The following is a 256,291-nucleotide window of genomic DNA, read 5'->3' as shown; positions in this document are numbered from 1 at the left end:
TTAGTATGACAGACCCTGTTTTGTATTTCATTTAGGAATGTTCGCAATCTGCCTCTGGAGGAAAGTGTGTTATCAAGCCAGCATTAGCATGGGAAAGCTGCATCAATTTTTTTTTTTTTTTTTTTTTTTTGATGGTATAAGATGACATAGATTTCCTCACATTATGAGGTTTTGGCTGTAGATGGTCTTCAGATTTAGTTTTAATATCTTTGTTTTTATATTGTATCATGGTGTATTTAAATATACTTTCACAAGTATGAGAAAGGCCTTTTGGTAAAGACATGCGAATACTTGTTCATCAAAAATCAAAGCCATGTTGATGTCAAAACGAGTGTGTTTTTAAAGATTGAGTGGAACAGATGTAGAATCCCTCTAGCCACCAACTTACAAACTTAAAAAAACTTAGGTTAACTGCTGTAAAGAAAAACAACTCAGAACATTAAAAATGTAAAGTCATTCCCACAAAATACATTTATTTTTCATGTTGTGTCCTGAAAAGAGTAAAACACAGATTGAGGAGTTATTAGGAGAGCTTTAAGTTTTTTTCCATAAACCTGATGGATTGCAGTGTGTTGCTTTATTTATCCATCTATGCATTTGTATGAGTGGATGAGAGACCAGAATAGATGCAGACAGGCCTGAGACCGCTTTGAGTAGCAATCACCTCTGTGCCTTGTCACTTTAAAACCTGTCAATATTTCATCCATAGTAAAACTAGGGACTGGAAGAGCTTGTCACTTGTGACTTCAGGGCTTTGTACTAAGTTTGATGCATTATTGATTGATTGCTGCGTGAGTGCTCCACCCTTCAGCTCAAATGCTTTCTTCTTGCTTTTTTGTTCGCATGTTATTAAAAAATGAGGCTAGGGTCCTAATTAAGAGTCTTTCTTTGTTTTTGAGTTGGAGTTTGTGACACGCATCATTAGAAAGAAAGCAATGAAAAAAAAAGTTTTCAGAAAAATGACAAGTTGATCTTTTCTTTATTCATTCCTTGTGTTGTTGTTTTCCTCGGTGTGTCCTAATTATATTTTTACTTGACGAATTTAACAACCTGGCTGAATTCAAATGTAGTGCTGGTGGTCAAATGAGATTAACGTTGCTATCAAGGTTGCAGTGGTCTAAATTAATATTTGGAGAGCATGTAAAAACTACAGTTTTATAGTTTTAAATCATTCCAAATAATTATTAGAATAAAAATATAAATAGCAATAAATGCTTTTTTTCTGAATTTTATTAAGTTAAGTTTACCGGCTGCACATTCATGATGCGAATCTCCCATTCCACCACATCCCAAAGGTGCTCTATTAGAGTGAGATCTGGTGATTGTGGAGACCATTTGAGTAAAGTGAACTCATTGTAATGTTCAAGAAACCAGTCTGAGATGATTTTAACTTTGTGACATGGTGCATTATGCACCCGAGGTGGTCTTCTGCTGCTGTAGCCCATCTGCTTCAGGGTTTGATGTGTTGTGCGTTCAGAGATGGTATTCTGCATTCCTTGGTTGTAATGAGTTTATTTGAGTTATGTTACCTTTCTATCATCTCTAACCAGTCTGCCCATTCTTCTCGGACATCAACAAGGCATTTTCGTCCACACAACTGCCACTCACTGGATATTTTCTCTTTTTCTGCCCATTCTGTGTAAACCCTAGAGATGGTTGTGTGTGAAAATCCCAGTAGATCAGCTGTTTTTGAAAAACTCATACCAGCCTGTCTGGCACCAACAACCAACAATCATTCAAGTCACTTGAATCTACTTTCTTCCCCATTCTGATGCTCAGTTTGAACTTCAGCAAGTCATCTTCACCACATCTGTATCCCTAAATGCATTGAGTTGCTGCCATGTGATAGGTTGATTTAGCAATTTGTGTTACCACGCAATTGAACAGGTACTGTATAAATTGGCCGGTGAGTGTAATACCAGTATCAAGATATTATATACACAAAAAATATTTTTTAGAAATCAGCAATAAGTTTTCAAATGCAATGAGCATTGCCTAGTATTGCTGTTCTGCAAAATTTAATTTTTTCTTATAGGTCTTGTTTTTTTTTTGTTTTTTTGTCTTGCAAACAGCCACTTTGCAAAACGTTCAGGAAAATCATCTTTAACGGTCATGATATTCCAAAGAGAAAGGAAGCTCCAGAGAGAATGGGAGGAAACTCAACCATGCAAACCTGTTTCCTCTGACCTTTAATAGACAGCACATGTCTGGCCTACATCGGTGTGAGATTTCTCTGCTAGATAGACTAGATTAGCATACTACTCCTCACACATGTGTTCCATTGAACGCTGGATGTTTAAATTCCTAATTTTCTTATCAGACAATATTTGTATGGAAAATATTAGTTCCAGCAGTACTTTAAATCCAACCCACTTGGCCAGATTCATTAAACACCATAGGAAGGAAGTAAAGAAAAAGCATGCATGAAAGTGAAGCTCACAGCAAAAAAGATTTCCTCCTCTTGCAAGCAGCAGAATACTACAAACAAAAATAACCTCCAGGGTGACTGTTTTTGTCAGAGCTTTAAAATATTGATGTGCCATTGTTTCCGGTGAAACAGCCTCACTGGAGACCAGTGAGTATTAGAGAAGTGAGGTGGAAGACAGTGACAGTAGCCTGCACTCTAACCTGCTCCATATGCGTCTCTAGGGACGGCACAGATCACAAACCCCATCTCACAGTGAATAGCAGCCCTACTCTAACCCACGACCAGAGGGACTAAAAGCAGCACCGAAAATTACAGACAACTCATCAACTACGCCTGTGTCTGAAAGCAAATTGCTTTATCCAGCGTTAGAGTAAAAGCTCCATGTACAGAAAAGGTTGATGGCACTTTACCTGATCTTGAGCTGACGCTAGGATAAAAATAACTATGACAACAGCTGTCTGAATGGCTTATGTCAGGATTTTACAACATGAATCTAACCATGAAACAGTACAGCAGAGATTTATACTACAGTTTAGCTGTTAAATATATATCGAAGAGGAGTGCCTAAAACCTCCTTAGCTGTGATAAATTCACTGTAAACCACGGCTCCACGTGGCTTATTGCTTTTATAAAATGGTTATTCCATATACGCATTAAGGTTTCACAGAATAAGACAAATCTAATAAAGTGTAAGGCTGTGTCTACACCGGATGTGAGAGTTGGCACACCGCGCTAAACAGCTAAAGTCTGTCTACACTGGACACGACAAAGCGACTGTTAAAAATCATTTGAACTTTGTGTGAGTAAGTCATAAATACAACGCAGTTCCACAATTAATTAATAGTTTCTCAGAAACAGCTGTGGTTCCAAGTAAACAAAGATGTTTAGACAAATGTTTGTAGTGTATTATAAATCGGATTCAGTTCCGGTCCTTGATTCTGATTGGTAGAGCCCATAGACTGTATAAAAACCATAGTGTCTGTAACGTCACCCGTAATTTTCTGAAGAGCGTTTTGAAGCTCAAAGTGGGTGGAGCGGGCCATCGCCATCTTGGCAGCGCGTCACCGCTCATCACTCCCGGATCATCGAAAATGGGCCAAAAGGCGGGAGCTGGCTGCTGAAGCCATGTCCATCTAGCTCGACGGCAGTGTCAGCAGTGGCAATCCATCTGTCACTCAAGTGGCCACGCCCTTAATTATGGAGAACTTTAGTCACTTCCGTGCTGGCTTCATTTAGAGAGCGGGAGGTTGCAGACTGGTTGAGCCGTGTTCAAAGCTGTTGTAAATTACGCTACAAACATCCATCTTTGTTTAATTCTGCGTGTTGTTCGGCAACCACTTTGCGGAAACAGCTGTTTCTGAGGAGCTAAATTTTTTTGGTGGAAGAATACTGTTTTCATTTATATTATTACACTTTAATTGCTCAGGCTTCCCCCCCCCCTAACAATAACAGTATTACTTTATATCATAATATATGCCACAATATGGCTGTAAATCTAATCTAATATTCATAACTGAGATTTAATACCTGATATTGTGAATTTATATCTCTCAATTATGATTTTACCTTAAATCTTGCAGTTGCAATGTTTTTTCCTCATAATTGCAAAACTCACATAGTGACAATCTAATGCAGTATGACTTTATATAACCACAGTGTGAACTGACATCTCACAGCTGCGACAGTTTCTCATAACCGCGATTTTAGAACTCACAATGTAATTTTATATCTCTCAATTGTGATTTGATCTCAAAGTTTCTTTCTCATAATTGAGTTTTTATAACTCATAATGTGACTTTAAATGTCACAATATGATTTTGTATCTCCAGAATGTAACTTAAAATCTTGCAATTGTGACATTGTTTCTTATAACTGAGTTTTTATAACTCATAATGTGACTTTACATGTTGCAATATGACTTAATATCTCCCAGTTGTGACATTAACTTCACAATGTCTTTTAAAATTTCAGAAATGCGACATTATGACTCACAATGTAACTTTATAACTTTCCATTTGCTCGCAATGCCATTAGACCTAAATATTGTGACTTTAAATTTCACAACTGTGACGGTTTCTCAAAATTGTGATTTTATAACTAATTTATCTTATTTTACACTTTACCTTAAAAAACCTTTGTTTTTCTCCGACACACAAACAGGCTTTCATAGAAAACCCCACAACACACACTGTTTCACATTAACAGAGAGAGTATGTAAAGTGGGAAGTTTACTAAGTACTGTACAGAGTGACTGGAGAATAGCGCTCCCGTTTCCTCTCACCCTGCATGACACGTTAATCACAAATGATGAGACCAGGTCGAAAGCAATTACATGTTAGAAAGCGGTGTCATGGCACATAATTTCACTTTATTACCTGACATGAAGGAGACCTTGAGGTGTGAGTCTCGGTTCGATCTCCTCCCAGTCTTAGGGCTGCGGTGGGGCAGTTTAATAAGAGCTACTATAGATGTCCTTGTAAATGATCAGTGTCAACCGAGTGCACTTTATGGAGTTTGTAGTGTGCTCCTGAGCAGATTATCCAGTGATGAGAGGTGAATAGGGTCTTTACGTTCTTCAGACGCAAGCTAAAACTCACAGAATGTAATTTCCAACTTTATAAAATTGATTTGAGAGTGCAAAGCTCTGACAGTGACACTCTTACCACACAAGAGATTCTGTGGATATTATCACTGTAATTTGGTATTTTAAGTCATGCATGGACAGACGTTCTCTGGTCTCAAGGATAGTATTTTGTCCTTCAGTGACAGTTATCTCACAAGAGAAAATCTTTAAAGGCCCCCTAGGTTAGATTACGGAATGCCAGATCAATTTTTCCCCTCAGATCCTTTAATCCAGTTTACTGGAGGTCCAGTAACACCCAGCACAATAATGTGATATTAAAGAGTATTGGTCCCAGTTTGCTATTGTGGTTGCTGGTCCGTAATCTTCCTGTGAAGGTATCTCACAGGAGCAGGATCCATAGCTCACAATAAATGGTGCAGAACAATTTGGACCGCTCAAAAGTGGAGTGTTTGATGTACTGGAACAGTAATAGGCCTAAAGCAGTTTTGTTGTCCCTCAGGCGTCTCTTCAACATTAGGATCTCCTTGGTGTTTGTTTTTGATTCACTCGTAATTCACAGTGAAGCTCTCTGACATTTGAAAGCTTAGAAGCTTATGCCCGTAGAGGAACATGGTAGCACTTTTCTACTTGAGATGGCATTTGTATGCGATTATGGATGAAAAAAAAACTTTGTAAAGCCCGTAGGTGATGCCGTTTTTTTTTTTTTGTCATACTACACACATCCATACAGAACATACATACAGTGAGTGAGTCATTGAGTCATTAACTGAACTTGTTTGTCTAAAAACACCACTATTTTGTATTGCTCAAAGATATGCTTATCAGCAGCACAAAAATCACAGTCAATCAGTATTGTGTCTAAAATGTACATTTCTCAGCAATAACTTCTTGTTTGTTGAACTGTGTGAAAGCAAACATCACTCTTGAATTTGCAAACTCCTCCTAACTTGATTTAGATCCAGCATACGTAAGGCTTTGAGAGCTCACAATCTCTATAAATCAATAAGATTAAGTTGGGAGAATGGAGGAGCTTTGTTTCAACGGAAGCTTAAATCGAAGTGCTTTTTTATTTTAATATTGGACAAAGACAAGCAGATCTGACCTCCGCAGTGACCGAAGACAGTTTTTGTCCTAAAGCGTATGCTCCACAGGCCACTTCATATTTCATTTTACAGTGGTACAAAACCCTGCTTTTTTCTCAGTGGGTGGTAGAGTATTTGTAAGGGCTTTGGAAGCCTTCTCACTGGGGGAATCCTGGTCGTGTGGAAACAGCAGAGATTTTGAAGATAAGTCTTGTCTAAATGGAAGATCTGCAGAAGGAACTTTCATAGACAACTGCGGTTTTTGTTCCAAGATCTCTATCTAGGAATATGCTGTGCTTTCACCTACCACTGCAACGTGAGCAGTTACTTTGTTTCACATTTATTGACAGTGGGGAAGTCGTGGCCTAACGGTTAGAGTGTTGGTCTTGGAATCTAAGGGTTGTGAGTTTGAGTCTCGTGCTGGCAGGAATTGTAGGTGGGGGTGAATGTACAGTGCTCTCTCCACCTTCAATACCACAAGTGAGGTGCCCTTGAGCAAGGCACCCAACCCCCAACTGATCCCCGGGTGCCACAGCATAAATGGCTGCCCAGTGCCCACTGCTCTGGGTGTGTGTTCACAGTCTGTGTGTGTTCACTGCTGTGTGTGTGCATTTTGGATGGGTTAAAGGCAGAGCAAGGTTTCCGAGTATTGGTCACCATACTTGTTTGTAAGTCACTTTACTTTCACTTTTTCACTTTGACTGTGCGCTCTCTTGCCCCTTTGTTGAGAGAAATGTAAAGTGCAAAGGCATTTTGTGCATGGTGTGAATATGACACTTACTGTAGTTCTATACTAAATGTGAACATGCATTTATTTACTCATCTCATTTGCAAAAAAATTATCCCATAAAAACATTACACAAAATTAAAAACAGTGAAATGCTAATTCCTAATATAACTCAAACCTGCAATAATTATGTTATCAAAAAATTCACTAGTGACTTTATGTTATTGAGAAGAAAGCGCTGTAAATACTGTTATTGTCTCTGTTTAAACTATGAAAATGCAGACTTGTGGAAACAGTGATGTTTTGCGCAGATGTAGTATATTAGTACAGGCATATAAGTGCCAGCATGTAGTGTTTCTTTACAAAGTGACATCGCCAACTACTGGCCTGGCATGCATAATACAGCATATTTAGTCATTTTTAGTACGTTTTCGGGGATTGTTCTGATAATGTTGTCAACTGTACACAAAATAATTCAAAAACTCGAAGGAAAAAAACTGTTCTGTTTTTAGTACGTTGCTGTCATGTAAATGTTTCAGAAAAATTGGGCCAAGATTAGATAACCGTTCTTTGAATTTTGACTGTTAGTTGTGGTTTATAAGCGATAATAACATTCCAGTGTAGTAAAAATCAAAATAAATGCCTAAAAGGCAAACAAAGTTCATTACTTCAACTTTAATTTGTCAATATCGAAAATAAGAGAGTGATGATGGCAGACATCTTCAATGTGCCAGAGAGCGAATGCTCATAACCTTTTCAGCCCTCTCTTGCATAATTATGCCCGAGGGGAAAGCTTACACTTTTAACAAATAACCTGTCACCCATGCAAGCATCTTTATACTTTTTCATCTCAACATCCTTAATCCAAACTCCTTTAAAAGTCATTTCAGCTGAAGCAAAAGATGCTTCAGATGTTCTCTCAGTATGACTGTCTGTGATTTACCCAGCCTGCAATAGTGTGATGCGATCTGTGGTGCAAATGATCTAATTAGTCAAATATCTTGACTACTCAGAACCGATAAGTCTGCATGTCTTGCTCCTTATGGTGGAAGCTTGTCAATTAGAAAGTTGTTTGCTTCAGCTAATTGTGAATGCGTGAAGGGTTCTTGTCCTTTTCGGGAGAGCAGAGGCCAACAGCAGGAGGCTGGGAAATAAGCTGCCCTCTTTTGGTAGAAAGAACAACTCACCTCCAGGGCTTGAGGTCAGGTCAACCTCTTTTTCACCACTCTTTCTCCTTCAAACGCTCTTTTATTTTTTCATTGCTAGAGGAAGGAGATGAATCACAATGGGTGAGGATTTTTCAGATGGGGTTAAGGAAGGATGATGGCTTGGTATAATCACATGCTACTAAAGGAGGCACAATATTGAGAGGAAATATATAGTATGTACATCATGGAATTAATTGATATGAAATCGATTAAACTGATACAAACAAGTTGCAATGAATCAGAGATTAGAGCCGATTTAAGATCTATGTACAGATGAATTCAAGAAGATAATCCAGATTGAGAAGCAAGAGACTAGAAACAAACAGCAGGTGTGGAGTAGTTTTTGAAGAAACACACGTACGTATCATTTTTAATTTATGCATTTTATTCATTCATGTTAATAACAAATAACAATCGTATAATGTATTTTATAAGTCCTATGGTGCAAAGCTGAATTTTCAGCAGTCATTACTTGATTCTTCAGTGTCACATGATTCTTTAGAAAATTATTCTAAGATACTGTTTTGGTGCTCAAGACACATTTCTTATTATCAATGTTAAAAAAAAGGTTGTGCTGGATAATAGTTTTGTGGAAACTGTGATATTTTATTAAGGATTCTTCAAAATGATTTGATATTTTTAGTACATTCTTCCAAAAAAAAAAAAAAAAAAAATCTTACTGACCAAACATTAGAGTAATGCATGTTAAAAACAATAAATTAAAATAATAAAAGCATGAATGATCTACATAACCATCTATGGGTTTGAAACATGATGTCCATACTACACATGAACCTAAGGTGCACTGAGAAGAATAAAATGAGTTTAGACAGGTTACAGTCAATGTATCATATGTGGATTATTCCCAGGTCACTAGGCATTTCTAGTCCCAGCTCGATTTATTTATATTTCATATGTATACACACAAATAACGGCACATTCAACATGACATATTTCTTCAGGAATACTTGAAAAGGAGCCAAAGGAAAACTTCATGAGCTATTTGCCTCAAGAAAAAAAAAAAGATCTTGCATCTATGAAAACTAAAATAAATGCATTTATCACAGGATAAATCAGAAAAATTGTTTCAAGAGTTGCTCGAAATTGGTATCGTTCTCTCAAAGCATCAGAGTCGTAATCTCCTTTATGAGTAGTGGTGTATCTACACAAATCTGATACATTTCAGACCAAAGTATATGAAAGCTCAGCTTGAGTCAGACTCATGGTACATCAGAGAGTTCTGAACCACGCAAACGCCTGAGCCAATTTAGATCTTTGTTTCTGAACTATTCTCTTTGTCTGCGGTCGCCTACATTGTTTTCAATATTTTTCTGAAATGCAACTGAAAATGTAACAATACAGCAGGGGTCTTCAACGGGGGTCCACAGCAGTACTGCAGGGGGCCTAGTAAATATAGTTTGAGCTCAATTTTTTTTTAATCGGTTTTAACCAAAAATACAATATTAAGTAAACTTTAAATCTCAGATAAGATGATCCCAATTAATTTAAATTACACAAGAATAAGGTTCTGCATCAATAATGATTATTTGAATGGATATTCAATGCGAGTATATAACACAATACACATGACTATATAGAGAGCAAAAACCTTACACACAAAAAAGATAATCGTCAATACCTTTTTGTGTTTCATCTGGCTCAGGAAAAATGGCCCATCACTCAGTGTAACGTGCCATTCTTAGAGCTGTCAGTCATAAAAACTGCAGAAATAAATGCAATGTAATACTGATCCACAGGACAAGTGTGCGTTATGAAGGGCTGTTAGGTGCAAACTGTTGAGGCATGTACATGACTACATTTATAATGCTAACTGTGTCTGAGGATAGTGTGATGCTGTTTGACTCATGCAACAAATGAGCATGAGGCCTAGTAAGACAGTAAAATATACATGGAGACAAAGAAGTTTAAGCCTTTAACCAATGACTTCAAAGTAGTGCAACATTGTGAAGCAGACTTGACACCCATAAAAAAATAAAAATAAAAAAATAAAATAAAATAAGGAATGCCCCCGAGGAGCTTGCCTTTTCTATTAAAAGCAGAATATGTAAATTGATGCATGTATTAAAAGTAATGGCTCACCCAAAATAAAAATTAGCTGAAATGTACTCACCCTTAGGCCATCCAAGTTAGTTACTTCAATGGAACCGATTTTGAGAACTTGCATCACTTGCTCATCAGTGGATCCTCTGCAGCGAATGGGTGCCGTCAGTCCAAACAGTTGCTAAAAACAATAATCAACAAATAATCCACACCACTCCAGTCCATCAATTAATGTCTTGTGGGGTGAAAAACTGAATGTTTTTAAGCAACAATTCCAACAATAAGATGCTTTAACTTTAAACCATTGCTTCTGACCACAAACAGTAGCCTAGAAGCCATAATAATGCTTCCTCCAGTGGAAAAGTCCACCCCTTGTTGCCCCATCAAAATCCACCATCATATTAGTTTAGAACGGTTTTTGCTTGTAAACGGAGCTTGATCTTTGTGTATTTCTCTCCTGATTCAGATAAGATTACTTTTTACTGGAGAATGCAGTATTATGGATAGAAGGCTTTAGATGAAGCAATAAATGGAAAATTAAAATATTTGAATTATGGATTTGTTTCTTACAAACACACAGCTTTTCACTTCACAAAATCTTAACTGATGTATTGGACTCTCATTCGGACGGCACCCATTCACTGCAGAGGATCTATTGGTGAGCAACTGATGTAATGCTACATTTCTCCAAATCTGTTCTGATGAACAAACAAACTCAACTATATTGCAAAACAGCAGATTTTGAACCATGCGTTCAACAAAAAAGACTTCAAGTGTAAGATATATATGCATTTAAAAGCCACGGTTTCGAATGCTTAATGATTACACCTCAGTATTTGGGTGAATGCATTTATACAGCTATATAAACTACTTGTTTTGGTCAAAATTTTACATGATCTTCTCATGAAAGGGTTAAGTTTCTAGATGAATCCCACTGAGGTGTGGCATGTCATGTGCAGTATTTGAGAAGAAATTGCAAGCTCACTGCAGGGCATCAAAATACCACATAAGTTCCCCCTCTTGAGTCTTTTGTAAACTCTTACCCAGAACGATGTAAAGCTCCTCTGAGACAATGGTCACGGTTGACTCCAGAGAGAGCGATGGCGCAGCACATCGACACAACAGACTGGTGCAGAGCCACTGAAGCCTGAGGAAGACAACAACATCCTGCTCATCTGTGTCCTTTGAGGAGAGGACACGTGCACTGGAGTCTCACAGGAGGGACAACAGCAGCCTCCAGCTGCATGCAGGCATTAGCACACTCACATGTACCTAGGCTTGATCAATGACTCAATGTTACACAACTCTTCTATAGTACTCAGGGATAATGTGGCTAGACAAGCACAAGGGGTTGACACAGAGGACAAACACACCTGCCAGAATTCAAAGCTGATTGCTGCCGTAGTAAATTGTGTTTACAGAGCACTCAACAGGAACGCATTTACACATTTAGAAGAAGGCTGTTTACTTTTGGAGCACACAATCAATATTTTGTGCTCTTAATTAGCAAGCACTGCTAATTGCCTTGGGAATAGATTGAATTAGAAGATGTGGGCGTTACATGTGAGAATGGTGCCAGGTGGATGGAGGAAGCTTTATGATATCAGCTGAAAAGAAAGTTGTTTCAGAATTTTTAAATTTTATGTAGGGACAAGAACTGTCAACATTTGAAGTGGATCAAAACCTTTCATCAAAGTTGTCCTAAAACCTAAAACAAAATGTGTTTTCATTGGTTAACTTTTTTGATCCACTTCAAATGTTGACTACTTGACTACAAAGTTAATCTCAGGGAAAAAACAAGTTTGAGGTTGATAACTTAAAAATTAGCTTTTTAGTAAGATTTAGTTTGGGCACAGTTCCGAACATTTCCCATTAGATTAAATTTTTGAATTTACATATCATGTGTTCCTAGGGAATTGAACCCCCAACCTTGCACTTCATAGTGCAGTGCTCTCCCAATTGAGCTACAGGAACATATACATTGCTGGTATATATATTGCTGGTCTCTCTCAAACATTACAGGTGAATGGAACAAATGGTGAATGTGATTTCCCCAAGTAGCCTACATGTTCCTGGATCAACATCCCAATCATCCAATGAGGACTGAGGGATACATTTACAGGAAATGTTGGTTTTAGGCTTACAACAAAGTGTTGATATTCAATTCCATCTGATTTTTTAAATAAAATATGGGTAGGGTCAGTTTAGGGGTAAGGTTAGGTCTATGTTTTTAGACAGTATTGCTGTTCCAGTATCAGCAAAACATGTTAACACGTGTGATTTGGTAAAATCACAGCGACCGTAAAAAAATTTTTGGATCCTGAGGTTCTGAGTGTAATTATTTTGTGTACTTAGTGTAAAATAGATTTATTAAAGGAAATGAGAGAGAAATATTAAAATTCGGATAAAAATTCACACTCGTGACAAAGATTATGCTGTTGGAATTAACACAGGCAAAAGTATAAAAAAACTAAACTGAAAAATCTTCAAATATGCAGTTTTCAAGCAATGCTGCAATTTTTTTTTATTAAAACAATGTTCAGAACACCTTTGCAACTGCATAGCAAAGACACCTGCATGGCCAACAACACACACACACACACACACACACACTAAACTAGTTTAATGCAAATTTAATTAGATTTTTTTTTCTGTCAGAAGCTTGGGCACATTCAGGATGGTCTTACTCAACCAAAGCTCTTACTCAAATGAAACAGGCACTAATCATCAGAGAACAACTGTAAACACTCATGTCTAAATGGCCTGGAAAATGGGGCATAGTAATAAGCTTCAAGCCTTTCAAGCTGCTTTCTCCAGAAACCTGTGACAGCTTTCAAAGCGGAAGTCTAGAAGCATACGAGTCAAGGTTGTTCATCACGTTTATTATGAGCGCCTGAACTAATTAGGTAAACACGGTGCCCTGAATAAATCTGTAGTTAATCTTTCTTTATCCACATGAAAGACTGATTCGATTAAATATCAAAGGGTTAGACAAAACTAGAGAGGACACAGGAAAATCATTCCCAGATGGACGAAGAGGTATTTTTGGAGAGGTGTTTACGCAGAACATGTGCTATGAGATCAAAGAGCTCAGGTGCTCGATTTCATTCATTAATCGACTGACATTCAAATTACCATCGCTCTTTCCCAAGAGATCTCGTCTCAAAGGCTAATGCTATCTGCATGTACTTCCACCCGCTGCTTTCAAGAATAGTTTTTTGGATAATTCAGTTAAATAGTGATGTCTGCATTAACATTATAATCACGATAACTGATATTATCACAGAAGGATATAGCAGTCTGCTTTCGGCTTTCTTTCATTTACAATTATTGTTATGTCTGGTTCTGGTATAACTAGATAGCTAGATAGAAAAAAAAAGAAATACAGTTTGAAACTTAAGACTTGCACTATTTTCCAGTCTAAAAAAGTCGAATACTGTAACTTACTTCTGCCATACTGCTTTCCCCCAAGGGTGATTTTATTTATGCACCGCTGTGCAACAAATCTTGATTGTCAGTAATTCTGTTTTAAAATCTGGTGCCTATACAGTCTCATCATTTTAATGTCTAAGCTGAAGAACTGTGAAACAGCCAAATCAACTGACAATACCTTTTTAACAACGATATCCAGGGAATCAAGAGGAAACAGGATCTAAATGCAGCAGTTTAATCAACAAAAACAAGGATTACACACTGGCACAGGAAACAGTAAAATCAAAGACAAGAATTACAACATAAAAGTCCAAGACACAAGACAAAACTGGAAACATCACAATCGATATATGTGAAATTTTACTGCATGCCTTAATATACTTTTCTTTTTTTCTTTTTTCCTTAATCCTCAAGTTTTGTTCAGTGTCTAAGAATCCTCAAGCCCATTTCCATAACAAAAAAATAAAAATAAAAACTACATAACGTTGAAAAATCCAGTTAATACTCAAAGACTTTTCTTTGTCTTATGAGAAATTAATCTATAAATTTTAACTTAATATCATGTTTCAAATGTTCTCAGTGCAAAATGTTACATTATGTTACAAACATATTTGTATTATTTATATATATATATATATATATATATATATATATATATATATATATATATATATATATATATATATATATATATATATATATATATATATATATATATATATATTGTTTTGCGTTTTTTTTTTTACTACAATATGTTTTAGCTGGGGTCAAAAAATATACTCCAAGCAATACTGTATTAATAACATTTCCAAAAAGTGAATACTTAGTTTATGATATGACAGATGGTTAAAGCTACAGTAATATCTTACCTGGTTTTGGTTAGGTTAGAGAAATATTGTTTAAAGAAATTACAGAAATTGTAATATAATTTATTCAATCACATTTTTAAATCTACTCATTTCAACCTATTTTTTAATATACTATTATATTATTTATTACTATTTTAAATTAGTTTAAATATTTTATATTACCGTTTTGTTAATTTTTCTAGTGTTTTAAAAATATTTCCATTTAGCTTTAATTTTTATTTTAAGTAATTTTAGTTCTTCGCTTTAACTTATTTTCAGATAGTTGTTTTAGTATTTTTAGTTAGTATTTCTTTTAATGGTATTACTTTTTTAAGTTTATATGTTTTATTTTACTTTTATTTAATGGACTGAAAATGTTTTAGTTAGCAATAACACTGAATATATGAGCAATTTGAAAACTGGCTCAAGATTGACTCACCCTCATGCAGGGGCGGACCAGGGTGGCATAGGATGGCAAATGCCACCCTAAAAGAAAGCCTTGCAATCACTGCTGCCAACTGGCCAACGAATTAAAGGTTATGGCCAATTTGAAAATTTACGAGCGCGATCATGATTCGTGATCCCGCTCCGAACTACCGAACTGATTCAAATGATTTGCATCCCCAAACTGACTCAAATGATTCGTGAACCCGCTTTGAACTCCCGAACTGACTCAAATGATTCGCGAACCCGCTACGAACTCCCAAACTGATTCAAATGATTCGCGATCCCGCTCCAAACTCCCGAAATGACTCAAATGATTCGCGATCCCCATAACTGACTCAAATGATTCGCGATCCCGCTACGAACTCCCGAACTGATTCAAATGATTCGCGATCCCCAAACTGACTCAAATGATTCGCGAATCCGCTCGGAACTCCCGAACTGATTCAAATGGTTTGCGATCCCCAAACTGGCTCAAATGATTCGCGAACCCGCTTTGAACTCCCGAACTGACTCAAATGATTCGCGATCCCGCTCCGAACTCCCAAACTGACTCAAATGATTCGCGATCCCCATAACTGACTCAAATGATTCGCGATCCCGCTACGAACTCCCGAACTGATTCAAATGATTCGCAATCCCCAAACTGACTCAAATGATTCGCGAATCCGCTTTGAACTGCCGAACTGTTGTTGGTGTTGTTGTTGCTATAAAAACAGACCTAAGCCATCAATAGCCTTTAAAATGGCTTAAAATGCATTGTATAAAAAAATAGTGAGGCAATAATGATTGGTTAATAATATCACTGTTAAAATACATAATGTAGGCAAATACAAAATAAACTATTTATGTACATGTTTTTACAAATGCCATGTGATTGCTGCTGTTACACTTACAGGACAATCAAATCCTTGTTTAGGCTACTAACCAAAAACTTAATTCAAATATTCACTAAATCTTACACCTTTGTGCTATAGAGGACACAGGCTTTATAATTTCTTCAACAAAAAACGTGCATATCACAACCCTTACAAAAATAAACCATGGTTTTATCATAGTAAAACTGCTTAGTTTCATTTTGCATGATTTCTGAATGCTTGAGACTATAAAATAAATTAGAGTCATAATAAAGTTATAGCCACGGGTAAATGTCGAGAGCTACAATTGTGATTTGTAAATAATACAATTTATTCATTTAGTTTTTTTTTTTTATTAAAGTAATTTTTTCACCCCTATAGTAGGTGTTTTTTTCATCATCATATTTGAGGAAGGGGGGCACAACAATAAATCCTGCTTATGGGAACCCTTAAGGTGTTGGAATGTGTGCTCTACTACACACACACACACACACACACACACTCACACACACACACTGAAGCACGCGTGGTGTTTTCAGCTCTTTACTATATTGATGCATGATGTATGCTACACATGTGCACGTCAGCACGCTATGAGAGGATTTCACCATTTCATTTGATAAAACTATCGTCATTCATTCGTATCGTATACACAGACTGACAGAAACAGCAATGTCTTTACGACAACCTGTCAAAATTAAATTTTGGTATAACTTGAAGAAATTCAAACTGAAATATAGTACTATTGCACAGTAGAGTATGCTATACTTCAAGTATTAGCATACTTGATATGCTATACTTCCTATTAGCTAATAATAATAGTTGATTAAAAAACACAGAAACTCTGGTTACAACCCACCAAAATAAAAGTTTGGTCTAACTCAAAGAAATTATGTAAGAAATTGCTTATTAAAATATAATTAAAAAAGATATACTACAACATTATTTTAAAGGAATATCACACAAGGTTTCATAGAAGTTTTAATTTAAACTTGCCAAAACAATAACACCATATTTTTCAGAAACAATTTCTAAAAGTACATTTGTATTTGTGCCTATAATGTTTATTTATTTATTATTATTGTCAGCTAATAAAACATATGCTTCAGAGACCACATTCATAAAACATCTAAGGCTAAATGTAACTCTTAACTGGTTGAGTTAGATGGTGATAAACACTAAACAGTAAAAAATCAGTTGAGTCTCCCCAGCTGGAAATGTCATTGGCTGTTAAAATCTTGTGTTTCTTATAATAAATTGACATATTGATAACACTAAACCTTTTATAATGCTCTTAATTACATGTTGTTGATGCATATTGTATGCATTAGTGAGTGTGGTGGTGCTTATGGGGTATGGTCACTTATTCCTTATATGTTAATGTTTGTTATAACTGTTTCAAATGCAAGACATTGATTGCATGAGATTTGTAAATGATAGCCTGTGTCCTTTTGTAGTGTGTACATATATTTATCATCAATCAATCTGTGATAACTGTGACTAAATTCAATACATATACTTCTGCCATATGTTGCCACCCCTCAAAAATTCCTGCCCCCTACTCGCCACCCCATCAATATTTTTCTAGATCCGCCCCTGCCCTCATGTCATTTCAAATTTGTATGACCTGCTTTCTTCTTAAATGGAGGTATTTTTGAGGTATGTTGCAATAAAACTGTTTTGTTTCCCCTGACTTCCAATGTATTTTTGTCTAAACAACAAATTATATTCCATTATATTATATTCCAGAAGAAAAAAGAATGTCATGTAAATTTGATGTCATTATTTCGATTTTTGGGTGGACTATACTATAGGCTCTGTCGCTACACCTTCTTGTGATGGACATCCTGCAGTTAGAAGACAAGACCTCAGAATTACTTCACACAGATCACAAAATAACAGAATGCACAGAATCCCCACAGGAATAGAATTTAGAACACGACTGTAACAATCAGTTTTTTGTTTTGAGTGAAAGTCGATGTCTTGGGTCTGAATAACAACACAGGAAGCAACGTTTCTTCTTAGCTGGATCTAACTGATCGATATAAACAGAACATTTCGCAGAGGAAAAAGTCACATACTAGTACAGTGGAGGATGCCTAAACCGAATGGTCACCTAGGGTCTCACACAGAGAGAGGACCAGAGAAAGCAATCACTCACCCTTAGCTGATATCAACAGTAATCCAATTCCAGCATCAATCAGCTGGAGATCTATGACCACACACTTGAGCCGGTGACCAGTCCCTTGTGCCTGTCAGAGTTACTGTACCTCCAGAGGTGTGCTGAGATCTTGCAGAAACGCTGGGCCATCACTCTCTTTCAGATGCTACCATAAAGCCCAGAGGCTCGGGGATACATGGACGGCAGTGTGATTGATGGCTCCTTGTGAGATTAATCTCGATTGAGGCCAGGAAAGTAATGATCTACTGCCTGTTAGATCCTCATTGGGCAGGACTTAGAGCGCTGCTTCATCAGTCAGTTGGCTGGATGCCGTGCCTCTGGCCCAGTGTGCTATTTCTAAAAGACAGGTGGTACTCCTCCGCTGCTCCTCCTCACCTCCAAGTATGATGCATTTGCTTGTGCAGGCCGATTGAAAAATATAGCATTAATATATGGTGAAGAAGTGTGATCAATAATGTATGAATTGAAAAAATAGGCCATCCGGCACCTGTATTAAATAAGGGAGTCCAATTTTTACATTCACTGCGGTGAAGCTGGAATGTGCAAGCAAGAAATGGCGTTGTCTTGATTTAATGTGAACGGTGAGCCATGCTAATGCTAATGACTATTTAATAGGGTGAGCAGTTGTTCCTGTTTTCCAGAGATGGTCTGTTCCTGGCTGGAGCTGTTCATGGAAATGCCCCTTATGGAATTGTCCCTTTTTTAATTTTTTTTTTTTTTTTTACTGTGTATTCAAAATATCTTGCCGTATACTATTGATAAAAAGAACATTATATCATTGCATAAAGTGTGTAATTATGATCTCATCTTTAATCACATAAACAATCAACTTTACCACCATGCATACAATGATATTATAAAGTATATACTCAGCAACAGATCATGGATGGATAGAAGCTTCAAGTATACTCAGTGTTTGATAGATGGGTGAACAGATGGATGGATGGATAAATGCCTTTATTCAAGTCTATACTCAACAATAGATGATGGATGGATAGACAGATAGATAGATAGATAGATAGATAGATAGATAGATAGATAGATAGATCAGTTCTACTTTATTGCAGTAGATCCATGCAATAGTGTTTAATTACATCCATTATAAAAAAATATTAATGCCAGATCATAATGCAAAACCAGTTTAACCATTTCAAACTAGAATTACATTATTTTCTAGATTTTTACTTTGTCTATTAATGATGCCATGAGGGATAATAATGGTGTTGCTGTATGATTCTGCTGTTTTATCTTTCATCATACTGAAATTAATAAACGATGACAGACGTTTCATTCTTAGGTGAATTTGTTTCTTTTAAGCCCATTTTTTGCACATCTACAGTATTTGAATTCTTTCCATAAATTTCTCTCATATTGAGTAGCATCTGGTAATATGGAGGGTGGGGGAGCGGTTATCAGTGGAGCAGATGGGACTAAAGTGGGCTGTTTTGGGGATGTTATGAAGGTGTCAGAGTGTCACCAGGTAGATGCAGCTGCCGCAGGTGCTCAGGAGACATCAGCCAGAGCCTGATGGGTTTTTACTGCTCATTACATTCAGTCTGTAAAGTCCACTACACCTCCGAATAATGCTACCAGCATAACACCTTTATGTAATGAATAATGCTCCTGGATTTCAATAGGACTTAGTGAATTACGAGATTTTAGAGATTGTGGAACATGCTATCGCGAGTGCTTTTCTTTATCTGCACCATTTAAATGTCATTTCAGGGTCACTGAGAGACCTTTCAACCCTGTTTGCGTAATTAGAATGCTTCAGTCTGATATTCATTTATCCTGACAAAGTGCCACTGTGACATATATAAGAGCGATGCTAAAACACACTTTCAGGCAGATCTAATTAATTTGTTGTTCTACATCACATTAAGAGACAAGGTGACAAATGATATAACAAGTTGTTCTGGATCCTCTAATTACTTGTGTAATTAAGATGGTAATTAGACGGTGTTTAACTGCAGACTAGGTGATGAAGCTGAGAGGGAATTAATGTTATATTTAGCTATTGGGCAATCTGGTACATATAGTGTGGAGCTTGATTGACAAGACTTGCTGAGACATTGATGTAGGAGCAACCTCAGAGTTACAAGGCTCATGAAGTTCTTCGAAGTGCTCACTGCAGTTTCCATCAGTTAATGTCTGCGTCTACATGTCGATAAACAGAGTCTAAGTAACAGAACATGAGCTTAGGGGTGTGAAGCAGCATTTTCAAACTTTTTGATTCAAAAGATACTCAGATATGATCTCTTTACAAGGGATACTGTAACATATAGGAATATTTCTATTTTCATGGATTAAAGGTCAATTTGTACTGTGTGATAGACATTTACTTTTAGATTTGTTCATACTTTACTAAAGCCAACCCATTATTTAAATATTCAATTATTATAATATTTGGAAAATTATTAAAATATCTAAAAGTTATCAACAATTTTACTAAAATGATGTGTTTGGATAAATGTAAAATAAACACTGCAATATTACAAAACAAAAACAAGAATTTTTAAATAAATTTGATTAATTTAAGATTTTTTTTAAAAATACATTTTATCACTCATTTTAAAATTTTCTTAAAAGCTAAATGAAATCATAATCTGTACATGTGTTAAATATTTACAATTATGTTTAATTTATTTTGTAAGCTAATGTCAAGTTACCTGTAACATGAGTAAAAATAATTTCCAGTGTTTTAATATTAGCATCTATTCTTACAGCAGTTTAAAAATACTTTCAAATTGGTAATTTTAAATTAATGATATTCAGCAGAAATGAATAGTACTTTTACTCAATTACTTTTCCAAGGCAGAAGTTTCTTTTAATTTCATGTACAAAGCATTTTCGCAAATCATCATGACAAATCTCTCTTTATTGTACTAATCAATCAAAATAGCCTCCAAGCTGGACTTTTATAATCAATAGCATCTACTTCCAGAGTAAACTGCATTTGGACACAATGGTCATTTGTTCTTTTGAAGAGACGTCTCATCAGTCAACACAAAAAAGCAATGCGTTTTATTTATAGCCATTCTTAAAGATCATTTCTCAGCCATTTCACCACCTCTGCATACTGTATGCTGCAAGGGTTTGCATTTCTCAGAAAATATAATTTTACTTGCAGACGTAACAGGACATCTCTCAGTGTTCAAGGAAAAAGAATAAAGCCTTCACAAAAAATAATGCCTCACTGAACACAGTGCAAGATTAACCTGAGATCCATTCCTCGATCAATGTGAAGCTAAGCCTGCGCTGCTTACAGCCAGCTTAACAAATCACACGTTCAACACAACAGTCTGCCACATGCCACGAGCTTTCATTCCCACATTTGAATCTTTTCTGCTGACACACTGACGCACTCACTGTCACTGATACTGAATATTTCAATCTGGAGAGTCTTTGCAGCCGTATATAGTGGCAAAGCAATTTAAGGTCTTGTTTTGTGGTGAAGAGCAGGAAGTGGGGTGAGCTCTTCAAGTTGGGCCTGATTTCCATGCTCACACATGGAGTCTGTGATAAGAGTCATTACCGCAGAGAGCCATAATCACTGCCTCCGCTGTGCAGGTCTGAACCGAGAGCAGCGATGAGATACTGAGGCACTGTCACATGAACTCTGTGTTCACTTACAGACAGAAGCAGCAGCTTTAGTTAAAAGGTACATTTTACTAGAACAAGCCAACGTACTCTGTTCTTATTATAAAATCATTCATATAAACATACTGCCTGATGTTGTTCTGTAATGGCCACATCCTATGACCTTATAGTAGCTCCAAAAAGTTTTTGTGAATACTGAAGTCACACTTACTGCATGGATTACATTGGATTAGATTACAATGTATTAAAAAGCACAAACAAATGATGCTAGAACGCCTAACTTCAAAATAGTTTAACATTTTTAGCCTGGTATCTAGCATTGTTTTAAGAGATACCCTCCCGGAACGAAGTTGCCCAGAATGTATTTCCTGTGTTTCAGCGGTTTTAAATACATCTGCACAAGCAGTTGCTTATGGAACACATGACTTTCTTAACATGGTTAATGATGGGGTAAATACTGCTCATAAGCAGTAGAGATAGTAGCCTATACACTCTTACACTGTAGAAGTCTTACAGTATTTCCTGCTGCACGCACGCACTCTTCAGTCTACAAGACTGAAAACATGTGGGTTTTGGGACAGATCCTCATCCTCGGTCTTGAAAGTGCACTAAGGATATGTAGTCTCACTCTTGCATTCTGTGGTTAAAACATAAGACTGCAATGCATAGATAAATCTGATGTTTTGAGGAATTTCCATGGTTACTAGTCACCACCACATCAAAGCGGGTCTGACGGTAGAACCAAAGTCTGGAAGTCAGTAAAAAGTATATATATTCGAAAATATATTTTCTGAGCAAGTAGCCAGAACCTTTCCACTCTTTACAGATAAGAATTAAACATGCAATGATGAATGGCAGAAATCTGCAAATTCCTGCCATATCTGTTCTGTATCTGTCTCTCTCAAATTAAAAATAAATATTGCAGGCTTATTTTCATCCAGAGTAAGGCAAGAACAGTTTATATTATATATATACACAATTTAGAAACTTGAAATATGGAATAACTATGAAATACCTATTGCAATGGTATTTAAACAACCTTTCAATTTGACTGCATATGATTAAGGCTTATAACTGTAAAAGCTTGTTACGGTGACCTTTGTGTCAGGCATTGTGAGTGTGCAACCCTCCCTTGTGCCAGATATAGCAGCTGAGCAACATAAGCAATGGCCTATTACATGACTGTGGGCACTGAGTGCCCTGCCAGTGCAGCAGGGCTCCTCCTATCCCACTTTTGCTCATAACCTTATGGGCATATTCATTTGGCACTACTAACCTCCTCCTACAAAACAATGTTCTGGAAAACAGAACAATGATGGAAAAAAAAAACACACATTTGGGATCAGACTTTTATTTGGACTCACATAAATAACAATAGTTCATATATATATATACTTTTTTGTATATTATACAATTTTTATATAATATATATTTCCTCCTATGATTTACATTCTTTTTTTTGCTAAGTTATATCTATTGAAACAGGAGCATTATGTTGATGAACACACAGCTGCTTGAGCACATAATAAAGACGGTAATATCAAAGAAGAGGAATTGGTTCTTTCATTTTTTTTTTTGTTCAGAAAAGTAAAAACAATCGCTTGAAAACAGAAATGAATGTAATTAGTTCATCAGTCTTAAATGCAAAGAAAAGCACGGCTAACTGGAAAACCTGATATGCCATAACAATATCTCTCCTGGACATTTCTCATAAAAAAAGGTTATATAAAACAGCAGAGAATCTCACAGGAAATGCTTCGAGTCGGGCCAGATCGTCATGCAGTGACCGAATGAATCGCACTTGAACAAACAGATCAAACTAGATCAGAGATTGACTCGTGAGCTCCTCAACGTTTACCTTTCAGCTTCAGAAAAACCGGCAAATGAGTTTTCACATGAAAAGCGACCTGAAATAAACAATTCCTCAAGACTCGCCTATGGATCTCACTAATGATCAATGGAAATGTTGAAGACTTTCTGCAGTACATGTCATCTTGCTCTTTTTAGCATGCAGGGTTGCACTCAAGACTGTCAGAATGTGAGACCAAGACACATGACAGCGGCTGCTGCATTGACAGCAAGAACAGAACTGAATGAACTGAGACTGAGGGACAGCGCAGTAGTGGACATCTCAAGAGTTACGTTCATACAGCAAACACACTGACGATGATTTGACGTTGCTGTGTCACCCATACTTGAACTTTCAGCAGTGTAGAACTCACTAAACAAGGTCCATCAATCTGAAAAATGTCTCATTATGGCATTCAGATATACATTTACTGCCTGAGACCAGGACAAATTGGACCAATGCTGAAGTGGAAATAGTTTTGAGACTCAAGAACTTCATGAAGTTCGTCAGAAGTCATTATATATGCTCACAAATTAAGTTCATTATTGCTCTACTACACCATTAATGTATCATTCAGTCACAGATTCAACTTTAAAACAACTCATGAGTTCACGTTCATGGAGAAAAAGAAATTTAGGGGCTCTTCCATGTGACTTGACACTTGTTTCAAGTATATAGACCGATGCTGAGATGAAGGATGCTGGGAAAACTGTATGAAGTGAGGTAAACGCAACCTGATCTCATGAAAAACTAATTTAGGAAGTGGTAAGTCTGTAAGAGTAAAGGTCCTTATGTACCCACCAACGGGGAATAAGCAGATTGCATGAAAACAGACACAAGCGATAGTACAAATTCATATGAATTAGCCACCAATTCGCCAAAATGTAAAATAGCTACGAATTGCGACAGGAGTGCGTTGGATAAATGTAATTTCACGTCCTTATCCAATGCAAATAACAATGCTATCAGTGCATCCTTTTTCTATATTTATAAGGATGTTTAGCTCTCAAGATGTAACAGGAGGATTCACATACTTGCTGTGCTTGCAAAGAAGATGTAATGGTAAAATGCTCTGTGCTTTCATTCAGGAAGATATAAAAAGAACCAAAGCAATCACGTACATTCAGCAGAGCAAAGAGAGAACCCCACCGACACAAAGCAAAACCTGCAGCAGGACAGCGGCGTCAGTAGTACGAATACTTCCCAATCTGGATATTTACACTGAACTGTTTGGATACAAACCACTTCTTTGGGGAAGTACAGTATCTCAAGCTATTGCAAAGATTAATTGCTACACACTTGATTTTTTTGCCTGCATTAGCACAAGTGATTGTCTTTATCCCAAGACTGGGAATCCGTATTACAGCCCTGAACGTCACACTGCGGAAGATCATGTAATATTCATAACAGCCATTAAGAAAATAAATCTACACACATTTGAATGTTAAACTAAATATTTGCTTCCAATCTTTCAAATATTTCCGAATAGATGGATCTGATAAATATGAACTATAGTCTTGAAATTCAGTTCTTGACGGCGTTTGAATGCGACAATGTCAATGGACAAACACCTCCACAGATGGGATTTTGCGACACACCGTATATCAATTATTAAAGATACATGTTAAAAACACCTGGAGAACTTGTGCCTCATGCTGTTCACAAAAACAAAACCAGAAACTGAGATAGTGAGAACAAATCACAGAGGAAATACATATCATGCCATCATCTTCAGACACATTTTAAACCAAAGCATCATCTTTTCTCCCTGAATATGAAAAGTGTGTTATAGACCCATCAGATTATAAATGTAACCCTTATTAGGAACACCAAATTGTCATCCTAACATAATCCACTATATTCGGTCCAAAAGGAAGTCCAACCCTGTCTCAAGTTAGCAAGACTTTTTTTACACGCAGGGGCGACAAATTCAACTCTAAAAAGTGCTTTTAGGAATACATTAAAACTGACAAAAAAAGCAAACCGATTTTTAGTTATAAATAATTTACAATTTCCCCCAGCTGTTTAAATCTGAGAGCTCATAACCCACTTGCTTAACGCTCATTAATGTGACCAGAACAATCAGGAACAACTAAAGATCCAACTTCAACCTAGTTATGAAAACCAGGAAAAGAAGAAGGATGAGGGAACCTTCTGGAGTAACTCCTATGATGCCTCAGTGGCAGCTCTTCACTCCGGACACATAGGGGGAATCCTGTTGACGGCAGATGCCTTCTTGCTGCTCACTGCAGTCCACAAAGTCAGGCACGGGCAGCCCTGACATGATCATCAATGACTTGTTCCAGATCATGAAGGTGGGAGCCACTGGAAGCAGGAAGGAAACGTCAAAAGTGTATATGTGCTGCGAGTTCATGGCGTCGTAGAAGGACAGGGCGTTGTTGTCGTAGTCCAGCAGCACCCCGACCCTGCGCAGCTGTAGCGACGCCTCCACGATCGACTCCTTGTTGTTGTGCCGCACCAGGAAGTTGTTGTTGCAGCGTGTGAAAACCCAAGACGATGAATTTTTGCCGCTCCATTCGTTTTTGGGTGCTGACTTGTAAGCCACTCCAAGAGCATACCTGAAAGGGACACCGATTTGAAATTTGGCCATTGGAAAGCAGGATTTTAAAAGCTGGTTAGTTCATTATAGAAGACATTTTAGTTGAGTAATATCATTTATATTTAGCATCTAGAACCTGGGTTCCCAAATCTTGATCTTTACTAAAAAACTGTATGCACCATGTGAAAATTTAGCCTTAACTGCAATGTCCTAGAGCCTAATACCAGAATTTATTCAGAAAGTCATTATTACAAAATAACAGAAAAAACTGTTAGATTTATAATAAAATAATAATAATATTATAAAAACATAAGGAAAAGTAACAACATTTTGTAAATATGATCTATGGATGTTATTAATATGCTATTATAACTTTGTTATATAGTTCTAATAGCATAATAAAAAAAAATTACCAATAATGTTAATTCAGTACAGTAAATAATGTTTTACGTACTATATATATAGAAGGGAATCTATATGTCATATATATATAATATAATATTAGAAAACTATAATATAATATTAGAAATAATACTACAACTAATATATAAACACACAATAATATATATATATGGAACTCTAATGGAATAGAGTTAATGTACATGCATGCCAAGATGATAACTAAAATATTTCATTTCAATTTTACAGGAACAAATTTCAAGCAACATGAGGTATCAGGTAAAGACATAATGTTATGTTTTAAGCAAATTATCCATGGTGAGTGTGACTCAATTGCCTATTACACTTATGACAACTTCCTATTAACAAGCCTGGATATCTGAAATCACTTACCATGTGGAGGCGCCCAGTAAAACCTCCCAATAATGGCAGCCACTGTCGATGAAGACGTTGCCAGCGGCACCGTAGGACCCGGTTCCACTAAAGCGCTCCGGAGTGTGACTCTTCTTCAGGGAGCTTTCATCCTTCTCCATGGTCAGACAGTCATTGGAGAGGCGCAGCTTCTTATGGGCCGTTTTGGGGTCCAGTTTGAAAGGCTGACCTGAGGAGCGGAGGACGGAGACGGGTGAGATACATCAGGGACATGTAATGAGATGAGTTTGGTGACCTGAGAAGAAACTCTCACTGGTCTGCTGGAAAACCGTGCAATTTGTTAAATGTCAGATTGAGCTCTTCTGTTTAATTAGGAGATGAGCGGCTGTGATAAAAGGCACAGTGTGTGTCTGAGAGTTAAAGACAGAGAGAACCAAATGCTAAATGAAGTCTGCTACGTATATGATTTGAGCTTTATATTTCTTGAAAAGCAGAGGTGACCCCACAGACCCAACATTTAACTGTGGCATGTCTAAATCTTCCCATCCCTGGCGTAATGACTGACAATGCAGGAAAACAATCAGCTGCGCTCCATCCCTGCCCACAAACCAATCATCTCAACCCAGAGTGAGATTTACTGCACCCAGAATTGAAAGGTTCTGGCAATGTGCTGCTGAAAGCCAATTACATTAACACGCTCTTGTCTTTGAACTGCTTATCGCTGCGAGCGCAGCCATTCCAGTCAAGCCATTTTACAGCAGGGGTGTTTGAGGGCACTGGGAAAAGCGATACAGATGTATACACACACACAAGGCTACAATCAAGAATCCCATGAAATGCTTATTGCCCCCTACTATAAAACTGATGAACCGTTCAAGACAAAAAGGTGTAAAATGGCATAATTGTGCCATGCAGGTGTCAGAATAAAGGGCTTTATAGTAAATATAATAATGTTGAATATTATGATTGTTTTCTGCAGAATATTTCTGTCAATGAAAGCATCTAGTATGTACAGTATATATAGATCTTTTGTTTAGAAATATATACTTTACATATTCGAGCTGAACGAGCAAAAATGAGCAGTGTTGAGTGCGAGAACTTTATTACAGCTGCTGTAGACCTGTCACATATATTCAAAGGTTTATTTGTAAAGCACTCAAATGTGCATTTCACAGTGACAAGAACATAATGTGCAGTGCCAGCTGTGACCATGACATCACTACAGTGTCTTTCAGCAAATAAGATGATTTTCAGTTCAGAAGGGAATATAGTGAAATATAAAATATTATGCAACTTATATGAGAAACTTTTAATTGTTGGTGATTTTAACATTCACGTATGCTGTGGATAATCAGCACTAGCCAAAATCTTTGTGAATCTTATGGAAGCATGTAACTTTGTTCAATGGGTAAAGGAGCCAACTCCTGTACACGGCCATATAGTTGATCTGGTTTTATCTCATGGCTTCCATATCTCAGATGTTCAAATTGGTTATCCAAGTTTCTCAGACCACAGACTTGTTGTTTTTAGTTTTGATCTGTTATCTCATATCACTGCACCTGTTAGACCTGTAAAATAGGTTTATCCCGTCCGGCCTGTGCTGAAGCTTGTTCTGCTGCATTTATTGAAGCTTGTAAGATTTTTCCCATTTAACATCTAGCAAATACAGTAGACACTGATAAACTACTAAATGTATTTAATTCTCTGTGTACCAATGTGCTTGATACTGTTGCCCCCCATCTGAGACTTACAACATCAGAAAAATAAATTTGAGTCATGGCTGATCAATAACACTCGCCATCTTGCAGAAGAGCAGCTTGCAGAAGAGCAGATGGAAGAAGTATACCTAGTACAGGTGTCTTATGAAATACTACGGGAGTCTTTTATATCATACCATAAAGCTGTTAAGTTTTGCTATTTCTTTTTTTAGCTATATAATTGCTAAAAATTCAAATAATCCTAGGACCTTGTTTAATATTTTAAATTCTTTTTAACCCCATAGGAAACAATTATCTGAGTTTTTTTGTTGTTGTTGTTGACAAAATAGTAGTGATTAGAAGGTCTATATTACCCTCATCTGTTGATTCATCAAGTCCTGTTATAGCCACTAGATTTTTAAACCCTTTTGAACCAATTACCATTTCTTGTCTAACAGATATAGTCACCAATTTAAAGCCTACTATCTCTTCCCATGACATTGTTCCTACTCATTTTTTTAACAGATATTCGACAGTGTTGGGGAATGGATCCTGTCAATTATCAACAAAAGCCTTCTCTCAGGCTCAGTTCCTTGCTATCTGTAAACATGCCATGGTGAGACCAATATTCAAAAGACCTAATTTGGACACTGATTTAATTCAAAAGACCTAATTTGGACACTGATTTATCAAATTTTAGACTGATTTCTAAATGAACTTTTACAGCTAAGATTCAAAAGAAAACAGTGCTACTGCAGTTACAGAGCTTCCTTGATGCAAATATTTCCCTTGATATATTTCAGTCCAGTTTTAGGATGAGTACTGAAACTGCACTATTAAGAGTTTTGAACGACATTCTTCTACCTGTTGACTCCGAGACTCAGTCATTTTAATGCTCTTAGACTTGAGTGCAGCATTTGATACTGTTGATCATGCTATTCTATTGTCACGTCTTGAACATTATGTGGGCATCTGTGGAAATGCTCTCAGTTGGTTTAAATCTTTTCTTACTGACAGGAACTTTTCAGCTGGCATTGGAGGCTCTGTCTCATCCATAGCTCATCTTACCTGTGGTGTTCCTCAAGGATCCATTCTGTCCCCAATTCTGTTTTCATTACATATGCTACATCTAGGTTCAATTCTTAGAAGGAATGGAGTTTCTTTTCACTTTTATGTAGATGACACTTAAAATGTATCTGCCTTTTAAGCACACTGACAAAAAGGCCTAGAAATCTTGCTAGCTTGTCTAAATGACATAAGATCCCGGATGTCCTCAGATTTTCTACACCTTAATGCAAGTAAAACTGAAGCAATTGTGTTTGGGAAAGAAAAAAAATATTGTTAATGTTGGAAATCTCCACTCTTATATCAAACCAACTGTGAAAAGTCTGGGAATTACTCTGGACTCGTCCTTCAAGTTTGATCAACACAAAAACACAGAAGTTAATTCAAGCTTTTTTCATCTGAAACTTCTGTCTAGAGTAAAGCCTTTTCTGTCCCCCAAAGATCTTGAAAGAGTCAAACTTGCTTTTGTTTTATCTCGAGATATGGGCTATTGTAATTCTTTATATGCTAGAATCTTCCAGTCCTCTATTACACGGCTCCAAATGGTTAAAATAAAAAAAAATGTTAAAGAAAAGTTAAAGTCTTATCTTCTGGCCCGAGCATTTAGCAACTCTTAATTGTGTTTTATTTTTATTACGTCTTATTGCTTTCATCCTTATTTATCTTGTATCTTAGTTTTATACTCTGTAAAGCACAATGCTCAACACCTGTAGTGATTATTTGCGCTACATAAATGCAATGAAAATGAATTAATTAAATTATGATACAACTAGAAGAGCATACTACTTCAGTAGCATAAACAAGTACACACAGAGATCTAGTCTATGTTTTTCTTTAAGATGATAGTGAGGTGAGGTCACATGGTTGGTTTGGCTCCTGTTCTTGTGTTTTTTGCAGGGGAGGGCCGACCGCTGACAGCTTGAGCGATGTCTTCGCTGTTCAGGATGAGTAAATATTATTTTGAGATCTTTTAACAACAAGTAAACATGGCTGCCCTTGGGGCTGCTTGTCATGTGATATTTCTCATATTGGCTTTATGTACGGTCACCAGCCATGGCAGTGCTGATTAAACAGGAGAGACCTCCTATAGTAACACACTGTGACTCTACACACACACACACACACACACACACACACACACACACACACATACTCTCACACAAACAGACAGACAGGCTTATTTAGTGCTGCTGTCATACAAAATTCTACCTTCACAGGGCAGAGTAAATATGACATTAAGGCTAGTCTCCCAGAAAAAGAAAACGAGCTGTCACTTGATATTTCTCATAATGAAGAAAGTAATTATCAAAATGTTATATTTTGCTTAAAATATCCTGCATTTCTCAAAGGTCATTTGAAAATGTTTTACTGGCTGTGAGTCTTTACTGGATAATACAGAAGACAAGTTAAGTTTATAAGACATCTTGGATCTCTAGAGTGAGCTGAGGTCAGATTTGCAAAATTTTGGTAAAATTTACAGGCAAAAAAGTATTATATTGTCAGTAGCATTGCGATGTATGAAGCACAGATCATAAAGTAGGCTAATCATTTTTCAAACCAAGCAGCTTTCTGTTGGTTACAACTTAAACCATTGCGAAATCTGTTTGGGGAAATATTTTGCCCTCACACAAAATTCCCATTTACATGGATTCCTACCGAAAAGACCAGATTTTTCCCAAATAAATTGCCAAAAAATGGTTACACCTTAACTTTTTGTAAGGTTTATCTGGACTTTTGGTTATCTGGTTGTTAAATCCGAGTAACCAGGTGCAGTTCATCACATTAACTCTGAACATGTTGCACTAAGGTTTGACAAACCAAACCGGTAAGTCTTCAATTTGAAAACTGCATACATTTATGTTGCAAAATCTAACAAAATGTGCTTTGCTGTTCATCTTATTTAAAATAAATTATGAAACTGTATCTGAAGTGTCCAAATATTTTTTTGGCTCACTTTATAATCAATAAACATTTATTGTGCTACAGCTGGATGATAACATATAAAAAGACAAACACCATTAAAAATCTTCAAAATGCATTGAAACCAAAGAAGGGACTAACTCAAATAAAGAACAATCAGTCTGGATTAATGATATATACTATGATTAACAATGCAACCAAAGCAGAAGAGAGAAAACAAGAAAGTGGATCCATTTGAGGAATAAAAGATAGATCAGTGGGAATGATTTGGCAGTGATTTGGTATGTGTATACGGCTGAGTGTCTAGACTTGAGTTGGTGCTCAGAGTCCTGCTACTGCCTCTATTATGGATCTCAGCAATGCCTTTTGAACATATTTTCTCATCCAAAATTTCAGCTGGAGAAACCAAACTTTGATTTCAGCACAACCTGCAAAGAGCCATTTGATGTCTTCCCGTTCTTGCTCTGTAAGCCTGGCTGCGCTTCAGGCACACAGTCACGTAAAGCCTGACGATGGACTGGGGGATGGAGAAGCAGGAGCAGGGATGGAAAATAAAGAGGAAGGGTGGCCACGGTGGACAGACTGAACACTCACACAGACACACATTGTTTGGTTTTCTTTTTGTTAACATCAATACATTTACAATATATTTATGGGAATAAAATTATATTTCTAAAAAACTAAAAAGAATTGGTAATACTTTATTTTAAGGATTCCTTGTTGCACACGTTAAATGTACTTACTGTTATAATAACAAAAAATTATGAATAATTACATCCAAGTAACCCTAAGCCAAACCATAACCATATAGTAAGACATGTAGTTAATTAATATAACTCAGTACTTAAATGTATAAATACACTGTAACAAGGACACCTTAAAATAGTGTAACCAAAAAAAATGTATATACTGTGTAGTCCATGATATGTACTGTTACTGTGATATATATACTATATAGTAAATCTCAACTGCATAATTTTTATTTTTATCACAAAAAGTAAGTAAATGTGACCCTGGAGCACAAAACTAGTCATAAGTAGCACGGGTATATTTGTAGCAATTGTAAAGAATACATTGTATGGGTCAAAAATAATAGATGTTTCCTTTTTTCCAAAAATCATTATGATGTTCAATAAAGATCATGCTCCTTGAAAATATTTAGTAAAATTCCTACTATAAATATATAAAAACTAAATTTTTGATTAGTAATGTGCATTTCTAGGAACTTCATTTGGACTACTTTAAATGCAATTTTCTCATTATTTAGATTTATTTTGTATGAAGGTATGAAGATATTATAAACATTAACATCATGGTTTTCTGTAAAGGTGCCAAGAAGCAATGTGTATTGTCATATAAATTTAATTTGACATTAATATAAAATTAACTTGACTTGATATACATTTTTTAATATATATTTTATATACCACATAGCTCATTTGCTTAATATAAAATTAATGAAATAAAACATTACACATGTGGCAGTTGAGGCTAAAGGAATCCTGCTTTTTTGTCCCCTGTACATTTCACTATTGAGTGGCCCTGTGATACGATCACTTCTTCATCTTCTCTGCCTTTGCAAGTTACAGTCAGCAATCAAATGCTGCTGAGAAATTAACTGCAGATGATAAAGCGTGAGCTCTAGGATTCGACTGGGGGTTGAACACGCTCACTCTGGATTCCTGAATCAAAAAGGAACTGATTATATAAATGTCTTTAAATAGCATTTCTCTTGAGATGGGGGAAGTGTCTGGACTTTCACGGTTGAGTAGGCACGGTGAGTATGTGTGTGCTGGAGAAAACATAAATCAGAGAATTGGCCCAAAATCAGTTTCTGTTTTATATGGTCACATGGGCACAAGCCACAGCTGTGGCAAATGACAGTGGATTCTTGGACTATGCAAGGGTTAAAATGTCTTCTCTGCTGAAAACTACATATATAAAGCAGCCTTGAACGTCCTATTTTACATGCTAATGTTACCGTAGTTCAAAGAGAGAAAGTTATCCCTTGAATAATTTCTAAAAAGCACCAAGAATAACAGAAGGGCTTCATCTCTACAGCATCTTTTCTAATAGCGGCGTTATCAAAGCAGCACATGCACTACTGTTCAAATGTTTGGGATTTTATTTTTAAAGAAAAATGATAAGAAATTAATACTTTTATTCAGCAAGGGCACATTAAATTAATCAGAAGTGACATTAAAGACATTTATCACGTCAAAAAAGATTTTTGAATAGACATTTCTCTTCAAAGCAAACACTGATAATAATAATAATAAATGTTTCTTTAGCAGCAAATCAGATATTAGATGTTTAAATAATCTAACAATCTTATATGCATCATTACAGATAATTACTAGTTCTTCTCTCTGGGCGTCCCAAAAACAAGACAAAAACATTTGAAAGGGCTTGTATTTTGAGTCTAAATATCAGCAAAGCTGCAGCAACATACTGTACGTATATGCGCTCCACTACATTTTTGCAGGACAGGCTTTTACAACACAACACAGCTAAAACACTGCAGCTCTGTGTGTGTTTGGGAGAAAATGGCATTTAATGGCACTGCTGTCTAAAAACAGTATTATTACAGTAACAAAAAGACAGGTGGGGGTGAGTGATGGAAAGCGAGAGAGATGATCCTGCCGCATTCTCACCGAAGTTCGAGGAACCATGAGAAAGCACAGGACTGAGAGGAAGAAACAGACAATGAAAATGAGCGCTTGCCGTTTCCTCCAGACATTCCCGGGTTTCTCTCTCAAACTCCTCCACAAGGCCGTGGAGAGACTCTGATGCAATAACCCATTTGAATGCTGTCAGCTGGTGCTCTTCATCTTGATTGAGTTCGTTGCTGTGAGAAGGCTGGGTAACGTCTGACAGCTTAGGTTGAGAGACCCGGGCTTTCCCAGACCTCTCTCTCTCACACACACATATCAAACCAACTGATGGTTCTCATTATTTGCATGCTCGGGTGCCTGTCACAGACTGAAAGCTGATAAAGGTATTGATTGGTTGAGTATGACAGAGCTGCTGCATTGACACTGATGTACAACCACCATATCTATAGGACTCAGGCTATAAGACCTAAGAGGAGTAGACTGGTGCGTTTGGCCTGATTTATCATTCAGATTATCTGATGGTCCCTAACCTTCCCTACAAATATCCTGTAACAGCTGGGGTCCAGGGCATATTTTCCATTTACAAATATTTCTGAGTGAACTCTTTAAACAAATCATATAGAGTGCTGCTGACAGAAACAAGTGCTTAAAACTGGAAACAGTTAGCATTGTTGTACTTTCAATTCCATTGTCCTGAAGTCAGTCTATATTTGTTTTAGAAAGGATTTTTCGGTTAAATGCCTGAAATAATGTATTTGGTTAAAACAAGCTCAAGTTTTAAAACATGAATAATAGCACAATATTTTTTTTTTTTTTTAAGCTTTCACGTCTTGAAAAACATGCAAGCGACTATATACAGGAAAACTCAATTTGAATATGTGCATGCAAAATTGTATTATGCTTATGATGATCATTAATTATTTTGACCCTCAAATTTATGGTCAGTGGCAAATGCACTGATCCAAATGTATTTACATTTAAACATATGGCATTTAAAAAATAATTGCTCCTATGCTGCTTATAATAATGTTCATAAAAAAAAAAAAAAAACTTGTTAAATTAAGTTTGAAAATCACATATTCTATCATTTGTTTTTATTGTAATGTGTGAGAAGCATTAGGATGAAGGTTTACTATTTTTGATAGTTTTCATAGTATGAAGTTTGGTAAATTGTATTGAATCAAGTAAGTGTCAATTTGAGCTGCAACATACTAGAAGTCTCCATTTTATTATTCAAATATAATACAAGAGTTCATTCTGGCAATTTAGATTTTAGGCTTCAAAATTCCTAACAGCTGTGTTCATTTGTGAGGATTAACTTAATGAACAAAATGTGTATGAAAAAAAATCCAAAGGCTAATGAAAAAAATTCAGTTTTACTTGAGGGAGCCAGGGTGATGCAAACCTCTGGGCTGAACTACAAAAATATATCATCCCTGCAGCACTCCATATTTTTTTTAAGTGAATGTTGAGTAAATATCGTGTAAAATAAATGTTCATTTTGGGAATATACTGCATACTGCTGTCAAGATGCTGGCATCAGATTTGGAAAAAGCCATATCGATTGACGACTACCATGAAGTTTACAGATACATAGCACAGCTCATGAGGCCTGGACTTACTGTTGGTTTTAAGTCGAGCAGGTTCGCTGTTTCTGCTGCCTGCCTGGTTGATAGCCTTGACGAAAAAGATGTAACGGGTGCCGCTCTGCAGGCCGTGGACTGTGTAGTGATTCTGCTTGATATTGGGCACAATCATCCAACTATCTACAGAGTTATACAGACCTGCAAAGTAAGGGAGATAGAGCATAACATCAATCACAGATTCTGCATATTTTATACAATCACTCTTAGTCAGGACTGTGCTAGCACTTATTATTAACATAGAAGAACAGTGCAATAATAACCACTTACCAATACATTTTTAACAGAGTGATTCTAAAAAGGGAATGGTACATATGAAGTTCATTATTCAAGGCATGCCTATTTCTGTTTGATGTGAAAACACATATAGCACACGCTCGTAGAGAGACTCGGGATGTTTGCCTCGGGCAAACAGATGCCCCTCAATCTAGTTTCTCATGATGAACCAGAATGTCCTCAGGAAACATCAGCAATGCCATTAAAACCACTGGCATTGCCACTGAAGGTTTGTCATATGTGGGCCATACAAAAGGCAAAAGCATAAGTACTTAAAAATGTAATGTGATAATTTTGAGTGCATTTGATGTATTAGCAATTATAATAATATATCAACAACTGGCCATCCTGCTCTCCAGATATATTCAATGCAATTAGAATAGCAAATTCCAAAATATTTGATGTAGTAAAATACTGAATAATGATGATGACGATGATGTCATCAATAATGCAAAATTGACTAAAAATGAAATTTGAATATTTACAATTATTCACATTGTTTATATCAGTTATATTGAAATATTAACATTGTCTCACTTACTGGCTATTCCTCAAAACAAAGCAAAACAAAAAACAAAAAACAAAACAAAAAAAACATTGTCCAAATTGTTTATTCTTAATAATAATCATAATAAAAATAATGCGTACAAAATGTACAAAAAAGCAATTTTGAGTAAATATGGTTTATGTCGGTTATATTAATACCATCATTATATTAACCACTAGCTATCTTGCTTTCTAGATCAGTATCAGCCATTTCTTGAAAATCCCTCTCATTCAACCAGTTACAGTCCGAACAAAATGTCCTTTTCACAAGGACATCTACTGCATCAATCAGCCGAGCAGAAACCACATGTCTAAGGAATAAAGGTGCCTTCTTATAAATGTAATTGCATAAACTAAGTATTCAAGTAAATAAAAAAGTATAACATCTGATGACTGGATGAAAACGAAAGCAAAGCTAATAAAGTATTGACCATTTGTATCCACCAACTGCATGTCTGTAATATTTTTTCATGAGCAAAGAAGTCATTTGATCCATGTCCATATCAAAAAGGTGTTTGATGTTGTTGTTTGATGAATGGAATTAGCATAGCAGACTACAATATGCCGCTTACATTGTAAATTCTCTGCTGTTGCTTGACATTCAGAGAGAGAGAGACTTCAAAGAGGGGCAGATGAAGGTATGTGTCACTGGCTAAAAAGAAGGCAGGGTGAATAGGGATCCTAGACTCTGCATTAATGTGTGTGTGTGTGTGTGTGTGTGTGTGTGTGTGTGTGTGTGTGTTTGCAGATGAAAGGGAGCTAAAACACAAAACTGGAACGGGGCTGCTCCCTATACTGTCGACAAATCCAAACTAGCCTTTGATGCTTCTATTGTGTGTGTGTGTGTGTGTGTGTGTGTATTTTTCCATGACTGTGCATGTGTTTAGATGTCATCAGTGCCAATAGGACATGTACTGTCATAAAAGAAAATTAATCCTGGTATGTTAAGAGCATGGACAGTATGTGCATGTGTTATGATCCCACATGAACATATTTTCTTAGAGATGTAAAAACATATGGTCAGATTAATCGCAAAAATAATGTCTTACTTCTGATCAGTAGCCACTGTGGACTGTGTCTTCATTTCACATTCACATTCTTGGGCAGCTCTCCAAAGCCCAGCTTATGAATATCTTAAGTTACAAAGACCTTGGCTTTGGCAGAAACCACTAAAAAGGAACAGAAACCTAGCATCATGATGCACCGTCTTACGACCACCAACAGCATCGTGCAAAAATAATATGACACTTAATCAATGCCTGGCTGATCATCTGCTCAATGATGGTGCTTTGAGATTCACTTCAGATACAGGATGAGAAGCATCCACCATCAAGGCTGAGGAATATTGACCCGGCAAGCATGTCGCAGATGTCTGTGAAAGTGTACATCAACCACAAAGATGTGCTCACCTTTAGGCATCTTATCTAAGGAATATGAAATGAAAGGCTAAGCTAGACTGGATATACAGTACACTGTTGCTCAAAAGTTTAGTGTCTGTAAGATTTTTAAAATGTTTTTGAAGGAATATCCTATTGCACACCAAGTTGACATTTATTTAATCTACTAATACTATGAAATATTATTTCAAATTTAATTAACCTTTAGCTTTTGTAAAGTTTTAAAGCTGAAATTCAGCATCATTACTCCAGTCTTCAGCATCACATGATCCTTCAGAAATCATTCTGATATGCTGATCAAGAAATATTTACTCTTATGATAATTTGTTTTTTCTGGTTAGAATTTCTTTGATGAATGGAAACTAGAAAATAGCATTTTTTTTTTTTGCTAGTTGCTAGTATTAGCAATCAATCCATCATTTAAAGAGGATTATTATCATGGTTAATTTATTTATACATATATATATATATATATATATATATATATATATATATATATATATATATATATATATATATATATATTAACTTTTGTCCTTAGAATTGTTTTTTTAGAGGCCGTTTTAATATGTGTCTGAGCTAACTGCACTTTCTCCATTAAAACCAATTCATATGAGCTTTAAAATCAACATTTTATGTTGCAAAACACACAACACATTTCTCAGAACTTCTTCTTTTGTGTTCCGCAGAGAAAAGAAAACATTAATTCCTGACTTACTGATATTAAATACAATAGCTGACTAACAGCTCTGTCAACACACTCACCGTTCTGTGCGTGGGTTTATCTATATATAACATTTATTGGCATTTTCAAGGCTGCACAGCACATCAAGCTAGTGTTTTGTGAGGACAAATATTATCAAATGAACAAGAGTTTTAATGGAAAACAGACGCACAGAGTCAGATGACCATAATAGGATCTTTTGTTAGACTGGTCTGACCTCATTCATGTTTGTAGTCAGCTTTACAGTTGTGTTTCCACCACGTGTTTGCTGGCCCTCGTAACATCCACGTCTCTCTCGTTTTCCATAAACTGCCCATGAGTCACAATACACGTCCCTGAGCATGAGGTGCACACGTCAGATTAGGTGATGTGGCCCGTTTCCACTGCAAAGACAGCGGTATTTGCATACTGTTTGCTGCAGGTTAGCATGCCAGTCCGGCGGCTTGTATCACGATCAATCAATGTCACAATGAGAGCGGAGCAAAGAGCATTAGCTCGTGTCAGATCTAATCAGGGCTGATGCCAGGCCAGTGCCCTCACTTTCACAGAGCTGACGTTAAAGTCTGCAGACAAACCGGAGCTGCTCTTTCAACAGAACCTCGAACGACTCTGTCTGCGAACAATGCTTTTGTCCATTTTACAGCTAATTTATTCTATTAGCTTGAGGTTCGGCTGATGCATATGAATTTTGTTCATGTTTAATTGATCGCAAAAGGTAGGTTTTCCAGTCATGGCAGCTCTGCAATTACACATATTGGACTTGAGTGCACTGCAGGGGGAATGAATAGATTTTTACATAGCACATAGACTCTTATTTTATGTTTAATGCATGCTATAGGCATGCAAACTGACAGATCACGATAAATGAAAAAGATCCTGCATGTTATCCAGACTGAGCCCTTAAAAATTATGCATTTCCTATGAGAGGCTTGCAAAACGGAATACATTTTTGCTAAAGGGAACATAAAACAAACCATCAATTTCACCGGCCTGCAAATATGATAAACGATAAAACGCAAGATTAAAAAAAATAAACAATATACAGACATTATTCCATTAAAAATGCCTTGAAACTAAATGTGATTGAACTTCTTCATAGAAGGAAATCCATCTACAGCTGATAGATCCTGACTGGGGGCCGGAGTATTTTTTGAAGCCACTTTGCCTGACTTGGCCAACGGCTGAGAAAATGCACCAGCAAAGACTCACATTTCATCTCAAGGGAGTGAAGCATACGCATCTAAGAATTGCAGCGTTTAGGCATCCGCATTCACAGAGCAATGCTGTAAAAAGGTCTGGGAAGAAAGCATTGCTTCCATTTCTGTGTCTGTTTGTTTGTATCCTCTAAGGAGCCTGCGGTAGCTCTGTAGATGTTTCAGGGCTTCTAAACTATCAGCAGTTGAAATGAATATACTGTGTTTGTTACTGAAGCAGGCTGAATGGAAACTGAGAAGCAGGTCTGTGAGTGAGAGAGTGCGCTCTCTGTACTGTCCAGGCCCAAACAAGTTATGTATGTCCTGGCCTTTAAGCAATTAAGTCTTAACAGCTCTTTCACTCCATTTGGTAATGGCTAGACTTAGGGCTTTTATTTGCAGGTGCACCAACAAAACAAAAGGTATAGGGGACAGGTAGGTTTTCAGAAACACTATGAATCCTTTGGAAATGGTTTATGGGTATACAGGAGTAATCAAAATTTTGCTAAATGTAAATAATAAAATGATATACACTACTGTTCAAACATTTTTGGTCAGTAAAAAAAAATTCTTTAAATATAAATTAATACTTTTATGTGGCAAGAACGCATTCAATTGATCAAAAGTGACCGTAAAGACGATGTAAAAAAAATCCATAATTTTTCACAAAAAATATTAAGTAGAACAGCTGTTTTCAACAGTGCTAATAGTAATGGCTGCTAAAAATACAGCTATGTCATCACAGGAAAAAATACATAACAACATATTATTTTTATTTTTATTTTAAATAATATTTCACAATATTACTGTTATTCTTTTTCTGATTAAATAAACGCAGCCTTGGTGAACATATAATTGTATGTATTATACAAAAAGGTTTTATATTATATTTTATTATAAAAAATATGAATAAAATATGAATAATAAATAAATATGAAAGTAAATTAAATAGAAGATAAATAAATAAATAAATAAATAAATAAATAAATAAATGGATTAAATGGATTAAATGGATTAAATTGAAATGAATTGAAAAAATGTCACGGTCACCTCCATGAGTCCTATTTGTTTTATTCCTATATAAAGCCTATTATGATTTTTTTTAAATTGATGGGCTTGTGCAGACCTTATTTACAATATATGTATAATATTAATACTATAATAATTCTTTGTTTAGATTTCTATGGCAACAATTTTGGTACTGTGTTGGTACAGGGTCACAACTTGTTGTCTCATGGAAATTGTGACCAGAAGCAAAACCAGTTGAGAAGTATTTGTGTATAAACATGTATAAGATATAAAAGAGATTGCAAGCTGTGTGAGTTGTGTTTAGACTCACTGATGAAGTTGGTCTGGCCAGTGTAGATGGTGTACTGAAGCTCATAGGAGGTGACGCTGAATTCATCTTCAGAGGTCCAGTGCACTGTAATGGTGTCATGCGAGGCCGTGCAGAGCTCCTCACGTATAGATGGAGGGTTGGGTGCTGAAAAAAAAGGGCAACCTTCAAGACTGGATATTGATCGACTTCTGCTGATGTAATTCTGCCCATATCCAGGATACAGCATGTATTCATTAACTTTGCACTACATACACAGAAGGCACTTGTAGAAGGTGGTTTCAGTTTTCTCACTGGCTTTACCTGTCAAATAATCCAGTCCTTCCAGAATTTTCTTTTCTCTGGAGAAATCAAGGGCAAAATTGTCAAAAGCCTGGTTCAGATTGACGTCTGGGATGAGGACCTGGGAGGAGGCGGTGGCCATGGCAACTCTGAGAGGAAGAGAGGCGTTGGCAATTAATTTATAAATGTTTCTATTTACAACGGTCTATTTACAGGCTATAAGGCTGTATGGGATTTCACCCACAGTGACAGAAATTATAAACAGCATCTGGCAGCGCTCAAACCCAGAGAAATGTGTGTGGCACATGAAATTCAAATCATACACAAGACTGTACAGTCAGGAAGGATGCCATGAGAGCAGAATTATAGCAGTTTCTACCAAAACAACTGAAACTGAACGGTTCTTGAGAACAATTCTGATTCTGTATAAAAGATATTAAAATAATGATATTTCTAAAATAATGGTATGTATCCTATAACTATTTGCAAGGCAAGGCAAGGCAAGTTTATTTATATAGCACATTTCGTACACAATGGTAATTCAAAGTGCTTTACATAAAAGAAAGTAAAATAATCATGAAGAAAAATAATAACAAAAATAAAACAAGTAATTTTAAAACTTTTAAAATGATTAAAACATTTTAAAACAGTTAACTATTGATATATTATTCAATATTATATTGATTAAAATCTAATATATATATATATATATATATATATATATATATATATATATATATATATATATATATATATATATATATATATATAATTCGTTTTTATTTTAGGGAAACATTGTTTCTAGGTACAAGTTTTTAAGTAAACGATCAGTAAGTAGAACTGTGAGCAGTTTTTTCTTTTTTATAAAAATAAAAATATACATATAATATAGTTAAGTTAATTTAGAAAACACATTTAAGGCACAATTTTTTAGTAGACAGTCAGTAGTGAGGAAAAAACATTAAGATTATGGAGCAGTTTACTCTTTTTCCTAAAAAATATAATATATACTTTATATATTAATAAAACTATTAAATTATTATTCATTCAGGAAACATTGTTTTTCGGTACATGATTTTAAGTAAATAGTCAGTAATAAGGAACAACAACAACAACAAAAACATTAATTTAACATTAACAGTAAATATTTTTATTTTTATTAAAAGATATTAATATATATAATTACTCATTTTTATTTCATTAATTATCATTGTTTTTGAGTTTTCAAGTAAACTGCGAGTAATAAAGAACAAAAAATAGACATTAGGATCAGTGAGTTTATCGTTAAAAGAGTTTTTAATATGATTAATATTACTGCACAATATTATTTAGCCAGCATCATAGACTGCATTTACACAGCTTACTGCACAGATATGATAACACAACACAGAGCGCTCTTGTTTCTGTACCTGTTTATATTTCCACAAAACAAACCATCTGTGTTTACAATAATTGCTCATCAAAAAACGCATGACAACACAAAGTCTCTCTCCACACCCAAAGCTGCACAAATACTGTTAAATATTGAGTCCTGAAGGCATATTTTCTATTATTTTGAATATAAGCCACAAGCAGCAGAACTGAAAGGAGGAGGCAGCACCAGGAAATGTGCAGAGTAGCTGAAAGTTCAATTCACGCTGGTGTGTGTGTGTGTGGTCTCACCTCTCTGCCACATTCCTGGCCGTCTGGAGGAAGCGGGCGTGGTCGTTCTCCTTCAGACTGTGCTCAGCCTGTGTGATGAGGGCACTCGAGCGCTCCAGACACTGTCTGCAGTTCGCAATCTGCTGGGCCAGCTTCCTCAGCTTCATCACCTAAACCAACACACATGCTTTTTACTATATATCCACATTCTTATGAGAGATCATGCATGGAGCTGTTATTCTAACTTCATAAGCTATCAATATGATAAATGGGTAACACTTTATAATAACTGCAAACTATTAATCATTAATTAAGCATGAGTAAACAGATAATTCATAATTTATAAAGCATTAATAGACAGTAATAAGTAGTTTATAAATACATATATAAATGCTTTATTCTTGATTTAAAAGCATATCTATAATGTTTTTAATAATTGTATTTTCATACTTTATTCATGATCAATTTATCATTTCTCAATGAAGTATAGCATTATTTACAAACCAGTTATTTAGGAGTAGCCAGTGAGTCATAAGATCACAAGAAATGTAGTAAATTCAGGTAGTTATAAAGCATTTAGTAGTGGTCAGTTAACTATTTATGTGAGCTCATCTAAAGTGAGGACTAGTTATGCCTTGTAAAGCATTTATAAAGGATATTTAAAGGCTCAGTTATCTTCTAAACAAAAAACGGAAACAAACACAACACAGTGATACAGAATATAGGAATATTAACAGCCTTTAAATCTCATTTGTAAAAGCTTTACAAGGCATAAATAGTCCTCACTTTAGAACAGACAGCATTATAGTCTTCTCTCCCAGGATCAGCAAACAGTTCTCCATAAAATGCGCTGCACACATCTGAATATTTGTGTTGAATTGTTCTAGAACAGTGTTGCAAATACAACTTAACCACTGATTTCTAGTTGTGTCCTCTTTTGGAAGAAAAAACAAAGTAGTTTCACAATGAAACAGCATCTCCACGACATGGTGCCAATGGCAACAGACAGAAAAAATGTTACACCTTCTTACTTTGCGTGAACATTTGGGTGGTGTTATGCAAATCTGAATTAACCCTGAATTATAGTAGAAATACATGTTAATAAACCATTTATTAACACTATAAGTAACTATTACTATATGTCTGAATAAAAAGATGTATGAATGCACATTTAAATAGTTTATTAATCATTTAGTTACAACTTCTAAGTGATCTTATGAACCACTGACAACTCCTTAATAACTGGTGTGTAAATAATGCTATACTTAATTTAGAAATGATAAATTGATCATTAATAAAGTATGAAAAAACAATTATTAAATACATTATAGATATGCTTTTAAATCAGGTATAAAGCATTTATATCTGTATTTATAAACTGCTTATAAATGTTTATTAATGCTTTATAAATTATGAATTAATTGTTTCCTTATGCTTAACTAATGATTAATAGCATGCAGTTATTATAAAGTGTTACCGATAAATGTTTACGTTCCTCGAGATGTTATGAAAAATAATGGACCCTAATGGAGCATTTTATCAAAAACTCATTATCGCCCCTTGGCTCATCATCACAGCCAAATGAGCCCTTCGCTTTGTTTGCTTTTTGTGTAATTACAGCAGAGAAACAACAAAGTGACGGATTCTGATTTACAGTTAAAAAAAGAATCATATAAATGCTGAATTAGCATGAACTGTTAAAGACTTTGCCTGAATGGAAAAAACAAATGCATATTTCATTCTGTATTAAATGTCTATAAAAAAAAAGAAAAGAAAAAGAAAGAAAAAGTGAGCCAAATCAATTACACAGTCTCAGAGACTTTAACAAGAAAAGAGTTTGGCCCAATCCAGACGGCTGAGCTAAGAATCTCATTTAAAGCTGGAATAGCTATAATTGTTTCATATCTCTCTTATTTCTTGTGTCTGGCTGGATAGCTTTTCAGATTTCCTCCTTGCATAAAAATCAACTTTCTGCATTCATATAGAATTTAACTGATGTGTGGTCACAGGTGAGCTTCTTTCAGTTACTTTACAACATCTCAAAATATGACTTATCCAGTCAGAATTTACTAGTTTAACTGTGTCTTATACGTTTATACTAAAGTTCAAAAGATTGGGGTCAGTAAGATTTTTTCATGATTTTTTCTTTTGTTCACCAATTATTCATTTATTTGAAATGGTTTGCTGCTCGTTGGAATCTTTTTAATCCCAATGTTGAAAACATAACTCTGATTCTTTGATGAATAGAAAGTTCAAAAGATCAGCATTTATTTAAAATCTATTTTCTATTAGCATTCTAGTAATGTAAAATATTAATTAATACTGAAGTAATACTTTCTTGCTAATTAAAATAAAATATTTTTTTAAAAAGTTTTTAAAACTTTTTAGTGGCAGTATATTTTTGGTTTGTGTCCATTGGGATTTATCATATTATTCTATGGAGATGATATACATTTGATTAGCAAAGTATATTACAATTCTATAGATTACACAAAAATAGGCATCACTACATTCCTTGCTTAAATATAAAGCATACTAATCTGAATTTACATAAAAAATAAAAGAATTTCCAGCAATCTTATATATACCGTTACCATAATATAATGCACTTATTGCATGAAATACGATATTGTTCAATACCTGACCACAGATTTACTATGAATTGAGCTTTCCTTCAAATAACCTCATGTTTCATGTGCGTATACATTATTTTTCTTTGGTGAGGGAATGAGAGACATTAGCTATGCTTCCTCAATAAGCCAGTAAGTCGGTTAAGCAGGATCTAGCCTATGCCACAGTGTAATTCAATAGAGGAATGGAACGTCTGCCTGGAAGGAATGATTGGAAACATTCAGATAAATCAAGAAACAAGGAGAGAAAAATGTTGCTCGGTGCCGAAGTGGATTGCATTAGATCAAATCCCAATCTGACCCCATTTCTTAAAGACAGCTTCAAATGATTTGCTTTGATCAGACGCTGCACTGCCAAAAAGTTTAGAATTTCAGGACGGCATTAAAGAAATTGGACCGCATCCGAAAAAACTAGAAAATCATTTAAAAACAATCCAGTAACAAACCAGCCTGAACAGCCTAAGCCTCAGATCAAATCTTGCAGATACTTTGCATCTGGGTTTATGATTCCAAAAGCCTCCTTAATGCTAGAGATACAGGCACTTTGTGCTGGAGCTGCATTACTGATGTTTGCAAAAGGCCAGACATAATCTCATGTTGCAGGCTGTGCATGTCGACTCGGTGCTGCCGTGTGAGAGTACATCACCGAAGACACTTCTGATGGAGATTACTGCATTTGTCCGGATCTCTCACATCACATTACCCAAAAACAGAGAAGCACAGTCCTGTCTCGCGGCTCAAATCCCCACTTGATAAGAGTGTGAGTTCAGGCTGTCAAGTTAAAGTGCCTGTGTGTGACTGCACACTCACTGTCAAACACAAAACACTACACACACTGCACAGATGAGCAGAAAATCTGACTCTTCAGTTCTGGCAATGTTTGAAGAGTGTCAAAATATTAAATATGGAACAATATATGATCTTTCTGCGTAAAATCAGCTCTGATTCTACAGTCGGATCGGATTATCAATGTTCAAACTGTTGCAGAAAGCTGCCTTGCTTGGTAGCATTGAAAATGGTTACTTTTATTACTCATTCTTAAAAATTAACCACAATTAATAATTAAAAAAAATATGCTGCCATTTGAAAAGTTTTCCTATGCTCACTCAAGTCAGATTACATTGATTTGAATAAAAGTATAGTAATAACGTAAAAACGTTTTCTCTTTTAATTTATTTAATACATTCATGTAATCTATTTCTGTGATGCAAAGCTGAATTTTCAACATCATTTCTCCAGTCTTCAGATGATTTGCTGCTCAAGAAACATTTATTATCGTACGTTGAAAGCAGTAGTGCCGCTTCATATTTTTGTGGAAACACAATGTTCAGGATTCTTTGATAAAATGTAAAGTTTAGATTTAAATAGTTTATAAAATTGCAAATGTCTTCACGGTCACATTTGATCAACAGAATGCATCCTTGAATACAAATTATTGATTTAAAATGTTATCTTTAATATTTCTTAAAAATATATGAACCATACTTTTGAACATTAGCATAATAAAAATTAATGAAATTATTAAAAAAAAATGATATATGAAATATTGGTTTATTTTATTATTATTGCCAGCTGAGTATGTCTCTTAAGAACTTTGAATTTGAGCTAAAACATCCATTATTCACAATAAAATCACTATAACACACTCCTCTAGTTGTTTAGTTTTGCTTTAAATTTCAAGTGCAACCCAAAACTAAAAAGCCACCTGGTCTTTATAATGCAAATGAACATTTCAACATTTCCATGTACTTTTATTTAGCACTTTCTGCCTGTTCTTTATATCCTATCCCAGAGGAGAAGAGTGCTGTTCACTGTGTGCTGCTGAAGATTATCAAGGCCTTGTTACTGTTACACAAGGGAAGCTTGTTAAGTGAAGCCACATGGCCAAGTCCGCATCAACCAGCCAAGCTTCCTGTCATACATTCAACAGTCTTGTTCAAGCAATATCTCTACGCTTCACTGCACCCTCACCCGACAGTCAGCACACTTTGGCCTGTGGATTATCTGACAAGATCCTCATAGCCTTATTTGACGTGCTCACAGCCACATTATTACTCATATGCACCAACTTAACCTCAGTATTCACACAGGACGGATTAAATAGAGTAGTTTTAAATTCACAAAGGCAAAATATGCTGTGATTTTCCCAGCTTCTTCTCCATCTTGTCATCAGGCGACACATCACCTATCTCTCCGCACAGCGTAGGGTCCAACAGAGCCTGACAGTCTCTCTCTTGCTATAACAGCGGTAGTGACATGATCTGAAAGATGTGTTAGAAATGCCAGCTCTGTATTTGTGCGCTATGTGACATACTGTCAAGGATCAAATTCAAAAAGCTTTCTCTAAGTGAGTGAAGGACTGTTGTTTCTCTGCCATATGTGCGTCTTAAAGCAACAGTTCACCAAAAATGAAAGGCATTATTATGTTGTTCCAAACCGGTATAGACTTTGTTCTTCTGAAGAGCACAAAATAAAATGTTTGGAAATTTTGTTTTCGACATTCATTTTATGCAAAAAACACATCACTCACACACATTTTCTTTGACGACTTGCAAATTTAAATTTTTAGGTGAAAATGAAAGAAGCTAAAAAGTTTTAAGGTCCACCTTGATATTATACTGGTAACTTTAAAGAGTTTATACTTTTAAAAGCACATCGAAAACCTTCCTAAATGTGTCTCAAGTGCTTGATATGAGTCTGACTTAATAGAGAGAAACTGTACCTTGGACTCTTTGATCTTGACGGCGATGACCTGTTTCCTCTGGCGAATTATCTCCACCAATTCATCACACTCCTCCACCAGCTTGGCTTCATGCATGGCTGTGTTCACCTGCAGATAAAAGCAAAGAGTTTCATAAAGAAAGACAATGGCACTTAATCAGTCTGCTGGGATAACTAAGCTACTCCAGTCTCTCTGCTTCAGTTCATGCAAAAGCCGTGAGAATATATCAACAGCACATCCTGTCTGGAGTGATGCGGACCATATCATACAGAAAGGAGAGATATTTTAGACTCTACTTCAACTCCATCCTCAGATCATCCTTGTAATTAGACAAAGTTGTGATATCCCATCAAAGATTCCCATAATGCTCTCTTAGGATCCTGCTTTAGCACTGTACTATCCGATCTTTGCAGAAAGCTTATTATGCAAGACAGATCCACTTAAACTGTTAATCAAGCACACACACACACACACACACACACACACACATGCATTTAAATAAACAGACAATTAATGCTTACCCCGTTTTAATACTGTCAAGGGTTCAATCTCATTAAGAAAGCAAAGAATCCAAGGACAGCACAAACCCAACATTTTATTGGATTTCAGCTAGGCAACTTTTGTTGTATCCACTCGCACAGAAGAAACCCACTCAATACCAGACAAACCCTAAGGATTCATCTCTTTTTTTGGAATGTCTATAAAATAAACAGTGAATGTAGATGTCTTCAGAATGGTCTATGAGTGCTTTCAATGCAAAGTCAATGATGGTTTCATACTGACTCTGTAAAAAAAAAAAATGTGAGAAATGTATGATAAAAAATTAACCGCTGTGGTTGCCAAAATTTGACTGGAAAAATATGGCCGCAACTTTATAGTTCAATATTTCAAATAGTGCAATACTTCAAATATATAGTAAAACAACAAACAAACAAACAAATGAAAACATTTCTATTTATTTATTTATTTATTTATTTTAACCTGTATAATATATTGACAACCACTTTAAATGAGTAGGTCATCCAAAAATTATAATTTACTAAAAATTCTTTATCAGCACAGAATTTATCTTTATCTTTATCTTTATCTTTCTTTATCTTTTAGACTCTCTTTCTGACGGCACCCATTCACTGCAGATGACCCACTGGTAGTGATGCAATACTCCATTTCTCCAAATCTGTTCTGATAAACCAACAAACTCATTGACTACGTTTACATGCTGTTAAAATTCGGGTTATGGTCGGGTTAAGGTCACTATTTGGGTTTCTGAAACATTCGGGATAACCCGTTTACATGTGTGAGCAGAGAGAGTTACTCCTGTATACATGGAATGTGTAATCAGTCGCCAATATCCCGATGTAAACAGCGACGCACGGTTAGCGTCTGGACGTAAGACGCAATATGCGTCATTTCTGATTCTTCTTCCTGTATCCAAAGACTCAAAAGACCAAGATTCCTTGCGAATAGAACATGCGCAGAACACACATTTTGATGGGGATATGCCGAAACGTGTTTACAAGACCAAATATTCGGGTTAGAAAAGGGGTACCCCAGGTATAATATCCCGGTTTTTAAAAACCGTGATATGAGCATATCCGGGTTTTTGCCGGTGTTTACATGGCCGTGCGCGACAGGGTTATTGCTAATATCCCGGTTTTGAACGGGTTATTGGCTGCATGTAAACGTAGTCACTGACATCTTGGATGGACTTAGCCTCAGGTAAGTAAATTTCCACTAATTTTCATTTTTGGGTGAACTGCTCCTTCAAAAATACAGGTAGTAAAGAGAAAGCCACATGATGAATCAAAGTTCATCACAAGTAGCTTTTTGATGAGCTGAGGTAAAACTTATTGTTAACCAATTAATTAAAACTAAAACCATTTTATGGTGTAGGCAACATTATGTTCAGAAAAAAAGATGAAAAGAATCCTTCCACTCAGCTACCCCAGAGAGAAAAATAAAAACAAGCCAGCGGACACATATGGTTAGGCTGAAGCAAAGCAAACTCTCTCTGTCTGCTATCATCTCAGAGCGCTCTGGCTCAGTGGACGAGTGCAGTGATGGACGACTCCTGCTGTTGATATGTTCCTTATCAGACCTCTTAACACAGCGTCCTTCCGTAAATACAATACTCTAAGGCCCTACCGGCCTGCCGTAAGTCAGCAAAGACCCTGAAGACTGCCTCGCCTGGCAGATTCATGCCGCTGACATCTTTAAAGTGTGCTGCTGCGCACAGACGTTTTGTCTAAGCATTTAGACTGTCTAGCATTGGATGAATGTTTATTGGACACTCAGAAAAGATCTACAACAACCCTGCGTCATTGTGGATTGGGATTCTGTACTGAAATCACTTACAAACACTAATGCTGAATCTTTAAAGGAGTTTAACACAGATTTCATTTAAACTTGATATCGTGGTAAATGCTGGTAACTGAATTGTTAAGTAGTTGTTAAGTGGCAAAATATAAGGTTGCAAATAGTCTCAAAGGAGCAAGTCGGGATATTCAAAACTGCATTTGCAATGCATAAAAGTAAAGCAATGGAGATGCAGTTTCTAGATTGCTCCATGGGGACAATTCTGCAACGTAACTTAGTGCCTTTGCGACGTTGTGCCCTGTAGGCCACATAAAAAAACTAGACATGCATTTCCTGAAGGAAAACCAGTGCTTGAAAGGTAGCAAAAGAATAGCATTGAAGTATTATGATAGTTCAAAAAGTAATATATTCAAATATGAGACCCTGGACCACAAAATCTGTCTTGAGTGTAAATTTTTCTAAATTGAGATTTACACCTAATCTGAAAGCTGAATAAATAGGCTTTCCATTGATGCATGGTTAGGATAGGACAATATTTGGCCAAGATACAACTATCTGAATATCTGGAATCTGAGGGTGCAAAAAAAAAAAAAAACATTGCTAAAGTATAAAAGAAAAACATATTTTTGTACCATACAATGGTTTTTTGGCTAATGCTACAAATATACCCCAGTGACTTAAGACCCAAGGGCCCAGGGTCCAGGGTCACATAAGGATAAAGAAAGATAAAGATGTTAAAATGAATTGTAATACAATACACTGAAGGATAAATAGATGTAAGAAAGAAAAACAAAGACAATGGATGGATGAATATCGAACATTATATTATTTGTTTATTAAATATATTTATATATAATATAAATTATATAAATACATACATTTAAATACCTGTTTATATTTTCAATAATAAATATATATATATATATATATATAAATAAATAATATAATGTATATTAGATAATAAATATACACAGTACACACATATATATTATGTAAACAAAAACATTTATTTCGGATGCCATTAATTATGATTAATCATTTGAAAACACTAATATATATATATAAATAAATATATAAATTCCAGAAATAAAAATCAACACTACTTTATCTTTTTTTCTGTGAAAACGTCTCAAGATACTAACACCAAGATACATCTCTTTAAGAAGGAAACCTGTGTTAGACACTGAGAAAACAAGTCAAAATAATGCTGTTTTTGGCATGTCTTACTCCACCAGCATAGGCTTTTTTTGCACATTTAATAAAAAAAGACTCAAAAATGTCTGCACACACTTCAGCAATTTATTTTTCGGATTAAGCCCAGATGCTCATGTGCGCTGCATGCAATGACTGCGAGAGACTCATTATTGACAAGGCTCATCAGTTCCTGACCTTTATCTCTTCATACTGCCACATCTTTAATCTGCTAATCCACAGGGCGGGAAAGACACTGGCCACCATAAAAAGGTCGTTAATGAACTCCAGCGGTTCACTTTGGGTACATAAACAATCTAAGTTCTGTTTAACAGATGCCACTGAGCAGAGGTCTGTTTTTGTGGCAGCTCTGATTACTGTGTATCTTGCCCGTATGCTGACAGATGGGGCAGGTCTGAGTGCTCTAAGTGCACGGCTGTACAAGACGCTCCTATGGGGCCTGCCTCATTGCTGAAGAGTCCAAGTGGCCCTGTTAAAAATGGATGAGGGAGAGGCATATGCATCACAGCGTGGCGGCCCTCAGCACACTGCTGCACACATGTCCACTCGGTGGAACAGCAACACAACAAAGCGGCCCTTTGCACCGCAGGGCTAATAACCCACAGCAGCCCAGAGAGGGAACCTGGAATGTCAAAGAAGGCAATGATGAAATCCAGGCTTCAAATCACCAAAGGTAAAAATGGAAATTCCCAACTGAAAGTGCAAAGTTCCCCAGACACATTTGGTCCCTGGACAGCATCACTCATGAATTATTTATACACTGACTCTCTCAGGACATTTCCTTCACTGTTCACTGTTAGCAGTGACACTTTTGTCAAATGGAAAACCTTGCCATGGACACTATTTTTCATGTGACGCTTACAAAGACCCCTGTAAACATCTATGCAGATGTTCCTCTGATGCTGCATGGATGCCGAAGGGTCTATTTGATGTGTGTTTTCATCTGGAAGATGTCATTTATTAAGAGTTTGCATCTGCAATACATTGCATTCATTCATTGTTGAATGCTAGAATGATATTGCAGATGTTTAACAACAGAGCATGTGAATCTGATCAGATATTTACAGATGTGAAATAGAAAGTGATGCATTCCAGATGATGCACTCGCTGACCGACATCTTAATAGGTGATACCCATATATAGATAGTATGGATAAAAGAGAATATTAAAACATATGAGTTTAAGTTTTACACAAGTTTTACCATTTCAGTGTTCTCCATGTGTTTGTGTGACACAATAACAACTGACAACTGTTTATGAAACTGAATATTACGCTTAACTTGATTGAGCCACATCAAAACCAGATTAATCCAGCCTAACTCCTATTTATGGGTTGTCCTGTAAAATGATTGACAAGCTGAGAGCACCTCAAAGCCTTCCAAATGGCTCATGTTCTAGCGACAACATTGGAGGCATAATGTTAAGTACCATAGAAGATCATTTTGATTCTTCCCCTTTCTTGGGTCTCAATTTGGCCACAAAAATGCACTTACAATGGAGACACATCATGCCAGCAAAAAAGAAACAGGGTTTAAAGAGAGCCATCAACAAAAAAAATTCCTCACTTGTCCTCAAATGCCTCACAATGGCACAAAAAGCTACCGATATTTTAAAGAATGTTTCAAATGTTTCATTTTTTCCATTTAGCAATGCAAGCAAGGCAAACCAAGTGTATTTTTATAGAGCACATTTCATACACAATGATAATTCAAAGGAATTAAAATAATAATAAAAATAATCTCAACAATAAATAAACAAACAAATAAATACAAATAAAATATGGCATCACACTGAGGACAGGAGGTCTGAAATAACAGCTAATGTTTGTTTAAACTCTTAATTTTTGGCTCTAATCTCTTAATCAGAAATGTGAAAGGTATATTTTTGTCTCATGTACTTAATCCATTCAATTACAAAATGTTCACATGTTGAGCTGTAAAGTTGTTAAATCACCCGTTTTACAGGGATGGCAGATCTAAACTTATACTGAACCTGCAATCTTCCTTTAAGCACATAAATGCACTTTATCACGATTACAAGTATGAAAAGCAAAATACTGTAATTTAACTGGCTGCTTGAGGATCAAAACTGATGCACATTTCCTTTTCTCGCCAGCTTTATACGCACAGTGCAGGACCAAAGTTCACAGCTGAGGGGTTTTGGGTCAAACATTCAGAATTTCACATCCAAGACATTAAATCTGGCTTATTTATCATTATTACACCTCATTAATTTGGTCCCTTTTAATTAACTGTGGCTTTCAAATAAACATGATACAGTTGGCCTGGTTATAAAGAAGTCGTTCTTCTGATAATTAAGGAGAAAACGCCATTGAATGCAGTTAATACTTTATTTATATCAGTAGGTTTAACCATTTTAAGGGTGTTCGACTCAATATAATATATGTAGCTGGGGATTTACTGCGGAAAGCTGTTTCTAAATGCTTTAAAATGTATGGGCTCAACCACACTAACTCTCTCAGCTGAGGTGCGAGTTACATTCTTCAAGTGCTCAAAGCAGCTGGGTGGTATGCAGAAGTTTTTTATTTGCGGTTCAGCTGAGGTTAGAGCCATGCTATGCATGCAATCCCCTCGGGGTTCAACAAGACTGATTCAGCTAATGAAGTAACAATGCCTTGTCACCTGCTTTCGTTTCTCAAACTGCAAGGACAGCCATCCTGACAGAGTCATTAAAAAGGACGCTCGCATTTGAATTTCCCTTGTGCCTGATGCTGATCTTGAGTCATATTTGGAGTAACAACAACTCTTTGAGACAATGTTCAAGGTGACATCAAGTAAAGGCCTAAATATATCCCTGGTGCCTTGTTTGTTGTGCTTTTAATAAGCTCTGATTTAAAGATAAAGGGTACTAATTGACTTTCAAGAGGACTGTTTATCATGTGTGCAGAAATATGTCACATCACTACCAAGCTAAGGCTGCAAATATATGAACATGTAACATCATGGATGTAACAATAATTGAAAAGCACACCAAGGCTGTATTTTTTTTGCCCAATAATATAGTAAATATAGTAAATTCAGTAATATTGTCATATCATTACAATTTAAAATAAGTGTTTTCTAATTGTAATATATTTTCAAATGCAAATGAATTCCTATGTTGGCAAAGCTGAATTTTCAGCATCTTTACTCCAGTCTTCAGCATCACATCTTTCAGAAATTATTCTAATATGCTGATTTGCTGCTCAGGAAAAATTAATATTTTTATTAATATAGTAATATAATATAATTGTTACATTATTATTAATAATGAAAACATTCGTGCTGTTTAATTTTTGCGATCAGTAAATATTCATTCAGTTTTTCATTTATTTTTTGATGAATAGAAAGTCACAAAGAATTTATATATATATATACACACACACACACACACACACACACACACACACACACAGTGATAGTTACTGATACTGGTACTTTTTAAATATTATTTTTAAAAGATTCTATGAATATACTGTATAGACAGATAGACAGACAGACAGACAGAAAGATAGATCATAGATAGATAGATAGATAAAAAGATAGATAGATGTAAATGTAAATCTTGTAGGAAAAAATGGTGTGAATGCTATGATTTATCATCTATTTCTGCAAAAATTGGTCCAAAAAATTAAAGAATGGAAAAACACTTTACTTAAATAGCAAATGATGTGTTTTCATGTCATTACTGTGCAAACCATGTAATCTTTCATATAATTACAAAAGCATGCAATTTAATAACAACCCTGAAACTTACTGTATGTTAGCACATTCCAGAGATTTTTAGTCTTCTTGACATCACTGAGCATTCACTGCTGAACTTTCTCCATTTATAGACACTTTCTCTCTCTGTGGACTGATGACTAATGTGTAGAGATATTTCTGCTTTAAGTAAGTCAACAATGCTTAATCTTCAGCATTCAGACATCTCTTTTGTTCAAGGTATGTTTCATTTCAGGCAATACGTCTAGTGAATAGCAAACTCAATTTTTATTTTACCCTGATCAGAACTTCCAATCTTGCCTCATTAATTAGATTCTACATAAGCTTTAGCTAAGATATTACCTCAGGGATTCACATACATTTTTCCACTTTTCATATAAATGTATCATTGTATGCATAATACCTGCTTAAGCATATTGTGTGTTTCTGTTGTAAATTTGGTTAAAGTTTAGATCAAATATATACAGGAATCCAGGTAATATTTTTTTCCTGCAACTGCATGAATGTTACATTCAATGATAAACCACCGAGTAATATTAATAAATGGTTTTATTAATAGCAAAAAATAGCATAAAATACAACTAAATATTTTTCTGCTTGTACAAGAAACTCTATTAAACTGTGTATTAGGAAGACATTATAATTCTGAAACCTACTATGATGCCTATTTGAGGTTCTTTCTCTTAAAATGATCATGAGTGCATTTTACTGAATGAGTTTATCTATAGTTCTAGTCTCTTTTATTCACAAGAAAAGCATTTAAAAATCTGCATTCATATTGTTACACTCTTGGAGGCTTTCCTAGCCTCAGTAGAAAATGAACATTAATGCAGAATTCAAGGTAATAAAAGCCATGCAAAAGCTGCCTATACAGACACACTGGACTGTGAATAATAATAATAATAATAATAATAAAAAAAAAACATTCATACTTGAGTACTTGAGGAAAACAGACACACATAAAACATACATACATACATCCATATAACTGCAACAATCATATACAATGAGAAATCTCATATATACATTATTCTTTACATTTTGTAATCGCATCCAAGCTGCAGCATTTAACCTCTCACAAGCATTTGTAGTTCAGAAGGGCAGTAAACCATTTGCCACTAAAAATAAAATGCAATCTAATTTATGGAAAATAATATGTGAGGAAGTATGATGATATTAGTGATGTGAAGGATGAAGGATATAATGACACATTTTCCTGGACTCACCTCCACCTGTTGACAAATCTGGATGAGTTTGGCCATCTGGTTCTCCAGCTCACTGTTCCTCTTCACCAGATTGGTTAAGTTATTCTCCAAGGTTTGCTGTTGGAATGGCAGATACATGGCATTTAGACAGAATGAAATGAATCACTCTTTCTGTCTGAAACAGACAAGCTTTTCCATTTATTCCATCAAGATATGAGATATACCATAAAAAAAAAAAAAAAAAAAAAAAAAAAAAATTATATATATATATATATATATATATATATATATATATATATATATAATTATTATCAAATACATGCATCTTTGGTGAGTAATCCTACCAACCACAAACTTTTCACTGGTAGTGTACAACTCAATTAGAATATAGGCATTTTATGCCTTTAAAATGATTACAAATGTGAAGATGAATAATGACATAAATACAATTTTTGGATGAACTATCTCTTTAATATAAATTCACATCCACTTCCAAAAAGTACTGCATAAAAGCAGGTTTCTACCTTTGGAACTGAAAACTGTATCTCATAATACATCTGCTTTCAAGGGATTAAATTCGTGTTTTTCGAGGGCAGCAGATTCTTTTCCCCAATGCTCCCGATCTGTTTTTTTCACGAATTGAGGAACAACACTGTGCGGATGATAATGTTAGTGTAGGTGCGCATGGATAAATGATACAGAGTCCACAGAGATCCTACAAAGACGGATTCGATTCAAAACAAGCAACTAACAGCAAATTAGTTCCACATCACAACCACTAATCGTCACTAACGAGAAACTGTGTGCGCTGGGCTGAGACTTTCACACTGGGGGGAGGGTGTCCTAATTCATGAGCTCTAGTGTACACTTTACACAAACAGGTTTGTAGCAATTAAAGTTTAATAAGAGGTTTGAGGTCAGGAATGGTGAGTTTGGGTCACTGTGAGACCGCTTGCGTTTGTTTAGCTCATGAAAAAGGCAAGATGAGGTACTGTCCCATATCGTAGCGTAATGGACTTTAACACTACACACAAAAGATTTAAGAGGGTGTTGAATTTCATTGGTGTTGAATCACAATGGAGAGAGGCGGAGAACTGTGTAATTATTTAAAAGAGTAGCTCATGCTTCACTACAACCCAAGTTGGAAAGATAAAGAGGGAAATCACAGCGACAACTCAAAGAGAGCCACCCCACCATGCTACAAGAGCAGCTGTACGAAGTGATGACCCGCACAGCGGGAGAAAGGAAAGAAGGACATGAACACGGCGCTGAGATGAACAGCTGATTTTAATGACATGAGAGGTAACAAAATAGAAGACAGAGCGGACTGAAAAGCGGAACGATGGGAACAACAACACTGACGACATCGGCATACAAAAGCGAGAACAGAGCCGTTTTTATTTTCTCTTGTTTTGTGTTGTTGGCTGTTCATGCATTATGTGATGCAGGCTGACCCTGTCCACCTGCATGTCCCGCACCCCCCGTCTATGGCCTGAAATGCTGTCTTGCACACATCCAGCACATAGATTGTAAAAGGCAGCCGGTGACTCACCGCGGCACTTGTCTTTGATGCCTCCATAACCGCTTCAGAAACTCTGGCAGGGCTCACTTGAAAAGCCTATGAACACACACATATACACACACAGCCTTACTGGTCTGGCCTGCTGATGGACGGAAGTATTAACACCCCTGCTCTGTCCGGCGACTGGTTTCAGCCTCTCTCGCGCCTCATCTCTCTTGTTCTGCTGGGTAAATGGGGACCTCGGAGCAGGTGAGGGTGTGTATGTCAGACTGCCTATCCTCTGTGCGCTGATAGCTTGCTTTACTCGGGGGCTTGTTGCGTCAGGCAGTCTCAGAGGCGCCTGCTTGGTGTGTCAGCATTTTAATATTCAAACTCACCCAGCAAGGACAGATGGGGGTCATTAATTAAAGACTGAAGAGTCGAGGATGATTTATACATCAAAACCAAGTATCAACTCCCAGGAGACAGAAGACAAGCTGACGGGGGTGAACGAGCTTGGAGCACAGTTGAGAGAGAGAGAGAGAGAGAGAGAGAGAGAGAGAGAGAGAGAGAGAGAGAGAGAGACTCAATAGTGTGAGTGACTGATAGTGAGAGGAAGGAAGGAAATTAAAGGAAGGAGAGAAGGAAGGAAGAAAAGGCTAAAAGAAAGAAACAAGAAAGGGAAGGAAGGAAGAAAATAAATTGAATAGTAATGCAGGAAGGAAGGAAGAAATAAAAGTGAGAAACAAAGGAGAAAAGTAATGAAGGAAGAAAAAGAAAAAGAAACAGAGAAAGGAATGACAGAAGAAACAAGGAAGGAAGTGAAAAAGAAGGAAGGAAAGAAATATAGAAGTAAATGGAAGAAACAGAAGGAAAAAGGTAAGGAAAGAAAATGGTGAAGGAAAGATAGAAGTAAATGAAAGAAGCAAAGAAGAAAAAAGGGAAGGAAGGACAGAAGGAAGAAAGAAAAAAGGGAAGAATAAAAGAAAGAAACAAGGAAGGAAGCATACAGGCATACTTTTTAAAAAAAGGAAGCAAGAAAAAATGGAAGGAATAGTTAAATTATCATCTTAAGTAAGAAAGAAAAAGAAAGATAGATAGATAGAAGTAAGCAATGAGAGAATAATATGAGGGAAAACAAGAACTGGCCAAAAAAAAAAGGAAATTAAAAGAAAAAGAAAGGTAGAAGGAAGTAAGGAATGGGTCAATAATAACAGAAAAACAAATAAAAGGGAAAAAAGGAAAGGAAAGGAAAGGAGAGGAAAGGAAAGGAAAGGAAAGGAAAGGAAAGGGGGATGGTGAAAGAGAGCGGAGTGGCCTCAGGACAGCAGACCTATATGCTGTTTGAGCTGAACAAGTATGAAGTACAAACTCATTAAAGCAGACACTAGACTTCAAAGACACAGACACAGCCATGCAAGAGAGAGAGAGAGAGAGAGAGAGAGACAGAAGCACACATAAAAACTCTAATATGTTCTAATATGTAACAAGCGCAGTTCTGCAGTACACAGCTGACACTGTGACATGACTGACAGGAATAAAGCAATGAGTGAGAGTGAATGATACCATGGACTGACTATGTAGGCTGCGTTGTGGGACAATTTACTGAAGTTGAATTACATTTGCCTATATTAGCAACTGATTCACCAAAAGAATCAAATAACAGTTTGAATGAGTGAAATGAATCAGACTTGGATGGAGAGCTCTAGTCCAAATGATTCACAGTTTGACTAGACCTTGTTATCAGATAAGATTACAAAGAGGGAAGGCGAGATGTACAAGATATTTGCTGAGTTGCTGTTTGATTCTCACACTGTAGGCGTTACACGCTTTAACAGGCGTGCGCCGTGTCCATTAAGTTCTGGGTCAGAGCGACAACAACAACAAATCCTGAAAAAGAATTACATCCTGAGGCGAGGAAACAGACTTCAAAGTGGGTGTGTTTAATTATTCTGTGATCCTCTCCTCTTGTGTTTTTTTGAGGGAACACAATGCGGAAACACAGAAACCACGCTAGCAACGGGCGGTTGAGTGCGTGCATGTGTCAGCAACCAGAGCCTGCTGGGAAATGTCGCTCGCGCTGGATAATATTCCAAACCAGCTCTCTCCAGAGATTTGCAAACTCTAATGAGAAGCCACTGCTGTTTCTTACCAGCCTCCGCTCTTCTAATTAATTAGACAGAGTCATTTAATTCTGTCTACATTACCCTTGTTTGAGGCTTGTCTAGGGAGTGCCATTAAGCATTTAACTCAATGGAATACGCCCCTTCTCTCCATCAAAAAAAACAAAAAAAATCAATCCCATAATGCCGTTTTTAAAGCTTTGGCCCCGTCAAACCATCTAGCATGCCTATATTATTAATCCAAATGATTTACTGTTCTGATTTAATGAAATGGAAGAAATACAAAACAACCATCAGTCGGCTTTGGTCTGGAGCTCTGTGCAAGATCTTGCCTCGTGGAGTAAGGTTGATCATGAGAAAGGTGAGGGATCAGCCCAGAACTACACGGTTGAGCTTGCTAATGATCTTCAGACAGCTGGAACCACAGCTGAAAACTTTGGTAACACACTATGCCGCAATAAACCGAAATACAGCACAGTTCCGTGTTCGATACATCGATACGACGATTCCACACAGAGAGTTCTTGGAATTCTCAGATAACATCTTGAAATCCTGAAAAAAAATCCTCTTTATTCTGAGTTAAAGTCTCACAATTCTGACTTCTTTCCCAGAATTGTATCTTGCAACTGCAAGTTATCATGTCATAATTTTTACAAGAGTTTACATCTCACAAGTCTGACTTGTTTATATCTTGCAGTTCTACTTTTCTCAGCTGAATATAAACTCAGAACTGTGAGATATTGAAAAAAAGTCACAATTACCGTTCTTTCTTTTTTTTCTGTGGTGGAAATAAGATTCCACACTTCTCTGACCTCACATTCTCTAATAAGACAGAGGTTGGTGTCCATCTACGTATTCCACTGGGAACAAACCATCAGCCTGAAGACCACAGACAGGAAGACATCAGACTTCACAGACTAACAGGCTTGAAGGTTAAAGGGACGAGTGTCAGGAGAATTGCTTGCTCTCATGGGGAAGACGAATCCCTTGAGGGAATATGTGCTTCATGCAAAACAACTTCAGAGGAATGTGTTTGAGTTAATTACACCCACGAGGACATTAAATGGGAAGGAATTGCTCAGTTAGACAATAATTAATTTTAATCAAAAGCAGAGCTTCTTTGAGCAACACAGAGACGCCTCCGCTTGTCAGAGTCTGAGGGAACAGGGATACTTCAAATTCTACCAACAGACATTAGTGAGGTTAGTTAATCATATTTTTTATTCAACATTACCAAAATCAAGGCTGTGCAGAATTAAAGAATATTTAATAAATGTCAAACAAAGCCACAAACAATGAGGGCAGTTTTCTTTACTGTGTTTTCTGTATATAGTTCCTATTGACAATTTAGGTGGGAAACACTAAATGAAAAACTTCCCTGTTAAAAAATCATATACAGGTATAATGTAATTCCCACCAAAAACTGTCCCAAATAATGTTTTTTTTTAATTGACTGTACTTATTTTATAATATATTTGTATTTATGTATTTTTGTGTGGTTCGTGTGTAATTATAAAAAAAAAAATACAAAAGATACAACCCAAAATGTTATAAAATTGACTGAGAGTGTGAAAGTTTCCTTTAGGATGCAAAACGTGGCCGAGAAAGTATTATGGAATGGCAGATTTCATCATTTAAATTGCATTGTTCAGGCGCAAAAAGCTGGATAAGGCTGGCATACACTATACAATTTTTGCCCAGATTTATGCTCAGATTTGCAGTCCGGAAGAGTCTGTGATAACTGCTGAAATCCAGAGTCTGCAGATTTTGGGTGGACTGAATTGATCAATTTGAAAGAAAATTGCATAGTGTATGACGGCAGAGACTATGAATCCATCAGTTAACATCAAACATGTCTGTTATTTTGAGCTTGTTTTAGAACACACTGTTTTCATTTGTCACAAATTTCTTTGTGTTTGGAAAGACTTTAATGTCTTGTAGAGTGTGATCCTCCGTTGCATAGTGCTTGATGTCTAGTTTTTATCCGTAACCATTTAAAAGTCAGCAAATATAAGATGCCCAGTGTTTGAAAAAAAAAAAAACTAATTGCATAATGTGTTCCAGCCTTTACTCTAGACGTTCATTATGGTTTTTTTTTGTTTTTTTTTTTTTAGGAGAAGTGCCTTTACCTACAACAGCAGGTTTTTTATACCTAGAACTTGCCAGAAAACTGCCAGAAAGAGAGGCTTACAGCTTTTTTAGTCCAGCCTTTATCTCCACTCACTGCGTGCCTGGGAGGCTGATATTGACGTGGAACATGGAGGTCACAGTTAATGGCTGTAGTGGAGCAGGAGCAAACTCTGGGTCATCGCAGTAGAGGTCACAGCGTAAAAAAAAGACATGCAAAGCTGATGAAACTACATGCAAACAATGCACGGCAGAGGCCGTTACACAGAAAGCCTAAGCCCTTGAGAAGCTTGGATGCAAAATGGAGCTTGCAGTCTATTTATAGCCGCAAAACGTCTGAGACTCTTTTGAAAAGATACTGTCTCCTCCGTTTGACTTTGAACCCTAACCGAACCCAACCCTGTGCGCTCCCTGTAATCATAAGCCGAAGACAACTTTCAGCCTGACATCCGTCTTTGACAGGCAGCGTAACAAACGGTTTATTCAGAAAATTAATTTGCAGAAACAAGCCTTGGCTCATCTGCCAATGAGTTAAGTGCGATCAATTTGGACAAGCATGGGAACGCTAAAGACTGACTCACGTGGCATGTCTGCTAAATGGCTTTACATTTCATTTGTGTAACACAATTAACTGCTGTAGATTTTCCCGGGATCTGAATGACATGGTGATTCACTTTCTCTGGAACACCATGCTAGCTAGTGACGAATCGAGCGGTTTGACTGGCCTTGAAAGTTCAGGCTTGTTTCGTTCTTCAGTTTGAAATATCACATGCGGCCTGAAGCCCAAAACATTTGGCTGCGGATTGGTAAAGCGTACACAAGTGTGCACAGGTGCACGACTTTCATCACCACCCAGGAATGCTGTACGCAGCCTCCAGACTCTCATTAGACTGTGAAAAGTGGTGTTATGAATTCAAGGTGAACGAGGGTGGGTACAATGCAGAGGTGGAGAGAAAGACGGCACTGTTGTGTATTCAACACCATAAATTATGCCTGTGCTCAGGGAACAATAACAAATCTACAATTGGTGCTATTGTGCGTTTTGTTGTTTTAGTCGATGGCGTACACTCTGGAGATATCCTGCATGCCGTAAATCATTTGGCGGAGCCTCGAATGAACTAAATGAATTGTTCTCATTTGAGTTCTCATTGAAACTCACATCAATTCAAGTCTGTTCTTTCTATTCTTTTAGCTAATGTTAGATAACACTTACTGCTATTCTGTCTTTCAGGTCTGAGGTAAAAGGTTTGAGTGCTCCTCAACTCACAGAGAGTGATGTTTCTGGCATATCAGTCATTTATATTCCCTCTTTCCCTCTCTTGAAACAGCAAAGCATTCACTAACCACCAGCAAATCAGTTTAAACGAGCTGATATAGTGCAGTTCATTGAATATTTCCATTCATTGTTATTCTACGTAGAACAAAAACACACCTCCTTTCTATGTAAATTGTGCTCAGTATAGTTTCACACCATATTCGTACAAAAAACATTGAAATTCAGCCAGTATGTTTCTGAATGATGGCTGTGGGAAGCTTAGAACCTGTTCAGTTCAGGCAAGTATGACTTTGTCATTTATTACTCATTTGAACATGAACTGGTTGAAGATGATTTGTCTTTTTTCTGACATTTCCCATAATCCATCTCCCTTGGAGACCTTCGTGTTTGTAAGTTCTGCGGAGTAGGACCTGCCAAAAGGGAAAGTCTCAAAACAAACGTGTCCTTCTCAATTGGAAATCCATAAATCCATAGATAAGCTAATACCCGGATATATAACTCAAACACAAAGCTTCAGGCAGAGCACATGGGAAGGCATGTGCAGGGACTTGCCATTTGAAACCTTCAATTGTGGATGAAGGGTGAGTCACGCTATCGCCCTGCATCAAGAGACCTTCTGTCCTCATCTTCTATATTTGTCTATCTCTCTTGCTGTCCTGTGACCGCTGAGAAAGAGCTAGGATGCCAACGGCTGAGACTGGGTCAAATGTTGGCAAACTGAACAGCGCCAACAACATTTTTTTTCAGTAGATACAACTGTATTGAAATCCCTTATACTTCTTTTTTGTCTGCTCCTACTTTTTAAATTAATTTGCATAGCATGAAGGCTCCACTCAAATTTTTTAGGTAGTCAATTCCAACTCATTTTGGTGTTTATTTAATTATTATTAAACTTTATAACAATAATAATTAGGCAATAAGCTTTACAAATAAGTAAGCAATATATTGATTACAATATTTAAAATAAAATGATAAAATAATAATATTAAAATAATATTTTTTTAATACCACTACTACTACTACTACTACTACTACTACTAATAATAATAATAACAATACAATAAATATAAATACTACTTAGTGACTACAAAGCTTATTTCTATTAACTAAAAAAAATACATCAAGAAAAACTGGAAATTTATAAATAAATATACTGCTTTTATTCCCATAAATATATATCAAATAATATACATACAATAAAAAATATAAATATCAATAATATATGAATAATATGCTACAATGCTTATTTTTCAGTTGAGATGAAACCATAATTGACTCAAAAAGTGACATTTATAAATAAATTGGCTTCTTTTAATCTCTCTAATAAACTGAAATCTCAAATATACATAAACAATAATTAACATTCAATAAAACATTTAAACAATATTTACATACAACAATTCTTGTTTCTCATTCAAAACCATAAATTGACTTGAAATTAAAAAAATAAACCTGAACATTAATAAAAACATATTTTTTTATCGATCAATCAATCAATCAAATAAATAAATATTATATATATATATATATATATATATATATATATAGCATACAAAAATCACACAGAATTGTGATATACTATTTAAGAGTAGTTTTTTTATTTTAGTTCTGACATTCTGCCATTTATTAAGATGTTTGACACTGAACATCTTCCAGTGTTGATGTCACACAATAAATTATGAAAAAATTCATTACGATTGTTTATCACACAACATCTTGCAAGCATTTCACAAAATGCCAATGTAGTCTTAAAATTGCATCCTTACCAATTACATTCTTAATATGGAAAAAATTACCGCAGTAAATCAAGACAGATCTGTACACGACCATCCATATATCTACATCTGCTTCTGGCAGTCTGTTTGCTGCTGCCTCCCACAAGGAAAAAAAGAAAACACACCATTTCAAAAGGCACAATAGCAGATGAATAAAGCACAACACAAAAAATTACACTGACATCTCTTGATTCATCACAGCAATCCTGACAAAAAGATTTCAGAGGCAGCCGCCTCTAACACACTAAAGCTCTGACCTCAGTAACACTATAATCTAGAGCTGTGGCTTGAAATTCAGCCGGGCATTGCTGTTGTGAGCTGTTCTCAGTGGCCAGTAGAATACAGAACAACTTCACACACACAGACAAAACTTCTCTGAAGTGTAAACATGTTTTCAAAGGTGGATAAAAAGGAGTGTTGACGCCAAGAGTGACAAGTGCTGCTTTCTTTAAGGGTTCACAGCGAAGACACGGCCTAGTTCTCAAACCGCAGGAGACTGAGATGGGCATTTGAGATGCACAACAGGGACGACTGTAGTCTCACAGCAGCAACAGATACAGAATATACTGTATCACTGCTCCAAACTACAGTTCTCAGAGTCTAATTGGCTACATAAGAGTGAAAAATCCCTTTGATGGGCCTTTGAAACACTCTGGATGGTAGTCTCTGAGCCACGCAGCACTTTATGAGATATTCTGTCAGAACTGTGTGATCTAGGTTTTAAAAACGCAAGTGAGCTATAATGACGACAGATGCTGAGTCGTGAAAGCCTCTGCAGAACATCCAAACCAATAGATGTTTGTCTGTAATAAATACTACTGAGAAATGCTTGAGAAAGACGAGGAACTAACTGCAGCAATCTTGTAGGATGACTTCAAGAAAACCATATCGGATGTTGTGCCTTCATAACGTTGCATCAATCAAGATGTGAAATGTTGTTGATTATGGGTTATAAAAACTATTTTCACAAGTCTTAAAAACAAAGTTTTTTTTTTATTTTTATTTTTTATATTATTCAAATACTATTAAGCTTTTTTATATATATATATATATATATATATATATATATATATATATATATATATATATATAATCTTTAAACTTTTATTTTTATCTTTACAGTTTCCATAACTTTTTATATGTGCTTTCATCCTTATTTATTCATCATTTTATAGCTTTAGTGTATTTTTATTTCAGTTTAGTAATTCAGCTTAAACTTATAGCTAATTTCAAATGCAATATTTCATAATTTTTTTTTTAATGAAATTTAAAAGCAATCCTTCACCCAAAAATGAAAATTCTGCCATCGTTACTCACTCTCAAGTTGTTTCAAATCTGTATGCATTTCTTTCTCCTTCTTTCCTTCTTTATTATTATTATTATTATTATTATTTATATTAAGTCAACCATCATCTGTTTGGTTACCAATATTCTTATGCAGGAGTAAATATAAATTTTTGACTAAACGATCACTGTTTCTTTTGGCAAAGTTTCATTTTTATTTCATAACAAAAACTATTTCTAATAATTTTTAGCTTTGATTAAAAATTACAACACTGTTTGAAAGTTCCACTTGGAAATTCTTGGCCAAAATATTTGCTAAAACAAATAAGAATGATTAAATTATTTCAAATAAATGATTGTTTGAATCTGTACCGCACTGGCAGCTCACTGGACTCTTGATACATTTAGTATGATTAAGCAGAGACCTGCATTGCTTCGGAGAAGAAAATGGCTATTAGTTATAACAACTTAAAATTTGGTGAGATAACAAATATTCAACTTAATTGAACTTAACTGAAGTTAAACAGATTCTCAGATTCAAGAAATGTTATATGTTTTTTTTTAGAAACCCATTACTTACTCTAATGTTGAAGTTTAAGTTGTGATAACTAATCGCAGCAAAAATTCTTTACAGTGCAGACGAAGTGTTAAGAAACATTATGGTTAAAAATTGCTCAAAGTCAATAATGGGCTGCAATTTGCTAAATGTATGGCAGTGAACATTTAACAAGTAATGGTACAAAACAGAAAAATTAATTCAACATGCAAATGGAACTTCTTACATCTTGTCTACGAGGCAGTGCAGCAAAACTGGATCGCTCTCATTATAATCAATGAAGCTGTCTACAGCAAGTGTGAGACGTTGCTCAGATGTCGTCTAACAAGAAAGACAGCAAGAGCAAACATCTATCAGAGCTGCTCTGCTGGAGGAGGAAAAAAGCCATCAAGTATATACACACAACGGCCCCTCGGAGGGTAGGCCTAACTTACTTAAGTATTTGTTTATGACAACGCTCTGACAAACAAAAGCCTTTTTCAGACCGGATTAGTTTTGTAAGGAGAGGTGAGGTGGGGTAATATAATAATTACCAGACTTTCTCCAATATTTTAATCCCATCTGAATTGGGAACGTCAGTAATTTTTCTGACTTTGTAAAAGATTGTAAATTTCCGTGTCTTTTATTTAGAAAAGATGATGAATGAACTGATTACATTTTATTTACGATAAATAATTTGAAATAATTTTTTTAAACTGCTTTAATGCATATACAATTTGTTATTTGAGTGGAAAAGTGGAAATGTTTTCAGTTTATTTGTAGCCTTTCGCGTCTAATTTTACAGGATAGAGCATGAGACATAGTGCGGACTGGACTCAAAGCCACATTCCCCTGAGCGCAGCAGCTTTTATGTGTCACGACACACAAGCTTGTAAACTACCCACTGTGCAATGGTTTCAAACTAAGCATGTCATTTTGTGATTGGAGCAAGGAGACAAGGGGAAGTTACAAGTGACTGTACATTGTTCAAAGTCTGTTGTCTGCTTCATTCTTTGAATTTTTTTTTTTCAAAAGAAAAAAAAGAGATTCGGAGACTAGGACAATGTGCATTGTGCAAATTATCTGCTTTTTTTATGTGCACTGCAGGATTATAGATTTAATAATGCAAGCAAGACTTTACTGAATATTCAATACCAAATGGTTATGCTTCATCTTGAAAATAATAAAATAGCTAAATGAGTGAGAGCAAGTACACAAACCTATTTCAGTGTTTTCAACATAGATCACTTATCTTGTGCGATCTGATGTTAAACATTACATATGTCCAGAAACAATTATTTTATGGACATATGTCCTAAAAACTCATCCTGTCCTAATACGGTTAAACACATTTTTTTTTATTTGGGATTACAATCCAATGACATTTTCATAAAAACAACATACTAATCTTTGTATATCCTGCAAACAGTTGCTTAAGAAATTATTAAATTGTGTGTGTTTGATCTAAATATATAAACAAGGATTGCTAAAATAATTTTCTCCAATAAGGAAGCTTATTAAATCTCAGCTATGGAGGTTAGCATCTGGTGGGGGGTAAATACAAAATCTCATTTATAATTGACTTGTGCTGAAACTTTCACCATTTACCTTGCTTTTCCTTACTAATAGGCAAAGGATTTTTGGATCACATTGTGATGCAGAATGCATAATTATGTAGACAGCGCAAACTATTTTTACCTCCTCTGGTTCTAATCTTCTCGTATAATTAGCATGCATGGCATGAGGCTTAATGCTCAAGTCAAGATAAACAGACTGTATGATGGGAAATAACCTCACTGCTGGGATTCTCCTGTGTGTGGCAGCATGGCAGATTTGTTGGACCCCGGGCTTTTTGACTCTTGCACCACGGACAGCTGATTGGTGACATTTTTAACAGTCTATTAAATATGGCTCTGGGAATAAAGCATGCATGAGGTGTCTGTTCTTTAAAGTGGGTTGAATAGGCAAAGAAAGATTCTCCGAAAAGCTGAGAATGAAAATTCGGTCTGGGACCCACAATATAGCTCATTTTCTGGCTCTTTCAAACACATGAAATGAGTAAGACTTGAGAGCCACGCATGCTCCAAGAACCAACTGTGCTAACTTAATATTTCCTCACTGAAGACAGAAAGTCTTATTTAAGTTTGTTCATAGAGGTTCATTGCATAAAGAATGAGATATTTAATCACATATAAAAAATTTAATAGTCCCTTCTTTTTATATATATATATATATATATATATATATAAAAATATAAAAATCATCCTTCACTACACTGATTTTTGCCCTTTAAATAAATAAATACATACATACATAAATGCTGTTCTTTTTATTCAGTAAAAAACAGTTGTGCTGGTTTTGGTGTGATACCTACAACTGTTATACATGTTGTTTTTAACTTTGTTCATAATAGGAATTGTTTTTATATACGGCAAATAAGCATATTAGAATTATTATGGATCGTGATACTGAAGACTGGAGTAAAGATATATATGTATTTAGTTTTAAGGCATTATCTCTTTGATATGCTCCAAAGTACCGTTAAAAAATATAACTGACTTTGTGGGGTCATTATTTTTTTGTTCCATCTTGCCCGATGTTCACTGTGACCTTCATTGGTCTGTGATGGATCCAGGCTGTCTGTCCTCATCCCCGATTCACTGGCAGAAGTAGAGATAAGCTGAAGGGGAAGAATAGGTGGAGAGGGGTCTTGTCATAGTCAGTGAGTGTCCCGGGGCAGGAGAAGGAGGTTTGGGATTCCTCAGGGAACGTGAAGCGAGGAGAGAGGTCTCAGACACACTGCAGACGTGCTTGTGGTCTCATACTCTCTGGACAACACGCTTCAATCGCGCAGGATGAGCTGGAACGTCCGTTGCCTGTCCTGATGGAGAAAGGCTGCAGGAAATTCCTACCTTGGACTGTTTTCTGACATTCCGACTCTTGGCGGAAAAGCACCAAGCATCCCTAGCAGAGATAACGGATGACCCAGGTCACCTCAGCCTAAAATTGCTGGGATCAGAATAGCTCAGATGGAAGCGGATGCGGAGTGATTAAATGATTTTTGATCTTCGAAAACATGGCCGGAAAAGATGGAAAAGCAAAGCATTTTTGTTCACAGTCGAATGTAACCAATGCAGAACACAGTAAAGAATGCATCAGGAACCGCAGATCCTGAGAACTGTTGACTGACAAAGATGGAGGAATGCAGATACATGTCACCACATCAAAGCCTGAACAAAACCAGTTCTCAGGGAAAACCACAGTAAGGTCTGCGGTACAGGGAGAAAAAATATTAAAAGGCTCATCCCCACATGAAAATTTTAAACTTGTATGACTTTCTTTCTTCTGCGTAACACTAGAGGAGAACTTCTGAGGAATTATTTGTTCCATGCAATTAAAATAAATAAGGATTATAGCTTTGGAGCTGCTAAAAGGAGGCAAAAGCACCAAAACATATTATAAACGTGGTCCATATGACGCTTGCACTGAAAGGAGGATGTGCATGTTTTTTTTTTTTTAAGTAGCCACTTTTAACAATAGCTGTTCCAGTAACAAGCTTGTTATTCAGCATGTACTGTGGCAAAATGCTAATTTTTAAATGAACTGAAAACTCAAGTTTTACAACCAAACCGTCTGAGGGCATAAGTAAATGTGCTTGCCTGAAATTTTAGTGAAACGATTCATTTTGATGATTCATTTAAGAAAATAAATAAAAACCAATCACATAGTGGATAAAATGTAAATGCATAAATAAAAGCACTGTATTTAAAGTATTCTGGCAGCTTTGAGAGAGAAATAGATCGAGATTGAATCACTGAACTGTGACTGATTGATTGACCTGTGAATGAATCATTCAGATAAAAAATATTCTGATTCAAAAGAAAGATTTGTTTTCTTGTTTTGTTTTATTCTTTTTTACATACAGCTATTGCATACCTTCAGAAGACTTGGAATTTACAAGTTGAAGACAGATCAGATTGAAGATTGATTACATTTTTATTTTACTTTTTTTTTGCACAAGATTGACCAGCAGAGGCATCAACATGTCTCTTATTTTATTGTCTTTTTTTGCTACACAGAGGACTGTAAGTCATATGGGTTTAGAAAGACACGAGGATGAGTTCATTTTGAGGTGAACTAATTCTTTAAAGTCGCTTTCCAAAGCAAAGCATTCAGCGCAAATAACTTCACAGGACTTTGGAGTACAGCACCGCAGCAGGCCAAATAAAAGGTAGAACATGAATGCAAGAGACTCTACATGAATTGCTAATACACAAATCCCATTTCAAAGAGGGGCAAGACTGAGTGGAATAATCTCCTAAAACCAGAGCCAGTACAGCTTTTAATCCCACTCTCTGAGCATTACTGATATTGTCCATCATGTATGCAGCTGGAAGATGATATATGTGGCGCTTTGCACTTCACACCACAGCACAAAGCGGAGAAAACATCACATTAGCCCCCTGCACTCAAGAAACTCCTCAACCTGGGGACCAAAGTGGAGAGAGAAGGAGAAGGTGGTTCGCATTGTAAGGCTGATGACTCCACTTCACTGCTCTTAAAAGCTTTTCAGTTCCTCTCTGCATTAATTGTGTATGGGGAGCGCAAGGTTCGAAGCAGTTTAATAACAAGCCTCTATATTCACCTCTGATAACCTGTCACTATATCTCTTCACAGCATGCCCCATGCATTACGCACATGTGGCCATTTCTGCACGCAACCATGTGCCAGGTATGTGCACGCCTGTACAGGAGAGAGAAAAAAAGCCCCTAAGAAGGTCTCTGAACGCCTCCGTACAGAAACAACAAGCACTCTTGCTTCACTCGATTCTCACGCAGCTGCAAAACACTGGCATGCCTCCATACAGATGGGAGAGAAAAAGAAAAGAGGCAGGTTCCAAAAAGCATTAAATGCAGCAAAAACCATTAAAACACATTTTATTATAATAGATTATTACCAGAGTTGGGGAATAATGATTAAAAGTAGAAAAGCCACTAATTTAACTATATTTTTCAGTAGCCTGACTGTAGCTCAGCTGCTTTTAAAACAGAATAGCTTTTCTAGTAACAAACAACATTTTTTTTCAACATATAGAGAAGTAGTGTGATAAAACTGCACATTACGGTTTTTTTTTTTTTTTCAGAAGTAATAATTGACACCAATTCAGTTTTATATTTAGACTTATATTTTGAAAATAAATATGTGACCCTGCAGCACAAAACCAGTCATAAGTAAGTGGTAAATATGTAGAAATTTTTCAAAAATCAATGCATATTAAGTAAAGATCATTTTCTATGAAGATATTTTGTAAATTTCCTTCTGTAAATATATAAAAACGTAGTGTTTGATTAGAAATATGCATTGCTAAAATTTTGTTTACATTATTTACATTTTTTTTTGCACCATCAGATTTTCAAATAGTTGTATCTCGGCCAAATATTGTCATATCTTAACAAACCATACATACATGGAAAGCTTATTTGTTTGCTTCAGATGATGTATAAAAATCTCAATCCTTATGACTGGTTTTGTGGTCTAGTGTCACAAATACAATATTCTTTTTGTAGCAAATATACACAATAATACATATTATTGTTTTTCAAACTACATATCATTTGTATTGCAATATTTTTACTAAAATCATAAAATATTTAAGTCAAATGCTGTTCATTATTATTTTAATTATTTTTATTAATGTATTTTAACAGCTTTTTTACATTAGGTTACAAATATTAAAAACAATAATATACATATAAACACAACATACATATATATTTTATAAAAACAGAATATCTATCTATCTATCCATCCATCCATCCATCCGTCCATCAACATATATTAATAGAAATATAATAAGAATACAGAATAATTTTCTAACATTTACAGCTACATTTTTGTTAAATTATATTAAATGCTTCTGATCATCATCAAGTTTTTTTTTTGTAGTTATAATACAAAATAATTAAATAATTAAAGGCTAATTTTAGATTTCGGTAAAAATGGCAAGTCATAATCTTTAGCTTTGATTCAGTAACTGGCTTTTCTGGTAATTAGCTACAGTTTCAAAATATGTTGCCAACACTGAGGGTCATAGTCAGTGTCCTCTGAATAAGGGTGGAAGTCAGCTGTGAGCGTATACTAAATCTGTACCTTTCATTACTCTAAATGAAGAGTATTTCCATAGTGCTTAAATTCATAAGCGTGACACATTGCCTCCTGCATTATCTCCTCTGAACACCTTGGGCTAAAGGACCAAATCAGGCCAATGTGGCCGCAGTAGGGAAATCTAGCAGAGGCTGAGGTGCAAGGAAAGCCCAGTTCATATCAATCACCCTTTCAGCTGACTTGCTCTTTTGGCTTTGAAAACTGTCTTTTAGGAGCATTTTGAAAATGACCCCAGCGGCCTACTGATGGCTCACTGAATGCAGCAGAATTGGGTGAGTCTGTGTCTGCTGAGCTGGGCTCATATATCTGTGAGAAGATAGACGGCTTCCCTAAGGAGCTTAGAGTAAGAGGCCCAACCGCCAAACGGGGTGGAACTTTAATCAAAGCTGACTGCTGCGACTTGCAACTTTTCCGAAATAGAAATTAAGCCTTTAATCGCCACTTTTTTTCATATTTTGTGTTTTGGCCCTGTAAAAGCTAATCCCTGAGCATTTGCGAGAGTACTGTCATGCTTTGAAGGCCTCACCGTCCGACGTTACTCATGTAAGTCACGTTCAAACGCAGGAGACGGGGTAGGATCAATAGGCGGGTGGAAGATGTGCGCTGAGTGCAACGCCTAAACATAATATTTGTCTTGGCTCCTTTCTGCAGCTGTTTAGACGTGAAGAGTGCGTGAAGAGGTGTTGATGAGGTTTTAAAAGAATGGCAGCTCATTAGCTTCCTGAAGTATAGCACACAAAGACTGAAGTACCCGCTCTTCAATCAATTAGCTGCCTGTAACAAAGCATCTGAGAGCATCAACACTGAAAAGACAATTTTCAAAAAGATTTTTACACACTGCCATTCAAAAGTTGGAGGTCATATTAGTCTTTTTTTAATTTTTTTTATAGTTTTTGAAAGAAGCCTCCTAGGCTCATCAAGACTAATATTATATTACTGTATTATACATTTAATCATATTCTATATTACAATTATTTATAGTATTATTACAATTAATATATTTTTATGGTATATATTCTTTGATTTATTTACAATCATCAGTGTTACAAAATTCCTGAGAAATCATTCTAAAATGCTTGATGCTATGATTTGATGCACAGGAAACATCACTTATTATGTATTATTGAATATTATATTGGATGATTATATTGTATATTACAATTTACAATGTTGTGCAATATTTTTTTGCAGAGTTCAAAAGAATTGCATTTACTTAAAAAAGTTTTTTTTTTTGTAGCAATTTTATATATAATCTACTCTATATAATCTGCTTTTATCTGTACAATCAAAACTGGAAGTGCAATTTGAGTTATTTTCTGCGTTATCAGGAGATTAAGCCGCAAAACGTGTAAACGTCTTAATCGACTCCAGAGGGTTAACAGACTTTTGAACGATAATGTGGTTAGCATAATTAAATCTACTTTTGCTATGAAGAAAACGAACCACATGCAAATTGAAGTATAATCTTCAAGTATACTTTACATATGTGAGAAAAAATAAGGTTGTGCTTAGTTGAAAGCAACGTAAATCTCCAAGATGTTTTTTAATTCTGTAAAAACTGTTTCATCATAAGCATAGCTGTAAACACAACAATAATCCTTATTAGCTTCTAATGAGAACTACTCACAGTTATCACAAGCCTCCATTCTCAGGCCTCCATAATTAAATATTTAATTCATTTAAATAGCCCTAAACTTAATGCGTGTCTCTTCATTTTCTAATAATTACCTGACATGCAGTAAGTTCTGTTCAAAACACACAGAATACATTTTAAAAACACGTATCATTATTTAGCACAAAGGAAAACATGAATCATAAGAGCAAAATATGAACAAAAAATGTACTCGGGGGGCTAAATGCAACTCTTTTTCAGGACATGAGCATGTGAGCATGTGCAAACCTATACAACTTTATTGCAGGAGAGCCTGCGGTTTGGCTTCACAATAACTGTAATATGCAATTCAGCGACTGTTGACTAGGAAACGGCAGAGCTCATCTAAACGCGTGGAACAGTCTGAATCATCATCATCCACCGTGAAGCTTACGTACAAACAAGGATTTCTCATTTTACTTGAGCCGGAAGAAGATTAAAAGTTTGAAGCCCTGAGCCCTGACGGCGTCTTTGCTCTCTCTCTCTCTCTTCAGGTTGTGGATTGGAAGTTCAAAGTTAGACAGGTTCAAAGCTTCGGCAGGGGAACATTCAAATAAGCCTCTGCAACGTAGATACAAACCCCAATCCAGACGTTTTGCATTAAAAGTCCATTTTAGACCCGCCGTCTTATTTTAGGCCTAGCACAACTTTTTTTAAACGGAACGAGTCGAGACTTTTACAGGTTCCATGCGGAATGTGTACAACAAGCATCTACGGAAGGTAATTATGAATAGAACATTCCAGTGAGTAATTCAAAACCGAGGTAATCCTCGCAGTCCGTCGGGAAATTAAATGTCGATCTGGATGCTGTAACCTTTGCATACTGCTAGCCTCTTTTCTGTTTCCCTGCAAGAAGACCTTGGGACAAAAGAGGAACAACTTTCTCAGATATCGACTTTCAGCAACACACAATGAACTTCGTCTAGCACAATTGAGGCCGTTTCAGCAGAGCTGCGTCGTTTCCTTCAAAAACCAGATGGGGCGAGCGTCAGTGATTGGAATTTCTTTTGTGCGAGCTGGTGTGAACAAAGAGGTCAACCGGGATACGAGATCACAGGGAGATCACATGTGCCCTCTATGCATGCTATTATAATGCTGATGCAGATGTCAATGGCGGCCTATTCATGGGAGCTGGATTACGACGGTGTAGAGGCCTCGACGTGGGCTCGTATTTACAAATCCACCTCATGAGAACTTAACAAGCACATAACGCCAGCGGCCTTAACCCACCCTTCTCTTGTAACTTGACCTTCGCAGGGATAATTAGGGCTGATCTGGAGGAAACTCGCTCTGAAGTTATGGTGGCATTGAAAAAACAAGGCACGGATGTAATTCTGGCCTTCTGCAGCTGCGGATGATTAAACTGATGGGCACGAAGTGTATTCACATGTTGGGAGCTCTGTGTGAGCTTCTGTATTTTAGCCCTGATTCAGCAATCAGGGTCTTTGTAGCAGGTCAGCATTGCGTTTCAGTGCCGAACAGAGAACGGCTTTAGGGACTGCAGACTCATCTAATATTATAATGAGTTGTGTTCAAAGGAACAGCTGGGCAGTTCTGGCTGCTACTATGCATGAAGTGTTCCACAATGAAGGCCAACAAATATCCGAAGAATGAGATAGGTTGATGCTAATGAAATGAAATTAGCTTACTGAAGAGAAAAAAAACCTAGTTACATAAATGATGGTTACAATACATGATGCAGGACAGCAAACATTTTACCAAAGAGATCACCTTGAACTATTTCACTCAAAACTAGTCATCGTGAGACCTTTCTATAACTCACTTAGAGGCGTCTGCGCTGCTTCTATAATAAAGAGCTAATGATAGTGAAAACAGCTGTGTAATGCAAGACACTGCAGGCAAAAACACTGCTTTTTCATGAACTGGTCAATTTTGAGATTTGGGCAATTTGTCTTTTTTCTTCAATGGAAAGAAAACATCTAAAATAAATGTTTATCTTGTTGCACTTTATGCATATGTGTCTGAAGATTTCAATTTAAAAGCTGCTTTCTCCACTTTACTAGCTTTTACAGCTTCATTCCCACTTACATCTTGAAGGTTTTTAATTTGTTCATACATCATTTTTCATATGGTTCATATGGTCTATTTTTCTGCCTGTTGACAATATTTTCTGATTTATGTTTGACTCTAATGTGTAAACAAAATAAAACAAACTTTGAACCTTTGCTTTATCCAATGTTTCGATTTCTGTTCTAAAAACATCTGCACATTAGTGCATATTTAAATGAAAAGTTCAACCAAAAATGAAAATTTGCTGACAATTTACTGAACCTCAGGCCAATCAATATTTTTAATAAGTTTGTTTCTTACTGAACAGATTTGGAGAAATGTAGCATTACATCATTTTCTCACTAATGGATCCTCTGCAATGAATGGGTGCCATCAGAATGAAAGTCCAAACAGCTAAAAAACTAAAAAACAATCACAATAATCCACAAGTAATCCACTCGTCTCCAGTTCATCAATTAATGTCTTAAAAAACTGCAGGTTTGTAAGAAACATATAAGAAACACAGGTGTTTTAACTTTAAATCATCGCTTCTGGGACAAAATCCAAAATAACACGTACTCCAGCTAAAAAAAAAACATCCTCACCAACATATTTGTTTAAAACTGTTTTGGCATGCAAAATGAATATTATGGATAGAGGATTCAAATTTTGCCACAAGGATATTTTTTTGGGGTAAAAAAACTGTTCCTTACAAACACACTTCATCTTTTCGCTTCTCAAGATGTTGATTCATGGACTGGAGTAGTGTGGATTACTTGTGGATTATAGTTTTTATCAGCTGTTAGGACTCTCATTCTGACGGCACCCATTCACTGCAGAGGATCCATTGGTGAGCAAGTGATGCGATGCTTAATTTATCCAAATATTTTCTGATGAAAAAACATTGTGGATAGAAAATCTTCATTTTTTGGGGGTTACTGTAATTACATTACAGAAAACTTGTAACACTAAGAAAATTGCAGTTCTTATTGTAATCAATCAACTGGGGAAGCATGGTTATATCTATTATTATTATTTTTTTTTACCTGGGGTGTCTTGCCTTAAGAATCAAGTTCAGGACTCACCTTGAGTTTGTCGAAGCGATCGCTAAGTGAGGTGACCTGATGCTCACGGTGCCGTCCCACCAGCTTGCAGAGAGCGCAGATCAGCTGGTCGTCCACCACGCAGTACATGCTGACCTTCTCGTTCTCGTGCTCCAGGCAGGCCAGCCCACGCAGCTGAGAGTCCGCCACCGGCTCCACCAGACGATGGCTGGTGAAGGGCTTCTTATTGGGGTGCGTGGCCCGCAGGCAGCGGTCACAGTACGACACCTCGCACGTCACGCATGTCTTCACGGCCTCCCGCGGGGGCTCCTGATCGCAGAACTGGCAGCCGACACGCTCGAGGGACATGGCGCTACTGGCGGGGCTGCCCCTCGTGCTCCCGCCGAGCGTGGCGCTGTAGGGTCGCGGCCGGCGACTCTCGTTGGGGGAGTTGGGCCCACTGACGGAGGCCTTCTGGAAGCGGTCGATGATGTTCTGCAGCGTCACATTGCGCTTTAGGCCCTCCAGGCCGCGCTGGTTGAGCGTGATGACGTAGCGGCAGGTGGGGCACTGGAAGGCGGAGATGGACTCGAGAGGCTTGGTGCTGGAGCAGTGCGAGACCAGGATGCGGTGGGCACAGTTGAAGCACAGGCTGTGGGCACAGGGCAGCAGGAGGGGGTCCTCAAACAATTCCAGGCAGATTGGACACGTCAGCTCGGACTCCAGTGTTTCCATCTTCAGTTGAACCGATCTAAAGGTGACATCAAATCCCACAGAAGCTGGTCAGTCACCTGTGCAGCGGATAGCTACGAGTTAGTGGCAAGCAAAAAGCAGCAGAAAGAGAAATTCCGCTCAAAAACAAAAATCGGTTGAAATAATTAAAATAAGCATTCTGCAAACAACAAAATTAAGATAAGAAAAATGAAAAAAATCTTTCATCATGAAATTATAGCCTATACTTTATATTATATTGCCATGAAAAAATAAAAAATTTTTTTTCATTTAAATTCCTATATTATATTATATTAATACTAATCTTATATTAAAAAACTAAATACACTGAAACAGTAAAAGCTGAAAATAGAGAAACTTTTATCATGAAATGTATTTTGTTTTTAGAAAAATATATAATACCATAATATAGCCATAAAATAAAATTTTAAAAATCACTAAAAACTAAATGGAGCAGATTTTTCTTTTAGATTACATTATATTATATTACTACTATATTTCTTTTTCTTTATTCATCATTGTTTTGGTTGCATATTGTACACGTATGCATAATAATTATGCCAATAAAGTGAAATTGAACACTGAACAAGGCTACATTTGTGATGACAAAAGGTAAATTAGAAAATAAATCAAACTAAAATAACCTTGATGACAACTGGAAAAAAAAGAGGAGGAAAATATTGATTTTGAGCGGAAAATCACTAGAGTTGTAAGCAGTTTGGTTAATGACAGCACAAACACACACACACACACACAAATTCAAAGCATTATCTCTGGCTCAATAGTGGCAGCGTGTGTAAGCTAATAGTTTTACAAAGAGAACATAAATGTCAAAACATGATCAAGGATTGCCTTCAAGCTGCATTGTCATCGTGACAGATGGGGATTAAAGAAGACTTTACGTTCCATTCACTTTCATTCATACGCATATGCTCTGGGCTAGAGGAACAGTGTACACACACACACACACACACACACACCTGTTGGGCTTCAGCAAAGCAAATCAATGTCATCAAGCAACATCTCCTCTGCCCATAAACTAAGACCCAATACGTTGCTCTACTTCACTTAAGACAGTTTAAAGAAAAGTGAAACCTCCTGAAGTAAAACCAATCCTGCGCATTTATTTTAAATAATATATTCATGCCACGCTGCTGCTGTTTTAATGGAGGGGCTTTAGCACATTACAATGTTTCTGCTTTGATGAATATGAATGGGCCTAAATCAGCACAGCACATCACTGAACACGGGCACCTGTTCCTCCAGTCTGCATGCTAAAATGTGTTTGTCTCTTTAGCTAATGAACTGTACTTCACATGAGATGGTTAACATTCACATAAACAAGGAATTTATGAAAAAAAAAATAATAATAATAATCACACTATATAATGAAATGTATTACTACCTTCGAAGCAGGGATGTGCAAAATAATATATATATATATAAAACTGATTAGTATTTGGTTTGTCTAAATGACAAGTCAGTCATCTGTATAATTATATATAATTCTAAAATATACTCAAGCCAGGCGTGCTCTGACACCATGTGTAGAGAAAACATGAGCAGAGCAGTGTGGTCAAATGTAAATCACTCCCATCATAATCAATAGAGCCAACCAGAGGAGTCTATTCTGGAATGTGATACAGCTTCAGCTTTGATGCTTCTAGTATAAACAGACATGTATGTGTACACTACACACCAACTTAAAAAATAAATAAATAAATCTATAACTAAAATAGCAATTAAATCACATTAAAGTGGGGGACTTAAAACAACATTTCCTGGAACAGGTTAATGTGAGACATACAATAGTATTTTATTATTATTTATTACTATTCTATCGAAAAATTACCATTATTATTATTATTATTATTAATGAAACAATAAATACATACAAATAAAAGAACAAAACAAAATCTAGTATTAAATAAATTAACAAATAAAAACATTTTTATTAATAATAGTAATTTATTATTATTATTATTTTCCTAAATTCCAGAATATTTCACACTCTGAGCTGAGTTCATGAATCCAACCACTTGCTCTTTTTATGCCATTCCCACAAAGTTACTAAAGGATGTGCTGTCCTCTGTGTTGCCAAGTCTACTTTCAATTATCAATAGCGCTTTACAAACAGACACTGTACCATTTGCCTTGAACAGGCTGTGGTCCATCCTTTGATTAAAAAAAATAAAAATCTTGATCCTTCTGATTTTAATAACTATAGGCCCATTTTGAAAATTACATTTAATCTCTAAAAACATTCTGGATCCTTTTCAGTCTGGCTTCAGAGCTAAACATACTGTAGTACTGAATCTGCACTTTTGAGGGTAGTAAATGACCGCTCACTATCTGCAGACTCTGGTAACTACTATTTTTCTATTGTTGGACTTAAGTGCGGCTTTTGATACTGTGGATCATCGTATCTAGTTAAAGAGATTGGACCTTGAAGTTGTCATTCGTGATGGTGAACTAGATTGGTTTGCATCATATCTCACAAACAGGAATCTTTTGGTGGAAATTGGAGAATTTTCATCAAGTTCAGTTCCCGTCACTTGTGAGGTGCCACAGGGCTCAATTCTGGTTCCAATCTAATTTTCCTTATACTTACTCACTATTCATTTCATTTTTGAGTCCCATAGAGTTTCATATCACATTTATGCCGATGACACTCAGCTCTATTTTCCATTAAAATCAAGTACTGATTCAGTTTCCTCTCTTCTAGTTTGTTTAGAGGACATTAAAGCTTAAATGGACAATAATTTCCTTCAATTAAATCAAAAGAAGACTGATGTTATGTTGTTTGGCCCTTCACACCTTTTAAATAATATTAGTTCTACCCTTGGCCCCCTTCAAGATAACATTCGTGATCCTGAGTTAAAATTTGATAAACAAATCAACTGTAGTTAGAGCCAGTTTTCTGCAGCTTTGGGGACTTCACAAGCGGGGACTTGGAAATCCGTTATTCATGCGTTTATTTCAATCAGGCTGAACTACTGTAACGCTCTATATGCTGGAAAAAATCAGTCCTCGCTCACGTGATTACAAGTGGTAGAGAATGCTGCGGCTAGTTTTTTAACTGGGACAAAAAAGACAGAACATATTATACCTGTGTTTTCATCATTGGCTACCTGTTCGATTCAGCGTTGATTTTAAGGTTTTAATATTTGTATTTAAATCACTTCATGGTCTTGCCTCTTCATATATTTCAGACCTTCTCCACTCGTATTCTTCAGTGAGAACGCTCAGATCAACCACCCAGATGATATTAAAATCTTCCAAAATCTCGACTTAAATCCAAAGGTGACAGAGCATTCTCCGTTCTTGGTCCTAAGCTCTGGAATTCCCTACCTTTGTCAATAATACTTTCCCCTACTCTTTTTACATTTAAATCTTCTCTTAAAACATACTTTTATATTAATTATTAAATTAATATTATTTTGTTTTGTCTTAAATATTGTTTTAAATTGCATGATGTTTCCTGTCTTAATTTTATTACTTTTGTTTTGGTTTCTTTTCATATTTTATTATGAGTGTTTAATATTATAACTGTATTGTACGAGGCTGTTTTAAAGGGCTTTATAAATAAACTTGACCTTGACCTTATTGTCATTATTAAATAAAAAATAAAAAATAAATATTAATAAGACAAAAAAACTGTTATTATTATTATTAAAACAAATAATAAATACATAAATTAAAGAACAAAATAAATAAATAAACATTTTATAAAATGTATAATAATATAATTATTATTATAAAAATAAATACAAATAAAATGTTAATAATAAAAATAATAATTATTATGCTTACATTTTTGTTTTCTCACTTTATTCTCTATTTCTCCTTCTTGGTCCTGTGTGCATCCATGTGACTTCATATCGATTGTGCTAGACTGCTCTGTGGCTTTTAACGATTTCCATCTCTGATGTTACATACAAATCAATGCAGAACTCCAAGCACACGTAAAAGGCTATGATCACATTGCCTGTCACATTTCCCTGCACCTTCTGATCTAACAGCGACACCGTCCATCTCTGTCCTATCATTCCCACATTAGGTTTCAGCTCCATCCTCTTAAATAGCTATTGAGCATGTCAGAATCTTCAAGACACACTGCTCTACTGAAGCAGCAAGTTACTGCCATTTCTGACAAGCAACCTGAAACCCCTGACTGCTGCTTAAAATTATCTGACAGCTCCTGTGAGGAGCCAAAAGCTCTTCAACTCAGCAGACATCCTGAGATCTTGTATTAAACCTTTAACTCGACAGGCACTTATGACGGCAAGCCAAGAAGAGCATGTGATTAAAGCAGCAGTGGACCAGGTGGAAACTGGATGAAGGCATTATTGGAAAAATTAAATAACACGCAGATAAATGGTAATAAAAGCTTGTGTCCTTGTGTAATAGTCACCTTGATGGACAGCAGGGGGATTCTGTGTGAATAATAATCCTTGAAAGTATGTGATAAAGTTATCACAATATGCCGATACTGACAATAAAAATGAATATTTAAAAAATAATAATACTGATATCATGTTAATTCTGTGTGATAATACTATAAATAATCTGCTTGACACTCCAACACAGTAGGTGGCAGTATGGTGCCTTAATGTTGGTTGCCATCCTTCATGAAATAAAAAAGAAGACAACACAGTGTATACTGTAGGTACAACATTACATGTATAGTTGCTATATTCGACCGTTCCAGATACATTGATGCATCCCCCATTTTGGATCAGACAACTTGCCGTCACTCACAATAATATCAATGAATATTCAAAGATATACATGCGTATTACTCATGCGTATAACGCACAGTCACTAATGAACCATTAAGGTATATATTAGGGCTATATTATTGTATATATTATTGATCAGCACTGACTTGGGATGGGTGTCATCACGTGTCTCAACCAATGAGAATATTTGGGGTGGGTCTAAGAATGCAGCAGCACTCATGACTTCATAAGTAGGAAAAAGGAAGTGTCTGATAGCACTTTAAGGCAGCAAAAAAGCACTCTCGCTCAGCACAGCGTCATTTTGTTTACTTTGTGGTTTATTATTTTTTCGGTCATTTGGGACGCGGTAACACTCACAGCACTACATTACAATACAATTAAAATACATTGCTTTACAGATCTATCACTTTTGCCAGTCAGAAATGTGTACGCAATCATGCTGCATGCATTGCTCTGACACTACATGCGTACCGTGCTCTGGCCCACCTCTTCCAACAACGCCAGGGTCGGCTGAACGAACCTCGGCACGGAGCGATAACATGGGTCAAACGAACCGGGCTTTGGGGGTCAGACACGCTCAGGCATGGTTAAGATTGCCTAGTGTGATACACCCTTATCACACACACACGAGTCTCTAATGGCCTGCTCCCGCACTTGTCCATCAATTGTTGTCCTGCAATAGCGCAGGTCTCTACTCGGAAGGCGCCTGTTATAAGGCTCTGGATTCTGAACATAACTTGTGTTTCTATGACTATTAATTATTTCCTATAAAAATGTTAATGCCCTGGCAGTGGCAAATAGCTTTGGTTTTATATTTAATTTGATGACATTAATGTTATAAGTTGAGATTTACAATAAATATGTTCAGTGCTACTATGTAAAAGGAATACTGCTATAAAAAGCACCTTATTTGTTTAATGTGTTTGCAAATGAAATGTTATTGAACTTGTGTTCATATAGCAGTACTTTTAAATGAAAAAAAGTGCACAATACACTACTTTATAATTAATTATTACATTTTTTTAATTTTAATCATTGCTTGGTCTTCATTGGCCAGTTAGAAGCAATGTTCTTTAAAAAACACTCCTCTAAAATGAATTGGAGATGTATGTGAATGGTGCGATTTTGCTATTAAACAGGTAAACTGCATCAATGCTATTCTGATGGGGACCAGCTGTGAATTGCAAAGCATTTTTAACTGCCAAAAAAGACAAAAGAAAATTGTGGAGACTGTGAAAACAGAATTGAGGCAAATTCTCAAACTCAGTCAAATAAAAAACCCAATTTCATAGCAATTGGGCTATATCTAAAAACAGAGTGAATGAACAGAACTATTCTATAACTAACCATCTTGGAAAAGTTTGAATTGTTTCACTTTAAAACACTCCTAGTTCCATTTACAACCATCCAAACACAAGGGACATATCGTATTAAAAATAAGCAAAAGCTTGCCTGGCAGTCAGGCAATTGTGCTAAAGTAGAATCCAGTGGTAAGTGGTGACTTTAACCAGGTATGCGATCTTATTTAAGATGACAATAAGAAATCTTGGCAGGTGTTGATTTGAAAGTGTGGCTGTTGGTTGGAATAACCATTAGGTAGCATTGCCTTCTCAAGAGACATTCAGATGCTTATACACACACACACACAAGGTTTGAGAACAATAAATCTTAAAAAATGTTAACTTTGATTAGTTAATGTGTACCTTAAACATACTTTGTCCATGCTAATAAATATTCTTTCAAAATGTGATTTCGGTAATAGAGACAGTTTTCAGCTTGGGCAAGCAATTCGCAGACAGCATTTCTTGCTCATGAAATAACCAACAGACCAACAAACCAATGAAAACATGCAACTATAATGACGATTGTTAGCAACAGAGCACAGGCACCAAAGCTGTTGCTATGCATCCATTGCTATGCTATGCAAACCCTCTGTAATTAGCACAGATTTGCAGAAAATTACCATCAGTTGGCAAATAAATAAAATGTATGTGACATTTTTAAATGAATGCTTTATGTTGAACCAATTAAATGAGTCCCTGAACTCATTCTCTCAAATGGCTTGGGTATGCTGAGCATTCGCAGCTTATATCAACTAAACGCCCCTAGTAGAAATGGTGGGGCTCAGTGAAGGTCGTGATGAGGTCAGCAATGGACTCGGCATCCTCTACAGCTGGTCTGATGTTTTGAATGGAGATTTTAAGACATTTTAAAACATACAGAGAGAGTCAGGAGAGTAAGCCAGAAAGTTTAGCACATTAAATGTCTACTTTAAGTGTGACAGACAGAAGAAGGATGTGATAGACTGGAGAAGTGGTGAAGCAAACGGTTTACTTCTTTCAAAGAAAGACACCCCATATAATCTGATTATGATGAAGTGCTCCATATGAAGGCTGATCAGAGTCTGCCTTTGCTCACGAACAGCCCCTCTCAAGCACAAACAAGGATGCACACATTCTCAGAGCAGAGTCTGGCTTATTTGATCTGTTCTTGGCTTGATTAAGGCATTATTATCCCCTTTGATGTAGATTCGGAATCAGAAAGAGACAAAAAGCAGTCTCTATAAGGGATGACTCATATGGTAATGATTTAACAAAGTCGCTTAGTGTTCAATTGCAGACACAAGTGTACATCAGGTGACTAACTTGTTCGCCTAAACACAAAACTAGCTGCCTGGATGCTGATATATTTGCTAATAACATCCAAATATAATACATCTCTCTTAAAAAAATCTTACAACAGCCCACTCTTGCTAAGCAAGGCTAGTTTAAAAGATGGCAGTTGCATTTAATAGTCCTATCTCTGGCCTCCTGGGATTCTATTTTCTGTGCCTGTTAGGACAGAAGGAAAAATAAAAAGCAACCCTTGTGCGTCACTGAGAGGTATGGCATTTCTGGAACAATGACAATTAGCCTTGACTAAACAATAGAGACAGTTCACTTTTAAAAAGGCTCTAGGGACTGCTCTTCCTTGAATTATATGCATACTCTGATAATGAGACAATGATCACTTACAACACACATATAGGGTCACTGAAAATGAAACTTTCTCTGTTATTTTTAGCTGGACTAATCTACTACTACAATACTATTCGTAATCCATACATTTATAGAAATACATACATTTATGGAAACATTTAGTTTAATTCACATTAGTTTATACTAAAATCTGTCTGTCCATCCATGCCATATAATAATGACTGGTAATGTGAACAATACATGAATCGTAAATCATTTCAGATTTAACAAAAAAAATGTATGGATGGATGGACAGACAGACACATAGATCTGTGCCAGAAATTCATGGTAAGTAGGAAATCCAACCTATCACATTACATCCCTTTAAACACTTTTCCATACCAGCAATATTTCACCAAGTGTCTGACCGACACGGATTTTAAAGTGGCTTATAACTAGATAGCTCAGTGGTCAATAAAGATGCCATTCCAATTTAGCCTGAAAGTAAACATTTCCTCAAAATTTGCTAAAATTTTGGATTTCGATACAAAGTAAAACTAGTAGGACACTCTAATCCTTCATAAACCTGTCATAACAAAGACCTACCATCTAGATGGCATTATATATAGGCCATTCCAGTCAGGACACACGATAACTGACTGTGCTAGCCTGTCCAGAATAAGGAAGTATGTTGTTTGATGTTTGTAAGTGGATTACTATGGCGCTGGGTGGGCCAGTGGGTCAGACTCCGCCCTGCGGCCTAGACACTCTAATGGAGCCATTTATCTCCTGTCAACCTGCAGCTGGTTATCGGTTCCCCACTGCCTCCTCTGCCACTTTTGTAGCCAGGCAGCTGGAATCACAGGCAGAGAGGAAGTCTAGACCGGACACAGCACCACTGGAGCACTACCGCAGCCCCAAACCTCACGGACGGATGAAGACACATCGATTAAAAATGAGCCACTGGACTTTGGGGATTCCCAGAGCTCTGCTGTTAGGACAGGTGCCAGGGAAGCCATTCGCAGTTTATCACCTCTGAATTTGTTACAGATGACCTCCCGACAAGCCGAGCGGCAGCTGATGTGAGCAGGAGGGGTGTTTAAGAAAGACAGGATTCCCAAGGGTGGCAAATTCCGCCCCGGAGGATTCTTAGAAAGAACCATTTTGTGCTGGATAGAGTTCTTGAGTTGATTTACAGTCATCTGGAGATGAAAACTTTTAGATATTACTCCATAGGTTCTTGAGATCAGTGTATTGTTACATTGATTTATGAGATCTGTAAAGCACCAGTACATAAAGCTCTTTGCAGAAAATAAATAAAATTCTCACATGGCATTGAAATACTGTTGTTTGAACTCAAATGAATGTTTATGCTTCAGACATGAAGATCTAAATATTGAGGCTTGTCGAGCAGATGTCTGCTTTTGTGATTCTGCGAAATCTTCAAGAATATATGTACATGGTGTATCTTAAAAATTATTACAAAAAAATAAATAAAAAAGATCCGTAAGTGATCAGCTCACGTTTAAACTCCATACGGAAATAATCCTAAATCAGGCAGCGTCGCACAAACTCTCGAAGATCTGTCAATGCAGAGTTTTCCCCTCACTGCATTACTACGTACAGTAGCTGGGATACGTTTATGAAAAGCTCAATCCCAGGAGAGTGCTGGAGTGAATAAGAGCATGCAGGTGTGTTTTAAATGAAGTGTCTGGCACAGAATCCACGACTCTTCACCACCGCGAACATTCACCATTCTCCTATCCACCTTCAACTGCTAAATCTTGCCACTGTAAAAATATGACACACGTTATGAAGAACCCACACTGAGTAATAATCTGCTCACCCACAGCTAACACTTTGAGCTGAACAGGTGAGCCATTGTACAAGCGCAGGCACTGAACATGTGTCTTCGGCACAGTAAAGCTGTCCACGCAATAAGTGACATGCTGATTTTCTGCAGTGATTAGCATTAACAAAAGACGCGAGTGAGACAGCAACGAGCCGCAGGAATTAGTATGCAGTGAGCATTCCTCAAATATCAAACGAGAACAAAAGGTTATGTATGTTAATTACAAATTACAGGATTACCCCACCGACAACTTCATGTGGAACTGAGACATGTCACTAATTAAATAAGCGTTCTGAAGTACACAGCGGCGCTAGAACAAGGCCCAAAGGGTGAATATGCCTTTAACATGTTGAAGTATTGCTTAAACAGGCGGTTTATTTCATCTCCCGTGGGACAGTGTAATGAGGGTATGTGTAAGGCCTGTTTTTAGCTGCACCGCAGTGAGATTTCAGCTGTGAGTGGATAGCCTGGCTTCAACACAACCAAACCATGGAGCCACACAGGGAGAGTCGACACAAGGCTGCCTAGATCCCAAAAGTAAGTGGTCAGTCTCTCAAACCATAAGTGCTACTTTATTTATTTTTAATGTCAAAGATTGAAGTAGAGGGCAAACTTGGGATAATTGCAGTAGATGTGTTTTTATAAGGATACACAATAGCTGTCTGGTCACCGAGGTCATAGATGGCCATTCACATCATGCGTTTTCTCCACTTCTAAAAGGGCCATAAACAACCATTTATACGTTTTTTGGTCAGAGTAGATTTTTTTTATAGTTTTGAAATAAGTATTTTTTATTCATCAAGACTACCATTACACTTTAAAATAACTATGAAATAACTATCAAATATAGCGTACAGCTTGCAAACGAGACTCAAGTCAGTGTAGTTTATATGATTATATGATAACATGTATCTGACTGTTTATATGATAACATGTATCTAAAAATTTTATCATTTTTTATTTTGTCAGTATACCATTAAACAAACAAACATGTATTGATGTCTATTATAATTAAGGGCAATTATTTAATTGCATTTATGCCCGCTTAAAAAACCTTAAAAAACCTTCCAAATCCTTCAAAATCTATGAATAAAGAAACCTTTAGCAAGAACTGTTCAAAATTGAAAATCGTTAAGAGGAATCAGAACCAAAGTCGTTAAATTCGTTACGATTCCAGTCACTCTTTCCATCCCATGTAACAATCCCCAGAGGTGTGCTTTGTTGTATTTTCGGCAGATCATGTTGCACATCAAATGTCAGTTTTCCACACTAAGAGTTCAGCTTCTGCTTCACTGGCCTCTGTTCATGTTCTCCACATCCGCTCTGACACTGGACTGGCTTAATCAAACATGTGAATCTATTCATAGAATGTAAACAGTGTCGTGGTGGCTTAGTTTTGTGGGAATCAGAGCAATGACCACTGACTAGAGATTCAACGCTCTGGCATCTGCAAAAACACGGATGAGTAACCTTCATGATCGAAGATCGCAGATCCAGGTCAGAGCACATCTGGTGCCCTAGCACTTGAGAATAACAAGCTTGTGAAATGATGGAAGAGGCTTCCTTTGTCCCAGATAGGGAAGTGGCAGGATCTCCATGTGAGAGGGAGGGGAAAACGCCACTGGAAATGTGTCTGTTTCACAACATTCTGCAGTCACAAATAGAATTGTAAAAAATAAAGTGTGTAATTTTTTTTTCCAAGAAAAGCCATTTGTAGGCTGTCTTCCTGAAACACTATGATTCTGTGGTGCTTTTGAAAATAATGTGAAATGTTGATTTCTGGCACACAATTGTGGATGGGACAGAACTGAATTGGCAGTTTAAGTGTTTAGAAACTCTTTTTGGAATTGTATTTCATTTATTTTTATTTTTTTAGTATTTCTGTTTAGCGCTGCTAGTGGCACAGCTATTACATACTTCAATTTTAACAAATTCAGCATCTCAACACCTAAAATAAATAACAAAAATTAAGTAAATATATAATAATATATACATTGTTTTATTTAGGAAAGCATTTATTTGATCTTTTACATTGTAAAAAATTATATATATATATATATATATATATATATATATATATATATTTTTTTTTTTTTTTTTTTTTTCATACAGTTTTACAAAAAAATCTTTAAAAATTCAAGTAAATGATGTTTTGTTAAACTTAATCAAAGAATCCTTTAAAAATCCTTTTGTCATTTGATTGGTAGTATGCAAAAATAAATATCCAATATATAAAATATAATTGGTAGTATGCAAAAATAAATATCCAATATATAAAATATAATAATCATTAAAATGGATTCACTCTATAGTCCGAGAGTAGTTTGTTCTAATTAGTGAGTTTAAGAGTTTAAATTACAGCAAGCATCAATGTGACATGATAAATTTGACTTTTTTTTTTCTCCATAGGAGCTTATGACTGACTTATTTCCCTGAACAATCTTCAGCCCAGAATTGAGGTCAAAACCTCAGTTTCACTAAAACAACAGTTTCTGTTTGTAAAATTAATTATTTATCACCTGTGGATGGAACTGACACCAAATAGACCAATCACAGCAGCGTTAACACTCTAGATAGACTTGTAATTTTCCTAATGCTGTTAGCTGGAGAGGTGTCTAACACTAACAGAACACCTTCATGCTTGTTTTTTCTCTCTGCTACTCCAAAGCACGTCCATTATTGATGTGCATTTGCTCTGGTGAGAACAAAATGGGATAAAAATGCAGCACAAAACCTCATGAAACATTAAACCCAGATTATAGAGAAACAGGCTAAATAAAAAGAGCTGTTGAGAGTTGGTTACATGTATTGCCCTAGTGTTCCTGACAGACGGACTATTGACCCCATGTCTTCACCTCCAGTACCTTCAGGGAGGAGACAGAGGTGAGAACTTGAAGGAGTGCTTGTGCCGCTGTGTCTAGTGGTGAATCGAATCCTCACAGGAAGCCACAGAAGAACATAGGTACGAGAACAAACTGTCCCATTGGAGCTAAAAGAAGAGTGTCAGAAGGTTTTAAGCTAAGGTTCAGCATCAGAGCACAAAGATTCTTTGATTCCTCAATTTTAAATGTCAAGGAATCGATTCACAAACATTAAAGATAACAGTGAATTTCTCTGAAGTTTCTAGCCTGAAATTTTCTGTCAAATTCTTTAATACTTCCTCTATTTCACGGATTTTGGAGAACAAGATGCATTGAATCTCCAAACATTAGTAGGTCTGGTTCGGCATTGCGGTGAAGGTCCCCGCTGACATGCATTAAGAATTTGATCAATGGGAGTGTAAACATGCAAAAGCTGCGTCAAATCCTTTTGTGATGCCGCACCGCAAACACACTTGCACTCGCAAAAATTCATTTTCAGTCTCCTTTCATTTCTTGTTTGCTGACATGGGGCGCAGAACGTGTGACACAAAATGTGCGAAGAACTGATGACCAAACTAATGCCGTACCTTTCCTCTAAAATTCCTATAAATATGCTAATTTCCCATAGCCTGAACGAAATGCAGCCTGTGCCGCACATAAATGGCAATCTGATGGGTTGCTGCGTTGAGTCTCAAATGTACTAATCTGCATTCCCATCTGACAATAATGAACAGCAGAATCTGCTACAGTATCATAGCTATCTCTGATCCTATCCAAATACTTATGATATTCAAAACAGGTGCTTGCATATTTCACCATATCTAGAGCTAATAATGGTTGCTACTATCATGTTTTAGTTTTTTTAGTGTTTTGTCTTTTATTATTGTATTTTTTTTTTATACAAGACACCCAATGTGCTCTTCATTAATGTATTTTTAGCAATCCATACAGATTTTATTAGCAGGATGAAAAATGTATTCTATGTGAAAGTGCAGTTTTTGACTCAGTATTGCATGACCAATCAAATTGACTTATTAGCTGATGGCCTTTCTCTGTTTTCTATGAATTTGCGGGCTGAATGCTTATGTAACCTTTCAAACCCACCTAGCATTTCCTCAAGGCCCTAAAGTAAAATGATTTATAATATTGCATGCTGGCCTTTCTCATTCAGAAACTTATAATAGAGAGGGCTACTTTTAAAAAAAATCGAGTCAATGAACCCCAGCTGGTGAAGTTCCCAATATAAACAATTCTACTGAAAATGTAAATTTCATATGTACTCTTTCCCAGAGTCTAAAATGGAGAATCCACTGAGGCTTTTGCTCAGAGTACAGCTGAAGTGATCAAGAGAATCCATCTTTTAAACCCTGGATCATAGCCAAGAAAGACAAGCAAAGTGCAGTGTTTAATACAAGAAATATAACTGAGGAAAGATTTGGGATGGGTGTCTCCCTCCATCTCATTATTAAACCACAGAGGCACATGACGCTGCACATGAACTCACAATACTCCGGAAACTCCTCTTGGGAATGAGGAAATCAGAAAATTAGTAGCGTGAATCAATACGTGGAAGTTTCTTCAACTAAAGGGACTTGTGACTTTAGCGGTATGATGGTGTATCACAGTTTAAAGGGGAAGTTGTGGCCTAATGGTTAGAGGGTTGGACTCCCAATCGAAGGGTTGTGGGTTCTAGTCTCGGGCCGGCAGGAATTGTGGGTGGGGGGAGTGCATGTACAGTTCTCTCTCCACCTTCAATACCACGACTTAGGTGCCCTTGAGCAAGGCACTGAACCCCCAACTGCTCCCCGGGCGCCGCAGCATAAATGGCTGCCCACTGCTTCGGGTGTGTGCTCACAGTGTGTGTGTGTGTTCACTGCTCTGTGTGTGAGCACAAATTCTGAGTATGGGTCACCATACTTGGCTGAATGTCACTTCACTTCACTTCACTTCACTTCACTTTAAAAGTGTACGGTTATCATACTGTAAACATTTGCATATCTACAGTTTAAACAAAGATGAATTAAAATAATAATAATAATCACACCGACACATTTGCAACTTTTTTCTGCTCGGCTGCTTTTGCATTTTGGCTGCTTACATGCACGTACAGTTAAAGCCAGTAAAATGCAACATACCATGTAAAGATATGTTGAATTTATAACTAGTTATAAGTTAAGGCTGTATGATTTCCATGATGCAGAGGGAATCCCGGATACAAATTGCAGCTTGATTTGAAATGTTGCATATTTAAAATATTCCGCTGATATTAAACTTTTTCTTTGTCCTTTACACACATGCTCTATAAAGTACACAATATAGAATATTTTCATTTGAAAAACTAAAATGGTTAATTATTTTTTTTATTTAAATTATTTGTTCTCATTTTAATAGGAAAAACAGCTATATATATATATAAACACACACACACACATTAATAATGTTACAAAAGATTTGTTTTAAAGAAATACTGTTGGTTTTTAAGTTGTTTTATATCAAATAAATGCATCATTGGTGTGCATACAAGAGCAATAATAATGAATATAAATGCATGGAAGGCATGGAAAAAAAAACTGTTTCCAAGACAGTTTTAATGGGAGCTTAAAAATAGAAAAGGAGAAATTAATTTATTTTTTAATTATAATCAATCTATAGAACATGTAATGCAAGTAAAAAAAAAAAAAAAAAAAAAAAAAAAAAAAACACACCCATGTATAGAATGCTCTGGTTCTTTTGCCTTTTCTTATATCTATTAGCATCTTGTATACTAGCACCTCTAGCAGCTGTATGCTACAGTGTTTGTCCTTGTGGGTGCTGTGTGATCAGCCAACTATCGGGCACCTCAGATAACCCGTGCGATCACTCGGGTCAGTGTCCTCAAACACTCCTCCATTGAAGCACCCATATAAAAACTCTCGCACTCTCGGCACAAGTGCTGCTGCTGCTTATTAATAATTAAACGGCTGTTTGTGAGGTGTTACAAGGTTGCTAACTCATGCAGAAGGTGGGCAGATAGCAAGGAAAAGAGTGCAAGGGAAGTGCAAGACAGACGTGTCAGAGATGTTGGCGTGTTTCCAAAGACCCCCAGAGATGTAGAACCCCTCCTGCTTTTGGCTGAAGGATATGCTATTTATAAGCTGCTGTAATGTTTGGTATTTCCTCTGGGATGGGGCAGGGAGAAAGCATTGTTTTCCTTGGCTGACTTTGATTGTTTTGCTGATTCTTTTTGTTGAAATGTCAAAGTCTTGCTGTTGCGTTTATGCATTTCCATGTGTTGAGTTGAGAAGGCCATTATCCCCCCCACCCATCATAGTCATACTGTTTACATTTTCTGCCATAGACTATGGCTTTGCAGTGTACAGTTGCACAACGGTCTAAACCATTCCATTTTATGTTCGTTCAACACCCTGTAGGCCTCACATTTAACACTGTGGATGCACCACTGACTAAACAATGGCGATCCAATGGAGATCAAATGCCAGCGTAAGACCAATTGGTTTTCAAGGATATCAACTTTATAAATTTACATGAAGTCCCACTCCAAGTAACTCAACACTTAAAAGTGCCAAATCAAAGAAAACAATGCTCTTTGCTTTTTTTTTTTGTTTTAAAGCACACTACTAGTTAAAAAAGTTAAGGGTCGGTAGGAATAATCAAAATTACAGTAAATACTGTAAAAGTGTAAAATATTATTAACATTTTAAATAACTGTTTTGTCATGAGATCAGGCTCATATCAACATCTATTCAGTATAACTCTAAATACCTATGCCAAGCTTGGCCCATCAAAACAGCATTTACATATAGAATATTTTATGGCACAACAGCAAATATATCATGTTTAATTCAACAACTATGGTGTTTCTGACATAAGAAATAACATTATCATCAGACTTAAATATCTAAATGCTATTAAAGTGTATAAAATATGGCTTATTTAACACCAAACTTTCTGTATTAGTTGTGATGCGGTCTCCACCACTGTTCAATTTCAGTTTTTTTTTTCTATACTGAATGAGATAATCAGCCATCAGTCAGACGGCTTGAAAAAATATGCTTTGACAATAAGCTATAGATAGCATTCCATGGCTAGAAACACAAACATATGGCTCGTTTGTATTCATAATTCATGGATTATGCATTGCATAAATTGAAGAGAGCTTTTCAGTCATACTCTATAATCCTGCTCTGCCTCAAGTTGGGCTGTTACTGAGCCGACGGAGAGCGTAGGAGTCTCCGTTCTCTGTGTTCACATGATGGTGAAATGAGTAAGTGTGAGCGAGTTAGCTCTTCATCCCTTCTCTTCCTCCTACCTGCTCTCCGAGCCTCTTCCTGTTTTCCTAACAAAGGACTATAAATCCAAGCTCAGCTTAAATGTGCAGAGCTCCTTCTGCTGAGATTCAGAGTAAACATGCAAGAGTTGAGGAGGAGTTGTGCACGTGGATTTATTTTTGTGGTTTTATATGGTCATAAATGAGTCAAGAGCAGATGATGTGCATGCTGAAATATTGACTGCTGATGCTAGTAAGGTCTCTGGAGTGCACGTCACAGCCTGTACAACATTTGGGTGTTATTACTAATTCAAAGTCAACATGGCATTAAAATTCCCTGCATTTACTTAATAAATGTTTCCTAAATGTGTCATGATTCATCAGAATATATCATTTGTTTTTGGTTTTGTTTGTTTTTTTATATAATTACTATTCACAATTTTTTAACTTTCTATTTTCTTTCTAAATATTTGAATAAATTTGAATAATACTTCACATTACAGATATTAATGCACTGCGAATGGCAGTGAAAGTCATGTCTTATATTCTTCCTTTTCAAAATTGGAAAGATTATTTAAACGTTTTTAGAAAATACGTCTCTAATGCTAAGCAAGTCTGCAATCATTTGATCAAAACTACAGCAAAACAGTTGTATTGTAAAATATTGTTACAATTAACTTATTTTATATTTTAATATATTTAGAATTCAATGTATTCCTGTAATGGCAAAGCAACCATTTTTCAGTATCAAATAATCCTTCAGAAATAATTTAATATGCTGATTTGCAGCTCAAGAAACATTTCTTATTAAAAAAGCTGTGCTACTCAATTTTTTTCACTGAAAATGTTTCTATGATCATTTATATAAACAGTATTTATTTGAAATAGAAATCTTTTATAACATTGTAAATGTTTTTACATTTTATAAATGTAATGCATTATTTCAAAAAAAAAAAAAAAAAAAAAAATAACAGATTCAGCAAACACTTAAATGAGAAATAACTTTGTTAGTCTTTTGAACGATTCATTACATATTCCCAGCTCAAAAGAGTCGTTAGTTTGTGAATCAGTTTGTTTTTGTGTGCAACTCAAAGAAAGATATGCGGTCTATTTTTTTATTATCACATTCAGTTCCTCACACTGCAAAAATATCTCTTTGCTGCACTGTAGATTCACTATCGGCGTAGGAAACACCTCATATATTCTTACAGGATCAAAGTAAGTATCTGTGACAATGCTTATATTTATACAGTATAAAAGGTGCACTTGTGCGTCTGCTAGAGTTGAAATGCACACATTGTGTGTCTATAATCATAACCCTAAGCCACGCTCCACCCTGTCTGTGCTTTACCGGCCCTGGAGGACGAGGTTCTGGGGTGAGGCTGGATGACGCCACTGCCTGACCCTCGTGCCAGGTGAGATCACAGGATGCAGGCAGACACACGCATATGTACGGGTACGGCAGCTGGCTTTTAACAGCCACAGCGGGAGCCTCCCTCAGCTGCCGCAGGAAGCTCCTGACCTCATGCCTGGCTCCACCTCCACGGCAGCACAGCCGATTAGTCCCATATGCTCACCTCTGCTTCCACCAGCACAGAGACGGAGCAGATGCGGGTCGTTCTGATGTGCTCACAGCTGTACAGTGTATGCATTATATATCAGGGTGTCAAACAACATAGACGGGGTTTATGAAGGTTTGATGAAGGTAAATTTCAAGGAGTAGTTCACTTCCCAAACAAAAATGTACAGATATTGTACTCACTCCCTTATCCAAGATGTTGTCTTTCTTTCTTTCATGATCAATTTTTTTTAATTAATTTCTTATACATACAAAAAAACAACATCCCAACATCCATAAGTAACAAAACACAAAAACTTGATGGTTTTAAAAATGGCTTAACTCTATAATTTGACACTATATAGGACACTCCCCAAACATATGAAAAAAGTATCTGCTGATGCAGTATTACAGAAATGGCAGTTGTAATTTGGTTGTTGCTTCATTTTGAATATTTTGCTAGAAGTTATTATGCATGCTATATCAATAACTTTGAAATATATACGACGATGAACCAAGTTTTTAGAGGTTAAACTGAGGTTAGACCACACTTTCTCTCAAGTTTACAGATAAATTAAGGCCAGATAATTCCAGATTCCAAACAGATTTGACAGAAAAAAGCATTGTAATGCAAACAATAGTTTCACCACACACCACGGAAACAGATGGTCGACCAGAAGATGGTATGTCTTTCTTTCTTTAGTCGTAAATAAATGATGTTTCCTGAGCAAAACATTTCAGGTTTTCTCTCCATATAATGGACTTCTATGGTGCCCCTGAGTTTGTACTTACAAAATGCAGTTTAAATGCAGGTTCAAAGGGCTCTAAAAGATCCCACCCGAGGAAGAAGGGTCTTATCTAACGAAACGATCAGTTCTTTTCTAAAATAAATTACAATTTATATACTTTTTAACATCAAACGCTCGTCTTATCATACCTCTGCATGAATTCAATTTTCTCCGCTGATGACAGTTAGGGTAGGTCAAAAAACTCCCATCTCATTTTCTCCTTTTAACTTCAAAATCATTCTAGATTGATCTACATTTGATGATTTTGAAGTTGGGTGAGAATATGAGATGGGTGTTTTTAGCCCTACCCTGTCTTGGAGTAAAAAAAATAAAAAATAAAATAAATAAAAAATTAAAAATAAACGGAGCTCATGCAGAGCTACACAAGCATTTGAGGTTAAAAAGTATTTAAATCCAGCTGGGATATTTTAGAGTCCTTTGATGCTACATTTAAACTGCATTTTATAAGTTAAAAGTTGGGGGACCATAGAAGTCCATTATATGGAGAGAAATCCTGAAATGTTTTCCTCGAAAAACATAATTTCTTAATGAATGAAGAAAAGAAGACATGAATGAAGAAAAGAAGACATGAATATCGTGGATGACAAGGTGGTACATAATCGGTAAATTTTTGTTCTGGATGTGAACTTCTCCTTTAAGGCCATTTTAAAGGGATAGTTTACCCACCATTTACTCAATCTCATATTGTTCCAAACCTGTATGAGTTTCTTTCTTTTGTTAAACACAAAAGAATGCATTTTGAAGAATGTTGCAACAGAAGCAAGAAACTCATACAGATTTGGAACAACTTGTGAGTAAATGACAACAGTATTTTAGTCCAATCCAGTAATCCAGATAGAATAGGTAACACTTGTTAAATATTAACTATGACATTTCTCTCAACAAATTCTTAATTGGCTGCTTATTAATAGTTAGTAAGGTAGTTGTTAAGTTTAGGTATTGGGTAAGATTAGGGATGTAGAATAAGGTCAAGTAGAATAAGGCATTAATATGTTCTCAATTAGCACTAATACATGGCTAATATTCTAGTAATATGTATGCTAATAAGCAACTAATAATTTACCATACAATTTTCTGACAAATGAATAAAAAAATATGATTAAACAAAGAACAGATATCTTTCAGTTGGATCTGAAAAGCCAAATTCAAATGGAAAGCAAGATATTTGTTCAAATTTTAAGCATGGACTTAAGTTTCTCAGAAAACAAAACTTCATACATGTTAATTTGCATATCAACAGATATGCTGATTTAGCTATAGTAGATATGCATACTGGGAAACAAGACACAAATATGCAAGCTTAACTTCTGCAATGCATGAAATATTTAATGCTATGACTATGAATTTAAGACTTTCTGCTCCAATTTAGGACCTTTTAATGCCAAAATTTGTGGAAGTGCAGAGACCTGAAGACCTGCTGAAACCTTGACAGAGAACAGCATCTGGTCAACCGAAGATCTAATAATTTATGATCCTGATGCATCAAATTTCACATAATCCGACAACATGACGACTAGTCTCAAAGGACAAGTTTAAATGCAGTTCAGGGTTTTTCCTTAAAATGAGCACCAAAATTGTCTACAAATTCAGTCTGTCACTACTAATTATAACAGCTTTTCAGATGGTCTTAAGCTTCCCAAATGATTTACAGTCCCATGATTTGAAATGGATGTGTTAGTGGTTTGGGTCTCTACAGAGACTTGTCTGGCACTGAACAGACCAGAGCCCATTTCCTGCTGAGCTGCAGTTTGCAGGAGGAAGTGGTAAAGCTGCAGTGGAACAGCCTGTACATGAACAGCCACCCCCAGGGTCAGCGGTCCTGTGAGAGTCAACCGCCCATCTCACTTCCAGCGTCTCACAGCTCTCTGGGAACAGTAGGATGGAGATCAACATGGGCAGAAAATCCAATTAAGCCTCATTATTTTTTCAGGACACACTCAGGAGTGTGACATACACAAGCTGAAAGTAAGAGGCGGTACAGAGAAGTCCCAAAACCAGAGGCAAAGTGAAAGCATCCGGTGCAGCTCAGAGGTGTGCAGCGGAGAGGAAGAGCGACAGCATCGCACTGGCTGTTTTTATGGGAAGATCCAATCTTAGACTTGGTTTAGTTCACAATGTTTCCAATTGGTACCATGAAAAGGAAGTAGTTTAGTTATGCTAAAAATCAGGCTGATTTTTCAGCAGCCATTGCTCTGGTATTTCGTGTCAAATGATCCTTCAGAAATCATTCTAAAATGTGGATGGTAATAATATTTTTTGTGGAAGCTGTAATAAATTTTTAATATTAGGATTCTCTGATGTACAGAAAGTTCAAAAGGACAACATTTAATTTAAATGTAAATATTTTGTAAGATTATAAATGTGCTATGTGTCAAAGCTGAGTAATCTTTTTAACTTATGCTCAGAAAAAAACTGACCCTGAACTTTCGTACAGCAGTATAAAACTAAGTGTAATTTTGCATTAAATATGATTTTCAATATGTCCATTCAGAACAAAACAGTGTCAAAAACTTGATTTATTTGAACAGGATTTGTTTTCTGTTTTATATCGTGCAAAATTAGTTTTGAAGCTTCTCAATAAAAGCAACCATTTTCAAGTCATTTTAGAGCAAATACATATCACCAGAAGGCACCTATTTTGCTCTACTTCTAAAATATGTGACTTGTTTATAAAAGAACAAGAGCTAGTCTGTCTAAAACCTGCTTGTTTGCCACATGTATGCAAATAATCAGCAGATAGTTGTGTTGATACTCATTTATTATATATGATATATGAAGTCTAAATGCTGACTGTGAATCACACAAACAAACCATGGGTCAACATCAGGACCATCCTGATACCTTTGTGTCTCATGAATACACAGTGTGACACTGAGAAATAACCAAGGATTTAAACAGAATCATCTCACCCTGAATAAAACATGTGACTGGGAGCGTGTGATCAATATTCAACACCTTCATTAGGTACACAACGACCTTACAGCACAAGGCACTGAGATTTACCTGTCCCCTCAGTGAGCAGACACGATCAGTGTGGCGTCTGCTAGGGACTGTGCAAAATGTACCCTTCACGCTTCTCTCAGAGCCAGTCCAATCCAGACGCAGTCCCCAGCCAGCCCCTCTAGATGTTCCTCTCAACAGAGCTCTATGTGAGCTGAATTTGAGGCCATATGATGTAAGTGTAGTGTTTGCTACTTCTGCTCTGATAATTCCTATGATATAGTTCATATATCATCAAACGACACTGCTTGCATGTTTGGTTTTGCATGCAGTCGGCGAAGACAATCCAAAAAAAAGCCTTGCTCAAGTTTTGTGCAACACATTTTTATCTCCTCTCATTCAATTCAGCCTTCAAGCAAAGCAGGTGAAACATAATTTATTTTGCAGTGTAGAATCATCAGCGACTGAATAGCAGCACACTCTTTATAGCTTTATAGCTGACCACAATGAATGCAACAGATAATTTCATCATCATAATGGGGGGAGAGCTGAAGAAGCATAGATATCTACAGTTATGGACAAAAAGGTTGCATGTACAGTAGACTAAAAATAGCACTAACTATTTCCGACAGGAAGGGTGCGAGCTCTAAATGTTGTGAAAAAGATATTGTTTCTGTTTATTGTGGTTCTAACAGAGTTCCTTGTGGAATGCTGACAACAATGCAACCTTATAAAATACAGCCACACCTGCCTGCTTTCAACGAAGGGAAGTAAAACTGCCACATCCCTGAATTAGGAATTGCAATGCATTTTAAGCATAGTAACAAGTGTATAGTGCATAGTTACAATGCACATGTCATTTACTCATACTATATGGTTATGGATAGGGCTGGGCGATATGTATAGTCAGAATACTTATATACATCTTTTTTTAAAAAATTTACTTTATTCAGCAAGGATGCATTCAATTGATCTAAAGTTGACAGTACATACATGCATTAAGATATTTTAGGTTTTTTACTTTAAATTCAAAGAAACCCTAAAAAAGTATATCACGGTTTTATTTTTCAACATTGATAAAAATAAATGTTTCTAATGCAGCAAAACATATTTTGATGATTTTGAGAATGATTTTGAGGGACCATGCGACACTGAAGTCTGGAGTGATGATGCTATATAATATAATAATATAAATGAATTACATTTTTAAATCTACTCAAAAAGAAAACTTAAAAAAAAAATGTAATAGTATTTCAAACTTTATTTATGATTAAATAAATGCAGCCTTAGGGAAACATCTTTCAAAACAAGTAAACTTTTAATAATACCTGTATATAGCAAATAAATATAGCTGGTTATAAGTATATTAGTGGACATACATTCCTAAATGCTGTTATTCCTTGTCAAATAAATTCTCACTGCATTTTACCAGCATTTTTAATCAAGTTGACTTTAATATCTGTTTGGTCAATGATGATTCTTCAAGATTTATAAAAAAAAAATTAATTTTGTTAGGCTTGCAAGCTGCTGCAATTTAACCACATCAACAATAAATGGGTAAATTAACACAACAGTGCTCACAGCTAAAAAGGCATTCAATTTAAGTTTTTTTTTTTTTTTTCCAGTAAGTGCAATTACAATTATAGAATAAAATAACAAAATGGCATTTCATGGTTGCCCTCTGACCATGCAACAGTCCATCATACTTTTGTTTTTGTCTCTAGGGCATGAACAATGGCGAGGGCAAAAAAGAAACACGGTTCAGCCCATTTCAGCCTTCTGTTACCCAGCACATCATATCATATAATTATGCTCTTATTCATGTGTAATTCAGCTGAGAGAACCTGCCATGTCATGAGCCACAGGAGCGTAAAAAAAGAGGTGCCTTCAAAACAAGTGTACACTCAGTTTGTTTTGCTCAGAGAGTCGCAGCTGAATAAAAGTCATGTTTTTTAAGAGCTAACCATCCCTACTTTAGCTGGCAGTAATCGAAGCCTGTGTGAAAGAACATGAAGGGACTGACAGCCATGGTGCACATGCCACTAAAGATCACTTTTATGAATTCTACTCACAAATGTTAAATGGTTTAGCGTGTAAGTTATGTTAGCCAACAGTAGTGCTCTTTCAACATATCAGATCAATCTGCCACATAATCTTTTAAAACTGACAGCTGCTAAATGACATTTTAATGACCTTCAACTCAGGGTCTGCCTACAGCGTGTTCTGCATGCCAGCGGAACAAACAAACCCCCCAAATACCTGCTTTCTGTTAAAGGACTCTGACAGCCTTTGATGAAAGCTCGACAAAACCCCACACTTACAACAGACTTTATATTGTAAAACGAAGTGTAAACAATCACTTACAAATCAAAACCAGCTGAGGTATGAAAACAATTAAACCGGATTCCTGAGATCAAAACTGTTCCAAACCTCTTTTGATTTATGCCCCGATTCGAAAAAGAAGTAACACGAGTTTCCAACGTTTTCAAACGTTAGTGAGTAATGCTAACTAAAAACGACACACTACAACTACTAATGTCATTTGTAGTAGTTGTAGTGTGTCGTTTTAAGTAGCATTACTCACTAACATTTGGTAGCATTACTTTAGGTGAGCTTTTTATTCCCCATAGAACTATATATTTATTTATTTTTATTGAAAACTATGCACAACAGCTGATTACAATTATATTCTTGTATGTTCTTTAAACACACTTCTCACTCTGCTCAGGTAGTTTTTAGCCTATTTTTAAAAGAAACATAATGTGTAAATATAAAGAAAAAAAATGTTTTACATTCGCTTTTTTTTACACAACATTTTTTTATTTATTTATTGAGAACTAACTAGTGCATGTTAAACTAATCTTTCTCTGAAATCAGATGCAAATTGTAAATTTTTTTATTGAAATATTTATTTTTAAATATTTTACCTTTTGTGGCCCCTTGAAAGTTTACTGAGGCCCCCTAGTGGGCCCCGGACCCCAAGTTAAGAACCACATATCTGCTCTTAAAAATAGTTAGAAAAAGAAATTTAAATAATACATAAAAATTTAAAACTTTCTGCACATGAAATAAAAATATTAATTAAAAGCCAGTGTATTATTTTCAGTACTTTTAATGTCAAGTCCATAAATGAAACATTAATTGCTTCAGCAAAATACCAAAAAAAAATAAAATAAATAAATAGATGCTTGTATTGTCGCTATGGTAGCGATATGTTCAAATGCCCAACTGTTCAGAGTATGAGAGATACTAATCATCCATTTATCTTTGTCTACAGGAGAACACCACTGCTCAAATGATGATACAGTGTTAGTCAGCACCACCGAACACCCGTTCATCCAGACACATCCAATAACAGCGTCGAAACACGGTGTAAAAGAGAATAGGCAGGTGAAGTAGTAAAACACACAGACTCTACAGCACTGTTTCTCAATATCTAGCGAGTCCACTACATAGACAGCATTTTCAAGCGCTTACGATGCCCCAAAACACTGTCTAGGTAAGCAGCTCAGTGCGTTTTGCAGCACAGCCCTGGTTTACGGAATTATTAAAACTTCTCCGCTTTCAGGTTACTTCAGGAAGCATCAAACTACCTTAATACTCAGTTTAAATCCTGTCCAAAGCGCAAATAACTAAAGCACAGCGTGATACGAGACCAAATACTCACATACCAGCTTTAAATGTCGAACATTCTTTTCTTCTGTCATCTTGAAAGGTACCAAAACGGGAACCAAAAGAAATCTTGATGTCAGAAACAAGTGTGAGTGTCTCGACGCGCAATCCTCCGCGACGCAGTATGTCTCGAGAACGCAACTTTAGAGGAATGCGCGCAGCGCGAGCGCAGACAGACAATCGCAGGAAAGCGGCTCCTCCCACCGGCTACACACGCGCACAGAGTCTCCAGAATGATGGCTGTGAGCGGCTATGGTCTGTGAGCGGTTATCAGCAGGGTCATTAATAACCAGACGGCTCTCCCGCTTCTCTATACGGTTTAGAAATTGGAACCATAACAGGGATAATGGATATGTTATGGTCGTCTGTGGACCTGCAAGGAGCAACCGTGATCCATTTGTTACTCCTCGCATTTAACTGTGTATGAAACCGGGAAGATATGATATAATATAGCTTATTATGAACGAGAATCCCATAGAGATGAATGGTAAACAGAATAACCTACGAGCAGCTATATGAGAGCAAACAATCGTGATAGAGAGGGTCATTTGCGTTTCTCAGTACAACAACTGAGACCAAGGCTGTTTATCACGTTTTTTTTATACTCCAGTGAATATTATATAATTATGTTGTTTCTATACAAGCACAGTTACAAAAATCTATTATACAGTGACACACATTTATATTGTGGGGAGTAAGTAGTCACAGAGGTATTAAACTATTACAGGCGTTTCAGCAAAATGTACACAGTAAAAAACAAACAAACAAACATTAATTTTTTTTTTAACAAAACAATAAACATTAAATTTGTAGAAAAAAGTATCACACAGAGATATCAAACATTCTCTGGCCAACAAAACCTATAAGCAATACATTATAACTTTATTTAATTTAAATTTGATTATTTTATATCAGTGATGTAACTTTAGCTGTACTGTACAACAATTAGTTCTAGTTCTCAAATCTGATTGGTCAAGCTTGTCTCTATAAGACAGACTACTTGATTACATTGTAAAAAGCATTAAATTCCCAAACAAATGACTTGAATGCATCAGAAGAATGTATTAAATAAACAGCCAGCATTTGGAGTTTATTAACAGCATCCTGATATTCAGCTAAGCAATGTGAACCTAATTTCCTGTTTTCCTGGGAAAAATCTTGCAAATTGCAGTAGACGCAGAAATGTCACATGGTATTAGCTGTTGGAAGTATGAGCAGACCCCCTGTCGAGTGGATCCCACTGAGATAAGGCCATGCTGTCCTACCATGGGCTCTCAACTCATGTCTGGAGTGTTATGCACGAACACTCAAAACATAAAAAAAATCAAAACAAACAATTACTAATTGCTTCCTGGGTTGTTAGTCCAGAAATACAGTGCAGTTACAGTGTCACAGCACTGCTGACAAAACAATTTACAGTTGCAACAGAGTTCAGAAATCAAGGGCACTTGCTTTTGACTAACAAGTATGACTGACCCTGCAGTGGAGCTTCAATGAGAGCCATAGGTACAGCGGATCCACAGTCAACTAAGCAAACAAGAATAGTGAAGTGATTTCTTTTAATGATATTATTTGGAAAAAGCTGTCGCTAAATAAATATGCTATGAACCAAAGCAACCAATTCACATTGAATTCCTCTTTGCAGCTGTTTGGAAGGCTTTATGCCAGGGTTGCCCAGATCTACCTTTCTGCAAAGTTCAGCTCCTCCTGTAATCAAAAACACCTGAACCAGCTAATTAAGATCTTCAGGAACACTTGATAATTATAGGCAGGTGTGTTGGAACAGGATTGTAACTGAATACTGCCGAACGGCAGCTCTCCAAGAACAGGATCGGACAGCTTTAGGCTTTCTGGATCTTTTCTCTTGCACCCAAGAGGTCAAGGTTTGGCTGACCAGCATCCAAGTATCTCTCGGTAGATGCTGTAATTACACCATTCGGCCCTGTCTGCTGTATACGCATTAATTTTGTATTGTACAGGCGTTTCATACAAATGGATCTGGCGTTTTGGGAGAATAAAACTGATATTTTTTGAAAACGGGTCCCAGAGTAGATAAATTTTGAAAACGCCGCCTTTGCATTTTCATGTGGACAGCGAAAACGTATATTTTCTGAAACGATGATGTCATCAGCCCTCGTCTCGCCCTTAGTTGGACACCGCTATGACACGTAACAGCAACAAAAACATGAACACACACGGAACGATTGTCTTTTTATTAACTAACATTAACACAGATTAATAAATGTATTGTTCCATGTTCGTTTGTGTACCACGTGCAAGCTTTATGCGCATAGTCCATGTCTATGAATTACAGCGCCACATGCTGGTCTGGCATGTATACTACATCGTTTTGTGGTTTCATGTTGGACGCTGATATTTCTTGAGATGAGGAAAAAAAAAAAAGATTGGGATAAGATAGGAAAAGCTCTGTCTTCGTGTGGACGTAGCCTGAGAAAGCTCGCCATGTATTCTATTCTATTTTTTCTTTTCTAGTTTTTTTTGTATCAACATAATAAATCTATGAAATGAAACATTTAAGTTAAATAATGTTTTTACAAGAAACTGATACTTTTATTTAATCAAGGACACATTAAAGTAAAAAATTACAGTTAAGACAATGTTTTGTCAATTTTTATTTCAAATACAGTACCTGATAATAATAAAATATAATACTTGACCAGAAAATCAGCATATTATAATGATTTTGAAGGATCATGTTTACAATGACGATTGGAGTAATGATGCTAGTTTATATATATAACTTTATTTAATTCATTATCTTGTTTTTTTTTACTTTCTAATGTTTTTCTCTCAGCTGCTGCATGTTTACTGTACATTCCATAAAAAACATAACTGATACAGTTTGTTCTCACCACCTAAGATATGTGTTTTCTTAAAGCAGACCCAGCCAATATGCAAACTGACTGTGGTTTAGTAAACAGAGGCCTAGTGAGTCCTGATATAAAATGCTTGTGGTCATGTAGATGAAGAAAGACAGCATTGTGTTTCCCGAACGCCTGCTGCCAAATGACACACCCATCACAAAACGAAAACCTGTCAGACTTGTAAAGCTTATTCCACTTTTGAGGGGACATGATGTGTCCGAAGACATTACAGCTACATAAAAAGAAGTGTTTGCGGCCATCTGACAAAACACAAAGACGCTTTCTCCAAGAGCTTTCTTGAGAGGTTTTCAAGTCCAAACCCTCAGTGGTTTGGATGAGGGAAAAATGATTATAATGTGCAGAACAAATCAATTTGTATTTTGCGGTATAGTGTGGTTATTTTTGAGAGGACACGCTATCAAAAAACTGTGGCTTTTTCATTTTATGATGAATTCAAAGAGTCTAGTGCAGCCTGCATGCCTTGAATGCTTCTGAGACATTCCTGCCATTCTTTTTATTTAAGATTTTATTTCAGAGGGTGAAATATTACAAGCCGCTGATCAATGGTTTGAGAAGCCCGGGTGAAAGAATGAGGGTAGAACTCTAGCTGACAGGAAGCACAATGACATGAAGGCAGCTTACATAACAGATCATCATCAACACATCAGCATGCCGTGAGGATTCATGGGAAGTGCATCGCCACCCCTTTTTTACTCTGTTGACTGTCTGAGGTGGGCGACGCTGCGTGACAAGCCGCCTCCATACGCCCTCACGCGTCGGAAACACAGGAGATGGATCAGATTGCTTTTAAAGTTAGATTTGTTAATGAAACTTTTAAACAACGCAATGGACGGATGCTCCATAATTTTTGAAAGCAAAAAAAGCCAATCAAAAGCAAGCCCCAGCAAAAAGTAAAAACATTTAATTGCAGCAGAAATAGCAAGTGATCCATGGGAAACTGTCGAGGTAAACACAGATGTGCCGCACAGTTTAGAAATCTCCATTGACTTTCATCTGAGACTGGACTGAAGCACAACATGTGGACAAAACCACTGACAGAACTTTCCCACTCTTCCCAAAGCGCGCCCGGTTCCTGTTTTAGAATGGTTTCACCATGTCTCTGATTAGTGCTGTAATGCTATCCACAAGTTGGTCTCTTTAACAACTAGTTGGCGCAGTCATGATCACCCACTATTTCCTTTCGTCTGTTTTCTGTGTTTCGTCTCGATAAAAGTCAGTGTAGAAGCCACACATCACTGGAACCATTTGCAAGCTCAGAGAGGTTCAGTGTATAAAATGTAGAATGTCCAGAATATATCACAAAAACACACGTGCACACACACACACACAGTGTGTTTATTTAGCCATTAAAGCATGTTTTTTGTTATATGCATATATGATTATAGTCTAGGCTTGAAATTGTATAGAACAGATGTGGTCATGGCTTCTGATTGGTTCTGAACCCCATTTCACACTGAATCCTGGATAATACACAGGTAATGTGTCTCAGCAATTGTTCCCGGATCATTCGATTTTGGTTCATTCACACTGCCAGTGATTTCCCGGAATCTGTGTGTGTGCGTTCACACACAACCCGTAAAGGTCCCGTAATGACACGTGACATCAGGATGTGACGTGTAATGTACGAGTCAAAAACGCTAGACACGTTAACTTTCACTTAAACTAGCGAAGGATCTGGATAGTGAGGAACTACCTGATCTCTGCTTCATTACTGTTTGCACATATTTTTTCATTGATCTGCCTTTAAAACACTTGGTAAAAGAGTTGCACGATAACGTGCGTCATCACTACGACACACCTTTTACAGCATTAGTTCTGGCTTTTGTACACAGAAATCGTACCGGGACTGAACCCAGCAATGTTATAGGTCCCAAACCCGGGATTGATCCCGGAACATGTTTGCGTTCACACAGAAGGAAATTCGGCAGTTTTCCAGGACCAATGTGCAGTGTGAAAGGGCCTTGATTGTGCTAAAATCTTTGATCCATCACAGTTTTAAACACAATTTGTTAATGAAATCAACAAGGCACTCGTAATACAGCACACAGCTTGTACCCTATTTTATAAAAGTATTTTCAATAGATTTTTAAAGACACTTCAGCTCTGCATAGTGTTGTATTTACTGACTGTGTGTACTGTACTTGACACGAAGTTAAGTGCTTGTCTTGTAAAAATCTGTTATTTTCTGCACCACAGCTTCTGCAGATTGTATGTTACTCCTACAACAGTAGAGAGTGAACAATAAACTTACTTTATTATTATTATTTAACTTCAAATAGATTTTAAGCAAGAACTTGTCACTTGAATATGTATACAAAATTTTTAAATACAACATATTAAGTTATTTATAATCAAGAATAAACAATAATCAAGAATAAACAGCTCAAAACAAATTCCATGTACAGCTAGTATCTTATTATATTTTATATTTCTAAGTCTTGGCCAGCTGCAGAACTAGAGAAGACTATCACTGTTGTATTCGTTGTTACTTTCAGTCGAACAAAGACATATTGTGTCTGACAGAAATGTGGAGCTCTAATACATAGACTCCATCACTATCATGCACAGATGCTTTCACACTGACTAACCAAATTAAACCGCCACGAATGTCAGTTCTTCCCTCCCCCCATCCCTAGGGGAATTCTTCAGCCTTCATAACCTCATTCACATTCTTCTGACTCACACCCTAACTTTGCACTGTATTTATGATATAATCTTATGAAACAAAACTAATTACCAATGAATGAGATGCAACTGTGAGAATTTCTTTTTTTATGAAGATATTTAAAATCTAGTGAGGCATACTGTAAAACTCTAATAATGTGAAATAATATAACAAATAACTGTTTTCTATATATATATATATATATATATATATATATATATATATATATATATATATATATATATATATATATATATAATATCATTACTCCAGTCTTCATTGTCTAATATGCTGATTTTCTGCTCAAGAAACATTTATTTTCATAATCAATGTCATCGTCAAGTTATGCAGCAGCTTATAAAGCTTTTAAGATGAAGAATGCAAGTACATATATATATGTATCATAGGAAAGTATGAATACAACAGCTGGCGTTTAATAGCTACAAGTTTATTTTCTATTTTTCTCTGAAAACAAATTGCAGTTGACACACAAATGTCACAAGGTGTAAGATGTTCAAGTATGAGCAGACCCCCTGTTGAGTGAATCCCACTGAGATAAAGGCCATGCTGTCCTACAACTGGACTCTTAAACTCATGTCTGAAAAAATGTATTACTTGTTGCTTCCTACACACACACGCACACACACAAAAACTAATCTGCTATATTGTAAAAATAAATATTTTTATTCAATTTTATTTATTTGCATTACTGTAACTTTTGATCAATTTAAAATGAATTTCAAAGAATTTTTTTTTTCCTTTGAACTCTCTATTCATCAAAGAATTATTGTGTTTGATGATCAAAATTATCATGATTTCCCCAGAAAATAATAAACTGCACAACTGATTTCAACATTGATAATGAAAAATGTTTCTTGAGCAGCACATCAAGATATTAGAATGATTTCTAAAGGATCATGTGACACTGAAGACCAGAGTAATAATGCTGAAAATTCAGCTTTGCATCAATAAAAAATAAATTAAAATTTGAGTTATATAACAAATGACAATATATATATATATATATATATATATATATATATATATATATATACACACACACACACACACACACACACACACACACACACACACACACACACACACACACACACACACACACACAATTAGGTATATACAGCTTATGTCACTAATACAACATTCATATATATATATATATATATATATATATATATATATATATATATATATATATATATATATATATATATAATGTAATATATATAATAGTAATGTTCAGTACATCACATCACATGGGATCCTCCTTATTGCCCTGTATAATCTCATATTGTTTTCTCTCAGTAGAATGAGACTGGAGGCACTCAATTTTCTGAATCGGCCAAACGAATGGTAAAAGGACCTTAATTAAAAGTGGGTAACTGCACTATTGCCTTTGCTTTAAAAGTAATTTACAGATAGCAGTAAAACAAATAATCCAGCCAATAAAGCAGCAGGGTCACTACTAATGATTATCAAATAAAACAATTAGGTATATACAGCTTATGTCTGTCACTAATATAACATTCATTAGTGATTGCTGAGGGGGTGAACTGATCTGAAGACCGGCTAGGCTTTCATTTAATTCAGATGTACACCATTAATTCATTTAAGAAAAAGGAATTACAGCCAAAGACAAACGCAGGGCTACAAAAAGGCTGTATCGTTTAGAGCCCAGTGAAACGCTCTGCATGAGCGACTAGCTCCACATGTGGTCTGGAACTAAGTGTCTGTCGTTAGCTGTCAGGAGGAATATGATCACAGATGCATTAAATGGTGCAACAAGTCGTGCTAAGGGCTATCTCAGCGCTGGCTGTTAGAGAGCAGATGACTGCAGAAGGCAGTGGTTTGTTTTAATGGGGATGGAAAAGCTTGATTTCACGGCTTGTGGAAAGCAATGGGAAATAAATTGTACTATACTTATTGTAAATTAAGTAATGACCGCTCCACTGATCACACACAGATTCAGGTGATCTCAGAGCTTATAGAAGCTGGCTGACAGTGTGTGTCTCATTCCGTGTGTACAGACATAACACCATTGTGTTCATCTTTGCTGCACCCTGAAAGCTGAAAAATGCTGCCTTTGCAGGACATAAAGGTAAGAAGGCAACAAAACACACTTCAAAAAAACAAAGATCGTGTCACATCATGTCTACTGAGATGCCTTCATCTGATCGATTTTTGTGTCAACTCTATTGTGTCATCAGAAAGTTTTCTAAATTATGAACTGCTTATATTGTACACAGAGTGTAGATTGCTAAGATCCCCCCCCCCCATATGATTCTAAAATAAATTTCTTATGTTCACAAAGGCTGCAAATACAATAAAATAAATAGAAAGTTCAAATGAACAGCATTATGAATGACATGTTTTCTCAATTCAATAAGTTCTTACTGAATAGAAGCATTTATTTATTTCCAAAATAAATTATAAACTCAAACTAAAATAATCTCAAAACTAAATACATTAGTTTAAAACAAAGGTTTACTGGACAAAATAAATAAATAATGTTTTCATGAATATTGAACAAAATACTGGTTAACAGATTTTTTTGTCAATTCTTCTGTTTTGTTCCTTTTGTTCCTTGAGCCATTTCTGATCCCTGCACCAGGAACAAGCTGGCTTATTAATGTCCACAAGTTATATAACTACAAAAATGTGTAGCAGTCCTCACACATATTGTAAAATATCTGTGGAGAATTAATTTGACTTCAGACAGAAACTCCACAACAGCTAAAACTAATCTAATTGTACGACTGCATAATCAACCTTCAGATCAATCATGTGAGACCAGTCTATTTACAATGTGATTTAGAAAGGTTTTGTTTAGTCTGAATCAGTTTTGTAAACCACTAATGAATTATGAGCAAGCGAGCACCTATTTCAATTTTAATCTAGACTAGGTTAAATGGTAATGACTGCTTTTAGAGTAACCATTTAAAGCATTAAAAATGCATCATGGTTATGAATAGCACAGCCCTGGTCATTAAGGATTAAATTCTCTTTAAACATGTTAGTGTATCTTATCTTCTTAAAGCCAAATCGATAAAGAGCTAATCTCATGCACCTCTGCTTTCATTGTGAACCGTCAGACCCCACAAAAGTCATTAGGAGGTATAATGCAGTCTCTCCATGCTGTGAATGGAAACAGCCAGTGAAGATTCAGTGGGAATTGCTGCTGGTGAGGCATGTGAGATGAATTCTCACGCGTGGACCATTTAAAATGACAGATCATTAACAGAGTAAACCAGAGCGGCTTTAAAGTGATTCGGCGGGCAGCCCCTTGGCCTACTGATGACCTCAACACACAAATCAGCATCTCTTCTCAGACATGAATCAGCCCGATGCAGTCTGAATGAGTTAGATGCTAATTCAGTTTTATTTTTTGTTAATGGTAAGTGGGGGGGTTTTGAAATTTCTTGCATTTGTAATTCAGTCAAGACAGCAGGGCCTGATGTGAATCAGAACTGATAAACAATGTACAGACTAATCTCATCATGTACCTTCCTCCCATGTTTCAAAGCAGATCACAGATAAGCACAGTATAAGGGTTCAAACTAATTTACCTGTGTAGCGCTAACAAGTATTATATGTTTATATATATATATATATATATGTGTATATATATATATATATATATATATGTGTATATATATATATATATATATATATATATATATATATGTGTATATATATATATATATATATATATATATATATATATATATATATATTAGGGGTGTAATGGTACTCAAAAATCACGGTTCGTGCGTACCTCGGTTTTAAAGTCACGGTTCGGTTCATTTTCGGTACAGTAAGGGAAAGAAATGCAAACATTAAACTGCAGGTTGTTTATTACTATAAACTTTTTTTTTAACAATTTGTTTACACTTTTTTAAAATACTTTTTAATAAAATAAAGAATAAAACATAATTTATAATAAAATAACAAAGAATAAGAAATAAAATACTGCTGCAAAGTTCTCCACTAAATAAAATACTCTCAGTCTCAAACCAATATCATATAATAAAATATAATGAAAAATATAAATAAATAACTATGATTGCAGTGCAGTATTACCAATCCCAGCTTGTAGGCCTGCTCATATTTAAAAAAATATATGTAACTTTTCCAAAGTGTAAAGTGCAGCATCAAGAGTTTCAGTTTTTAGACTCAGATTTCGTTATTGCGTTGGACCGATCAGAATTAAGAGCAAAGGTCTGTTTAAATGCCGACGGGAGCTGCGTTTGAATTACAATCGGGGTTTTTTTTCTTAGTTGTAGTGATGTTCACACTCGCGTGATGCCTTTTGAAAACCTTAGGCCGGTGACAGAGTGGCATATTGCACCTGTCAAACATAGTCTATTTGGCCGTCAATACTGTTGACGGTGTCCTTTATGAGTAGGCTTTATATTTATACTCAACATGAAGTATATATATTGTTGTCGTGAAGACAAGATCCTGGTCTGTTGGCGGTCTCCATCTATGTCATAGCAGCAGTGCGCCAACCCCGCGTCAGGCACGATTCTGGTGTTTAAAGACACAGAAAACGCGAAGCCACTGACACCCAGCAGAAACGCACGCTCACGCCATGCAGCCAGTGTGTCACTGTCCTTAGAATCAGCTGCAGGGCGGGAATTGCGCTGAACGCGGAGACTTCCGCCACTTAATATGTTTGGAAACACGAAAATGTACCTATGTTCCCCAAACAAAATATTGCATTCGGTCATTCGGTACACACGTGCACCATACCGAAAGCCCTGTACCGAAATGGTCCGGTACGAATACACGTATCGTTACACCCCTAATACATATATATATATATATATATATATATATATATATATATATATATATATATATATATATATATATATATATATACATATATATATATACACACACACACACACACACACACACACACACACACACACACGACTTACAGTACGTTCAGGCTATAAATTTTTACTTGTCAATGCTCTACCAATTGAGCTACAGGAATACCCAGGCTGTGAATGGGTGAGAAGGTCCAAGCTAACATAAAGAAAGAATGTGTTATGTATATCAAAGCTATCTTTGTTTTCTTGTTTCTACAGCAACAAAGTTTATGCCAAAGGGGCAGTAAACAATCCACCCATTATGTGTCTCACTCTCAAGGTACAAAATCATCCAACAGGAAAATAACAAACAATTAATGATGGTTAAGAATGAGCAGAACAAGCAGAGGTCAAGTTTGTTCCTTGTGAAACATTTATATTCAACCATTATAAGGTAGTAAATCACAAAATAAATAAATGAGGTTTCTGAACTCACCTTTCTTCTGGTATTGAAATCACCTCAATCAATACCAAGCAACTGCTTTTAAAGGATATTTATGTGATTATTGTGATAGAAATTAAGATGTTGCTTACTGATGCTAGCCTTTGAAGGCTATTTGTCATAAATTATAGCTTAATTTTTATTTACAATGCACGTAGTATGTTATTTTTGCATTAATGTAAAACTCACACATAATTCTGCGTCAGAATTACACTAATAGCAGTCTCAGACCGCCTACATGCTGGTGGGTTTGCTGACAATTGAATGTACTGACAGTTACTTCATTAGGTAAATTCTTTTTTACACCACTGTAACAGCATGTGAAAACAAAACAAAATGTGGCTGTTTGCTAAATAAACTGTATGCCAGTCCAGCGGTTTCGTCCTGTCTAAGCTTGTGGTAGAATAAGCTGCGATGTGTGGCTGCACCCCGGGATCCTATTGCTTTTTATATAACTGATTTTGGCCATATACGAATTCAGTAGACTGGAAACGCCAACAGATTTGTGTATATCATAACAATGTATGTCATTTCAGATGAAAACGCTGGCCGGCGGCAAAAAACTGGGTCACACCCGGGCCGCCCATTCCTAAGCTGATGAGATTGGAAATCGCAATGACTTAGTTGTTTATCAATTCTAAAAACGCAACAGACAATTGGAGGCATTTGTTTCTCCAGGGGAAAACAAGAAACTAAAACGGAGTGAGTGGAGCATGAAAGCAGCACATGTACTTGGAATAAACAGACAGAGGAAGAGTGCTGGCCATGTGCTGCGAAAACAGAAGCGATGGAAAGAACAAGTCCTCCAAACACTGGACTCAATCATAAAAGCCTCTGCTGCCGTGGTGACATCATTACTCATGAAGCTGCACTTTAAGGCAATGACATTAACAGACACTACTGAAAAGCATTTAACTGTAGCATTAATCAGCCTCGTCTGATATTTATAAGGCTGGCTTCTTCTGGATGATACGAGTGCTTCAGACTCCGCTTCAAATCACTTTTACATCTGCCGGCCATACTGTGATTCAGCCTCACCTAAAGCGTCTTTACACTTCAGAATTAAAGGGATAATTCACCCGAAAATTAAAACGATTCATCTGTTGCAAGCATGCAGGTACTTTTTCCATGGAACATAAAATAAGGAATTGAAGAATCCTATGATTATCTCCATACAATTGCATAAAACAATAAAAAAAAATAAAAGAATAATTTGTTCTGATCATGTCTGATTTCAGTTATGAAATAAAATTTTTTTTTAGATGTTTTCCATACAACAATATTAAAATCAGTTTTAAAAAAATATAATAATAAAAAATAAATGATGTGTCATTGTTCTGATTTCAATTATTCAATTAGGAAAAAAAATGAATTACTCCATGTCACTGGTTCTTATTTCAATTTATTCTTCAATTATGAAAAGGAAACAATGTTTAAAATGTTTTCCATATAATAATAATGTTTAAATATAAATAAATAAATAAATAAATAAAGTTCCATGTCACTGGTTCTGATTTCAATTATTAAATTAGGAAAACATTAAGATAATAATTAAGTAATATAATAAAATTAAATAAAATTAAATATTCTTCAATTTCACTGGTTCTGATTTCAATTCTTAAATAAGAAAAATTGAATAATTTTCAGGTCTTTTCCATATAATGCCATGAAAACAAATATAATAATAATAATAATAATAATAATAATAATAATAATAATAATAATAATAATAATAATAATAATAAAGCACATAGTGCCATGCCAGGATTTCAGTTCATTAAAAAAAATCACATTCAATTATAAATTGTTTTGCACTTTCGATTTAAGAAATAACAGTGTGAGGGTAAGGAAATTACCAATTTTGGGGGCAAATCATTCCTTTAAAATGCAACATTTTTGAATGAATATTCTGTGCTGCATAACGATGCCCCCAGACTATTTACAGAAACCCAGACGGAAACCACCCATTCCTAGCCACAAAGAGCTCTCATATGGAACTCCAGACGACAGATACTGTACTAAGCTTACTTAATGATTAGTCAAATGAGGAAATAATACAGCATGGAAGAATGAGCATTGTTCTATAGGGCTAAATTTAATTACAGCCAGTGGTGCTCAGGCTAATGAGTAATGTCCCGCTTTAGCTCCTCTGAAACTGGGTAAAGCAACAGTGGCCAGTGGGCATGTTCTCTGGGGATGAGTCAAGAGATGATTAAGTAAAAGTCAGAGTACACAAAGAGAATCTTTCTTGAGCTTTCACAAGAAAGAATCAAGACTCATTTCATCCGCCTGTTTCTAATGTCAACAGAACCCGGCACAAATCCTAACTTGTTAAATCATTCTCTTACAGCCAAGGGCCACATTTAAATATTTTCAGTCTGGCTCATGAATATTAAGTTGCTAAATGTAATATTCGCCTGGTCATCCTAACTCAGTGACTAAAGAAATTACTGGTTAGCCAATAGCCATTCATTAAACTGCTGATGATTTAGCTTAGACTTAAAACCCATTTTTACATGGTTGGCTGTTTTTCCTTTTTTTTTTTTTGGACTGCAGCCAAACAAAACAAAGCTCTTAAAATATAATGAATATTGCTCTAAAAGAAACAGAGACAAACATAAAATGTCTAAAACAATGGTTGCTAAACTCGATTGTATAATAAAATGACATAGTTTAAACAGTAAAAGACAGTAAAAATGTTGACTAACACCAAGTTATCTTTCTCTATACAGTGAAAAACTTGATCTAGTAAAAGATCAAATGGTAAATTTAAGGTAATTTTACAGTAAAAGATGGTTAAATGTACATGATTTTTAGAAGTGAAAAAGAAAGGCTATTTAATAATTTACATTTAAAAAAAATGAATGGCCACAAAATTGTGGTACAGTTTTCTTATATAATGAAATAACTATTCCCTTAGTTTCTTCTTCATTTTAAATTTATGTTAAATCTTTCTTACGTTACATATTAATACATCTTATGTATTAATAATCATTGCATTATTTTAGTGCCGTGTATTATCATGTTGGTGTTTTGTGTGTGTGTGTGTGTGCGCATTCTAAATATTTGCTGTAGCTTACTTGTGATGAACTTTTAATAATTTAACATTTGGCTTTTTCTTTACCACCTGTGATTTTGGTATGGTTGTTGTTATATTATAAAGGCAAAAATATATAGTAATGTAATAGTTAAAGTAATATATATTTAAACCCATTTTAAAATCTTTAAAACATGTTGCTACCATATTTTTTACGGTAAAGTTCTGGCAAATACAGCCACACTGTAAAAAGACACACAAAAGACTGTTTCAGTCCATACAATGAAAGTCAGTCAGTGGCGTCCAAAACAAGATTGGACACCAGTGAATTTAACTGAACCAAAAAAATAAAAATGAAACAACCACTGGCGCATTTTTCAAAACATATTTTGTGGCCCAAATGGAATTATATGTATTAGACATAAGATTGTATAACTCAACTCCAACTCCAACTTCAAACTTAACTCCATTAAGTGTGCAAAAATTGATGCTCGTTTAGTGAGTTGTTGTGCTTCCTTATCTCTCCTCTAGGTCCAGAAGACCCAGACAGATAAACATGGTCATTGTATACACATACACAAAAATGAACATCACAGAGATTCATGTTACTTCATGTCTGTGAGGCATCTTCTGTTTGCAAGCTGTGAAGTATGAGATATCTTGGCATTCGTTGGAAAAGATATGATATTGATAGTTTGGAGGAGTGCCATTAGACACACAAAGCCTGTATTTGTGCTGCAAAACCTCAATCCTATTTCAATTCATTTAAGCAATGATGTCTTGCTATTTATCGTGTGTTGGAAAAGAGAACACGCTCTCACAGTCAAGGCATTTTCATTGCCTCGTGGTATTATTATTCAGCTAATTAAAACAGCCATGTCTGAGACATTCTGAAAGAGGAGCAGAAGAACAGATAAAACAGTATTGCTGTGGCTGATCGAAGTTACTGAGATGGCACGATTAAACACAGCCACACAACCGCTCCTATTGACAGATAAATATCCAGCAGATTTGAAAAACACGACCACCTCTTGACCACCAATTCACACTCAAAATGATGGCTGCTGACTGCTGAAAATATGCAAGGCTTAACAACATGGGTCGAAAAGGAGCCAATTAGACAGCAAATTATATGGATCAATGTGTCAATTCTGAAATTCTAATTCATTTCTGAAGCTCCAGCATTAAAACGGCAGCTACTATCAGGCTGATTGCAATTGAGCCCTTAGGATGGGCTACAGCAATCCATCATTTTGACATTTTGGGAGCAAAGTATAAAAGTTTAATGATGGTTGGAGTCGCTCTTTTGACATCTCGTGTTGGTACAAATGTGAATTTATTGCATCCAGAAGTCCAAACTCAGCAGTGGCGCTATGACTATGACAAAGCGTGACAAAATGATCGTTTGGCCCAGTGTCCACTGGGTCAGAAAGTCGACAAAACCAATTGTGTTGGGTATATTTTTCCCTGCCTTCCAGTTTGTCTAGACGCATGTGTGGCAAAACCATCAAAAGTTGGACCGGAAAGAACACACCCCGGGCCATACAAGCTTTTCAGCCCAAGCCCTTTGATGAAATTTAACACAGTGTTCCACTTCTGCGAACTTTCTTTGGAGAAGACGGGACTCCTCTCACCCTTTTAGGGACAGCTTTTCAAAGAGCCCTGAGAGTTCCACATGGAGCCCTTTGAAGGTTGGTTTTCTTGCACCATCTCACTTTCATCTGTCTCAACCCAGGCAAGCGTCAGGTTTCTCACGGCACGCATCATAGACAGGAAAGGTACGGCTCATACCTGCAGCCTCTTACTCTTCGTACTTCAGCTACCATTTGCAAGTCTCAAGTTTCAATATGTTGTGAGAAGAAATCATGATTGAAGTTTGGCTGGTGTCCACCAATCTGTGAGATATACACCACCAATTAGAGCAGACTGGTTACTGAAGCACGAAGCCTTCGGATGAACTCAAACAAGCTGCTTGCCAACTGTTTGTCTACAGGGCAAGGCCATGTACCACAATATACTATAACACCAAACATTCAGAACTCAACAGCAATAATAAACAGCTCTAATGATCTTCTTAAGACTTTGTGTTCCACTCACTTCTATTGATATGTATGAACAGTACAGGCCTATAGAGATATTTAATTGTTTATTTTAAAATCTAGATCATCATCTAGCAGTGAATACTTATCAGTATCAGCTCATTTTAATTTGCGGTACATGCATATTCATATGAATTCTGATCCTGGAGAGCAGAAGCACAAGCATATGCATATGCATTTTTAAAGCATATGAAAAATCCTTGTTTAACTCTAAACTGCTAATTTAAATAAAATAATATAAAGATGTTAACCAACAGAGGATCTTTTCTGGTTCAGGAAAGTTAAGTAGATTGTAAATGTTAGCATTTTGTGTTGATATTATTTGAGCATGCATATTCCCAGCTGCACAAGAAGACTGAGGGCATTGTGAAGTGTTGGTTTGCCATATCCCCCACAGAGAAACCTGAAAGCAGACCGCAGTGTCTGATGAGCCGGGATGAAAAAAAAGCAGCGTCACTACAATGATCAGCAGAATGCTGAGAGGACAAGACATGCGGTAATCTCTCAACAGCTACAAACGAGCACACATTCTTCCCTCACATTCACAATACATCACAAAGAACTTTCTGACAGCACCCCACCATTCACAATTGTGCTGTAGAAAAATGTATCAGCTGGTGCTTTTGCTTACTCTGAGTACTCTCAGAACATGGGACCGGGAGTGCTTTCCCCGGATCCCTGACAGCTATAGAGGTGCCAGGGAAAAACGCTCCTGCAAAGGGATCATTAGGCAGGAGAGGAAGGTACCTGCACTGCGGGATGACAAATGTCTGTAAGGGGAGAGCAGAAGGAACCATCTGAGACAGCGTTTATCAGCCGAGTCAGCCTGAGAATCCTTAATGCACTTTTAAATCATTGCTTCTTAACTGCAATTTACCACAAAGAGAGAATAATTACTTTCCGATATAAAGCAAAGTTTACTACAGGATTGGAATACTGAGGATGGGTCACGAACAAGTCACTATTCTCAACTCTTATTTGTTAGAGAAATGCCTGGGATCGATGGTACATTATCAAATGTAGCAAACGTGGAGTCTCCTCTGCTCATTGGGATTCAATGGGACTGCACAGGGACTCCCTGAATGATCTGTGCTTTGAATGCTAACATTAGTTTTAGCCTGATGCATTTATTGTGACAGTTTGGAATAAAAGGCTTAGTAAAACAAATAGCTGTGTCTTAGCAGCATATGCATCAGATACTACAGTATATTGTTCCAATGGAAAGCATAGGTTTGAATTTGAACCTTTGTGCCATGATATTTACAGTATGTGCTAATGCTCACCTACACTACTGCTCGGAAAAAAAAAAAAGTGACCATAAAGACACAAAAACTGGAATTAGCTTCATATGAATAATCTCTATGTTGAGCGACCACTCTTTTAAATTAAAAGTGCAACTGTTTGTCTGTTTACAATCATAGTGAGACAAAATTGTTGGCAGAATATTACAAATAAAAAATAAATTTCAAGGAGAAATCACAGTGGGCTTTTCATTTCACTCACACATCAATGTTGTCTACCTACAATTTCCTGATCCTTCTTTACTGTACTCACTCAACAAAACGTGGCAAAAAGCCTTTAGCCATAATTCTTCTTGTTTTGTTGCTGATGAATCACACCAAATGCCAAATGTTCATTAGTGACTAAGAGGAATGTATGAGCTGTACAAGTCTGAAAAGTAACAGAAAACTCATTGAGGCTCAAACCAAGGCTATATACACACCACAGAGAGCCATTTGAATTCAAGATAACTCCATTGATCCCTGAAGAGTGACTCAGGTAAGCTAATACACTGCTTAGAAAAATAACAAACAGCAGCTGTCGTTGCTTAGATCAAATTTATGTTTGCCGTTCATCATCATAAAGAAGGGCTTATTTGCTCTAGGATATTGGGCCTAATAGAGCCATCTGCAATATGAAATGTTGCTTTATGCAGCTTGTAAAGCATGGATGTACACTTAAGTGATTCATGGGGCTTTCAAGCATAATGAGAAAAATAACAGTGGTGTTATAAAGTTGCTACCGTCACAAACACACACACGCTTGCGCATAGTGATCTAAGCAGCTGTCAGGAGCCAGAGGGAAGGCCCCAGCCGTGTTATCTCTCGCTCTCTGGGAGGTCTGACTTCCTGCCAAGGTACAGAGCTAAAGAGACACACTAAGCAGTAATGTGCGCTGAGACCTGACCAGACCCGTGCGGATAAGAAGCACGAAGTAAGATTCTTATACAGTTGAGGGGCCTGTTTACGCATGTGTGTTGTCCAAATCAACGGCAGTATCTGGATGCTCCAATCTCTTTTCGCTGCTCCCACTGTGAATGAAAGAGCAGATAAAAATAGCAGAGAGAGCAAGCCTGCACCTGTGGGTCCCAGCCTACTTAGCGCTGATGAGCTGAGCTGGGGACACACGGCTCTGGGCAGGGGCTGGAGCTCGAGGAAAAGACAGGATGAGAGAGGAAGAGAGCAAGGGAGTGTAATTAGAGTGGAGGCCACGCTGAGTCTCAGCGAGCGAATCAGACCGTAGACGTCGAGCGCTCAGCTGAGTCTCACACCTGTGCTAGAGGACGTTCCAGCATGGCTGCTGCCAGAGCGCTCGCTTAATGAACAGCTAACGTAATCCTCTTCAGCTTCGGGAGCCGATCCCATGACCCCACTAATCAGATGGGCCTGAGAAAAAGAAGAAAATAATGCTCATTGCACCATGGTAAAGTGTATAAAACCCATTTCATTAGTTTTAAAGCGAAACACAACTACATTATCATTCTGGCTGATAATTACTGTCTTGCAATGGCCGATAACCAATAAACTAAAATTGTAAACTATTTTGCCCAAATCAATCAATCAACAACAACAAACACTAAAATCTTAAATTGTTTACATTTGCTAAAAATTCCATTTAATTGTGTTATCAAATTAAATTAAGTTATTACTGTTTTTAACTCTCAGAGTTAAATGATAGCAGTGTTATCTAAACATATCCTGAATCCAGCACAGCACTCATTTCTGAATGAATGAGTGATTTTGAATGAGTCAGTTGAGTGAATGATTCAGTGACTCACTCATTAAGCCTTCCATTAGATGTTCTGAATGAATCAGCTGAGCCAATAATTCAATGAATCACACATAAAAATAAATAAATAAACAAAAGTTAACAGTTTTAGTTAATTGCAATAGAATTACAATAAAATAATTTTTTTATTGAAATTAGACAAAAAAACTTAAAAACTTAAACTTAAAAAAAGGTAAAAAGAATATAACTAACTGAAATGAGTTTAGGTTAAAGTTAGGGGCATGTGATATTTCAATATTAGATTGTGAACATTTAAAATGTCTTCACAATCTGCATTTGCAGAGATAGAGTAAGTGTTATTGTTTTTTCATTATTATTGCTTTAGCATCTCTATTGTTACATGTAGCATTACTAAGAATCAGTGTATATTTAATTCTTGTTAGATGTACATATCATGGCAGTTAAGAGATGAAATGTTCAGTGGGTGGCTCTGAAATGTTAATACTCCATTGCATTTGGAATGAAACAAAAACAAAAGTGGGATAAAAACATATTTGCTTAAGCAACCATGCTGTTTCACCTTCCTTATACAAGGTTTTTAGCACTTCTGTGTAGTGTTGTGACTCGTGGGTTAACGAGACTCTTACTTGAGCACTTTGCATCACAAATGCAATAACTATACCAGGTGTGCTACCAACAAGTTACTTAATCTGAAAAGCAATACATATGGAACCGACTGAGTGATGCCAACTTACTGTAAAATGTTATAGTTGACAAATCATGCACTATGGTAAAGGTGTTGTAAGGTCATAACATACTGTAGCATAAATTAATGGAACCACTTAAAACAAGCCTTCATTTATCAACAATCTACCCCGTAATCATAATTGGTGTTAAAAGGCATAAATGTGGTGGATGTTTTACTGCCTCTAATGTTTATTTCACCTGTAAACTGCAATGAAATAAAGTTTTGCAGAAATGTAGGCACAGTCATGTATTTCCATTGAACCTGGGTTGCAAACAGCTGTGATAAGATTGTAGACCGTGGTCCTGTCTGAGAAAAGCATAAAACAAAATCATTAAAAGTAAACTAAAATAAAACTGAAAACAGAAACCATAAAGTTAATTCAAAAAGAAATGTTCTAAATAAAACTAAAATAACACTGTATAACCCTTTCAAATTTATATACTGCAAACTAATTGAAAGGATATTAGGATATTTACTGTGGATGGTAAAAGTGCACATATAAATACCTACAGAATAATAAGTGCTTCAGACAACACTGGCTACCTAATCAAATATATTTTATTGGGAACGGGAAACTGAATCATTACAGCAGTATATTCATATAAAATCTATATATAAAGCACTGGCTGACTAAATAATCTTTGTATACACTGACAACACAATATTCTTTGCATCGTTAGGCAGGCTGATTTCTGCATGACACATTATAGCCAATCCCTTTGAGCTGGCTTATTAACAGACAAAATACAAATTGTCTAGCTCAGCCGTAACTAACGACAACGAGGTCTGCTTTGCGCATTACATACATTTGCAAATAGCTGACCGTGTGCACCGGACAACAAATTAAGCTTTTATCAGAGGAGAAAAAAAGAGAGCCAGGCACCTTTTTTGTCAGAGCAAGAAAAGAATCAAGCCAGCAACACACTTACACTGACAGTATTTTATGTCCACACAGGCGATTCTACAAGATTTTTGTGATGTGTAATGAGAAAAGCGGCGAATATTAGCTGACTGTTAGAGAAAGCGGCAATTGGACAACGTCCATACGGAGAAACGTATGATAGAAACAATCCACTGCGGCTACAGATGATTCATCATACAGAAAGAGGATCTCAAAGGAAGTGATTACACTAAAAACGGGTTCTGCAGAGAGAACAGATGATTTAATTGATGTATCGTTAAACTTTAATTACTTTCCCTTTATTTGGCAATACAGAAACGAATCATTCAGAACAGTGCTACGCATCAAACAAGAAAAAGAATATTGTTTCCAGAAATGATTACGTTTATATTCAGACCATCTAGACTCTTAAATGGCATCTGATAATGAATCTAATTGCACGATTAATACAGACCAGTGTGCTGTTTATTGATGCGGAGCTGAGCTGGAGATGTAGAGCTTATATAATGAAGAACAACAGGACAAGAGAAGTCCTCGTCTGGGGCGTCTGAGGCTATGTGGACACGGATCGTCCAGCCAGCATGCTGAGTGCTCCAGCCTTCATTTATCACTTTGGGTGAGAGGTCAGCTTCGCCCTGGTTTCACAGCCTTTCAATAGGACTTTTATTACCAGAGACTGCTCTCGAAGCGTGGCCCGCATAACCAACAGCACATCACCAAACAATCTGCAGATGGAAAGCTGATGGGAATCGCTTGAATTCGGCTGTGTTTACGAGCACGCCTCCCTTTCTAAAGCTCCAGCCGGGAAAAATTTGTCGGGGGAAGATCAATGCCTGAGGAAAACAACAGGCACATTTGGACATTCTGATGTCCGCCCGCTGTTCCAGATTAGTTATCTCTATTTGAATCTGCTCAATCTATCCCTGCATTCGAGATCACACGGAAGACAGATGGAGCAGGTATTCAGTCTGAGCACCTTAATGACTTCACACAGGCAGAAAGATCTGTTCCCTGATGTTTCATATCCCTTCCCCATGTAGAATTAATGAATCGGATTCTCCGTGCAACAGATACTAAAGGCCTACTTTTAAAATGGCTAGGAAATGTAGCAGTAAAAATATTTCTCAAACTATAGAGTGTTCAACCAGTTCTCTTATATTTATTAAAATCAACAGCAACAATCTGGAATGAAAACATTTGGTGTCTTCACACAGTCAAATTGCTTCAAATTATGATTAATGATCGAAGCAAAAATGAAAAGTATTAAAGAAAAACTAAAATACAATTCAACAAAATAAAATAAATAAATATTTTGTTTATATAATTTAATAAAACCCTGCTGAAAGCATGAAAACTGGTAACAGGCTGTATTAAAAATTTAAATTAGAAAATTTAAAAAAATGTAAAAAAAAATCTTACTCATGTTTTATTATAAAGAAAACTATGTATAAAAGCTGTTTTAGAATAAAATAAAATAAAACATTCATTCATTCAAAACATTCAAAAACAGTATGCATGAATGCGGTTTACAAATAAAATAAAAAAATAATTATTTTTATTGAATAAAAGCTGTATTAAATATATATATATATATATATATATATATATATATATATATATATATATATATATATATATAAAGTATATTTTTTTATACAGCTTTTATGCAGTCTCTATAATAAAAATGAAAAATAATTTATTTTTTATTTTATTCAGATTCTGAATATGATGAATATCGAATATTTAATCTAACACATGACTTAATTATTAACTAGTTTCTTTTAAATGAATCCGTTACAAAACCTTAAAAATCTGTCTTTGAATCAGTCTTATAACTCTCAATGAATCATGTTATCATGTTATTCTTCAAGTGCTAAAAGCATCCAAGAATCCTTAATCAAATCATTAATAAATTAAACCTATGAGTAGAAATAGAATCATGGCGGCAATTCCTTATGATTTTCATCTTTAATCGGAAACACTGACATGCAAGATCAGTGCATTTCTCTGTTGTCATACAGGAATTTAGGGGTGCACGATAAATATCGGCCGATAATTCATGCGTATCTCATCAGTAAAGCCAGTTCTCTAATCAGCGGTAAATTCCATCAGGTGATTATGAACGTGGATTTGCGCAGCTTGTCATTTAACAACGGCTCTGTGTAGTAACAGCTGCTCTATGTGAAATCACGCACCTGTTGGAATTCACCACTGATTAGAGAACCATCTTTAGTGACGAGATGCGCATTAATTATCGGCCGATATTTATTGTGCACCCCTACAGGAATTCTTTGATTTCTCAAGGTGAATGCAATTTTCCATGGGCTTTTCAAATATACCATTACTGGTAAACCGGTTACCGCAAGGTTTTGGCTGTTAAAAAATGTATTATCTGCATTCAAAGGATTTTTTATTTTTTTTGGCAAAATGATAATGCTGCATAGAAAAAGCTTTGAAATCACGACCACAAAACATTTTCCACTTGCAGTCATGAATCTCTCATTAGCTTTCAATGACACACTCACACAAACAATCACTTCAAAGCATGATGGTTTCCATAATCCAGGTATCAAATGACTTGTGAAAATATCTGTGCCTCTTGTTGCCAGATAAAAAAGACCAAAGAAAGTGTTGCCCTTTTGATGATGAAATCATGGGAAACACCAACAAAGACTCATCTGTAAATGGCCACGAATGAAAGCTAAGGCTTGAAAACAAATTTCTGGTTCAAATAAACACAACACACGCGTCTGTCGGAGTACACTCCCGCTTAATCACATTAATGAACCTTCATTCACACTCTGACATACATCTTCATTAGCATTTATGTTTCATGTGATTATGACTATGACAGATGGGTCTGACCTGATTCAACACTCTCTCCATCTCAGAGAAAAGAGAAATATCAAGGGAAAACTCCCTGTCATGTGACTAATCTAGTATGGCCGGCCTCTGATGTCCCTACATTAGAATGGAAACAGGAGGCTATAAATACAGACAGGTGTGATGAAGTGAAGGGTCATCACTTTAGGGACCCCGTGACGCAACAGCTCTCTCCTGATAAGGAAGTGAAGCGTGACGCCGAGAGTGAATCTGTCAGCAGCTCTGAAGTTATAGCCCCCCCACCCACCCCAAGTCATCCCACTCGCTCCAAATGCATCCTGATAATACCACAAAGAATGAGAGTCATTTCCTGTGATATTTCAGGAGGGAACACCCAATGCCTCGGAGTCTTCATTTTGTTATTTTTTGCATATTTGTGGTAGATTCTTGAATAAGAAATATCTAAGTGCATATATTTTTGCTGCAGTATTTGTAACGGCACTGGATTCTGGCTTGTCCAAATTAATATATCTGGTCCTCAAACCTCTCAAATTTCCATGCAAACCCAGCAAGAGCTGACATATTCCAGTGGTATAATGAAGGCCAAGGGGAATGGAGGTCATAGAGCTGTTCAGGTTGTACGGTAGCTGAATTTGCATTTTGATTCATGAGCACCATCTGAGGATTTTCATGTGGCTTTTTAGATTCTTTGATTTATGAATATAATAAGAGCTGTGGTTAATATCACTCAAAGACATTTTAAGGCAGTTGTTCAATTCATCAAGCATTTAAAGTCACATACTTGTATAAGTAGTTGTTCTTATGCAGCAAACTGTCAGGAGCTAAATAATACAACATTTTTGAAACTCTTGAGGGAAACCATGGCCAATTTAACAAAATATGTATCGACCCTGTCTGAGGAAGAATGTTTCAAAAGTTGGGGGTCAATACGTTTTTGAAAGACTTTTAGGCCCAATAAGGCTGCATTCATTTAATCTAAAATACAGTAAAAAAAAAAAAAAAAAAAAGGTTGTAATATTATTACAATTTTAAACTTCTGTTTTCTCTTTTCATATATTTTAAAATGTTATTCATTCATGTGATGCAAAGCTGAATTTCAAACCATTATTCTAGTCTTCAGTGTCACGTGATCCTTCAAAAATCATTCTAACATGCTGATTTGATGCTCAAAAAAATGTATTATCTTTTACAATGTTGAAAACAATGCTGCTTAAAATGTTTTGGGAAAATGAAGTACTGTTTTTCAGGATTTACTGACTTTACCGCCAGTTTTGATGTGTCCTTACTGAATACAATTTATATATTAGACATGTGCCAGGTATTCAGTATTGCAATATATCACGGAAATGAATATGCATGATATGTTATCGTGGGCATTTCTAAATACTGTGAATAATTATACTACAAATTATTCAGAATTTGGAATGCATTTTAAGAATAATATTCCCATCAATTGGTAAAAATGCACAACACCTTGGTTTGCATATGCGCTCTGATTTAAACAAGCACGCATGAGAAGCACATGGGGGAGACGCGCTGAATGAAAGCACATTTACTCTCCGACAGCAGATGGCCCTAAACTGCAGAAAATTCAGCCGTTACCCTTCAAACTAGTGATCGACCGATGTATCTGTTTACCGATATTTTTCCCGATATTTAAGCATTTTTCCATAATCGGGTATCGGTTTTGTAATATCGGATTCGCCGATTTACGGCGCCATCTTGTGGCCGTTTTGAGATTTCCGCCATTGCAGCCCGGGTGTCTGAGGAGATCAGTCAACAACAACTCAGTGCACAGGTAAATATATGTTCTACTTGGTTTGCTTTAATTAATCAACTTTATTTAAAATAACAGACATGCACAAATGAGATCTGAGACATAAATTCCTGATATAGTTAATTTATGCAGCTTGTTTCTAAACAATTGAGACGAACTCATTGAGTCACGTAGTGTAATTCATCATGTCCTGCCCCAATAAAGACGTATCTTTACATGAATTAAATAAAACAGATATGAATGAGTGCATGTTGAAAATAAAAGCGTTGAATTTAATTCTCTATCTGTTGTATTTGCTCACCATTAGTCTAGAAGAGAAAGTTTGTTCATATTGATTAGCAACTGACGGATGATCTGGAGGCTTAAGCACGGCGACTGAATGAAACTTTTGACAAGATTATCTTGTTTAAACACCCTAGGTTATATTATCATTTACTACATAACAATTATTTCGCTAATACACATATAAATATAGCCTACCGCTTTGTGGAAATTAATTATTTATTATCTCCATGCGCGATCGCGGTTGATTAAGTTATAGTCAAACAGCACTTTGTCAGTTGGCATTTCATGATTTAACGTTAGATTAAATTTAGATCATAAAATGCCAACTGACAAGTGCTGTTTAACTTTATATAGTCTCGGGAAAAAAAGTTCGTTCATATTGCTCAGCACCTGACTGGGTTGATGATCAGGAAGCCTCAAGCAATGCCACTGAATGAAACTTTTGACAAGATTATCTTGTTTAAACACCCTAGATTATATTATCATTTACTACATAACAATTATTTCGCTAATACACATATAGGCTACATATACCGCTTTGTGGAAATTAATTATTTATTATCTCCATGCGCGATCGCGGTTGATTAAATTATAGTCAAACAGCATTTTGTCAGTTGGCATTTCATGATCTAACGTTAGATTGAATCTAGATCATAAAATGCCAACTGACAAGTGCTGTTTAACTTTATATAGTCTCGGGAAAAAAAGTTCGTTCATATTGCTCAGCACCTGACTGGGTTGATGATCAGGAAGCCTCAAGCACGGCCACTGCATGACATTTTTGAAGGAAGCAGGCTTACAGGGCAGAATGCTGAAAGACTCTGTTTTCTACACTAAAACCTAGTTCTGCTTAACTGGGAGTAAATGGCTATGCACTCCTAAATAGCCCTCCCGCCCCCACCAATATGTTAGAATCATTTTTGTGCTTTATTTTTTTACCTGTTTTTATTTTTTTACCTCATCAAAGCTTTTATTTTAAAACAAAGACACTTAGTAACAGTGCGCTTAAATTTTTTGGACTCAGACCCCTCTATTTATTTGTGTATAAATATAATGTTTTTTTTTTTTTTGTATGCAAGGGGGGAGTGATTGTTATAAATAAAATGTTTTTTTTCAGCTCATTTGTGTTGTAATAATTGTCAGAAACAGAAGTATAACAGTAAATAAATATCGGTTCTGCATATCGGTTATCGGGTACATAAACATACAAATAATCGGTATCGGTATCGGTTATAAAAAACCAATATCGGTCGATCACTACTTCAAACCACATAAATAAAGCAGCTGCTTTACTTTCTAAAACGTATTTAAATAGCAATTAAGATTTGTGGATTTGCTGTGTAGTTCATCACAGTGCCAAATACTTAAATATTTAAAATTAATAGGCTATTTATTTTCAAACTTTTTTTTACATTTTAGTCTGAACTACAACATACACTAGATATTGTTTGAAAGTGTTTCGATTCTTTATTGTTCACTCACACTTTACATTAAGGCTTCATTATTTAACATTAGTTAATTCATTAGTTAACATAAACTGCCAATGACAAATTCTTCTGAACATTCCAATATATAACAGGTTGTTAAAATCTAAAGTTGCAACTGTGTTATTTAATGAGCTAACATGAACTAAGACTTGTATTTTTTAAACAAAGATTAATAACTGCAGCAAATGTAGCTATTGCTCAGTGTGAATGTTAATGGTTAAGTAATGAGATCTGTGATACCTATTGGTCCTTATAGTTATTTTGCACTTTAATCTGTGTAAAACTTTTAACTTTATATATTTTTCTGTATTGCTTTATTGCATTGTTATTTTTGTTATAAGAAAAAAGTTATTAAACCTGTTTTACTGTATTACGACCAGGCAGCTCGTGGGTTTTAAAATAGAAGAGGCAGACTAATAGCATTGGTCTGGGGATCCCTGTCGATTGTTATTATTATTATTTGCTTCACCACTTTAAAATGGCTTTTTGGTGGCTTTTAGCCAGAAAACATAAAGAAAATATATTCAATATCACTACTTATCATAAATTCTTGGTAAATTATCAAATAAGCAGCCGAGCCACTACAGGAGACGTTCAAACTAATAAATAGCACGTAATTTACGTCTCTATGATGATTGGTTGATGTACCAAACGGGAGTCTAGCCTCCTCCATGATGTTCCTTTTCTCAGCGCTCCTCAGCACTGAAAGTGAATACTCGATGCTGATTGGCTCATTTTTTTTAACAACTGAGCTCAACTGGCCTCCCCCTGCCCGTCTCTCTATCACTTTGTGTTTGTAATTACATCAGCACATTCGTGAGAGAAAGCAGAGCTTTCACGTAATGTTATTAACTGGTATTAATGGTAACTGTGAAATAGAAACAAAAATAGATACATTCCAAGACATGCAATGAAATGAATAGGGAATTTTATTAATATTAAATCCTCATTTTCACCACAAACTTTTGGGAAAGCTGTGCTTCCCCTGACAAGCCACCATTGATACCATATACTGTCATAAAAGCATTAGCAATTAATCACAAAATGAAAAGTTGATACTGGCATATCCCTAATATATATATAAATATATATAAAGAAGAAGAAAATTCTGACACCAAGAGATGGTGTATATATAGTGAAATCAACATACTGACTCTGAACAGTAAGTTTGATTAATCTGTTAGCTAATGTGCTGAAACGGAAGTATTTACATGACATTACATCAGTCAATCTAAGATGTTTGGGGGATGGGGGGGGATTCGATGACAAAGCGTCTCAAATGAAGCTAAATTGTGGCAGATTCTGCAACACAATGCTCAGAATTACCCCAGGAGGCAGGCAAATGGAAGTTGCACAGAGATAAATTGCAGTTATAAGGTAATGAATTATGAATGTTGCTGACACTGGTTTGCGTGTAGGGGACGTGAAGGCACAAGACAGATAAATACCCCCTGTATGCCATTAAACTGCCCACTTTGATTTTACTCTCATCAAACTTCCTGCAGGCCAAGCTGTATTTTACAGACACGGAGGAAAGAAATTAAGTGTCACCATATCCCTGCGTCGAATAAATTAAATGTTGCCTTCAATAATATCCAGGGCTTACTTCTGGCAGGCTCATTTTCATGTTTATGACTTTAGTCGAGTGCTCCATTTCATTTGCAATTGCCATGTCAGTGCAAGTGCTTTAGAAAGTCAAGCTATTTATTTATTTCAGAATCTTCTTTTGAAAAAATTACCTTCATAATAAAGAATGCGAAATATGGCAAAGAACTCTAAACTGTACAAGAAAGTCAACTGAACTATTTTAGGAAGTTTAAGAAGGTCAATCTTAACGTTATCACAATATTTAGTAAGGCGGAGTTTTATAACTATCAGTAATGACCAATACAAAGTGCGAAATGAAATGCAGTAAATCCAAATCACTTCAAATAGTACTTTCATCATCTTGCCGACTGTTTATGCAAGCTGACTTGATTTGCATACTGACCCCCCCCCCCCCCGCACCCACCCCCAAACCAAATAAGACAGCACTCAAACTAACTGAGAAATGAAAACCAACTATGTCTCCCGTAAAAAAAAAAAAAGGGTTAAAACCTGAAGCAGTCAGTAATAAAGAGCAAATAAATGAATTTTTCTTCAGTTTTCTCTGGCATATTCAGCTACGGTGTTTTCCCTGCAGTTCAGTGAAAAAGAAACTGTGGGAAACTGGCAGAAAGGTCCAGTGGGACCGAGTGGAGAGTGTTAATCAGAACTCAGGAATCATCTCACCCCACATTATCTGCCGGTCTCTCCCACTGTATGCCTCTATTACATTTTGGGAACATGACCTCACTGACCACTACAGCAGAGAGTATTCAGCACTGATAGTAGTTTCCTGCAGATGTTTCAAGCCTAACCTTGATTAAGGATGCTTTTAGTAAGTTGCAAAAGGATACAGCTTTTTATTTTATTTTATTTAACTAACTAACTTTAAAAACAAACTTCGGGGCATAAGGACAAGGGCAAGTCATAAGACTTCTAGGACATTTCAGGCTTCCTCATAAAACTTCTAAAGGCATCCAGCTTCCTATTAAGGTTGACGTGTCCTGTCAAGGTGGTCACTACATCTGGGTAATTGTGTGTGAAGGGCAAGATAATTGAACTTTGTGATGCTGGGCTATGACAGCATTAAAACCTCAGAGTATTACACCTTAATAAGGTTCAGATAGCTCCATTCTGGGTCCAGAGCACTTTTAATTACGTGCACCTCAGTCGGCGCAACAACACCCAGGAGGAGACACGGTTCCGTTCAGAAAACCTCAGGGCACTTGGAGGAGATGAACAAGCATCCTGATCTGAACTAGCAACTCACAGTGCATTACGCAGCTTTTCTTCAAAGTCAGCTTAACATAAATAGCTTTGAACTCATTTGCTGTACAAGTCATCTAAAGTGCATGCTCAAACTATTTATATACAACACACACACACACAAACACACACATATATATATATTTTATTATATTATTATTATTATATATTACTTCTTATGACTAAGATATGTAAGTGTTGTTGAAATCTCTTATACTCACAAAGGCTGTATTTAATTGATGGTAATTAGAGTAAAACAGCAGTAATGTAAAATATTTTTATAATTTAAAATAGAATAATTTATATTTTATATATTTTAATAAAATATATAAATGACATTTTATATTAAAAAAATACACACATACAGCAAGACGTAGTATTTCCTTAATTTCATAGGCTCTTTATTGCATTTACAGTAGTCTGAATAAGAAAATGTTCATCATCAACAAATCTGCAGGACTGTTGCTGCACTTTGCATTGAATGTAGAGCGATTCTAATCATGGCTGTTGCTACTGAAGATAAAAGCAATGCCCAACTGCAATGTGCTAACGCTCTAAAGCTGTACAGTACATTATTCATGTGTTTATTATTTGTTGAAAAGATTGAAAACACTGAAACGGCTCTGTTCTTTTTGATATGCTAAAAAGATACTTGTTCGTTTTTTTCCATGTCTCCATAAACAGATTTCAGAGAGGAAGCAAAACGCAAAGCAAAGCAGATGCAACCATTCCAAAAACGATGAACAAGGGACGCTGGTTTATATTCATGAATCTTGTGTTCCTCCACATCCAGTACAAGAAGTGCCTCAACTCTACTCTGCCAGTTATGCTCTGTCTGTTGGAGGTCTGTGTTTGCACAAACATTATCAGCGAGAGCTAAGTTATTCAGGACGTGAATATTTCATGATCAGACTGCGCTCTTGGGGGGCCACGGGTGTCTTTGATATGTCTATTAAGTAATTCATTAATACAAATAAAATATTAGTATAGACCTCTTCATTGTGACTATCCTCTAACAGCAGGTAAAGACACACTTATCGCCTTTAACTACCTCCCAGGTGGGCCGCCGCATTTAGTCAGAGCCACTGAAGATAATTTATATTAATAATCATAACAATATCTGAATACATGCCAGCACACATACACACACATGCCAACAAAAATGCAGTGCATTTACATTTGACAAGATTAAGAGCTTTAAAAGTAGATGTTTTTCAATCTATAGGAAATGTGATTATACAATGTTGACTGGCGTAATGTGAGAATTCACAGCTTTAATGCAAACAGTGGCATAAATATGCTTTGAAAACACCTGTTTAACCTGAATTAAGCTTTATTGGTGTCAGGAGAACCACACTTCTTATGAGCAATAAACATGCAGGCTTTCTTTCTCATATACTGTGCGTTATGTCTAGTTTTGCCAGGTCTCTAATAGAATTTATTCATGTACAAATGAGTCCCTCAGGCTAGAACACACTCCTGAAAAAGACATAATACACTAGAGCAAATCAGACACTCACAGGAGAAAAGTGGACCTAATGAGTGGATTCAAAATAGAGTTGCAGTGTCATTTCATCTTATAAATAGGGAGGAATTGGGGAGCACCTATTTTTAAACTTTGTCCTATTTCTTTGAACGTGCTACAGTAACAGCGGTAAGCTACAGCAAATCTTTCAACGGAGTAAATTTAATAATCAGCATGTGGATTTTACCTGGGTCAAGTCAAACCGATTAGTTCATATCCTCGTCATATAGGTCCTAATACAAAATATTAAATCACATTTTATAAAATTAAAGATTTCTTATATTACAATTATGTGAACATGAGGTTAATTTTGAAAAATTTCACTGGTAAAAATGAAGTCCAAAACTACTCATACCTTGTACAATGTAAACTTAAAAATTATGAGTAATAAAATCACATTAAAGATAAAACTACTGTGAACAACAAGGTTGTTAATCAATGGTATATGCTTTTGTTAAAGCCATCTGCTTTTTTTAAATAATCATGTACCTGGTGGAAAAACAACATTACCTATGATCCTGCATAGAATCTCCACCAATCAGAAGCTGCGTTCCATTCAACCGTAAGTGGACTGTGAAGTGGACTTCACAGGGTATTCCACCATCTTAAGTTAAATTCCAATCCAAAGGGAGCAAACTTTCTGAAATGGGCACTGCAAATGGCATAGGGAATAAGGGAACAATGTTCCATCACTTCACAAGAAGTAGAGAGGGAAAATCACATCCAAGGACATTCCAAATGAGAGATTATTGTCAGTGAAGTTCACTTAAACAGATATCCCATGCATAGGGAGTAGTGACCACTGCGTAGGGACCCTATAAAAAAAGAATGTGCCTAAAGAATCACCATTCGCTATGCATCATGGGATTGTAGTTCTTTCCCTCATTAAAACTGTTAAGTTCACAGGTTTGTACTTTTGTCTTTTTGTCCAATTTTCAAATACTTTTTTGCTTCGAATCAAACATTGTAATGTTGTGAATAACGTTGTTGCTGGTGGGTTTGGTTTATGGCTTGTTTCTCTTTAAGGAAGACAAAAAAAAAAAAAAAAAAAAACCACAGAAAAACAAAGTGGCCACTGTTGCGCACTATGGCATGAGTTTGGAGGTGTGGCCATCTGTCAGTTTGACCAATGGGAGACGGGGAGTGTTCCAAAGCCTGTTTCAAAACAGTTATTATTTTCAATTGGTAACACTAGTGGCTTAGAAATTATATACTTCATCTTTAATAACCTACATTTATCTCTGCCATATTACGGTTACAAACAAGCCCAAAGCAACAAACACATAACGAAGCACATAAGCAAAAAATAATTCAAAATGACAACAGTATATGCAAATCAACTGGATTTACAGACAGCAGCAGTAGTAGAGTGACAGAGGAAACGTGGATTGCATCAGCAGCTTCAGAAATCGCTCTCTTTTGTGCTCATGGTGGATGTTCTCCGCATGACAACAATCCCACCATTTGAAAAGGTACTCCTTTTTGTCTCTTCCCAAAGCTACAAAAGAGGTATGCTACAATTTTGGGAGCCATATATTAACAATGCCTGTCAAACAGTATCAGTATGTTCCCACACAATACGCCACAAATAGATTTGTATTATGTAATTCTTTGAAGACCTCGGCTCTGTGGCAGATGACGTGTGCTTTGTGGTTCTCCCTATGATTAAACACAGACCACCTGCTCAAATATCAACGCTCTGTGGCTTCAGATGGATTCCCGTCTGCTTCAATGTCTGTGGTCTGTCTTTCAGGTGAAAGACACAATACAGCTGTAAATGGAGATGCGAGACCCCCGATGGCATACGGCTCAAGTTCTGTCACCAAACAGAAGACAGAGGGTGAACATTTATCAGCTAGCTCCACTCCATTTTGGGGAGCCCTCAAAAGAGCACAAATAATATCTTCTTTGTGCAGTATGAAGTCAGAGCATACTGCAAAAATACAGGGTGTTTTCCCACCCCGTCATAGACATGGAGGCATAGAAAACATCTTTGTTAGAGCTTGTGAACAAGCAAAGGACAGTCTGAGCAGAATGAAAGGCTCCCAGTGTGAGACTGTAGCCATCTCACCCTCATTTTGTCCAGGCCTAGCACTAAATAAAACTAAAAACACCTCTTTTCCCTTCTACACCACCTTTATGGCTCCACGAGGAGAGAAAGGTCAGTGAAAATGGAGAGCAGTAAATTCAATTCACATGCAATTGCTTTTGGAAAATGCAATTCTGTGAAAGTCTGAATCTCACGGACTGCAGTGAACCAAATAACAGAAAAATGCTATGTGCTGTGCAATCCAGCCTTCTCATTAATGGCTGAAGTGTCTATACTTCTATGTAATCTAGAGCATTCCACAAAAAAGGCTCCTTTTTGCATTACAAATCCTCCTTATCTACTCACACAACAGCAAAAATATTCAGATTACAAATGCACGACATAGAGTTTAGTTCCGTTACTCACAAATCAAGATTCATAATTTCATAATTACATGGTACCTTTATCATTTCATCACCCAATTATTTAATTCTAAACAGGATCCTTTTAACTACAGCATAATGTTAGATTTCATCCATAATTAAGAGAATAAAACAAAGTAAAGCCATGCTGAAAATTCAACCTGGATAAAGCTAAAACTATGTATTCACGCTTTGGTAGCCGAAAAGACACTGACCCTCGCAGTACATGGCAATTAATGAATATTGAATTGAAAATAAATCACCTACGGCTTAAATGTCATTAAGAGTGTGGCCGGCTGGATTAGATGTGTAAATAAAATTGGCAACAAGTTAAAGAGCAGCAAGGCAGTGCCATGCAAAGCATGAAAACCCCAGTGTTGAGTTTTACAATGCAATTCTTGGAGACAATTGATAATAAATTAGACAATTTGATGTCTGACTGCTCAATTTCAGTTGTATAAAGGCTGTGAAAAACATAAACACATCCAAAACAAAATGGTTGGTCATATATGTGAGTCACAACCAAGACATAAACAGTGGTCGAGCCAAATATGCCTCACAGGAGCCGTTCCTCTTGATCTTATTAATTGGATCACTCAGAGAGGAGAGAAGAGGGTAAGTGCATCCGTCCTGTGTACACTAATCCCTTCAATAAAGATTAGCTGGAACGTGTAAAAAGCCTGTTTCTGAAGCAGTTTGTCTCAGGCAAAATCTACTTAAAGGGATCAAAAATATCAGCAGAACACAAATGACGAAGCTGCCAAGAGCTGCCTCAGAAACACAAACGCATCATGTTCTTAACTAAGACAGTTTCTGTGAGTGTATAAATCATACATTATATGGATTACGTAGCTGAGTTTTCGGAGCATGTTGTTGGACTGCATATATCAATGCTATTGGAACACTGTTTGGCCAATCAAATTGGAGGACCGGCTCTAATTATTGTGTGAAAAACATCTTTCAAGATGCAGCTACTGTATATCATTCTTTTCTTGCAATAATGCATGAATTAGTTTAGTCTGTGAAGATCTCTTTAATATACAATACAGTGACATATAGCTTGTTTGTGCAGCTTTTTCAGGACAGTGATGTAAGTGTGGGTGCTGGAGTGTGCATCCACACTGCCATCTAGTGCATCTGTGTGGCTCACAATGCATGTGGGCATTTAGTGCATACTTGTTTAACTCTGCAGTTACTTGTCATTTAATAAAACACTTTCACATCCAACTTGCAGTATTGTTACTACATGCCCAGTCCCTTTGGGGCAAGTGTTTAATTAGATACTTTAGCTCCACCCCCTTTCATAACTTCATAGAATATTACTAATGCACTGGAGAATCCTATCTATCTATCTATCTATCTATCTATCTATCTATCTATCTATCTATCTATCTATCTATCTATCTATCTATCTATCTATCTATCTGTCTATCTATCTATCTATCTATCTGTCTATCTATCTGTCTGTCTATCTATCTATCTATCTTTCTAAACTACGAGTTTAAAGGTATCCAAACATAGATTCAAGAGCAAAAGCTAGTCTGACCAAATGATTGGTTATTAACATTTTAGGCAGTGTCAACTCAATTGTCCAATATTTGTATATTATATATATGGCTTTGCTAAATGGCATTACTCATGCTCGCATTAACAGCCTGTTGCAGTTATGAGTGATTGCAAATGTAGTTTAGAAGTAATATATTTAGTTACATAAGACCATACATCCAAGCTACACTCTTGATAAAGACGAAAAACATCATAAAAAATCATAAACACATCTATGGATGCTTTAAGCGTCATTCAAGCTGTTGAATGGCTTCTAAGGCAGCTCATGATGTGAACCATTTCTCCTCTCTACAATTTATAATGAATTATTATTCTCTCCTCGTCTAACAGCATTTGCTAAATGGGGATGATTTTCAACACATTCAGACTAAATACACCTGCATCTGTCTGTACAAGTAATATTAAGCTACCCTAAAGCCTTTATTTTACAAATTACGATGTAAACTTCGCCCTGCATACATCACTTATCTAGATATCCCTTTTTCACTCATAAATGTAGCAAACCATCTTGTGCTGTTCTGAATATACTCTATAAAACTGAAGCTATTTAATGAGCACAAAATTGCTTGGAAGACCATTTACCATCAAATAAAAACATAGTTTGGAAGACAAACTGGCGCTTGGGTCATTATGGTTCCATTTTCTCAGCAACACTGCTCGCACAGAAAGTGCCTCAGGTGCTATTCTGTATCGCTGTGGAAATTCGATAGCCCCGTCCCGTGAGATTGACTCTGGCGTAGGTTCAGGCTTGGCCACAGGGTGGAAGTGGAAATTGAGCTCTGAGGATCAGTGGGGGGTGAGGTGGAGGGGGGTTACTCAGCACTGCCACTGAACTGTGTGGTTCAACTGAGGGGCAGCCACCTGTCACTAGGCTATCCCCTTACCTCAACCAGTCAGGCACACTTCAGCTCCTTGTTCAGGCTCCCCGTCGGCCCTCTGGCAAACACTCTGTGTGTTCCTTAAGACTCATGTATTGCGTACGCATGTCTGACGAGTATTCTTAACAAACCGCAAGATGATGGAGTGCCTGAAATCATGCAAACGGTTAATATATTCAAGTTTTCTTATAGTGCATTCATAATGTGATAAACAGGAATTATTGATCCATAATGCAATTGTTAATTGATGTCAAAATGCATTTAATAACATTGGTTGTTACATTAGAGCTACTAGTCTTGCTTGCCACTAGGCATGAAATACATTACAGATCTCTGACTGTGTTTTTATATTTGAGGTTAGTAAATTTAAAAGTGCTAAAGCTAGTCATATTCACGGTCTACTGTGATGCTATTGCACTTGTACACAAACAAACCTGAATAATATTTAAACACGGTCCGCAAGACATCACAAATGCCTCATTTCAACACTCCAAAACAACCAGAAGATTATTTATAGTTCAAGTGCACTTTAAAAACACAAAAGCCTTTTTTTCGAGGTGGGAAAAGGAAAGATTAAAAAAAAAAAGTGTTGTGCACAGAAAGTGCATTAAAATGCCATTTCAAATTCCACAAAAGGCAATTTAGCCTCACAAAGACCAGTTAGAAACCAAGAAGAAATGACAAAAGGAAAATGAGAAAGGCAGATGTGACACTAGCGCTAAAATCCAGTGAAAATGCAGTGCAAGGTTATAATGGATGAAAAACTAAAGCAATGTTGTATGTCAGATGGTAGAGGCTTCGCCCACCAGCTGTGGCTGATGACCCGGAGAGAGAAAATAAAGCTGTCATTACTGCTTTCTGAATTCATTATAGCACGAGGAAGTGACACACTGCCACCCTTGATGTTCTTTTCTACCTAAACAAAGTCTTAGTGATGGAGAGCAGATCTCAGGCTGCTCATTCAAAGACAATGCTTGACAATTAGAAGAGAGAGTCTCTGTGTGCTCAGCCTCTCTGTTAATTGTAGGTTGTGGGCTTTTCAAAGATGCATCACCAGTGAATCTGTGGATAGACTGAACAGAAACAAAAAAACACTATATTGTGATCACACAGTACTATATCTTATGAAATGCATTATTATTATTATTATTATTTTATCACATACAGCACACAGCAAATGAATACACCTCAAAATAATTTTTTTTCTTCTTAACAATCATTAATACAGTTCATGGAAAGATGGCCAAATTGAAGTGCATTAAACATATTCTTAATAAAAATAGAGAAATATGCATTAATATCAGAAACATCTAAGTCAATTAGTCAATTTGGCAATTTAAATGATGCGTTGCAGAAGTTGCGATCTAGGAACTCATTTAACCCTAATACAATATTACTGCTATGCTGCGGTCTCTGAGGATTAAATAACCCAACCGAACAAATCAATTCACTAAAATGAATCAGACTCCCCAGTGCTAATGAACAAAACGTCTACAGTCAGAAATACACTAAAGTCTTTATATTTTAGTCTCAGTTGGTGTTGAAAGCACTGGACAGCAGCCACCTTGTTTGGAAATACCATTTCCCATACGCAAGAACGGAATGTTGTAGATGGTTCCAAGATCATCACATTGCATTTAAGATGCAGAAGATGGGTACAACCTTTCCCAGCATGCCTGGCTGATTCCTTCAGCAGTATGCCAGTTTGCTTTTGTCAGTGTTGTGGCTAGATTTCCTCTCCCAAGCTCTGGAATCCAGCAGGCTGACTGGGTGGCAACAATGTGAGGCTTTATTTGCTCCTTAAGGCAAAGCAAGACCCACCTACACACGGAAAGTGCAGTGATCCACACGCCATGGCCTTCAACCAAAGCAGGACGACTATTAAACCAGACAGGACAAAACTGCAGGGCTCATACAGAGACACTCAGGAAAATCTGACACTTCACGAGTGACAAATAACTGTGACTTTCACAGTCACTAGGCCTAGTTCACGTTGCTGTGTGACTGTTAGCAAATCACTTCATTTCAAACCAGCAATGCAGTAGGAAGAAAAATATAAGTGAATTTAGGCACCACTGAAGTCAGAGAACTAATGACTTTGTAGGTTTTAATCGCTGCGTTGGCATTGACTAATTACATGCATTTGCATGCTCACAACCTTTCCCACGAACTGAAATGTGGGCACATTTCCTGTTCATGCTCAGGGCAAAAAAGGTGGAAGAGTGAGTCCAAATGAACAGGAGGAGATTTGTGATGATGCAAATCTTTTTTTTTTTTTTTTTTCTGAGTTTGTGAGTGTAGCAATTAGCTTATGGATGTTTTCTGGCAAATGCAAATATCTGAAATGAAAATGGTGACCTGACATCTCCTGAAATGTATTTATGACAAACTGCTCTACCCTCCATCCATGTAATTAATATTTGGACAAGCAGCAGTTTGAACTAAGAACAGCAAAATGCAAATTGCTAGAGTACTTTAGCAGAACGGGATGGTTAAATATGCATGAGCAGAGAGAGTCCCTCGCTTGTTAGATCTCAATATGTCAAAAACCTGTAGGTTTTGCTCATATAAATGTAATACATAGGTCGAACGCTAGCAAAAATAAGGGTGACACAGCAACTGACGTAGCTTAAGAAGCACACATTAGCTTCAAGAAGCATACAAAGTTATCTTTAATAGGAGCAAACAGATAGAAACAAGAAACAAATTGAACTGAGGTAGATTTGTTAACTTTTTGACATTGACATCAATGCAAGGTTCATAGATATTTGTTGCTACTAATTTAGGGCAACTTACTATAGCTAGTAAACATTGGTTGTTGAAATTGTCGCTTGTGCAATGACTTGTGTTGGAACCATCAGACAAATATATGTTTGTATATATTTCCACCAAAAAATGTCAATTCAGAGATTTGATGAAATTACATACCGTATTTTTCGGACTATAAATTGCACCTCAGTATAGGTCGCATGAGTCCAAAAATACGTCATGACGAGGAAAAAAAAACATATATACGTCGCACTGGACTATAAGTCGCATTTATTTAGAACCAAGAACCAAGAGAAAACATTCCCGTGTACAGCAGCAAGAAGGCGCTCTATGCTGCTCAGTGTAGGATACAGGAGCACTGAGAAGCATCTCTGGCAGCATAGAGCGCCCTCTGGCGGCTGTAGATGGTAATGTTTTCTCTTGGTTCATTTCTCTCGGTTCATGTCAAAGTATTTTTGATAAATAAGTCGCACCTGACTATAAGTCGCAGGACCAGCCAAAATATGAAAAAAAGTGCGACTTACAGTTCGGAAAATACGGTATATATAGTAATAGAATATATATTCTATTACACCACCATCCAAGTTCCGGCTAAAACGTTTTTTTTTGTTTATTTTTTTTTTACTTAGGATGCATTGCGTTGATCAAAGGTGAACGTAAATGCATTTTTAATGTTAGTAAAGATTTCTGTTTCAAATAATGCTATTCTTTTGAACTTTTTATTCATCAAATAATGCTAATGAAAAATGAATCAAAAACAGTTAGAAATTTTTATTGATAATGAAAAGAAATGTTTATTCAGCTGCATTTTATCAGAATGATTTCTGAAGGATCAAGTGACACCGACAGAAGTAACGATTCAAAAATTCAGCTTTGCATCACAGGAATAAAATTACTTTTTAAAAATACATTAAAATAGATAAGTTATTTTAAACTATAATAACTATAATTATTTTTGTTTTACCAGAATTTAAATAACATTTCATGAAATTCAGTTAAAAATTAAATAGAAAGGTGCTTTTCTTACACATAGAATATGTTGATACAAATAAAACTTGTTTTCAGGGCAAGTAAAAACTGTCCCCACTGTGATACCAGAAAGAAACCTTGAAAAGAAATGGCCCAATTTACTTGAACTCACCCTGTTCAGATAAACACTGAGACATTGTAGGTGGCTGTTTAGAAAGAAAGTGACTGAGACCAAACACAATAATGAAAGTCTGGCATCTAATCCACACAAGAGTACTCTACATTAAATGATGTTGGCTGGCCAAGGGATACTTAAGGTTTATCTGCTGTTCCTTTTGGTCCACTATTTTAGTCATTACACAAACACATGACCCCCTTGGAGTCTAGACAACCCCACCCAGCTGATTGGCATTATATGACTCCCAACAAAACAAAACAACTAGAACAATAGCATTGTGTCTAAACTCTCCCATAGCTTCAACATCTGTGCTCCTTCCGTCAGCTGAAGGGAACATGTTTGACCTTGAGTGAAACACTTGAGTAAGATGATCTGTCTTGTTCAAACTGATGCCAAACTTTCTATGAAGTTAAACACTGTCTGTTTGTTTTGTATGGAGGGAGAGGTGTGTTCGTCACGGGCTGAAAGACAAACAAATGAAAACCTTCTGAAAGCCACTGGTTAAGGAGTTGTTTGATTGAACTAAGGAAAGCCAGTGGGTGATTGAAAAAGTTTACAGCAGAAAAAAAAAACTATGATTAGTCCTTGAAGGAATTTTTGCTGAACTTGTCTCATGACCTGTCTTGACTTTGTCGTGTAATTTTCTTTTCCCACAGCAACCATCAGGGATTCATGAAGATGTTTTTCGAGTGTGCTGAGGCAGACTGACATTGTTTTGATACTGGAAGACAAGACAATATTTCTGGCTTGGTGAATGTCTCGACATCCATCTCAGTGACTCTAATGTGCATTGTAGCTAATGATCTTAGAGCGGCGTTAATTATTTCAGCAGGAGAAAAATGACAATTTACGATGTCTTCTAAGAGCCTTGAATAACAGCTCACACTGTGCCACATTCTTTAAAATGAGATAAACTGCCACCATACTGAAAACTGAACAACTGAAATTGATGGTGATGTCCTGTGTCTCGGAAGGAAAAGGGAAATTGTATGAAGCCACACAGGATGTCATTTTTATTGAAGTATTGATAAATGGCATGAAAATGACACTTTTTCTCTGGCTAATGAAAAGATTATACTTTTCATTTAATATTTGTTGAAGTACCTTTTAAAATCTGGAAAAACAAGAACATTCCTAAATAATTATGGTTCTTTGTTGGCATTGATGGTTCCATAAAGAACCTTTAACATCCATGGAATTTTCTATTGCACAAAAGGTTCTTGGAATAAAGTCAAAATAATCTACAGAACCTTTTATCGAAAATAAATGCTAATATAAAATTATTCTTAAGAAAAAAAGGTTTATTTTAAGAACTGCTCACTGAAAGGGTTCTTTGAATGACCCCAAAATAGTTGAGTAACCCCACAAAATAAGTTATTTTTAAGAGTGAATAAGTAAATAATTGTTGCTTTTTTGGTTCCTTAAAGCTCTTCTCTATGATTTTTTTCTTGAATTTAAAAAGGTTCTCCAGTGGGATCCTTCTTTAAAACTCTATCTGTTTCTAAATGGAACCTTGATTGTAGCTTTAATTAATTATTTCTATAAATAGTGAAAGTGACGTGACATATAGCCAAGTATGGTGACCCATACTCAGAAATCATGCTCTGCATTTAACCCATCCAAAGTGCACACACACAGAGCAGTGAACACACACACACACACTTCGAGATTCGAACCCACAACCCTAGGGTTAGGAGTCAAACTCTCTAACCACTAGGCCACGACTTCCCCCAAATAGTCCCTAAAACAGACTCTTTAGACACTTTATAACGGATACTATGATTTGAATCCACTAAAAATGGAACACACATCAGAATGAGATTCTTTTTCACGAGGGGCTTCATTTCCTAAATTCAATATGGAGCTTGGCCAGCACTGGGCATTAAAGCACTATGTCACCTCGTCTTGACTCTGGCTCCAAACAAAATTAGTCATACCCATTTCAACAGGCATGCATTCTTTGAAGGCTCTCCTAGAAAACACTTTGTGCATTATGAGATGGCCTGCAATGCAGTCAGCTCCATTGTGTCATCATTCAGTGGGAGCTCAATATGTTTAAATCAGCACACTAAGTATAACAGAGAACCACAATACAAACAGTAAATCAGTGTGAGATCACATACTGGACTGGCTAAAAAGTCCATGCAGCGATAGATAAGGATACTGCAAAAGATAGAGGGGAAAAGTGGGTGGTTGTTAATGGGTCTGTCATCACAGCAGGGATTATTGTCAAATCTCCACAAGCGATTAAGCCTCAGTAACACAGTAAACTAAAGAAATGCTTAATATAAGACATTTTAAATCAACCTTAAGGCCATATTTACATAAGAGCTTGCATGAACATAGGACTCTCTAATTGAATATTAAACCCCTGACGAGAAGCTAACAACATTAACAGAACCCCATTCCTAATCTCCATCCATCATGGAATCATATCGAATGCATATCTCAATATTTTCAGTTGATATATCCCCAAGCTCTTCAGCAACCTCTCTCAGGCTGCCTTGCCTGAGATAAGAATAGTATAGCCTCAAGAATACAAGTGGCACAGCAGGTCAGCCGTGGAAAATTACCTTCTGTGCTTTTTAATATCGAGAAACTTTTCTTCCCTTTGGAGCTACAGTGGTAGTGAAGGAAAGGAAGCTCTTAGCGCATGTCATCAGAGTTGATTGCCCGTAAATATAAGCAGGCGTTTGAATACTGAAGCCTTTGAACATATGGGCACGGTTTTTCTCATGTGTCACAAAACACAAGGGTGGTCTAAATTGGATGTTTGTTGCTAGTTTAAGAATGCCTTAGAATACTGCCAGAAAGGTGAGACTACTCAGCATAAACAGAAGAAAGGCTGAAGCAACACTGAAGGAGCCATTTCCAACTGCTGGGCATCTTTTAACTGCATCTAGAAGAGTGCCAACATGATATCTCCCACCCCACAAACTATCATATGAACAGATCTTATTATTATCATCATCACAAACTAGTTCTGTTCTTTCTTAACAAGCTCTAAGGACTGGTTCCAATTGGTGCATCTGAAAAACTGCACTGTAAACCATTATTTCTGAAATGCATCTAACCACATGAATGTCAAATCAGCGCTGACAGCACAGCCGGTGACACAGGTGTCGGTCCCCTGCAGATATACAATAAGCTCAGTGTTACTATGGGGATGACAGTACTTTTATGAAGAAATGCCACTAAAATAACTCTCAGTGCATAACAATGCACTGTAACCTTAAATTATGTATTGAGATGCAATATGGGAATCAACTGGCTACAAACAAAAGCCCCACATGAACTGCACTGAATGAAAAACAGACATTTTCAACACGGAGGCGTGTAATATCCTTCCTCATCGCTAAGGGCAGGTACACCTCCACAGTTATGATATTTCTGCCATGGGAACAGTGGATGTCAAATTTGTTTAAGAGACTGATAAACATGCAAAGCACTGAAGCTATACATGCTATAAAGAAAAAGTTGACCCCAAAATTTAAAATCCTTTAAATTTTCTGTGAAACTCAAATTGCCACAAAAATATCCACACTTTTGCAAGTTAACCATTCAGTGTACTAGCTTTGCAAACTGCTAGTTGATTAAACTGCTCTACTTAATCTCTTACGCAAATGTCACGTTTATTAGTTCTTTAAAACAATTAATCGCGGTTAATCGCATCCCAAATAAAAGTTTTTGTTTACATAATGCATACCGTGTATATTTATTTTGTATATATAAATACAAACACATAAAAAAATGTATGTTTATATGTTAAATATATTTATGTATAATATAAAATATAAGGATATAAATATATAGATGTGTATACATGTCAATATTTTCTAAATATATAATGTAAGTGTGTGTATTTATTTATACACAAATATATACACTAACACATACATATATTGTGAACAAAAACTTTTATTTTGGATGCGATTAATCACGATTAATCATTTCACAGCACTAATTTTTATGCTTTTTGTTTGATCAGGCATTGTAATTGCCCCCTATACTCTTATATAGATACATGTTTTGAGGGAAGAGCCATTCGCACTCATTCAACCCCAGAATGCATCTCAATAACAAGTACATCTGATGTACACTCAACTACTAACTTCTAGAAAATACCTGATGTCTACAGCAAATCCAGCACGCTCAGTGTCTAAATTCACTCACTTGGCTTTTATTCACTCATTCAGTGAACTATATTAGTAGGAGTAATGTTGGACAGTGAATTTTTAGATACAGCCCAGTTTTTCATGACAGTTCTTGAGCTGAGCAAACTGATTTGGTGGCAATGTTTAATGACTCACTGTTGGGGAAAATATAAGTGAATAATGACTTCAAATTTCCCTCGTTGGAAGATGTGGAAGTTGAATAGGCTACTTAGTTTTTATTGTTTGTTTACATTATTTTTTGCCATTCAAAGCATGATAGCTTTTCTATCCGGCCATCACTATCACTGTCTTCAGCACAGAAGAAAGAAAAATTGCCATGAAGATAAATAAATAACAGGAGATTTTACATATTGGGTGGAACTATTCATTAAAAAAGGGGGTTTATAATGTAGCCAAGATTTTTATACCTGCATGGTGCCATTAACAAAGCATAAGAGTGTAATATTGCCTCTTCATGGTAAATGGCAATTTTGTGCTTTCTGTATTTTTTTTTTTTTTTTTTTTTACCTCATCTCTCTCTTTGGTAGACATCCAAAACGTCCAGAGAAACATCAAAACATGAGGTTAATGAAAAACTGAAAATATATGGCACTATTTAGAAGAAGAAGAAAAAATCTGAGCAGGCTACAGAGGCAGGAACTGAATCATGTTGCTCTTGCACATTATCCAGAAGCTTTCATCACCGGAGAAGAAGTCACATGTACCTGCTGTATTTTCATTTTGCAGAAAAACACACGACACTAGTGCAAGTATGCACAATGTCGTCTACAGCAATAACAAATTAAAAATAACTTTCCATAATGTAGCCTAGATAGTTACATTCAGAGTCAACGAGATGTTTATCTTCATGATAACTACTAGGCTACTGGCGATCGGTTGTTTTAAATGTTCCTAAAACTTATAAAACAGTAAAAATACACGGAGCCTACTCACCTCGGTTTGCAGTGACAGTCTTTGGTATTTCGCAGATCTTGTTGCAGTAGTAAACAGTAGCGTTGATATTACAACACTGAGCGCGCCGAGTGTGTTTGTTGCGACTGAGATGCGCGCAGAAGTTTATGGAAACCGATCTCCAGATCTTCAGTCCTCATGTGCATTTTCATTCGCTTTGAACAAAGCAACAAACACGCGCGAATACAGTCGGCTCTGTGTTGACAGCTTCCTTACTGTAAGAATCAAGTCTGAACGAGCGCTTGACGCTACACCTCCTATTCCACGGGCTCCACACACAACTACTCCCCACGGACACGTGACCATCCCACGGGAATAGCTCTCCTCCCTCCCTCACCCAGTCACCGGCGGCTGGTCTCGGTTACACCGACACGTCCTTGAGTTCGGCTTTGTCGATTCCGTTGCGTCCTTCTTAATGTCATGTGCACATAACGTATTGGACAATGGGAACAAGTTGACAAGCATCGACAGTCAAATCAGTCTGAGCTGGATATCGACCTGGTTATATAAACATATCGACTAAATAATATAGGCTACATTCAGCGTGAGAACCTTACTTCAGACTTGTTTCCGTCAAAACAAAGCTTGCTTTTCAGGGTGATCTTCATAAAAACTCTTTAAAAAAATAATTTTTTTGTAGGCTATATGAGGTGTATGGAATCTTAAACAGAAGCGGGCATTTCCCTTTCAAACAGTTCAGTAACCAAAAAAAGTTAGATTACAAGTTAGTCAAAGCCGGCATTTTCACCTGATAAATTAAAATAAATTAAAATAAATAAATAAACAAATAAATTTGTTCGACTGAGGTGGTAACCATGGCAACAGTAGGCTGCTCTAGCATTTTTGTTCGTTTCAGGATGGCACAAAACGGTCATTAAATATATTGCAGTTAAAGAAGAAGAAGAAAAAACGTTTGGATTGTGTGAAACTAACAGATTGTTTAACAAAAAAAAAAAAGAAAAGAAAAGAAAAAGAAAGAAAGAAAATCCTACAGAAATTCCACTAATCCACAAGTCACTATTAGCCTTCTGGATATACAATGGGTCTATTTTACACATTACAACCTAATGGGAATTTACCCAGGTACATTTATCCATTTACCCATAATTTATTACAGTACCAATAGCCAATAACTTTAGCTTGGTGGAAGCTGTTGTTATCATGGTCTATCTATCTATCTATCTATCTATCTATCTATCTATCTATCTATCTATCTATCTATCTATCTATCTATCTATCTATCTATCTATCTATCTATCTATCTATCTATCTATCTATCTATCTATCTATCTATCTATTAAACACTGATGGACTATCAAATCTCCTTACCTTCTCCATACAGATTGTGAGTTGTTAGGGTTGAGGAAGACAACTCAAGTCACTTTCTGGCACTTCATCACATTGGGCCTACTCCACACGTGGATTTCCGTCTGGAAAATCTTAGCTTGGAAAACAGGTTTCTGCCAGAGTTCAGTGAGTATTCAGCATTACACAAAAAGGCAGAGAAGAAAAATATGCACATGTTAGCTTATAGCATGAACGGTTATTGTGTGAAGTCAAACAAACAACTACATTTAAATAAACAGCTGAGGAGTGAAAAACGTACACTAAAAGTAGATGCAACATTTGTGGAGCCTGAGGTTTGCTCCTGGTAAATTTTAATGATGACAGAGTGAAAGCAAAACATGGAATTGCAATTACCACCGTATGACTATCCCTGACTAATAGAGGCTAATGCTTTGTAAAATCCTTAATGGCAAGGATGCTTTGATGTTCTACTTCTTTCTGCTAACCATAAATTATATTCCATTTTTCTGAACTTCCATTCACATTTGCTCACATCAGCATGTTTATCTAACTGTTCCTAAAATTTGCACACGTATTAAGTGCCCTGCTGTAAACAGCTGACACGAAAACAAAAATGACGTTGTGACTTAGAAGGGTTTGGACAGCAAACACAATGAGATCCCTTAGGGGAGCCTGCTTTTGAGAAGAAATCTCAATTCATTGACTTGCTCGGGACCCTCATGGAGAGCAGCTGTGGGGAGCGGATGGATCTTTGTAGTGCTGTCATGACTCGCCTCCAAGTTCTCATGGCGTTTTAGTAATGAATTCTTCAGCAGCCATTTTTACCCTGAGCTCAAGGACACATTTGGGAAGTTTAAAGAGTCTAATATTATCCAATAGTTCTCTGCTAAAATATTTATACACAATTTAAATGAGAGCCCATTTACTATATTAAGTGAGGGGCTTTTTCTGTTTCATTTAATTTTGTGCCTAAGCTCTAATGCGAAACTCTTTTTAAACACCTTATTAAATCTTAAAATTTATTTGTGCTCCCACATTAAGGGATTGAGCCTATCCTGCAAAGAGTGTCGATAGTAGTTCTGTGTAGTATGGGTAAACAAGAGCTTTTCGGTTGTGTTGTAGTGAAGAAAACTCAAGGCAAAGCCTGTATACTGGATGTAGCATTCTGTTCTGATTGCTTATGTTGAATTTTTATCAGGTATCCCATGAGCCACAGGCGCTCAAACACTAGAAAATATAATTGTTTCATGTCAACTGCATCTGCAAATGACTACTGTGGGTGAACTGCTTACTACCTAGCATTATAATGTAGTTTAATGGTGCCTACCATGAAAATAGCCACGGTTGGTATATAATCACCAGTTGGACTCTTATGATAAAGGCCTTTATTCTAGATGAGCCAATGGAGTAGGTTTTTCCCAGGGAACTCATTACCATTGAACTGTTGACAGTAAAAGCCTGACAAATATCAAGCTTCACGATCATTTCCCTTGCGGACAAGGACAGAAACTTTTTTAGGAGACACTCAGGAGTCTGAGGGAGCTGTGGAGAAAAACTAATGATCCAGTTATTGGATTATGCACCCTTGTGCTGATGCTTAAATAAATAAAAACACATTTATCATGTCACACATTGTAAACACCTTTAGAGATTGATTGCAAACCTCAGCCTGCAAGTGCATGATGAAATTGATCTAATTTTCCATTTCTTTGCTACCCGTCATCACAAATTGGCCAGCAAAGTGAATTTAGGACAAGTGCACTCCATATATGTTTCATTGAAAGAAAAAAAAAAGTCCCGTGAAAGCGGATAATAGTAATCTCAGATAAGACTGGGGTTGATGAAATACTCTGTTGAGTTGGCACTCTAGGCCGTATGCCTTGCCGCTTTACCAAAGCAATCCTATAAAGCTTTCTTCCTCCTTGGTCCTAAGCAAATATACAACAGTGTGATCCAAGCTGAACAAAGGCTTGGATTTCAAATCCCACAAAACTCATAGTCAAGGCTTTTTTCCCCCCAGGGTTTTTCGACCATATCGCAATCCTAGATTGTAATTTGAACAAGCTTCTTAAGTGCCTCTTTGCTGTAGCCCTGGAAAAAGATTATTTCAGTAAACGTATGACTAAATCAGCTCTTTATTCATAATTGTGTTATGTAAGTTGTGTTTTATACCATACTCCTTCTGTTTGGAATTGGATATTACAGATTACAGTTTTGATATCGAAAAGGAAATGGTATATTTTCAGAGTGGAGTGATATAAGATTGCCCGATCTCACGGCAATTTACATATTTTACGAGGTGGCTAATTCATACGCATTCGTATGACCTCACTCACACAACCTCACTCGTACAAATTCATATGATTTGTGCTAAATTGTGTGTATTTTATGAGTTGCACAATTCGTATGAATTTGCACGAATGACCTACACCTAACCCCGCCCCTGAACCTACCCGTCACTGGTGTCTAGACAAATCATACAAAATTGCATGAATTAGCCGACTCGTAAAATACGTACGAATTGGTCGTGAGATAGCGTTGGATAAGATCACATAATATCTGATGAATCACATCTCTTATAGTGTAAATCATTAAAGGTTTATAAATAGTTCATGGGATAATGGGGGACTCAGGCAGGTTCTGAGCAATAATTGATGAGACACAGTGCAGATGTTCTATGCTGCTTAATTAAGTTCTGTAACTGATAACCCTGTGCTTTATTAATGGCCCAAAAACTTTTTTAGAGCACTAGGCAAACTTAAGACCACTTAAACAATAAGAAACTGTGCTCACATTAGAGGACATGATGCATGCAAATGTACTCAAAAATGGATTTTAATTATCTCATCGTTTCTCTACAGTTCACCTTTGTGGAGTCCAACTTCTGCTTTTTCATTTTTCTCACATTTAAGCCTGGCTGGGCCAGGGAAAAAGGCGGAAAAGCGGTTTCCACCTGGGATTTGTTTTTTGATTGTGAAGCAATGAAAAATGTTGAAGCGTTTTTCTGCCATGCTTCTCTCATCTCATCATCAAAGAGCCCAAAGCTCAGTTTCAACACAACCTCCAGAGAGCACAAGTTGATTATTGCTTTTTGAAATTTTCTAATTAAAAAGTGAGACGGCACATTTTTTTATAGCTAAAGTAAGCAGATTTTGTATAGCTTCCACAGAGCAGGGTGGGAATATATGGATGATTTTTAGCACTAAGTGAATCTTTGATAAATCCCAGATGAGGCAATTTAATAGATTAATTTAGGCAAATATAACATCATCATTCTTTTGAAATACTATATTAATCATATTAAGTCCAAGTTAAGCCAGTTAAATGCTTGTAATATATGTTAGGTAGAGGCTGGCAGCTTCATTCTCTTTGAACTTAGAAAGTAGGAAACAGAAGTTCAAAAGCTTTCTTGCTGTATTGCAACTTCCAAGGAAATGCGTCCTTGTTAACTTGACCTTTGGACAATTCCGAGGTTCAAAGTAATTACAAATGCTGAGCTCAGCATCCCTAACCTTTTTCACATACATCTCCAAAAGCTGGTTGTTTTGAACCACATTTGGGGTCTTCTTTCAGCCGTGCATCTGCTCGTATTGGAAATGGCCCCCCTCCAGCTATCATTAGCCATATCCATGTGCAGCACATGACACTGTCAGCCTCTGCGATTCAGATGGGTGCATTTATTGGTTGCCAAGTTTGTGAGATTCATGCAGTTATGAGCCTGCTGCTGAATTGCTTATCACACTGGGAAATCTGTCTTTTGAAATATGAAGCGTGTAAAGTGCTGGATGGGAGCATAATTTCATTAAAACAAAATGGAAATGTATGACTCAAACTCTTAATCCTGTGTGATGAGAAACTACACTAAAAGTATTGGTTTAGTTCTTATACTCAGGATAGTGTACATGGACAACATTCAGTCTGACTTGACAGCATAACTAAGGAGCTGCTGTCGGTCTTGGCCAGGAGGCAGAATAGAAATCGCTGGAAAGGTCGCTGATTATCTGGCCAGGTCTAATGTCACATTTTAGAAATCCAACGCGGCTGTGTTCTAACAGCACGAGGTCCTGCAAATAGAGCGATAGAATCAGAAAAGGGCTCTTCTGTCAGGAAGGTAGCAAATTTGGGCATAGTTAAAGCAGACAGATGGTGACCAGTCATTTCACTGATTGGCTGCTGGCCTTCAAGGTCACCTTTTGAATGGCTGGAAATTACTCCAAAATTTGCAGGAAAATGTTTTTGGGAGGTGATCACTGCTTCCGGTATCTAGAGTTGGGCTCTTTTGATGTAGGCCATTGCCTTCAAATTGTAAAAATGTTTGTAATTTGTACAGACAAATAATGGATGAAATGCTATAAAACCTTTAAATTTGAAAACTGGTTTAAAATTGCATTTCATGCAGTTTAACGAAAAATACTGTATTAAATAATGTTTTTTTTTCCCTCCAAATCTGAAAAATTAAATAAACATTATTGGAGTTTAACAAAATGTTCTTTCAGTTTCAGTTTTTTTCCATTTCTTTGTAATTGTTTCTGAAATTTACTTTATGTGAAATTTACCCTAGCAAACATTGCAACACCCTTGCATTGTGGTGTCGAGTTGCAATTTCTTCAGAATGTGAACAAATCTAGCTCATTTATTTTATTTGTTTGTTTAACAGAAAGCATTATTGTGTTACCTGACAGTTGCCTACAGAAACAGAATGGTTGCTATTAATGATCATTAATATATATATATATATATATATATTTATTTTTTTTGGGTGGTCATCATGACATAGATTAGTGTTTCATCCTGTCCCGGCACCATATGTTCTGGTATGAAGCTCATCATGTCCAGCAGTTACCTATAGAGCTTAAAAAGATTTTATATCCAACATGCCTTAAAGGCACATCCTGTCTAGAAACTTTAAAACCAATCTCATCTTTAAATACACTGAAGCTCAGTCACTGAATAAATGAAGGGAAGATTCAGACTGCCGGCAGTTACGAGCAGAGCAGATATCTACAGTATAAGTGGAAGCCATACTTCATTGCCTCATGAATAATTACTGTCAGAAACCGCACTGTTTTGACAAACCGGCACTGTTAAATCTATCTATAAAGCCTAGCACTGACTCTGAGCTGTAGATGTCTGAGTGTGGTGTTGATGGACGAACAATGTAGCACACAGAGGACGATGGTAGGGTAATAAATGTACAGTATTTCTCATAGATTTATGACACATCTGTGAATAGGAAGCAATAGAATGTCAGATGACTTTTATGGTTTAAAATAGGGGAGCAATTATATCAAGCTATCTTTCTGATGTATGAAATTGACAGACTCTTTGTAGAGGAGTCTTGTGGAACTTTTGGAGGTCTTTGATATTATGTGAGTTTGAAATGAAAGCCTCTACAAATCTTTTGCAATCTAGAGATGAAAAGAAAGCTGAAAACTGGATTTCTTGAGTCACAACACTGAACAAAAGCCACATTTATACCACAAAATGGTGTTGCACAGACTTTATAATGCTTGCATCATATTTACACATTGCAACAGTGCATCACACACTAAAAAGTAGATTTAAATTCAGAATTTGATTTAGATATTTATTCTCATGAACAACCAAGAGAATACAAGAAAATGCACAGATGTTCATGACAATAGGAACATTTGGAAAAGAGATGCATGGGAAGAATGCTATACTAATGCAAGCATTTTTTTGTTTGTTTGTTTTTAAAGTTAAGACATTAGTTAAAAACATACATATAATAATATTATATATAATAGAAGTGAGGTATGAAAATGTATGTTCATTTTCAGAGATCATGCTAAATTTTACATTTAACAGTGTTATTAAATTATTATTTTTAATGGCAAATTTTTGTGTAAAGGCAGATGTTATCTTAATGCAAAAATAGGGGAAATGGGTATGCACAGTTAAATATCCAGTATTGGCTGATACTGATATATTAAAAGTTTGTACCTGATGCAGTACAGGAAATTTATGTATTCCTAATAATCTGTTTCATGTGTAATCGAAAACTATTTTTCTTCATAAGGCCCCCACTGGCACCCCTCAAACTCTCCCAGTGTCTGCAATGTTAAGCTTCTCATGAGGCAAAAAAAAAAAAAAAAAAACACCCTTAAGACTATAAATATACGGATGCAGGAAGCGGGGCCAAATATACCCAATTGTTCAGTGTTGTCACTTCTTTCAGCACACCAAAAGAGAGGAATGCATTTAGACTAGTCTTCCAGGAAGAAGTAGGGAAAAGGCCTGTTTTAGCACTTAAAGGCTCATGGCATGATATCTTGAACAGTTGGGCTTTACATTCGTATGTGTGCTTTCATATGCAGGTATAAACATGGTGCCATGACCCTCTTTTCTAGTATATGCATTGTATATGCTATCCCTGTGCTGTGATGTTGCTTAGCTGGCCTATGTGCATATCATATCATATCAGGCAAAATAAAACACTCTCCTCACATACTTAGGAGAAACAAGTAGACATTCATATAAATCCAAGTGCAAAAGCATATCTCACCAAAAAGCCAATATAACAAAAGATGGGAAATTGTAGACAGAGATGACCCTCAGTCTAAATAAAGTAACACTGATCCTTGAAAACTCCTAAGAGAAAAACATCAAAGGCTGCATGACTCCACTTCCCTTCACTTCCAATGGCATTAGAGAGCAACATGGAGAATCCTCCTCAGACCAAAGCAGATGTTTAGGGCCTCTCAGCATCTGAACGCACACTTCAAGCTTCAGTCGGGGAAAATAAATTATCAAAATAAAGCTGAAAGCTGTGACTTATTCTACGCAAAGGTAATTTTTAAGCTTGATCCTTGATCCACACGATCCTTCAGAAATCACTCTAACATGTTGATATAACCAATATAGCTGCTAATATAACTGTCAACCCTATTGGCAAATGGCATCTCAGGAACTGCACTCCAGTGGTTTGAGTCTTACCTATCAGATAGGTCCTTCAAAGTATCCTTCAAAGTATCCTGGAGAGGTGAGGTGTCCATGTCGCAACATATAACTATTGGAGTGCCTCAGGGCTCAGGTCTTGGACCAATTCTCTTCTCTATCTACATGGCATCATTAGGTTCTGGCATTAAGAAAAATGGCTTGTCATACCTTTGCTCTGCTGATGAAACTCTACTCTACCTATGATTCCATCCTGATGATCCAATGATTGCTGCTTGCATCTTAGGTTGTCTAACATATATGCTGGATGAAGAACCATAACCTTAAACTCAACCTTGCCAAGACAGAACTTCTTGTGGTTCTGGCAAACCCATCGTTTCATCACAATTTCACCATCAAGTTAGGCATATCAACCATAACTCCTTCGAAAACAGCCAGAAACCTTGGAGTTATGATTGATGATCAGATGACTTTCTAAAAGCACATTGCTTAAACTGTCCGGTCCTGCAGATTTAATTTATTCAACACCAAAAAGATCAGACCCTTCCTTTAGGAACATGCTGCACAACTTCTTGTTCAAGCTCTTTTTCTGTCCAGGCTGGACTATTGCAATGCCCTCTTGGCAGGTCTTCTAGCCAGTTCTATCAATCATTTACAATAAATTCATAATGCGGCAGCAAGATAAGTTTTTAATTAGCTGAATATAATGCACAAATGTGACGAGTGGGGCGGGGCCGAGAGATGTGGGAACGAGCGATAGAGTGATTGGGAAATGAACAACACCTGCGACCCACTACCGGTCTCGAGTCCCACAGAGGAGATGGAAGGATATAAAACTGGAGCGACGATAGTGAAGGACGAGAGAGGACCAGGCCTGGGCCTTATTTTATGTTTTGGTTTTTATTTTGATCGCACCAGTCGTCCGTGAGGGGCTGGTGCGATGTTTTGTGTTTATTTTTGTCATTAAAGTTTCATTTTGATTGTGCGCCGGTTCCCGCCTCCTTCTTCCGGATGATTATGGAGTTATATTATTACAACAACACTTCTGTTTATCAATTTGCACTGCATGGCTACCAATAGATGTTTAGCAACAAAACCACCACTGGCTTTGCACCCATTTACCTAAATTCATCACTTCCAATTTATATGCCCTAGAACAGTGGTTTTCAACCTGTGGTCCGCGGCCCCCTAGTGGGCCGCGGTGGTATTGCAGGTGGGCCGCCAATTATTTTCTGTTCATTTCCAGTCCATTCTAGGGCTGTGCGATTAAAAGAAAACGTCCTAAAATCACGATTTGAGCGTGCGCATATGCCTAACTCCAGGTTCACACACTGTCTGTGATGCGCATTTTTTCTGAGCCAATGTTGACGGATCAGAGCGTTCTCACTGCGGTAAAAGGCTAGAAATAAAAACGTGCGAAAATAATTCATGTCTAACACATGAGCATAGAGTGAATTTGTTAGTGAACAGGATGCAGTTTAAGTGAGAGGAGACACGTTTTAAGTGTGCACACTCTCTCCTCGCAAAGCAGCGTGTATCTGAGCAAGCACGACCGGTTTTGTGACAGAACAAAGGAAATCTGCTGCGAACAGAGAGATTCGCACTCGTGCATTATTTTAATGTGCTTTCGCGTTATATTTATGCGCTCTCACTGCTGACCGCATACACATACTGTATACACACTGCAAACACCTGAGGCACCGCTACAATTAATGAGCTCTATGAACAATGCATGGCAAAAAAGAAAAAAAAGTCCCTGTATACAGGATTTTTATTTATTTATTTATTTTGCCACAAGTCTATACATTTTTTTACATCTTCACTATAGTGATAATTTTGACTTATGTCTGTTCTAGAGATGTTACAACTTTTTGATAAAGCTCTGATTGGTTTTCTTTTGGAAATATGTTTCAAATTAATCCTGAATGCATTTATGACTGTAAAAGAACAATTGCAAAATTGATCAAAAAAATCGCGATAGTTTTTTTTTTTTTTTTTTGTCCATATCGCATAGCCCTAGTTTAATCAATAAATATAGTTTAAAATCTAGCTTCTGAGTACTAAGTTATTAACCCAACAATAGCAGGGTCAGTTAATTTTTTGAAGTGGGCCGCGCAAACATATGTGTTTGGTTGTGTGGGCCGCGAGTTGAAAAAGGTTGGGAACCACTGCCCTAGAAGGTTGCATAAACTAGCTGTCTAATCTTTTTGTATTCTATGTGTTTCATTTTCATTTACAAAAAAGATCTCTAACACTAGCTCGCTCTATTCTTTTTCTATTCTATCTGTTTTTTTGTCGTTGCTATGTGTACTGTATTAAGCTAACTGACACTTGTTATAGCACTTGTATATCATTGCTCTTTGGTTGATTTTGATTGCTTCCATTGTCCTCATTTGTAAGTCGCTTAGGATAAAAGCATCTGCTAAATGACTAAATGCAAATGTAAATATAATATGATTATATTATATTATATTATATTATATATAGTTTTTGGGGGTTTTTTTTATATTCCATTAATAATTCAGCGTTTTTCACTGTTTGGCACTATGGATTTAAATAAAAACAGCAAATTGAATTTTGAGTATAATAGTTTGCATTCATACATCTTGTGCAGTTTGCCGTTTTAATTTTTTAAGAAGCACTAAATGCAAGGAATACTTCTCATAACTGTCATATCTGTCATGCTTTTGACACTCCGCAAATATGAGCTAGCAGCGTGTAAACAATCTTTTCATTTCTATGCAAATAATCTTCCTCCAAATGACAAGCATCTGCTCAGACAGACTATGCAGAGTGACAGTCACTAAAAAAATAAGATGCTAAGCCAAAGCAAAAGCGAGTGATGCTAATGAACTTTATTTAAAACACTGGGGGTGTGACAACAGTAGGTCACAATGGGTTCACACAGCATTCAGTCGACATACTGTTTTGGGGACACCTTTGCCCTGAAACACTCCAGCCGCACTGGTACACCAACATGATATCTGTTCATGTTGGCCTAGAATGCCATTCACAACATACCAGAGGATTGTAGTCAAAACTAAATCCATCTAGAGTTAGCAGCACCATTAGCAGTTTCACCGCTGACCTAATTTGAGCGTCCTCTCATAATGTGACAGAAGAGCACATGCAGCAGTAGCTGTGACCCTCAAAGTGTCTGTCCCCTCTTCAAATTCTCGTCTCGTGTCTAGAATGTCACCAATGCTAATAAAGGAGCAGACCCTCAGCGGGGAGCTAAGAGGATTGTCTTGAACTGACCTCCGGTCAGATTGGTGGCAGCTATGAACACGAGACACAGGCTCACAGCTAAAGTTAGCTCTCGGAGGAGACGTGCACCCCTCAGGCCTCAGTGAGGGGCTCTGTGTTTCTCTAGCTCACATTCCTTTGCATAACTCTATTGTGCAAAAAAGAAACCGAGGCAAAACAAAGGTGTAGGTTAAATAAGAATTATGACTAAAAAAAGCATTGATAAAATCAAATGAAGTATGATGCATGTTTGCATGGCTTTGCTTTACTCTTTCCATGTTACATGGATTTGTTCCTCATGGGAAGTCTGCATCGTTTGCGTGGGCTTTGAAATACAGCTAGATATATGTGACCCATGCTAAGCTTTTTAGTAGAACCAAGTGCAGCAGAAGCCCTTAGACCTGTAAGGAAATGTTCATTCGCTTAGAGCAAACAACAATTACTGTGCTATAAACAGGACAATTTTTCTTTGCACAACTGAAGAGATTGAGCATGAAAAAGCTAAAGTGCCATGCATACTGAGCAAAGGCAAAAATTGTGTAACACATTAATATAATATCACATCATATCATGCCATGTCATGTCATATATGTGCCTCTCTCCTGTTTTGGTATTTTCTTATAGCATAGCATAGCATAGCATAACATAACAATAATATAATAATATAAAACATTTAAAAACTAAAATAAACTGCTTTGCTCAGCAATAATATTATATAGAAAAATATAATAATATACTTGAATAATACAAAAATTGTAATGCCAAAATAATAATAATGACCTCTAATGCTTAGCTGTTTTCATATTTTTATAATATAATATAATATAATATAATATAATATAATATAATATAATATAATATAATATAATATAATATAATATAAATGCCAAACCTAAAAATATTAATTCTGACAGCCACTACAGCTCTGCTCTTTTTTTTCTTTTCTTTTTTTTTTATCCATCAACACTCATGAGAGCTATGAGAATGAAACAAACTTCCACACATAGTAAAGAAAAAACAAAAGAAAAGCAGTAAATAAACACAGGGCATTGTGCTTTGCTAGTGTTCGTTTTGTTATTATTAGCAACCAGCTGTAAACACAAAATCAAGAATCAATGGTCCAGGCCAGAAAGAATTAGGGAGACTTTTTCCTTTTCAGCAAGACAAGAGAATTGCAGGATACTCCCTGACAGTCCGGATCCCTGGATGCTCTCTAGAACACATGCAGCTTGAAGAGGAAGCACAAACAAAAATGAATTTGGTAAGAATGACAGTTTGCCTCGTAATGAGAGACATAAACTAAACTTGCATCAAATGACAGTCCATCTCAAATGATTTCTGAAAAACCTCTTTCTAAGCATTATTGATAAATCAAGTGAGTGTACCAATGCACTGACTAGACGTTAGAGTAGTGACAGAGACTGACAACAATGCTAATAACATTGCTCTAAACTAGCACATGCTTATGTCTCTGTATTATTTTTGCTTGTATATTATACATCAGTTGAACATAGTATGAGTTTTGCTGTGGAATCTGAAACCAGTGATTTAGGAAAGAGAAAGTAAACATATAGTGCTCTGGGCAGGAGAAGATGGCCTGAAACCGAATGAGGTGGAAATGCAGTAACAAAAATAGGACAACAGTTCCTCATAGATCTGGAAAAACTCAATGAATGCCAACAGTAACAGCAACTGTTAAACCAAAAACCCACAATAATAAGCCGATTTTAAATGATAAAAACTGTCCAGATATTAAAAGCATCAAATGCAATAATGAGAATAGTATTTCATTGCTTTTATGTCAGCATTTGTGATTTGTACATATGAATAAACGCATCTTATAATTTAGTCAGATGGTAAAATATTCAAGCTCTTGATTTTAAATGTTAATTTAACATTGTATAATACAGTTCTAATAGATTATATTAGATTTTAACACAAAAGCCAAACACTAGCTCACTTATTATTATTTTTTTTTCAGACTTTATTGTACATTATGAAAGTGATTTACAATGCATACATAAAGTGAATGATTTCCATGATGCAATATAACAAAGGTTTTATTTTAAAACTGCACAACCCTGTGCTGCGCTGGCAAGAAAGAGTCTTTATAGGCAGCATTCATCCTTCCCTTGACAACCACACACAAAGGTTAACAATAAAACGTTTTATTCTTCCAGCCATCCTGTTTCATTTAGGGAATGTTCAAATAATGTAACCTAAAGATGCAATTAAAATTCAATCATATAATAATGTATTCCAGTATAAACAAAGTGGGCTTGAGAATTCAGAATCCTGTCTGTTTGCACAACCACTTTTTGCCACAGAATATAATTTAAACAAAGACTAGGCAATGAGAACCTGGTTAATGAAGAGCATGCGTATAAATATCCAGCTCCTAACCATCATGTGTTTAGGCATAATATGCAGTATTTCCTTTGAGAAAACATTGGATTTCAAGGTCGATAACAGCACTTTACTGATTTCCTACAAAGGAATGCTAAGCCTATTTCTTGCAATGAAATAAAAATACCAAAAAATTCTGTCATGCAGGGAGTCTTGGAGATGTAGAGGTTTGGACGAATCAAACCGCAGCTCTGGTTTGACCACGTGTATCATACAGTAACAAGAGCAGCGTGTTGCTCTGGTTCCCACCATCAGTGTAATGATAGCTGGATTTATAATGAGGCCTATGGGGAAATGATTGAAGATGTCTTCTATTCTGAGCAGAAGAAAAAGTGAACACTTCAAAGCGTGCTGCTGCCAGAAGAATTCTTCATGAACCTTGTATGAGCGCAGCGTAAAACCTAAGAAGTGTGTGGAACAGAGGGACCTCAATTCACCAGCCACCAGCTTAGATCTGGTTTATAAGCAGCAGAGCAGAGTGCCTATGGCCAGAATAACAATAATAATAATAATAATAATAATAAACATTTCAGTTGTATTTTAAATTTAAGCTCTCAAACCTCTGTATCCACAGCACTCTTTTAAAGTAGAATCTAAATGGTCTTTAAATTTACTTTTGTTCTTTAAAGTTCCCCTATTATGGGTTTTTGAAAATGACCTAAGTGAATAAAAGCATCCTGCAAAGTTTAAATCTGAAAGTGCACCGTGTATAAAGCTATCGTCTCTCAAAAGAAAAAGTTAACTCTGAATAATTGAAATAAGTCGTTTTTAAACATATTGGCCCCCAACTTGTTGGTCTTTTCGTTGGTCTGAATGAAAATGCAAATTCATTCTTTGCCACTAGGTGCCGCTTTTGTAGCGGTAAAAATGGCGGTTTCCCCGGTAACAACTATTCACAAAGCGCTGAGCTCACAAAGGCTGCTTTATCAGGCTTTACAGGCAAGATGAAATGAAGATGAGACCAATCGGACCCATCACTGCAGATCATTTGGGAGTTGTTGAGCAAGTAAGGTAAAAATAAATGCCCATTACAAGACAATAAAAGTGTTTTTTAACCTTGCATGCATGTCAGCCTCTTGTTGGGGACTCCCAAAACCAAAATATGAACCTTTCATTACCCATAATAGGGGCACTTTAAAAGAACCAAACATGAATGTTTTCCAAAACAACATTGGACCCCGTTGACTTTCATTGAATGGGAAGGGGGAAAATAGACGGTAAAATAGATGATGAACTATCCCTTTAACTCTTTGCATGTTGTGTGATCACAGATTGATGTGGATTGGGCTTTATTTTCCAGGGTGTCATTGAGAATCATCACTGTTGGGCCTTAAACCTGTCAAAGAAGATATGGAGTCTGAAGGCTCAGATCACATGGACGCTCAGATCTGACAGGAACTTTGACCTCAGTCAGATGCCTGACAGCGGCTTGACTTTGAGAAGACATAGCACGTTCCCCCGAAGCATATCTACTGACTGAGCTAAAATCATCCTTTCTGTCTCGCTTTTAAGATCTGACTCAAACGCTGAGCTTCAGGTGCCATAGCCTGAACAATCCTCAAGCTGTGCTCGCCAGGCCTGAAAACAAGAAGCGGGCAAGAGTGAATTCATAAGCTATGTTCTAATAGGAACATATGGTCTATGAAAGTCATTAGAAAATCTGGATGATGGCATGTGATATCTCTTTGCCACTACATAGTTTTCATGAATATTAACCCTCTAAAGCCTACTGTCTCATTAAGGTCTCTAAATTATTAACATGAACAACATCTTTGATAATAAACCTATTGTACACAATCTGTTACATGCTTTCTGGCATCTGATTGATAATTAGCACTTTTTTAGCAAGCAAAAGGCATTTTAGTATAATTTTATAAAAATATTCACCTTCGGGTCTCACATTTTATAGTGTAAGTAATGAATTGATGCAACTTCAGAATACTTGATTATCCATACATCACGAATAAAAAAAAAAGTTAATATTTAGCATGACAGAAACACAGAGCAAGTGTGTGTGACAGCTGTGTGTGTGTGGTCTGTGTGCCTTACGTTGCTTATGACTGGGTCTGCAGCTGACTAGAATGATGATACTTCATGTAACTTTTAATGATTCGTAAAAGTGGGATTCAGAGTAAAATAACCCGAGCAATGTGAAGCAATATCACATAATTAAGTCATTTTAAGGCACCTGATTTGAAAGACAAGGAATGAAGCCACATCAATTGGGTCTAGTATCAGCATTGGAAGAATAATGAAGCTTGAATATTATAAAGCGTTTTAATACCGAACAGCTTTAAGAACAAATGATCCAATAAGCACACATATGTTGGCAAAATGTCAATGTCGAAGCAAATGATTTGAAAATCACTGTGTGCTATTTTAAAGATGATATTTTGGGTAAAGAATTCTTAAAAAGAGTGGATTCACATACACTCAGAATCACAAACAACATACAACAGCTGAATGTTATTCTAGAATGCGATTTTGCATGTTTAACATTTTAGCATTTTTAAAATGACATATTTAAGATGAAAACACACAGATGTCTTGGTGATGTGCTATCATTATGAAGGTCAAACCGGACGTTTCAGACATCTTAATAACGACATGATGGAAATGACTGGTGGTATGTCTGTATTGATGGACTACATAAATCTGCAAACTTAACAGATGCTTTGTGTCTCTGAGGACTCAATCCACATTTGCTCCTCTACTTGGCTTGGTGTAGAATTAATCACTTGCTTTCAGCCTGAGGCAAATCCATCAGTGCATGGGAATAATGTGGTGTGTTTCTTTGTTAGAAGGTGTTTTTGATTTCCCTGAACAGACTCATATCTACTTACACTTAAAGATTTATGCATTAAAATATAGGACACCGAAAACTAACCTTGAATCGCAATGCTTCCTCTTTTTTGGAAGACCTGCTGTATGAAGAGCAATGCCAGAGGAGAGAGCGACATCTAGCGTTTAATTTGACAAGTGCAACTAAACTGGAGCAACGTGTTTCTACATTACTGCAAACCTTCTTCAAACTGAACACAACTGCTGGAGAAGATCAATTAACTATTTGCTTTTTTTTTCATTTGTTCATGAACGGAAATATTAGTGTAATCACAATGGAAATTAGCACTCTAAAAAATGAGATATTAAAAGTCATGCTGTTCATTCTTTACATAAGTCAACTATCTGTTTTTTTTTTATTAGCTATTCAAAGTAAATTAACATAGTTGAATTTATTAAAGGGTTAGCACCTTGAGATGATCCATTTAATTTTGAGGGGGTCCAAATAGTTTGGAGTTTACGTCTCTATGTGTAGTGTGCACAAGAAAAATGTAAGATTTCAATATGTTAACTCATAACTGAAATATAAATTCACAATAAACTTATGAAGTATTTATAAAATAAGTTTATAATTTTTAGTTCTGTATCTATAACAGAATGTTTAGTTTTCACAGATGTTTTTTTTCTCACAATTGTGTTAATATCTCACAATAGATATTGCATTCAAAAGGAATTGAACCCATGACCATGCTGTTGCAAGCGCCATGCTCTACTATTTGAGTTAATAGCAACTGAACAGTTAAAATTGTCATATAAATAGTCACAGTTACCTTTTTTTTTTCCTTTGGCAAAACAGTCCTTACAGTTCTGACTTTTTTACTTGCAATTGAGTTTACATCTCAAAATTGTCACTTAAAAAAAATAAAAATAATAATGAATATATCTTCTTAGAATTGCAAGAGAAAGAAATTGTGGTATTTATAAACTCAGAATTGCGCCTAAAGTGAAATGCATGTAAAGACAAAATTGTGGATGTAAAAAAAGAATAATAATAATAATAATAAAATATTCCATGGCATTTTTTGTTCTATATCAGAAAGCTGAAAGGACATTTCATTTATTAATTCCTTGACCTATTTATTCATTACACGAGGCTTTGTTTGGCAACAAACCTAGATGAAATGCACCTTGTGATTGATTGCATCTCATCTGAAACTGGCTTACAGCAGGACCTTCATTTTTATCTAAAATGCAATGTCATCCACTTGTGGCTAATCTCGACTGAAAAAGGGGAGATCAGCAAACCTTGAACCAGAATAGAGATACTGCAGCACAGCTATCCATCACACGCTGCCCAACCAGCATGGGGTCATTTATCTAAGTAGATAGTGTTATGCTTAGAGACACAGATTGAAACACTGATTAGAGGAGCCATTAGCAGAGTTAAACTCCTGTTGTGTTTCCACCAAGCACATCTGTCATCATAATGGAGCAAAGCCAATATGTTTTACTTCCTTCACAGAAATCAAAAGATGCGAAGCTGCTATTAGGGTCAAAATACAGCCTTAATATTTAGTATACTTATAAAAGTGTGCTGACATTTCCAGTAAATTTGTCATTTTATTCTCTTCTGTTTATATACAAGTTTTACTTCATGTATTATAATATGTAATAAAGTGTATTGACAATTATATTATATAATTATAATGATTTGTTATTTGGCAAAAGAATGCCATGCAAAGCATTTGGCTCTGTTGTAAGAGCTCTGAACTGTGAACAGGGAGATCTGAAAGCAGACGCTGTTTTAGGGACTTTGACTGCTTGTTATGAGTACAGTTTGTCCCAGACAGCCTTCCCATGTCTGTCCTGACTCTCTCTGTCCATGTCACACATCAGAAACACACAAAACTATCACATACAAGCGTTAATTATTCCTAAATAAACTTTCATTCCAAAAGGTGGCAGCAAAACTTCATTTTCACAGCATGGCTAGCTTTAAGCCTGCAGATATATATATATATATATATATATATATATATATATATATATATATATATATATATATATATATATGTATATATATATATATGTATTAGTTATTAATGTATTAAATGACTGCCTTCTGACATTTAAGCAATACTGGGTGAGTGGTAGTGGTATATAATGAATATTATATATTCAATTATTATTATTATAATTATTTTACATTATTTGTTTTATTAGTAAAACAGTAATTTTAATTATGAACCTATCTGAATTTGGATAGATTTATGGCTTTAAAAAAATCAATTTACCAATAGGAAAACAAAATAAACATAGTTCAAGATATATTATCTTAAAATTTCAAGCAAATGCTTTTCGAGGAAATGTATCTTGTTTGAAAGATAATTAGTGTTTATTTTTCTTTTTCCTGGAAAACATTTGTATTTTTTTTTTTTTTTTTTTTTTTTTGTGGGATGCCTTATTGTTTTTCGAAATTATAAAGTTACATATTGAAAATAATTAAAGATTTTCAATCAAGAATATTTTATTAGTAATGTTAATTAAGTGCCACATTTCTGCTAAGGAATAGAGTCCCAGGTGAGCAGGTGTTTTGTGTATTTTAGGACAGAAACACCAATCAGCATGTATTGACCAATCAGCATTCAGGACAGGCACCATATGTTTTATACTGACTAAAAAACAGACAAACAAACAAACAAACATAGATAATGAACAAAAATGATATCTCACTTTAGAACTTACAGACCTATCATGTGCCATTCACACGCTGTAAAGCAAATCATTTGGACATTTTAGGCTGAGAAGAGTGCACTATTTTAAACATAAATGTCTAGATATGATAATGTGTAGTTGACTGCTGACCTGTATTATGTGCTTGGATTGATCACTGCAAGATTGTGGTTTTACCTAAACATGTTTACATCTCTGCAAGCTGTTCCACAGTTTCATTTGATTTAATTCTTATCTAAGCAGTGATAATGACAATAAATCAATACTAACAAGCAAAGGCCTGTTTTCCAAGCAGAACACAGCATGTTAGCCTGGATGACAGCCACCGTTGTCTTTGCATGCATAGAATCAAAGTGTCAAGGTAAAGCTTTAGTGTACTGTACACATTAGATAACATTCAAAGAGAGCATTTATATCACACATTCTCCAGCCTCAGGCACCTTCTGCATATGCAACCCGTCAGTGTCACATTATTCACCCCAGGTTCAGTGTAACAGTACAGCAGGGAAGGCCTGGGACTACTGGGACTGGGAAAAAAGCCCAGGACCTTTTCCGGCCCAGCGCCACCCACAGTGGAAACATTTTCCACCATATGTATTCTGTGTGCACACAAGGCAAACCATTGCTTCCAGCATTATATATAGGCAGCATAATAGCACATTTAAACTGCAGAAAAATATAAATATAAAATGACTATATAGTGGAAAATTTGTATACATACAGTATACTGTGTGTGTGTGTGTGTGTGTAAATATATATATATTTTTTCCTCCATCATATCTACATACATAATAAAATTAGTTTTGTGTGAAAACCATTTCTTGATGCCTTAACTAATATATGAATTTATATATATATATATATATATATATATATATATATATATATATATATATATATACATATAGTTGTCTATCCATCAATCTAATCGGTCAACCTATTTATTTCATGAAAACTACAAATATTACTATTTAAAGTAACTGTTTTCAGTTTATATGATGCTGAAAATGCTTTGATCACAGGAAATAAATTACAATTTAAAGTATATTGAAATAGAAAGCAGTTCTTTCAAATACTAAAATTATTTCAGAATAGAACTGCTTTTGCTGTATTTTGGATCAAATAAATGCAGGTTTGGTGAGAAAAGGGAATTCTTTAAAGAGAATCAAAGCGTTAGCAAAGCTTTCAGTGTCAAATGATCCTTCAGAAATCATTCTAATATGCTGATTTGTTGATTTGATTTTTTGCCGCTTAATGTTTTGTGAAAACTGTCATACTAACCCTGACCCACACTATTCTTGGTAACACTTTAGAATAAGGTTCCATTAGTTAATGTTAGTTAATGTATTAATTAACATGAACAAACAATGAATAATACATTTATTACTGTATTTATTAATCTTCGTTAATGTTAGTTAATGAAAATAGTTATTCATTGTTAGTTCATGGTAATTCACAGTGCATTAACTAATGTTAACAAGCACAACTTTTGATTTAAATAATGCATTAGTAAATGTTGAAATTAACATGAACTAAGACTTATAAATGCTGTAGAAGGATTGTTCTTGCTTAGTTCACGTTAACGAAAGTAGTTAACTAACATTAACTAATGGAACCTTATTCTAAACTGTTACCCTATTCTTGAATAGAAAGTTTAAAAGAACAGATTTTATTCTAATTTTTTTTTTTCAAATCATACTAGAATGATTTGAAGGATAATGTGACACTATAGACGAGAATAATGATGCTGTACATTTTAAGTTGGAATAATATTCTATACACATTGTACTGCATTTCTCATGTCACGTCAGTTAATCTGTTTTTGCAGGAGGGCAAACGGTCCAGTGTTCTCTGATGACAGATTGCATTCACCAAGCCTATACAAGAAACTCTTCATGTTTGTCTTCAAAACAATCTCTTGTGTGACGCACTTGATGTTCTTTTGTTCACAGATTGTGTTACACAACCTAAACACTTGGATTCAGAGAGCTTATTCAGCATATAATGGAATCATTTCATATCCCACAGTCTGTTATTCTCTGCACTTCACTGCTTCTGCCAGAAGAGGGCCAAATAAACGACCCATATGACCCCATGCTGGCAAAGTCCTTAAATGCCTCAATGTGTCTCAACCGCTTTACACACTTAATAAAGCAATCATAATTCACCTATTCTCTGCTAAATTAAATTTCTTGAACTTCTATTAAGGGGCTTTCGATGAGTCTTATTACACCATAAATTACATTTCAAGAGATGATCCAGAAAAGCATTTAACACGCTATTAAATAAGCACAATGCATTGAATTGAGGAGTTCTGCACTAGACATACAATGCAATAATTAAACATCATATTATTACATATAATTATCAGACTGTCAACTTTCAGAGCTGGCTCAGACAGAGCACTTGCTCAACAGTAATAACATTTGCTTTCTAATCTGTCTTTGATTGAATTTCACTGGAAAGTTCAGCAAAAGATATGACGAAATTCATATTTCAAACAAGCTCATTGGAACATTGGAAAGTGTTCGGGGAATTTATTGACCAGTGAATGATTTTTAAAGCATGCTGTGCTGAGTTAACGTTATGTCAGCATTTTTGGTTTATCTCATGTTAAGCAATATGACAGGAATCCTATTGATGCAAAGTTCTAAATCTGATTTAATATAAATCTCTCCCTGACATAGGAATTTAACAGACAAAACAGATAGGATTACTGACCTTTAACCATTAACAAATAAACAATTCCTAAAGGACATTATGCACTTTTAACTCATACATATGGGTATTTAACTCAACATTTCTCTCTTTGAAAGGCAATGTATGAAAAAAAAAAAACCCTGGTAAAACTGCAAAAAAAAAAAAAAAGATTTTAGCGATGAATCATTGGACACGGAACACTGCACACAAGCAGTATTAGTACCAGCAGCACGCAAAGAGCTGAGTCTGAATTTAATAGCCTTAGAAAATCCAGAACAAACCAGCAAAGAAAAAACTACATTTGTGTTTGATTCAGTGATATAAACAGGGGAAGTACTATGTGTTTGCTCTCCTTCAGGTTCCACCCCAGGCAGCACTGAAGTGCACATGTTAAAGAGCATGCTTTTACTCCCTTCCTAACTTCGCTCCTCCCTCATTGTGATGTTGAGAGGAAAGTAGGTGTGATCTTTTTGTGAACTGATCGGCATGCTTTGCAAATCAGAGCGATCGCTCCTCCCTCTGTCCCTGCCCTCGCCTCCATCCCTCCACCTCTTCTCTCACTGTCTGCACTGTACGCACGCACAGGGGCAGGGAAAGTGCGGAGCAGGGGACAGCGAAAAGAAAAAAAATCAACAAAAAAACAGAAGCAGCTTCTGGGTTTTCTTTCAAACGCATTCCGGCTGCATCATTACTAGAGAACAGGAACCCCCAGCCCTTAAAAACCTGTGTTGTGTGAGCACATACGCAGTCGAGGAGAATCAACTCATAGAAGCTTCTTCTTCTGTAGCACCTGGCACACTTGGTGGACTTGAGAAGGAGGAAGGTGCGCTTGAAGATCACCTGGGAACAGGTGGACGAGAACCTGTCACGGCTACCGTCTGCCTCCCACGTGGGGGAGCTTGACCTGATGTCAAACGAAGAGTGCCGTTCGCCCATCGGCCTGGACTGCTGCAGCTGCTGTCTGGATCTGGCCAATGGCTGTGAGCCTGAGCCGGGCCGAGAGGGTCACACCAGCCTGGGGAGCCCTACGTCCGTCAACCAATTCAGACAGCTCCGAGACCAGCTTCACTTTCAGAACCTAAACACAGATAAGCTCAACAACATCATGAGACAGGACTCGCTGGAGTCGGTGGTCCGGGACCCCTGTTACCTGCTCAACGAGGGCATCTGCAACAGCAACATTGACCAAACCATGCTGTCCATACTGCTGTTCTTCCACAGGTATGTGAAACTACTCATGCATCCACAAACCTGCTCTAGCACACTCGTCTAGTTCAGCTCATAAAAACTGTAAAAGTCTTGGCCAGATCTGTGTTTGCCAGTTAATGGCCAACGGATGTTTGAGTTTAATTGACAATAACATGCTGCGGTTTAACTTAAGGAATTCTGGCCACTTCCACGGATGACCTTAAGTGGTAACACTACCATTTAGTTTAAACCAAGCTCATTTTAATGGGTTGGGGTAGTTAATTTAACATTTGTGAATTGTTAACCACCAGCCAACACCAGCAAGTGTTGCACAAACACTGAACACTACTAGTTATTTACATTTCTTGATGATTAACATGATTAAGGGCTACGCTCAACAGTGTTATTTAAGAACGGCGTGGCTTGCAGTCTCAGTAGGGTTCCAGGAATGTGTAGGTTGGTATGAGGAGCACGCCTTTGCACAAACTTAAGAGGATCTTGAGTCAGTCCAGTTCTCACTTCTTAAATACACCCCATTCATTGCAACTCATCAGGTTCATGCAATGGCTTTATGCAAATATTCTAGTATTGCTTTATTTGTTTATTTTTGCACAGAAAGTGCATGTGGATTTCTCACCCTAACCAGTGCGATTTGCGAAACACTATGGGCAATTAACATACCATTCTGGCGTAGTCTATCGCCCCATAGCTGAAGTATGCAGCACAACAAATTCCTTTCCAGGTAATATGCATGGTTATACAATTTAATGGTCACAGGAGTTTCCAAAACAACCATAGATGCATTGAAATCTCATAGACCTTTAACACTTGCTTCAATCTCAGTGTGTGTGTGCAATATATAGGCCTATATTAACCATGCTCTCCAAACTGAAAATAAACATATATGGACATCATAGTTTGATAAAATCCATGTTTGAAATGTTTAGTCTGCATAAGAATTAGAGATGAGGACTAGTAGAAAAATAGACAGCTAAAGCCAGGTATTAGAAAAAAGATTGAACTATATTCAATTGACATTTGCAGCCAGATGATAAGAATGTATTCCATGTGTTTACGCCATGTAGTGTTATTGTAACACACCACCTTTGGATTTGACTTTGGAAATATTCACTGTCAGCGTAGCAGAAACATGTGTAAAAGGTTTATAGCTAGTCTGTCTTTGATGGTAAAAGCTGATTATTTTGCCACATTTTTTTGTTTTGCACATCCGCTCATATTGCTTTCTGAAGTTTTGACAGCAGTAGTAAAAATTGGATAATAACCATCCAGATATTAACAGTCAGAAAATCATTCTTTCTTGGGATTATAAAATTCATATTTGAAACAGCTATTTTAAATGAAAAGATTGCGATCTGAATGACTAATCAAAGTAACATGGTATGACATACTGCATATGAAAAAAGGAGTTGCCATAGCAACTCTCTAGTAAAACTATCTCATAATATTGCATTTAAAAGAACAAATACGCATATGAAAGTAGGGATGTCTATCAACCTTTTTTGTAATTAATTTAAAGACAAATACAAGATGATGCATTAAATGAATAAACAATCCAACAGCCCTAATAAATATTTAAAACAAGAATGTTTAAAGTTCTATATATGATGCAATAAATATTAATATGATATGCAATATAAATGTATTGTACTGTGGAATCTTCTTTATGGCTGTTCTGACTCTTAAAATGCAATAAAGTTGCTCAGCATCTAATCTTGTCTGTTTTGCGACAAGACAATACACCTCTTAAACTTACTGGGACGCCTCTGCAACAAGATTCCTAGTGTTCCAGTTAATGTTTAATCTTCTTTATCAGGGTGTCCTCAGTTTTATACGTGGCAGTGAAAGGTTACAGTCTACATAATTAGGTTTTCTTTATGAGCCTGGTGTCGGGATACTAACAGAAGCAGTCTGCATTGGACCTCTGGCCCAAAGACTCTTCACAGTCTCAGTTACTAAATACACAGAGTTCAACAGCCCTCTGTTCTAATATCATCAAATAGCCATTGTTAGTCTGTACACCAACCCATTCTTGTATTCCATGACAGGAAAGGCAGTTCTTTTTCATGTTGGACTGCTTTATGCCATGGGATACTTTCCCTGTGATCCATGATTTCAAAAATTAGCACTTTAGTGTCTTATGGATGAGATGATTCCTTTCTCTCATCCTTTACACTGTATAATATTTCATATTTCACACCTTTTGCAGATTAAATCCTGACTTGTTTGTGTTTCACACCAAGGTCATTGATGTCTTGATGAAGGAACATAGTGTTACTGAAGGAACAATGATCAGAAAGGTGTGTCTGTTTAGTAGTATGTAGGAAACAGAACAACAGAGGTCCTGCCAACAATAAGTCCTGTCCACTAAACCCTCAGATAAATTGCAAAAATGCCAGTCTATTTACTTAATATACAGAAATGTAATCTGCATCTCCAGGCATGCAGAGACATGGATCCAGACATGTTATGCCGAACAGCTTATGATATGTCTGGAAACAGTGTTTTTTGGAAAGGATCCCTGGGGATTTACATAAAAGGTGTGTTTCTGGAATTAGTTGATTGTGTAACACATTAAAAGTGCACTATATATATGTATATGTGTGTGTGTGATAAATGATTTTGTTTAAAACATTTATTAGGGCTGTTGGATTAGTTATTTATTTTACACATTACTTTTTTAAGTTATTGTGATTAATTAATATCATGATAATGCAATAAATATCTCCATATCATGTCATTAAATTAATAATAATTATATATATATGCATAATTAGTTGTACTTTAAGTTTTAATTTAATTAATTCTCCAAATATAAAAAAATAAATAAAAAAAGAAAAATATTGCATTATTTAAAAAACATATATCACAGTTTTTCTCAGTCACATTGGTGACGGAGGACAACACAAGAGTTACAAATTAAGAAATGTATTTTCTGGACTTGGACTTTTGATATTTGAGTCCATATTTATTATTATTTATTTAAGTTTTTTTTTTTTTTCGTCTGACCACTAGTAAAAGTGTAACTGTGAATTATGTCTAGTATCTTTCTATCAATATTTTAATTATTATCAAATATATAATAATACTATAATTGAAAAGCATATGGCATACTGTTCAATACAGTAACTGTCATCCAAAATGTTGCCATAGTTTACATAAGGTAATACTAACAGAGTAGACTGTTATATTGACACGACTAAACATTTTGAGTCTCTTGTTTGTGCACAATGACACAAGGACTTTTCATTATGATAGCACTGATATGTTCATTGACATCAATTCTTGCTTTTAAGAAATGAACTAATAATTTAGAGTAAGTTAAAGGCTTTTGCAGGTAATCCATTGTGTGTTTTGAGAAATGCACATACTTTTTTGCAAATATTAAGGATGCTTTGAGAAAAGCACCAAAGCATTTAAAATAAAACCCAAAAACCAAAGCACCTAAATATAGTGCAATAAATATACACTTTTATACCATATATATTTATTCTTCAGTCTATTTTTTATGCCTCTTTTGATTCTTAAAATGTGAAGTAGAAGTCTTGGGAGCAATTTTCTACTTAAATCACACCCCAAATACAAGTCCAAATGCTTAGTAGGCACTATACCCTCATAAACAGACAACGCTGTGCCACCCTTCATGGACGATGCCCATGTGAGATAACATCTGAACCCTCAGCGTTGCCCAGACTGACCCCAATATCTCTGACCAAACAGATTAACAATCAAAATTCAGAACTGCTCGTTCTCAAGCCTCTGTCCCAAGTGAGAATTTTTGGCTGCTCCTTAAAATTCCTCTAACAAGAATGCTGAATATGTGCTACAGAGATTAGATATAAAGATAGATAAGACAGATAAAACCGAGCCACTGCTAATAAAAAGCATCAAGCACATCACATGAGGAAAGAGAGCTAACGTTGCCACATCAGAGCTCTAGCTTTTTGTTATTTCTCAAGATGTTGAAGACTTGTTGAAGCAGAGACTTGAGCAATCTCTATCAATATACGTAAGTAGTGCTGATATGCCAAAAATACCAACAATGGACCTCTGTATACTGCCAAGTCAACAGCAGAGGACAAAAACGCATCAAAAGATGCAACTATTCTGCAAGAGGTGCTCCTAAAGCCTGAAGGATATTTCCCGGAAGGGATCACGCACCAGGCTGTTACATAAAATCCCAGGGTCATCGGGGTTTCGGTGGTTTTGGCCTGGTTTGAGAATGTGAGATTGATCCTGCACTCGAAGCGTGAAGAAATCAAAGCTTTGAGAAGCCCCAGGCCTGGAACCTCTGAGCATTATTCCCATCCATCCCTGGCTCTCTGGCCTCACAGGCCTATTTATTTGACATGGTCATCACTATAAAGAAGATCAGCTATACACACATTACACCGCAATCTGAAGACATGCTTACCACTCCCAGCTGTGTCAACAGAAGCAGGAATACTTCAGTAAGCCTTCTGTTTCAAAAGAATAGCGGAAATCTAAATGCTGATTGGATTAGATTTGGAACAATGCGACGATGTGGAAATAGCATTTAGCTGATATACAGACCAACAGCACTGCAGTTTCATTTTTATTGTTTATCACTCGACTTGTGTGTTTGCTATAACATACTCTTACTATTTTTTATGCTATTTTATGATTACTATTCTGAAATATTTTTTGCAGGAGTAGCAAGAATAATATGCAAGTATACTATTTCAAATTCAGCCACTGTTCGAAACATCACAAATTTCAAATGCGACTTCACCTTGTGTTTCGGCCTTTGTTTTGGCCACAGAAGCATGGTAAAAAAAGTGAAAGTGAAAGTGAAGTGACATTCAGCCAAGTATGGTGACCCATACTGAGAATTTGTGCTCTGCATTTAACCCATCCGAAGTGCACACACACAGAGCAGTGAACACACACACACACACACAGTGAACACACACCCGGAGCAGTGGGCAGCCATTTATGCTGTGGCTCCCGTGGAGCAGTTGGGGTTCAATGCCTTGCTCAAGGGCACCTAAATTGTGGCATTGAAGGTGGAGAGAGAACTGTACATGCACTACCCCCACCCACAATTCCTGCCGGCCCGGGACTCGAACTCGCAACCTTTCGATTGGGAGTCCGACTCTCTAACAACCAACAAAAAACGCATTAAAATTAAGATACAAATTATATCAAACAAAATTTGTTCCAAAGAAAAGAATTCTACAAACAAAACATATGAAGTGGTCAAAAAATGATGACTGACCCACTTCCCTTCTTCCGGCGTTCTTCTACCATTCGGTTTTCTGCCCCTTATGACGTTTACAATTTCTTAATTAGCACATTGAACTAAACAAACCACAAACCAATAATATTTAAACAAATAATATAAAGAAAATACACTTCCTTAAATGGCTACAACACCTTTGATAAGAGCATATTATGTTAATATGTAACATAATATGAGTACAGGCAACAAGTGACAGGAATCAATAAACTGATTCATTTAAAATATTTACTGAATTCCTGACATAGAAAGATAAAGAATATAAGAAGCAAGTGAACAGAAAATAGTAAATAGTATGCAGTTCCAGCGATTAATTTACTGAGGAATGATGCATAATTCACTTAACCAATGAATTCATTCTGAAACTAAATGGATTCTCTTTATGATTGAATCATTCACTCAGCCATTTTGTTAAAAATACACTGATTGATTCAGGAACGTCTCGTCTCTAGCTGCATTTTATTTAGTTGGCTACATCATCAAGCATGTCTCATTTTAGAAAAACAGCCATAAAACTTTAAATTATAATGGTTATTTTTCTGAAATCCCAACAATCTATCATTGACAAATGAGACACAACGTGTGTCTGAGGCTCAGTGGCTTGTTAGTGGAGTAAGAGCAAATGAACTGGCAGTAGTAGCTAAAACTAATGAGTTCCTCAATATTAACTTAAACTGTTGTATAAAAGCAATCTAAAAATGCAGAGTAGGGACAGTATGCACATCCGAAGCCAAAATAGAAATAAATAAAAAATTATGCATGGTGAAGAAAAGTCTGCACTGCTTAATGGTTAAACATTCTGGAGCTTATAGTCTGCAGTCATGTCGTTTTTCAATAGAAGCAATCAAAATTATGCCATCGGTCTGAAAAGCTACGGTTCTTGTGTGACGTTGTTTATGGCGCTTGCCCTATTTCAAAAGAAACATTAATGCTGCTTTATATTTAGACCAGCTTACTAAAGTGAATAGCAGCTCACGCATTCCACCCGCCTTAGATCATATGCCAACAATTTCCCCTATCATACACATAAAACCCAAATGAATTGATAATGTCTCCGCTAACTATTTGAGTGAGATGCAGCCTTTTGATTTAACGCGCGTGGCATTCAGTCATGCAGCTGGTCTGCAAATTAAACCTCCATTGAGCTCTTGCTGTGAGAACAAGTCATTTGCATTGATGATTCTGATTATGAGTTCACACCCTCAACACAAGCTGCTTGTAATAAATGACTTGCAGACAGTAGATGGTGTTTTGTAATAAAATGCAACAGGTGGATCAAGTTTCACAGTGGCTGAACAGGTCAATTGTCTTAATGGCAGAGGTTTGTTCAGTAATTTACTTGTCAAAGTCAGACAAACATGCACAGAGGTGTATCATATCCATTTAATTGGCTGACTGAATAGCAGCATTGTTGTGACTGAGCCGGTGGAGAGTTGAGAGTGAGCCAGGGGCTGGGGGCCAGCCCAGGCTTTGTTGTCTGGTATAAGGTGCTCCTGTTCCCAGAAGCAGGGTTCAGGGTAGTGACAGGCACTGTCTGCAAGCCCACCCAGCACTGGCATTCACTGATCCAGAGCGGCCATGCTACTGCATAGCCATAACACAAACATACTTATTGAGGGCACTGGAGTGCCTCAGAGTCCATGACCTGGGACAATGGATTAAATGTTAAGACAGGCTAATAAAGAGACATTGTGCTGTATGTAATCTAACAGGGACCGAATAATGTCACTGACAATCATGTGATGTCATTTAAAAATAGAAACAAAGGTGGGGTTCATTCCTCAGATAGTAATTGGTGGCAATTGTAAATGCCAGGTAAAAATAAGCAATGCATATTTTATACGCACCATCAAAATGACTTTATTTCTTCTGTCAATCCCAAAAGTGTTGCTATTTTCGTTTCAATAACAATGAAAGCTTTCAAGCTTTAAAAAGGATGCAAAAGTACTAAAAGTATCATAAAAGTGGGCCATGTGACTCATATGCTGTATTCCAAGTCTTGTGAGGCTATATAAGAAAACTTGTCATTTTATTATTATTTTGTCTTCATCTCCAGTGAGTCGATAACTGGGAACTCGCTCAAAAGCTACATTGTTATTTCTCTCACAAGCACCATGGAGAGCTACAGTAAGATTGATTTTTCAGCGAATAATGACTTCAATTAAGTGTATTTATTTGTTTATTTTTAATATGCCCATTTTTATTCAGCAAGAACACAATTAATTTATCAAAAGTGACAGTCAGAAACTTTAGATTGTTTAGAAAACAAAGAATTCTAAAAAAAAAAAAAAAAATGGCAATTTCCCCAAAAGCTGTTTTCAGCATAACAATTATACACATACATATTTGCATTTCAGAATAATTTTTGAAGGATCATGTGACACTAAAGACTGGAGTAATGAGGCTAAAATTCAGAATTAATTTTAAAACATTAAAATTATGGAAGTCCCAAGAGGTCATGGATTATTGTTTTTTTCTTTCTTGTTTTCTTGCTATCATGACTTAATTTTTATTTTATTTCAGTTGTTAAGGCTAGATTAATTCATGACACAAACACACACACACACACACACACACACACAGTTTTTACTGTATTTTTGTTCAAATAAGTCAGTGTGCTGTAGTTTGTGCAGCAGGTTTGGGATGACACAAGAGTAGGTAAATGATGACATAACTGTCATGTTTGGGTGAACTGTCCCTTTAAAGCAGGTGTTCAAGGTGTCTTTCTGGGAGGTAACATTATGTTGTTGATTGTGGCAGGCCTTCAACAAAAATCCATGTCCACAGTGTTAGCAGAGAGGTCAGATAATTTGCTTGTGAAATAAAACTGCCCCGGTAGCTTGTGAAACAGCCTCATGGGGTCATGGTCTGTTGACTTGATAAAGCACTTTTTTGGATGGCTTCAGCTGTGTTTACCTTGGGGCAAAAGAGAGGTCTGATCATGCTGAAGTGGCTGCCAAGGCAGACATAATAGTGTTATGATCGCAGACATTTGGGACTGTATCCTTAATTTCCCCCAAGGCCTTTTAAATTGAAAGCACTGTACAAAACACCTTCACTGCAGTCAAAAGTGAAAGGACAGTTATTCTATTATACAACTTAGTACTGAATGTGAAAAAATGACAGTCTTTGGCTGAAAATCAATGATCGCACAAACTCTGAAAAGATCTGTGGCCAGAGTTCGATTTCATCCAAGGCATTTGTTTTCACGACCTCAAAAGTCTCTGCTGGGAACTGTCTTCAAATGGAATAACTTTCACCACTTCCAGCGCTTTTAAACCTTGCATAATGTCCTGGAAAGAACCAACAAGCCTCAGTCCTTTTGCTTTTATTTTATAGATACACTCAATATTTTCTCATTCAGACTAATATTGGTAGTCCAACCAAAGATATTTTTATTGCACATGGAGCAGGTTGTCACATAGATCACATGACCTATTATATTATATTATATTATATTATATTATATTATATTATATTATATTATATTATATTATATTATATTATAAGGAACTGTACATTTAGGAAAATTATTAATTTATTGATATTTCCCAATGATTTAGTTTGCCTTCTTTGTTTATGAGAATGGAATGATGTGGAAAGCATCTGCGGTTGTTGATTATATGATGATACAGAGGTGAGTCCTGCAAAAAGTGCTTGGCCTTTATTGTCTTATCTGCTCACACCCTGCCAATGACGTCCATTGAGATAATGACAGAATCTGTCAACAGTTGACTGCCCTCTGCAGCGTTTGCCCTTGTTATATCAGCGTCTGGGAGCCCACGTGGGCCGAACCGAATCTGTGCATGACTTAGGCCTGTCTCACACCACACGCAAAACAGTGTGTAATTATTTAAGCACCCATATTAACAGATTATAGTATTCACACTGCCCGCCCTAGCAGTGCTTTATACTGTTACAGAACCACAGCAAAAGGTGCAAATAGAGTTTCGCCGCTGAGTTCACACCATTTTTCTTACACATAGTGAATTGAAAATATGTTGAAATGCACTATAAACCAACAACATTATCTATTGCAATATGGGATTTATGAAGGAACGTAAAATAATAGGGTAATTTACTCACCCATTGTTGGATCAAAAGGCAAGAAGTTTTGGCGGTTGTTATGCTTTTGCTTTGATTTCACACTGCTGGAGTGTCTGGTTTGAAGAGGATTTAGCCATTGTATAAAACCTAGCCATATATGATGAGATAAAGGAATTTTGTATCTATTGCATTACACTGGATGGCCCAACCAAAGTGAAATCACACTGTACATTTGCTATCCATTAAACACACACACACACACACACACAAACCAAAATCTGTTATTTCATAATAAAAAGTAGCGGTAGTAAAATAAATAAATATATATATATATATATATATATATATATATATATATATATATATATATATATTAATAATAATAATAAAATTCTACTTATTAATTAATCTAATTCTTCTTCTTCTTCTACTTATTATTATATGCATATTTTAAATAACAACAACAACAACAATATAAATAACAGTGTTAATAATAATATGAAACTTATTATTGGTGTTATTATTATTTTATTTATTTGTATTTTAAATAACAACAAGAGCAAACATATATTATTATTGTTATTATTATTATTATTATTATTATTATTATATTTGTATTTTACATAAGAATAAGAGTAATAAGAATAGTAGTGCAATTTATTATTACAATTATTTGTATTTTAAATAATTGCAATAATAATGTCTTATTATTATTATTATTATGCTCAGACAAATTAGCTTTTGTCATATTTTGGCCCACCCAACCAAAAAATGAATAAAAATAAAATAAAAAATTGTACATGAATACTAGAAACTAAGGATCAATACTTCAACTTGCACTTTTTGTCAGTGTAATTTAATGTAGTCTAGTTTATTCAATCTTAATACATTTGTCTTAAATAAAACACGTTTTTAGCTGTTACCAATCACATTTTTATATTCCCTTACAAAACACTTTTTTCACTATGATGTATGATATGGTACTGGCAGAGCAGGCCTCTGTGGAAATCTCTTTGTTTTTCTATTATGCTAGTCTGTAAGATTAACCTTGACATGCCATGGGTCATAATGGTTTTGTCTTGACTGGTCTGGAACACAGTGTCCTCCGAAACACCTATAGAGTGACTGAATCAGCCTGCTATTACAGCTCATCCTGCTCGGCTGAAGCTCTGCGTAAAGCTTCTGCACTGTCGTGTTGCGTAGCATCCAAGCAGGATGTACTTATGGACTTTGTCCAGACTTCACCAGCGACGAGTCGTCTCTGCACTGGCGTGTTAGGCATGTGTACAGCAGGTTGCAGTAAAATATGTGTGCGTGTGGCTACGCAGTCAACAGTTTCCAGTCCAAAACAACCCTTTCACGTAAACAACTCTCCGTTTTGGTTTCTCAGATTTGGACAGCTAATTAAAGGATCTTGGTTTTTCAAAACACTAGTCTCATGCAACAGAACTAAGACTATATTTTAGGCAGTAAAAGCTGAGATTGTTTTGTGGCACATAGAGTTGCCAGAAATTGAATAAAGCTGGCAAAGTATTATGTTGGGAACTTTGAGTCAACTTACAAAACCTGTCAATTGCATATCATGTACAGTGTTAAAAAATAAATAGAACTGAGTTTCTTATATATTGTATATGGCTGCATTAATTTTGACTGATATAACATACATAACATACAACCCCAAAGCATTTCTTTTCATAAGCATGTAGTTAATTTTAAATGTCAAGCTTGATGAAGGAAAGACACTGTGTCTTCACATAAATGCAGAGTGCTTATGTGAAGGGATGTTGACTAATTGTTAGACACTGCTAAAGGTAAACAGATATTACTTACAAGCTTTATTTACGTAGGTTTAACGTTTGTTGCCATCACTTCTCAAAGACTAAGAGCAGAAGCATAAAGAGTCACAACACTGATTCATCAGGCTTGCCTTTTCATTTGAATCAACTTGTTTGCATTAATAACCCAAAGTACTGCTGTTCTTAAGAAACCTTCCTCTCCTTTTATCGGAAATGTTTGGGCGTCCTGGAAAGCCCTTGTAAAGCTCTTTTGCCAAGCATCCTTCCGTAACATGCCCATGCCAGTAGAGCGCTCTGTCTGTAATTTTTATTGACTCCTACAGTCACTGTGATAAATGATGAGCAGGTTCAGTGTTGAGTTTCTTGAAAACCGGATGAGGTTGCACAATCAAGCAATAGCAAGTATGGGCAATTTTAATTACACTTCACATTTTTTTTGTGCAGTAAATCAGTAGCTGGTTGCGTAAAATAATAATAAATTTGCATAATGTGAGTCATTTGCTATATTTTAAGTCTTAGTTTGTGTGAGATAGACGGAACATGCAAGGCTTTATTAATTGAAAAACATCTATAGCTCTCAAGTAATAAGTGTTTATTATAAAGTCCAATTCTTCATTTACCTTCTTTTAACACACAAGAGTTGCAAAGATATTCTTCATTTATTTGACAGGTGATTTTTAATCACATTTATCAACTATTTAATTAAATGTATTTTGATTTTATATTAAGTTTTTTAGTGTCCTTTTGAAGCTTGCCAGCCCAATTGCTCATTTACCTTCATTAAATGTACAAGAGTTGCAAAGATATTCTTCAAAGAAAATCATAATTTATTTGACTTTTGGGCGACCTACCCCTAGAAGTCACAGAAGTTAAAACATGGCCCTGAATCGAAAACCTGTGAACAAGACGCACTTTATAAGCCATTGCTTAGTAACTGCTATGTTAAACATGCATGGCTGGTGTTAGCATGCATTTTTTACTTGTTTTCCTTTTCATTTCTGCGCCTTGTGTTGCACTAATCACCAGTGTCATTTACCCTGTTTGTGGTATAATTCTTTTCACTGATATGTCATGGAATGGATCATCATGATGGGTTGGTCATGTAAGCAAATGCAAATAGACAGATGAATAAACAGAACAGTGAACTCTGGGACAGGCTAAAGTAACTTACAAAGCTCTGCCAAAAAATCAAAGACACTGGGAACTGGAATGTGAAATACGCTGCTCTTAGCCTTGTCCAAAGGGGCAGTTGGGTTCTTGTTGGACTTAAACTACAGAGCTGTGGTCCAAATTTGGACTCTCACAGGGCCTGCAATTCATTATGTGCCATTTTTTTAAAGAACTGGGCAGCTCTGATGTCCAATAACAGCAAGGAACATTCTAGTCTGTCTTCATAGACTAGAACATACTTATCCAGAGACAGAACAGGAGGAGGAGACAGGCCTCGCATACAAAAATTAATGGGGAAATCATAAAACCTCAATTTGGCAGCAGCAGCAATGAAGATCCCGCCCTACAGCTCAAGAGCCAATCAGCTTTTTTTTTGCATGATTTAAGCTCAAGAAGTATCAGTTATGATAGTTTCAGTTTATATTGATTTGACTCATGCTTTTGAAATGTATTACTTAGGGCTACATAGAAAATACTGTCTTGTGACAGGCACAGAGTGATCTTATGTTCCTTTGACTTATGCAACATAACCCCACGCTCTCTGGTTTGGTGAAGTAAGTTCCTCACTGAAGAAATGCACCATCCTCTATATAGCTGTGCAATGTAAAAATATGTTTGAGAAGTTCTTGTTTTTGATTTTCTGGCTCTCAGCTAGTACTGTATAGTGTGTTCTTCTTCTCCACCAAGGTCATGAGTTTAACGGGAACACTCATATAGTTTTTGAATGCACTGTAATGGTATATTCAGATGGGGATAGTTTTCCTTATAGGTTTTCCTTAAGAAATTTAAAAACGTATCCTGTTGGAAAAAATGCTTAAGGTGCTTCGCAACACATGCCGTAAAAGAAAACATAAGCGTGACATAATTATTCAGCAAAATATACAGTCGTTTTCAGTAACAGATGGCATTATATAAGTTAAGTTACATATAAAAAGAGAGTAATTCGTTTTCATTGGGTTATTTGAGACAGATGTTTTACATTGGATTTCTAGAGGTGAATGTACTTAACATCAGTCCAAAGTTCTGGATGGACATTTATCTTTTCCTCTAAAACAAATATTTATTTTAAAATAATGCCAGTCCACTGCAGCCCAGACACATGGAAATTATTGTAATACTCGCACAGAAAAAAAAGAGATGGATTTTCAAGGCAAGACATACTGATATCTGTTCTTTTTTTCCCTTTGTTGCTAGAAAAACAAGAGTTATTGCATTATGCAAGCCTGATGGTGCGTACGGAAATTTCTAATGTAGATGAGACACACCTTTCTATTACTTTAACTAGTAACAGTTATGTAACTAGAGCAGTCTGAGAGTAAAAGACCGGATTTGCATGAGGGAAACGTCTTGGCATTTTAAATGGATTGCAACAGTGTTTTGCATATCTGTTCTTAAGTGGAATCCATTACGTAGGCATGTGGGTCTGTTATATTAATTATTTTCTTTAGAGTAATACATTTCTTTAGAGTTACTGGGCAAGTAAGACACATTCGAAGCACATTGAAATTCAAGAAGACGTTATCTTTCAGGTTTTAAGTGTTGCCATGGTCACCTGCAGAATCAAGGGTGAGGGCCCATCGGGTGCTTTTGTTCCCCTCAATTAGTATTCTAGAATAAGTTCCTTCCCTTCAACATCCTGGCCAAGTGCAGCTCGCAAAGAGTCACTTGTGTAGAACAGATTAAAGAATTATATGCACCATGCGCTGATCTAGATTTAAGAAGCACACGTCAGCACTTTCAGCATTTTCAGTCATGTGATGGGAGACAGCTTTATAAGAGGATAGAGTTAATACTTGTATATCTAAAGGATATCCACAATAATATGCAGCATGCCTTAAATATTTAAAATATGAATGTAAAAAAAAAAATTGATTAATCATACAGTTTTGAGAGAAAAATAATATATTGGTGGAAATCCAGAATGAGTGTTGCTTTGCATACTTCCACCTTGTCTTTTCATAAAAAGGCGTCGAAGGTAATTGTGTTTTCAATCTTTCACCTAAAGAACTGGGAGTACAGCCAAGTCCACTATCAGAGGAAACACAGCAGAACAACAGCTGTGAAAGCCCTCGCACCCCGCCTCTTTCTCTTCCTCATTTTTTTTTTTATTTCCCTGTTTCTGTGTGCACTCTTCGTCTCTCTCGCTTTCTGTCTTCCTAACGCTCACAGTCATCCAGATCTGAAGGAGACACAGGACATCCTTCAGATTAATTTGGTGTTAGATTACATCACATGTCCGGTTCAAACATGACAAATGATATAATAGCACGAATCAGAAGAGAACTATATTAGTGCCACCCACACTTCAAAGCATGGAAAACTCGTAAGGATTAATCACGACATCAGCTCTCAAGGAATAACAGTAACAACAACAATGGCAAAATAAAGAACACCTTGTGCATTTTTAACTCTTTTTACTTATGCTATATGACGTCTCCATGTGAAACAGGATATTCAGGGAGCAAAACTCCAGAATAAGAACTTTTATATGATAAGATCTCTGAAAATGAGTATACATATCAGAATTGTGCCATCCCTGATACTAAAAAGTGCTTTGCTAGTTAGTATCACAGTACATTAATATAATCGTTTTTTATAAAACAACAGAAACAGAACAGAAATCTAAATAAAGGCTCAAAATGCATTGTATAAAAAATTAAATGGAATATGAACAAATATATGAACAATGCCTTTTGTAAAATTAGGAATAAAGGAGTAAAACGTACAGGAAAAAAGTTTGGTGCATGTATTTTTTTGAGAAAAGATATATTGTATTTAAAAACTTCAGACATCAATAGATAACATGTAATGAAATAAACATGTGTATGAACATGTTTTTATTTTAGATTTCTAAAAAAAGATGTCATGTAAGCAAAATCCCAAAATCTTAAAAGTGGACCAATGCATGAAAAAAAAAAAATATATATATCGCTTTTTATATCGTTTAAGAAACATACTTAATTATATTTGCCAAAAAAATATATTATATATATATAATAACAATTTGTAATGACATGCAGCAATGAATCTTTCACAACAGGACTAGGGATGAATATTATAAAAAGCAAACTGAATTACTTTTAATTACAAGTTGGCTTTGAAAGTGAAAACATGCAGGATAACAAATTTTGGTGCTTCATTATATTTGGAGTCCATCAACTTTGTTTTCGTGAGAGCAAAAAGAATAGTCAGGGTCCCGCACGGCAAAAACCACAACTTCCATACCAGAGTCTATAACAACATGTCTAATAATAGGGCCCATGTATACCGGCTTCCCTGTTGTCCTCATTTGAGGGTCATGTAGAGTCTTTTCCTGTGGTCTGTTTACTTGGGCAGAGTTTCTGAGAACCTTCTGGTGACCATGTTTATGTCGCAGGGCCGTTTGAAGTGAGCCTGGCCTTAGAGGCTTCCCCACATTCAGAAGTAGAGAGATGAATGTTTTCCAGAGTGTTGTGAGGACAGTGAAGAGAGTTCTGTTTAGCAACAGAGAGCGGCACACCGGTTAAATCAGTTCATAACAAACAACAGGGTAAAAGTAAGTAGAAGTGACTCACCTTGCTATAACCCTGCAGGTATTGTCAGTGTCACACCAAACACCTTAGCTCATGCCAGAAATAGCGCCCAAGCCAGACAACAGGCAAACACTTGCAGACATGCAAAGCACGGAGCAGGGAGGGGCAACAGCAAAAGCGCAGACGGGATGAGCTTAGTATGTAGACAATTGCTGAAGTGTTTAACCTTCACAATCTGCCATAGATTGTGCAAGTCCGAACATAAGGAATGTTTTTAGGGCAACTGAAGGTGTGGGAGCACATTTCTTAAATGACAGCTATATTGCAGTCTGCTGTTTGACTTGAAGTTCTGCCTTTGTCATTTCACAGCTTTAATTCCAGTCCTGGAGCTTTCCAGATGGGTTTTTGTCCCATAGTTGGGCTGTCATTGTGCGTGTTTGCGTGACGATTACCAAATCATTCCATTAAAATGTTAAAACTGTCAATCACAATATGTTTGAGATTCATGTCCCTCCATTGACAGTCTTTGCAACTTACCACGTCAATACTTTAAAAAGTTCATAAAGAGATCATAAAACTAATGCATGTGTTTTAGTCCAAATTTTCTTTAGAGATTCAATTGTTTTATATGATTAACAGATTCACAGTCTTTTATCCACATATAAACGTTAATCAGTGCTCACATTAGTTATGGCTATTTAGTCTTTAGTTACGCCTAAATTATCCAATAGCCTACATGGAGTAAGACTAAAGGGAAATATTGATGGGGAAAAATGAGAGGGAAGAAAATTATATTTCAGTGCTTTTGCATGCACTTGCAAAACATTGCATTCCTTCAGAACCCTGGCATTCACTCCCTCAATAAAATGATGTGATGATACAATAACAACTGTATTTAAATGCTTTCATGGGCAGGTTTCTCTAGGGAACGCAGAGAATAGAGAACCCAAAGGTTTTGCAAGCAGATGCAAAGTTTCTTGGCAAATGCAAGTTTTGTGAGTGAGTGCAAAAAAATGTAATTATCATTTAATTTAATTCCATCACTGTGTACCTTTGTGTCCCTGTAACTAAGTGTCATCAGAAGAAAAGGAAAGCTGTCTCAGAGAAGGAGCAGGTTATTTAATTTTGATTAATGATTACAGGGACTCTTTTTATGAAGAATACCTTGCATGGATGAATCATTTACAAAAACAATAGAAACATAACATCAAGGATTTAAATGTGGTCAAGTATTACTTAATGTTGAGTATGCACTTTGAGAAAAAAAAAAGAGTTAACGAATAAAACATTACTGTACAGTATGTGTTAATACCTTTAAAAAGAACTGGAAAGAGAACAAATCTAGATGCAGTTGCTGTTTTAAAACGGCCTTCTGCATTGGTCTGGGTGTGGCGGTTGACTGTTATGTAAAACCATGTCTGTGTGCCTGCATATCTGAAAATAATAAAGAAAGTGGTATTTTAAATATGAATAAAGGCCATGCAGAGATATCCTATTCTGTAAACATGGAAAGCTTTGATAGTATAGTGACATATGAGCAAGACGTCCGTCTCTGCTTCTGATCTTTAGCATTGTGCCATGTATTGGAGCTAATGACTCCTATCAAGTCATATTCTTTTAAATAAAATGAAATAATCATGGAGAGTGACTTGGAGAGCTAGGGAAAGTAAAACTGTGCAAATACACTGAACTTGCTGAACTTTCTATTTGCATTAAAAACAGGCTTTCTGTTAACTGCCTTGTTTTTACAGTGACTAAGAACTGCAAACAATGTCTCAAAAGTCATTCTTGACAGCACTGATCCATTTTAATCTCAGTATTTTGAGTTTGCAGAGTAGAGACAATCTGTTGCATGCAGATACAGTCTTTCAACATGCACTATTGGCACATTATGGAGCAAATGAAAGTTGTGCCACTTTTGCACACTAACAATCTGGGTGTTATTCAATAACTATCTGTAATCAAATTAAGTCAAGCACACTATCTGAATTTTATAGTCTACTGAATTGCCTGCATCTCATTGATATACAGTCACAATAAAGTACAGCAGATTGCATTAGTCTGCTACGTGAAAGATTGCAGACTGCACCGTATAAAATGCATTCAGCACTAATTGGTAGGAGTATGTGCAAAATTACCTACTTTGCATAATTAATTCCCACCGAAGATCATCTGAGGTCAATAGGTGACCTCATCGAAGTTCAGAAGCCTCGTAACATGCTTTTGCATAGCAGGGTATGGCCACCACCTCCCCTGACTGCTCTGAACATCGCGTGTTTCTGCAAAAGTGGCTGCAAGCCAGCATATCACCATTTTTTCGACAACTTTCTCAAGTCTGACTAGGCTTCTAGATTGTTTTGGAGATATGCTGACAGCTAATTGGCTCAAACGCTGCCTACGTGTAAAAAGCCTGCACATCAGAGAAAAACATATCTGCACCGTTTACTTGACCTACGTATTTCTGTCCGGTCGGTTGATTTTGATCAGAGCCTTTACGTCACCACCTCTGCTACCTGCACATGTATCATCTTTCAGTTCATACCTTTAAACGATTTAATCCTTTTGTGCGGAGAAGATTAAGAATGCACAAAGCCTCAAGATAACACGTTTTCATTCTGCAGAGGTAATTGCTTGAATGCACATACATAACCGTAAGTGCGTGCACAAACACCAATACTCAGGAGCAGGCGGCGGTTATGTCTCAAGGTGAACAAAGTTACCCTGTTTCTGGGAAATTCCTTTCTTAGCTAAGATCCATTCATGATGAAGACAGAGGAATGAGTTTGGGCCAGTGCAGTGGGTTTGAGGCAGCCCAGGTGCAGTAAATCTTTCCTGCCTGGCTGCCAGCTTGATCCAGCCAGATGGATCTCAGACTGAGAGAGGGAGGATTTTGGGTGGATTTCTCGTCTATTTGTGTATATCTTCAAATGTGCTGTGATGACAAAGTGTGTGCAAGATAACATTATTTCTTGACCTTTGCTCCTGTTCCTTAGTTATTTAGACATCAGTGTTTGCCTAAAGGTTTAAGGATCAATTGTGTCAAAGGCATTTTGTCTGTGTTGTCTTTGGAAACCATCCCATGACAGCATCATATGATTTAGAGGACAACTTCTTTCAGTGCATATACTACGCTGCAAGAAGGTAAATAAAGAATGATTGTTCTCAGATGATTTATGGTGCCCTTTTATTATACAGATTAACACAATTATGTTTGAAATTGATTTACTTTTGTTTTCAAGCTTCATTGGTTGCAGAAAATACAAACAAGCACTTCCCTAGCCAACAGACACTGAAGCGTACCTGATAAAATAAATTAGTACCGCTCCACACACGCACATTTTGTTTGCAGTTGAGATGCGATGCACTAATGAATGGATTTAGCAGGAGGCCCTTTGCCAGGCTCTGCACATTGTGTTGATGCCAGCTGATCTACGTTCAAGCGGATGTAATGACATCAGACGCCTTATGCTCCACCCCCCTCCTGGCATGTCCACTTATCTTCTGGAGCCAGAACACTGGAGCTTCGCTTGTATTGCTGCCACTTTGCAGGCAGGGAAGTCTCTGTCTCCATGGCTCACGTCAGACCACCATCAGACACTTCCTACAGCTCTCGCCTCCTCAAGAGCTTTACTAACAAATGATGCTTAGTTTAGTGAGATTATGACTAAGATGAAGATGATGACCATTCAAACGTTTGGGGTCTTCAATGTTTTTAAAAGTCACTTACACTCATCAAGGTTGTATCTATTCTAGGAAAAATACAGTAAAAACAGTAATATTGTGAAATATTATAAATAAATGGTGTTTTTTTTTTTTTTGAAGATTGAGAAACAGCCTTTACTTGAAATAGAAATCTTTTGTAACATTATGTGTCTTTAATGTCATTGTTGTTTAATTTATTGCATCCTTTTTGAAGTAAAATAAAAATCAATTTAATATAAAATTTATTTAATTATATACGATTGTAAAACGTACACAAAATGTGTTTTTCTGTGGGTGTAACTTTAGAATATCACATGAAACTGAAAACCTAAAACAAGTTTGTAGTGTATACAGTACAATTACAATGATGACGCCAATGCTGACTTCAGTATTAGTAATTATTTTGTAAAACATTAATAGGAAAAGGGTGACTGTACATTTAGAGTGATGATGTCATTGCTGACTTTAATTCTAGTAATTATTTTGAATACGCGGAAAACCACTGACGTTGGAAAAACATTGACAGAACACATACAGAAGACTTATATTTATTTTTTTTATTTATTTATTTTACTGCTGTAGAAGAACTGTTGCATTGACAATGGGTTGCATAAGCTTTCTGGGGCACACAAGGCCCACTTTCTGAGCAAAGGTGCTCTTTCTCATTGTTGAGCCCGTGGGAGGTCATGGCTCAGCAAGAGACATTGATTAGTATGACCCGTGAGCAGCCGTGCAAGAGTAAAGCGCTCTGACGGCTCTCTGCGCAAAACAATGCATTATTAATTAAGAGTGTGTGTAGCAGTACAGCCACATCTGGTGCGTTCTCTTTTCATGTATGCACAGCAGGGGCCACTTGAACACGTGGATCATTGGTACATTCCATACAGAGCTGAAGACCGATCCATTCACAGTTTCAATGTATCATATTGGTGCAGAAGTGCAGAATTTTTTGGGAATTTCATTTGGTGACTTTAACTTTAATACCAGTTTTCTGTCATCAACACTCGCATTTAGAGAAAGACTGACATAAAATAACCTTTCTCGCCCCCAAATTCATGTGTGACTCCTGCATTTCTAACTTCAACATGCACTTCCCAGTCAGACTGGTGCAATTGGTTATGCAATTTGAAAATGGAGACATGGAACAGAGTTTTTCATTTTCATAACATTTTGCTAGCGCAGTAATAAGACTGCAACGTGCATTCAAGAGACATACAATTATATTTCGTTACATAATATTTAACTGCTCCAGTCAACAAATAAATATGAAATTATGTAGCTAAAAACACTACAGTTCAAACTTAGCATATTAAAATGATTTCTGAAGGATCATGTGACACTGAAAACTGGATTATTGATGTTGAAAGATCGCTTTATCTATACCAATATTTTAGTAATAGACTGGATGACCCAGCATTGATGTTTCTTGTGAATCAATACTAGATAAATAAATGCAAGCCCATAAAACAGGGAGAGGGCAGTAGATTCTCTTGAGTGGGTGAAGACAGATGAGTGCACAGAACTGCTGAGCTGACACAGAACTCAAGCGTGTGTAAATATCCAGCAGGAATAGAGGCATTAAATGTCCGCAACAGCCTCAAGTGGCTGACTCAATGCATTACAGACTCAGGCTTTCTGTCATGAAAAAATTAGATCTTTAGTATAGACTGTGCAGAATTTCCATGAAGCCCAATGGAAACAGAGTAACCACAGAGATGTTATTGAAAGCCATAGGCACTGTAGTCCACAGTGAGTCTTGTCTAGAAAGATAACAAAGCAACAATGAGGGTCAGACATGTGACACACCTGGGCCGTAAAGGTACAAAACCTGCTAATACTTGCTGTATGATTACAGGTGGTTTTATAACTGCTCAAATGTGGTCTTATGTAAGCAGCTCATCCATGCACAATGATAATAGAGCCACTGACATTCTGACCATCATAATTGCTCAGTCAGCCAATGCACGAAACCTTCAATGTGTTTTTTTTTTTTATTTTCGTTGCTTTCAAAAGTCCTACAAATGTTCTGTAACTTTCTGGCGTACATTCCTGTCTTATTGACTGTTCAGGGCAGGACCTAGCAATCGCAGTATTAACAGGTCAAGTCAAGAGTTCCTGTGAAAATACAATACATGGGAAGCCATCCTGACAAGGGAAAAACAAGCAAAACAATTCCTACTTGCACATCATGTTCAAAAGGAATAAACGCCTTATTTGCCCACAGGCTGACCTGAATTATTTCTGTAAGAATTACTTGACTCAGGCAATTAGACATGTATATATCCATCGAATTAAAGTAATGGATGCCTAATCTCGTTTTACATAACACATTGCATGCACATCTCCTGTCCCAACATGTTTTATGCAGGCAAACAAACACCCAGCCATACACTGCACATACAGCATAACTGCTTTGTTGCAGTCATGCATGAGTCTTTTCAGACACACAAAACAAAGCCGTCTGCTGAGAAATGAGCACGCTACATACATAAAAGTTAAAACGTGTCTTTTTTATTCCAACAAAAGGGAACTTAAAAAAAAAAAAAAAACACATACCATAACTGGAGATGGAAAATTCCAAATGGAAATTTAACATCATCTGTAAAGAATATTCTAGGAAATTCCAGATTGCACCAGTGAGACTTCATTTGTATAGCATTGTCATTTTGTTGACTTTAATAATTTATCATCCTCTGAATATTCTGCTCTCAGTCTTGTCGCAATGAGAGTCACTAATCAATCTTGCCATGTGCAAAACAGATATTCTGGGTATTTGTCTAAAGAGAACAGTCAGGCAGAGAACGAAGGGGAAAAAAGACACAATATCATTGTATGTCCACCTCCCTCCCATCCAGCTGAGAGATTGGGACATTTTTACTCCATCCACACTGCTGGAGTCGCAAAGTTGCATTTCAGGCTGCGTTTTTAGTTAAGTGACTTTCTCAGAGCAAGGACCATGAGTCTGCCACCTTTCTACTCACCTAGCCTATTTAAGAGAAGGGACAGGCGGTAAGTGTAAGAATGGAGTCGTGTAAGTGTATCATTACTACTGACAGCTGACGGATTAATTGTGAAGGTGTGAACGTGAGTGAGGAAAGTAAGTCTTGTTTAACCACCCAAACAGGCAAAAACGGCATGTCTTGCTCTACAAGGTGCAAAAATCGTTACGTTTCAGTCAGCGAAGTGCGTGACTGCGTTTGTCATCTGCTGTGGATCATGGTAAAAAGTAATTACAGATGGGTTATGCACATCTTGCATAACTTGTTTTGGCAGGATACAAAGTCAAGAGTTTACACTGTAGATGGTTTTATTTACATATTTGACTCATAAGTATGGTGAAGGTTTCTCTCTAGCCGTCCTTTAGTAAACTAGATTTAATTTTTTGACTTAATAAGCAGCAACTATTCACGGAATGCAAACTTGACGGACTGAAAATGTGTCATTCCACACATTCCTTAGATGTAATTTTTGGTGTGTCCCTGCGTATGGAAAATCTAACCAAGTTTACCAAGTATGGTTAGGTGTGCTTTGTGGGTTTTTCGTAAATTAAGTTTAACTTGTTGCATTAGGGGTTCAAGTATAAATAATTAGCGCTTCTGACTGGTCTTAAAGTTTCCAAACTGTGTAGTAGCAGTGTAAAGGATTTGTTTATTGGAGCGAGTCTGGGACATCTCCACCTTGGACCATGGTGACAGACGGGGACATACTGTACCATGGCACATCTGTGTTTACTGTGATGTGCAGGGTTTTTTTTAGGAGAGGAGGCTGAATGAAGCATCTGTTTACTCATCTCGCTGCATCACAACAATACGTTATTCCATTATTATTAATGCATTATTTTTCCAATCCCAAATGAGTTTTAAGTACCTCGTAGTTCCACTGGAATGTAATGTATGCCGTTTTTTCTTTGCTGAAAAGGCTGGTTGCCCTCGTTTTGTCATGTCAAGCCACTAAAATTAATACTATTACCTTACACTAAATCTGCAGAACATGAATGTTCTGTTGACACTTAATTATTTGAAGACCCTTAGCAAGATACATATTTCCCCCCTTCATCTAAGGTACGATTATCATTTCATACAGTACAAACTGTACAAGTGCTTGCCAATTACAGAGACTACAGCTCACCAGGAGTTCAGCATCTGTCAAACAGGAAGACGTTAACTTCCTTCTGGGGTGTCCCTGTGAAATCTAATCTGGCAGCATTACCAACTCTGCATGAAATGGAAAGTGAAAGCACTATGGTCACTAATTTGTGCTTTTCTGTGAAATCTCATTAGGTGAATCAACTTTGAGTCGTCACCTTTTCAAAGGGCTTCACTGGGATCTAGAAGAATTCTTACTCCACTCAGTAAAGATGATAGATTGAAAGAGTTGATAATGTACATAGGATGTAATTTCGTGATGATGCATTTTCATAACATTGCAGAAACTTTGTGTAACGTTTCTAGCACATGCCATCCTTATAGGTATATACGAATGCATTTAAAGAAAATTGAGTAAAAGAAAGATGGATAGAGAAATTTGAGATTCTAGTTGTGCTTTTCATCATAATAATTATGAATTTATATAATGTCATTACTTTAAGTAGTAATCTATGTATTTTAATTCCACCTTAATACATAACATACATAACATACGCAAGCATACAGTTTGTCAGACTTTTTAAATGTAATAAATAATTTGTAGTGAGGTAGAAGTGCATTATTTTTTTCTTTCACCCATTCAAAAATATTTGTTTTGTTCAAAAGGTGAAATTGAGTGATTTAATACGTAGTTCTGTATGCTGTGGATGTCTATTATCAATTGGACAGAAGTTTCGGGTTTTTTTTAAATTGTATTTACATTTTGAGTCTACAGCAGGTATTAGAATAATTTTTATTTTATTGTTTATGTTTTATAGTGTGGTTTCTCTGTCTTAAAACATTGTTATATCACTGGAACACTGGTAAAACTGAATTATTGTTTTTGGTTTGAGCTTTAATGTTAAAAACTAAACTAATGGACAGTTTAACACTTAGTTTGTTTACATTCTGAGCTAGCAAAATGTACACACACCAGCTTATTGACTAATATCCAAGTGTTGAAGCATCAGGGACTAGATCCCAGCCTTCAGGTTGAGCACATCGGTCATACACAGTTTGCCCAGTAGAGGCACTAAAGGCTACAGTTAAACTGTGGAAGAAGTACTGTGAGAAAATTCTATTAACTCATTCCCCAACCAGTTCCCAAACTGTCTTGTGTACTGTACCTACAAAACTTTAATCTTATGAAGACCTTGAGGTATAGATTTTATAGAATTGTAGCTACTCTAACTGATTATTGATTTTCACCATGTAACAAATTACTGAGGGTTATAGGAACATGTTGTTCCTTAGTGACAATGTAACCTGTGCAAAACAAATGCATTCTTTTGCATTATCTGTTTTCACGAGGCTTACCATAACTTGGCGAAACGTATCACTAATCAAAACGTGATGCAACAAGTAACGGCCACTTGTTAATGTGTTTCGAGGGTTTAACCCGCGGCTGTTGCATGCTGTGTGTTCTTTGAGCGAGTTCAGTGAGAGGGCAGAAAGAAAATCTATGCCACAAGCCTCATTTGAATAATACATGCGCGCGTCATGTGACGCCACCGCTGACTATAAAAGCCCCGCTGCGGCAGAAATAGTATCACTAGCCGACAGTGTTTCTCTGAAACCGCTTCTAGTTCTCTCACAGCGCCCGGTTCTCTTCGCAACGAAGCAAAACAACCAGGATTGTAAACTCGTATCCAAACAAGTCGCAAACGTGGCGAGAAGTATTATTCAGACGGGTCTTGTCCTCAACATGAGCACGGAGATGTTCAAAACGCCAATGGAGGTTGCAGTCTATCAGCTGCACAATTTCTCCATCTCCTTCTTCTCGTCCTTACTAGGAGGAGATGTAGTATCAGTCAAATTAGACAACAGGTATGTCGATTATAGGATTTATTTTTGTACAGTCGATAGGAATTACAACTCGGTTCACCGCGCTTCGACTAAAAGAGCTTGTTTACTACTGCAGTGCCCGGGCTGTGTTCTAATTCCTTGTCTCTTTGTCTTTTGCAGTGCCTCTGGCGCAAGCGTTGTGGCAATTGACAACAAGATCGAGCAAGCAATGGTAAGTTGTCTTAACATCACGATCAGATCCCTATTAGAATGAGTTTACGACTGTAGAAGTGCAGTGGAAAGTATCTAGTTTCTGTGTAGGTTGTAACCAGAGCTGTGGCACGCTCTAAAGCTGCTGCATTTACCTTCATTGCCTGGGCTTTGTTAGCCCACCTGCAGTAAAAGTCAAAGGTCAACATACAACAATACATGCACCCTTTTGTTTAAAACATTTCTTTGTTTTACCCCGTTTCACCCCTATAGTGACATCTGCAACCAAATTTTTACCAAAAGGTCTTAATGTATTGTTAATTGAAATGGGTATTAAATATTACTAGATATGTTTTACAATTAAAATCAATACAAATAATTTTTAAACCGTCACTAATGCATTAAGTGCTCTCTTACACTATATAATCATGGTCACAATAGATTTAAACATTGGTTAATCAAGAACCACATTTGAATAACTTGACTGTAGATTAGGATGTTGGAAGATGTAACTAAAATAAAGGGAAACTTTCTATTTTTTTATCATGATTTTCTTTTTAGTAAAATTATTTTTAATTTTTCTAGTAACCTCTGTAACCATTTAGTACCAATTAGTACTACCAACTATTTTCTTTATTGATATTTAACTGTAAATTTAAAGTGCAGATCCTAAACTACCATATCTTGTACAAATCATCTCAATGTTTACTGTAAGATTTCACACCTACCATATATAAATCATGCTCAATAGATATCTTAAAAAGTTGGTAATCCAGAGCCTAGACACGAATGGTGAGATCAGGACCCCTTAAAAATAGCATGGAGTTTATTTCATTGGACTATTCAAGGAATGAAATTTGGTTTTGTTTTTCGCCTCATTCTACTCCATTCATTCATTTCAATGTAAACGGATCAGATGCATTGTACTTCAGTCAGATGTTTTGGTGTGACCATGAAAACTCAACTCTCATTTTTTCCTGTTCTCATAGGATCTTGTGAAGAATCACCTAATGTATGCAGTCAGGGAGGAAGTTGAGATCTTGAAAGAGCAGATTAAGGAACTGGCAGAAAAGAACAACCAGTTGGAGCGTGAGAACAGCCTGCTGAAGAACCTGGCGAGCCCAGAGCAGCTGGAGAAGTTTCAGTCACGTCTGCCCTCAGACTCCAGCCTCCCCCTGGAGCCTCTGGAGCTGGGGTCCCCCGAGGACGGCGAGCACCAGTACAACAGCACGGGATCTGCTGTATAAGTGGCTCTGCCAAGGGGCGGGCAGAGCCACAGCTCTCACCTGAAATGGACCTCCAAATATGCAACTTCAAGATGAAGCTGGCTGTACAGATGAAAACCTGACCTGAAATGAAAGCATTGCGACAAGTGGCCTAGTTCAGTAATATCTGACAATCTCTTCGGACTAACACTGAAAAGAGAGAGTGATGTAGACGTCTGAGGTTACTGTACAACGGGACTGAAGTGCCCCTTGCTATGAAGGTGGCCCAGCCTTGCTTTCCCTTGGTCCCTCTCATGAAGAGAAGGAGAGTGGTTTGCCTGATGGTGCTGGCCAAGAGCTCATCTTTGGCCTATCCAAGTCAAGCCAAGGAAATGTATACGTCCCTGCGAGAGAGCCCCACCTGACGCACGATATACGGGACTCACTTCATGCCCTCCATGTCATTGATCCCTAGTGCTGTGGACAGCTCTTAGCTCCCATGGTTAAGGACGTTCGAGAAGGACCTGTATGCTGCGCTGCTCCTCTCGTCCACAGCAGTGACTCCTGCAATTTGATTTGTATAGCATCGCTTGTGTCTCTGCAGATGGGGCCTGCTTCTTATGGGGATTATTGCTTGTATGTGTTTTGAAACGGAACAAAAACAAGTTGTTTATATGGGCTATGTGTAAAGTGTTTTTTTTTTTTCTTATTGTGGGAATTAATCTGTATACATTTGCATAGTTCTGTAAATTAGTGACTGATGTAAAGAGAAATGTTCTGAAAGAGAGGCTGCAAATGTTCTGCTGACCTGTCGAACATCTGTTCTGTTGACCTATGCCAACCAACTAACAGGCACGACGGTGTCTGAAGAGGGCCACATGTTTTCGAATGAACTACCAAAGACTTCCCTAATACTCACAAGCCAACAGGACCATGTGGAACTTTTCACAGGGAGAAGATTTTTGACCGCAGTCTTTTTGAAACATGGGTATTGTTGCTTCATTGTGTCCATGGCATTTTTTTTTTGTAACAATTTATGGATGCAAAATGCACATTGCAATAAACCTTATGTTTACACTAAATCTTGTGCTCCGAGCTTTTGTCTTTCTTCTTGTAGGACAATGACATTTCTCCAGTTCTAGATTGAAGTGGTAGTTCACATGAATACATTTGACCTCTAACATGTTCTTAATTTCTTAAAAATTCCAGCTTTAAATGTTAATTCTACGATTGGCACAGTCTTGACTGGCCTTAATATAAGTCTGAGATCAAGTGTTTGATACCAAGAGTAAAGTTCATGCATTTAAATATAGTAAAAATAAGGTAAAGTTAGTCAGGCAAAATAGGCCCAGATGATGAGGACAGGACCTCCTTATAAATGGCATGCAGTAGCTATTGAAGGAGTAAAATACAAGTGCTTGATAAGCTGGGCAACATGGATTTAATGCCCTTCTCAGCCTCATTCTACTGAATTCACACATTATGCATGCATGCATTTTTATATTATAAACTTAAGTAGAACACAATTAACATTTAGCCAAGCAAAATAGGCCCCAATGGCGAGAACAGTTTATTTATACAGTTCTGAGCCTCATTCCACTGAATTCATGCATTTATAGTGCAAACACATGAGTTTGCTCTGGTAGTTCACTTGAATGCTCATGACGTCTGTAACATTTTAGATAAATTGCTATCAGATTATTAATATCCATAAAAATTCCAACTTCGATGTAAAATTGGCACAATCTTCATTTGCCTTAATATAGGTTTGAGATAAAGTGTTTGATACCATGACAGGAGTAAAGTCCATGAAGATAAGGCCTTCACAATGCAATTATTTAGCCCAATATTTTCCCCTTAGCATGCATGGAAGTTTATGATTGACATTTACTATTCAAATATGCAGTGGCATCTCTCACGGCTCAGATTTTTATTACATGCAATGAAATCTGTTTATGGGAATAATCAAATTCTTTCAGGTAATTACATATAAATAAAGATACTGCAAATGTCATTGACTTCAGTAAGCTCTGCATCATGTGCATAATTAAAAACTATGTATAGTTTGAGCTTTCCACTGAATTGTAAAACTATACGTGGAGTAAAGCGGGGGTTTAATAGATCAAGAGGTAAGTTCATAATGGCTACTGTGCTGTAGTAATCCAGAAGGCTTTGAGGCAAAGCATGAGAAAACAGAGCTGGCGTGTGAAACCCTCATCTTTCTCTCTTTAGGAAAGCCACGCTCAAGTGTAACTCAAGCCTCTGAGAGGTCCCTAGGGTAAGACTTCTACGTAAGTCCCAGATTGGAGTATTTCTGTAGAAGTTCCGATAAGGTAAATGGTAATAAAGTAGATTGAAAGGATATGCTGGTCTAGCGAGCTGTGTCCATTGGGTCCTAATGCAAATGGGTGGAGGCTTAAAAGGAAATGACTTCTGGAAATATCAGAATCCAAACACACTCAGATCTGAGGTTTCATTAATGTTTTATTGCCACTAATAAAAGCAAGATATACATGCCATCAAACTAAAATCCATTGAATTGTATTGAACATCTATATGGTAAAAAGGCAGAGAATTTGATTCCAAAGTGAATAGACAAACCATGCATTAAATATAAATTAATAACTATTTTGTGAAAATGAAGATTCATACTTTAATAAAGTTAATTCAGTGGGTAATAATGCATAACTAAACCAATTAGCTGTTATATTAATAATAATCATACTACTACTACTACTACTAACATTAATAATAATATAATATAATAATAATTGCACTTTTTCCCAAAACAGCTGCAAGACCTCGCTGTTATGCAACTCCCAAACATCTGTTTCAGTTTGGTGTAGTGGGCGGCTTTCTATGTCAAGGCCTGGTGAAGTGTGGCCGGCTTTGCATGCGAGTGAGTTACAGTGCACTGAGAATTGTACTTGTTTGTCCTCTCATGTAAATATAGGCTCACAGTACGTTGTTTGTGCCATTTTCAGCGACATTATTTCCTAAGCCTCAGATGTAATACCCTGTTGTGGAAAGTTATTGAGTGTGATCCGCCATGTGAACGTTGTTACCTCATTCTCACGTTATACAAACAGCCTCCCTCTCGCTTCCAGGTGCATCCTGTAGAGACAGAATCAAACGCGACACATGTTTACTTCGGGAATTTTTTGTCGATCCTCTAGAAGAAAGTTGACAGTATAAATAGACAAAGACATAATGAGCTGAAAGTGTTTACTACTTTTATGGAATGCACCGACTGGTGTGCAGCTCCCAAATAAACTAATTCAAAATCTTACTTTAAATTACATCACAGCATCCAAAGTCCAATCCAAATGAATGCATAAAAGAGTTACTTAACTTGTATAAAAACACAAGTCTTTATAAGATTATATAAACTATATAATCCTTATATAAAAAAGGCTATAAAAATGCATTTGAAAATCATTAGTATCCTCCCCTTCAATGGAATACAAGAATCGTTGTATAAGGATTCTAGGGAGGTGCTAGGCATATGGTCAAACTGCTTCTGTCATTCAAGGCAAACAAATACATGACCCATTGTTCAACTAAGGTTGCATGTAAGTCATAACCACAGACATGTAAAAAAATTCCATTGTACAAACCACATCTTCAGATTCTTTGTGATTTAACAGCAAGATTTAGGTTTGTTTATGTACTGACTCATGCACTTTTGTAGTCAGTATGCATATAATATATTGAATCTTTCTCTAGTTATTTGGGGTGTTTTATCTCAGTATCTACCCTAGCCGGCCTAACCCAAATAATTTTGATCTCAAAGTGTTGTATGATTTAATATTTACTTGTCACACTGTTTTGCAAAAGCAGTAAACAGTGAATAGTTGGAGACTAATGAATTTAATTAGTCTTCAAGAATGATCTATATGACAACGTTCAAACGTTCACAAGACCAATGGCCTGTTTATTTGAGGTAAGCCACTACGCTCTTGTTTTCACACGGGTGTGGGAATGTGATAAGTTTAAAGCACTCCACCTATAGAAAGAGGATTTGGAAAGCACCACTAGTTACTTTCACACGACCATAAAAGGATGTTGCCTCACAAACACATCTGGGTGGTAGTTCCACCCTAAACTCTTTACCAATCCCAGGGCTGGTGCAAGAGGTCAAATATACCAAGCAGAAGTTGCCCAATGACTCTTGCCCTTCATGGGTGATTGGCTTGAGCAAACAAAGCATATGTTAACTAGTTCACAGCTTGATGAGTAGTAAATGATAAGTGTGTAAAAATAGCAAGAAAGATCCTGCAACTTTATCTGAGTGGCTTTTATTAAGCTCTCCTCAAAAAGAGACCCTTTGTATGCGGCTGAAGGGAAGGCGCTCTTATTTAACAGTGCTGGAATCCTTCCTAGACACATGAGATCTGAGAAGAACTGTGTCCGTCTTTCCCCAGAGGTTTGGAAAACACTGTGATTCGCTGTCTGTGTGAGAGGTTTGCTACTCTGTGGTACCAGCATTGTAAGAAATGTGCCTAGAACATCTTATTCTGACCAAGTGGGGCAGAACAAAGGCCACCAGCATGAGGCTGGGGATTTCAGAGGAAAGCCTTGAATTCAGAGCCCTGTCATGGGACAAGCACGGCTTGTTTTCTAGCATTGGCATGTAGCATTGGGAGAATTGAGGTGCCCTTATTACATAACCTGGATTTTTGTGATGAACCATGTGTTCTTCTGAGACTTGTTTTGTTCATTTTGACTAAAGATATTAAGTATTATGCTATGACAACTTCCAATTAATTTCTCGGATAAACTGCTCAGAAGTGGGAGATAGGAGAAGTTTCTAACCCTGTTATTTATATGCATGACCATTTCAGTCATACACATCACCAAACAGTATTTAAGCTTTTCAAGACACCAACATGTTATAAACTGAACTGTCTTCATAACTCCTAATATTACCTACAACTACTGTAAGTATATCTATTATTACCCAGGTACATGCTGAATACCTGGTTAAGCAGTATGTACTATATAGCAAATATTAACTGCTTGATTGTTACATATAGTCATTCAATGTAAACTGTAATATTGCACAGCTCTCTATATACATTTTTATATAAATCTACTTACATACTCTACTAGGATATGTAACTATACTATTGGCCAGATCTAATCTGCTGAATATGACTATACGGAATGAAGATATTAAAATATTATAAACATTAACATAAAATTTCTGCTTTGAAGCAATTTGCCTGTAATGTGATATACTCTGTGTGTGCCAGACAGATATCTAATCACTGATTGAAATAATATACTGTAGTATTCTGAATGGCATGGTTTTGTGCTTCATATTGTAATCTGAACAGTTGAATTACTGGAGTATTGTTGTTGTTGTATAACTTTTTGTGTGGCGAGTACAGGGATAGGTTGACTCTGGGTCAGATGTCTCACCTGGGATGCGCTACAAAACCAGCTGAACTGAACCCTTTGACCTCTTTATGTCTTCTAGGGAAAGTTCAGACAGTTTTATTTATACAGTAATACAGTTTATCTTATTTATATGACACAAGTGGAACACTTTAATTAGACATGTAAAGGGCAGAAAAACAGACAATTGTAAAAATCAATAATTATTGTTGATTGTGAAATTATTCTTGTTATGAATACCTCTCTTTTAAGAAACTTAAAACATATGGCCAAGTGATGTTGAGACCATCAAAGAAAAGTTTATTCCAAAAGGAACCTTTGTATTAATTACATTAAATAATATGCATAGAATTGAGTGTTTCATAACTTAGGAAATAAAATATTAGTTCCAAAACACTGCAGAACAATTATGAAGTGATAACTAAGCAAATACCATAAACATGTCAGTTCTTGGAAGTGAATGCATTTAAGCTTCTAACTTAGTCTACATACAGTAAGAATAAGAATACAAAGGAATACTTTACATTACTTGTGGAATGGTCAGTATTTCAATTATGAAATCTGACACTCCTACTTGATTTGCATGTTGAAAGCTGTAAGGTGCTTTCCTTACACTCACATGCAGCAGCATGACTGAATACCAGAGCGTCTGTTTGAGCCAAGTGAGACTCTCAGCCAATTAGCACAACCCAACTGCCATCTCAAAGAGACCGACCATCCATCCATCCATCCAGCCATCAAATATCCAAGTCAAAGTGAAGTCAAGTCTGCTTTATTGTAATTTCTTACACATGTACAGCACATACATACAGAGAATTGAAATAATCTATCTATTCAGCTGTTCATCCATCCATCAAATAACCATCTATCCATTTGTTCATCCAGCAAATATCCTTCCATCGAATGTCCATCTATCTCTCCATCTGTTCATTTATCTATCTATCCATTTATTCATAATTTATCAATCAAATATCCATCCATCCATCCGTCCATCCGTCCATCCATCCATCCATCCATCCATCCATCCATCCATCCATCCTCTTACAAGTTGGTTGTTTGGTTTGTGTTAATGCAATTTTCCAAAACTGATCTTCTTTCTTGTACTTGGGATAATGAGGCCATCTGCCACATAATTATATCACTCCTTAAAATTCAACATTTCATAATATCGTGTGTTAACAGCAGTCTGGTGTTATTTTTCAGGAATCATCATCTAAAAATCTGATTTTGCAGATCTCAGATGCTCACACAGAGAAAACAGAGAGAAAAAAAAAATCACCACCAGGGTTTCTTGAGGCTCATTTTTCTTGGAATGCTTACAGGTTTGGAAGATTAGTTTCTGAAACACACTGCTACTCGATTACATTGCATAACAACAGAATAGCTGCTTAGAAGATGCTGGAAAATTCTAGAAACTGGGCTTACCTCACTTATTTACACTGCATTAATGGTGTGTGTAGCATAATTGTAAAATTGTGTATTTTTTGGAATTTATTTGGGAGCCTGTCACGACTGTAGAAGAAACAAACTTGTGGATCAATGCTGAGTCCTACAGGAAACTAAATGCAGTAAACAACACTGGATATTACCTCAAGGGTGGGTATTGTTAAAAGCGAGTGTTTCAAAACACAACCCGGATGTTCGTCTCTTCCTTATGACGTCGGTTCAGTCCAACAACAAAGGCCTTGGAGTACAGTCTGTCTAACCTCTGCACAGGTAAACCATTCTTGCCAATATCTGTACAATTGCTTCTGAAATATAAAAGAAGGACAGCTGGGGCTGTTCTTGTTGTTCTTTAGTCCATCAACATTTGCATTAACGGTAGGATTATGACTTCACCTGGTCAGTGCTTGCATGTTATAATTTGTGTCCTACATAGAACAGTATTTAACTATTTTGATCTGGTTGCTAGGTGTGGAAGCCAATGAGTGCTGTACCTAAAATTCTCTCATGATATTCCCTCCATGTTATTTCTGATCACATAAACCACTGAGTTTTTCCTGCCTCAGGAAACTCAGGATTCATAAGCTTCCAGGCATGATACTATTTAAGGAAATGTTGCCCTGTGACGTGGGAAGAAGTTCACAAAAATACTTCTAAACAATGGTGCGACATAAGGTAAAATTAAGGCCTGAACCACCAACGCAATGACAAGGTCATTGTGTTATCTCTCATACTGTACCTATGCAAAGAAATGTATGATTTATTTACCAGAAGAAAAAAAAATGATATAACAGGCAAAAGCAATACATAATGAATCAGTCTGCTCTTGTTTCATCCAGTGACTTGAACGTTTTCACAAGGACTGTTTTACCGATGTTATAAACCACGAGTTGTCACTGTTGAGAAATCATTGAGTTTTTTGGACAACAAAGAATTACTTCACTTGGTTACTTTCTAAAGTAAAACATAGATGGGCTGCTCAAGTCTGGTCCATGTAATTACAATGAACATGTGACTGAAGCTTTGCAAGCTTGAAAAAGGATGTAAAAGCACCAGTGTCAAAGTAGTCCATATGTCTCATACAGCTGTATATACTCCAAGCCTTTTGAGTCTGTGTGAGAAATAGGCCAAAACATAGGCTGTAATTCAGTGATAATGTGACACATCCACCTCTTATATGACACTTTCATGGTGCTTTTTCTCATTTTGGAACTTCAAGACCCCAGTTCCCAATTACGTTTTAATTATATACTGAAAAGGGAGACTAAAAATGCTCCACAAAAGATTTTGCAACAACATGAGGATGAGTCTTTTAATGTGTTACTCCTGAGGGCAAGGCCTGTGCTCATTTCTAAAGGACTAAGTACATCTCCTTAGATCTGTCTGGCTTAGTGTGGAAAGTGAGAGCACATAACACACATAACAAAAGGAGATTAGAAACTAGTTCTATCTTATTCAATACAAAAATACACAAGCTTGTCTACACATCTAAGACATTTGGAGTCTGAGGCAAGAGAACATGTTAATCAGATGTTGATGTTTCAGACAGTTATATAACCCACCGTCGTTTCCAGCAATAAAGAAGGTATTAGTGTAATGGACACAATTAAGCCTACCTTGGCAAGGTACACACTTCAACTCAGCTTGATCTTAACCTGCTGTCTGTGCGCTCATGTCTCCTAGTTTTTCAAAACACAGTGCAGCATTTTCCTAGTTATGAAATCTCAAAATATTTACTACAGCTCCCCAAAATGTAGCCAGAGAGCTGTACAGAAGTCTCCAGATGAATGTGTTGACAATGTTTTATGATTGAAACCTCACTAACAAATGTCAAACAATCCTTACTTTTCAGAATTTATCAATCAGTATTGATTTTAATCTAGATAACACTTTAATTTGATGGTTTCATTTTAAAAGAGATCTATAGGCGAAGTCTGCATTTACACGTTACACTTGGCAAAACAACTAAAGTTCAGTCAATGTGAATGAACGGTCCTACACATCTCAGAACACTGACTCTTTCTATAAAAGCTCTGGATGCTAAAAACAACTGCAGTGATGTGGGATTTTATCAGTTGGTGAATGGCTCTTATGCTGAGAAGGCGGGACTATTCCGCCATATTGCGCTTTCACCCATAAATAAGAGTGCACAGTCTTTGTATATCTAAAGTCAAAGGAAAGGCACACTGACAGGTTGCAAGGTTTGCAAAACACATCCAGTGTAGTTGCTACTCAAAACTAGACAAATCACTTTTTTCTTTCATTGGGGGAGAGATCGCTTTAATCTAACGGACAAACAAACAAACCACGGCAACAGTTTAAAATAAGCCCAAATGCCACAGAAAAACCATGGACTTGGCAACATTGCACATGAGGTAACATGATTTGCTGCTGTCACTATATCTGGCAGACTGATTCATATCAGAGGAGGCCTGAAACAATCTGAGAATATTGGAATCCATGCACTTTTTTTCTGCTTACATGTTTGAGGGTTTTATACGATCTTTGCCACATAGGAGGAAAAATTCAGAATTTGGGTCGCTTCGCTTGATCCAAGTAATGTAAATGCAGCCAAATAACTTTGCAAGTAGATTTCAACTTAGTCTACTAACCTTAAAGGGAAAGTTCAGTCAAAAAAAAAAAAAAAAAAAAATTGTCATTAATTACTCACTCTCATGTCATTCCGAAACCGTAGGAGCTTTGTTTATTCTTTGGAACACATATTAAGATATTTTTGATGAAATCTGAGAGCTTTCTGACCTTGCATAGACAACAACAAAACTGATACATTGACTGTGGGACCCTTGTGAACTTGTGTCGAAAGAAGAAAGGAAATTGTTGAATAAAAAGTCATATTTTTTGTTTTCTTTGGGTACAAAAATTATTCTTGTAGCTTCATAAAATTATGTTTGAACCACTGATAACACATGGACTATTTCAACAGTGTCTTTACTATATTTCAGGACCTTGAATATTTCAGTTGCAATGCTGTCGGATTTCATCAAAAATATCTCAATTTGTGTTCCAAAGGTGATCAAAGGTCTTGCAGGTTTGGAGCGACATGAGGGTGAGTAACAGAATTTCACTTTTGGGTCAACTATCCCTTTTACCATATCTAGTTTACTAATATTCTAATATTCTTATTCTAGTTGTCGTGTAGTTGCAAAGGTAGTATGTATAAAGGGGACCATCAAAAGTGGAAAAAAAATCTTGTTATTTATTTATTAATGTATATATTTTTATGTGAAGATGTGTTTTAGCTGAGTGGTGAGATTGTTATCTAGTCTAAGCTCTGCCTAATACTAGCCTATCAGTTTCTCTTCCTGTTTACACCTTCGGGGGAAGAAATGCCTCTAACAGACCAAGCGGTGGAAAATTTACAACATTCCTTATGTCAAGTAAAGCGGCTGAAACTTCTGCAATTCTAATCATTAAAGTCTCCGTGGTGAAGTGGGGCAGTCTCAAGTATTATATTTGAGTCTTAAAGGCCTTGAAATAAGTTGATTTTCAATGCAAACACATCCACATCCAACTTGTTTTTGCTGTTTGTTTTGATGCCTCAAGATGAAATATGGCAAGTCATAAAAATGAAGTCGTGGTATAATAATAAACATAAGGAGTGAGACTAATTGCAGGATGAAGACAAGCTGGTATGGCTCCCTGTACATTATTTCTCTCTGTTTGCTTCGTTTTGACATAGCACTTATTACCCACCTTCAACCGACTGAGGAGGAACACAGAGTTCTCTAGAGAGTTTTACAACTCTCCCATGGTTTGGGAAAGGCAGTGCTTCACACAAGCATGCTGGATATTATTAGTGCGCTCCAACCCTCAGTCACACAACACTTCAGTCCTACACAAACACATGCACACTTCATATTCGGGATGCAAGACTCTTGGGCCAGGGCTTTGCACAGAAAAGAAAATGAACATTGGATTATTTACTTCTTTATATAATGCATTCATTCCCTTGTTTATTGACAGCAGATGGGGAGATGTCCTAGTTTACAAACGGTTCAACACACGCCTTTCCTGTGTGCATGATAAATATATTCTTATCTCATCAACACAGATGAAAACAGTTCAACTGCACAAGACTTAAACTGCAAGGAAGACACTAAAAACAATCCAAGCATGAGAGAAGTGTGTGAGACATTTTTATGTGAAATGCCACAGGGCTGATAACGTGGTACTGAAGAAAGCACTACAGTATATAATGGCCAACTCTTCTCAACATTCTGGATAAAGCTGGATGAAGCTATTAAAAGATTAAAACAGCAACACATACAAACCAAAATGAGTGGTTGAAGGAAATAACACTACGTCTGAAGTGTTGCCTGTTTGACAGGTAGAAATGTCTAAACATTTTAGTCACACTTTAGCTCGCCAAGTGATGGATGGATTTAGCAGACTTTAATTTTAGTGAAACATTGACTTCAACTGAATTCAGGAAGCCGCTGGCAGAACACCTGGACATAATAAAATTACAGCCTCACTCCTTCCCAGACTTTCCACACTTGAGCAACAGCATGAGTAATGACATATAAGACAAAAATAAATAAACAATCACATTTTACCATGCCTGAAATAAACAACATTTTTGGTCTTTATTTATAGCCATAAATGAAAACAAATAACTAAAACAAAAATCTTGGTCATTAATTGTACTATATAAAATAAAAATAAAGAATTAAAATCAACGTTAAAAAAAAAAATATATATATATATTTATATAACAAAAAATTATATAACATTTATATAACAGACACATCAACGCAGAACTATGAACAAAGCCTGTATTTCACACTGAACTCTTTATGTAGCTAATTGTTTGAAGTGTGGAAGGTTTCTACATTCCTCTTATTCGCTGAACTTCTACAGGGCTGCTGCTAATGCTATTTCAGTCAAACCAAGATTACTCTATGGCCTGGCATCACTTTGAACAAGCAGATTTAAGAGTTTAATGAAAGCTTTAAAAGTAAAAATACACACTTTGGCACCTCCACCACAGCTTGGAAAGGATGTTTAAATACAACAGATTTTAATATTGTATGGTTTACTGCAAAAAGTTACTAGAAGTGATTTTGCAGCTCAGTACCACATGCATTTTGCGGTTTTTAAAAGTTTATTTGATTTTTAGCATGTGCACTGTATCAAGTGAAAACGTGTTACTCTTCAAATTTCTTCGGGATGATGAAGTTTATAGCTAGTGACTTAAATACAGTGAGCTTGTTGAAGTGTTGGGGGGAAAGTAACAGTTTCAGCTGTTAAGACATTAAAATGATGACACACACTGGATCTGCCCTTTCAGATTAGTACACACAGGCTTCTGATCCAAATACAAACCTCCACCCCACATGAATTATGCCATTCCATCCACAGCCTACATCATTAAATAGAAACTAAACTTCTGATCCTGTAGAACCCAAACAACTCTAATGTGTTTCCAAGCAGTTGCCCTGTTTGGCACTCTTGGCACTCCTGCTAAGACTTTCTGATCTTTTGGATTTAATGGGGTAGTTTTATTTATACGCTCAAAGATTTATCTATTCTGTCCTCAAATAAAAAATGACCTGATGCAGCAGTAATGGCTAATTATGAACCACATTTGTTTTTTTTTTGCTTATCATCCAATTTTACACTAGTTGGAGGGGCTCCAGTGCTGGCACATTGAATATTCTGCACACTTCTAATTTAAACCAGCATTTTGGCATGCCAACGCTGAAGTAATGCATTCAGATAAAATTAGAAAACAAAAAAAGGCCCAGGCCTACCAAGGATTCACACTCCCCTTCAGGAAGAAGATACATTTCAGCTTTCACTGTGCTAGACAGGCAGCGAAAGATTTTACAATGGGGAGTACAAATGGTTATCAAAAAAGTTAGAAAAGAGTGCAAATGTGAGCACAAAGTGAAAATCACCAGCTAAGCCAAAGGAAAGAGGTGGAATGCTGATAAGACTGGACAAATTGTGGATCGAGGACTTAGATCCAATCACAACTCAGAAAGAGCTGTGTGGTTAATGCACAAGTGCTCTTCTAGACTGCAGATGGCAAACACATTAAAGGGATTTTCATATAGTGTGTGTGTGTGTGTATATATATATATATATATATATATATATATATATATATATATATATATATATATATATATATATATATATATATATATATATATATATATATATATTTACAGTATATAGTCTCAGAATTTCCTTTTTTTTTTGGGCCGTTGCTTTTTTTTAAGTTGTACTTCTAAGGTGTACTTTCTTGGTAGATTGGAATTGTCAGTTATAATAATTATAATACTAATTTAAATGTATGTCTATGAATGTGTATAGATTATTATTTGATTGTTTGTTTTATATTATATTACATTTATTCAAATGATCTAATATATATATTATCCCCATGTCAATTAGCTATTTTAATAATTATTATTAATAGTCAGTTTATATATATATATATAATCTATATCACTATTTTAGTGTGTGTGTGTCTACTTATACATTCAAATATGATGTATTTTTTTGTCATTTTTTATTTGTTGTAATTTTTTGTACGTTTTCTGAAGAAATGTACAATGTTGCAGGCAGAGCTGGGTAGATTACTTATGAATTGTAATCAGTTACTGATTACAGATTACATGACAAAATTTCAGTAATATAATCTCTTAGATTACACATTTTTGTAACGTAATCTGATTACTTTTGGATTACATTTATGCTTACCCTTATTTGATAGCACATATATTGAATTGGCCTAATATTGCACTACTTTTGACATATACAAAGAAAAAATATATTCCACAAAATATATTTAATTGACCAACAAGAGCCACAATTGTTTCTTTTTCGAGTGCAATGTATGGACAGTTAATACAGTTAATGCCTTGCTGTTAGTGTTTGCTAGTAACACTGAATAAAACTTATAATTAATTACTTATAAGTACATTTAGAAACCAGCTACACTACAAAAAACAATATTGAAAAACATGAAATTCACAGCAATATCACTGCTAGGTTAAATATTTAATGTATTAAAACACTAGAAGTGCATATGGATGTATCAATGAAAAAAAATAGCTACATTGCAAACATGAATTTTGAAAAAGAATAAAAAAGGAAGATAAAGGAAATTTAGGAGAATCAATTAATTGTGAACAATTTATTACAATTGTGTAAATAAAATGTAATCATGTAATCCATAAAAAAAGTAATTGTAGTCTGATTACGAGTATTTTAAAAAGTAGTTTACTCTAATTACAAGTACTTGAGTTTTGGAATCTGATAACGTAATCCAGATTACATGTAATCCGTTACTACCCAGCTCTGGTTGCGGGTTACTGAGATAAATGAATCAGAAGATCCTTCAACTTTTTAAGAGAGATGACATTTAAATGTTTATTTCATTGAAGTTCTACTAAAAATATTTTAAAGCATATTTTAAGTTACAGGTGATCTCATTTAATGTGTACTAAAATTAACCTGCTTGGTGGTGCTTTGTGCATTCTAGCTCAGTAAGAGATCTTTGCATAAGAGGCACTTAGTGCACATGAGAGCACATGGCATTCGAGGGGAGGTGTAAACACACAGGATTAGAGTATCAGCCCTCCCCTTCTCTACCTAGCACTGAAAGTCCAGTTTGTCCGAGAGAACGTGCAAAACATTAAGTCTGGCATCAACAGCTACTGCACAGACAACACCAAAGCCAATAACAAACTCAAACACTGCATTGATTCATCAGCACTGCAAAATGACAGCTGCGTGCACATTTATGCATGTGAGCAGACTCGTGCGGTACATTCTGTCCTAGTTGGAGAGACGCCCGCGCTCCCTCTCTAAATCCGCTTTGTGTCCAAGGAACTCAATCACACGGATCGTGTGCGGAGAAATCCCGCTGTTTTGAATAAGTGGTGCAGTTCAAGCCACTTCTAAACTAAGCAAACAAAATTAGCTTTATAGCATCAATAAATTCCCAGAAACCTATTTACAATAGTCCCTCAATCCATCACTCTTTAAACATCATCCCAAGGACTGTTTCCATTGGCAATTGTTGGAGTATTTGTCGAGAGGGGCAGATTTTGTTCATCTTGTCCCTTGAGAGAGAAGAAACACGTATTGACTTTTTTAAAATTGCAGCCCAGAACATTTAGCTGACTTTGTCTCCCTGTTACTTTCACCTCAGAGCTTGATTTCAGTGTTGGAAGCAGAAAATAGCTGTCATATTGTATGTTTAGTAGCTCACAATCCTTTCAAAGCTTAAATGAGACATTGGCCTTTGTAATGTACACAAATTGTCATGAAGAATAACCACTATGAAAGCAGAACAAAAGTGTGACAGCCTTACATAAGTCTCGGAAATGAAACAGAAAGGACATGGCAAGGTTTCCTTTTAGGAAAATGGCTGCAGGGCAAAGTGCCCACAAAGAAAACAGGCCAGACAAAACAACCTGCCCTGTAAAACACATTTGTTACAATGAAGCCGCTGGCAGGGCTGAAGAACCCAGTCGTATTCCTGTCACAACGCGCTTCCTAGCTTTCTTGTACCGTCCAAGACCAAACACTAGAGAGGTTTGTTTCCACAGATTGGAGTAGTTGTATGGGGTTAATGCGCTCAGGCACAATCATCAAACTGCACTTGGCAAAAATTACAGAAAAAGGTTAATCTGACTTCAAATCTGGACTGGAGTACATTAAAATACAGATTAAGCCGCTTAGCGTGTTTGGCACTGGGCAAGACAAGATGGCAATGGATGAATAGAATTCTGTAACGGTCACAAAAATATAGCCATTTTAAGCCAAAATTCTACAGTGGTTGCTTTTTTTCATGTTTTTGGTTGTAAATGGATCTATAGGATCTTAAAAAAATATGTTGTTAATCACATACAGCTTGCAATTTATTTCAAAATGTATTATAATATGTAATGTACATTTAAAACACATTATTTTTTATTGTATATTATAGTAAATCAAACAATAATATATATTTTAAAAAGCTTTTAATATTATTGTATTGCATTATATTTAATATAATGCATTTTAAAATGCATCACTGAACTGTATCTTAAAAATGTGGAAAACATCACACAACACACAAGACAGCAGTATGCAATGTAACAGCTACTTGCATACACAAACAAAACACAACAAAACAAAACAAAACAAAACAACACAACACAACACAACACAACAAAACAAAAAAACAGTGCTGTTGACAATATATGGACTTAAAAAATAAGTTTTTAAGCTATGCAATTACTGATGAATCAAATTAATTGCATATCATATATCCATTTTAATTAATTGGCAGTGCAGTCTTGTGCGAAAACATGCAAAAACTGACCCAGGCTATTCAAGCATTTAACTATGACATCATCCTAATTATTGTCAGTTCCTTGTGTGTGTGCCAATGTAAAATTACAGTAATTGTGCTTCTGTCTGGTCAGTTAATGTGACCTGAAATGACATCAAGCTAGGCCCCTATAAGAGTATAGAGAATGTCCTGACCCACGACTACAGTAAACGTCAAACTTAAATGAGATATGAAGTAGAAACACAACAGGTTACAGAACTGAAAGGGAAAAAAAGGGAAATCAGACATTCATCTCAACCTTGTCTGGTTATAATCTAATCTTTTCAGCATTTCCTCACACAAAAAGCAGTATGAGCAAAACATGAGCACATGGTTAGTTGCACAGTTGGCAGAATAGTGCTAGAAGTGTGATGTTTACTGAGTTCTTTCAGTGTGTGGTTTTACATCTACAAACCTATAATGTGGTTATGCAGAAGGGCATCTATACAGTATGTTTCTAATTTGATTTTAAAGCTCATTATCCTCGCAAGATTAAACAAAAAATGTTTACCATCCATCTTTGGTGGTCCGTAGGATTTATTGAAACCAAGTGCATTTGCAATCAAACTAGATTCAAAATGCTGCAAACTCTCACCGCTCCACTTTTAGGCTTACCGTGGTCTATATATGGGTAAAATACCTTTCCCGTGATTCGATTAGACAAATCTGGAGCCTGGTACGTTGCATAACAGGACAGTTTTGTTGCTGAAAACCCTCATGCATAAGCCAGCATGAATACATGATACTTGCAAACAGAAACCTGAACAGTCTTCAATTTATTTACTCAAGCTCCTTCTCACAGAATCATTTGCCTGTATTTCTGGCAAAAAAGAAAAAGAAAAAAAAAACACATTCTGGGCCTCTGCTATGGATCATCCAGTTTATCCTTCGATAATGCAATCGAGCAGATTGTAATAATGTGGTTAAGCTTTCTAAAGCTTAATGGAAGTGAAAGACAACAGCAGAATTAAATCAGAAGAGAAATCCAGAGCTCACTCTCAGTTGCCCAGCTTGGAAAGGATATGCAAATATGAGGTTTCCCTGGTCCAATCAGCAGCAGGAAGAAAGAACTGGGTTGGGTGGTGAGTTGCATAACAGTTGAGGCAGACATGTGAAAAGGGCGCTGTCTGGGGCTGCAGACGCTCAAACGGCTCAAATCAACAAACATTTCACACTAGAGTCCCTGAAACCACCTGTTCGAATGATTCCTACACCATCTCTATTGTTCATGCAGGAAAAAAATAATTAACAAGAGCTAAAAGAGTACAAACTATTTCCATTATCTGCATCAGATTTATACATTTCCATAATTCTTAAATGGACATTCAACTTTAAAAAATACAAAAACAAAATATCCAAAATGAACATTTTGAAAAGGTCAGCAGCATATACAAATGCAAGATTAGTTGCAATGGTGTGGAAATAAGGGAATTGAATGTACTATCACACTGTTCATCAACATCTCAGACTAGGGGAAGTCATCAAGCCAGAGCCTGTGAGTAGGAGGTAAACACAAAAGCTGGCACGCAATGCTTGTCTGTGTGGTCTATCGTTCAACAAGGTCAAGCTTTGTGCGTGACTTATCCAATGGCAGTAAATGTTTGGAGCCGTTCTCTTGCAAATGAAACCTTGTACAGATGCCTTCCATGCAGAACGGCAGTACAATACCAGCATTTTCCCACTGGAAAGTAAACAGAGAATGATTTTACATGCTGTTCCTGAAAACAGATAGATGAATTCCTGCATTAAGCTAAAAAAAAAATCCATTAGCTGTGCAGTTTGTCATTTTGGAAAGTTTTAGTTCCCCTCTAATGTCATGTGTAAACTTGTGAGCATAAGAGACAATATATGCAGTGCATACATTTCAATACAAAGTCATAAGGGTAAATTATACATCAGTGTATAAATCTGAAAGCTGAATAATATGCTTTCCTTTGATTTATGGTTTGTTAGGATAGGATAATATTTAGCCGAGAAACAACTATTTGAATATCTGGAATCTGAGGGTGCAAAAATTCCAATATTAGTTTTTAAAGTTGTCCAAAAGTTGTTCTTTGCAATGCATATCCCTAATCAAAAATTAAGTTTTGATATATTTATGGTTGGAAATTTACAAAATATCTTCATGGAACATGATCTTTACTTAATACAATTATTTTTGGCATAAGGAAACGTTTATAATTTTGACCCATACAATGTACATACAAATACATATACAAATGTAGCTGTGCTACTTATGTTTTGTGGTCCAGGGTCACATATTTACTAATGGCTCACTCATTTAAACCTTTAACTCGTTTAAGTCTTTTATGTGCAGTAATTGTAGTTAGCTAGCACTGTTCATGTGGTGTTTGGGGGAAAATTTACAAAATAAAAACAATCCATAAAATCAGAACTATAAACATCTATTTTAGGTCTCTGTCTTCAAACTGGACAGTAAACTGTTTAGTGTCCAGCAGCAGCCACTTGTTACACAACTGTCAGTAGATACTGCCTTTTAACAGTTATTGGAGGGGCAGGTTAAACCTAAGGAAAGATCTGTAATGAAGGGTGACACCTAGAAGAACACAAGCTGCCAGGATTTCCTTTGCAAATGTTTATGTGGCGGCCCACTGACCAGATGCAGTGACCCAGTAAAGTCTAAAGACATTTGCTGAAGGCATCAGAGGAGGAATCTCAAAGCCTTTGATCACTGAGCTGTGCGTTACAATCATATTCTTCTATAAACTTCGTATTGTGCACATATGCAAAATGCCTTCAAATGTAGGGCATCGTTTCATAACACTTTTTCCATCATTCCAGCTGGATTGTATCTGCGGTTTGCAGAGATGTAGATCTACAGCCTGCCAGTGCACAAATAGACCGGAACTTCCCCCAGAAAAAAAACATACTGAGAAATGAAAGGTTACTGTACTTTCTAGAGCCTATTAAAACTGCAAGGATCATGTTGCATAAAGCGATTGTAATGATAAAAAATAATAATAATTCCACAGACTTTGCAAAATTCCTTTATGCACTGCTGATCTTTTGCAGTGAAAAGTTCCACAATTCCTCATAAATCATAGATTACAAAATGCTTATATGGAAAGAGAGATAGAGATAGATAGATAGAGAGAGAGAGAGAGAGAGAGAGAGAGAGAGAGAGAGAGATTAGAATTTATGCAAATTTGATATTTCAGGGTCCAATAATCTATATTTCTGTCTGTCTGTCTGGATGGAGAAACATCCACCCACCCATTCATCTATCATCTATAGATTCAAAAAACATCCATATTTCCATTTAAATATTAATCTTTACCCACCTATCCATCCGGCTTAATCTGTGAGGAATCTAAGGAATTTGTCTATCCATCCATTTGTCCATCCATCCATCCATCCAGTATGTCTGTCAAACATCCATCCATCCATCCTTCCATCCAAATGTATAAAATAAATAAACCCATCTAATGAATTTTCTGTTAAAAATATCCATCTTTCCATTTGTTTGACGCATTAGTCATCCGTCCCTCTGTCTATTCATCAAAAAAATTTTGATCCATCCATCCATCCATCAGCCTGTCCCTTCCTCCACCCATCCATTCATCCCCCAACTGTCTATTGAGTTTCCTTTTACTGTATATTGTGAAACACTGCTTTCATATGAAAGCCTGTGGTATGTGCCAAATGAGAAACACAGTTATATGTGCGTGACACACCATAATGACCTCAAAAGGGCAAAACCTATTGGACTGGACAGTGCCTTCTGAGACCAACACAAATTATGTTTGTCATGCTTTCATATGTGTGTCGGCTGTCATAGCATGCCTGGCACACTCGCCATACTCTAGACGTACTGGCACATCACATGTTGTGGCTTTATTGCATACTCTGCCTGTTCATATGGAGTTTATCAAGAGACCACAAGACTTTCATTATTTATCAGCAATACCCAAACTCAGACTTGAAGTCATGTCTGCCAAGAAGCACGGAAACACTGCGATCAAAATCCACTTGTGCGCCTGGATTACACAACCACATGCAGATATACTGTAACAGATATATCCCAGTCATTAGCAGGGTTTTAGGTCACGGTAATGAAGTTACACCGTAATTAGCGAGCTGGATAATTAACTAGCTGGAGATCTTCGCAGAGGCTGTAAAGTGAGGTGTACAGTAATTAACCGTTGACCCAGACGGCAATGTGACGAGGGAACACCAGCCAGCTCGGCCACAGTATTGAAAACACACAAACACACATCAAATTTGACTCTTTTAATTTAAATTGCAAAATTTTTTTTGTTCATTTTTAAATGTTCTTATAGTACTTTTTAATTATAAACATTATATTTAACAATTATATTTAATACTATGCAGAAAATTTGAACAGCAGTTGAGGCTTCTGTAAGAATCACACACTTGTGTTTATGGGTAATTATAGTTGTGTGTGAAACTGCCTTGTTTTCCAAACGGTCTAAATAAGCATGGATGCAACTTTGCTCAAAATCTGGATCTCACACTACTGGAAAGCACAGATGTGTACCTGACAGCGGGGGATGTTTTCATTTGTTTTTCTTATCAGTTTGATAGGGTGATGGGAACTCACCAGCCATCGTACTTCTCCCTAAAGGTTCATGGGAGAGGTGACTCGACCAGTTATACTTTATTTCAAATGGCCTCATTACATCTGGTATATTGGTGTAAGCACCATGTTGCCTCGAGCTGTGCACAGAAGGAGGCGTCTCCTACCGCCTCGGTGCTCGTTGTGTATTATTTCAGCTGCTAAGGACTCCGCTCAAAGATGTACTTTAGGTTACTATTGGATTAAGGCATTATATTTAATATTACATAACCCACATGCATGTGTGCATCCCATTTTACTTAGACTTACAGTCTTTTGAAACCATTCTACAAAGTTATACTCAAAAGGTAAAGTTTATGCATGAAGACTGACCATGCTGGGGCAACCTACAGTTTGGTGTTAAATCCCAGGGGCCTTATATGTCCTGCGACACACATCTGTGCTTAGCAGGAATGCCCTTTGCGGCCAGGACCTGACCCACTTTGCTCTGGGAGTGAGGCTGGGAAAAGCTCACTCAGCCCGGCTGGAGACAGAACGCAAGCAGCCTCAACTACTACTTTGTGGTTCCACCAGCACCACTCATCAACCAGACCGCGCCTGGTAAACTCTGTTTTCATCATTCTCCAACTTCAGCAGATCCACTGTCTGTTTATTGTGTCACTGTGGCAACAATGGTGTGAAAAGTCCATAACCGAGGGTGAGACAGAGAGAGGGAAATTAATAGTCATCAGTGAGTCAGACACACTGGCCGTCCCAGAAACCTCTTCACTACAAAGGTTGTATGGGTGTACACAGTGTTTACATAAGACCAAACAGTGCCACTCATTTGCTGGAAAAAAAAATAAAAAATTCTGAGTCACTATTTGCATCAGCGTTTCTTGGTGAACAAAAACACACTGCTTTGGACTGATAAAACAAAAAAACATACTTTTGATTTATTTAATATTTTTCTTTTTTTGCCATTTGAATTAATGTTAAAAGGAGGCTGCGTTATCTTTTGTACCATACTTCTAGCTATTAAGAGTTATCTGTATACTCGTTTTGTCTAAATATAGACTTCACCAGGCTGAAACCACTCATAGCCTTGAGATTTTCCCCTAGTGGTTCTTACCAGGGTGATTCAGGATCTAAAAGAAGACCTGGGTCAGGACTTGGCAAGCCTGCTTGTGCTCAACAGTAAGGAACATCTGGTGAGAGATGATGTTAATTCCTGTTGGGAAGCACAATCTCTCAGCTTCTTAGCATGGGCATGAACACATAATTCCCTATGGAATCTGGAGGAAATGAAAGTACTCGTATGCTGCCAGTGCTAACAGAGTGATCCAAGGCCATGAAGGCAAGCCATCGCTATGACACCAGAGAATCTGGCCCATTTGCTATGCATTTGTTATTTTTTAATATCTTTATCCTTCATATGCTCACCTATTATTGTTAAAAACAATGGTTGTGCATTCTTGCCGAAAGAGAATGCTAGGCTTTTGTGTCAAAGCCAAGAATAGAGGGGATTATTTCAATGAAAGAAAAAAATAATCTTGTATTTTGTTTAGTGCACCTGTGTTAAACAAAAATTAATAAAAAAAAAAAAAAAAAAAAACACCTATAAAACCCCAAAATAATAATAAAAAATGACAAATAATAAACAAATAAATAATAAAACTAAGCACATAAAAAACAGCAACAACAACAAAAAACATCCCAAAAAACAAACAAACATGCTGAAAAACAAACAAACAAACAAACAAAAAAAAAAACAGATGTGAATGGAATAAATCCGTTAGTTGGTATCTTTTATTTTCCTGGCTTGTTTAAATGAATCAGTCAGAAAGTGATTTTTGTGTCGTGACTACTTGTAACTTTCATTAACGGCTGAGTAATTCACTCCATTACCTTACATTGCTTCTTTAAAGGCCATATTGCAAAAGATAAGTTTATAGTGCTTTTTTTTCCCTTTTCTGCTGAGTGCAGCATTGTTCATGCAGCAAAACTGGCTCGGCGTTGAAACTCCTACACTCCAGCTGATCAGCATTTCTCTGCTCGTGCGTGCAGTGTGAGCGCTGTAACCTGTTAAAATGGGCCCCAAAATAAACACTGCTCACTGTGGTGTGAAAAAGTCCACCAAGACCATGCATGTATGTTTAGCTTATGCTGAGACAGTGCTATCTTGAAAAGTCTGTGAATTTCGTCTGCTTATGGAGTGTGAACAGACATATGAGGTTTCTTGTTGCATATGCGCCTTAGGCCTAGTCTCAGGGCTAAGGTTGCTGCCTCATTCTGACAGGTAAGAACAACAGCAAGTGTAATGACTTGAAAAAATACTGTTTTGCTATGCTCAATAAGACAAAGCTGCAGACGAGACAGTGGCGTCAGTGATCTGCAATCTGGTGCAGTGCAAACAAAAGAATGCAGACAAACTGACAGGACATGGAACATTTATTATACACAACTCACAAACACAGGTACAGTACATGGATGTCACGTACAGATGCATGGTAGATGTTATACAACGCTTCCAGTAAATTAATTTATTAACCTCATATTCTCTTTGCTGATGTCTTGGTTATGGGAGTATATTGTCTTGGCTGACTCATTTGATAACTTGGTGTTTCTGAGGTAAAAGGGTGGAGATCTCCTGCTGGAGTGAAAGAAAATTCCTTGATGCAGCAATTGTCTTGAAGGGGGATTTGATTAAACTCTTATCTGGAATGTACAGTATATTCACTTTTTGGACAAGCATAGTCATATTCCAATCATATCTGCCTTTTCTAGTAACTATGATGTCTGAAGGACAAACGTGTGGTTTTTAAAGGAGGCAGATGGGAGTGATCAACCAAACATGGGAACATCTAAAAAATGTCCTGAGTTCATTCAAAGTTCATTCTGCACGACAGCATTAAGTATGCACAACGCACCTAGAACAATTACTCTTCTAGATGATTCTGCATTTCCTTTTAGTACAAAACTAATTGCTCTCAAAAGTGATGTTAGCTGTTAGCAGCCGAAAGCCATCTCTTTAGAAAAAAGAAGTGTGCTTAATTGTATTAAATGTGCATTGTGGTGTACTTCTCTTAACTCTACTTTCAGATATAACAGTATAATAATAGAGAAATAAAAGGCCACTTTTAAGACTTAAAAAGTGCACTTTGTAATAATGTCAAATTAGAATTTCTGCGTTAAAGGTGGGTGGGGGGGGGGGGGGGTGCTCGGGGTGAAATGCTATTTCATGCATACTGAGTTTTTTACACTGTTAAAGAGTTAGATTCCCATGCTAAACATGGACAAAGTTTCAAAAATTAAGTTGTACGTTGGAAGGAGTATTTCTGTTCCAAAAATGCTCCTTCCGGTTTGTCACAAGTTTCGGAAAGTTTTTTTTCGAGTGTTTCTCTGTGTGACGTTAGATGGAGCGGAATTTCCTTATATGGGTCCTGAGGGCACTTCTCCCGGAAGAGCGCGCGCTCCCGTATAGCAGAGCACGGAGCAGAGACATTCACTGATCAGAGCGAGAGACCGAAATGTCACAAAAGAAGTGTGTTTTTGGTTGCCAGGGCAAGACAACCCTGCACAGATTAACCCCCCCCCCCCCAAAAAAAAGAAAACAGCATTAAGGGTCCAGTGGATGGAGTTTATTTTTACAGAGCATCAACGGAGTTGTGCAAGTGTTTTTGTTTGTTCCCTGCATTTCGAAGATGCTTGTTTTACACACAAGGCCCAGTTTGACGCCGGATTTGCACATCGTTTATTTCTTAAGGATAATGCAGTCCCAACGGAAAAGGGTCACGATCGTGTGTTGGAACCGCATGCGGTGAGTAAAACTGCTTCAAATATCTCTGTGTTGTTAACTTAGCTATCAGCGCGTAAGCACATCAAGTAAACAACATGCGATGTTGGCATCAAACTGCACTTTCCGAATGTACACCTTAAAAAAAAAAAAAAAAAAAAAAAAAAAGACGACATAAAGTGGAACTTAGTCATTTTCCAAAACCGCTAAGCAAATATATACAGTTTCAGTACATACCACATAGAGACGTCGTTGCTGATGCTGCTCTTGTTAAATTTCAGCCTCTGGATCTGATTCTGGATCATAAATAAATGGCTGAATCTGAATGTTAGCCATGGTTTGTTTTGGATGATGTTTTTTTCCTCACGATAATGTCACAGTTTCTAGCGCTCTCAACGCAAAAGCCTACTCGCGCTCGTGATTCTTTAGCTCCGCCCACACGTCACGCCTCCAGCCACTCGTGTTTTTCCGGGAAAAAATGGTACAGACTATCTTTCTCTTATGAATATAATAAAACTAAAGACTTTTTGGAGATATGAAGGATGCAGTACTACTCTATAGGTACTCAAGATTAACAGGATATTGAGTGAAAACGAGCATTTCACCCCCCCCCCCTTTAATATACATTTTAAATGATGCTTGCATTTTCTTATCTTGCGTGCACTTATTTTGATGTGTTTGACCAACATTCAAGCTACTCAATAAGAAATTTTTAATTACAAATATATTTATTACGTGATATAATAATAAATTACAGTTTAGCTAAATGCATTTCATACACATTTAAAAGTTAATAGTTTCATTTAATTGTATTTAGAAAAACATTACATTCAGTTGGCATTTAAGTATATTATATTGATAAATATATATATATATATATATATATATATATATATATATATATATATATATATATATATATCAAAGCATGTTAAAAGCTGTTATTATAAGTATGCTAAAGTTTCCCTTTTTAGAAGGGATGTCCGCAGTGTCATAACAAAAGTTGAGATTCTCAAAGTATTCTGAATAAACCGTTATCTCTGAATACCTATATTAACGATATCAGCAGGAAATATGGACTTTTCCTGCTAGCTATTTCTTAAAAAAATCCCCTTCAGTGAAATAACTTTTAGTTCAAGGGGACATGTGATTAATTGTATCAGGGCCAGAGAGCCACTGCAGAAATTCCTGTAGCATATGGCCTTGCACTCCAAGCCGGAAGTCTTATCTAATTGATATCTGTGTCACAGGAGGCTTGTTTTTCAAGAGTAAGTAAGGAGCAAATGCTGCTGCACACAGATGCTCAAAGACATGTGCAGGTTGTGCAGAGCAAATGGAGCTTGGCATGTTAACCCACCTGTGTAAGTGCTGTGTTAAAGTTCTTGTAACAGTCCATTTAAACCAATAAGTGCATGCAGTATACCAGACTTACCGTACAGAGTTCACACAAAACAAAGCAATATTGACAAAACAGCAAGTGAAGCTGTTTGTACATTTCACAGATTTAATCATGTAGACTTTCATAATTTCCTCATAGCATAGTTGGCTGTGATGTATCTTGAGTCACAACACTTGCAAAATGAGATGGTGATGTGTTACCAGGCAACCGATGACATCACTGACCTGTGCTGTACAGACACAGCAGTGTAGTTTACACCCTGGCAACCAGTGGTGTGGTGAAACAATATTGTTTCCTTTTCTACAGCACTACCAGATCAAATTGACAATTATGTGAAGGTAGAAACCATTTGGCTGTTTAGTGCGTTTGAAACTCCCCTAAAAAGCAGGGCAAATGAGATGAGGTAAAGGGAAAAAAAAATTCTGTTGTTGTGGTTCGACTGTGAATCTAAACGCTTACGTAACTTTAGCTCAGTGTTCATACACTAGTTTGCACTAGTTTGGGTTATTATTATTATTTTTATAATACTTTTTTATTCATCAGGAATGCATTTGATTGATAAAAAAAAGTTTATTTATTTAAATGCTGTTTTTTAGATTAGTTTTTCCTCCATTTAAAAAAAAAAATTGTTTCCACAAAATATTAAAAGCAGCACAACTTTTTAACATTGAAAATAATATATCTATCTATCTATCTATCTATCTATCTATCTATCTATCTATCTATCTATCTATCTATCTATCTCTCTATCTCTATCTATCTATCTATTTCTCTATATCTATATATATATATATATATATATATATATCTATCTATCTATCTCTCTATATCTATATATATCTATATATCTATATATATATATATATATATATATTTAGCAGCAAGTCAGCAGCAAGTCAGCATATTAGAATGATTTCTGATGGATCATGTGACACTGAGGACTGGAGTAATGATGTCAAATAAATTAATACATTTTATTAATATAAAATAACACTGAATAACACAAGACACTCTAAATGCTCCCAAGATGATTATTTTAATGAATGAATAAATAGAGAGGCAAATGCAAACAAAAAAAGTGTCCCATTGTGACATTATAACTTGAAATTCTGCCTTTTTTTGTCACAGTGTGATTAATATCTCACAAGGTGTCTTTATTGTTTTTATTTAAAGCTCACAATTACCATTTTTATTTTAAAGTGGACATACTTCACTAGCATAGTGACCCCTGTCCAACAACTTGCAATATTTCATCTGTTTCTTTATTTTTTTGGAGCCTGTTATCTTTAAGGCATTATGTAAACTGCTGCCCTCACAGCTGCTAACCTTTGGAACTCATTGGAACTATTATAAATCTGTTGTAAATAAATTCTGTGAATCGACCAAAGTGTGCATTAAACCTTAAAACCTTTTTTTTTCTGAATTCATTTGATCCATTATTATTGGCAAAGGCAGCTGGCATGTTTCATTTCGTTCTGTTGAAAAAACGGAAATGGACCCGTTACACATTGTCACAGTGGCTATGTAACATTAACAAGTCTGCAAACTGCAGAAATATTATCATGTCCTTGAAAGGGCAAAGTCTTCCTTTTGTCAACCTAGAGAAACATGACAACGAGAGTAAACACGCCAGCTTCGGTTTGAGGACTTCATGTGATTAATCATTAATCAAAGGAGTCTGGAAGAACACATTCTCAGAGCGCACGGATACACCTCAGGTAAAGAAGACGGCGATCCCAAATGATCCCACGCCATGTAAGGCAATATCACCTGGCAGAATTCCTGGACTAAATAATGATCACGATTCAGCACTTCCTGTAAACCACATGGGGTCAAACAGTTCGGCAAAGTAACATGACTGGGATTTTTAACCGCATAAAATATGACTGCAATGTGATAGTACTGTGAATACCACACATCATGTGAATTTGAGGAAATATTAACCATTTACAAAAAACTGGGTACTTTCCTTAAAGAGAAAGTTGACACAGAGTCTCTTTCATTTTTGGATGCTGCTGAAAACAAAGAAAACTCTATCAGCATGTCATCTTGTTTCATTCGACTGTTTTCTAAAAAACACAAAAATTACTTTGTTGAGTTCAAACACTAAATATACTAAGTCTTAGTTCATATACAGTACTTTGAATACTAAAGAACATATTAGAGTTTATAAACAGTACATCACATACTAAAGACTGTTTCATTGATTGGTGACCAGTGGCTGTCAAATTCTTAAAAGGAGCAAAAAGCACAATAAAAGCATCATAAAATTAGTCCGTGTGACTCATTGACTATATCTTAAGTCTTCTGTAGTCATATAATAGCTTTGTGTGAGAAAAAGACAAAACTTAAGTCATAACTGACAGCCATGGACACATTCATTGTATGGAAAAGAGCAGCTTGGACATTGTTTTAAATAACTATATTTTTATTTTTTTATGAAAAAAAGTCACAGGTTACACCAGTCATATATTTCAACATGAGGGTGAGTAAACGATGACCGATTTTTGTTTTTGAGCGAACTATTCCCTTACTATAACATCAGCCCACATATTTTGTAATTTCTGGTAAAGAGGCTCACCAAACAAAGCAAGGTTTGATTTAAAGCTTTATTTAACCAAACAGATGTTTCTAATGTCAGGATAACAAAGTCCAGAGGATGCAGAGGGTAAACAGGACCACGATTTCTAAACTCAGGGTTTGTCATGCACTAATTTCTTTCCATGATGTGGGTGGACAACACTAACAACGCCGGCTATAAACACGCTATCGACAGATTGCATGGGATAAGCTGTCTACAATTAGCCCGTCATAAGCCAACACCGCACACCCCCAGATGAGACATGAAGCCTTTATGGGCGTCCAATGGCCTTAGATCTGAAAAGGATATCGACCATGGGTGGAAAAGTCTAACTTATCCAAGGAAGAGCATTAGACATCAATAAAGATGCTTTTATTATACAAAAAAAATAAAAAATAAAAGACAAAGTCTATCATTCCAAAGCCTATGGAACAGTTCAAGGTCTGGTTTCACTGAAAGCGGCAAGAATTCAGGTCAGCGTCCAATGCAGCTCGACAGGGCAGGCTACCATGTAGAAACATTTCCAAAATGCACGATTATGTCAGATACGTTTTTTTTCTTTGTAATCTGTGTAGGCAAGGCGACGGTTTCCATGGAAATGCAAAGTAGCTGTAAACACAGAGGGGGAAGTGAAGCAGGAAGTGGCTGACCCTGATGACGCAGTTGCTGTCTTTCGAGAGGACGGGCATGCAAATTTGACACATTTCTACCATGTGCTTTTCAATGCTGCATGTAAATTTAGCAAGTGCACAAAACAAAACAGAGAGAGATGAGAGATGGCACTATAAAGTATTTCATTGGATTTTAGAAATGCAAAGTTTATGTTGGTACCATTATCACTGAACATAACTTTTATCATGCCGCTCAAAAAAAATGGTATTTCCCCTTTATCCAAAGCACATGCATTTCAACGTGTTTCAAATGAGCCACGCCACCCTCAGCTCAGTTTCCTTTGTCAAAACCACAGTAAGACACACATTTTTTGCATCAGCAGTTACTATTGCAGACATTGGCTGCTAGGGTAACATGAGTCACAAAGATCGACAAAGATTACTGGCTGCCCAAGATGTCATGCCATCACTCCCCACACCCACATTACCACTGCGAACTAAAAGTAAAACATTATGTCATACTTCTGCATGAGATATTTTAGACATTATTGCCTGATGTGTTTTCAGTGGGATGCTGGTACAGCAGATTCATTCTTTAATTTTTTTTTACACCAGCCACTCACAATGCCCCATTTATTGACCTTCCTGGGCAGGGCTCCCAGAGAATCCGGCCAAATAAACAGGTGAGGCGTATGATTTCTAAATTTGGTCACTCTTTAAAACTATTTTGCACTTCTACACATGAGTCACTTTCCTACACTTCTTTACTTAGCCCTCACAGTTAACGGACCTTAAATTGAGATAAAGGGCTACGTAAACAAACATGTTTGTCAACAAGGAAGGCTACTTGTTTTTCTGTAAGAACTATATATAGTTATATAGAAATATAAATAAATAATTTATAATAAGAAGAATAATAGTAATAATAATAAAACATTAAAATTATTATATAAATATTATTAAAACATCATCATCATCATCATCATCTAGAATTTAGCAGCTCACCAGTTTAAAATCGCTAATTTTTTATAATGTTGTTTGGTGTTATTATTATTATTATTTTAATTTTACCACAATTATGCAATTAATATTAAAATATAATAATAATAATAATAATAATAATAATAATAATAATAATAATAATAATAATAACAACATTTTGATAAATACATTGTTAAAACACAAGATCATCATCATCATCATAATCATCATCATCATCACCTAGCATTTAACAGTTCATCTAACGGTTTAAAATCGCTAATTTAAATTAGTATTATTGACATTTTATACATAATTATATAAATATATTATCAAAATAATAATAATAATAATAATAATAATAATAATAATAATAATAATAATAAAATATCCTGTATTTTTGTTTAAATTCCCTAATTTAGAATAAACATAATAAGTATTATTAATAATATCATTAATGCAATTAGAAGAACATAAAAGGCTACAACAACAACAACAAGAACAACAACAATTGATATCTTTTCCATGTAATTTATAATAACTGTTAGAATTATTAACATTGTTATTATTATTAGCACAATCTTTTTTTTCCCGCATAATAAGCATTTGGAAAGTCTAGATAATATACAATTCATGATACATTTATATACATGGTGTAAAAAGCATCAATAATAATAATAATAATAATAATAATAATAATAATGTAAATTAAGTCTTAAAAAAAAAAAAAGATGGAATACCTCACAATTCGTAATACATGGTGAATACATGGAGTAAAAATAATCTAGCATTATTCTGGTATAGTTCATATACTGTGCTCGCTCCAAGTCCCTTTTCACAGTTACACAAAAACAGTTGAAAACCAGTTGTGTCTGGTTCTTCCCTGTTCCCTCTAGTTCTCTCAAGGGAAACCGAAATCAGCAAATCAAGTCGAGATGAGTCAGAGCTCTGCTAGCAAGGTCTTTGTTTCCCAATGAGAAAAACATACATGGCGAGGAACTCAGCGCTGCCTGTTTTTGTAGACAGGGAACCCCTCATTATATGTGGAAAGGGCCACGTCATGTCTTTTGCTCTGGGCTGTCGCTTGGCCCTCATCCCACAAGATTGTTCAAGGACCTCAAAACAAACAGAAATCACTTAACCTCTGTAAAAAATTTCCATGAGATCCAGCTGAATATAAATATAGCACAAGCTATGATTAGACAAGTAAATCTATACTTAACGTTTTTTCCCCCAACAAAAGCATGTCTAAAAAGAGGGGGAAAACTGAAACTGCAAATTGTGAGCTGCCTCCAGCAAGCAAAAAATATAACTGTTGGTTTGAAGATGATATATTATTAGAAATGTCAATGTTCAGTGTGAAAATTCCTTTTTTTCTTTTTTTTTGTCAGTGGGTTAAAAACCAAACCATGTTTTCTAATGAGCTAACAGAGAAGTGGAAAAGGCAAGTTCACACAAACAAAGATAAATGTTGTCATTGATGTCACACTTGGCAGTCCAAGAAACCTGACTGGGCACTCCGTATATCAGATTAAGCAAGGCATCACAGTCAGCAAAATAAATCTGTCAGGAAAACATTTATGATATGTGTAATAGCCAGCCCTGAAACAACAGACTGTCTAACACGACCTGTTAATGGGAACTATTCAAGTTATGACACATTCAATCTGTTTTCACCGTTTTGGGTCAGCTTCTGACCCTGACAGTGACCTATGGTTTCACATGGATGCAGATGCTAATTTAGAGGACAACAGGAGATTTACTGTTACACAGTAATCCAATTAAGGACCTCAATGAAAACCAGTCGATTGCAGGGTCAGTGTGGTTTTATTTAGAAGCTCAGTAGCTAGAGGACAGACAACTAACATCTTGCAGGCATATTAACCTTTCAGAAGCGTTTACGTCCTGATCCAAGCGCTAACCTATTTTCAGACGTCTGGTTTCCTAGTTGCTCCTGTGTAAACATTCATATGGTACTCCATGACCTACATCTCCTGAGGAACTGCCATCCAGCTGGACGTACCCAGACCTTGATGAATGAACACTTTTACCTCCTTCAAATTAGGCCCTTCAGATCTGCGATGGAGCTAAAATTAGAGCAGCAAATGAAAACACAGGGGGCGTTGAGCCTCCTGCCAGAGGATTTTCATCTCGCTTCACATGTGTTTTTGATTATGTTTTTGGGGAAGAAGGGAGCGGATTAGTAAAAGTGCAAAAAAATAGAAATAAAAAATGCTTTCCACGGTTTACAGGAAGTAAACGATGACTCAAACCAGTGAAGAGTTGGAAAATTACCCCAATGACATCCTGAAGTCTATTCCTGTACCTCCAGACCCATCTAAACTCACAGACTGATAACATTTTAACCCTAACACCTCTCGGGCTGTTTATTGTAAACCCATTAGGATGAACACAATATCACTCTAGTAAACTTTTGTGTAAATATAATGCATCAGTGAATGATATGTCGAAAAGTTCTGATGGCACTCCATAACCTATTTAATGTGACATATTTTTCCATTGAACTGTCCTAGTTGTGGCATTAAGACCTGGCAATGCCATGGCTTTTAGACTCATGGGAAGCTGAATCCTATTTGCTGCTTTTAGGAAATAGAGCACTATTTTTTAGAACAAAAAATACTAAGCGGAAAGTACACTATGACAACAAACCAAACAATCAAACCAATAAATCAAAACCATCCATAAGTGAGTATGAATTATTCTAAATATGTCACATCCTATTCAGCCTAAATTTAGTTTCTCTGAAGGCTTATATGGCAAAAGCCTGTGACTTCCTGTAATATTAGGAAAATATGTTTATGAAGAGCGAGTTTATTAAATATGAAATATACCCATTTTGGTTACTTGTGATATAAATGAAAGAACGGGGAAATTTGCTTGGCAAGAATAAAAGTACAGACTTTGCTTTTTGGCTTAAAGAAGGCCAAAACTTGGCAAAAAGAAATTAAGCGCATTAGCTTTTTTTGGCCACTCTTCACGCCAGATGCAAGTTCGAAGTACGGTCATTGGCATTCGCCTGTGCTGTGCAAATTTAAAAAGAAAATGTCACCGTTATTTTCAAAATTCATGCACTATTTTCATAAACTGTAGTTATTATTCATTGGTTTCAAAAATAGCTGGTTGCGTGAAGCTGCGCTTCATGTTAAGTAAAGTCAAACTTATTTCTAAAGCACTTTTCACATACACATAGTTTCAAAACAACAGTGACGATGACTGGGATTTTATTTTGCTGATACTGAGCATTACTCAAAGAGTTTGGCACTTATTGCACTACTGTTAAACAACTCAAGATAGTGATGCAAAACGTCCCTCCTATTGAAGAAACTATGAACTATATAACAGTGGAGTTTCTGCATATGTCCACAAGTTTTCAAATTTATAAAACTATTTGTATGCCAGAACCTGTGCAAAAATACATAATATCCTATATATAATCCTATTATAAATCTCAGTCAGAGAACGATTGTGCTTAAGTGCATTTCCACCCCATCTCCTCCCCAAAATCACCATATATGAAGCTTACAATGCTTAGTTTGACTATGTATAACCTCATCTGCATATAATTTCCATGCATATTCCCATCCACGTGACACCATGTTTAACTCCATCAAAGGTACAACACATTAAAGAGATAGACTGCAAATGCCATTTCTGCCATACAGTTTACATTGCTAAAAATCATCCATTCTCCTTATGTTTAAGAATAAATATATCTATAAAAAATACATAAAAGCAAAATACTTTTTAGAAAAGAGTTCATCCATTCTTTTACACTGACCAAATAGTAGGCTATTTTAATTGTTTTAAATAAAATGCATTTAAATTTTTAGTCTAATTGTTTATATCCAAAGTATTTCATTGTTTTGCTCACTGTAGTAAAAGTGTGCATGCGCATGGGTCAGAGTTTGCGTGCAGGTGCGCAAATTTTCCCGTCAAGTTTGTTTTTATAAATCCCATCTTTTGCATAGGAAGTGGCGTACGCCTCTTTCAGGGCATGTTTTGTGCGTACGCAACAATTATAAATGAGGCTCCTGATCAAAGTCTGTGCCGTCCCATCCTCTCCATCTGGACCGCTGCTCCTTCACCCTTCATCACAATCTCACTGCCACTAAACTTACCTCAAAAGATATCAATCTGTATCTGTCAATACCAGAGAGTCATGTGAGTCACAATGTGATTCCAGCTTAAAGATTTAGCCCAAGAGATATAGTTTGTTTTAGGTCAGGTGGAGAAATACCTGCGGAAAATTTGCCATTTACTTACCCTCATGTCATTCTGTACGGCTTCCGTAGAAACTGAGATATTTCGATTACATCTGCTCTTTTGTACTATATATAATACAACTCCTGTGCTATATTACACGTCTTTATGTGAGGATTGATTTAAAATGTATACTTCACAATTTTTGAGGTAATGAGGAAAATAACATTGTAAATATCCTACCTATCATCTGCTTTTGTGTTCGACAGAAGAAAGAAAATGAGTAAATGGATGAGTAAATGAGATTTAACAGATTTTGGGAGGGTTGTTGTCCAGTCATGATGTTTAGACTGGACGTGGCACAGAGTCTGGGAATGGAGAACTCAAGACAGCTGCTGGCTGGTATTACATTGTCAAGCGAATCCGCTAATGTGTGTCTGAAGCGTCTCATTATCAAGCTCACAGCAACGTCTGACGTTCCCAGCTCAGAATCAACTTAATCTAATGGGCATGATACATAGCGGATGACGTCCAAAATTCACTTTCGGTAAAATGTGGGAATACGTGTGAGAGATTTGTCAGTTGTTTGAGAACTGGTAACACATCAACAACATTTTTTCTCAATGACCAGGACATTTTCCATTACACCATCACTGAAGTGCTTACAAACAATTTTGCCATCTTGATGTCGTAGAAAGCGGTATTTACTCCTTTTGATCGATCGGTGTAACAAACGACTGGAATTGCAATCAGGTTTTCTAAATTTGTTCTCTGGCATCATGCCTGGACTTCTAATGGGATCCTAGACTGGGGCGGCTGTGAGTGCCAACGCTCGTGCTCCTGTCTTGATCTGTCGGCTATAAAAAAAAAAAAAAAAAAATAGGACCGTTGAGTCATTCCATTCAAGTCACGCCACTGCAGGTGAGGCTCCATTATGTGTAGACTTCAAATTACCAAGGCACACAAACAAGACTGGTAGCCAAAACTGAAAACTCCAAGCAAAACACCCTTGTTCACAACTCATCAGTGTCCATTTCTGGAGATCCTGAGGTGAGAGTTCACCAGACACAATGCTGACAGTACCAAAACTGAAAGCCAATGCTGCCCAAGTGATATCTTATGATGAGTCATATTGAGATAATGTTATCTTGTCTGATTAGTGAGGTGGTGGTTTCTCTTTATCTGTAGCCATATCTGCCTTTAGAAAAACAGTTGATATGTAGTTGCTGTGCAACACTTAGTAGCTAAGGTAGGTTCCCAAATAAAACAAGTGTTTCTATACTGGACTCTGAACTCTTAAAAGATAACCAAGGGTCATAACCTGTTGGAATTGTGCCTTGTCAGATAAATAAACAAAAATGTGCTTTCAGAATTCTGAGAATTGTAAAATGCTAATTGCATTTTACAATTCTCAGAATTCTGAATTCTTTGAATTCACCTAGAAATAAGAAATCACATTATTATTTACTCACCCTCATGCCGTTTCAAACCTGTATGGCAGAGTTTCTTCCATGTAACATGGAAGAGAAGTTCTGGTCAATCTTTTCCAGATAATTGGAAAGAATGCTGACCGAGGATTTTAAGTTACAAAAGGAAGCATCATAAAAGTATCATAAAAAGAGTTTACGGAAGCTAAATGATATTATTTTATGAAGATATAGGGCATTATGCGAAAGACAAACTGACGTTTATGTTGTTATTCACTGAAAATTGGTTCCAACATTAGCAAAATCGTATTTTTCTGAGTAAATCAGTACTGAAATCTTTTAAAAATGGAAAACAGCGACCACTGAAAAGTCTTCAAAATGTTGTGTTCCATGAAGAAATAAAATCATACAGCTAACTTTAGTATGTTGTTGTTACTGCAAGTGAGAATGCAAATGTAGATTCACAAATAACTGACATACACATTTTAAAAAACCAACATCCAAAGGCTTAATGATATTTTACGCAATGAACCTTTAAAAGTAGACTGACAACCTTATACACAAAAGCACAAAAAGCACAAAAGCAGACACTTCAGAACAACAGTGCATGCCATTTATTTCTTCTTTCAATCATGAATAATTTCAGGTATTACATAAAAACAAATGTAATGATGCCTGAGGGTGGACTGAACAATTACTCCGTGATCACTGTCTGCAAACCACTAATTAACAGTTTAAGTTAAATGGCAGAGAACACGACATGCGGCTTTGGATGTCATCGTTTTAATCTGGGGAGACATACAGTATGTCTAAGGGCAGGTTATATAACATGTTACCTCTACATGGCAGTGTTAACCATCGATCAAACTGACTGTCTGTGAAGACTTGCTTTGTCAGGATTTGATCTGCAGACCTGCTTAGAGCTTGTGAAATGATAGAGAGGCCAGGAGGAAATCTCTTTCACCAGTTTTACCCATTTGTGAGATATTTAGCAAACAGATGTTTAACGTGCTACATGCAATGACTTATAGACTTCCACACATCCTGCTTCATAAGACACCTCAGCATATGTGTGCTGTATGGACCACAGTTACATAAGAGACAAGAGCTCCTCGACTGGTGATAGTGAGAAACTGCGCTCAACTCTTCAGCGCTGGCACATGTCCTATCTGTGTCAAAAGCTCAGAGGTTGATAGATGGGGCTCAGTTTTCTCGAAAAATCTATTTAGCGCCACTGCCTCACCCAGTCAATATCAGGCACAATCTGCCTGTGGGTTTTAAAATAATCAGTTGTAAAAGCAAAGGAGTTAAAAAAAAAGGACAAAGATACCGATAGATAAATAAATAGGGGGTTAACACAAAGAAATGTATAAATAAACAAACCAGCAAATCATTAAATAAATAATACGAATGAATGCATGAATGAATGAAGTTCATAGGGAACAGGAATAACTAAAATAATAATAATAATAAAAAAAAAAAATAATAAGTGTTCAGTACTTAGCAAGAATCGAACAAACAAATCTACAGTAGTGAAAAAACCCACCTAAAAATAAATAAATAAAATGTTAAGTCAATAATCAGCACAGTAGAACAAAAAATTATGCATCTACTTTTAATTTTACTTTATATATTACAGAGACTTCTATGAGAAATGCATAAATGCCATATACAGACTGCTAAAATCATTAAAGCATCTGCTTACGCAAATCAAAAGCAAAAGCATAGTACTAATAAAATAGTGTTTTTTTCCCCCCCTCTCTCTCTAAAGAGGAAACACTGTGACACCCATCCTCTCCACTTCCTGGAACATGGCACAACCCTTACAGATGGTCAGAGTATATTGGCCTAGTTACTGTGCACTTAATGCAAGTTAGCACAATAAAGTCCTTTCCTGTCAGAAACACTTTCACCTGCACAAGTACAGGTTTCACTCATAGAACTAACAAAAGTGCTAAAAATATACCTACTTTTGATTATAGCAGGGTTCATGGTTGTGGGTTTGCATGGAAACTGCTGGGGGTTTGTGAGTAGATGTAAAGTTAATGCATTCAATTGAAAGAAAAATGTAAATAACTCTGAAACGCACAGCGCAACAGACTGTATACTACTTTAATTAAATTGCAGAACATTCCAGACAATCTTTTCATTGTTACTTGTAGTGTTACTTGGTACAAACATTCTTAAACACTTCTATTGACAGTAGACTCTTTGTTCTCTGTGTCTGGTTGTCTCACCTGTAGCAATATGAACACTTTTCAAATAAAGTCCAATTTCACATCAAACCCGAATCAATAAAAATCACAATATATGACAAAATCATCACAGCAAAATTTTGGGTGCATAATGTCATGCAATTATATACATTTTAAAATATGAACATAAAATATATACACACATACTGTATATGTATGTTATATTTATTACTAACAAGTTAATTCATCATTAACCAACATAGTGATTATGAAAATGTATCATTTCATTTAAATATTAACTTAAAATCTCGGGATATTTCAAGTAAATTAAATATTTCTATTAACAAAGATGTTAGGGAACTCCTGGGTTAGAGTAAGAAAAAACCCCTTAAAAACTCAATTAACTTCTAACTAAAAAGTTTCAATTTAGTAAGTTTATAGTACCCCTGAACAGATTTACAGTAGAAATATATGAAAAAATATAAATGTAAAATATTTTTTGTCTTACTCTAAATATATTTGAGTGGGGATGTACTAGTACTTTATAATTTAGTATGACTGTATTTTGATGGTCGTGTGGGGGCTGCACGCTGTACCCAGGCTGGTTTCCATGCATGTGCAACAGTTAAGCTGGAAGAACACAAGGGTTCCAGAGGTGGGACGACCGCTGACAAGATTAGTAGCATCATGCTGGCACGCCAGTGTGGAGAGAGGGGCAGGAAAGAGCTTTTCCAGACTGCTGACCAGACCTTATCCGCTGACGGCAGCCGCTTGGTGGGGACGGTGTGGCCCTTCCTTCCCCCTCTGATGGGAAACACTGAGCACGAACGGGAAACACCCACGGGAGTAACAGGTGCACTTGACACATACGCTACTGCATCCGTAATACTCCCTTCATAAGCGCACAGAAAGATTAGTAGTGAGGTTTATAATGGCTGAGCATTTCATCGCAGCCAAATCACAGCAGTGTCATGGAGTCTTACTGAACCCCTCTCTCAGTGTGGAAGAACCCAGGCCTTAAACTTAATTGACCTTACTGCAGGATTAAGACCCCGGGCCAGACAGAAGGACCGGTGTGTCTGGAACAAACTGTTCATCCATTCACAATCCTCCTCGACAGCAGCCCACGATAGAGTCTTCACTCCTCTGACGGGAAAATTTACAAAACAAGCGCTTAGTTCAAGAAAGCAGCAGGTTACAGGGCACAAAGTTCTAGTCATCACATGTTGACCAGCGTGGATCCGCACATGAGCGATGCACGTGGAACATCTACATCTTTCCAGGAATTAAAACTTAATAACAGGAACTGCAAAACACCCTAAATAGGTTTATGTTATATTTACCCAGTCTAAAGACTGCTCAAATTCACTTGTAGTAGTGAAACCCGGTTTATGAAAAAAATAAATAAATAAATTGGGTAAAACTTTAGTTTAGGGACCAATTCTCACTATTAGCTAGTTGCTTATTAGCACGGCTATTATTAACAAATTGGCTGTTTATTAGAGTTTATTAGAACTTTATTAAAGCACATATTCTGCACGACCGCATTCTAGATCCCTATTCCTACTCAATACCTAAGCGTAACATTACAATTAATAAGCAGCAAATTATTAGTTTATTGAGGCAATAGCTGTAGCTAATGGTTTGTTAAAAGCGAGAACTGGACTTAATGTGATCACTGAACATCTGGTTTGTAATGAACTAGATGAAGCCGTTCACCAAATTGGACTGAACCGTAAATCTACTCAAGTCACTCAATCAAAACTCACTTTTAGATGTGCCTGACATTCACTCCGACTCAAAAAGAGCCAATATTCTCAAGTACTTGATCCTAAGCTGGTTTTTGCCAACTCGTTCAGTGTTTCAGTTACTTCAACAGAACACAGAGTGAACTTAAAACAGTACGGACAAGAGAGACATCCTGTGAACTGTTTGCTGAAGGTTTCCGAAAGAGAACACAATGTATGTTTCTGACGTATTTGCTGAAAAGCATGTAGTTTAGCAAATAAAATGCATTTGGAAATGTAATAGTGATCCAGTGGCAGCAGTTTTTCGGTGGTAAAACTGCAATAATGGTTCTCGCACAAGTCATGATGAGTTGGTTAAAGGTTACAGCAGTTCTCACGTCACCAGGACACTGAACTGAGGAAACCGTTCAGACTGAAACAAGTTTGAGAAGAACCAATGAGCTGCTGACACGAATATACATGATCCAAGCAGTTGACTGGAATTGAAGTTTTTTTATGGTTTCTAATGGTTTATGTAAAAAGGTGAGTTAATAACAATTAGTGTATTTGCTTTGTATGGTTTAGACATGCAAAACATCCACATTTCACATCATTACTGGATGCTTTAATAATAGAATTGTGTGTGCTTGAGGTCACTACGTTATTATGTAAATTAACTGATTTAATTGCAACAAAAGTTAACAAAAGTTCACAATTTAACAGTAGGAGTTCTCAAATATGCGGCAAGGACTTGGTTTTATCCAACTGTTGTTGATAGGATTTTGAAAAGTAGGTGTTGCACCCCAAAAAATGAATGCAAGCATGCCATTGATTGTGAAGGGCAGGGATTTAAGATGACTAAATTACTGGAGAAGTCCAGTATACATCACCAGCGAGAAGTCTGATATTTCGATTACAAACAAGGTCAAAAAAACAAAAAGTAAAAACAAAACATACGCAAGTGAACAGTTCACAATACAATCTATAACATGCATTATTATACTAATGTTATATTATACTAATATGGGTTTATGCATAATATAATCACATTATATATTAATATATACTATATATCATACGAACATGAGACAAGCCAAATCACCGTTCAAATACCTATTTTATTTCTAATCGGCTAAAAGATATCTTGAGAAACACTCAGGCAGGTCACAGGGTCATGGCCAATATGAAGCTGTACATATATTTTTGTAGATAAGCATTACATAACACCTAACAAGGGGGGAAAGTAAGCAATCAATCCTCACTTAAAAAAAAAAAAAACTGAGACATGTAACACTTTGCTTTTGTCTACTCTCTATACAGCAGGTCGAGCCACCCAGGTAAAGTCACGGATAAACCACACTGATGTCATTTAATGTCTCAACAGGTCTCTGAGCTGCATTCCGGCTGTCAAAGGAGGCTGTGAAGCATTTAACAGGCAATTAAACAGTCACTCATATTATTTATGATCTGACTTTGCTCTGGGCACTTTTACACAAACCTCAGAATGAGCATGTGTGACAAGTTCAAAGTTGATTGGCGAGGACTAGCTACAGTTGAAGTCCCTCTTGGCATGTTACAGTGTCTCTGCAGATAATATCTTCACATTAGAATGCATACAACTTAATATGTATATTGTCCCAAGTGTCCTCAGATCAGAGCAGTGTTTTCTATGCATGTATACTTTGTGGACGTCATGTTTTATGCATTTTAAATCAGTTACACAATTTCTGGCCACTTGTAAATGTGTTACGTAATTAGAGGATTTTTGGATTTCCTGTTTTACGCCAGTATGTAGACATTTGTAACTAAGAAAAATAAATAAATAAAATTCACACAGCATTTTAGGTGGCACAAAACCCAAAGCATGTACTTAACACAGACCGGCGCACACATATTTATAAACTTCCGAGACATGCATTTCTGGCGAAAAATGAATTGGAAGTGTTCCTTCCAATCAATCCATTCTTTGTGTTGTGGGGACTGTGGGAATTCTTGCTTTTTGCATGACTCAAGGCCACTGTCCTCAGAGTTGGACATCTTCTAGAACATTCCAGACAAGCCTAGAAGTTTACTGCTCTCCGATTTCTGTCTGTGGTTTGGCATAGCTGTTCGTAAATTACTATCGGAAGTCTGCACGCTTGTTTTGCTTTGAGAGTTCAAGGAACATTCTGTACCCTATTAAAATGTAAATACTAAAAGATGTAACATTACAATTTCCACCCTTTTGGCTTCTGACACTTTTATGGGAGGTCTTGTTTTGATATGCCCTGACACTGTGGAAACCTCTTATTAAACTCTCTTATGTAACAAGCTAAATGTAACATATACACAATTTTAACACCCTAAATTGAGAATTTTTATGTAAATGAAATGCCCAAAATTGCAATGCAATGCAAATAATTAATAATAAATAAATACATCAATAAATACATTTAATTAACCCCTTAGTGTTTGTTTGTTTATTTATTTATTTATTTATAACAAAATGTGTTGAACATTCCCATCACATCGTCATTTTCACCACTGTTCTGTAATGTGATGGAAATGGTGGTGGTGCAAACAATATTTTGAACATTAAAAAAAAATTCAGGCTCTTTTTGTTGATTTTTATGTATTCCAGATATGAATGTTCACAGACATTCACAGACCAGTTAGGAATCCACACACACACACACACACACACACATACACACACACACACACTGTTGTCTCCTTGATAAACAAGTGCATGCCACAAACTTTTAAAAACAAGGGCTGTTGTGATGGATACGTTGTGATGGAAACTATTTTTTTTTTTTTCACAATACATTTCAAAATGGTTAACAAGTATTGCATCAATTGAGAAACAGGCATTACATAAAACTGTTTCACACAACAAAACACAGCACACAACAGGACGCAAACAACACCACAGCGCGTTTCAGTATTGCCTCTTTAATTTTAACTCATTTGCTTTTATACCTCCGCAGAAAGCAGAAATAGATCACATGTCCAGTGTAAGATTTTCCCACCCCGCCTAAGATGTGACAGAGAACTTTGAAACCCTTGATGTAACTACTTTGCAACCACAACTTCCACAATCTGCCATGGACTTGCCTCAATGTCCTTAACTCAGCTTGGTGAAGGAATTTCCTGTAAAACTCTACTTGTAATCATGTTGGACAATAATTAGGTCTATTTGTAACCATGTTACAGTCAGCACCATCAAACCTCAAAAATAGATTCACTGAGAATCACTGAGGCACCCTTAATACCCACAGTGACTGAATCAAACTTCATTTTAAAGTCCAATTTAACTATGATTTTGCCACAATAAACTCCTAATCTGCTACTTATTAATAGTTAAGGTAGTTGTTAAATTTAGGTATTGAGTAGGATTAGGCATGTAAAATATGGTCATGCAAATTATATGCTTTATAAGCATTACTAAACAGTTAATAACATGGATGCTAATAGAGAGAATTGGTCCCTATACTATTAAACTTGTGTAAATAAGTGTTTTGTTTGAAGTACTGTAGGAAAGTCGGAGTAATTTATGAAAAAGCTAATGACAAACCCTTGAATACTGCCTTCACTTAACTTTGTTTTCCCGTAAAGTGGCAATGAATTTTGGGAAAGTTGAGTCCTCCATTTAGTTGAGAGCTGCTGGACAATTGGCGACATACTGCGTCAAAACACAAAAGCAGAGCCCCCTAGGAATCACTCACGGTACTGCAGTCTCAGACAAACAGCCTCACATGACCCTGCTTCTTAAAGTTCGCCTGTCTAGAAAATACTGAATCAAAGAGTACAAACAGACGCATTCACAGGACATCCTCTGATATCAGTGTTTTCCTCCTTCCTTAGTACTGGGAAGTTTGGCATTGGCCAAAAAAAAAAAAAAAACATTCTCCTGTGGACTTCAATGAGTCCAGCTCCTTGTAAACAAAAGATTATAATGCTGTTTACAGCTCTAATAATATTAAGTACTTAACCTTCCCACAACCAAATGAAAGCTTTGTCTCAAGTGTTTAAAACCTCAAATACAGCTGTAATAAAAATGGATTTGTGTGTCGTATTGGCACTGTATTTGAATGTAACAGTGGCTCGGTGCCAGCTCAGGTTGCGTGCTGTTTCTGTCAGAGAGATTCAAATCTGTGTTGATGGTAAATACAGACATTAGAGTACTATGGCTGTGTATACGTGCGCTACGCTACGTACAATGACAAACCAGGGCTTTCACCTGAGCCTGACACCATTATGTGTGATGACAATGCACAATACATTTATCTTAAAATAAAACCATAAAAGATGATATTTTCATCTGCTGAACAAAGTCATGCAAGTTTGCAATGACATGAGTAAACGATGATGTAATTTAGGAGTAAATTAAATCTTCCTGACTTATTTTTGTTACTATGTTTTTTTTTTTATTCATTGGAATAAGCTAGTAAGTTTTTGGATATTGTTTTACTGGTGGAAATGTGACATATTTGATCTGTTAAAATGTCAGGAAATTACCTTTAATCCTTAAAAAAAAAAAAAAAATAATCAACATCCTTTAAAACACATGCAGTGGAAAAAATTACTTTAGTAGTTTTAAAATGAATGCTTTAGTCATGGAATTACTGTCAGGAATAGGATTGTGTTGGGCTCCCACTGGGAAAGTTAAAGGGATATTTCACTCCAAAGAATTAATAGGGGGACGGTCCCATCGTTAGAAAACACTCCTAACTCCGGGCCCTTGGCTTCGTCATAACCTTCCCCGCCTTAGGGGACCCCTGTCTTCAGAACACAAATGAAGATATTTTTAAAGCATTCTGAGAGCTCTCTGACCCTCCCATAGAAAACAAGGATCCTTACATGACCAAGCCTCAGAGACGTAGCAAGGAGATTGTTAAAATAGTCCATGTGACTTCACTGGTTCAACTGTAACTTTACGAAGCTACAAGAATACCTCTTGTGCGCAAAGAAAACAAAAATAATGACTTGATTCAACAATTTGTCTCCTCCGCATCACTCTATAGCTCCATTTTGGAGAGTATCGCATTTGTAAACAACATATACAACGTATGTGCGTGGATCAGATCAAAGCGTAAATAACGTAAACAGCGTATTTGCGCACGGTGCTGCCGACACAGACTGCATACGTTGTTTACATATGTGATACTCTCCAAAATGGCACTATAGGGTCACACGGAGGACACAAATTGTTGACTAAAATTGTTATTTTTGTTTTCTTCGTGCACAGAAAGTGTTTTCTTAGCTTCGTAAAGTTACCATTGAACCACTGATGTCACATGGATTTCAACAATTTCCTTGCTACGTTACTGAGCCTTGATCATGTAAGGATACTTGCTGTCTATGGAGAGCTCTCGGAATGCATCAAAACTATCTTAATATGTGCTCCGAAGATGAACGGAGGTCTTACAGGTTTGGAACGACATCAATGACAGAATTTTCATTTTTGGGTGAACTATCCTTTAAAGAGGAAGCTTTTTGAGCCTGCCAAATAGCATAAAATGTAAAATTTTCCCTTCCTCATTTATTAAATACAAAAAATATGACAACATCAAGAACAAATTTAGTTTAATATTGCACTTAAAAAACCAATCACAAAAGCTTAATATTTTTTTTATTTTTTGAAAAACAGTTTGCTGTTGTGCAGAAAGAAGTCTTCTCTTGTGCAACAGTGCATGGTAAATAAACACTGATGTAAACGCCTGATAAATTTGAAAAGCATCATAACAAATGTACCATTCATTTTTGGCACAGAAAATAAAACAAGATTGCATGAGGCGTCAAAGCCTGAAGGATCCTGAAGTTACACAACTTTTCACACCGTCTAGATCACATGACCTTGCTTAAAGTTCACTGTGTACTTTGGAGCGGCACAAGCCGTGTGTCTGTCAAAATCACACTGCAATAAATGGCCCATCTGTCCACAAAAACAGCTCTCTTGCATCCTCGCATTTGGTGCACCAGGCTGAAGGTGATTTCAGGATGTATGCATGTCCTAAAAACAAATCCTTCAGTACACTTAATACAGTTTCCAAAGCATACGGTTTTAGTGGGTTTTAAATGTAGGTTAGGAAAACATATATCTGACTGCCGTACAAAAGCATCTTCCACTCATTTATCTTCATTAAGCCCTAAAGAACTAATTGTATGTTTAGATCTCTCATCATGTTCTTGTGGAATATGTAAAGCCAGAGGACACAAATAATTTGGCTGATTTTATTGAAGCAAAGCACAGCGAATAGCTCTGATAAGAAAAAGTTCTGTGCATGTGAAAGCAGCATGCTATACCTGTGGAAGGGTTGTTGGTTTTCAATGAGTCTGGTTCAGGTGATAAATTCTGGTACTGCAAATAAGGTTTGTGACTCTGGTATCAAACACCTTGATGTAGACAGGTTTACTTAAACATTTAAGCTGCCTGTGGCAGATTGCGGTCATGGTTTTGTTTGTTTGGGCTCAAAAAAGAAAGAATAATCTGTGTACAGAATCTGTGAACAGGCAACCTTTGACCAGACCCACCTGATAATCAGAGGAGAAAGAAGCTGACATAAACATTGTAATCTGTACTTTTGATGACAACAGCAATGTCAGCCTTCCCTTTGGATTTTTTTTGTTGACTTTATAAAACTAGTATTGACTGTTCGTAATGGAACACTGAACTAGTTATCAAATGAATTACATTTTTAATAGCATTTAGTAGTCTAGATTAATGCAAATGATATATACTACCTTTGGGGTCGGTGAGATTTAAGTGTAAGAAATTACACTAGATTACGAAATGTTAATATCTAATGGCATCTTGATAAAAAAAAAAAAGGTAACACTTTAGAATAAGGTTCCATTAGTTAATGTTAGTTAACTACTTTCGTTAACATGAACTAAGCAAGAACAATCCTTCTACAGCATTTATAAGTCTTAGTTCATGTTAATTTCAACATTTACTAATGCATTATTTAAATCAAAAGTTGTGCTTGTTATCATTAGTTAATGCACTGTGAATTACCATGAACTAACAATGAATAACTGTATTTTCATTAACTAACATTAACGAAGATGAATAAATACAGTAATAAATGTATTATTCATTGTTTGTTCATGTTAATTAATACATTAACTAACATTAACTAATGGAACCTTATTCTAAAGTGTTACCAAAAAAAAAAAAAAAAAAGATTTATAAAGCAAATATTTTATAATATTTTAAATATAAAAATATAAATATTTTATTATATATATTTTTTTGAATTTGGTATTAGGCCTAGTCATTAGTAGTTTTTTTTTTTTTTTTTTAAGTTATACTTTTTGGGCTTTTTATTCCTTTATCATTTAGACAGGACATTGGAGAGATAGAGAGAGAGGGAAGGGAGCGGGACTAGCATAGGACCTCAATACAGGAATCAAACTCGGGTCACTATGACAGCTGCGCTAACCATGATGCTATCAGCATCAACGCCATTAGTACTTCTAATTAACTTGGTTTATTGTATATTCCATTAAGATAGCAAATAAACATTTGTGCACATCTGTGTGTATTTATACCATTTTTGTTGTTTTCTGTTTAGTAGACCATCACTGTTAAACAGAAATTGTAAATCTTGGCCCGTGACTGCATGTATTATTATTATTATTCTTCTTTCAGAACTCGATGTGCAGACTGAACACACCTCACAAACAGACACTTTAAGACACTTCAGTATGTTTTTCAGGCTGCATTCAGTACACAGGTGTGTGCATGAGCTCTGAATTTATGGCTGTATTGCACAACCAACGGGTCATAAACACCTGTAAACACAAGCCATATAGTTATATACATATAGTTTTCTGTGCTTTGAACTTACAGTTAAAGCATACATGCACAGTATTTATAACAGCAAAATCCCATAACATTATAACATGTACATGTACAGTATATATAACAGCAAATATCTCACTTATAATCCCATAACAATCATATGACCATATCTCCTAACTTAAAGTATACTAGGCAGGTGACATTTTAGTCATACACAGAGTGACAACAACAAATACACATTTACTGTGACTCAAATGCATGCATGAAGAGTATACATAGCAGCAAATCTCACACTAGAGATCTGATAACTGTCATGTGACTTTGTCTCATAACATATACAAGGAAAATGATTCAGTGACACGTACAGTGTGCCCACAACATACATTTACAGTTATGATACACAACGGCAAGCCCAGACATGACTGGACAACAAGATTTCCATTCACATTTTCAAATAAAATAATACAGCAGGATACAATATTATATATATATATATATATATATATATATATATATATATATATATATATATATATATATATATATATTTATTATTAATTTTTTTTTTAATTGATCTGGCATGCAGAGAGCAAGAGATAATTGATGCATTTATCTTTCACAACCCTGTGAATTCAACACAAAGGAATTTTTATTACTAGAGAAAATAATGAATAAAAGATGTCATTAGCCACTTGGCAGTGTTTTGGGGCTGTCTGACACATTTGGTGTCTGTAAAACGCCAATAAAAACCTTGAACACATGACGTGCAGTGTTATTTTGATGGTGGTGAGCTACTTCCCTGATCGACACAAAGCGGGGGACAAAATGTTCAGAACATTGGTAGTTTCGGTTTGAAAAGCTGCATGCGAGCAGGCAAGCAGAGATGTGGGCGAACATAATACTACTGCCTACAACTGCTGCATACTGACATATGTCACTCTTCAGAAATATGACTGAACGCCTGATAGAAGTCTGAACTTTTAACTTCTGAAGTGCATTTGTTCGTAGGTCACATAATCAGTACATTGGGAACTCAACAGCAGTCATGTAAGAAAAAATCTAAATCTCAACCAGTTCAAACTAGTGTTTTAGATTTGATAAGCTGTTCTACATGTGTAGCCCTTTTCCTCAGCAAATAGTCTTGTGTATGGACTGACCTCTTGTTTACAGACATCTGAAGGCATCTGTGCATCCCTGATGGAGACAACACTGTACAGGAGGCCCGCGTGTCCCCGTATCACCAGATCAAGGTTTTGTTCCCATGTGATTTTCATCTGCAGTTTGGGGTGCTATGGACTGACTGATGCAGATCCAGATAATATTAAAACATGATCGTTGTATTGTGTTTGCAGCCACATCCCTCTGTCCAACCACAATGTTCTCGAGACAGATGGAATTACGCACGTCGACAGACAGTAGATGGTTCACATGCTCCAACAACCCAAACACGCCCGTAAACACCTCTGATCATCAACAGAAAACAGTTTACATCTGTCATCTCTCAGAACCCAACGTTCACCACAACAACACTTGTAACCATGTGACTACAAGGTGTAGTACTTAATGTTTTTTTGTCATTTGACCAGGTCATGTACCAGGCACTGTTTCAACAAGCAACTGTTTTCCTCTCTCTCACCTTAAACGAGTGAAATTTCAAGAATGTGATTAAACACTTGCCACGGCCGTTGACTGTGAACTCAGTTTTATTGTCTGACCTCATGTGAGGGAACACTGTGTTCCAGACAATAAAGTAGGTCACACATCGTTAAACAAAGTCCTCTACCTCCCCCTACTGGATCTGTGAAGCACTACATGTTTTAATGCTTTGAATCTGTCACAATCTGGGGAAAAAATACAAATATAAATATCAATTCATATTCTATACAAATATTCTATTTTTTTTTTTTTTTTTACATGTGATGTATTTTTTATTAGCTATTGTTCCGCTATACTAAGGAAACATTGCCATTATGTAACAGTTACTCAGTGTATTACATAATCTTTAGGATATCAATCACATGTCCAATCTGAGACCTGCAATCTTTCATATTAGCACAGTTAAGAATGGTCATGCTACTGAATGAAGTGAGAGAGAGAGAAGTGGACAAACTACATGCACGAAAACTAGAGAACTAGTCCATCTCCAAGTTCTTAGCTTAACTAGTACACTGGTACACAGAGTACAAAACACCCGTTTCTTCTCTAACAGTGAAGAGGAGACTATTGAAAATAGTGTCAAAGAGAGCCACATCTGACACTGACAGAGTGTTAAAGTTCACCTAAAGATCGAATGGCAGATAATCGCAGGCGGATAATGAATCCTCAGGTTTTCCAAGGCTGTGAGTAGTTTGTAAGAAGTCAATCACACCTACAAAAAGTGCAGCAGAAAGCATGAAAATGAAACACAAATACTGGAAAACACTGACAGGAAAAAAGCTTATGGACTGAATAGCTGTCACTGCTGCAAACAGAGGATTCGTTGACAAACAGAAAGCTTGAAGAACACAGCATTTATCTGAAACAGGAACATTACATATAGTTGGAGCCACAGTCTTGTGGCCAGCACTCTCTTTAACTGATTTGTCTGAATAAAAAGGCAGAAAGACAAACAAGAACATATCAAATAGGCAAATTCTATACTAAATATACTCTATACTATTAGATTTGATTACATGTGATTAGATTCAGTTCAATGCGTCACTGGTAAAAAAAAAGTATATACCAGTTTCTTTCAACAACTAAAATTTCATTTTGATTGCAAGCCTTAAAAGTATTGCACCAGTGACAGAATAGAATATCTATGTGACAGCTAGCCTCGGTAATCATTTGTGTAGGACATTTTTTATGAAAAACAGAGCCTTTTAGATTTCCATTGCTCCAAATGCACAATATACACATTTAGTATCAGTAAGCAATATCATAATGAGCATAATTAGTCTTGTTTATGTGCTAGACATGTACACATATGTATCGCAGCAGACGAGTCCGTCAACAAGGAGGGGCTTAGCGGTCTCAAGCATTCAGAAATCATACAAAAGGAAACTAAGCAATTTTACAATGATAAAACCATGGTTTATTTTTGTAAGGGTTGTGCTATGCACATTTTTTGTTGAAGAAATTATAAAGGCTGTGTCATCTATAGCAAAAAGGTAATGCATTTTAAGTTTTTTTTAAAGCTATTGATGGCTTAGGTCTGTTTTTAAAGCAACAACAACAACAAATATTACAGTATATTAATACTTTGTAAATTATTATTTGAAGTAACAAAACCATGGTTAATTTGCAGTTACCATGGCTACAAGAACAATGATTTGTGGCATTATAGTTAAAACCATGGGTAATTTTCGTAAGGGAACCTGAAAAAAAAAAAAAAAAAAAAAAAAACTTTCACAGGAATGTGCCTGAAAGTGATAAACGGGCCTCATTTTTACCTAAATGATTTATACTTTATTTTAATATATATTAAACATGTATAAGGTGTGCATTGTAGCTGACACCTAAATGAAAACATTACAATTGTTTTATGACTGCAACTCTTTCTCAAATGCTTTTGAGCTTCAGATTTGCCTTTGAGCCCATGTGAAAGAGTAGCATAATTTACATATGATTTACAGTTTATTTTAATATCTAACATTTAATTCAATTGTGCATTATAGCTGACACCTACATGAACAATTACAGTTGTTTTTATGACTATAAGTCAATCTCCTCAAATGCTACTGATGTTAGAAAAGTGTATACCAATATCTCATGTAACTTTAGAGACGGCCCCTAAATTTGATACTCGTCCAACGTCCAAAGTCAAGCCAACTTTATGTTTTTTTTTTTTTTTTACTTTTTTTTTTTTTTCTCTCATGGCTGGATTGGATTCATCCATCAATTATGAACATTCAGCCGCAAACATGAGGTGCGAGCGCGGATGGGAGAATGGATTTTTTTTTTTTTGGAGCAACTGGGATGGTGCCCCCTCTGGGAGTTGGTGCCCTAGGCAGATTGAGTCAGTTCGGGAGTTCGGAGCGGGATCGCGAATCATTAGAGTCAGTTTGGGGATGGCGAATCATTTGAATCAGTTCGGGAGTTCGTAGCGGGATTGCGAATCATTTGAGTCAGTTATGGGGATCGCGAATCATTTGAGTCAGTTTGGGAGTTCGGAGCGGGATCGCGAATCATTTGAGTCAGTTTGGGAGTTCGGAGCGGGATCGCGAATCATTTGAGTCAGTTTGGGAGTTCGGAGCGGGATCGCGAATCATTTGAGTCAGTTTGGGAGTTCGGAGCGGGATCGCGAATCATTTGAGTCAGTTTGGGAGTTCGGAGCGGGTTCGCGAATCATTTGAGGCAGTTTGGGGATCGCAAATCATTTGAATCAGTTCGGGAGTTCGGAGCGGGTTCACAAATCATTTGAGTCAGTTCGGGAGTTCAAAGCGGGTTCGCGAATCATTTGAGTCAGTTCGGGAGTTCAAAGCGGGTTCGCGAATCATTTGAGTCAGTTTGGGAATCGCGAATCATTTGAATAAGTTCGGGAGTTCGTAGCGGGATCGCGAATCACGAAAGATTTGCGCTCATAAATTTTCAAATTGGCCATAACCTTTAATTCGTTGCTGCCAACTGGGGTGCCACCCTATGCCACCCCGGTATGCATTCTAGCGTTCATCAAAAAAGCCCATTTGGGACAGAGTAAAAACGGTTAAGAGCCCCTCTGGAACTGTTAAGCACTAACATTAGAATTATTAAACAAATATCTAGGTGTAAGTGTTTGCATATTTACAGTAATCTGTCATATGCTATTATTATACACCTAATAATTTAGATCAAACTGTTAAAATCAAGTTAACTCAAATTTGTGACATTTACACACTGCTATAATGACAGCAAAGGTGTTAGAAATTAAATCTAAACTGCAATGAAAAAGTATTAACATGAACTTTTTTCTTAAAAATAATGCTACTTCCTGCTTTGGCAATCTATTTCCAGCACTATGATAAATGATTCAGACTCGCAAACTTGCTATTATGTAATATATAATTTACCTGTAATATAATATTGTAACTAAGGTTAGAACTAAAAACCAAAGAAGAAGAATTATTGTAATAACATACCATAATGTTTACGAATGTTTATTTGCAGTACTTTGTGTCCACAGGGAAAAGATGTTGTTTCTTAGTAGCACTAATGTGTATAATTTACATGCAATAACAAATATGCCAGAAAAATGTCATTGACAAACTTTCATGTCCAGTAATGCGAGGAACAGCAGATATGCACAGCTACAAGTGTGTTACTGGGCAGAGGTTCTCGAATAGACTAATCTACCAACCCACTTGTTTAATTTCTCAGTTGGCAGAACGCTGTCTACATGTGTAGGCACAGGCTCACAGACCTCTCTGTTCCCATTTAGACAGCGTTTTGGTGCTATTTTTTGCAACTCAATGTTCCTCTCTGCAGAAAATTAATGAGATCCAGTTTCATCTACTAACAAATCTTCAGCTGTTGCATGTCCTACATGTTAGCCGAGCAATTGATCGCCAATTCAAGCACACACTGACATTAATCCTGCTGCAAACCTCCAAGCCAGCAGCGTCAATTCAACACAAAGGCAGAGGCTATTTACATCCCCAAACTGTGAGCGAAATGATCCATGGTGGATACATGAATTCCCGTAACGTGATTAATGCGACCACCAGAAGATAGAGTGGGAATATAAAGAGCCAAGATCAATACTGACTTTATTGATAAGCTTTGCCGAATAAACTTGACATTTATCTGCTTAATGGATCTTTCAATACGTCACGCCCAGAAAAATATGTTTCCACGCTAACACCATTACACTTTGAAAAGGTCAAGGGAAAGAGTGGGGAAAAGCGAAACTCTTGAAATCTCTGTCAAATTACAGAGTGAAGAGCTTTCTATTGTGTCTTTCCATTTGCCATCTTCAAAAGCGCTTAGAATCAGTTTTTTTTTTTTTTTTGAGGACAACATAGAGCCATCAAGTCAGTGGCAGTTTGCTGTTTTGTCAAGAGACTGAGTGCTACACAGCGGCTGGCGATTTGGCCTTGGACTAACTTAGTACGACTGCAGCTCTTGGCTTTTAGCTTGCTGAAAACGGAAGCTTTCACCTCTGCTTGCAATCATTTCATCTCTCATAAGGCAGATAATGCCCTTTAACCCTCGGCTCCAATCTTCCACCCCAATCAGGCGCTCTTTCCCATACCCCCAAGTGGGCCTGCTGAGTGCAACCACGCTGCGATTTGAACGTCTTCCACGGAGGACGCGTTCTGCAGAGGAGGATCAATAAGAAGATTCCAAATGCAAAGCTGAGGTGACAGGCAAGACTGTGAGAAAGGGGAGCGTGACCTTTGAGAATACAATTTGAAACATCTCCCAAGACCGACGAGTTAACTCTGACACCCCGCTGCGCCTGCGCTCGTGGATCATTTATTTTCCTGGACAGTACCAATTGGGGAAGGGAGCTGATCCTGGCAAACAAAGTCAGATGCATCAATTTCAAACACAACCTGCGCCTGTGCCAAAGCATGTGCTTGTTTTCCTTTTCTTTTTGTCTTTACCTATCAGTGTTTGACCGAGGGTTATTCGTAAAACACTTGTACGTCTCCTCGGCTTCCAGTCTCATCCGAAATCACTTTTCCAGAGTGCTTTCTGGCTCCTTGCTTTATCTCTCTTTCAATTATAGCCGAAGGCTCATCTACATAGTGCACATTGTAGGATCCACTTTCTTAGCCTTTGCTATTACACCACAACCCTGACAGGAAATCCATAGCCGTCCAGCGAAACGATTTAGCTTCCACTTTCCTAATGCAGGAGGAACTTGCGTGTCATTTCTTTTGTGAGAACCCTGATAAATATTTTAAAGGCTAAGGCCTTGTCTGGAGGGAAGGTTACTGTCAAAGAACTCAAAATTATAACCATATATTGAGACGATCGATTTTGTTATTTCTTTTTTTTTCCACCGGACAACACGCCTGACATTTTCTCCATGCCCTGCCCAACCTCAGCCCCCTACCCACCCTCACTCCCATCCACGACATTTGTTGCTAATGCATTTCGCACAGCACCTGTTATGTATCATGAAATCTCCATGTTTCAAGATGCTTTCTGAAATTATCTGTGTCATATCATGAATTTTACGCAAAGCCTGCAGGTGCGGATCACTGTCAACAGGGGGCAGTGTGACCTGCCAAATCAACAAGCAAGCCAGAGTGTCTGTGTCCCCCAATTGGCGCAGTCTTGTTTGAAGAGAAAAATACTGCATTGCATTTAGGACAATTGTGTAGCAACAGCAGGATGAAATGCCTGTGGATTTCACACAGTCGCTGGCAGTCTGTGTTGTGCGCCTCAATTTTGTTTGGACAACCTCCTCTCCATGTACAATTAACATGGATACAATTACTATTCTTTATGTCTGGAGACATGCATAAATATAAACTGGGGCACGCAGCGAGTTTACAGTGCGTTTGTGCAGGAGGTCTGCATTAATACTCCACTGTAATGAACAGCTTTCATTGTGCACTTTAGGAACAATCAAATTTACATTCAAGCTTAGTTTTGCTTTCTAAAATTGCCTGCTTGAGACACCACATAATTAGCACTCTGAAGAGTTCTGGTTGGCTGCTCCTCAGTTTCCACACACTCATGTGCTGAATTATCAGTATGAGCAACACAAAGAGGATTTAACAGATTACTTGCCATTACTTGGCAAAGTAACACTTTTACTGATGGTTTCTTTCCTGTACGGGAGATTGTTTTTTTGCAGAGATAATGCTATAATTTAATAGTGTTGTTTGACATTTTAAAAATATATTATATTATATTTTTAGAATTTAGGATTTTTTTTGTATATTTTTTTTTCCCTAAACAATACATAAAGTTTTTATTTTGTATTATTTTAAAATGTAGTTTTAAGTAAATTGTTAAAACAAAAAAAATGCACCGATGGATTTTGAAGTATTATTATTAAAATTACATGCATAAATATTTTATTTTTTATACATAAGACTAAAAAGAAATACATTGCATTCAGGCTAACAATTTTTTCATAACGTGTTCCCCGGGATTCGAACCCCCAACCTTGCGCTTGCTGACGCAATGCTTAACAAGCGATTCAGTTAGTGGTAGTTTATATGAATTTATGTCTGAGAGGAACTTACTGTCTTTAGAAACGTTTATATGGTATTTTTTCTTTTCATCTTGCCTCTGTATAAAGTTCATAAGTGCAGCACTGCTTTGTTTACAGCGGAAACCAAGGAAACACTTCAAGCACCACCTGCTGGCAGAGAGTGAATCTGCGTCTCGTTCCGCTATTTCGGCTGTTTCTATTTCATGCAGATATTTTTACCTATAGTTTCACAAAGTTGAAGTCAAACCATTTTTGATATATATATGTTTTTGATATATATATATATATATATAGATATATATATATATATAGATATATATATATATATATATATATATATATATATATATATATATATATATATATATATATATATATATATATATATATATATATATAACCTAAAACCAAGCAAAACATTGTAAATATATCATTATTAATTTCTAATTATATTTTAAATGCATTGTATTTTTCATGTGATGATGCCCACTTTAACAGACATCCAGATAATCTTAATGTAAAGCATG

General features: G+C 36.4%; 2 protein-coding genes across 10 annotated transcripts; one reads left to right on the top strand and one right to left on the bottom strand.

Annotated features, from left to right (window-relative positions):
* Nucleotides 1–22,788: 22,788 nt before the first annotated feature.
* mid2 (midline 2) lies at nt 22,789–150,543 on the bottom strand. 8 transcript variants are annotated; one of them, XM_052574635.1, is made up of 11 exons: nt 150,048–150,402; nt 78,308–79,016; nt 58,328–58,393; nt 56,797–56,892; nt 48,321–48,428; nt 42,990–43,138; nt 41,349–41,476; nt 41,049–41,192; nt 35,553–35,714; nt 26,655–26,862; nt 22,789–25,881 (listed from the first exon to the last, which is right to left on the bottom strand). In XM_052574635.1, exons 2-11 carry the CDS (start codon nt 78,998–79,000, stop codon nt 25,479–25,481), a joined length of 2,157 nt encoding a protein of 718 aa, XP_052430595.1. In that variant the 5' UTR covers nt 79,001–79,016; nt 150,048–150,402; the 3' UTR covers nt 22,789–25,478. The 8 variants fall into 8 exon arrangements, with proteins under 8 accessions (XP_052430595.1, XP_052430597.1, XP_052430596.1 ...); XM_052574637.1 differs by having other exon boundaries at nt 78,308–79,056; nt 150,048–150,401; XM_052574636.1 differs by lacking the exon at nt 150,048–150,402 and adding an exon at nt 104,655–104,833 and having other exon boundaries at nt 78,308–79,056.
* Nucleotides 150,544–172,721: 22,178 nt separating this feature from the next.
* tsc22d3 (TSC22 domain family, member 3) lies at nt 172,722–201,256 on the top strand. Of its 2 annotated transcripts, none has more exons than XM_052574023.1 (3): nt 172,722–173,378; nt 198,940–198,991; nt 199,959–201,256. In XM_052574023.1, the coding sequence occupies exons 1-3, from the start codon at nt 173,065–173,067 to the stop codon at nt 200,214–200,216; spliced, it is 624 nt and encodes a 207-aa protein (XP_052429983.1). In that variant the 5' UTR covers nt 172,722–173,064; the 3' UTR covers nt 200,217–201,256. The 2 variants fall into 2 exon arrangements, with proteins under 2 accessions (XP_052429983.1, XP_052429984.1); XM_052574024.1 differs by lacking the exon at nt 172,722–173,378 and adding an exon at nt 190,231–198,801.
* Nucleotides 201,257–256,291: the final 55,035 nt, after the last annotated feature.

This window comes from Carassius gibelio, chromosome B14 (genome assembly GCF_023724105.1).
Source record: "Carassius gibelio isolate Cgi1373 ecotype wild population from Czech Republic chromosome B14, carGib1.2-hapl.c, whole genome shotgun sequence".
NCBI lineage: Eukaryota > Metazoa > Chordata > Actinopteri > Cypriniformes > Cyprinidae > Carassius > Carassius gibelio.
Note: the sequence above shows the minus strand (reverse complement) of the source record. Positions and strands in the feature narration are given on the sequence as shown.

Excerpts from the sequence above, each read along its gene's own strand:
- mid2 (XM_052574635.1), bottom strand. The coding sequence starts at position 79,000 with ATGGAAACACTGGAGTCCGAGCTGACGTGTCCAATCTGCCTGGAATTG. Across the intron at positions 48,429-56,796 it reads AGATTTGTCAACAGGTGGAG|GTGAACACAGCCATGCATGA; the intron begins GTGAGTCCAGGA and ends TTTTATCTGCAG. Across the intron at positions 41,477-42,989 it reads GCCAGGAATGTGGCAGAGAG|AGTTGCCATGGCCACCGCCT; the intron begins GTGAGACCACAC and ends TCTTCCTCTCAG.
- tsc22d3 (XM_052574024.1), top strand. The coding sequence starts at position 198,464 with ATGCGCGCGTCATGTGACGCCACCGCTGACTATAAAAGCCCCGCTGCG. Across the intron at positions 198,802-198,939 it reads TCAGTCAAATTAGACAACAG|TGCCTCTGGCGCAAGCGTTG; the intron begins GTATGTCGATTA and ends TGTCTTTTGCAG. Across the intron at positions 198,992-199,958 it reads ACAAGATCGAGCAAGCAATG|GATCTTGTGAAGAATCACCT; the intron begins GTAAGTTGTCTT and ends CTGTTCTCATAG.